At 41.3% G+C, this 213,052-nt stretch overlaps 2 protein-coding genes across 3 annotated transcripts; one reads left to right on the top strand and one right to left on the bottom strand.

Annotated features, from left to right (window-relative positions):
* The first annotated feature begins 17,617 nt into the window (after positions 1 to 17,617).
* Positions 17,618 to 36,796, top strand: LOC112992539 (MARVEL domain-containing protein 3-like). The gene is made up of 4 exons (XM_026115698.2): positions 17,618 to 17,732; positions 18,362 to 18,517; positions 22,081 to 22,250; positions 35,909 to 36,796. The coding sequence occupies exons 2-4, from the start codon at positions 18,402 to 18,404 to the stop codon at positions 36,613 to 36,615; spliced, it is 993 nt and encodes a 330-aa protein (XP_025971483.2). The 5' UTR covers positions 17,618 to 17,732; positions 18,362 to 18,401; the 3' UTR covers positions 36,616 to 36,796.
* A 13,157-nt stretch (positions 36,797 to 49,953) lies between these two features.
* PHLPP1 (PH domain and leucine rich repeat protein phosphatase 1) lies at positions 49,954 to 199,212 on the bottom strand. 2 transcript variants are annotated; one of them, XM_026115630.2, is made up of 17 exons: positions 197,531 to 199,212; positions 115,582 to 115,778; positions 113,218 to 113,343; positions 99,512 to 99,678; positions 88,160 to 88,306; positions 87,409 to 87,639; positions 84,575 to 84,777; positions 82,829 to 82,889; positions 80,821 to 80,916; positions 76,850 to 77,005; positions 67,681 to 67,881; positions 66,493 to 66,655; positions 61,317 to 61,447; positions 57,578 to 57,682; positions 56,445 to 56,639; positions 54,000 to 54,228; positions 49,954 to 52,010 (listed from the first exon to the last, which is right to left on the bottom strand). In XM_026115630.2, exons 1-17 carry the CDS (start codon positions 198,855 to 198,857, stop codon positions 50,895 to 50,897), a joined length of 4,851 nt encoding a protein of 1,616 aa, XP_025971415.2. In that variant the 5' UTR covers positions 198,858 to 199,212; the 3' UTR covers positions 49,954 to 50,894. The 2 variants fall into 2 exon arrangements, with proteins under 2 accessions (XP_025971415.2, XP_064362975.1); XM_064506905.1 differs by lacking the exon at positions 197,531 to 199,212 and adding an exon at positions 167,858 to 167,876.
* Positions 199,213 to 213,052: the final 13,840 nt, after the last annotated feature.

Below are 213,052 nucleotides of genomic sequence, written 5' to 3'. Positions count from 1 at the left end.
TGAAAGATGTGATATATGTTATGAAATAGTAGGTGGAGGCTTGCACTCATACCAGGTTCCTGTTAAACCTAAGGGGCTCTGAGCAGGAATGTAATTATAACATTCACCTTTGGGGGCCTAACCTTTACCAGCGAGTCTCCACAGGCTACCCATAAAGTCAGCACAGGGGTAGGTCTTTGAGGGGTGAGATTAAGAGTAGCTACAGCTGGTTCTTGGTCTGTCTGGACCATCCAGATAGAAGTTGGAAGAACTGTATCCTTGCTTCGACAGCTAGGAGACCAGTTAAAATCAGGTGCTCAGGGTTTCATAGTGTAACTAGCCCTCCCAGCACCCTGTCACACTTCCTACAACATTCAGGGTGGTGTGTTTGCAAGCCAGCACCTCAAGTGAGATCATTTAAAGAGCGTGGTTTAGTCTAAGTTTCTCTTTTATCATAGCTCGGGCTCCCAGGGAGCACAGATTTAGTAGGTCAGTCAACTCACATCTCACCCATTCCAGGTCAGTTTGCCGAGTACTGTAGGCTCCAAATGAGACACTGGGAAAAATCACATCTAAATGGAACTTACCACATGCAATACCTGGAAGAAGACCAGTAAGAACTTTCTATAAATACAATGCAACTTGTGTACTAACTCCATGCAGAAAAAGCACCTATGCTGCTGGCAGCAAAAGAAGGACAGCGCTTAGCTTCCATTCAAACATTTCAGTTCCGTTACGGTATTTCTTCTTTGTCTGGAGCCCCCAAAAGACCAGTCAACATCATGGCGATGGACACAACACAGAACTGTATTCTATACTGATTCTGCAAAGTGAAAACCTTCAGAAAAAGTCACAAGCAAAGAGCTAGCGTTCTCCAGTGTTGCTCAGAGGCCTCTATACATCAAGATACAACAACCCAGGTTTGATAAGCTGCTGCCGTGTGACATGCAGCAGGGAAGTGTAACATATGCTTCAGGACCTGAGAATAGCGAAGCATCTCATCATAGAGCTTAGCTTACTGCACCTCATGGAAACTGCATGCAAGTACTGAAGACATTCAATATAGCTCTCTAAAAACTCAAAAGGGTAAAAATGCTAGTCAGTAAAAACCATTAGCATCCAATTTCTTCAGGACTTCTCAGCATTCAGGTATACTCCTCGTCATATACTGAAAAGTGTTTCTGGCTAAGTTTGACCACCAGAAAATGCAATGTCTTGATTTGAGTCAGAAACTTTGAAATCACCCAACTCAAGCAAGGTCATAGTCATGCAGACAAAAACATGCAGCTGCAGCAGTACTGGTGCAAAGCTTTATATAAGCCACAGGTGACAGAAATGAAAGTTAGTCCATCTAATTATTCGGAGATTAAACTGAAAAGCTGTTACCACCCCAGTGGTAACAACTTTTCCTTTCTCTGTCTACCCAGTAAGCCACAGGCAGTTACCTGCCTACGTGGTCAGAGATGCTCCCCAATGCCTTACTCAGGCACTTTCTTGAGGTTTAAACCTCTCCCCACCTGCACAGTCCCACCATAAAAAGATTACTGATCCTCAATTTATCCAGTTAGTGATTTCAAAACTTTCCCCTTTCCCACCTGTGCCTGCCAGAATATTAATTGTTCTCACCTCTCCAGGAACACTAATGTCCCTTCAGTGGGTGAGGAGAAATATGCTGGTGACACTGTTAGCAGATTAGTTAGCAGATTGGTTAGCACAGACCAATGTTCACAACTCAGGCCATACTACTGTGATCATAAGCCCTGGATCTCTGCATTACTAGATCACCCAGCTGTACTGATTTCATCCATATCATGCAGAGACACCTCATTGCATTTCTGCCACAGCAGCGCATGGTATGGTGTTTACCTTGGTGACAGGAGGACAAATAACCCCTGACCAAGCATCATCTACTTAGAATGGCACAAACAGGCTTCAGCCCATTCACCCTAAAACCTTATGGCAGAAGGTTAACTTACCAGAAAAAAAAAAAGTCAGTTTGACCCAACAAGGATTACACTGGCACAGCTCTTTGTGTCATGCATTTATTTAAACACATCGTGCGATTACTTCATATTACTTCAAAAAGCACACTTTTGATCAGCTATCTTGAGCCCAGAGCTCAGAACTACCAGGCGGGCAAGAGGGACATTGTGACACCTGGATAGTCTGGAAGGAAAACCACGAAAGACTGGAGAGCAAACCAAAGTGCTGCAGGAGGCACTCCGACATTTTACAGGTCAGTTTGGAAATATGCTTTCTTTGAGATGGTATCACTCACTGAAGCTGAGGTGTATGATGCCTCCACGCCTGTTACTGTGTGAGCCCACATAGGCAAACCAAAATGATTTTAGTTTTTCCGACAGGTTCAGCGTCCCCCAAACAAAAGGCAACCTACTGGCAGAGTCCAGCAATGCCAAACCTTTCCGGTAACCTGGAGCGACGACTTTGGCAAGCCACCTTCTGTAGCGTGCAGAGGCCGGCATCCTGCAATATGTCCATTGGTCAGCGCAGAAGCAGGACCGCGTTAGCATGACTGTACATGGACGCTTTTTCCCCAGGGACCCCGGGTGCAGACAGACGGTGTAATTCCTTCGGTGCAGCCAGCCCATAGCCCACCTCCCAGCCGAAGCCATCTACCTGGTTGCATGGGTGCCATGGCCCAAAAGCCACTGCTGACTGCACCGCTCTGTCCTCTTACAATTTTGCTCAGAGTCAAAACTGGCAGAAAACCAAGGTGTTCCCCCATGAGACTGTAAATTAATGTTGCCGAAGGAAACTGGCTAGAGGTTCATGCAGTTTGGAGTTTGCTTTCCATCTGGCGTCTAACTCTGAATTCCCTCTCCACCCAGGAATAAACAGGTGAGGTGTCTGCTCCACTCAGCACTCTCTACACATTACTGATTTCCTCTCATCCAACCCTTAAAAAAAAAAAAAAGCTCATCTTGCTATGGTTTTGAAACCTTATAGGTTTTTTTGCCCTTACAAAAGCAGCTGTTATTGCTCTACAGGCTTTGCAAACATTCTTCGCATTATGTAACTCATTTGCTGTTAACAGAACACAGCTTTTCCCAACACATAGCTCTAAAGGAAACTGGTGTATTTTACACTTTAAAAATGTGATCATGAAAAAGAAACAGATGTATTCTAAACAAAGGTGCTCACTTTTACCTCCTCCTCATTCCTCATCCTCACAGACGAGGCACCTAGCAAGCCCTCCACTCTAGCTGTGGACCACCTAAATCATCCCCACGCTGAATCGCCCCCCGCGTTTTAATCAGAGACATAAAATCAATCTTTAACTGGGGAAAGATAGGCGGCACCATTTCCAGCTGTATCCGAGTCACAGCTTCCAGTTCTGGAATTAGTTTTCACTGCGGCTATTTTGCGTCTGCTTCTGCGTTTGCTGCCAAGATGGAGCAGGGGAAAGTAAGGCCAGCCCAGAGGTCATAAAAGATATTTGAGAAACACAGAAAGAAAGAAATCGTAGGGCTACCTCCGACTCGAGATGAGACAGCATCTGTGGTTCAGACAGGTCCAGTCTCCTGCCCACATCAAACACTCTTGAAGGCAGGATACTGACTTGATATTAACTGTTCCCACCACCACCTACTGTGAAACTCCCACTGATACCAATTGGCTGTGTTTTAGTGCTTGAGCTGTGAGTGGAGTCACCGATCACACTGCAGAGCAGTTTTAACTGTTACCCGGGTTTATTCAACTGCCTGAAAAAAATGGGGTGATTTCTTCAAATATCTTCACATTTCTTCAGTTCCAAATGACTGTAGTGGAGGGCTCAAAAACATCAGCGAACAGTCCCCAGTCCTGTTCATCCCTCATGCCAACAAAACCCATTACAATACTTGTAAGCCCCTTTGAAAGCAGCACCAAAAACCACGATACAGTTGCAAAGGTATTAGGAAAATGGGACACAACACGCAGCTGTGACATGTACCACCGGTGAGCACAAGATATGCAGACACAGATGTACCCCAGCCCAGGCGGCACCAGTTTCTTTGCTGATTCTGCACACTTGACAAGTGACATTTTACCTCAGATTTTCCCCCCAGTCTTTAGGGAGCTCATTTCTTTATGCATCTGGAGAACGCCATCAACAAGGGCAAGGTGGAAAAGGGTTTCTATTCACTTGTTCTAAAAAATTCTGTTTCTCTCTTATAGGAGAAAATTTAAAAACACAAAATCCCAAGCTCGTTTCTTTTTTTTTTCAATTTAGTAGCTACTTGGAAAGAATCTCTAGGCAGAAAATATGTTGCTTTTGGCAAGCAGAGGTATACACACCTACACAAAAAAATCCTGCCTTTCATTTTAAACTGTATGTCCACTGCCGAGTCATCCTTTTCTTTAATTACAGCTGACAATTGCACAGATGTCTCTAGTGCAGAGTTTGCTCATAAAGACACATTCATTGCAATGAGATACATGACAGACTTCACACTTAACAGTTGTCAACATAACTTCATTAATGTGTCTTGAGCATCCATTTGCCCACCCCCACCCACTTCAAAAAAACAAAATTAAAACACGCTTTTCTTCTGTCATCACATCCTCCGACAACTATCACCACTCACTCAAGTGTTGGGAAAATAACTCATCACTTTTTCCTTAATCTTCACCAACTGATGCTACTTTGAACAAAAGCAGTGTACAAACAAGCTGAAAACCACAAATGGAAGAAGTCATTTTCACTTCCCAAAGACCACACCTATTTGTCTACCTGACCCATCCAGTTAAAGGGTATAATTCACCAATGACGAGTAGCACAAACATATATTCATGTCTTGAATTCTGTCAAAACACTACAAAAATAGACAGCATGGAGCAGCTACCACTGTCATTTTAATGATGTGCCCATGATGACTGTAGCTGGCAAAACAAATGTTCTGGCACTGTATGAGCCCCTTTAATACATGAAGTATTTCCTATAAAAAGAAGCTTGCATCTTTGGAAGATACAGGATGGTAGAAGTCAGTTATAAAAATTACCTTTATTTGGTAAGAGAGACCTAAATGTTCTCACTTATAAATGTCAGGCAAGCTTACCTAATGCATGCTTGGGGCAGCAGCCCCAGATGAAAACAATGAGAGCTGCTGGAAACTAAGCAAGAAGAATGCCTTTATTTTATATTTGGCCAAACAGGAGCTAAGCACATAATAGTCTAGAAACAGAACCAACTATCCAGAACCAAAGAGAGGTTAACAGGTTTTGTTTTTCTAGTAAAGGCATTTATTAGTCAAAATTGCTTGTGAGTCATACTGACATTAAGTTTTATATTGAAACAGTCAATTATTAACCACCTGTTTGAGTCATCATTGAGAAGAACCACAATCAATCTGCATGCGTGAACTTTGCTGTAAAGGTCTATTGACAGCAATAACCAAGAACTCAGTTTCAAATGCTGCTCGCTTTTCATACTTTGGCAGGAACAGAAACAAAACATTCAACTACAGCACCTCTTTATGATCATGAGAATTGAGGGAGGACTACAGTAGCACAGGGAAGAGCAAGAGCAAGTAGGATGCAGGTGCGTGGGGAGGTCCCACCTTCCTCCTACCTCCCTACTCACGTAAGGGCTTCAGTTCTGCATGGTTTGCGTCTTAAAACCCTAGAGAGAGCTAAGGGTGCTGTGAACCTCACAGGAGTCAAGCCTTTACTGACCTTCGGAGCAGGGAGAGCACAACGAACTAAAGGGGATGTAGATGCTAGGGGATAGGGCGCCAACAGAAGGAGATTTTCCTCATTAGTGGAGTTTGGCTTAGGAGGGAGTCCCTTCGAATCCTTCCACTGATGTCTCACTGTGCTCCTTTTCTGCCTCCCCACTTCTGCACCGCAGATCTCTGCACACCCATAGTTATAACTTAAGACCATGGAGCTGAAGAATGTCCTCTTTATTGTCAGACAGGTCTCCCTGCCATTGAGCTATATAGAGAGCATTTACCATTAAAGGTAGGCGCCCTCACACAACAAGCAATGTTGTGATGCAACTTTTTCCCTGAGTTTCCCCACCTCCCCCAGCTTCCCTGCCCTTGTCTGGTGGGAAGATGGAACATAGTAGAGGAAGGAAATGATACAGCTGGAAGTTCCCTAGGAAATCTTGGAATAGATTCCTGGTGGAAGGGGAAAAAATCCATGAAAGTTATGAAATCGCTTTTAAAACTGATGTATCTGTATTGCAGAAAGTCTGGGGTAAATCTTTCCTCAAAAATGTGATGTGAATATATGCAGGCAATAAAGTGAGACAAATTCAAGTTCTGGAAAATGGAGATTTTCTAATATATTTTATTTTATATAATCTACTAAAAAATTACACACAAGATCAAGAAAAAAACAGTCATACCGAAAGAGGTGAAAATTTTGAAAGATACATTTATTTTGCCAAAAAATTGCAGTCCATCTAAATGCAAAAGCTTGATATAATGTTAACTACAGTGCTGATCGGTTCTATCTGTATAGTCAGGTTAATGCCTCTGTAGATTTAAAGAATAATGTAACAATTATTAGACTGCGCCTTAACTCCAACTTTAAAATGAAGCCAAAAAATCATTTCTGTATATGTCACAGAAAAAAGTAATTGCTTTAAACTTTATCTTCCTTGAAAGCAAGCTGTAAACTCTCAAATTTCGAAACAGCAGATGAACCTCATGTAATTTGTCTGCTTTCTAATTATTAAGATAATTCATAATAAAAACCTGGAGGGGGGAGAATTAGGTGCTAAAGAAAGAAGTTTGGGCATGCATCAACCACCAAAATGGACCAAGATCAGATGAAAAAGAGAGAACAGAACTGCTATTAAACTTCTGCTTGGTCTTCACTGAGGCTGTTGTTATAAACTTTGAGTACAGCTGCATTTAATGAGTTTGTGTAAAAGCAGACATCATACAAATGGGAGAAAGTAGGAACTTCATCCAATTAGATAAGAGAATTGGCCAGCAGCCTCCAATGAACTGAAAAGCTCTTCCAACTTTTGGGACAAGAGCTAATTATAACTCTGTTTCTGTGCCTGCGTGATGTTACTAAATTATTAAGAACTATTGCCCTGTCAAAAAACTCTGTCATATGCACTGACTTGATTATTAGAGATAGAGTATTTGCCAGAGACAGGACTGGAAAATGATTAGCCCTGACAACACAAGAAGTCACTCTGCTGTCAAACTTCAGGATGCAAATAGCTTCCCTTCTTAAGTTTGTCCCCAAAATATTTCTTTAGTTTATTCATTTGGGCAACAGGGTGTGATGGCAAGAGTTTCTTTTTGGTAGCGAGAATGCAATGAAGATATATCGACCTGGATAGTTTCATGAAGCACGTCTGTTTGAGAAAGGTAAGAACATATGATCAACATGTAGCTCAAAAAACATTCCCTGTTGAAATCAATTCACAAAGTGGGCTCTTTTTTCCTTTTCTTTTTTTCTTAGCGCACACAGTAAGATGAAGAATCAGAAGCGAGCCAGGCATGAATGGGTAGAAGAGTCTCGCTGCTGCCAGATAACAGTGAGTATTTTGCAATACCTAGAGTTAGGACTAAGCTGCAGAGGAAGCAAGGAAGCTGCATTTCTTCCCCTTCTCCCCCACCACCCCCGGGACGTCTGATGCAGATGCTGCACTCCCTGGCTAGTCACAGCGTAACTCCTAGCAGCCACGGCCCAAATAACCTTCTTGGCTTCATGGCCTGGTCGGTGCCCCAGACACCTCCTGGCAGCACTGCCCATCGAGTCAGGCACTTCACAAGCAACAAGTGGCATTTTACGTAAGGAGGAAAAAAAAAGTGACATAATACATGCTCATTCTGTGAAAGTACACACTCAGGGCAATGGAGGGGGGCAGTGAAATTAGAGAATGTATTTATCAGGTATTAGAAAACAGGTTCATCCCCTGGAGCCTGTTATTTCACTTCACTAGTGTCTTTTTGAGCAAGTGCTTACGACCACAGCCAACTAATATTATTTCTGGTAGCTAGGCTCCCAGGATCTGTGCTTGCTTACAACCTGTGCAGACAGGCATTATGTGAGTGTAAAGAGCAGGCTGGTTTCCTTTTCAGGAGAAAGTGAAGCCACCAGGACACCCCGAAAGCAGCCAAAAAAACCAAAACAAAAAGCCAGCAGACAGAGCACATGAAAAGGTTGAGGCTGCTACTAGGACAGCTGTAAACAATGATGAAAGACTTAAATATGTGATTAAAAAGGGCAGTTGTAAGAGTCCAGAAGGGCTGTGTTAGGAAGTATGGTTTGAATAGATTCAAACTAATATATTTAATTCAATTATTTTAGAAGCAAATAAACTAATTAACCTAGATTTATATCATCAGTAAGACAACAGAACACGTGACATCTCAATGGCCTTAAAGCAATCTTTTGAACTCTGAATGAAGGCTAGCAGTACAGTTCCTAAATTAATACAGCAAAAGAGAGGCTTAAGGCTTCTAAACAGAGATTCAGCATTTACAGACAGTAAATAAAAGCAGTGGTGCCTTATTAAATGAAAGGCAAATCACCAAGAAATAACTCTCGGGGATCAGCTGAACTGCTGCATTGTACTTGCATGGAAAATTACCGAGCAGCTTTGTCTGAACCGAGAAACACAAATCAGTTTTGCTGAGCGAATGCACGAGCCAAACTCTTCTATTGTGATGGTTTCAATAGAAGCTCAAATAACTTTGACAGAGTGTTGGGGGAAGGGTGTCTCTGACCCAGTTTCTACGTTACCGTGTAGTTTGGGTGACGGTGGGGTGAGTGTTTATAGCAGAACCTCTTCTCTTCAGTTTTCCTCTCCCGCTTGCCCAGCATTGCTTTGTTTAAATAACCCACAGCTGTTATTGTGGCCTCAGGAATAAGACTGATTGAGCTTAATGATTGCTGGCAACCTCTTATACGCGTTCAGCTGATGATGTCTTTGACATAGAGACCCTTTACACTGTGTGAGAGGAATACTGGCCTTTCTCATTTCAGATCCATTTTGAAGGTGGAGTTCACATTTCTTCCTGACTTCTCTGCCCCAAACCTCTAAACATGCTATGAAAAATTTGGAAGGTCAGACACTCTTCACCTGTGGAACCTACGTGACTTTTTTTCCAGGCTCTTGGCCAGGAACCTTCTTACTACTTCTCATGCCACTGATTCAGCAGAAGATGCAACCTGACCTTTTTCTAGAATGATATGTGGCTACAAAGGCAGAAAACTGGACTACTAACCAGTGGGATAAATGACCGAAAGACAGGCTCCACACCCACGGAGGTGGCAGGGGAACAGGGATGCCACACGTGCAAACACACAAGAGCAGAACGGAAAGTTGCCTCCAGGCACCTGGGCAAGGAACGTGACAGATGAACAGGAATGAAAGCACTGACAAAGAAAATCTGAGTAAGAGAGGCAAAATCCAAGGGATGCACGTGAAGCTAAAATGATTCCACAACGATGGCTGAAATATGCTTGTGAGTCTGAATATCCACAGTAATTTTTATCTCTTTAAGAAGCCCTTACTGCTAACCATGTTTCAATCCTGTTTGCAACAGACCTTGAACTATTAGGAACCCACGCTCATCTGCTTTTTTATGTCACAAGCCATCAACAACCTGGCAGGTTTCTGGCAGACTTTCAAGCATCTTCCAAAAGATGAAATCAGTTCTGCTCCTAGGGCTTCCCCCAGTTGTAACTTCCAAAACCAAATCTAATGCAGTGGCTTGAAAATGGCAGAATCAGAAATAAAGCTCACCAACACCCCGATAAAGAAAGCTGAGAGAAAGCAAAAAGTTAAACAGACAAAAGGGATGCAATAAAGAGGAAAAGAAAAGCAGGAACAGTTTTATGTCAGCCTGGAGAACTGCATGGAAGTGTTTACCACAGCAGGGGTAACCAACGCTAGTTGTAGCGGCACACAGATAATACACAGCATGTTCTTGCAAACATTTTGTGTGATCTGAAAACTCAGTTTTGTTAAGAAAACACTGATGATTAAAGGTGACCATTTCTAGTGACTACTTCTTGATGTGAACTCTGTCCCTTTCTGAGAACAGGTTAATGCACTAACTCTGCGACTGTGCTGTTCACTTGGGGGACCAAGGCATAACTCCCCAAGGCATAACTCCCCATGCTGTCACACGCTTCCTATTTGACACTGGGCAATTCACGTGGCCTCTGCGCTCCTCAAATCCAGCTATAAAGTGAGTATTGCAGCAACTCGTACCTTTACAAAAGCACTGTGGGCAAGAAACCACCCACTACCATGAGGCTTTTTTGTACTGTGGAGGAAGAAGGTATGGAGTATAAAATAACCAACATGAATCAGGCTTTAGAAAGATGCTATAGAGGATGACGGACATAACAGAATTATGATGTACAAAGTAGTGTTCTTTCCAGAACAACTGAAGCCTTAAGACACTCCTCCTCTTGCAAGCAGTACCACAAGATCTCTAATGGATTACAGAGAGGAGGACTTCTGTTTTATATCTCAGCCAGCAGACAAGAATCATTCTGCTGCTCAAAGGGCTCAAAGCATGCAGTGGGTCAAACAGACCAAAAGGATAAAACAGCCTACACTATAGAGTCAAGACCTATGGTATAAACACCATTATTCCCAAAGCACTGATTTTATCTCTGGTGGAAAAAACAGGGAACTCAGCCTTGCTTGGCTAATGGCACATGCAGTTCACTGCCTGATGCAGTATGCCTGTGACACTGCTTGAGCACCATTTGTAGGTCCCTTAGTGCAATTTAAAGCATGTTTGCAGAACACGGCCTCTGTGAAAACCCTTTCCTGGCAAGAGCTGGTCTAACTTACTGGTTGGTCTTTGAAATCCCTCATCTAGACTCAGGGTGGTTTATGTGTTTTTCCCTGGAGCTTCCCTCCCTTCGCACATCAGAGCCCAACTGGGTGCGGTGGGGCAGGTCCCAACCCATTGTGTACAGCTGCAAACAGCAGTTCGGCCGCAGAGATGCGGGCGCTCGGGCACTGAAGAGAGCCCCGTGCCGCCTATGCAGCAGGTTACTGCCAGTACCTGGTATCAGAGCTGGTGGGGAAAGGGAAAAAATCAGAGAAAAACAGAGGAGAGTGAAACGAATGATTAAGGAGTAAAGCATGGCAGATGAAACTAAAAATAGCCCCCTTGGCAGTTATAAAGGAAATTCGTTTGACAGGAGGCTGCTTCTTTTGTCGAAAGCGGTTTGTTATGCAACAGATGATACTGACACCGGCTCTTCTTATCTTAGTTGTCAGTTTAACTGACAAAAAGAAGTATAGTTTAACATTGCTGGAGCCACAGCGAGGCTTAACATTTGTTTGTTTTCATGCATGTGCGTGTTTTAAGAGACAGCCTGGGGATTAATACTGGCAAGAAACCGTGGTGCAAGCTCAGTGAAGCAATTTCACAGAAGTCTTGGGACTTCTCATTTGTTATTAAAGGGAACAGTAAAGCCCCTGCCCACTGCTGTTCCTGTTCCCCTGCCTCCCACTCCAGCGCTCCTGAGAAGGGGATCCGGGTGACCTTCCTGCTCAACAGAAAACTTAATGCCCACAAGTTCCTCAACACGCAAGTGGCACTGGACAACTTTGCCTGTAACCTGCTTTTCACTTCTCAAGGCAGAGTGCAAAAAACATACAGAGCTGGCACCTTCTGGACACAGAAAAAAAAAGCAAAATTAAAATGATCGAAGTTGGGTTTATTCCCTGGTGAGGTCAGTTTTCCCCCCAGTCCCTCCTGGTGATGAGCATTCGGTAGCATTTACTCGTCCAAGTCTGATGTGGAAGGTAAGGAGGAGGGAGGAATGGGCTTTAAGACGCCACCTTCACATCTCCCCTTTCCCAGAACAGGAGTCACTCTACAGTGGGGAAGGGAAGAGGAAGAAGAGCTGCTATCGGCAGCTTCCCGCAGGGACAATTTGCTGCAGGGTGTCCAGGCGAGCCCGCAGGTTGCTCAGGAACGCGCCTGCAAGCTCTGAGGAAGCCTGTTGATCACCGCTGCCATTACCCGCGGGTGAGGGGGTAGCAAAACACAGGTCTGTCCTGGTTAAACAAGGGAAGGCTACAGCTTCGGGAAACTCAGAGACAGGCACGCACACAGTGTGTGGGAGGCAGGGAAGGAGTGAGCACTTGGATGTGATGTGGAACCAAGGAAAAGCAACCCTTATTTGTCTTCTCTCCACTGGACTTTCCTGAAACAGTTATTTCTAGGCCAAGTATACTGCACTAAACAATGGATTATTTCAAAAAAGGACACTCTCAGTCTCTCCTCTATTCCTCGTCTTATGAGCAATGTTCAGCAGAACAAAGACTGAAACACGTAAGTCCTGTCTCTTAGGTGAGTAACTGAAATCATCCGCTTTGTCCCCACACCTAAGGATTTGGTAGGAAAATGAGCAGCAAAATATAAGGTAAATTGGTGGTTAGATCACTCACTGAGTAGAAAGGCCCAGCTGAAATCGGTTTTCCTGTCCTGAGGTAAAGGAAGAATGGGGATGATGGTATTTCCTTCAACACTTGCAGCTCTAATGCCTCATACTCTCTGCTTTTCTTATGCATGAAGAGTGTTTCTTCTCACAATGGGAAGTTATATGTTAAATATACTTTTTTGTTTTTATCATTTCTGTGGAGCTTCCTTCTTTCATTTTACGGGGAGGGAAGAGAGGGTGAAGTTGCTACAGTTAAAGAAATAGCGTTCATCCAATCCAAAAACAGTAAAACTGTGGGAGGCCAAATGTGCTGGGGGTTTCTTTGTTTTGTTTTTTTTTTCTTTTTTGAGAGAGAGACAGAGAGAACACTCAAGTTCAAGTGAATAAAAATGGATAGCAGCTCTTCGTTTTACACTTCAGGTGGAAAATGTGCACGGTGTGTGCATGAAATATTATGCACTTCTCTTGTAAGCTTGCTTAGAAAAGACTTGATCCATGTACCACTCGCTAAAAGAACCCGGTGACAAATGCTGCCCTACACAAGACACACTTGTCATTAACTGCTCAGGCCACAGGATGCCACTGTTGCATTTCTTTTTCGGGAGGTCAAAATAAACTGAGACAAACTCCTTGTGTGAACGGGACACCTAAATTTAATGCCTCTTTTCCCCTTTTAATGCCTACAATTGCCAATGTTGCAGCCCCAGACAGTCCAGATGTAAATAGCTCAGAGCTTCACGGTATAAAGTGTTTTGATCAGGAATGAAATGTTTGGATACCTTTTAAGGCTAGATTACTGAACCCAGCATCTCTGTATGTTCATAAATTTTCTGTGCACAAGAAATCTTTCCAACGACTGTCAAGAGTGTTGACTCCAACCTTGATAGTTTTGACCGCAAAACAAATGTCCGCTGTTGTTGGATTTTATCTATGTCCAGATGAGAAAAGAAAAACACTAGATGGGAGAGCAGATTAAATGAGAGAGAAGGCAGACTGCTCATAATTCCTACCTCTTGTAAAAGAGGCAAGAGCTCCTACCACGTTAATAAAACTTCATAAATGTTTTACTAATATAAACTTTCATATAAAAGCCTGCAATGTAATGTATTCATGCCAGGAGACAGCAAAGTGGCTTGAACTCACAGATACCTCCTTTTACTGAAGTTTCTTGCAATTTACAGGCTGACACCTGGAATCAGAGGTCCAGGACTATTGGGACTTTCACAAAGGTCCGGCAGTATGAATTTTACATCAGGTTGGATTGCAAAGATCTAAACAGTTTCAAGATATCTTTGAAAAGCAAATTTCAGTCTTGAAATACTTTTACATTTCAGTGATAAAATAGTATAGGAAACTTCACATATGGGATTGCAGTTATCAAGGCTCTGAGATCTACTCAAAAATGAATTCTTCTTCCAACTTCGGCACAACACAAAAATGGAGTTTTTGAGAGAGGACAGTTAAGAAATGAGGGAGAAATTGTAATGCTAAGAGTTTCTCAGATATCAAAAGTTGTTTTATTTTTGGTCATCATTTTTGAAAGGGAAAAATGGCTTCGGCCTCCTATGACTCAGTTTATGAATAGGGAAAAAGTAAATGCATGATAAGGTTTCAGATGCAGCTTAGGTAGCCAGTAACAGCAGAACTGAAGGAAAGTCAGCATGAAAGTGGCATCTGTGGTGATGAAGAACACTACAGCAGTTGGTATTACAGTGCCATACTTTAGAAATGTGTTTCAAAACTATACGAAGGGGCCCGCAGACAGCAGTGGCTTTGGATTCAAGGCTTCAGTGGAAACATCCTCACTGCTTTCATTCAGCCTGGTTTGAATGTGTCCCAGAAGCAGGCTATTGCACAGCCACAGTCTAGATCTGGTGCAATAAAATCCTGCTTTCCAGAAAACCACATCGGAACATCTTTGAATCAGAACTAGGCAACTGCTCAGGAGACATTGGGAAGGACTCAGCCTTGGAAAAGAAACAACCAAGCAAACAAGTGACATGCTACCTCGCACAACAATAAAAGAAGCCTAAGGACGGTTTCCGTTGCTTTTAAAAATGAATATTTGTAATAGCACATGCCAAGGATACATTATTAAAATAAAACCACTCACAACTCTGCATTTTTTTGCTGATGCAGTATTTGGCGTGTTGATGTTTGCTTTCCACTCTGACAGAAAAAAAAAAAGACCAACACATAACCAATTACTTAGTTCAAAACTGAGGACTGAGGATTTCAAAACCTCTTTTCTTAAGGGAAAAAAAAAGAAATAAAAGGAAGCCTTCAACCCAAATTCTTTTCCTGACATTTATAACAATAAACAACAGATTTCATGTAAAAGCAACACCAAGAGGGTAGAGGGGAAAAAAAAAGAAATGTTCCAAGACTAATTTTAGTGCTGCCGCTCTCAGGAAGCCAGTGTTCCCGCCAAACAGCACAGGCTCCGGCAGTGCCTGGCCTGCCTGGCTGCAGAAATCGCTCCCTGGAGATCTAGTTGCTGCACCTATATCTAGATTGGTTTTGGGGGGGGGGGGTTGGGGGGGAGGGTTGGGGGGTTACGCTGGAGCAAGCATCCAGGACTGCATTGATCCAAGACACAGATGAGACCTACTCAAGTAAATTACCAGAAAAAAAAAAAAAATGGTTAACACTTCATTTTCTGCAAATTACTCCCTCTGGGCTTCAGCAGCTAGCCAAAATTCGGTCGCAACAGTTATTTCTATTAAAAGGAGGAACTGATGACAGAATCAGGTGTATCTTTGATACAAAACTGTTTGTTTACTTACATCATACAATTCGTTTTCCTGCAACACTGTAAGCACAAAAAGTGAGACTCTTTTTCCCTTAATGGTTCTCACCCGAATTCAGCCGCTACCATAGCTAATCCCTCCAACGGTTCTTTCCATTTTTTCCCCTTAGAGACATATTCCTACTACTACTTCTGGCTGTCTCTCCCTCATCAGCATCATTTTCTAAGGGTTGTTTTGCTGGCTCTTATGTCATACGTAAGAAACTCCAGCAATGACGGCCTCAACACCCTGTGTTTGTTTTACAAGTTCCCAGGGAAAACCCGCTTGATCACAAAGTTAACTTTTTAACATAAATCTTACCACGCAATTCTGGATAGATCATGGCCCTGTTACTTCAGCTACCTGGTTCCATGGCCAGTTTAACCACTTTTTAAACACTCATTTTGCCTGCCAGCTTCACTGAATTTTGCCTAGTCTAGAAATGCTGTCGCTTCAGCACCAGCAAGCCTTCCATCACATCAAAATGGCAACACCCTGAGCTCTTCAGTTCACCAAGAGAAATGCTTTAACAAATTACTGCCGAGACACTCTCATATTTCAAATCCAACCCCAAATTCTGCTTGCAGCCAAGCCTGTGATTTTTCTCTGCTTTGGCTACTTTCTTTTTTTGCCACCAGAGAGGAGCTCATGTTTGTATGAAAGCTGCCTACTAAAGGAGAGTCAAAATTCCTCACGTCCCATAACCGGGAGCAGACATCTTCTTCTGGCCGCGACCGAAGAGAGTACTTCCCAAATTCTATCATCTAGACAGCAGAACAGCATTCAGAGGCACCCGAATCTTCTTCAGGGTAAAATCTGCCAAACGAGCCTAAACTACCCTTACTTAGAAACTCAGATGAAGAAGCAGTAAAACACTCCTGTGGTTTCACCACCTCTGCTATGAGGATGACAATTCCAAGAAGGGAACGAGTAGCAAGTAACTGGTAAGTAGCAACATCTCAAACTGCAACTCCATGTTAAGGCTGGAGTTAAATTAACTGCTCATCGCTGCCAAGAGAGGTACCCCTCCCCTCCCCTCATTTCTTCCCTCTGGGACACGTGCTTCTGCCAAGGGCCTTGCTCCAGCACACATTTAATTGCAGCCCAAAGCCAATTCAACTCACTAAAACAGCAGAAAGAAAATTATTTTTGGCTGGCAAGCAGGCTGAATTGGCACACTGTGCGATCATGCGAGCAGCAGAGCTGGTGCAAGGCAGAGAAGAAGAATTGGACGGCTGGAAACAGGACCAGTAACAGAGAGGCCTAGGCGAGGTGGGAATGGGAACCAGCAAAATAAGCTGTTAATACAGCTCAACTGGAGCGGGGAATTACGGTCTTGCTGTGCTCCAGCTATTTACAAAATGCACGTTGAATAGTCAGTTCCTGTAGATATCTCCTCATTTCAAGGACAGCAGTTCCTCAGATGTCCACATATTATTTAAAGGGGATTTTGGATTTAGACCGAGAATAGGATTACACTGTAACGGTTACATATCTTAAGCCCAAATCCAAGAGGCGCCAGTACCCAGGAGTATAAGCCCTGCTGTCTAAGCCCTGGAAGGAAGGATTTTCTGGCCCCAGCACTGCGAAGGGCCTGTCTCTGTAGGACAGCACCATGGGCCTAGGGAAGCTTCCCAAAACTCAGATTAGCACAGCACAGTGCCACATCCACACCACTGTCCTACTCTTGAGACCCAAATAGATTTCTTTATGAGACTGAGCAATGAACAAGTAGCTCATAGCACTACTGGCTCGCGTGTCTGCCTTGGGCTCTGTGCAAAATAGATGCATCTCCAAGAGCTTCTGAAAAGCATTTATTTTTAACCTGTGGCCAGTCAGCCTCCTGAGGGGACCGGCATCTCATTCCTTTGCTCAGGAAGCTGCCATGTTTCTGTGCTGCCGCACCGCGGGCTCACAGCAAGACGAGATCCCCGAACGTCCACAAACCTTTCATCAGAGCAAGGGCTCCGAGCAGGGCACCGAGAAACAGGACAGCGTTCATTCAAGTGGTCAGTTCTCTACAAGTCGGCCTTACGCCACAGGGAAAATTAAGTCGCTTGTCTCCCTTTCCAAACCATTAGCTGGATTAAACTTCTGGAAATAGCCTGTTCCTACCCACTTGCTTATGGGGACAAATTTCCTCCCTTTTTTTTTTTTTTTTTGTCTTCTATCCTCCAGCTCTTTTTTTCATACCCTAGGACTTCCAAATGTGAGCATTGCAAATAGAAGAGATTAACTTGAAAAAAAAAAAAAGATTGGGGGGGCATGATTTCTTTTTTTTTTAAAAAAAACCTTCTAGTTTTATATTCTTGCAGGGTCACATTTACCAGATCCTTCCTCAGCGGCCTCTTTTTATTAAACGAAACGGTGGCCAGGACTCGCCTCCCTGCAGAAGGAGCCTTCCCCCTTCCCCTTCCCCCAGCACCTGCGCCCGGGGCCGGGCGCACCTGGGCGCCGCCTCCGCTCCCGTCCCGTCCCGTCCGGGCGCTGCTGCCGGGGGCGGCCGGGCCACGGGGCTGCGCTCGCAGAGGCGGCGGCGGCGGCGGCGGCGGTTCGGTGCGGTGCGGTGCGGTGAGTGCCGGGGCGCCCGGCGGCTCCGCGACGCGTAACACCCAGCTGCGAGACGTAGCTTTCCCCTGTCCTGCAGGGCGCTCGGGTTTGGCCCGTACCTAACACTTTTCCAAATCACAGGCTGCCTGCTGTGATCCTTCTGTCCGCGTTGATGTGTGCCTTCCGCTTAGGAAGCCATAATAAAGGCCACATTCTGCGTTTTCAGGCTTTCCCTGGAGTTGGTGGCAATTATATCTGCCTGCTTATGCGAAGAACTGACGTTTGCTGTGTTTAATGTTATATTTAAGAGACAGCATTAGAGAAGTCTAGATTTCATACTCTATAAGGATAGCGTGTGTTGTCCTTGCAGCAAAGGTGGTGGTGGGGTAAGAGCAGACCTAGTAAATTAGTGAAATGCATTAAATATAGAAAGATTATGGTTACTTGGTGAATGAGAAAATGTAGAGAAAAACTTCCTTCTTTAATGAAGTTACTTTATGTGTAGTTTTAAGGCCTTTACTTCCGTCTCTTCTTAAAGAAGCCTTTACTGAACCTTGAATCAATGTGACAGGGATATGTTCTGCAAGTGTTGGTCAATGAATAACTTAAGTTAGAGCTATAAAATGAACTTTCTTTTTTCACTGGCTCAGGAAGCTATTTCAGCAAGAAAGAACACATGTAAGAGACAAGATGTCTCATGCTGGGGGACAATACAAAGATAATCAATGCATGTACCACGAGAATCGTGGATCTGCGAGATGTAAGGAGGACAGAAGAGCAAGGAAACCACACCCATGCAATGGAAGGTATGTCTTTACCACCCTGAAGAAACACAAATCACAGCAGGCCTATAATGTCTGTTATCACATTTGTTGTTTTTAAATAACATTCATATTACAGCAGCAGAGAAAGCATTTATTCAGCCTTGAAATCATGTAGCATGCTCAGGACACATTCAGAATCAGGAAGCTGTTTTGTACTTCCAAACTTTAAACAATTTTTAGCCTTTTTCTTTGTGCTGAGCTCCAGGGTAGCACTAGACTAAGAGGGGGCAGACAGCTAGGCAGCCTGACCTAGGGAGAGATATGAATTTCACAGGTTGCCTGGGTAAAGTTGGGTCGCAGGTACATGAAGGGTGGCTGTGTTGTGTTAGCACGTCACCTGGAGGGGTCGGTCGGCAGGTGAGGGCAAGCAAAGGCTTGCCAGGTCTGCACTGTGTGAGGGAGGATGTTTTGTGACCGAGGCTGGCACGGAGACTTGCTGAACTCTCGTCTTGGTCTAGCTCAGCTCCGAGCAAGTTCATACTAATCCAGAACAAACAGGGATTTAAGTCATCCCAGTCAATAAACTAGTCCTTGTTGAAGTGTCTAAGGCAGTTTGTGGCAGGCCAGACCCTGTCAGTACAACAAGCAAATCAACAAATAGAAGGGTTGGTGTGAAAAACAAACTCCTGGGATATTGTCCTCTCCCCGTCAGCCTAGCCAGCCTGCGGGGTGCCGGAACCAAGCTTAGGCTGCTTGCGTCTTCCTCTGGGTCACGTCAGTGACTGCCAGGCAGGAGACAGAGCGGTAGCTCGAAACACCAGCGGCAAGCTAGCCACGGCAGTGAGGCAGTCAGCACGCACAGTTAGCCTCTGGAGGCATGACTGCAATGTGAGGCAGCTTAAGAATATAGGCAAAGAAGGGGAGGAGATGAATATCGTTAAGGTCTGAGAACAGCTGAAATGCTGAGGTCCTCTCTGGTAATATGCATCTAAGCCAAAAAAAAAAAAAAAAAAAAAAAAATGCTGAGAATAGAAGTAATAGTGAAGAGCATTGCATGGACTGGAAGGAGTACTTATGACTAAGTATAGAAAGGTTGGATGATAGTAATGCTAGCGTATTGTGAAAACTAGCTAATGATTTTTTTCTCCCGTCTTTTAGTTCATGAAAAATTAGAGAAAAATGGGAACAAAGGTCAGCCTAAGAAGCATCCCCAAAGGCTGGATGGCTGTCCTTAGAAAAGGGGCAATAGGAGGGGAAATTACTTTGAATGTATCAGAAGAAAGAGCAGCAAATGCCAGAGATGTATTAAAGATACTCTTCCAGAGTAGAGAGAGATCGTTTTTATAGCATCACTTAAGCAATGTATGAAGGATAGCTATAAATGAAGTCACCATTTCTTAGCAAAGCAATTCTCTGATATATATTTTTTTTTCCTGCGCCATTAATTATAAAGGACAGAGGTCTGGGGACAGACACTGAAAATTGGTGGAAGGACGATAGAGGCCAACAGACCGTCCCTGTGTCCACCCTGGGGCTAGAGAAGGGGAAGCTGCAGCCACAGATTTAGGATAGCCATGGAGACAGCTCTCAGAGTTAAGGATCCGGGAGGCGCCAGCCCTCACTACAGCTGGTCAAAAAACTTTTCCATCAATTGTTTTGACGGAGTTTGGCTTACCCTAACAGCATTTCCCCTGCTTACCTCCCATGAAAAAACAGCTGCCTTTGTAAGGGAATTTCAGTATCTTGTTGAGAACTTACAGACATCTTTTTGGCCAAAAGACCTCTCGATACTGTAATTAAAGAGACAGGAAGAGTTTTGTGGGAGCTATAGTTTGGGTGCCCAGTGCTTTCATCCTTTATAAGCAAGACTCTAGCCAGAGTCTCTCTTTTTCACAATACATTTGTGCCTGAAACTCCTACCCTGCCGTGCCTTCTGTCATTGCTGGTGAGGGGGGAGAAGGAGTTGCGTTACTCTGAACTAGAAAGTCTTGGAGGAAAACAGGAGCAAAGGTGACCAGAAGAGGCAACTGTGAGGAAAAACACATCTGAAAGAAAGGGTTTTTTTCTTTTTTTTAATCATACTCAGTTACTGAACATCAGGCTGCTTTTTTTTTTTTTTTTTTTTTTCTGGCAAGTAGCAGGATACAATAGAGCGAAGCAGCTGCATCAAAAGTACCAAAGGAATTGCTTTCAAGTTCACTAGAAGTCTTATAAATCACACGGCTTATTTAATTTATGTGACACAGCTGTGCAGGATGCTTTGGTGGTTGCACAAGACCCAGGACAAAGGTCAGAAAAATCAGGAATGTTTCGGCCAAAACAGAGATGTTGGCAACTACACATGGAGATGTTAGGGTTGGTCTTATTATTGAACATCTTAATTAAAATGTAAAAACTACAAAGAACATGATTTAATGTGGATGAATAAGATAATACGTGTAGATTGAATCGGTGGGATTGGATGAAGATGAACCTTAGTGAAATGCAGTGATACTAGAAAACAAAACTACAGTTGAGGAAAACGCAGATCTGTGGTTAAATAATTCAAGATAAATTCAATAGAGAAAAGAGATTTAAAAGTAATAATGCTGAATGAGTCTTAAAATACCCTTTAACAAGAAAATCTTCCAGATGTATCTTGAAAAATGCAAGTTACAATTCTCCTGAAAATTAGGAAGAACATTTAGATTAGACCAAACACCTACAAACCAATTTATGCCCAGTGTTTCTCAGGTTAAAAAAAACAACTTGTACTTCTCCGACAGATTAACCTAAAATCTCAGCCTTTTCTATTCGTTTTTTTTTTTCCTGTATTCTTAAGACTATTTTTCCAAGAGTTCCTTCTTCCATTTGGGTCAACCTCAGACATCACGCTGGAGGGTATGGCTTGAGATGTGGAGCTGTATGTCCTTGCAGCAAAATGGACAATTCAGTTTTGGGATACGCAGATGAAGAGACTAATCAGAGACACAGAAATGGTTCTTTTGTTCAATTTTAGATTCCTCTTCAAATACTGTCAGACTTAAAGGGAGTTCAGAAAAAAAGAGAAAGATCTAAATAGGCAAATATTTTTCCTGCTTTTAAAATCTTTATCTGTTATTTTTTAATGGCTTTCATTCATTTGAAAGGCATCTTTACAAGACACAGTAACTGGAAATACAGACTTGACACAATGATTAGTGATAAAATAGTTGTGCTACTTTTAAGATTTATTTTGGGAAAATGTCTTTTTTATTCTCTAGGCTGCTGTAGACTAGCTAAAAATGTTTGTTTTTCATGAAAAAGCTGTTATTCCATGTTTATGGACAAGAGCTCCCCCCACACCCTTCCGCTTGCTACATTTTGCAAGTAACACAATTCAGCCAGCCTACTCAGTGAGTACACAACTTCCGAAAACAGCAATGAATGATCAAATGCAAATGTCCTCGTAAACATTGACTTATGCAAGTGTTTGGGATATTTGCTTTTGAAGCATACAAGCAAAAAAAGATATGAAGCAAGCTAGGTGGTTACAGTAACAGGAGTGTCTGACAGTTTTTCTTGTTCAAATATTCAGGAGAGAGCATGACCTAATTAACGTACATTACCCTTTTATGCCATTGCAGTTCAGCAGAAGACATCCGGAGTGGTCAGCATGCAAGGGCTTCCACCATTTCCTCCGACACTTACCATAAAACCTCGGGAGCAGCACAGGAGTACTTTGACCCACCACTGCAATGTTATCCTTCCAAGGAAACCTTGTGGATGAAGTGTTCAAAGGTATGCACAACAAGAGGTATGTGAGATCCTTACTGCTTGCCATCCGCTCCTCTCCTTACAAAGGCTGGTCTTGGCATTGGTTTGTGTGTTCAGAAGCCCAACAAAGGAAAGCTAGGGGAATATTTAAAAAACAAACAAAATCAGGAGAGTTAAAATTCACAAATGGCATAACTGCAGGTTAGCAACTAGTTTTAGGCATCCAAAGACCAGATTTACAGAGGTGCTTAGATGTCTGAAGATGCAGCCAGTAGGTTGATTTCCTAGAGCAGCCGAGTGGGTCAGGCGCCTAACCTCTCAGTTCTTGCAGCAAAACTTCACCTGTGTCACTGCCTGGTGGGATTCAGGAGTAAAATAGGTATTAGCATCTCTAGGCCATTAAATTTGGCTGTTAAAGCTTTGATGCTAATTCTTGTCTGACACATTCTCCTCAGACCTCTTATCAACTCTGGATTTAATCCAGTCATCACTGATATATCTTTATAAATTAACATTGTGGGAGGCAAAACCATTTTATGGACATGAATCCGATGGAACAACTCTTGAATAACAACTCCTGGTTTTTCCATGGTTAAAGTGACTACCGCATGCAGAGAAATGAACGTTAATGTGGGAGGCAATCTGCCCTGACACTTAGTAACTCATTTCCATAAACTGAAAATAAGTGTAGCTAAAACACCTCCCATTTAAAAGCTGTCCTCTTACAGGGCAGGCAGCATTGTCACCTTGTTTGTAGGAAGAGCCCGCTGCAGTCCAAGCTCAAACTTGCAGCCAGGTGCAAAGTCACTGGTCAGAGTCTCCAAACAGCCGTACAGTGTTCTCCAGCAGGGACAGAAATAAAGTAAATTGGAATATGTAACATAATCTTACTTCCTTCTATGAAGGAAAGATAAATGACACGCTCAGTTTGCTTTTAGTATTTCTCTATATGTGAATAGGTGCACAATTTTAAGAATGAGCTTGAGCTATTTTTCTCTTATAAATATGTTGTAACTGTGTATTTGCATGCAGTTTGTTTTTCAACTTGAGGAGATTTAACTACAACAGTTCAGAGAGCGTATTTACTGATCCAGAGCTGTGTATCAGCAGTTCCTCCTTCAAGAATATTGAATAATTCTAACTGGTTTCAGAGAAGCCTTAAAAAACTCCAAGTCTTATTTTAGCATAGCTTTAGAAAAATTAAGTGGCAAGTTATTTTTAGCTTTCAGTTTCACTAGCTGATTAGATTGATGGATAACTTAATGTGACTGGGTCCCCCGTCCCCCTCCCCCCATTTGCTTCCTGTTATTTCAGTGCATTAAATATCATAAAACCTCCTAGTTTCAGATGTATCAGTTGAAGATGGTGCTTTCACTGCCACTCATCCTCCCAATATTTTCCAAAAGTTTAATATCTGGGCTTGCAATAGAGGCAGGGGAGATCATGTAGAAAATAAACCCTTTTATTAGCTGTTTTATTTCAAAAACTGTATAGAAATTGAAAGTTGATAAGATTGTGAATCTATCCCCTCCCAACACGCACACATTTAATTTTTGTAAGTACCAAGTTTTAGCTGAATTTCCTAGAATTGTTTTGTAGGCTGCTGTATCCCCTGCAGTCAGATAGTAAATGTTATAAATGAAAAGCTGCACGAATTGTTTAATAGGAAGTCAGCTACATGTGAGCTTCAGTTTCTTACAGCACAAAAATTCCAGGAAGCATCTATTTAACCATCTCGCTCTTCTGCCAATGATCTATCGTTGCTCTGGTGAAATTTCACTTCTCAACCCCCTCTAATTCCAAAATAAGCTAGTATCAAGCATGGTAAATCAAGTGACCTTCTACAACCTTTTCCAAAGCAACAACTGAAATGTGAATCTTAGTCTATGTCTCTCCCTATTTATCTATTTATTTTCTTTTTGGCCCAGCAAGTATACTTATGCTCTTTGTGCACATTGGCCTGTTTGGTAAGCTAGCGAGCAATTCTAAACAATGCGAGCTCTCAAAGGATTTGCCTCACCTGCATGTATTCTCTTCATCCATCCTTTTCCCCAACAGTATCCCAAAAAGCTAAAGCTGAGTTTCAGAAATAGGCAGTTATTTTTGTAGGGATCCTTCTAACACCTGGGCTGCAAGTAGCAGCAGAAAAAAGGAAATTGTTCTCTTGTCTTTCGTTATTCTCTCTCTCTCCTTCATTCCCTCCTCCCCCCCCCCCCCCTTTTTTTTTTCCTACGACTGCTTTAAGGACATAAATGCAACACTAATGTAATGAAAGAAACAACTGACAACTGATACTGATCCCATTTCCCAGGAGGGGCGTTTGATACCATCTCAGAAACTTCAGACTGTTCTGTTCCTCTTTAATCCTTTCATCCTGAAAACATAAGAAAAAAATCTATTAAAACATTCTAAGAGCAATACCTGTTCTAAGCAATTTGGGTAGGGTTACATGGTTAGCAGTACTGGATCTTACAAGACACGTACTTAGGTGTTCTGTGTAACAATTTACCATAATGCCCAAGTACCAAATTCAGGAAGGCTGTAGGAATTAGGACCAGTAGAGAGTTAGCTGTCCTCTGGAGTACTCCCCCAACTGCAGACTGTTGGGGTTTTCTGAACTAATTAGGAAGAGTGAAGTCTTTCCGCTTCTCTAATCAGCCTGTTAGCTCAGCCGTCATATCCTTTTGAGATGGGCTGACTGGAACTGCACTCCAAATTCAAGATGTAAATTCCCAAAGGAACTAGACAGCCTCGCAGTGGTTCTAGGTCTGTAGTCCTATCCTCATGTTTCCTAGCTTTTGCTGTATTGCTTGACTGTCGGTGAACACTGAAGTGATGTTTTCAGAGAAGTATACCTGCTGTCTTTCCTGAGCGGAAATGAATTATTTAGAGCCCATCTGTGTTGTTCTGTCTTTGTGGGAGTGTTTGTGTACATGCATCAAGTGCAAAGGTGCTTGTTAAACACTGATTTCATTAATTTCCCATTCAATGTCTTGAGCTCTCAGGAGCCTATCAGTTTTAGAGTTGACAACCATGAACAATTTTGTGTGACTATTAAAACACGCTGTCATCTTATTTTTCATTCTCTTCCAAAACATTAATCTGTGCATCTACCTTACTGTTTTAGTTCAAATCAGGTGTGTGCTTTTGAACTGAGTCTCTTAGGAGTCCCCACTCACAGCTCTTTGGATCATGCCGCAGAGCAGTCTCAGGCTGCATGAACAGGGTTCCCTTCAGATCAAACTAAAGGAGAGGATGGGCTGTAACTGCTAGCAGATGCTCTGTCCTTTGGACCAAACTAGAGCTAGAATGAAGTACTTCTCACCTTCAAAATGCAAATAGTGTGAGCCCTGGGTTTTCAGCTCCAAATATTTCGCTCTACAGATCCACTCCCGCTGCACTGCTGATGTAGACATGGCTAGTGGCTGTCAGGCAGCACAGGATTAAGATTTGGCTCTTACTTCCAGCTGTTTGAAATCCAATCATTTCTTCTTAGCCTTTACTTTCTTTTAACCACTCGTAATCTGTAGGAGGATCTTCACTTTTATCTCTCAGGAGTTTGTGTCATTAAGAGCATTTGGCCACAGGCCTTGTCATGAGCTTTTTAGAAAATCGAATGCACCACCACTTGGATTGTCTTTCTCCTTATATTTGCTGATGCTGTCAGAGGACTTCCCTCCAAGAAACTTCGGAGTCTTCCCTGCTGTGCTGTCTTTATGTCTAGTTGCTACCTGTTCTTCCTCACCAGGAAGTCAGACTTGTGGACCTGCAGATCGCGAATCGGAAAGGCACCAGAAACACAGGATTTTGCTGCCTTCTGTTTCTGTAGCAAGGAAGGAGACTTAAACAACGGGTTTCTTGCTCTCTATGAATCCTATGCAATTATTTGGGAATTGGAAATAAACTATCCCTGACAGGGACAAACTTTTAATCAACTAAGGAACTAGTGCTTGCAATAACCATTTCCTACAGTTTATATACACAGTATGTGCCATTTAAAGCAGCACAGGTTGCAAGCTTGACAAAATTTTTAGCCTGGGGATACTTAAAGAACTGCAGTTCTTTCAGAAGAAAACTTTCAGCTTGCTGTTCACACTAAGTGCAGTTAAAGTTTCTGTAGCTCTCTCCTCAGAGTATGAAAACTAAACTAGTTATCACATATTTGCTTAGTCAAGTTCAGTGCTTTTGGCTACCAGAGGGAATGAGAAGTGTTCAAGGCTCACTGCCATGATGTTTCCTTCACCTTGGAGTGAGCAAAATCTGAGCCAAACCCAAGAGGAACTGCTGATCCGAAATCAGTTATAGACACTTGGCCAACTGACTTCAAAAAACTTTGGTTTTATTTTTATGTTGTGTATTGGTGTGAAAGAGATGGAGCAATGTGATTGCATGACACTGCTTCCTTTAATTTTGCTTAGACAGTCAAAGTAAACTATGTTTCTCCCATCTTTGGTCAGTATCTGATTCAAAAAACACTTGCATTTTTGCCTTGTATAGAATTGTACTGTGCTAGTCATAATTTCTCTACTACATAACTTATTTTTTAATTCTTCAACCCACTTGGCATTAAAGAGAGACAGCAACTAAAAAGGTCAGTAAGAAGTTTGAGGGGGAGCAAGTAGAATTGAATCCCTGTTCTTTGATGCCACGAATACAGTTTAAACAAGCACCATGAATAGTGTCAGATTTCTTAAGCATATTGTAGGCGCTTCCAAACAATCATGTCTTTAACCTACTTTCTAAAATCTACAGTTCTTATAAAGCCTTCAAACCAATTTCCTCTCAGAAAAAGACAGCATTACAGCCTGTAACAAGAAAAGTCTCTGATTTCAGACATAGCCAGGAGGAAATATCAAACTAAATTTATCTGGAGAAGAAAACAGAATTAGGGGAGCAACGGTGACTTTCTGCAGGATATACTCATGCTTTAACAAGCTAACATTAATTCAAATGTAAACATCCATAAGCTTTTGTTTTCACAGGCACAGTCCAATCTTTTCCTGTAGCCATGCATACTAGCAAATACTTATAGACTGGAAAAAATACTGAGGTGAAAAGTCACCCTGAACACAGGGATCAAGCTAGTAGACATGGGGTTTGAGTTGTGCCATAGTTCATAGCTGTTATACTGATACTGCGTTGCAGTATTATGTCCTCTACCATTCTTCACGGTCAGTCTGACATCGGGACGGGAGGGGAAAAGTATTTTTGCAGAGTGCTTGGGTCACTTCCAATGCTGTGGAGAAACTGGGGGGAAATAGTAGTCTGCAAGAGTCACTGGGCTGAAGGAGACGACCTTCCGTAGTTGCAGCTGTGTTCAAAGGCAGCGAAGGGTCATTAAATGTATGTAATGCAGGTAACTGGATGAAAAAAGGCATTTGAAAAATTGAGAAATACATTCAGTGGCAAATGTTAGATCTTTCCAGCAGCGTGGCCAGTAGGATACATTACATTTGTGTGGAGGCACCCAGTAGGATTAGAAGCTGCTGTATTTTTCTAGTCACCGTCTTCACGGTTTGCCTCTGCAGCCTGCCGTTTTTAGCTCTTTTATATTGTGCTCGAACCTGTCGTACACTGTTCATATGGTAGTTAAATTCAAATTAGTTCTGCTGTTAAAACAGAGTAATAAATTTCTGTAGAGTCTCATTCATAATTAGTTGTCTTTCCCCTCCTATCTGTTACAAAGCATATTTTAAATACAGTGTGACTAACAGACTAAATTTGCCATCAGGTTTTTTAATCCTGTAATTGGGAGGACATTATGCCAAGTAGTTGGAATTGGACAGAGCTACACAGATTAAGCTAATCCAGTTTATTCAAAAAGCTTAATTAAAATTGTACTGTAACAAGATCCACTGTGTAGCAGAGCTGCAGGTAGCCTTCCAGTTCTGAATTTACAAGGCATTTTGTTTGGAGGTAAGGCCTGTTAGCTGTCAAATACAAATAGCTATGAGCATTTAGCACTACAAAAAGGTGAAGGGGGGGGCTATGCTAGCTGGAGATGCTACATGTTACCTTTAGCAAAGTGGTGTCTGGCAGACGTATTGCCCCGTTAGCATATGGGACTTCACTCTGCCCACACCTCTGCATCAGTTGCTTACATCCACCTCTGAGGGCTGTGCTAACGTATGTGCTACTGCTTTTAGAGAGGGGAAAACTGCAGTGGAGATGACTTACTTAAGGTAGCAGGGAAAGATACTGGCCAAGTTCATGCTAGCTGTTAGGTCTGCATTAGACACTAGTCCATGGTACCGTTCCCTGCTGGGAAACCTTAGTCAGGTCTGCTGTCCACTAGTGGAGAGCAGGATTGCACAGTGATCACCAGCAAGACCATTCTCCTCTGTAAAAGGCCGCTAGTGAAGGTAATCACTACAGCAGACTGTCTGGGAGTTTTCCTCTTGTATATCCAATGTAGCTGTATTTCTTGAGAAGGCGATCCTAGCTCACTTGAAGAAGGAAAAAAAAAAAAAAAAAAGAACACCAGTCAGGAATGTTGTTCACCAGGTATGACAACCTACAATTTCTAAAGTGAATGAGAAGCCTCAGCCCTCAGGTTCCTCCAACCTGACCTAGCTTCAGCCAGACTGTGCTCATTGAAAGAGCAATAACCTCCCTGTCTTTGTACTTACTTAAAGGTGGTTCAGTTTCAGTTCAGATGGAAGGAGTGGCTGTGGAAAGTTGGCATGATACCTTAGCACAAGAGTGTTTCATTGTTCTCTGGACTAATTTATTTATTATTTTTAAAGAACTCTTGCAAGTTTGTTTCGGTACCAAGGTATTTAATTACTGCTTGAAAGAACTATGGGTACATCAGGAAGAAAAAAAGATCGTTTCCTGAGATGCAGAACATAAGGTCACCTACCGCCATTTCACATATATCTAAGGCCTTTTACAACCGTTGTACTGAAATTAGTATGACCAAGAACTACAAGTTAATGCAAGACCTTTTGCTTCCCACCTACTCCAAAATTCTGGAAGATGCCTCATGCCAGGCTAACAGGAGAGGATCAAGAACATGTTTAGAAGTGATGCCTCTAAGGAACTACTATAAAAAAGATAGTAGACCAGATCTGCTGTGCCAAGGCAGGTTGTATTAAAGGTGTCTTGTTGGCAAATAAATCTTTCAGTGTCATAAAGCAATGGGAAACTGTATGGGGATAGAGGCTGATGGACTGGTTCTACAAATTAGGTCAGCATTTTCTGTGAAAATTGGACAGCTCTGTTCAGAGGATAGAGGGTATTTATTAAACAGAAGGAGGAACTGCCAGAAGCGACAGAAAGGGTAAGAGATCCTTGTTCTCTGTAAGGCTGAAGTTATTGCCCTATGGTTCCCTGCCGGCACAAAGCAGCTGCTCTCAATGATCTGGCACTGAGACATGAACAGCAAGTACCAGAGGTAGCACCCCTTTGCCTCAAAACTTAGGAGTCAGCTGGCAAAAGGGCAAGAGGAGGAGGTTGTGGTGGCAACCATGTCTGGCATTGCCACCTGAGCATTCCCAAATGTACCTTTCCAAGACATAAATACAGCCTCCCAGGTTGCGGCCAGCAGGGCTTGTGTAATTCTGGAGCAGTGCGAGGTGGGGGCAAGGGAAGGACCAGTACAGGTGGGACAGCATAGTAAAGGCAATACAGGGAGGAACCAGGACAATACATCTGGATTTGAGCACTCTGATTGTGAACTTAAAGCTTCTCTGAGTCACTAGAAACAAGGCTGATCATCCTCTGAGGTTTCCTAATGGAGCGATTAGCTTTATTAATGAGTGACAACTTGTTAAACTGTAGTACTAATGCTTCTTTCTAGAGCACATAAATCATTTAATTTTCTTAGTTTTAAACTATTTTTTCCATTGATCTCCATTTAGACACATATTTAAAAAAAACAAAAAACAAGCAACTAAGCATGTGTTAGGCACTTATGCGCCATGTAAATTTAGTTAGCTCTGGGTATATAGTTCCCTTGGGTCCTTTGAGAAGCCAATATTCAGTGAATAACTGGTGGCATTGCCTAACTCTTGTGTTTAGGGATTTTTTTCCTTTGAACATTACTCCATTAGGGAGGTCTTAGCAGAACTTGGTGAAAGCCTAAATCCCACCACAAATCTACACAAACAGCGGGGGGGTGGGGGCTTGGCGGGAGGGGATGTTTGCTTAAGATGGAGTTGTCTATTGGCCTGATCCTGCATCACTGAAGTTGGCTGAATTCTTGTTACTGCTTTCAATAAGAGTAGGATCTTGCTTTGTGCCTATATACATAAGGGGAGTAAAACCATTAGCAAGATGTTTTGTTGTAGTGCTTTGCATCCAGATTTAATGTTTTTAGTCCGTTGTGACTGTTGTCTCCATTTCATTTCCCTTGTTTAGTTCTCCTCCATTGTTTTGGTTCCTCCCCACTTCTGCCACATTTTTGTCCCCTTCTAGCAGCAGAACAAGACCCCTCTTCCTCTGACATTTTTGTCTCCCCCCATCCTATTCCTCCTCCTCCCAACTCAGTCTAGCACAGCAGTGGCTGAAGCTGTGCTTTGAGCTGTATCTTTACTCTCTGTGGTGTGCAAACCTGCACTGGCAAGAGAAATTCTGCATATGGGGTCCTTTTCAGGACTGGCTCCTACTTTTGTAAGTCACTATATATAGTCAAAATACTTCTCTGCACCTTTGAAAGAAAAAAAAAGAAAGAAAATTATCCATGAAAAACAGAAAGCTACCCAAATTGGAAAAAAAAAAATCTTTCATTGAGAAAGGCTGGGAGAATTTTCATCAGTCTGTAGCCTTATTTCCTCTCTTCCCTTCCCCTGTAGCGATCCCTAACGGGGTATGGCATAGGTGTGAACGGGTATAGCCAGGCACCTCAGCGGCTCCCAGTTGGGCCTTGCCCTTCCCAAGAGTACCCAGTCTGCAGAGGAGGCAGAGGGAAGAAGCAAGCCAGAAAAAAACAGCATAGAACATCTTAAAAATACATAGGGGTGTCAACTCAAGAGGAGGAAATGAGTTTGGGAGTTCACATGCAGTCAAGAGAGGAAAAAAGTGGTTACTGTGCTGAGACACAGTGGAGGGGGACACTCTGAAGGCCCCATCAGTCAGATACAGTCACACCTACCTGTCTGCCAGACAGACTTTTTTGCCAGCTGCAGAAACACAGGAATAAGCATGAATTGACTGTTTCACTTTAAACTGACTATTTCACTTTATGAACATACCCGTACTGAGATCCTGATGTCTGAACATCAGGGTCATCCTGCTACAGTGCCTGGATGAAGACGCCTCATCAGAGCCTCCAACATACAGGACGTCAACACATGATTGAATTATTGGTTTCCCCACAGTCAGCCACAGTGTGGTTTTATGAGGCAGGGTGTGCAGATTTAACAGCTTGCCTTTCCTGGACAGAAGTGTTTCTGGTCCTTCACTGATCTTGGCTGTGTTATCTCCCCTGTTAAGCTCACACCAGCACTGTTGCTCATCAGATCCTTCTGTGACTCACTTTAACTTGCTAAAGTTGCAGAAAAAAACAGCACACAAAGAAAGAGTTGAATACTTTCCTGCTGTTTTAGTTAATAACAGCTCATGGAAGGGTCTAACGTTAGGCCAGAGCGATTACTGGGCAGGGGAAGAAAGTGCTGACTGTACAGCCAAGAGTAGGAGCCATCAGATTAAGTTCAGCTGCCGGTGGAGCTGTACTCTTACAGCCTGACAGTTGCTTTGCTGCATCTTTGAGCCCAGCATTTGACAGAAGATCAAACCATTGATGAATGGATTAATACCATGGCAATAGCAAAGCGTGCATGCTGTATCAGAAAGAAAAGAAAAATACTGAATAATAAATGGTATGAATTGGGAGGCTGCATTTGATAGAAGGTTTGATTCAGCAGGTTGTCATTTCACAGCAGAAAGGATTGGATTCAAATAAAGCTAACAAGTATGACACGTCTAAGTAATCAACCAGTCAAATTTGGATTTTATGGAATGAACGAAGCAATTCTGGCACCACCCACTACCTTCCAGATTGCATCAACTCTTTTCACCTTCAGTGCTGAAAAGCAGTGAGGGAAAGAAGCATGGGAAAGGAAAAGGGAATCCAGGGAGCCAGACTTGAGTCCTACTACTTGCTAAGTATGGAGAGGGTTTGTTCCCAAAGCCACCTGTGCACTGCATTAATGTTAATACAGATCAGTATCATTTTGGGTGGATCCCAAGATTTTGAACTTGAGAAAGGGGGAAAAAACACCCAAACTGGTGGAGTTCTGAGATTTTCAGACCTCTTGTCATTTTATATTCAAGTCTTGCAACATAGTCATTGTTGCATGGGATTAGGGAATAGTTGTAAACATGAATAAAAATCTTCTGCTTGGGAAGAAACTTTTGGCAGAGTAGGTTCTACAGCTGTAACTCTTAAGATGAAGCAGCTAACCAGCCTGTGAAAGTAGGAATGACAGTGTAGACTCAGAAGCACGGATTTGAACTCAGCCCTTTTTTTTTGCCTGCAGTGCACTTTATGCTGATCACTACTAGACTGGATTAGTTAGCAAGCCTTGACAGAGTTAAGATTCAAAATTTGTTAACTGTCCTTTTATTCTTCACTTCAGTCTGTCTATCCTAGTGTTTGCATTAGTACAGGAGATTGCACATCAGCTTTTAGCTAACACAGATCTAGATCAGGCAAGGCTTTCGGGGTACCCACCTCAAGATTTGAACATACTGACTTAATATTATACCGTGCTTAATATTTCCATCAAAATCCTAATGATTGATTGCACAAGACTTTAGAGATTGCAGTTAACTGTCTGTTACTTTCACAGACCCTGCTGGTTCTCATGGTAGACATGTAATTCACAGCTGCCCAGTTTGGTCTATACAGTGTTCATCATTTTAGGGTTTTCTCTAACACGAGTGTCTTGGTTATTGCACGTTCTTTGTAAGCCAACCTACATGTTGCAAATAACTGGTAGGGTAACTGCTAATGAGGCTCTCTCCATTGTTAGTCACTTCAATCAACTCTGTAGCAGGCTTGTGCAAAAACTGTACAGGTACATATAAAACCTGTTCGACCTGAATGCCCTGTCTCAAGGATTTCTTTAAAGCATGCCATAAAGCATCTACCACTGCAATTAAAAATACAGTAGAGCCACACCGATCATTTTTCCCATCCTATCAGCAAAGAGCCATATTCTGCCAGCCCTGCTCTCTTATTGTCAGCAGTCAGCTCTGCAAACAGATTTTGTGTGAATACATAGAAAGTTTTGGAACAGTGTCATTGAGGATTGGGATCAGTTATTTTCACACTGTTATGAACATATGGAAGTTATCAGCAGGTGCTAGCCACTCTGACAAACAGAAAGTTGCCTTTTCTGAAGCTTAACAAGGTGACAGAGAGCAAAAGTGGATACTCAGTGGGGCAGAGCATCTCACTAGGCAGCTGCAGACCAGGAGGCAGTTCTGAGGACAGAAGAAGGGAAAGCTGGCTGGACATGAATTCCCATCTTTCAAGTTCCTAAACAGGTTTAAAACCTTAAAGGATTTGCATTAAGTGGTCTTTCCTCCCTGTAAGTGGTCCCAGAACCACTTCCTGAGGGAGCATCTATGGAGTTAGTAGTAACCCTTAAAGAGAGAAGCAGCCTGCTGCCTCCAATGGTGGCCAGGGGCCCTGAGGTCCTAAGGTGAGTTCCTGGATTTGGAAGGCAGGTTGTACAGCTCACATGGTGTAGACACAGGATAACTGATCTGGCTCCAGTCAGTCTCCTGCCCTGCACTTTCAGAATGTTTTGAACAGCCCTAATTAAGTGGTGACACCGTGCGATGACTGTGCCCATTAAAAACTTTGAGTCTTCTGGCTGCAAGTTTTGATTTGGTACAAGGAGGCCTGAATCCTGTCTGGTAGGCCAAGATTTAAATTTCTCCTTACATTAAGCTTCACAAATATTTCATTTGATGGCAAAACCACTTGAATGTGTTTGGTAAGCAGCATAGTTGTTGAAGAGCTTTGCAGAAATAGCTGTGTTGGTATATAGTCAGGAAGAGGCATGTTGCCATGCAGAAATCAGGATCACCTCTGAAGAAAACATATATGGAGCTGCAAGCTTAGTTCCTCCGCTGTGGTAGCATTTTCTGCCCGCTCTACCTTGTTGTATTTTGGATATGGAGCGTGTGTGTGCACGTGTACACACATATATACACACCTAAATACACCTAGGGAACCTAGCAATGGTGAGCCTTGGCTATTCCCAGGTATTCCCACCGCTGTCATTGCTCCCCTCTGTGCATATAGGTTGGTTTGCAGGGCGAAGCTGTGAACTGGTGCGCTACCTACCAGCAGCTCCACTGGCATGAGGGAGGGACCAGACTGGTCCAGCTACCTCAGCCCTGTGGGGAGGGAACAAGAAGGGGTGGGACAAGAATATCTAAGAATCCTTCATGGTGGCTGTCACCGACTTTCCTCGGTCAGAAGCATCTGGCAGCACGGGGGAGGAATTAGTCCGCTTCCCCCGTGTGCTGCTTCAGCCCTTTCTTTTCAAGCCTGTACAGCCTTGGCAGCAGCTGAGCCCTTGGTCGGCAGGGGAGTGCCCTGCTGATAAATGGTAGCAGCAGAAAATGGAAATCTGTATGCAAGCCACAGATCTTACCCCAACTTAAAGACAAATAAATACAGGCTCGTCTGCCAGGCTTCTTGTGTCCTTGGCTGCAGTGGGATAAGGCTCACAATTCAGTTATTAATTTCAGGACTTGAGGAGCGGCACATGTGATACGCTGGGGGTTTTCATGTCCCAAATAGGCAACTCTAGCTATGCTGAACTTCAACATCAGTCATATTTACTAATCTTAGTCTGACCCCTAGTGAGCTGTCACAGAATAATCAGTTTTATCTATAATCCGTGCTGCTCCTGCCTGACAAGCAACTACTAGAAAAAATGTCATTTATCCAGATTTTTTTTTTCAAACCTTGCTTATCTTACCCATAGCATAACGTAAGAAAAGGAAGAGAAGAGTCAGCTCAGAAGCCATAAGGCTTTTTCTTCTCAAAGTGGGCATGGGTAAGAGAATGCATAAAGTCATATCAAATTCACTTAACTTCTTAACTTACCTCCACGTATTAGGTGTTTTTGCCCCCTTTTTTTTTTCCTGGAAGTAACTGCTTCTTGAGATTTATTTTCTCTGAAGGAGATGAAGTGAAAGTTGTAGCTGCTTAGATAACTAGTTTAAGTTAACAAGCACATTAAAAAATACATGAAAACAGATGTGCAAGTTAAAGCAGTAAACACATTTTTAAGGACCCAAATAATTTGCACAATTATTCAAGCCATTAGAAGCTTCTAGGTTTTGTCAGCTTTAACCTCAGCATTTTGTTCATACTGGATATTTCTTGCTCAGTATATTTATGCCAAGTAGTTACAGGCCAAAATACAATCACCGTACGCTTTCCTTGGCAATAACACAAGCACAGTAAAATTTTTATGGATTTTTTTCCCCTTATGGAGATCCATTTGTCAAGCACACTGACAAATTAAAAAAAGTAATTTGCCCAACCTTTGAAATGTACCCATGAGAGCTCATGCTGCTTTCTTAAAGGAAGGCTCTTCTGTAGCTATAGCCAAGAGCACTATCTCCGTAATAGTTTATGTTTTGCTCTTTATAGGTTTGGTGCACTTTTTTCCCCCTGCTTTGCACAGGATGTGATTTTGATGTCTATTCCCTTCTTTCCCCTCACAGGCATTTTGAAGTTTGTGGAAATCACAATTAATCTCCTGGTGCTGATTTGCATAGGTGCTGCCCAAGCCTCCCTTGCAGGCTTCACATCCATCGGTGGCTTGGGTGTTGGCTCCTTTAGCCTGAGCTCAGCCTACAGCCCCTTTGAGGGGACCGAGCTGCAGGAGGTGAGAGAGCTGGACATGCAGTTCACTCAGATGAGAGCCCCTTGCGTGTACGGCGGAGTAGCCTTCAGCTTAACGGCAAGCTCACTTACCCTCCTCTTCCTTGTTGTGGGGGCAAAACCCATCCAACGCCTCACCATGGGGCTGCTCACGGGCGAGTGTGCCTTCAACTTGCTGGCTGGCGTTGGGTACATCATGGCTGTTGGCCTCTACTTGCATTTTGTTATCCAGGTGAACTCGACGGAGGTTTGCAAGAAGCGGGAGAGGCTGTATGCGCGCCGCGGTTATACCTCCATGAACTGTGTGGTCCAGGGCGGCGATGCGGCTGTTGGCCTCTTTGGTGTCGCTGCTGCCTGTCTGTACTTTGCCAGCTTCGTGATCTGCGTCCACACCGTTCAAACCGTCCAGGCTTTCCAGAGCCACGCCACCGAGGCTCAGGGCAGCCCTGAGAGCAGCCTCAGAGACAGAAGTGTCAGGGACCACCTTGTGGTCCGCAGGAGCTCCGAGAGGTCCCATGGCGTCCAGGCTCTTGCCACATTAGTGTAAGGTCAGCTTTGGGACTGTGACAGAGAATAGCAGCTTCGGCAAGGGACAGACACTGGATTTTAAATGCTAAACAGGTAACCAGTCCAACCATGTATTGTGCAAGGAGGTGTCGAATCACCAAATGTAACGATACTGCTGTAACATGTAATAAAATAGACACTTTGAGAGGAAGTTTTAACAAGGCTTTGCATCAGTCTCTTGAGCCCCACTCTTACATTTAAAATGTCTTCATCCTGCATGGTGCAAATCCAAACAACAAGGGGCTGTTAACAGGTTGAAATCCCAGTGCTGCCAAACTTTGTCAAAAACCACTTCCTTTCCTCTCCCACAACACGAGGGATTGAGTACAGCTAACGCAGGCAGGCAGCTCTTCGGAAAGGTCCTTGAACAGATCCTGGGCCTGCTGAAGCATCCTAGTGACTGAAGCCAAACTACTCACAAAGCAAAGGACGCTCAAGGGCCTGTCTGAATCACAGCCTAAGCTACGCTCCCAACCTGCTTTGCTCAGGCTAGCAAAGCATTTTATCTTCTGAGTCCTAGGGCTGACACACGCTGATCACGTGCTCCCTGAGGAATTCGGTGAGCAGCACTAGCTGCAGTTTCCCAAGCAGCGTCCGCATCCTGCTCCCCTTCCCCAGTGCATTTTCCCCACGTCACTGAGCACAGATCAGCACCTGAGAGGCAAGCAGCTTAACGGAGGTACTGCTCCTTTCTGTAACCACTTAAATAAGGGCTGCCTTGCAAATGGTACAGCCAGTGCTGAGCAGAGCCTGTGTCAGGAGCGCACTGGCTGCCACTGAGTTTTTCGTGGGAATGCTGTAACAGTGACAAAAACACATGCATCCTTTCAATATCTAAACATGAAAAGCCTGAGTGAGCAGCAGTAATTGTATGCCCTCAGGGTTGAGAAAATAAATTTAAGAGAACATCTTTCAAGAGTCCTTTATTTGAGGCAGATGAAATTGATCACTGGACTTCATAGGTGAGAGGGTGAGAAAAAAAAGACTATTACTGAAGTACATCAAGATCTGTCAGCTTGTGGGGAGGGGAAAGGCAATTTTGATTCTGGTTGTGCTCTTTCTTTTTGGTCTGGCTGAGATTCATTACCCAGCTGTAGCTCTTTTGAACGGGAGTAAAGCTTTTTTTGTTGTTGTGCACACACCCCCCCTCTATATGTATATTCCTGTCCCTCAAAGGATGCTTGAGATAATATAAGCCAAATGAGAACATTGAGATTCTGATCAGATAGCTAGAAATGATTACATGAGCCTTACAGGAAGTATTTATCATTTATATAATACTTTAAACAATACTTAACCATCTCAGTGTTTTGAACAAGCTTTATTAGCATTATCCTTCCTATGTGGAGACCTGAGCGTAGAGTTTTCCCAAACTTGCCATGACTTACATTAGTGCTAGAGCCACAAAATTAAGACTTTGCTATTTCCAGCTCTTTGCCGAGAACCGGACCTTCACTGATATGCTGTAACAGACTGAGATTGGCCAGTTGCAGCCTTAGGACCTTCAGCTGTTCACAAAAACATTTGTGTTGGGCTACACCAGATTCAAGTGCCTGTGCCACCTCTATGTCTTGCACATTTTGAATGCAGGCTTACATACGTGATCACACATTAACTTAGAGAAAGAAAAAAAACCTTGAAGTGACACTTTTGGAAAGTTAGAAAAAACTATAGATAAGAGCATGTATTTTTTAATCCCAGTCCTTAAATGTGCGTGCATTGTGAATTTTAATCATAGGACTTTTTACCCTGTCCTATTCATTTCTGAATGCTTGCTGGTCATCACTAATGCAATAGCGATGGCACTCTGAGCATGGATACTGTATTTTGGGGTTTTCTTCTGTATGTGATAAAGGCCTGATTTATTGCAAGTTAGTTCAGAAAATGTGTAAAGAGTTTCCCTATGGACTTCTCTGTAGTGTTCCTCCCTTGGACAGTTGGGGTCTCCATAGTCAATCCATTTCAGATCCCCTTGCTGTTGGTTTTGGAGCAATTTTACTCATTTTCCAGAAAAAGTCAAAAAGCAGCCACTTCAAGATGATCAGTTAGAGACTCCTGGAACCCGTTTCCCTGCCCCAAGCACCCGGTCACCCTCTTTCAGCTCCTCCCCAGCTTCTCCCCTATACCCCCATGTTTCTCACCTCCGCAGACTCTCAAGTTTCAGCTCCCCCTCAGACCCCTGGTCCAATTACTGCATTTTCATCTTCAACTTCCGTCCCTCTCCCTGCCAGGACAATCCCATCCTTCCCTAGGCTGCTCGGCATCTCCTCAGACTCACCTCTCTCCATCGACTCTCAGTGCTGGTCTCCTCGCATATCGCTTCAGGGCCTGCTCACCGGCTCAACACTCAAACCGCCGCAGCAGCCAACCCCGCCTCGCTCCATTCAGAGGGCTCGAGGTGGGAAGTGACAGAGCTTCCCCGGCACCCTGGCTTGTTGCTTGACTAGTCTCAGGGTACCACAACCCCTGACCACCTTCTCCATCCATCCTAACCAGGGTTGTAGTCCACATTTTCACCACCAGTTTTGCTGTCTATCTGTCTTTTCTCCCAGTGTCCGCCCTTACCCACAAGCTTGGGACACTAGACTCTCTTCAAAAAATGAAGTTGCTACTGTGCTTTTGTTGCCTTTTTTTTTTTTAATCATCTGACAAAGTGATATTTTGCCCAGCCTCCTGCTCAGATATAACAAAACCTTAGCCAAACTCCCTCAGCCAGACTTACTGAAAATAGAAGCTCAAATGGTTTCAGTTTGTTAAACTCTTGCACAAATGAAAACCACCTTTTAAGAGTTATCTTTGGCCTATCAGCTCTGCTTAGGCTTGCATTTCCTACAGCTGTAAATACATAAATACCACCATGTGATTTCTTGCCTTCTCACCCCACAACTTTCTTTTTCAGTGCAAGGATGTTACAGGGTAAGAACCTCATTGCTTCAGTGACAGATTTTGTGCGATGAGGGGCCACGCTCCCCATCTTGTAGCCACTCTGGCAGTTTAGAGACAGCAACAGGCCTGGTGACATCAGTCACAGCAAGCAGAGGAAAGCCCTCCATCCCAGTCCCCTCCATTTTTCATGACTTTTGCAGGCACTAGTGGTACTGTTAGGCCTCCTGGTTGCCGAACTTCTTTGGGGAAGTCTCCTAAGTCTCCATTACAACTTCTGGACCAGGTTTGGCTCACTGTGTCCTGTCCCAACCCATAACCCAGGGCTTGCAGTTGACTTTTGAAAAGACTCACTCTAAACTGTTTCCTCCTGGAAGTGTCCTGCAGCGAAACGCCTCTCTCCTTGCTGTTGCGTGGCCTCCTGCGAGCAGCCCCTGGGAAGCCATGCGTGAGGGAGGCTCGTGGTGGCTGCTGAGTGCCTTGGGCAGGGAAGTGCTCACAGAGCAGGCGAAGGCCCTGGCAACCTTGCGTCTGTCCCTCTGCAAGAGGGAGGGCAGAGCTCCCGAAGCAGCGTGAGCAGAGGGAGCATGAAGCATGGCAAAGCCCTGCAGGAGCTCCGCGCTTGTCGCCTTCTTCAACGCTCTGCCCGTCACCTTGGTTTCCTTCCTGGCCCCACAGAGCAAAATCACGAGGAAAAAACCTCAAAGAGGAAATGAACCTCGGTGCTGTTTCCCTCACTCACCTTTGTGGAGGGAAGAGTGGAAAATGCTAGGAATACTCAGAAGACCAGGGCAGAAAAGAGAAGATGCTCCTTCCTCTCAGGGTGAAGGGAGAGGCACATGCAGTCAGGGGAACCCAAACCACACTACCCTCAGTCCATGGCGAAGCTGCTCTCGGGGGGCTGTAGCTGCCCTAGGCAACTTTGACAACGCAAGCTGGGCAGGTGTAATGCAGGAGAGGAGATTTTCTGTCTTACACAGATGACTGAGGCTGCAACAAGCTGCCAGCCCCAGCTGCTGCCGCAGGTGGCCGTGCCCTCCAGGCAGACTACTGTGCACACCTTCTGCTGCGCCTCGCTGCTACCTCTCAGTGGGGACTGCCAGTTAAAGCTAGGGACAAGAATCCACATTTGGACCAGCAAATAAATCAGGGCAAATGGCTCCTGTCAGCCCTCTCATTTCTTTAAGCCTTCCTTTGCTTCCCACCCCGTGCATGTGTAGAGGCAGCCTGCGTGCAGCCTTTTGTGTCAGCACTGAAGATGAATTCACCCGTTTCCCTTTGCTACTTTGAAGCAGCTTTACCTGCAAGTACTCAGGCCTTTAGCAACTGCAGGACCGCACGCAGTCATCACCCTCAGTCTCTCATTGATATGAGGGATGCCCAAGGTGTATCGCACCTGTCCTTAGGACCATCATCAGCTTATCACCTGCGCTGACGGGAACATTCATAGTAAAGGTCAAATCTATGCTCGTCCAAGAGATTCTGCTGTGGGCGGATAGCGTGGCCTCTCTCAACCTGGGCACACAAGCCGGGTTAGTTCCCTGCTCTGATACAGCAGGAGGCCTTCTGGCAAGCCAAGCCTCTGCAGAACCTTCAAAAAGAGGAATAAAATAGTCATGGACCCGTTCTTTAGGGATGCTAGGGAACTAATCCGTGTTGCAGGGTGACCTGAAGCCGTCTGTCAGGAGGAAAGCCCCACTGCAGACTGGTAACTGGCACACAGTTGTGGGGGCGAGTTCAGTAGCTCATTTATCTCGGAGTTACTTGCAAGTCTCTCCACCAGCCCCTGTTGGATTTAGACCATCAGTTTGCACCTGTCTCACTCCATGGAGGAGCAAATAGCTTTAGTCAGTATGGGACCAGCAATTCCAGCTGAGCTCACCAGACATTCATTATCCAGAAGACCCCCCTCCCCTATGGAACAGCTCTGGAGAGAGACCATCTCAGTTAAAGCACAGAAACATGAAGCCATTTTGCAACAAGATGTCTCTCCATGCCCTAATTTTGAGGGTAAAACAGAGAACATAAGATATTTAGGATGACTATATTAAAAACAAAACAAAGAAAACACTGATTCTACATCCCACCTTTGAGTGAACTGCTGTGAAATTTCCACCCGGGTGGACTGTGCACCTTCAAACACCTCTTTTCCTGAAAGTCTTTTATTCAAATATTTTATAAAACTACTTCAGTGTGGGGAAACATCTCTTCCAGAATAGAGAAAATTGGTATCCAAAGACTTAGGTTTGTTTTGTTTCAATGTAGGAGACAATCAAGTTGTGCAACAGCAGAAACTGAATTCAAAGCTTAGCGTTAAAAAAACCTGGGATCTCAGTTTACATGCAAAACTGCTTTTAAGGTGATGAGAATGCATATAGGGATTACAGTGCCAAAGAACAGTTTGAATGGAAGCTGTTCTTTTCTTAATCCACGTATTTTACTCACAGTACAGATTTCTCTTCATTAAGGTTAGTCTTCTGGTAATTTTACACCACAACTTACAGTCATTGTAAGTTAAGTAAAGCTATGAATACAAAACACATACTTTCTGCAACTCTGATCTCTCAATTGTATTTGCAGAACTTACATGTCCTTTTCTTTTTCAAGACTCAGGTAAGTTATTAAATGGGACTATAATGACGTTGTTTATGACAGCTATGACATTTACCATTACTCATCTCTTTTACAACATCCATCTCCAAGAAAAGGTGACATTCGATATATTAAAGCAGCTTAATGCCAGCACAGCATAAAAAGTCACAGATGCTCACCATCACTCATCATAAATAAAACATTAGACTCCTTGCAAGGTCTGCAGATTGTCAGTATGTTTGATGTAATTGGTTTTGGCGTGTGACAGTGCAAAACTGGCAAGTCACAGGATGCCCTTCATTACTACAAATGGTCTATTGATTTTGAGCGATGCCATTTGCACACAGAACTGCACCTGCTACTGGACTTTCCGAAGCTCCCTGGACATGTTGAAAAGCTAAAGTGAGGGAAATGCATGCATGCATACATTTGACAGGTAATTAGTTTTTCAAAAGGTTGTAGAAAGGCTTGTGAGACAGATACACGGGTAAGGACCATATGTTTTAAATAGGCTTTAGAAAACTCAGTTGTGGCTTTGGACACATTACTTTCAACATCCCAAGAGAAAACTGTATACAAGAAGTGGTTAGACATTTATAGATACATGAAAATCTTGAAATTTTGCTATCCCATCCAGACTTCCAAGAAGAATACAGATAATTGAAGTAGAGGATAGAAGAAGATGCAAGAGCTTAAACTTGCCCAGCTGTTTAGTGAAAATTGGCATTTCATCAGCTGTGAAGATCCTGCGTACATTGCACATACATTACTCATAGGCTTCCCACCATACCCAGATTTATAGATTTAAACATAGCTTTGTACTATCATCTGCACACCCACAACACTTTGCACCCATACCACAGCAGCCCTTACCCCTGAATGTGAAGGAGCCACGACAGCGACTTCTGAATAAACATTTTTAGGGCAGGATTTTCAGCACAGAATAATGGAAGTCAGGTGACACTAAGTGAGGAGCTGGTGACAGCTCTTTGGAGATTAGCCAGCTTTCCTAGTCACCATGGGGGCACATAAACAATTCAAAGGTTATTTTCCTTCCTTCGGATCTCAGAAGTAATTCACCAGCAAGATGGCCTTATGTTCTTGGGCAACTTTAATGAGATTCAACTATTTAGGCTGTCTTGGGACAGCTCTGAGAGTCAAGATTAGGCAATTTATTAGTTCAGATAAGTCAGGTCGTTTCAGATCAAGGTCTCATCGCTGATTCACTAGGACTACTGGAGAGCTTGCTAGGACCACCTTTTTTTCTGGGGACCATTTAGGATGCTCTCCTAGGTAGTAGCAATTCTAGCTTTGCTGGCTCCCTCAGCCTGTGTCCCAGTCTGGACACACAGCATACTCATTTCTAGGACTTGGGAGGCTTCAGTGTGCATGAGAGTCCTTGGCCTTAATCAAGAAGATACCTGCTAATTAAAGCCAGCGTGGCTGCCTTGTTGCCATTTGTTCAGCTGAACGAAAGCTACTCTGAACCATTGATATTCCTGAATGGTTTCATGGGACAGTGTGGACAAGGGTGCAAGAGGCACTAATTTCACCTACGCCATTAAAAAATTAAGATGCAGCAAATCTTTTCCTCTCCTGTGGCAACACAAGGGGGAGCTCTTGCAGTTTTCAGTTACCGGGGACCTAGTAACACATGTTTTCCCGCCCTGAATACAAAGGCTCAGTTTCTAACAGAAAAATGACGCCCAGAAGCCATTTGTTTTACAGTTTTATCTCCTTCACAGAGACCGTTTCTGGCCCAAAAAAGTGCGAGCCACAGGCCACCTGGAGACGGGATGATCACGAGCTGCTGATCCTGTTCTTACACTTTCCCATTTCTGAAGAAGGGGCACCAGGCAGAACGGACTTCTGTTCTGCCTTGGTTTTCCCTGTTCTTACCTAATTTGTTGTTTCAAGGGCCTGCAGAAGTCCTGTGAAAAGACTTGCTGATACCTGAGTTGACCCTGAAGAGCCTCGTGGTCAAATTTTGTCCAACAATAAATGAGAGGATAGGATCTCTTGACCTTACGTTAAATGACTACTACAGGCCACTTGTCAGCAGAGCTCACAAAGCTTGCTTTCAGAGCGCTGTTTTTTTCTTTTAGGAGGAGAGCTTTGGCCATTGGGGGTGCACACATCAATTCATTTTCATCTTTGAAAAGACACAGCAGTTTTTGCACTCTCCCGTCACACAGTTTTAAAGCCAACTGAGCAGAACACTCTGCTATGAATTCTATATATTCTATTTTTCAGGATCAAATTATAACCACTAAGTGCAAGTGCACCTTCCGCAAGATTTTCTACAAAGTGCTGGTGCCTCCTTTCTTTGTAGGGATTACAGTGAAAAAGCATGTTATTCACAAGTCACTGTCTCACATACTTCTGCTATACCAGCCTTCTTTCCTGGTTACTGTGTCCTAATTTTCTTTAAAGCATTCAACAGCATATTTTTACTTAGCAAAACAATTCTCGGTCTGTTCTGTGACTCAGTAACTGACAACTTCACTATTTAAAGCTGCGTATTTGTCTCAATGCAGTCGTGCTTAGTCTGGCAGAAGAGGCGAAGGGTCTGCTCTGCTTTATGGGGCGTCGTAGAGGGTCTCTAGGCTCCTGTCATGGGGCTGCGGGCTGGCTGACCGCAGGCCTGCACAGCCCTCCCCAGTCACCGCGGGCCCCGGTGAGCCCGTGAGTCACTGACGTACCCCAACCACGAGCCCCCACAGGCACTTCCACAGAACTGCTGCTAACAGTGGAGCTGCACCATAAAAAGATCCTTTTTCTCTTCTGCTTGTTTACTTGAGTTTTGATAAGGAACTGAGAAGAACAAGCTGAGATGAAAGGGTGAAACAGGTGCCAGGGGCTAGGGCAAGTGCAGCGACGCTGCAGCTGAGATGCTAATGGGGAAGGGGCAACAACAGCACGATAAACCTCCCCCACCAGCACACACGAGATCCCAACCTTTGTACCAACAACCTCATCCACTCGCCCTAGTCTGAGGTGCACGAAAGCATGTTCTTTCTCTCCTATGGCAGAAGACCTGATGCTCATCTACCCTCAGGTCTCACTGCTGGGGAATGTACCAGCCCTCACTTGGCACACAAAGGTCTCAGTTACATTCCAGTTATTACACGACAGCTTCCTCACCACTGCAGTGCTGCCAAGCTCCGGACCAGTTTTTGTAGAGTAAGCATCCTGCCCTTTGGTTTATAATATTAAGAAAACATGGAAAAAGATGAGATAGTATCTGCCCTGTTTAGATCCTGCCTCAGTCATAACCTCCTGTAGAGGACGGGATTAACTTGCTGCATGAGATAAAAGCAGAAGAGGTAGAAGAGATATTTGAGTAAACCACAGGCAAATTTCAACTTTTCAGCTCATCAGAGGAAGGTACGAAGGATTAACTGTTGAACTCAACAGAAATGGAAGTATAAATAACAGGCCGGAGAAAAGCAAAGACCAATTGTCTAAACCAGAGATTGATGGCAAACAAGGAATTTTTCTTTCACCATGTCCTAGATAAACACTATCCTAATTCTCACCTGTGGCTGCTTTTAACTTAAAAGATATTTAGGTGGTTCTCCTCCGCCCCCATTTTTTGATTGAAACTGCTGTGAATAGTTTTATTTGTTCTCAAACAGCAACAAATTTTAACTTTTATCTTTGCATAGAAGCAGCCGTCTATTATGTATGGCATTTGAACACATCATCAGCACAGGATCCAGGGTAACCTTCAGCAAAACCCAGGCAAGCAAGAGGAACACAGTGTTCATGCAGCGTTCCACAAAATCCTTGCTGCAAGCAAGTGCAAGCATGCAGGTAACAGATAATTAAAACCAGTAAGCAACAAATCAGTTAACCCAACAATAACGCAGTAAGTTGGCCTCGGAGCAAGTCAATTGAAGTAACAAAGCAGGACAGTAAAGCAGGTTAACAAAGGAAAGAGTAAATATACAGTCATTTAACAGATACCTAGAAGTCCTGGTTCCAGCTGAACCACAAAGATTTTCTGACTTTCAACTCTTGGCCGTACAGCTCCCCTAAAGCCATAGGGGAGAGATTATTGTAGACAGCAATTCAGAACAGCTCAGCTTAAGACTTTGCTCTCAGACACCCTTCTCTTAGAAAAGCTCACCTCTTCATTGACTGCAGGCAATGTTTAGGGAAACCAGTCTGACTAGGCTAAAGTTACCATTTTGCTTACTCTTTTAAAGCTTATTGCTCTGCTGGAATCAATTTGAGCACTTTCACCAGATGCATAAGCTGCTCACTAGGTTATTCTGACCAGTCCACTCACGTGAAACCAGACCTGCAAGGCTGGACCCACAAGATGTCATCCATGACTAGCGCATGCACGACTGCTGGAGAAGTGCAGGTTCATGAGAAGACCCGGTATATGTACTTCTAGTTAACTGTGATCTGGCAAGGCAAACACTGGTCAATTACAGAAACACATGGAAACCACTGTTCTCTCCTGTTATCTTGTTAGTGTCAAAACTCTAACTTTACTTTGTCTTGGCTAAACCACCACAGCCTTCCATTTGAAAGGGGATGGTCAGATGTGGTCATTCTTCCCTGTTATTTTCACCTGTTTAGGATTTATGCTCTGTAACTAGGCATCTGTATGATGATGTCTGAGAAGTCCACCATCCATGGGAATGAGGTTTTACCTGCACTGACATAAGAAAACAGAATTATTTAGCAAGAGAATATCAGAAGTAGTCATGGATGAAGTATTCCATACAGACTTCAAAGATGCTTTGGTGTGGTTGACTCAAGTGTTTCAGGAAACAGTCCTCCAAATACAGAAGAGAGGTTAACTACTTGAGTATCACTGAAGGACAGCCGAGTACCAGGGAAAATCTCAGAACTGGCTTCCAATGGTGTGCACAGAAACTTCATTAACACCTACCACATGTGCATCCAGAATGGGGAAGTCATGCTTTTTCTGCTCATAATACATAGTACAATTTGCAAGAAAATTGTTTGTATGAGTTGCAAGCTAGACGGTTAGAGATCAGATTGAGATCACCATGAAGGGAATGCTTAAAGGGAAACATAAGGGGTGTTGCAGTAACAGGACAACATTCTCCTAGCAATGAGGGAGAGAATCTACATAGATACATGCTGGCTATGCCAAATGCAATAAGCCACAGGAAGGCAGAAGCACCACAGCATTGGTTACCAATGAGAAGATTATGCCATGCTTTGAATGCACAAGCAGAATGCCAATGGGTTCTCATGCACAACAAAATGCATTATGTAGGAGCGCTGTGACAGAAAGCAAGATAAAAAAGCTTTTATCCCACAAAAAAGGGCTTCCATATACTACTTCTTAACACCGTTGTAACTTCCTATTTAAAGTTATCGTCCAGTAAATATTGTAGATATGTTCATTTTTCTGCCACCAATCACTTACCTTCTCCTGTTCATGCATTTCTGCCTGTCTCAGATACGGCTATCAGCAGGTTTCAAAGGACACAAAAGTTTGATTATAAAGCTAACATGCCTCTAGCTTTTCCTCCAGTTCCAAGCCTTCCTCCTCTTTAACCCCCAACCTTTGTCCCTGCTACAGCTGTCAGCTTCTGCAAACAAATCCATTTCTCTGTTTGAGTTGGACAGTTCCTGGTTGGTCAAAGTCACATGAAATATACCGCAAACTTAATCGTAAACTTGTGTACGGATAGTAACACACCAGAATGAAGTCAATGATATCAGCTTCAGTGCCCACAAGATAAGAACATACTAACCCTGTTTTACAAAAGATGACAGAGATGCCCAAAAAAGTCACGAGCTGCAAAAACTACCACCTGGTTTCCAATTTCCAGTTTAAAGCCAGAACAAAACACCCTTTGCCCTGGTTTAAAAAGAAATGTTGAACTTTCCAAGGATGTTTCCAGCCAGCCCGCCTACCCATCTATTTCAGTATGTTATGGAAAGTCAGGGGAGGGATGATGAGTCCTTATGAACCCTTCAATTCTTTGCATCATGACTTGTTAAGACAGGCTATTAATGCAAATCTGTCTTCTACAGACCAACCGGAAATCCAAAGTTAAGTTCTTCAGCCAAAATCCTGTCGCTTTAATGCTATAAAAGCCCTGTCTTCAGAGTTGCTAACTTTTAAAAGTTAGTTGCTAACTTTTAAAAGTTAGCAGAGTGCAGTTGCTAACTTTTAAAAAGGTGCTATGGTGAAAGTGGCAGGTTTTGGTGGGTTGTTGGTTTGGACCAGCAATTTATGCTTCAAGGCAAGGGCAGAAGGAGAAAAACTGAATTGTCCCCTGTAAGCTGCTAATGCTACAGCCTAGACAGTTCTTGAAATTTGTCCTCCAAACGGAGAGGAGAAATTCTGTATAAAGCCCATGCACATCTCCTGTTCACATAGGGAAGGGTGCAACAGGTAGTGTGAATTCAGAAGGCTACTGGGCCAGAACTGGGCTCCTATGGAATGGTTCCCTTTTATCCCTGGTCTGATCTTCATTTCTCTCTCATGAAAGCACTGCATATACAGTGCATCAGAGGCATGTTATCATGAACAGGGACCACAGACAGCAGCAGCATTACTGCTCTAGCAGCAGTGGATCCTACACAGGAGAAAATTTCCATTTTCAAGGTGCAGAGAATTTTCCAAGTTGCTCAGGAAACCCTAAACTTGTAGTCACCTGCCTAAGCCCTGGTAGTGTCTTTGCCAATTATCACCTTTAGACTCTAGCAACAGGACAGAAGGCAAAAAAATAACAAAATCAGTGTTACTTGCCAATAAACCATAAATCTATTTTGTTTCAATGCATTATTTAATGTGTTTTCTTTAAAAAAGTGGTATTTTGAAGCTAAGCTTACAGTAAAGTACAATCTTCCTACAGCTGTGCTGTAGGAAGCTCTTCCCTGCTGATCTCATTAAAGATTAACAGGCATGTTCATACTACAGTTCTACAGTAGATCAATAGCAGACAGTGCTGTAAACCAAACCATGTATTTTTTGCATTTGCTCCTCTTCTGCCAATTGTTATTATTACTTAAGGAAAAGCAACCCAGAAGCTTATTAGAGGCAATCCTACCAGATCTTGGATATTTCGTCTTGGAAAAGAACACAGCAGCCTGTTATCACAGTTCTGTCACAAAATGCAGACTGAATGCAAAGCAGGAGCAAGACACTGTTATGATCAGACACCAGTTTTACTTTTTAAAGAATAAAAAGTGAAGTAGTTCATTGAAGGTAATATTGAAAAATGGTGTGCCTCCTTTCCCATAAAAATCACAAAATATGCCATTTTGTTCCTGAAAGGAAAACCTGTTATAAAACTCAGGTTTATTCAAAAGCATTCGATCAAATCTGAGTTTATGTATGTAGCTTTAAGTTTGCTTTTCCACCTTCTCTTTACATTTTCCCTCTTCTCTCCATATTCAATGTTTTCTTTCTCCCTTTTCTTAGCCCATACTATCCCTTCATCATTTCTATCTTCAGTTACTCAATCCCAGTGGAACAGAGTCGGAGCACAGCTCCTCTTCAGTCTTCTAGCATGGTCAATACTGTGGTGAAGCGCAAATCAATAGTGCTGAATTAGTACAAGGAGAGACAATAAAAGAAATAAAATGTTAATTCCTTCATCAAAGAGGAGGAGTTGTTCAGTATCTTTTAAAGGACACTCTGTATTTTGAAAGAATATTGGGTGATTTACTTACTAAAAAGTCTAAAACTATTCACAAACATCTGCAATTATTGTAAAAATGTTTACAAATTTGAAAAAATTTTTATCACTTCCCAGTTTAACTGGGTAGCACTCTGATGAACCACAGCAAACTACTGTCGAAAAACTGCTGCACAGCTACTTGGACATAAAAGCAGACATTGTTTGTAAATTTCATATTTATTATAACAAAAATTATGACGTTCATTTGTGCATTCTGCTTTAATATAACTCTCGGTATGTAAATGTTCTACGGCAAATGAGCTCTATACAATCATGCTGGTTGTGGCAGCAATAAGGAACACAAAATGTGTCTGTAAAAGTAAGGAGAAGAAAGACACCAGAGGAAAAAGTGTTTTTTTTTCCTTTTAAATAGTCTATACCATCTAATTTCTAGCTAACTTGTACATAGTCACTCAGTCCATTATGTTCAATGACCATGGCCCAAACAGTCGCTTAAGAAAAAAGATCAGTTTTTCAGGTTGTGTCCTTAATGCTGAGGCTACAAAACAAGTAAGCATCACTATACAACACTGAGCTATTTACAGTAATTTCCCAATCAACTGTTCTCTCAGAGAAAATTAGTGAATCTCAGTGACTTAAGTCACCTGAAAGAGTAAAGCAACTCCTAGGAGTTAGTCTCCATATTCTACAAATGTCTATCATTTTCAAGACCAAAAAAAGCCTTTTCTCTCAAAGAAATACGGTATTACAATATTACTTAAATCATTTAGCACTGGCTACTGCCCTGCTTTTCAAACAAACGAGCCATTTTAAAAAATATTACATCATCATCTGTTTCTCAGCAATATATTAAACTTTTTCATTATTTGTATTTTTTTTTGTTTTGTTTTGTTTTAAACACTTGATATGTTAAGGGAAAGTTAGCTATTTTAAACCTTACTGGTAAAGCATCTCTAGAAGAAAGCCAATGAATATTAAACCTAACAAACTGAAAAGCTGCAGTCATCTGTAGTGGCAGGATAAGGAAAAGGAAATGTATAAAGGAAAAGGATAACCCCTGCTGTAAGGTGAGCCCACTGGGTCCCGCACGCAAGTCTCGTCGTTTGTTAGTCTATTTCCGAGCAGTAAGTAGAGTGGGTCATAGTGGTGTATCGTAATAGTCTGCCAGGTGGTCCATCTGATACTGCTTCTGTTGCTGCTGCTGCTGCTGCTCCTGGTGCTGTTTCATAATCTCCTTGACCTCTTCTTCAAGCTCTGGTGGGATGATGAACTGGTCATCTGGATCTGGCTGTGCTGGAGCAGCAAAGTAGCCCCCTGTTTTCCTGAGCGGCGCATCTGTCGCAACTTCAATTAAGTTATGGCTCGTCTCCTGTGGTGCCACAGAACCGTTGCCCCGTCGGCGCCCTATCGTGCCCGTAGCAGAATATTCAGCTTTCCTGGGAAGGCCGGGCTCATCTTCGTTGGCACTGATGACAATACCTTCATCACTGGCTTCCACAGGCACCTGGAGTAGTTGCTTTTCCTTTGCTCGGCTGCAGTGGATGTCCACCTCCACTTCCACACGGCTGCCATTTGTGAACACCCCTTCAATCGGCTCCTCATCATCACTGTCAAGGCCATTGTCGGAGAAGGCGCTGGAGAAGGTGGCGCTGGAGAGCTGCCTTTGAAAAGAATTGGACAGGCAGACTGGGTGCAGCATGCAGCGCTGCTCCCCAGGGTAGGCTGGGCTGTTCTCATTCATGGCTACCTGTGGAGGCTCATCAGAGGCTGTGGACCCCACCTCGCTGCTCATTTCAGAGGTGGAGATCTCACTGCTGATCTCTGAAGCCATGCCGCTGCTTGAAGATGGCATCCCAAGTGCATCCGTTGGCCTGTCCTTGATAACCACGTTGACGGACTGGGGGAAAATGCCTGGACTGGGGGGTGGGACTCCATTAAGCTCACAGCAACAGAAGCTGTCTTCCGTCACGTTGAGCTGAACCACGACAGCGCTGATACTGTCATTACAGCCGTAACTCTGGGCCAAAGTGCAAAGCTTCTTTGCAGCTGCCAATGCATCAGGCACATTTCTGATTGCTTCCACTGCCTCATCCATCGAAAGGCTGTCCCACAGCCCCTTGCTCCCCAGAATGAAGAACTCATCTTGCGGAGTTAAGGTAATGGACTGGACATGAGGACGTGGCACAACACTTGGGTGAAGGAAGGTGTATCCCAAGATTCTTGTTGAATCCGTCACACCATTCACTTTGCCATCCTGAAATGAGAAATGACACGAAATTGGAAACAAAGCACACACGGATGCACAGCATTTGCATGGCCTCATGTTTTATCAGTATCTGGTTTTGTAGTACCCGAAACACGGCCATTTACAGATGAGAAGATGGAGGAGCAAAGTGACTTGCAGGAAGGTGACAAAGCTGAGATTAGAACACAGCAATGGCTGGTTTCCAATCTTGTGCTAAGCCTCCTACACCCTACTGATTTGTCATCAGCATCACCTATGCACAGACCAAAGTGGAAGTCTGCAACAAAAAGCCATCTATTCTACCCCTGCAGCTGTGAGAGCAAACTGGACTATTTGGTTTTACCACCCACGAGATTTGGCTTCATATGGGACAAGATCACACACACATCCATTTGGTATAGCAGCAGGTCATTCAGTTGTGACTCTTCTCTTGCAGCTGTAACAATGTAGGTTTCATCTTAGGTCATCGCTTTGGAAACAAAAGTTCATTAAAAAGAAGGCTTTAAATGAAGCATGCAAGTCAAACGCAGCAGACTGCAAGTCTGCATTTCTCAGTCAGCTGAGCTGTAGTGAAATGTTTTACATGCCCCAATTACTTACTATGCTTCCACTTAGATATGACATTTCCAAGAGGAGGAGTAATATCTGAAGGGAAAACACTATTAAAAATGGGCATATTTGAGAAGTAAATCCCCTGCATATCCAAATCCCAGGATCCTGTCCTGCTTAGAATCTGAGCTGCCAGAATAAGCAGAGCAAGCATCTGAGACAGTGAGCCTGGTTATCTGCCAGCCTGGTGGGAATAGCTGCACCCCTGCTAATAGGGTATTCAAGAAGAACAACAAATGCAAGGATTTATACTCACTTGGTCTAGCTGATGACAGCAGTGGTCATTATGAAGCGAACAACCACAGAAAAGTGAACCAAGACTAAAAAAAGCTTCCCCTTTAAAACCACTCAAAAGAAAAAAATCTTGTTGGCTTGTTAACTTCCCCATTAGAAGCCTGACAGAAGTGATAAGCTATCAAAGTGCATGAAATCAGTGAGTCATCTTAAGATACAGCACAGAAATTTCCCTTTTCCTCTACGAAGCATCATAATGACAGAGCCTTGGTGATGCATGCTATATTACAGAGTGACTCCCTTCAAACCTGTCACGTTTGAGATTCCAGGCATCGCCTTTCCCTGACAAGATTAATAGGCACACGTTTTGTTCCACACACATGCACATGCACCCTGCTCACGTGTGTACAGCAGTCAAGTCTTCTGCCCCTTCCTCCCCCATTAAGAAGATACAATATTTATCTATTCCTATGCACGTGTTACACAAGGCAAAGCAAAACTGACAGTGGTGGCTTCAAGCTCATAAGGAGGGAGCAAGCAGCCTTCTTCCTCTCTCACGGCCTGCAGTCAGTCCCCCATGCTGATGCCTTGTGTTGACTAGCTGCCTGCTGGGTCCAGGGAAGAAAATACACCTTTCCATAGCTCCTTCAGTTCTTCCAGTCTGAGCACTGGATACCTTCTCCCTCTGGGCTCTCCTCAAGAGCCACATGTCAGAGCACAGCTCTGGCAGCACCTGATTTCAGACAATCACAGGCAAAGGCAGCCTGTCAGGAGGGAGAATAAGGAGTCTCCTAAGGGAAGGGCAACATTGCTCCAAGTGCTCTGCCCTCCCACCCTTTCGGATTGAAGGGGCTCTTCACGACTGCACCAACACAGCAATTCCTCTCCCAATTAGGAGGAGGGTCTTGGCTTCCCTGTTTCAACACAACATGCTCATGGTCGCATACTCTCTGTAGCTAACCACAATTCAGCATGGTAACGAGAGGGAAGAGTAACGTGACTACATGACGTGAACCACCTTGAAAGAAAAAGAGCTACTCTAGAATCCGAATTGCTAACGTGGACATCTAAGTTCACATACTGCTATGCAAATACCCTCAGAGGAAGCTGTGACTTGCAACAATCCTTTTTTCATCATCATCATAGTTCTCTAACCTCTGTAATAATGGCCTTATGCTGCTTAATCCTCTTCAGCTCTTCTTCACAACTCATCACATAACACCTGGACAACGGCAGAGGTTTCCCATTCCGACAGAGGATGGTTTGGCACTTCCCCACGTTTGCTGAGGTTAATGTGAAGCATCCACCAGGGTCCATGGGATCATGTTTTATATGGCAAAGGACAGCAGAGCCTCCAAGTTTTTGTCCAGCTGTTCCAAGTTTCCTGGAATTTAAACAAAACAATGATTGTTCATTCATTGGAAAACATGTGTTATGGGTACTAAGGAAAAACAACCACTGTTCGACAACCACGAGCACTCAGGGCATTGACTCTACTGGACCAGCGGGACAAAAAAGCAAGTCTCCACCGAAGATTGTGACACTATGGCTGTAACGCCCAACTCTCAGGCAGTGTGCTATTTACATGGAGATGTATGTACTCAGATCTGCTCAATTTCAGAACAGAAAAATCTTTGTACTCCTCTAAATCTTAAAGGATTTTGCTTTAGAGGTTGGATGGAGAGAAATTAAGAGGGTTAGAAAAGTACTGAAGGTTATTATATGATTTCAGGTAGAGCTTAAGAATAGGGCCATGTTATCTAGCCACAGCTTTGGCTTCTAAGCTACACATTTTATCACATAATTTTAGCTTTAGAAACTCTCTGTTTTTAAGCAAAAAGCTAAGTCAGAGGTTCACTGTTTTGTGGCATGTCTTATTATAGAGCATTATTCTGAAAAAAGTATCAAAAATGAGCAATAAGGCACAGTAGCTGTTACGTCCACTGTAAGAAGGCATGCTTCTCACTTACTACATCAGTTACTAACCTATTGTATGTGTTCTTAAAAATAAAGCCTGCTGTTCTAGCACGGTTCACAGTAAAGAAAAAACAAAAACAAAACAAAAAAAACCAAAAAACAAAAAAATCCCCCCACACACTATGGATAAAGTAAAGTTAAAGTTTTCAGAATCCTGTCATTAGAACACGCATTCATTTCAATACTATTAGCTGTACTTGTTTAAATTAAAATAGGACTATGAAAAAACATTTATCCTTCCCAGTACCTCATTTGCAAGGGCCTTCTCCTTCAGTAATTTCAAAGCTGAATTACAGAGCCTACTAAAATTATATTAAGGCCAGGTACTGCTGGCAACAACTTTTGATTCAGAATGCAGGGGAGATAGGTTTCAATTAAAAAAAAAAAAGAAAAAAAGAAAGAAAAAAGCACTCTAGAAATGTTGCAGAACATCTGTAATAATGAATGGCTAAACGCAACTAGAATGAATACTATTTCTGGATCTCCACAGGACTGCTTAGCTTGTTTTGACTTGAGACATTAAAAAAAAACCAAAAACCAAAACTTCTTCCAGGAATGCCACATTCCTGTCAAATTCCATTAGTAGTAAACAGACCCACTTAAGTACTTTCGATACTCTGTTTGTTTAGTTGTTTTTTTAAGATTTTAAGTATGCAACATTCTTTTCAGCTACCGGGCTAACCGAAGCAGTGTCACAAGCAACGATGGGAAGGAGGCATTTTTTCTTGTGTTTGGAAGGTTCAGTACCACCCTACTGCTCCTGCTTCCGGATATCAGAATTTTATTATTTTTCCTCTCCAAAAAGGCAGCAATTGAATGACAAGTGATGCTACTTTTAACTTGATCCATTTCCTGAGTTTCTAAGCTGCTTGTTTGCTGTCTCCTTTGTTTCCCTGACCTCCTTCTTCTCTTTTGTTCAGTTCCCTTCCTCCTCCTCCTTCGCTCAGTGTTTCCCTAGGCACAATTTCTTATTCTGTCAAGAACAGCACACACAAACACGCACTAGTTCCAAACCGCCAGACACAGATACTATTACAGTCACAGCTATCATATCTCTTTAGTTGGGCCTCGCTCAAGTGATATTCCTTCTCAGGTCAAATGAGACCTTAGATAACACAAAACAGACATTTTTAAGGAGTCAAAATACACGTTTTAAATAGTCATGTGGCCTTCCATAGCCTGAATCAATACAGAGAAACAGAAAGGATCAGCCCAGGCTTTGCAGGCAGTAGTAGCGAGGAAGTTTAAAAGATGATCTAGAGATTCACACCACTGCCTTGGCTACTGCCAATTCAGAGTAGTAAGACTTAAAGAAGATACCAAAGAGAGTAAAACTTCCACCCACTGCTTAGTCATGAACATTTTAGAATATTGAGGGTATTTTATTCTGCTTGAGTGGGTGGGGAAGTTTTGGATTTTTTTCCTCACACCTGAAAAGAACAAAGGGCATCAATATTCACCAAAAAAAGCAGCAAGAGAAAACACAGTAGTCAGGTAACCAAGGCTTTTTTCCCCCGTCTCCCATTTTTTGAAGCAAGAAAAGAGCAGGTGTCCAAGCTGAAAGTGAACAAACTCCGCAGTAAGCATACATAAGGTGAGAAAGGCTACAGATCCAAGACTCACCTCTGCATAACGATGAAAGTATTGATCATGTATTCCTCTTCATTCTTTGTTTTCTGTAGCTCTTCTGCCAAGATGTCACTCATTGTGCACTGCAGGAGATATGGTACTTCCACATTGCGATCACCATCAAAAACACCATAGAGTGCTTCCCTGTTGTCGCAGAAGTTATTGGCTGAAAGTGCTGCCACACACAGCCTAGGAAAACAAAGCAAGACCATATGAAGATCGTTATACCAACTTCACTTCTTGTCTGTCATTCTGGCCAGGAAAATGCAACCCGGTCTGATAGCTAGTTTTAACATGCTCTGCTCACAAGCATTTCACAACTGCTTTTTGAGCTGTGGAGAAGAATCAGGCTCATCGAACAGTACTGATAAGTGGAGAGAACTACGTTGAAAACTCAAGCCCTGAGGATTTTTCCTCCTTTTCAGCATGTGAAACAAATCCCTTGTTTAAAGGAAAAAGACAAGTTTAAGGGGAAAAGTATGCTCAAAACAGTATCAATTGAAACTGCACTTGCCCCTCCAAAAGCCATCTTTATGATTTAACACAGTGATGATTAAGTTAGCTGTTGTATTAGCTAACACTGAGCAAAGGTTTGCTGGCACTTGCTACGGAAACCTTGGTAGCAGAAGATTTCTAAAAAGGTATTTAAGGAACAAAGAAAGATTCATCACATAGCCAGCAACACAGACTGGCAGACTTGTGGTACATTATTTGCCAAGTGCTGCCTTAGTCACAGAAGTTCCACTTACTATGAATATTCAGAGTTTGGCCATTCTACCTCTTCCCTTAGCATCCCTGATTTGCTTGGTAAACATCCTTTAGTTCAAGATAAAGAAGCTTTCCAAAGAGAAAAATGCTTTCAAACATTCAGATCTTTTGCAAATACTGGAGTCTTGCATAGACAAAATGTGTCTGTTACACTTGTATCTTAGCAACTCCTCTAACAAAGCAGAAAGTTGAGAGACAGGCAGGGACCCAGTATACAAATGTAAGTCATGGCACAGCCTCTGCCTTTGTGAGGCCCAAAATCTCCCCAAACTTTCATTGAAAAAAAGGTTTCTTTGTATCAGCATAGAGGTGCTCTGCTGCTAGGATGCTTGTGTGACTAAAACAAACTCAGGTCTCACTTGTTCTTTACTCCTGACGCTTCTGTATAACCGTGACTCCACACTGCTGGAGCTCCTGAAGCATCACCAGCTGAGGGCTGGTCAATCTTGAAACAACGGATATTGCTGCAAGGAGAAAGGAAAGGGAAAGGTACAGTGAATAGTCCAATGAAATAAAATGCTGACATGATCTAGCTTAAAATGTAAAGAAAGCAGCTTTCTTCTTCCAATTCTATCACAGTATTACATTTAATAGAGTAAGATGAAGCAGGACATCCAGAGTGGTTTCTTTTGTGTGTCCGTATACAAAGAACAGAAAAGCAGCAAAAAACTGAGCCTCTATAGGGGTCAGCTGTACTGTTTTGTTTGTGTGGCTTTTCTTTTCCCTACCCCCACCCCCTAGCTGTTTTTTTCAAACTTGGCCCAGTAGGAATACAAGGCAAATCTGTCACTAGCTTGATGAAAGCTGGAACAGGGGAGTCATTTTCTAACTCATATTTCTCTCCCACCCATTTTAAGAACAAGTCTCCGGGTTCTTTTCCTTGTATTCAGATGAAATCTCTACACCCACATCAACATCTAAGGGAAAAAAAAAAGTCTTTAAAAACAGCAACACATAGAATAGCTTTCCACGAAAATACCCACAAATTAGAAACCAGCTCCATCCCAATCCCCCACTAACTTGTAACACCAGGCCTGCAGTCCGCATCGAGAGCACAGCCATTCTGCCTTCTGTGATATCACAGTCCAACTTCTAGTTAGGCCCTTGATCCTCTACACTCCAATTTACTACCAGCATAGCCTGAATTTCGACTATCTTGCCTAGCATAGTCAAGGCCTAAAAAGGGACCAACCCTGTCTGTTTATAGCCTTCTTTTCATACCATTGCTTTGCTGTGGAGAGATGACCTCCCCTGTGCCCCCCCCCATTGCTCTCTTCCAAAGGCCGGGAAAGCAAGCTCCCCACACACTGCACAAACTTCAAAGGCACCGGAGCCTTTCATGGACCAAATGAATCATAAAAGGACACAAGCAGAAAGGTCCAAGTGTGCACTGAAGATTCATTTTTCTCTATCCAAACTCCCACCTGAACTGAACACACAAAACGTCTTTTCAGCATCTCACAGCCTATACAGCCTCAGAAACCTCCTGCAGATAACCTGAAGGACTGTCACATCCAGTTCAATTTCCTTCTATACTAATATAGCAGCAGTCAGGGCATGCATCACCTACAGCACGTTAAAAGCAAACAAATTCCAAAAGTAACATTATACCCACTGGTGTTTTAAGCCCAGGGTTCTGCAATCGCCTGTCTCTCAAATAGGAGGCAAACGTCCTACCAAGAACATTAGAAAAGAATTATCAGACACTATCACACTAATCAAACCGGAAACTCGGATCTGTTCTAAAGTAGTGGAGATTTTAACTCTGGCTGCCTCTGCAAAGTACTACACACACGAGCACACACACTTCCACCCACCATGACCCAAAGCTTCTCACACAAGGCACTGGGCAGGAGAGAGGAACTTGGATCAAAAGCTTTTTTGTTGTTTGTTTGCTTTTTTGTTTTCAGCTGGGTTGACCAACCCCTGGCTCCTGGGCAGGTCAAGAATCCAGATTTGTTTCAAGGCTTCCCAGCAGCAATGAAAAAATCACCTCAATGCATTCGCCTTCAGCATCCTTGGTGGTACAATCACAACTGGACCACATTCCCCAGAAAAAAACAACATCCAGGAACACATACCATGCAGGGAGGATGTGCTCAGACTTCCATGTATCAGTGCTTATTTTCCCCCCTAAATTAAAATGACTGTTACAATTGAACCTGATACTCACTACTAAAAAAAAAAAAAAAAAAAAAAAAAAAAAAAAATCAGAGTAGCAGCACTTTTTTTTAAAAAAATTTATTTTAATTGCTACTAAAATCCTTACATCCTATACATCATTTGGCATCACCCTCATGAGCATGCAAGCATCCTCCAAGATCTCTATACATATTTAAAAAAGCATGAATGACAGGACTTTCCTCCTCCTCGCCAGAAGTGAGAACAGATATTAACCTACTACCTGCTTGAATCCTGGCAGGGCACAGATGGAGAGCTGTCTTTCACATGCAGAAAGAAGATATAAAAAGTGCCAAGTGTACAAGTATTTTTGTGCCTGCCACAAAAAACAAGCAAAAGGCATCTCCTGCCTGAAGTTAATTACAGGAGTATATTGTGGAAGTCAGCATAGTATATCAATACATACATCCCAAAGAGGCCTGAAACAACTGACCAGGGCTAATGAATACTTGCAAGGAAGAGAATAGGTCTGAGGTCTCAAGAATAATTTTTTTTGTAACATTTAAAAGAAAAAAAGGAAAAAAAATCTGTGAATTAAAGACAATTCATATGCCAGTGAAAATATACAGTGTGCAACTGGGACATACTACTCTTCTACTGCTTAGGACTTAAATTTGTACACTACTGCTATTGGGCATGAGGTCTGAACATTAAAATGGCAAGAGACTGGCTTGCCCACCTTGTCTGCCTGTCACACACCACAAAGAGCTGATCTTTCACTTTAAGTTTAGGCATAATTCAGTTAACTGTTTGACTTTTTTTTCCCTATGAACCAGAGCAACATAACACACCGCTGCTTCAGGAAGGTTTCCTGTATATAATGAACAACTCTTAACATAGAAGAACACCCCTCCTGCTTGTTTTTGCTGTCTGTTGTGGAAAACTGGCTCATTTTCATCTTTGAAAACTCATTACTTGAACTTGCATTTAAATTTGATAAAATCCTATGATACAAACTAAAAGCAAATTCATACTGTGAGTTTACCTCGCCTGCACAAGAAATGAGATTTAATACTGCAGTGTCTGATCTTAACCATTTATAAACAAACCACATGAAGGAAGTGCTCAGCCTTTTGAAGTAAAACAACAGTTCCCAAATTCATTCAATATTTAAGGATTAAATGGACCTAGAAGGAAACTTGGAGCTGGTTCAGTTCCCTTCAGGAGATGAGAAAAGCCCAAGGCAGCACCACTATCCACAGATTATCCGTTTTAATACAACAATTTCACAACACATTACAGAACGAATCCATATAAAAACCTCCAAAGTCAAGCCTTACAGGGGGAGCAATTCAATCGTTTTTGAGAGCATCCAGTAGGCACAAGGCACTTTCTAAATTTCACTTACAGATGATAGCTTAGTCACAGGGCAGGAAACAAAGAGGTAGACGGGAAAGAAATAGAGGGTCTCAAAGCAATTATGGAAATAAATTATGGAAAAAATTATTTATAGACAAAAGCAGAGAAGTACAAGAAGGGTAGCAAGAAGCAGCATGCAAAGAGGTAACGAGAAGCACAGTGTCAAAGACGGACCCAAGTGATTATACAAACAGATAAACATGAGCAAAAGATATAGTAATAAGCTACTGGTGTCTCAGTGGTGGAATAAAGCAAATGTTTTGGTTAAATCTAGTGTCAGTAGTAAAAGGGAGGTCAAACTGGCCCAACAGTGGTTATACCTGACCCCTTCAGGGGTTATGAAGGCATTACAGTTAAAAGCAATTGCACTGAAGTGCGTAAAGTGGTCCCCTTTTATAAAATATTAATTTGAATTACCTATACAATTTGTTAATCTCTGATCCTCTGACAGCAAAGAGTCATGCTACTTAAAGAGAAATTCATTTCCGTGTATTGTAGTTTTGTCACACACTAGTGGCAGGAGTTATTCTGTCCCCTCTCCACTCTAAGTTAACTTACTTCAGCAGCTCTAGGGTTTTGTGATCCCAGGCTAGTCTGGGATTTCCAGTCAGGTCCAGCTCTTGTAGTTTTGGAGGCAGGTTTTCAGGCAATGTGATTTCACTCAGTTCATTGCAGCTTAGATCCACACACTGCAAAAGGAAAGCAGCCAAATAAACAAAAGAATTCAGCTGTCATTAAGATCCTACAAATTTTGATCAAATGTAATAATGCATGTTTCATGAATAACAAAGGCCACACCAAAGACCTAAGACCATTCATTTACGTAAGTGGTTCTTAGAAAAGAACTTTCATATGGCGTTTAGCCATTTTCCCAGATTTCTGGGACACCTGCAAATGTCTGCTCCATTTCCATTTCTGGCCAGGTATAATCCTGTTACAAAACTTGTAAGGCTTGTCTGCTCTTCATAAAGACAAAGATGACCAGTGTATTTTCATTAACAGACCACTATTTTAGAAAAAATGTTGCTGATGAAAACAGTTGCCAGTCTTTTAATAGCTTAAGAAAGTAGAAACAAAATATAGTTGGGGCTAAGACACTGGCATAGTAGCCTCTCCTCTGAAGTCAGTTTAAACCAGCATGGCTACAAGCACGCTCTCAGGAATTCAGTTCACTGATGGATATTAAAATAAGCAGTATTACGTTAAGCATGAAGGGGAGGAAGAGGAAAGATATCAGAGCAGTTTCAAACATGGTTTTAGTTCATATAATCTTGAAAGAATCCATATTTAAATTCAAAGTCAATAAAATGAGTAAACAAAAGAACTAAAGCTGAAATATTTTGGGAAAAAATAAGATACAAAAATGAAGAGAAACTTGCTGGCTACCCACCAGTTAAGAGCAAGTTAGCTACAACAGTGCACTAGAATGATAAAATCCCAAAATAAATACAGTTGAAGCTGCATATCCAAACGAAGGTCAACACACAGGAAGAAAAATGGCACTTTAGAACAAAACCAACTATTCAAACCCTGTTACAGGGCCATCAGTGTAGTATACACCAAAAATGGACAAAAATAATTTTTAAAGAATGGAGCAGGTTGATATTTAGAAAGAGGACAAGAAAACTATGCACGTATCTTTCAGGAAGATAAGAACAACCTACTTCCAACCTGCAAAAAGCAGAAGACTGAAAACTTCAGAGAAATTGAAGACTGGACAGGAGGGGAGAAAAGCTCTCCTGGCTGCACATTTTTACTGTCATGTAATTTCCACTGATATAAGTAGGAGAGCCTTACATTTTTGTTGATGTATTCAAAGAAATTGAGTGTTTATTGTAAACGCCAGTCATGAGCTGGAAGAATATAAATGATAGCTTAGTAGAATTAAGAAAAAAAAAATCTTGACACTTTATTAAATATATTCAATGTATGCAATTAATTTTTTGACCCAAATCTTGAATCCCAAGGTTGCTTGATCTGGAGGCCTCATTATCTATGAAGAGCAAACTGCAGACGTTATCTAAGCCCGATAAGGAAATCAAAATTTAAATCCGTCATGCAAACAAAACAGTAGAAAGCTTAACAGAACAGCTATTCCAATGAGCTTTTTTTTTCCTTCTGTACAACTCCCTGCTGCTTCCACAGATCCAGTAATTTCTTCTCAGATTAAAGAGCTGCCAGCAGGCCTTGCTGTGTTCAACACCTCAATGCCACTATAAATTTGATAGAAGAGAATACTGAAATAAGGAATACAAAACGGGTAATCCCATTGTTCTCATTACATGCCCATATCCAAAAGGTAGCAACACTCTATAGCAGATCCCATGGTCCCTAGGCACTAGTGAGTATAGCTTATTCATCAGGTTATGACTTCTGAAATACTATTGTAGTGTTTGAGGAAGAGGTTAACGGGGAGTTTCTGCATAGCTATGTTAAATTTAGTTCTTATTCTATTCCCCAGGCAAGCAGGAAAGTGTATTTCCTAACTGATCCTAATTTCCTCATGCGTCATTTTAATGTAAGCTGTTTTAGCCCAGCCCATGCAGCATCAGAAGAATAATTACCGCAACTGCATACAGGATTCTGCACTGGGATGGGCCAAGTTGAGGACAGAGTTTAATACTCAGCATTTGCTTACACTACGCATACAGCTTTGTAACTGTTTTGCCATGGCTGCCAGGGACTTGAGTTATCTCCAGTTGTGGCTGAAGGTGGGCATAACAACACTGATCTGTGTAATTAGGAGACAAAGTATCACAGATTGATAGTTTCATCTTTAAGATGCTACTGCTATTAGATCTTCCTTCACTTCAGATCTCGAGGTAACACTCCTACAAAAGATAAAACTTGACCAGAAATTGTGACAAGAAACCTCCATATGATTTTTCACTGCAGCAGCCCAGCAAGATAATCGTGAAATAGAAGCAACTTAGTTACTCACACCTGCTAACAAAAACTGGAGGAAAGTAAACACAGGGCCCAGGCTAGGGAAAAAAAAACAAAAAAAAAGGGTTGCTGAGCTCTGCTCAAGCTTACAGGAATACCCAACCGTTCAATTGAAAAAGAACACCAAGGTGCTGGAGAGTTACTTAAAAGTCCTTTTTTACTTTGTAAGACAAGGAAATTGAGGTCGGGCAGAGATGCTGCAAAGAAAAATCTGCTGGGACGATTGCCCAGATGTGCCTGTCTCTAGCTACCTGAACATTCACAGAAGACAATCCAGTGTGCACAGACAACCCTAATTCGGACACCGCCGAAAATCTGACTGCTTGACTTCGTATCCTTAATGCACTTTTAACATATGAGAACGCACAGAAAAAGGCAGTTTTTAAGTATCTGAACTAAAAAAATGCGTATTATGTGGATTCTTAGAGGCAACCACCTGCAGGCAAGAACTTCAGCTCCACTGCTACTACCTCACAGGTTATGGAGATGAAAAGGCTAGACACTTAAGCAGTAGGATGAAGCACCTGCTAATCTAGTTACACACACACACACACCAATCGAGTTTCTCCAAGCTTGCCTTCTCTCCAGAACACATTCATTTTCTTCCTGTGACCAAGTCTTTTATGGTAATTTAAACCTTGCAAGGGACTATGCATAACTTCTGTAGCCTTGGCTGTAATGTGTAAAATCTGCTTAGAGACAATCGTATTGCTATAATGACCTCGTTCAGAAATGCTGGAGTTACTTTAAATGCAAAAACATCATCATTTATACTAGTTTTCCTTCTGAAATGATTTCAGAGAGCAAAGTAACCGCTGCTACTAACTGTTCCAGTACCACTGACTTCAAGAATCTAACACTTCAGCCTCTCAGGTTAATTAAATGTGAAAGCAAGATTGCCATTACCTCAGGCAACAGAGTTTTGCAAGAAATTTAAGAGTACTGGAAGGCCACCTCACTTAAAATTAACCATTAAGTATGACATAATCACAGACGTGACATGCTTTGCTACAACCAGACTTCTTTCACCCAATTACCAAATTCATACATAAACACCAAATTCTAAACTTACTTTGACACTTCTTGAAGGCTCTCAAACTCCTATGGCTGAGTTCCACTTAAACTAAGTAATGGATACAGCCATTCAATACAAGCTCAGACTCCAAACTGATAAACACTAACCCTGACCTAGAGAAATCACCAAGAGGCCAGAAGAATCCCTATGCCCAAGGCGACAGCCCTTTGAAACACGACACTTTCTCCTCTAGCAACTATTTTGACTTGTTTTACCTAAGTCTTGCAACCAGACTTGCACACTGATCAGGCATTTTTCTTCCACAAACGTGGAGTCCTAAAGAACTCTGTCCTCTTAGGTGGAGTCACGCACACTACCCCTGCAGCCGTAAAACAATGAATGACTTCCATGCCTCTTCCAGTAGAGAGAACTAAATAACTCTAAGGAAGCATCAAAAAGAGAAAGTGTCAGGTCTTTAAAAGCATTTTTCTGCTAAGCATTGTAGCAAAGAGCAGCACTTTAAATACTGATGCTTCTATGGAACATTCAGATGTCTCAAAAGGCAACAACAAGAGGAAAAAGTTGTTTGCTCCCTATCAGCATGTTTACATTATCCTCCTTTTTTGGTTAAAAAACACCCTCCTACTTTTAGAGATGTTTACTGTGCAGAGCCTCACTCCCCCACCCCAATTCTTCCTCTAAGAAAAAAGGCTTTACTTCTAATTGATTCTAAATGGCCCTTAGTTTCCTCTGGCCATTGTTCCAAAGAGGGAGGAGTATTCAAAAATCCACAAGTTTGTTTGAGATTTCCTGGCTAAAACCACAAAGCTCATCTTTACATGTACTCACTGTCCAACGAAATTATTGCTCCTGCTGTTTAGCATGACCCCCAGACACTGAAACACAAACACCAGTCTGAGAACTTAGCCTTTTGACTTTACTGAGTGTGTGAAGGACACTTCAGTTGTTCTGATTCCATGAACAAGTGATCAGTTCTCAAACTCAGAAAATGACAGATAGCTTTTTCTGTGTTACCGCAAGATATGCACACTATGAGTTAACTGTCTCCCACTTTCTAATCTGCTGAAATAGCATAAGACCTGAAACATTCTGCATTATAGCCCAGAGTAAAGGAGAAATTTAATTCACAAAAAGTAAGCAGTAGTATTCTTCAGCACAGTCAAGCAAAGAATGCCTTCCACAGGAAGCAGTGTAAGGAAAAAGCTCAGAATTACTTCTGGAAGAACGTACCAGAGATCAATTAAGCATTCTTGCAATTGTGCAAAATATGACTGCAATTAGGAAAATTAAAGTAGCTTGCCTATATAGCCAAATTCTCCACTCCTGGAATTTATCTCTTTCCCTGAGGCCTACCCTGTTCTGCAGCTTCAGCAGTTGTTAAAACTATGAGCACAAACTCTACGCAAAGTCCATTTCTACACAATCAACCAACTGCCAAGGCAGCAAGAGTTAATTATGCATAGCTCTTGCCAGTTGTTTAAGTCACGTTATAACAGACTTGGTCACAGGAAAACTATTAGCACTTACTTGGCAGAGAAGATACGATCTGGCAAAGGTGAGCATATAATCAGATTCTGAGGCTCTTCCCTTCCACTCTGAGGCAGCACAGGAGAGAGCATTTTCTATCTCCTGTCATTTCAGACAGGAAAGCAAGAAAGTTGCTTCCCTGTAGCAACAAGAGAGCCGAAGGGAGAATACAACTGATAAAGTATGCATTATACTTACTTCTTCCAAAGCACATTCCTTCCTTACCTTTATTTCAGAAAGTTGCATGACTTCTGGGAAGACTTCAATGCAGTTGGAGTGTGCAATCACAGTATGCATACGTCTACAGTTCATGATGGTTGTTGGAATGGCTTTCAGTTTGTTCCCACTAATATCAATTTCCTCCAACTCCTCCAGCTTGGCCATTTTGCTATAAAAATAAAAATTTGAGAACTTTTCTTTTAATATACATGCAAATTTTATTTTAAAACAATGATAAAAGCAGTGGTTTTCATTATTTTAAGAAAATAAAATTGTGGACTTTGGCCCTTTTTCACACTAGTGCCCATCACTTCTCCTCAAATCAGACACTAATACAGTTGTGGAACGAAAGTTGTGCTTCTTCTGTCAGTGTTGTTTTAATGTTACTTTTAAAATGATTTATTTTACTTACATTCCCCCTGTCCCCAGCTCCCTTTCACTCTTCTCCCCTCTTCCTTTCCTTCTTTTTTCAACCCTAATTTCTCACTTCCCCCCCCTTTTTCTCCTAGAGATAGATCTTCTGGTATCTCGCTCAAGCCCTCACTCTGTACTTCATTTAACTATCTCCCTCCCTCCCCCTTGTCATTGAAGCCCAGCTGCTTAAAACATCACACAAGGACAGATACATCTCTTTATTTACAGGCATCTCTTTTCCAAGGCTGTACCCCAACTTTGCAGCAACCTTACACTTGAGAGATTGTGGATTAAAATAGAGTGAACTTGAAGTAGAAAAGTTCATCTGAAATTGCTGTCAAGGGAGAAACTCCCTCCAGAGTGAGAGGACCTTTCCCCCCAGTGTAGTTTAGTCCACTTCCAAAGGACATTTACAGACTGTTCTGCTCACAAATCTCCCATAAAGAGAAATCCAACAGGTGTGAGCAAAGTGACTAAGTCAGGGAAAATAGAAAACTTCTTGCTTGACTCCAAAAGCAGTCTGGTCATGCTAAATTAGTCTGGCTAAAAAGAATTTCAAGTACAACAAAAACGCACCAACACACAGAACTCACTTGTCTGTGCAATGCAAGAGCATGTAGCAAATGCAAAAGGACATAACAGATGAATCCACCACTGCATATCACTACATTCAAAATAACCTGTGTCACCAAATTTCTGTGCAGTTATAAATTAATCTTGCTGCAAAAATATTTTATGTTGCCCAGCAGTGGGCCAGTGGCAGGAAAAAGAGCTACTTACCTTGCAGGGAAGCTCTGTAGATGATTGTAGGCCATGTGCAAGATTTTTAGGTGTGGATGGCCTGTTAACAAGGGCACACATTTATCTGTGAGATTGTTATTAGTCAAATACAACTCCTGTAAGATGCTATGGGTTTCTTCAGAAAGCGTGGCTGGAGGAAGCATTTCCAGTTTGTTGGCTGAGGCATTAAGAAACCTCAGGCTGCAAAGAAAAGTAGCATAAGGGAGTTCAGTGAAAAATCCTGAGGCTTTTGTCCAGAATATAAATAAAATATCTACATATGAATTAAGATATTCACAAAACAATTCTCAGAAGCCGCAAGTTCACAGCGATGGATAGAAAGACTAGCAGTCTAGCAGTATATAAACAAAACTTCTGATCCCATTTTTAAAATGAACAGACATCAGCAAACAGAGTACTTCAAAAACCCTCTACCCACTAATCAAAAACTCAGTACCTCTAACATTGCTACACATGCACCTCACAGGTCAGAGTAATAATAAAGCACATCATTTCCATTGGCATTCCACATAGAAATAAATTCTGAATCCATCAGCATTGATGCCCTGACTAAAAAAGCTATGTGGGGAGGGAGGGGGAGCATTTATTTATTTATTTATTTATTTTAGCTTTTTAAATACTGGCTAGGTCACAGGTGGCATTTTTAACCTGCAGATCCAAAAGTAGCTACAAAGTATGAGAAGGTAATTTTTGAATATTTGGATGATTACAGACACACCAATCACAAAAAGCTGAAATTCAAGCAGTAATTTGCCTTTTAGGTTTTAAACTGAGATAGAGCTAATCTTCAATTAAAACAGAAACAGTTATATATTTGCTTGCTGATCTATGCAGAAAGAAAGCCAGATTTCTATGCAGTTCCTCAGTGTCCTTTCCTGCTCCCCAAGTCGCAGATATCTTTGTTAATATTTTCTGCAGACCGATCACGAGCAGCAAGGACTGAAGCAGCATAGAAATTTAGCTATTCTTTCTCTCTCAAAGAATTTTTTCCAGGGTGGGAACAAGCCATGTCGAGATATGGGCATTGCCCACTTTTGCAAGTGGAATTCTACATACAGAGGATTCACATTCTCAACGTGGAGTTTGGTGATCACAGAAAGCACTGGATGAATATACACACTAGGCAATTCGAGGGCTAGAATTCACATAGGCAACTCCACAGAAATGGAAAAATAAGGTCATCATAATTGTGGCATGATCCTGCCTTTTTAAGAGAAACAGAATCTCTCCCCTCCTTCCTCCCCTTTCTGGAAAAGGCTGCCTAAGAGAACTCGTCATGCAGAAGTAAATCTGTGCATGCCAGTCTGCAGTGACCGCACAGCTGGGCTCAAATCAGGCTGCACTGCTCCTGCCAACTAATGGGAAATGGCAGCTGCAAGAGGCAAAAGCTATTTCCAAGAAACAAGACTCAGAAATGAGCTAGCTGAAGCCTACAACAACAGTGAACAGGACACAAGAGGTATGCATGCTCTTGTCATTGACTGCTCTTAAGAGAAAGGTATAAAATATTGATAGCTCTTTCCTCCTTTCACCTACACAGGAACTCACACTGACCTTTAAGATCTTCTAATGAATGAAATGGATTTGCAAGAGTTGCAGCTTGTTCAAAACTTGCTCAGCTGCAAATAACGGTCAGGCATGCCACAGAGAAGTCACATGGCATGCTGAAAGATTTAAAAAAATATTCCCATTAAAAGCAAAAATCTCTCAGCATTGCATAGAACTGAAACTAGGTTAGCTGGTTTACACAGGCAGAGGAGACTACTACAGAGGAACACATCTTAATCCTCAGGCTCATTCATTATTCAAAAGAGTGGTAAAACTCTGAAGGAGGAGGGGAGGAGAGGGTGGATTAGTACGGGAAAAAAGGGAACGAGCAATTGCAAGGGTTTTAAAACTATTTATTTATTCTAAAAAGATGCTGTTAAATTTCACCCTTTGGGTAAAAACAGAAATATATTAAAGCTCAAAGCTGTATTATTAAACTGAAGCATACCACATCAACAGTTCCCCTACTTAATTAAACACCAGCAAGCACACCTATTGCTAAAGTACAGACAACTATGGCTTTGGTAAGATCATTCTAATATGCACAATAGTCTTCTCTCTCCCCACAAGAAAGGGGCTTTGATTAATACTAAAGCCACAATATCTTTTGTATTACCTGGATCTTCAGCATAATCTGGAAAGGTTTAAAGAGTTCCCCCTTAAAAAGCTATCTTCTCATAATCCAGCACTACCACAGCCCAGTCAATAGAGGTATTTGACCTAGGTTCCAGAGTCTTCTACAGCCCCCAGTCTCTTGAGAGAAGGACACACTCACAGGGAGTTCTCAACCTGGAAATAAGCACCAGCTGCTCCAAGACAGTTCTGGGTGGATTTCAAAGGAAGACAGGAGGCACATCTCCTTGTACAGCCTTCTGAGAAGAGTGAACTTTCATAGAGCTATGTCAGGGATGAGGACGTGGCAGTAAAACATCTCCCAAGAAAGGGCATGTTCTACCTTGAAGAGGAATCCATATTTTACATATGGTCGTGCAGACTGCAGCAGAATAACCTGCAGGGTTTCGCGGGCACCTTCTTTTAATAACCAAATGGAAGAGAGAAGCTACAGAGGCATCCTACAGCTGTGAAGTTCTTCATGCATAGCACAGAGTAAGCTTGCTCAAGTACGGCTAGCCCAAAACACAGCTCAAAGCTTCAGTAAGAAAAAACATACTGCTCTGATAAAGCTGAAACTGATAAAATGTATTATACTGAAGCCACTTCAAAAGAAAAACGCATCCAACAAAATCTGTTGTTTTTAATACCTCAAACTGCTCCTTCACTGGTATTAGAAGTAGTTGAAATTCTGCCTATTCCTGCCAAAAGAAAGTTCTGATACATGCATTGTCCAAAGCGGAAAGAGAGAGGAGTCATCCCCTCAGGCGCCCTCCCGCTGCCCCCATTTTTGCCAAATCTTCCAGAGCAAGTGGTATAGCAATGCTGGAAGCAAACCCCCAGCATCCTGACCTGCAGTTCAGCGCCTTGACGTTATCAGCATTAAGGTGGCTAGCAAAATCTTGCTAAGAGTTTAAAATGGGAATCCTGCAGGTAGCAGGCTGTCTCGCCTTCCCTGTACACATTAAATACCTACCTGTGCACAGTAACAGCCATGTAGCACTCACATTCAGGTTCAGCATAATCTCCATCTGTAGCTGACATCATCTGCGCTAAACTAAAACTTTTTAAAAAAGAATAGGCTGCTTATTTACATATTCTTTTTGACCAGCTGCTACATTAAAATGGTAAGAAAAAGTTCTCAGCCAACAATTCTTTTAATATACTCTCTGGATTAAAAAAAAGAGACAATCTTCTTTGGACAGAGAACAGAATGAACTAGCAGTTTGCTACTGTATAAAGCTTTGTTAATTCTATGCTAGAATCTTTTATCTGAGAAAATCTGTACTTGACCATCAGGTTTTCCCTCAAGCTGATTTAGCACAGAAGTCCTCATGCAGGTTATTCTCTCTCTTGTGTTTCTTCATCGTTGCGCAATGCATCAGATGCTCCCTTAGAAGGCATATCTTACAGATGCCCTCCAGAGGAGTGGAAATTTACTTGGGCACAATTGCTCCCACCTCTTGAGTGCTTGGACTTAAAACTGATTCATGTTCCTTGAAGATATCCTACTCATACTGCTTATCTGGAAACAGAATGTAAAGTATTAAAGCTCGGTCCAAAATTAATTGTTTCCCTTTCCAATTCCACCCACACGCTATACCACAAGCTCATGAAAAAAGTACAGCGTCACTACAGAAACCTGAATTCAACAGCCCTTACACATACCCAAGTATAATATAGTGAGGGAAGCATGAATTAACAAGTACTGAAAGAGTGTTGGGGATTAAGAAAAACTAAGGCACTGGTAGGGAGATGCCAGAATTCTTCAGCTTTGACAAGGTGCAAACTCTCCTTTGGGGTAATAATATAAATGTTGAACTCTGGCTGGAATAAGACACCTTCAGTTTTATGGGGTATTAAAGTACAATCCATTGATAGATTTAACTTCTCCAAGGTTGGGGGGTGAAGAGGGGAACAGCTGTCCCAAAGAATACACCAGAATCAAGAAAATGGATCTACTTGAACCAAGTAAACCTAATATGCATACAGCATTCCCATGCACTCCCTATTTAAATCAGGAATCTGATGTGAATTTTAACTTCCAAAAACAGAGGAAGAAAATCTTCTACTGAAAGTAGTAAAAAGGTTCCAAAAATTTCTTTAATATTGATGTCTGCCTGTAGTATATACAAAGACTAAATATGGACAGGTCTTAGATCTCACTTATATAGCATCGCCACAACTCTCCACCATTTTCTGAGGTAGCTTGGTAAACTTGGCTTGCTGGCAAGAGATAGCCACCACTGGACAAATGCAAAGGAGTACTCTAAAATGCTTAGGAATGCGTAACATTAGAAAGAGCAACACAGAGACAAGAGTGAAGAAGCAGCAGAAAGTCAAAACCACTATGCTTAGCCTGAAAGTATGGATGGACTTGGAAAGACTATTGCAGCTGCAGAAATAAAATGCATAGAGAAATGAAGATCTCCAGTCTAGCCATTGCCCTAAGATCTCCATCAGCACAGAGCCATGAAAATACGAAATTTCCTCTACAGTCCCTTCTACAGAGACAGATCCTCAAGTTCTGATCATCTAATCCTAAAATAATTTATAACTATAACAGCAAGTGAGTGAGAAGAAGGATGTCTGAGGGGAAAATCAAGACAGTTTTGCCACCCCATGCGAAGCTGGTATTTCTGCTCCTTTAGATGAGGATGCAAACATTCAAGTGAATCTCCTTCCGGCTGATGGGCTGCCTCCTCAGCTCTTACTTTCTAACCCAGCTTCAGCTGTTTCATTAACTGGGATTTCCCCAATTTCTAATATATCTGCTTGCAAATCCTAACCTACTAGCAATGCAAAAAGCATGTATACAAATGAAGTTAAGTATTTCTGCAACTGAAGGGTGTGCATCAAGCATTCACATGGCTCTCTGCATTTATTTGAATTGCTTTCCTTTCTCCTGTTACATCCATAATATGATTGAACACTTACCCCCAAAACAAAACAGCCACAGTGGATGGAAATGGCAAATATCAAACAAGAGTAAGTTTAATTGGGTCACCTTCCAGAAGTCCACCAAAAAAATACAAAACAAATCAAAACAACAATAACAGCAGCAAATATCACACCAGGCAAGAATAGCTGAACAAAGCTAAAAACAAGGATCATGCAGACAAGGGCATGAAGGACAAGTTTTGAATAGCCAGCAGTGCTTCAGCCACCACAGTTGGCCACTGCCAGACACTACAAACCAACAGCAAGCCCTACATTTAATCCGCAAAGATCACAGTTACAGACCTTCACCCTACAACTGCTTTAAACAGTCCAATGGCTGTTTTAAGGGTCTGACTGTACCCAAGACATTCACACTAACTGGAAAGGAAACTTAGGTAAGAGGCAGACCCACAACCTTCATCCCTGTCTCTCCATTTTTAGATCCCACCTGACCACAGCCACTGCTTTTCTACTGTACTTTGTTGAAACTATTAAACTTTTGCCCATGTTATATTAAGAACATTTTGTTGAACTACTTCTATAGCGTGAGATTGTGGTTTGCTGCAAGTTAGTCAAGGAAGACAGTAAAAAGTCTGTATTAGAAATCGGACCGAGAGAGGGGGAGGTACCTGCCATCACAACAAGCGAAGTAGTGCATAGAAACTAAGGCTGCAGGAATGCAGGTGCACAAAGAAAGGTTAAGGATGCCACTTAGGAGTTTTTCCCATTGGCCATAGCACTTGCATGAATTCTCCATTTTCACAGCATCTGTTAGTGAGAAACGAACAGATTATCTGGCTGTCTCTGTGGTGCTCATTTTGCCAAGAAAATCCCCACCCTACAACAGAAATTCTAGCTAACATGATCAAGATGTGCATACTTTCAGTGGAACAAACAGAACCAAATTCAGTCCTGGTCATAGGAATGTTTTCTAGACAAGTCCTCAATTTCTCCTCAACTAACAGTTTAAAACAGAAAATTAATTAAAAATGAGACCAACACACAGTATTTCTAAATTATACTTTTCAGCAGAGAATTAAACCTGCCTGCTTATTCTTTTTTATCTGTTTGAAGAATTAAGGGAGAAAACTGATGTCCATGGATTCTACTGTGAAGAGAACAGAGGTTTTTCAGTATTTTTTCTTTTTTCCTGGTGAAAGTGCTATCCCCCCCTGGGTGCACCAATGCACCGATTTCCCTCTCTCTCTTTCTTAGGTGTTCTAGACATCAAAGCCCACCAGTGCCCGTGCTAAAGTTTGCTCAAGGCACTTCAGACACACTTAATCAAATATTCAGTATTGAGAAGGAGAAAGTGTTTATAATTCACAGCATGAAACTTTGTATCGAGACAAGATATCTGTCATCTGCACAGACCTGCGTACCTTTCCAAAAAAATAAACTAATCTCTTCAGGCTCCAAAGGGTTTATAGAGATAAAGGTTCTGTGAGGTAAAGAGGCTTGTCCAACATTACACACTGGGAAAGATCATGGCAGACCTCACGGGGAACCCAGCTCTCTCCACACGTCTGGCAGTACAGATTGTGCTTCCCAGGGAATGCTTTCCAAACAGTAGCACTTCACTTCTGTCTTTTCTGTTTCAAAAACAACAACACCCCAAACACCTTTCCCCCCAGGCCCAGACTCATTTCTGTTGATACTTAGCTGCTGACAGATGCAAACATTTGAAGAAAAAAGGAAAAAAAAAAAAAAAGAAGCAAAGATATTTCCTTTAGCACATTCCAAACTTAAGCTCTCAGGTTGTGGACTATTTGCACTAGTATTTTTCCTTCACATTTGTCACTTGCTCAGCAATGCTGGGCACACCAGCATGGGCCAGACATTTTACAGCCAAGCCATCTAAACCAATAAGTATAACTATACATAAGTATACAAAAAGAAAAACAAACAAACAAAAAACCCCAAAGTAACTGTTTCTGCTGTTCCCACCCACGAGGGAGGCTGCACTGATGGTGACGTGCCAGACGGGACAAGATCAATGCATCTCCTGAACATATGACTTTCTTAATACCTGCAGAAGAGGTGGAAAACATTCCCTGTGCTGCTTGAAAACAGCATAATGTTAAAGCAGCAGAGAGGGGGAAATCCCGAAGTCTGATGCGGCTACATAATACTGTTATTCTATATATTTCTAATTCAACCTCTTTTCAGCATATGTTTAGCAAACATCTGGAAAAGCTATTCCGAGTTTTGATTTTAGTTTGTACTTGCTTATTTTGGTGTCACGAAAAATGAAAACATCTATACTTTTGTAGCTCAGTTTAAAAAGGTCAGTTGGAGTATAAAAAAATTTATGCAGCTTGTATCTCACTGCCAAATTGCACTAATCCACATTCTAGACCTACAACCTATAAATCAAATTTAATACATAGTTCTCTTTTTGCTTTTAAAAATGTACATAGCTTTCTGAAACTTAAAAGTTTCTTTCCTTTCCAATTTAATATATGGGAATTTCAACTCGGGACCTGTAAATACTGTTATGTGTTTGTTTGTTTTTAATTGATGTAATCTTGCAACCTTCTGTAAAGAGCTTTTTATAAAGTTTACCTTTTTGAAGTTCAAACAATTTAACATACAATAGTTTGAAAAGTCATCCGCAAGACCATTACAGCTGCTGATGTGAAATACCTTTGCTAAATGAATAGCCTATTAACTTCACCATTTCTATGCAGAAATATGAATCACAATTACAACAAGAGCATTGCTAAGATTCCTTGTTTTAACTATACTTTCATGCAAAGTCTCACACAACAATAAATTAACATCAGAACAACTTTGTTGATCAATTGATTTATTCCAAAAGTGGTACCCTACACAGGGCTGAATATGAAAAGATCAGCAGTAATAAGTTTCAAGGGAAAAAAAAAATTAAGGTTTGTTTAAAACAAATAGAGACTGAAATGTCATGCTAGTTACCAAAACTAAAACCTTGCCATAGTAAAGTTCATCCTTTGCATTATAATTTTTAACCTAAAAGATAGTTTCCTTGAAACATTACTGCTCGGAAGTCAGTCAGGTCAAGAGTTTATTTGGAAACCATCTCAACCACCAAACTAATTCGACACCCCAAAATGCTGTGAACTCTACGGAATTTAAACAGAGGTTTGTAACAGAATAGAAGTGGAGAACACTACTCATTGAGTGATGAGCTATCACAGTGAGGTCACCACTCACTCCTCTTGCGCCTCCTCACCTCTCATGAAGCCTGGAGTTATGCACTCCTTTTGTCATAGTTAAGAAAGAAAATAAAATCCCACAGTGCACAATCTCACTGCCTGTTAAATTATGCATGGCCTGAACATCCAGCAATCCCACAACCATTTGCTGAAGCATGGAGGTACAAGGAACACTGGCGCTAAGCAAGACAAGACCATCCCCAAACTATGCTACCAGCCTCTGGGGTTTTATCACATGCCATTAAACTAGAGCCACCTTACAGGATATGTTTACACCCAGGAAGAAAGATTATGAAGACTCAAGAAACTGCAGTATAAGACAGAAATCGGATCAAGTGGTGACACCAGGTAAATTAGTGACAAACACTTGAAAGGCATAAAAATTTCACAAAGCAAGGACTCCTGCAACTGAGCTTTTCTGCCAGCCTTGTGCACAGATTTTGCTTTGTTTGAAAGGTATAAATAAGTTCCAGCCTGTGACTGAGAGGAAAGAAGCTTTCACACTCTATCAGACAAGGCTAAAATATATATTTAAAGAAACTGCCAGTAACCCATCTCAGCATATGTAGCAGAAAATAGTATGTGCTTCACTTTACAGCTAGATTTCACAAAGTAAGTCTACAGCAGGAGCTTGGTGGGGGAAAAAAGCAACCATATAAGGGAATAAAACCAGAATAAAAAGATTTTTTGTTTTGGAGAGTTTGGCAGACATCTGCTCATATCACTGAAGGCTTGGAAGTTTTCAAATTAGTGGAACCTCAGATTACCCCTAGTTGTTCCTTCCAGCTAAGGAAATAAAACACAAAGCCAGGTTGCTTACACACAAGCTAAGATCAAGATGGCTTCATATTTACCTGTCCGCTTTCAGAAGCAGGTTAGACGGCAGCTCAAGGAGCTGGTTGTGTTGAACATCCAGGACTTCCACTTGCATTCGTTCAAGCCGATCTGGTAGCCTTCCTAACATGTTATGTCCAGCCAGCAGCTTACGCAAGCTGCTGTTGTAAAACAACCTTAGAGAAATAAAAACACCAAAATAAAGAAAAATTTAAACTGAAAAAATATGCTTTGAGAATTTTTAGGTGAGATATCGCAGTTCATTACAAGAAAGTGATTCAGCCAACTGATTAGCAGACATGGTATTAATTATGCACAGATCTGAGAATATCTTCCCACTCTCCACCAACCTCTTAAAAAGGATGAATGCTCAGAGACTGGGAGGGAGATTTAAGGATGATTAAAGAGTGAAAGTAGTGAGAAAGGGTTATCTTATTGCACTGTATGAGATATGAGTATAGAAGCATGATGGTAAGGTGGATAATTGCTAACAATGGCTGTGGAAAACTGCACTCGTGGGATCCCTCTAGCTAATGGGAGGATTTAAAAAGCATAGACGAAATCACCAGCCACCCCACAGACTTCATAGTACTTTACTCATCATGTGCTGACTCATAATCCAATGCTTTTCCCCACCCCCCATTTCCTTTCTCGTTAATACCAGACTAACATAAATCCTCCCTTCCCGTTCTACAGCGAATGAAATTTATCTAATCCGCTTTATTTTCTTGAGCTTTTACAAATGATAGATGACCCAGAGTCCCAACTCCCTGCCCCATTTTCTGAGGAGGGGAGGCAATATAAGCAGAAAAGAAAACTGCTGTTCTGATCAAATAGTAAAGCTAAAATTCGCAGTATAAACAACTTCATAAGGAGTTCAAAATCCAGACCTCAAAAGGAAATGCAGCAAGTGTCAATTTTGAGCAGGAAACATTTTCAGCAAATTTAAAAAAAAGTTATTCTTCACCTGCCACCTGTTTTGCGTTCTCACTACCATACTGTTTAATGTTGACCTGTTTCAATCAAAGATCCTCAAATTACTCAGCATTACAGGAGAAACATTCTTCCCTCTGTTACAAAGATGACCCATATACACACAAACAGCCTTTCTTCCCCCCTCTTCCCTGCAATACATAAGGACAAGATGCAGTAACACTGTAGGTCATTGGACTATTGTGCCAAAATAATCAATAAAGTATGCTGAGTTTTTCCCTTGACAGATACAGTCATACTTTTATCTGTGTGCCTGTGTTAACAGTTATCTCAGCTGGATGGATTGTCTGCATTATGACCATGGATACAAGTCAATAGCTAGCCATATCAGTCACGAAGGCTCACCACTGTGCAAAAAGACTTAATATACAGTGATAAGCACATTTATTATGTTTTCATCATTTAACCATTTTAGTTTCATTTCACTTTTATTTTAAAATGCTCCAGAGTTATGGGCTTGCCCTTCTATTCTTTTCCTTTCTTAATCAAGACTGGCCAGTATCAAAACCACCAAACATAAGAGAAAGCTGAGTTGGGTGAGAGTACCTACCTAAAAAAGAGCACATTTGGGTTTCTTAGATTGGGAGGTGGGGGCACAGTGTTTTTAAATTAAAAAAAAAGTTCAAATCATGGTGAAAATATGAACAATTAACTTTTCAGTGGGAACATATTTTACAAATAGTTCAGAAGAGCTCAAGGTTTTTTTTTTTTGTTTTTTTTCCTCCCTTGGCCTGTTTCCCCAAGTTACAAAAGCACCAAAGAAACCAGGCTCCCTGGAGAGAGCTCAAACACCAGCATCCAACTAAGCAAGCTCCTGATGAGCCTGGGACACCCAGTTTCCAAGGTGGGTGGGGAGCCAGGGCTGCTCTTCCCTGTGAGCAGCTTACCCACTTGCTTGACTCCCATAGAAAGTTTTGATGGAATCGAAAAATTCCCAAGGGCAAGTTTGCTGCTCAGCATTAGCATCTTCTGAGAAAACATGGTTTGGTGAAAACATCCAAGCAGTTCCTTTAGTAAGCAACTGTCTAAGAGAACACAATGTTGAATACAAATAGATCTTTTGTATTTGTCAATAAATAGAGGAACAAAAACGCATACACGAACATCTCTTCATTGGTGGCAACAAGGTCATTTCAACAAATCCTTAAAGCGTTTTATTTTCTTTGGGAAATCTCTGGCAATGTCAGTTTTATATTTCAACTATACAGGACAAGCTCATTTTTATAAGTGCCCTTTTTGTCGCTTTTCAGTACTTTTAAAGCAGAGATGGCCCTATTACAGCCTAACAGGATACATAGCTCCCATTTTCTTTAATTGGGGCAAAAGACACAGTCCTGTAACTTAACTGATCCAACTCCTTGACTTTAAGGATTACCTTCCTGTTACAAGAGGCAAACTCAAACAACATCAATTGCAGTTTGCTTTGATTAGGTATGACCTTCATCCTTCTGGGAAACCCTTGGTCAGTCAAGGCTTGGACATTTGTGGTTAGGATTACATGCATCTTCCTAGGAGAGCGCTTCACAGGTTTTTAGAGTGCTATTTTATATAGAATCAAAAGCAAGCAGCAGTGCACGTGAACACACCTTCTGGGCACTGGTATTTGATACCTATAGCATTTGTATTTGAACTCAGACCCAAATTTCCTTAAAGATTAATGGATGTTCAAAGTCTGGGTTTTGAACTGGGCCCTAAACTGAACTGACTTATTAGGAGCTAAGTTATCTAGACACATTCTACAAAGAAGAATTTTGAAAGATAAGCCATTTCCTGGGGTTAATGATAAGATGGCAGGAGAAACAAGTGGGATGTTGACTGTACCTAATTTCAGCTAATCATTAATCTCCCAAAGATATCCGGTATGCCTTGATAGTCCTTGCTGTTATGAAGTGCAAATGAAAAGCAAATGAACTTTTGCTCCCCCACCCTCTGAGTAGGTAGGGTTTCACTTTGTGTGAAAAAAACAGACTGATTTAATAGACTGCACGTTAGCCTGTTAGTTTGCCTAGTGTATCTACTTGCATCCTTTTCTGCCTACATTTCTGAAATCTCTCTTCCCATTCCCAACACTAAAATTGCCAGTTTTCACCATATTCCTCTTTCATCTGAACCAGACAACAATTTTTTGGTTTCTGCTGTTCTTCCATGCTATGCAGCTATGCAAGGCAAACATTTAATATCATACACTAGCTGTCCAGAATTTTCTATGGCTCTGCATATCTCCATATGATTTCACCCTTTCTGCCTGGGTATGTTCTCCCTCTTTCACAACACCCTTTTTGAAGTCCACCGAAAAGCACGACAGTTCTCTTCCAGGGAAGTCAGGCACTCAGAAATCCTCAATACCATCACCTGACCAGTATATTCATCTGGACCAAGTCTCTCTAGCAAAAATTAATAAGAGCCATTCATAATTTAATTCTGACTCCTATTTAAAATCTTTCCTCCCCGTTCACTGGTTTTCCTATCATTTGTATTCAATTTTAAGTTTAAACTTCTGGAAAAAGAAACCATCTTTGTAGTGAAGGCAATTGCTCTACTTGCAAAAGCTTACTTGCTTTATGGGGCTTTGCCCTCTCTTTTCAACCCTTTTTCTTGCCCAATAATCAGACCGTGCTGTGATCTGGAGTCTCTAGGCACCACTGAATCAGAAATAAGTTATAACTGCTGGATCTCTGAAGTGTCATGCAAAGTTATGGCTGTAAATATTTAATATTCAGTATTAAAAATGAAGCACTTTCCTCTCTGAACAGCAGCACGAGCAGCTTCAGAATTTCCATTTGGAATTCAAAGGCACTGTTTTCTCTGCATGAAAGTAAGAGAAGAAAGGCTGCATGGAAGCTTGTGGCATGACGACACCCCACAAGGTAAAAATAAAAATCAAACAAAAGATAAAATGGGCTTGACTGTCACTGGAACAAACTAAACATTGAATCAGCAATTATTTCTGAATTGCTTATCCTGTTCCACACAGTGCAACTTCGTCTGCAGGACTTACCGGGCTGGCAGCTCACGTATCTGATTGTGACCAACATCCAACACTTCCATTTTTCTGCTGTCACATACCCACTCAGGCAGGTTTTCCAGGTGGTTTCTACGAATGGAGAACACAAGAGGTATGCTAAACCACAGTCCAGATTTAAAGGTTATTAAAAATACAGCCTTGAGAGAGGTACAGATACCTGCAGAAAACACACTTGCTACCTATTTGCTTCCTGTGAGAGTGTACCTCCTGTCTTCCCTAAGAGCACTACAAATGCAATAAGATTCTGACTGAAGAGGTAAGAAAGCTCAGTGTTTTCTCCCTAGACGTACAGCCACAAAGCAAGACGGGGAGAAGGCTAGTGCCAAACTACCAAGAAAGAAGTATCAAGAGTATCAGAGTATCAAGGATGAAGAAGTCGTTGCAAGAACGAGAAGGAAACTGTTCATTTCATCGTCCATTTGAGAGCTACTTCTCAAAAAATCATTCATGTCCTACACAGTTGCAATGTGCCTCTTCGATCCCCCAGAAACTCAACGCTAAAAGCCACTCTACTACTACTCAACAATCTCACTGAACAGAACAAAAACTTTCTTTAAAGCATCTTTAAAAAGCCAAAGGGTTTGTTCTTCTTACATTTGCCTCCACACAAGCTAATCTTTTTGAAAACTGAAGTTTTCAGAGGCAAGTTTTTCCAAACACTGAACTGAAAACATGCAGCTGGGCACAGCTGGGCACCTGTGCTTCCTGCCTTAAATGCAAACATTAGCAGTGCGACATAAATGGAGAGATAGTTGATTTATGTTTGTGCCATATAAGAATCCTAATCCTGAACTTTCAAATCTACATGTGCCTGTTTACGTGATTTGATGCTCAGCTGCACATCTGCGTATGTTAACTGAAGTAATGGATATGTGCATACATGTGCGCACACACACTGACACGTTCATGCACTTGTATCCTCTGTTTCATTCACACAATAGCCTTCAACCAAAATATCTGGTAGCAACAAACCCCTTCTTTTCCTGAAATAGCTTCCTTTTCAATCTCAAAAAGATTTCCCAAATTCCAAGCAAGCCAAAGATGTCCAAGAAGCTAGACTTCCTACCCATTTAATAACATGCCATCACAGAACCGAGGCAAAAAAAGGGCAATTACAAAGTCATGCAACCTTTGCTGACATGATCTCTACTAAATTAAGAACATAGCTTTACAAAAAGCACTCTTCAGCAAATCACACTCAGCCACACATGTATACTACACTTAGGTGCACAGTGACAGTAACTCACGATTGATGCAACTTAGAAATTGATGGCCACTGCCCCAGGTTAACCCACTAATTGTTACAGTCATCCTCAACAGCTTAGGTGTGCTTTAAGAAGGCTTTTTAATATATCAAATTATCACTTTAATGTGCAGATGAGCAATTCCTTAAATAAGGAAGACGTTAAGCAAGATATTCCTCATTGAGCCCTTAAATTGTTAAATAAAACCAAAATAACGCCTTTTCCATTTCTTTCCTAACCCTGCCTTCCTTTTTAAGTGGGATTTATGGATACATGCAAACAGCCCAGCAGCAAGCAGAGCACCATGGAATGAGGATGAGCTGCAGGTGCAGCAAAACTGATGAGTAAACGATCAAACCGTGACCCACGCCAGGCTTGTGATACAGACACATCCAGAAAGCAACTTGTGTACATGTCTCATATTGGTACTTATTTGAACAATCCTGTGTATTTGTATAAGCTTGGAAATCTTTAAATCAGTGACATTATTTTCCATTAACTATAAACATGCATTATGCTTTTCACAGTACAAATGAATAAAAAGGAAACAGGGCAGAGTTGGCCAGCAGAAGAAAGCCCATCTTCTGACTCTGAGAATCAACCTTCTCATATCTCAAGATCCAATTCTAGTCCCAACTTCCTCTCAGTAAAATACCAAGGAATGTTGTTTTTCATAATCTTGGTTGATATATGTTCTACAGACCCCAAGAAAGAAACAAAACAAAACATACTCTTACCTAGAAATATCCATATAAGCCAGGTAATTAGGAACTGGATACACATCAAGGTGAACAAGTTCTAGGGGGTAAAATAGATAGAAATTAATGTGATGTCTCAAAATACAGATTAGCCATTTAGGTACAGACCTTCAAGAGGTATTTTAAGCAGCTAACACGCAGATTTCAGCACAAGTCCGTAACCTAAAAAAAGCTTCTCAGGCTCTGGACCTTTGTGAACTGTGCTTTGTTTCTCTATTATGTCCGAGGATATATTTGCTGTATCCGGCTGTACTTGCTACGACAGACACTTCCTCACAGATCGGAAAGGAAAAACTGGAGGATTTGAGGAGTTTCACGGCAAATTCTTATCTTTGTCCCATTCAGTTATAATTTAACCTCTGCCACACTTATTTGTCTACTCCAGCCAGAACAGTCACGCATAAACCTACTCTGCTCTTCTCACTGGTCACTTTTAGTACAGACATGAAAGTGAGATTCCCCATGCTGGAATGGCAAGCTATGGAAAACTCCAGGCTCCTCCAGGTCATGGCAAGATACAGAATACTTTTCAACACAACAGTACATGAGCATTTGCATCCGTTTGGAAGTTCTTGGTTACAAGCAGCCTTACAGACTGCATAGCTCCTTAACTACAGCTAGTAATGTTATATTTTGATTTCTTATATTTCATATCCTAAGGTTTCTAGGTAATATTTAGTGTTAAGGCTGAAGGAAAATAAGAATTTAATTAAGCTTACAGGAAATCCACTGAGGTGAAAATGTAATGAACATTACAGTCTCTCTGGAGGATGAGACTAAAACAAAGTGGCCAAGAGCGCAAAGAGAAGTTAGTCGGGGAAAAAGCAAGATACTCTTCTTACGTGACCAAATAGGTAGTTGATTGCAAGACCCAGGATGGCCTGGGTTCTCAGCTCACATTGCAGAGCACATGCGCAGACTATGTTAACTTTTCTTAGCTGCAAAGATCTTGGCACGAATACTTAACGAAGGCATTGGCCTGGGTAACGTTAAGATGACAGCCTGTTATAGGCAGTGCAAACTGTTCTGTAAATTCACAGCTCTCTGAGCTTCTGTTTGGTTTATTCCATACCAACCTACTCCAAACAATAAAAATGGCAATGAAAACTGAGTATTTCAGTTATATAAGTAATAGCGGCTTCTAGAGACAGATCAAACAAATCCTATTAATGGAATACAGGAATTATTCAACTGGAAAAAGATGCACAATTTTTATTTTAAAACAAAAATGAAGTTACTGATCACAGATTTTGTAGCTTTGTGGCTAGAGTAGCTAGATGCTGTAGGTAAAATATATATTGTTTTAGTCTGTCTCACAAGAGGCCACTTGTTCAAGCTTCCTTAACTCCAGGGAGAAGCAGTAAATTCCTTCATTTGCCTTGGCAGAGCAACACATTTATGCAGCATAGAGAACCGATGCTTTCAAGACCTCTCCCTGCTGACACAGAGAGGAATTTCAGCCTAAATTTTAAGATTTCCATGGTTTTGAGACCTTCAAGTCAGCAGTGCAGCGTTATCTGAAAGTCACATCTGAGGCTCAGGACTACCGATAACATAACATGGCGTATGTGGAACCGTCTAACCAAGGGCCACATCGACAGCCTCCTCTCTGACTCCTCCTGATTACGTGCGTTTTACACCACAAATGTTCCACAGAGAACCAGGTATGAAAACCAGACAACCAGGAATCAGATGACAGCACAGCTGCCCTGAAAACACACTTACCATTTGAGGAAGCATAAAGCGCCTTGAGAAAATATCCACTGATTTTGAGGGTTACCAGCTGATTTCGTTCACAGTGCAACACTTCAATGTTGTTAAAAACTGTTGCATCCAGCTCGCCAAGTTTGTTGTCTCGGAGATCCAACTGGGTCACATGATGCAGAAAGTCTACTTCGTCAGCCACCAACCTCCTAATGGCATTCAATCTTGCAGACAAAAAAAGGACATAAAGTGTAGCTACACGGTAGGCTCCTGCTGCCAATGTAATACTCACTCTACAATCACTTGCACTGGATTAAACTAGCATGCCTCAAAGTTCTGATCAAGTTTGATGTTAAGTATTTTTCTCTTCATTATGGTGTTTTAAGTGGGATGGATCAAGTATTTTGTTTTACCATCATGACAAAGGAATTGTGACACCAAGCTACTTTCTAAACCACCCTGAAAACTACTGATAAAAAGCTCCACAAAAAGGAGGTATTATTATTGCATCTGTAAAAAATAAAAGATGATCTGGTTGTTCTTTGTGCCTGATAGCATGGAAAAGAAAAATAAAACCTCTACAGTTCTTGCTGGCCTTCAAAGAGCTATCATGAGCATCTGCTGGAAAAGCCTAGCAGACAAGTAATCTGCAAATATCAGAGTACTGAAAGGCCACATTTAGATTTATGAATTCCCATACTCCCTTCTCACTTCAGCATGTTCCACAGTGGGTAAATTCAGAGGCCAAAAAGAGTGTTGAAGGAAAACGAAACAAAAAAACCTCCAAGAAGCGTGGGTCTGGAAGATGAAGAGCACAGGCTTTACCACATCTTCACTGCAGTGCACTGAGGCTGCCAATCCTCAGCAACTTTCCCAGAAGTTACAGTTGAAATAAAGTTGATCTATAACACACAGCAACATTTGACATGCTAGAGCACTTCAAAGAGCTCAGTTTCAAATTCTTAACTCTGATCATAACAGTATATAATCAGAGCAGTAATTTCTGTGGATCCATTAAATCCCCTAGTGAGAACCAGGACATCCACCTACAGTTCCATTGTTGCTCTTGCCTTTAAGTAATCTCCCCTCTGTGTTACAGTTTTGCGTTTGCAAATTAACCACATTTTCCAATTAAAAGAAGATAGGGAATATGACCCCTCCACCACCACAGCCTACTTCTTCTATTTTTAATTTATAAGACAATGTTTATTCGTGGTTTCACTGAAGCATAGCACTTTGCTGTGCAGCAAGCACGGTTTGCAAACACAGTCAACGTAAAATATCCGAGGTGGCATTACAAGGAACCAATGTTCACTGCTCGGTGCAGAAAGGAGACTGCAGAGACAACGAGATGGCTCTAAACTGCACAGTGACAACTCATGGCAGACTTAGCCAAGCTCACGATATTTCACAGCATCTCTACTCTGATGCCAAAAGTGATGGCCTTGGGGCCCCTAATCGGTATCACTACATTACTAAAAGCTGAACTGCTGGACTAGCCAGTGTAGGTCTCAAGACTCTCTCTTCCTCTTTCTGAGCTTCAGACCTTGGACAACTGGGAAGCAGAATGTCTTTGACAAAAGGACTGACAACAGACTGGGTCTAGGATGTGAAGACTTCCGTTTCCCCTCTGGGATCAGGGGCTGCTTTTCTTTTCCTCTCCTTCCAAAATATAATTAAAACCAAACAAGTCAGTTCATGCAAGTCTCCCAGCATGCTCAAAATGAACCAAAGCATATGTGGTTGAATTCTAACCAGAAAAAGAAGGTAATGTAGGGATAAAAATCAGCATCCAAGATGCTTAATTTTTCTTCTTCTATGCTTTTCCTGCCCCTTGACATCAACCTCTGGCATCAGGTGGTCTGATAAGTCATACCACCTACTTCTATTGGCTTTCACACTTTCACGACAGATAGTCTTTGACTTAGCTAAGCAGACTGCACTGACTAAATATATGGCTTGAACAAAGCGCATGAGAAAGTGAATCAACATAAAAGCTAAAGCACAGGGGTTTTGTTGTTGTTGTTTTAACACAGATATACTCAGAGATATATATTTCAAACCTGCCAAATACTTCAGAATTCATCGATTTTATCTATTTTCTCAACTAGCTCATACTTATGCTGGCCCCTCCTGCACTGCAAAGGCTATACAGCATTATGGTATAGCCATAAATTTCAGCTCTAGTAGCCCAATTTAACTAGATAGTTCTGAAATTCATCGTTATCTGGACTCCAGCGTCCAGGCTACGAAACAGCCTTACTCAGTAGATTACAGGAGCTGGCTTCCCTGAAGACTGTAAGAGTAGAGAACCACCTTGCACCAAAAGAGCCATTCATAAGAAGGATCGATTTACACTCTGCTGAGGGCATCACAAATGTTACTATTCATGGTGGATTTAGCTTTATAACGTACAGACAACCGAGAAACATTATAGCATCTGTTTTTTCTCCTCTCACCTTTACTGCTCATTTCTTCACCTCACTCATCTGTAATATTTCAGACAGAAGCTATTTGGGTCTGGGATTATCATTTATATTATATTAGTACTGCATCAACTAGAACTGTAGGAGTCACGAGCATCCCAAGTACTTTTTCATTTTTTTTTTCCCCCACTGTAAATCTTAATTTCCCCCAAAACTCATTTTGCCAACTATTAATTCCCCTAAATGCTACCTCTGAATGCTAAGTCATTGTAATCACTGTGAGTTACATAATACAGTCAGAAACATGGTTCAGTGGACTAATACAACAGTCATACCTGGGGGCTACTATGATAGCCAAAGAGAAATTGTTTCAAAACCAGTAATTCAGATTCACTTATTTCCCCCCCCCTCCCTTTTTCAAACACCTACCTTAGATCCACATGTTTAATATGAGGCATCCTTCTTAACACCTGAAGGTTGAGGGCATCCAGGCAGTTTCCTGACATGCAGAGTTTATCCATAGCAGTCAGTTTCTCTAACACTCCCGGAATGTCAGTGAATTCATTGAAGGACAGACTCACATAGCTGAGCTGATTCATATGCTCCAATTCGTCAGGAAGGGACCGGAGAAAGTTACCATCCAGCAAAAATGTCTGCAAGCTATCAAAGGGAGAGGTGGGGTAGGGAGAGAGTAAAGCAAGTGAGAGACCTGTTCAGTTTTTATAAAGACACAAATCTACCGTAGTTACAGTGAAATAACATGCATAAAAGGGTGGAAAAAGGAAAAAGGTTACGAAACATTGTTTAAACATCATCTGCTAAAGAAAATATTGACTAAATGTTTTAAAAGCCTTGGCAACTACGAAATGCAGGACATAAAAGGTAGTTGCACCACATCTTCAAACATCTCCAGAACTGCAACGTGGGTGATGACAGCTGAGGCACAGTAGCAAGAGCAGGTTTAAAGACTCTCTTCAGCATGAAAGGTGATCCTTGTTTCAAATACTGGTGACTAGAAGAACTTCAAGACACAGAGCATTTTCCCACCACCCGCAGCTCACAACTGCTTCAACACAAATCTACAAGCCAGTTTGCTGTGACACAACCCAACGGAATTTAAATTAGGTTAAAAAAAGGTTATTATCAGGCTGTATACGTTAAGTTTTAAGAAAGTACTTGCTTGTGCATATCGCCTACAACTGCTGGAACATTTCTGAGGGCATTGCAGGACACGTTAAGTTCAGTCAGAGTTGGGATGCTGCAGACTGCCAGTGGGAACTCTCCTAAGTTATTGTTGGAAAGGTTAAGGCTCTTCAATTTGGTGAATCTGCAATGAGATAAGGAAAAAAAGGGGGGGGGGAGAAATTTTAAGGAAGTAGAACATAAACATACCAAGTTGCTGTGCAATAATTAATACAAGGTAGGGTTGGTTATTTAAATAAAAATGGCAGGCATTTTTAGTTTATGCACCCAATATTCACAAGAAGCGTGGAAACTATCAGACACAAGTTTGACAGTACTTGCAAGACTTCATTTATCTTAATCTGGCACAAGATAAACATGCCCTCCTGAACAAAATGCTAAATATATTTTCCTACGAGTGTAGCACAGAATAAGAGATCCTTGCCATCCTTATGAAATAGGTAATTTCTAATGAGGTCTTCTGTGGCATCTGATCCTGTACTAAAGCATTGCTGTATTTCTGAACACATTTCTTGCTAGGAAGACTACCAATATAGCTAGTGACACTGGTAACAACATGCAGGAATTTCTTGGCATATTTGAACACAAAATTCTCGTGGGTTAGCTCAGCTCCATTTGTGCAAGTAGATACTGCATTTCAACCAAAAAATCTCATTAGAAGATTAAGTTGGTTAAACAGAACTGGTAAATATGCCAAAGTAAAGCAAAATTTAGCAAGACTTCTGTAGCAACAGAGACAAATTCTTAAACTCTCAATTAGGCATTATTGATCAGGATGTCACAGCTCAAACAGATTTCAAAATTTTGTCCTTGACATGTCACAGAACTCCTAAACTACCCTCCATTTATCAAGTCAGCCAAACAGGTAACTTGCATATGCTTGCCTTATTAGAAATAATGAAAAAGACTGCTTGGACCCCCCCCCCCAAAAAAAAGAAAAAGAAAGAGAGAGAGAACGTGTGTGAGAGAGGGGACAATCCAATTAGCCAGCCCGCATGTTCAGCAGCATTATGATGGTTGCCTAACAACCACTGGGAGGTGTGCCTAAAGGCAAATAAATGGATGAATGAAAAGATCTGTGTCAGATTCCGATAGATGGAAGGAAGTTTCTTTTCTGGCATGGTTTATGCCAGGGCATTTTATTTGGACTTCATTTTCCCTTCATCAGGTCTCAAATCCTTTATTTGTGTGAGCAGGCTTTTATATAATGTGTTAATGTAACAAAAAACTGCTCCTATGAATATGAACGCTTACATTTTACGTGAAAGTAATCTCTGATAGCATATACCAACGCATCTACATCCTCAGCACTGGCTCAACATGTTCCTACCCCATTCAGAAAACAAGGACAGAGAAAGCATCAAGCATTAAATGGGTTATAAAGTTTGAATGCCAGAAGACTCTTAAAATAAAGCTCACAAGCTATTCCAATTAACTGACACGTGTCTTTACTATTGCCTAAGTCAAACTCATGTAACTGATCAAAACTCAACATGAAAATTTAAACAGTGCCTTCATACCACATTTTAATGGGAGTTGTGAGCAAAGTGTGGTTTTTATCCCAAGAGACAGGCTGTAAATACACTTAATATTTACAAAGATTTCCAGCAAGCATGGGAATGCTATGCTCTCTATGAGGCAAAGAAGGGACGGGAAGCTAAGGAAAAGTCATAGCCAAATTATCACAGATTTTGAACACCCTGTGCCATGCTGGAGGCAGAAGAAGTTTGGAACAGACTTGCATGGAGACTGAATGAAATCTTGCAATCAAATTACTGCTGCAGGGGGAAAAAATGCTACTGTGCAGAAATGATGACTAATGTATCTCTAGAGGAAGAACTGTAAAATAAAAAGGAGGCTAGGGTAAACTAGCTGATGTTAATGAGGGCTGCTAGCCAGAAAGAAATGCCTTCCTGTTCCTCTATTTTGAGAGAAAAGGTTTAAAAATCTTGAACCTACAACTAAAAATTTGTAACACTAGGTATAAACCACAATCCAGCATTTCTTTTGAAGGTAACTGAAGACTTAGGACAGAGATATTGGCTTGAAATTTGGGGGTCAAAGCCTACCAGATGATAGTCTCTAGGCAAGAACTAATTAAAATTTCTTTGTGAACATCTACCTTTTGCATATGCTCAGCTGGAAAAAAACAAAACAAACAAAACCCCGCAAACCCCAAGAGGATGTGCTCTAGAGAGAGAGGGAGAAGCCTTACAGGTAAGGTGCACAGAAGTGTATGCCCCCACAATGAACCACACTACCTATTTCAAGTTTTCAGCACTGAAAATCTGGGCATGGTATGGGTATGGTTCCTTATCACCTTCTTATTTCTCTTCTAATATCTTCTCACTCCTCAACTATCTCAACAAAAAGAGGAAAGAATGTATGTGTGGTACATCTTTTACTACCCTAATGTAGGCTTATTAAGGGTCTTCCATGAGTTGATTTGTATGCTAAACTCCCAGGTAATCTAATTACTAAGGGCAAAATGAACTGGTCAGCAGGTCTATATAATAGGTAAATGAGGATAAATAGTACTTCTCAGTGCTTGAGATACTCAGACAGAAGCTGAGAATGTACTTAGAAGTGCATGTCAAATAATCCACAGAGGAGAGCTTGTTGTTAAGTTACATTTAAAGAGAAGCTGAGAAACAAACACTTTAAGTTTAGTTAGAGTTAAGGGGCCAATTGAAGACAACTGGCAGGAAATAGATTTTTCTTCCTCTTTTGTGAGCATGCTCACTTGCGAGATGGTAAAGCCACGTTTCTCCTCATGGGATAGCATCAATTACAAAACATTATTAATCAAGACTAGAAGGCATTTGCTCAAAGATGAGATCTTAAGTCTACCTCTCATCTTTGGTCACTCACCTTACATTAACACTACCACAAACCGGTTTGCGTATTTCCACTACAGAGCACTGCCACGTTGCACATTTAAAATGCGAATTGTTTATGGTGCTTTTTATATCTAGATAAATTTACAGTCAATAGCACCAATAGCACTTGTAGCATCTATATAAATAAGGTATGAAAGAAGTATTTTATAGACTCTAGTTTTTTGTTGCTGCTGCGTTTGCAGCATTGGGCTTTAAATAGATTTTACAGAATAACATCTCTGCTGTTTTCTCACACCCAGATCTTTACTCTTAGCAGAAGTGGGGGCACACACAGATGCTGCCACCACAGCACTTCTGTGAAGCAGAAAAGGTACAATATTCACCTTTTTTTTGAGACATGACAGTGTAAGGACCTCATATCAAGTACATACATCTGTCTTCCTTCCTCTTCTCCCACCTTCCCTGGTTCTAGATTTTGCTACACCTTAAAAAAAAAATCAAGCTGAAGATCTCTCAATATGCTATGTTCAGTTAGCTTACTAAGCTCTCTATTATAATAACCAATACAAAAACACTCAGTTCTCTGCCCAAAACCAGTTCTACTTTAAACTAGAGCAAAATGTTGACATATCAACCCCATCTCTGAATATGCAGTACGACTGAACACTAATTGCCATAACTGAGCCAAATAAGGCCAACTGACTTAATCCTGAAGCTGCCACTTCAAGAGTGGTTTTAGTTTGACATACACAAAATGAGGAGAGAGGATAACAAGAGAAGTTTGTATCACGGCAAAGCCATAAACTCACATGCTAACATCAAGTTCAGCTCTCCTTGACATGCACAGCAAAGGAATTTGCATTACACAATACAGCAGTTGTGTTCCTATATGTCGGGGAGGAGCGGGAGGGAGGAGCACAGTGGCATGGGCCATACACTGATGCTGGAACACGGCCATAAAACCCTAGCCTGACAAAACCAGGCTTGTCTTACTCTTATCGAAAGCACTTAAAAAGTGATCCTCTACAACACCCAGAAATGAACATGTGGCTTAATAAGGAGCTCAGCCTAACAAATGCTACCGTTTTCCCAATACAGTCTCTGGTATTTGGGGTATCTCATGATTACGCAGCGGTTATCATTGATCATCATCACATTAAGCAGCAGCACAACCATCCCTCAGCTCCAGCACCACTTCCTAGCAGAACAGCATATGGCAATTAAGTGTTGGAAATACAGCCTGCCACCTTCATGAATGCCTGCTTTGGCCACTAACTTATCATGAAAAGAATTTACTTATAAACCTGACTCACTAATTTCCGTCTTTGAAATAAGTGCTCCAATTTACTGCCCTTTTGCAGTTGCGTCAGAGTCCCCCATCCACAGCGTTATCACCCCTGAGAGCAGCTAGCCCAGCACCAGAAGCAGTTCCATAGCATTTCTCTTCCCAGAAAGGTGTAGCGGTGAAAGCTTCCAATTAGTTAGACAACTAAAAGGAATCGATCCAGCCCTCCCTGACCTGGAAGGGGGGGGGGGGGGGAAGGAGGGGGGAGTTCTGCTCTCTTCCACTCTGTTTCTCCAGCCTAGACTCCTGCTCATCTAGAAACCAAGGAGCTTATGTCACACCACAAAAAAAAAACAGATGGAGTAAAGCCACCTCAAGAACAGATGGAGTAAAGCCACCTCAAGAGAGTCAATTATTTATTTTGAGGGCAAGGATCAATTCTAGTCAAGTCAAAAAAGAAATGTGAACAAATTTTCCACTCCTTATCAATTTCTCCATTAGCTGAATGAATAAATGAAAACAGTTGTACCGAATTTCTGTTTTCTTCCTCCTCCACCCTTTCTTAAACCTCCATGGAGAAAAAAGCAGACTGATAGTTGCAATTTTGGCATCTTTATTACCCTTTGTGCCAACACACCAGAAAGCCATCCTGATATTTCTCCCCTCTCTTCCCATTTAAAGCTACAAAAGGCACAAGAATTCTGGAAGACAGATTTAAGACCTCGTGCCAAAATTAATTGGTAGATTGTCTTCCAAAAAAAAAAGAAAAAAAAGAAAATAGACCACACTACATAAAAAGGAATAAACTTAAGCCTAGGCAGTTACTTTTCAAAATATACAAATAAACACAAATGCTAAGTCAAACAAGGATGATACCCAAACTTCAAGACAACACTACAGTCCTTATGACAAAGTCGATAAGACCACCATAAAGACAGAAAAAACAAAGTATGTTTTGTTAGTGGAAGCAACCTGAACCTAAATTATTTTACTCTGCAATTCTCAATTTCTGCACAAACCTAGCATACATTACTTCAGTAGGGGGAAAACACTGCTCTCGGAGGATGAACAAAATTTCTAAAAGAAAAATGAAAATTTATTCTCCTCCTCTGTATTGGAAACATATTTAAAATGCAGAAAGCATAAGCTAGGGGTAGGTTACCAACTCAAAAGTTATGATAGACTGTTCAGAAACATTTCTTTCTAAAGCTGAATGTGTGTGCTTTTTTGCAGAGTAGAAACAGTTACCAGGCCAGCCTTTAATGTACTGTCAATCTGTACCAAATTCTTCATGCAAGAGGCTCTCTGTTGATAATCTCCAAATCTTCCTGGCTAAGACAAAACAAGTTAGCTTTTTCTTCACACTGGGTGTCTATTTGTTAACAAGCAAAAGCAACAGCCACTGCATCACCAAGAACAGAAATGCTGTCCAATGAAGCTATTACATACTGTTACTAAATATACATGTAAAAACATGAAAAGAAAACACTCACTTTGGAAGCCATATCAAAAAGCTATAGAGAAATAAATCAGAGTAGGCTGATACATAAAAACTGGATTCCATAAATATATTCACTGCTGTTTAAAGTGGTATTTGCAAGAGTTACTGCTGTATTTAGTTTAATAGTTCCACTAAACTGAATCCAATTAAGCACAGCAACTTCTATATTTAGACTACATTATTTTTAAAAGTTGTTTTCTATGGCACACTTCTTAGTGCCATCTATTTTTTTTTTCCTAACACTATCAAGGAGTTCACTGTTTCAGATTGTCTGAACTGGAAAATTCAACATGTTTCAGACTTTAAAGTAATTTTGCAATATGCCCTATTTATTCATTTATACCATCTCCTGATTCTGAAAATTTTAAACAACACCCTAAGTTTTGTAGGGTATTCATATTAGAGGTACTTTCTTGATTTCTAAAAGCTAAACACATGCTATGCAGAAGACTGACTGATCACGCAGATCCTGAAAGATGCATCAAGAAAAACAGCAACACCTCCTTCAAATGTCTTTACAAGCTGAATAAAACAAAGCAGTAAATCTGCATAAGCAACATACCAAAAGTGTCGTCTTTAGTATAATAAATGGCAAAAAATATTCTGAGGCTACAGAGCTGAGGGAACCAACTGAGCACCGGAATACAGCAAACACTGGAGGGAGTTTTTTGTTACCAGCCTATCTCCGGTTGCTAATATCATGCCAACTGCTCTGTCTTGCTGTTCTGCTTAGATGTCTATGTTTCAGTCTTTGGCTTCATTCAAAAGAGGCCAAACAAGCATAAAAAGTCCCCGGCTCTTAAACCATCAGAGAGCGAGAGATCCCTTCCAACACCTCCCTGCTCCATGGAGCACGCAGTGGCACTCCATTCCTCATGGCAGCACGCTCCCCACTTTAGCGAATGCGTTTAAATAACTGCGCCCCTCTGAAAGCAAATTCTTTTCTAGGAGACCATCCTTTGAAAAAAGCCAAGCCAAGAAAGGGAGGAAACTCGGATCATCTTCGAATATGGGAATTACAAGAAACACGAAGGGCACAGGTTTCACTGAAACACGGGGCCAGGAGCAGCTGGGCTCAGTTGTCCTTCTCCAGGGCATCTACTGGCAATGCCATTTGGGGCCTGGCAAGGGGGAAGATGTATATTTGTCATGTCATTAATCCAGCTGACTTTATTCACTAGCCTCAGTTTCATATATATGCACCAATAGCAATAATTTCAAGCAGCATTTCATTACACCTTGAGACCAGTCAATCAGCAGATCGGAGACTTTAATCTCTGCTCCTGCTCAATCCCTAGGGACAAGCTAGGATCAGACTATGTCTGGCCCCGACTTCCAGCCAGCCTGTCTGCTCGGTTCACACTGGTCAGGTCATTAACATTCCTGCTCATCCCACCTAAGGAGGGCTTAGCTTGAGGATCCCCAAATTATGTGTTCTCAGATTCAAAACAAAACACACAAAACACACAAAACACACAAAACATTTGTCCTGCAGTTGAAAGTAGCAAACGATCTCATAAACACTCGCACCAACATCTCTCACAAAGTCCTCTTGCTTTTTCATACCCTACAGAATACATGATGATTTAGATGATTTCTAAAAGGGGCTCTGGGGAGAAAAAAGGTATCAACTGATCTTAAGATAAAAATCCATATCATCACTGTTAATAATTAACAACCACAGGCAGAAAAATAACTTGATCTTTAGATAAAAAAGATGGGTGATAAGACACAAGAAGTTTATGTTAACAATGAACAAAATGATGCTTGCCAATCTTATCAGCCCTGCACTTTGTGATATGCTTACATTAAATACCCATGTATTCACAATTTACTATTCATTGACTCTATTTTCAATAATTGTCCCGATCCAATATCGGGAGGGTTTCGTTACGATCCCAAGGACGAGATTAAGACGCTAAATCTGGTCAAATATCATACAACCTTTTAACTTTATTTTCCACGAAGTGGAGAGAAAAGGTGGGGGAAAAGCGAAGGGGAGGCGAAGGGAAGAGGGGAACAGAACAAGGGTAAGGGGAAAAGACAGAGAAAGTTGGAAAAGGAGAGAGGAAGCCAGCTACCACCACTCCGAGGCCGATGATGTTCCGCTGACTCCGTTCGAATCACAGCTCAAACTGGGTGCCTCCGGCGAGGGCCCAGAGAGAGCGACTAAACAAAGAAATCCCTCGGCAATTATAGCTTTTTCAAATTAAGTTTTCCCACCCCTCATGTAGTAGTTCAGACCAATAGTAATATTTGGGTCTGGGGTCTCCTGCTCCTTATTGGGTCTCATCACTGTCCCTAGGTAGGCCGTTTACTGTTGCCGTTTCTGCTGACAGGTGTGTCTCCATTCTTGGGTCCAGCCATTAGCTCTCAAGGTCCTGACAAAGAAGGTGATAACTCCAGCAATTAGCACTGTTTCAGCAGTGCACAGGAATGCAAATTGCTGGTAACTCCCTTATCATTCCCGCCTGCACCAGCTCTGGGGCCCTTTCTCACTGTACTAGGGAGTGCGGCCTAAGGCTTCAGCAAATTTAGCCACTCATGCCAAGCAGGTTTTATAGAAGTTGTGCTAAAAACGGACAATAATTTACAGTCCAGATCCCAAAGTCTCTGCCCGATTGTGGTCTCCTTCAGTGCAGGCTCGGTGTGTCCCGGGTGTCGCAGGTAGACCATCTTGGGGGTCGCAGCAGCCCAGTCCTGTTTCTGCCAGGGACAGATGGCTTGTTTGGGGTTGTGGCCTGCCTGCACCCCATGCACCAAGAAAGGTTTAAGGCAAAAAATTCATTCATCCGTCCGCCACAATAATTAACAAACAAACATCATTCTTGATGCAAAGAGGGTTTTTTTCTAACAGTACTGACTGAAACAGTTATATAGAAATATAAAATGTGCTTAGCCCAACAAGACAGAGCAACAGTGACCACGGTTCATTCACTGCTTTTTCAAGTGATAGCACTCTGCAAAACTATTAAACCTCAATATTTGTTTGCACTTCAGAACAACAGTTATGAAGTTTCATTGTAAATTAAGGACAAGAGGAAAAGAGGAGAAGAGTTTAGGAACACAATATATATGTAAACCTCACCTTTATGATTAAAAATCTACCAACCAACTTTAAAAGATGGGAGATAAAATTTGTGACAACTTTAGACTACAAGTGTCTTCAATCTCTCCGTCTGCAGTAGAATGTAACCAAAATAGCAAGGGCTTTAAGGCAAATTGCCACCATATGGGGATACTATCATGAAACATGCCATCAATTTCTAATACTCAACAACCAGATGACCTCTTTCAGGGAAAACAGAAATCCTTCAGGTCCAAGCAGTCAGTGGGTAACAGAAAAGCTGCTATTTTCTTCTGCCTTTGACATACCTTTTGTTTTGAAATCCAGCAGTCATGAGCATTTACTAAATGACCACCTAGAAGTGATTTATTAAAAGGAACAGCTAGCACCAAAAGCTGCTGCAGAAGACAAATTTTCCTGGACTACCTTGCTAACCAGATTTGATGAAAAATTGAACCAAGAAGGGTAGGTATATAAAATTCTCAATGCATTTTGTTCAAAACATCCAAGCACGATGTTATTTTGGAGTCTTAAGTACTTCTGGGCTTGCTTCACTGGTGCTGTGCCCCGAATGCAGCTGCATTTGCTATTGAGAATTTAGTATAAAATCCAACAGTACCAAATCAGAATGGCAGAGATGTTATGCCTGCTTTGCAGTGGTTCAACTGAACAAGAATGAAAAAAAAAAAACCCAAACAAAAAACACACCACAAGACTTCCTGTTTATCCAGGTACATTCTACCTCCTGTAAACCCCAAGATATCTGAAAACGGTTTTATTAAATTGGATTAAAAAATAAATAAATAAAATCAGCCAACTAACAACTTGTGTCCCCAGAAATGACCACCTTTCCCTTAATTTGTGCATGCTTTCACATTGGCATTCACCAATAATTTCAAAAAGACAGTGTTCCCCTTTTGCTAGATATTTGTGTATTTACCTGCTACTGCTAAGTGAGATCTATAGTAGCAGTCAAGCTGGCAGCACAAGTAAAACTCAGCTTTCTCACCCTAAAGATGAGAAGCTAGAACTGTGCTGCTTAGGACAGTAAAGCGCATGACTTGGGAGCATGCTGCAGAGAGGCAAGCTTGCTGCTTTTGCCGCTGCTGGGAGGAAAGAGCTGGGACGCTGCTCTTCCCACCCTGCAGTAGTGTCCATTACCTTGGACGGTCCTTTCCACTGGCAGGGCTGTGGGAACACCAGCAGCTGCCAGCCACTCAGGGCCCGGGGTGAGGCCACCCACGCTGGTCAGAGACAAGGCTGGAAGACACCGGCAGCAGCCTCAGAGGCCAGGCAAAGGGAAGGACAGAACTACAGGGCAGGTGGAGAGAAGACACTGCCCTGATCCATGGCACTGTGCCTTGTAACCTTCCTAATCATTCATTGTCCTGCTCCAGGCTCACAGACCTTCGGTGACTTTTTAGCAAGCTCAAAGCAATGTAAGCAGAGCAGACTATCATTCCCTGGCAGAGTAGCACCAGTTCTCAGAAGAACAAGAGACTTATCTGTTTGACACCACTTCAGGTATACGCCACTTCTCCAGAAAAAGAAGGGAAAGTTTCATTTGGTGAATTGAACTCTTTCGCTATCACACATTCAGGCCCAGACTAGCAAGGAAAATTTTAAGCACTTACTATTGCTGGCTCAGCATGGCTCTTTAGCAGTTCCTACCAGTGCATCACCAGGAGAACATTAAACAGACAATGAATGTGGCCCATCATACTATTTTAAAATGCTTTCTAACCCCACCCAGAATCAACTGTATGTACATGGACAAAATATAACAATCTCCTAAACATTTTCTGAGAGTTAAAAAAGGAAAAATAATTAAAATAAAAAAATTCATTATTTGCCCATGCTCATCACCAAACTTCTGCTAAAATTTCACTTACAAATAAAATCTAGAGGTACGCTGCAATTCGGTTATCACTGAAATTAAAATCACAGTTTCATATTCAGTATGGAAATATTTGTCTTTCTGAATACAAAAAGCCTGCTGATTCCATAGTTCTGGGACACACACGTTAAATCATTCAGATCACTGATACTGCCACTATCTATCCATTTGCTACATTCTTGGATGAGAAGAGACTGCAGTGAAAAAAACAACCACATAATAATCAAGATCAGAGAGAAACTGGAAGGTCACAGTTACTAGGAAAGAGGAGTGAGGGTGGGTTAGAGAAGGAAATAGATATCAGGCAGAATTCATTAATTGAAGGCTTTCTTTGTTTGAGGGTAAAGAAAAACTCCTAAGTGAAGTCCCACACAGTATTCCTCCTACCTAGAATTCATCCCTTTGATGGGCAGCTCACAAACAAATTCATATTCCCACGTGAGTAACACTGAAGAAACACGGTCTGGCTTCAGTGTTTAGGCGAAAAACAACGCATTTTGAAAACTGCACTTTGGATTGAAAATAGTCTTCTATTTAGAAGACAGACAAATACCAGTCTGTTTCTAGCACACGTTAACTCATTTCTGAAAAGTGTAACAGCCTGGTCATTCCTCCACAAGAGGACATATTAAGTTTTAAACTAGCATTACTTTTAGAAAGTTCCTGCAGATCAAAGGTCCCTAGAAACAAGGCTGTAGAGGAAGAACAGAAGACAAGAACTAAACCCATATGACTTTACCTTTGCAATTCACTAAGCACTCTACTTGTGGATGGGCTAGGGTTCAGCCTCAGAAAGTTCTGCTTCAAATTGAGATGAGTGAGGTCTTGGCTATAAAACAGGTTGGCAGGCAGATGCTCCAGGCTGCAGCATGAAAGATCCACTGAGCTTATACGCTGTGATGCAACCTAGAAATCAAGTAAACCAATATGTTAATAGTGGAAAAAAGAAAAACATTTATTTCACCCCTACTAGCACAAGATAAAACTTTTCTTAATCACAGCAGAAGTCAGCATCAGCATGTGAAGCTGATCCAACATGGTTTACACCACTGCTGCAAGTTATTACATGACCTCTTCTTTTGCTCTGTGCTAAAACTAGGTCCACTGATGGCCAGCAGGGAGAAAAAGGCACAGGTTTGTCAATCTAATTTGTGAAATGAATTCATTCTCATCAATTAAGTTATGCGATACTGTATGAGCAGAAAAAAAGATATGGCATTTGACTAAAACCTTTCTGTTGGTAAGCAACAGCAACAAGAAGGCAGAGCTGAAGTCCTCTGTGTTGCTGCATGACTGGTAAATAGACCAAGGCAAAAGCAAGTGGAGGTGAGTCATCACCCTAGCCCAGTTTCAAGGATCAAAAGACATTAAATGGCAAATGAAAAGTTATTCCATTTATATCTTGGGGGGTGGAGGGGGTAAGGGGGGCACTTGAGCAGAAGCAAAGCATTAAGCATTCAGTTCTTCTCACCATGAATTAGAAAGCTGGCCAAGAATAACCAGTAATGCGACAAAAACAAAACTCAGATTTGGGGGCTTAACTCTGTTCTGCAGAACGTAGGAGATGAGACAAATACAGTCTACAGTGGCTGAAGCAATTAGACTCTCTAGCATTACATATAGGCATTTCATTTCACAAAGGCATGTAGGCAACAAATTCAAGTAACAGCAGCTCTGTTCCTTGCCGAATCTCTAAGACAGTGCTGAGGGAGTAGGCATCTACATCCTGCTGCCCTTTATTATCATTACTTATTTTTTTTTTTTACAAAAACACTGTGAGGCAGAATGGTTCCTTACATTTTCTATCCAACACTATTAAAAAAAACCAATGCTTTCATGAGATCTTACTTAAAAAGGCACGGAGATACCTACAGTACAAAAGCATGATCATGGTGCAATGTAACGCAGCGAGGAGAGGAGGCAAGGAGGAAGGGTCGGACACCAGCTTTGCAGAAGGAGGAGAGGTGTTTCGGAGCCTAGCTCACGGGAGGAGAAGCAAAGAGCTGCGCCCCCCTCACAGGCTTGCGGGGCAGCACAAGCACTACGCGGACGGTTGCAGGATCTGGCAGCTGCTCCCTGCCACAGAAAGGATCACTCTATTTGGTCACTGGCATGGTTAGTGGCCTCCTGTGCTAAGATTCAGCAAACACAAACAGCACATCCACGGGAGAAAGGAGAAAAACCCACACCAGCGCACAGTGACGGTTTGTGAGAGCTTCTGTACTCCAGTGAAGGAGGTATCACCTAATCTTGCAGGCAGAAATATGGCCCTGTTCATAGGGTACCCTGAACATGGAGCCAGATCATTTTTTGCTGGCATAAGCCACGTAGCTTGACGCTGCATGGAAGACCAAGGACTTTTTTTCCCCCCTCTCCTCTCCCCTTTTCTCCCCTTCCAGTGCAAGCTACGCAGGCCTTAGGATAAGTGGTCTCTTTTGTAAACACGCAGCCATAAGCTTCAAGAGGAACAGGCGGTGCAGTGTTTTTCTCTAATGTGACCGTTAATAAACCTGCCCTCCCCCAGCCATTGAAAAGCTCCAATTTTGGTTACTCAATTAGTTCACTCCTTTTGTTACTGTTGCCACTGTTTTTCTTTCCCTTGTAGCACTAGACAAAAACCGTTCAGGGGCTATTCTGGGCAGCCCTTTCCCGAAAGCCAGGTAATCAGTCCATTCACAGTGCCAGGACCTGCCCGATATGATACATTTCCTATCACACAGGAAACATAATGGATGAAAGAGTTGACACTTGTTAAATTAAAAAAGAAGAACACGTAATTTCAGGTGTAATGCTTACATATATTGTTCAACTCCTTGCTTGGAATGCAATTCAAATAGTAATAAGCAACCCAGCAGTGCTTAACACTGCATGTCACCCCAAAATATTTAAAGTACTAGAATTGATAAATCTGAGTGTAAAACATGATCAAGCAGCTAACTAATTCAAATTTTATTCTGGTTTCAAAAAAAGGATGGAGATCCTTTCTCAAAATCATCAAGCCCTGTAAAAAAAAAAAAAAAAGTTAATGGTAATTTTCTTTTTACAGGTTGTGTGTCATGGTATTTTTTTAAAAAGAATCACTTTGTTACATGAAGAATTTCATTAAGATTTTTACGCAATTGACAGATATTTAATGATGCCTCTACCACAGAGAGAACTGTAAGAGGTTAAAACCATATATTTTAAAAAGGGTTAGTTCTGGAGCCAACTATAATTTTATTGAAATCTTTTTTTTTTTTTTTCCTGTCAGCAAAGCAGTACTCTAACAATTAGTTTCTGCATCCTTACAGGAAACATTCATATAACCAAATGCAATTACTCTCATGGGTGGAGATCAAGCCTTTTCTCTTTTCATTGCTCAGTACTGTTCTGTATCAAATTCCTAGAGAACAGAGGGACAAAGATGAAGAACAAAGAAGGGAGAAAAGAACAACATCTTAACAATACCTTCTTTGGTTCACCAGAAACTTTCATCAGTTGTTTTGAAGCTAAGTATTAGAACTCAAATGATATTGTTCACAAATTGAGCAGTGAAAGGATACGTCAATCTTGCATTTCAGTTGATCTTAACGCAGTAAGAACTGCATATCTGCTTATTTCTTCATTTGCTATTGTTTATTAGGAGCAAAGCATTTTTCTAAAACATGATACAGCTTTTGATAAAGCATTGGGTTTCCTGGACTCACTGTAGGGAACCACCACAGAGACAGGCTCATAATGGATGTGATTAGAAGACCTCTGACACTCAAAGAATAAAAAAAGTCCTGAGGAAAGGACGTATCTGGGGAAGTAGGACTGCCACTGGAAGTGAAAAATTAAGACATTCCACTGTAAGTAAATACCCCAACAAATTTTCTGGGCTGGGTTCAACAGACCTGTGTTTCAACAAGAATAGTGAAGAGTCAGTGTGGGCAGCAATGCTAGACAGACCTGAGGGAAACACTTCTTAGATATACATGAAACAAGCACCAAACTCATTGTACCCTTTCCCCCTCTTGGAAAACTTAACATTTCTGCTTTATTTTTATATGTGTGTGTGTACGTGTACATACACACATAAGAACTGCAACTGCAAGACCTCCAGTCTCTCTGGAATGTCCTCTAGTCATATTCTACACTGAACACATCCTTAATATCTGTTCTTGCACAAAATCCCTGCTGCATTTTCTATATTAATAAAATGGGGAAAATGGCTGGGGGAATGACACCCTTGGAAGATGGTGTGTGATACCATCTCAGATACTGTAGCTACACAGAGTATGTGTTGTTGTATAGCCAAAGCCTGGCTTTGCCAGAGTTGCAAGACTCACAACAGTTTCACAACAGTGTTGCTCTAACCCATTGCAAATACGTACTTTTGAAGTACTAGTTTTCATTTGGGGTTTTTAAAGCCGAAGGAACAAAGGAACAAGACAAAATGCTTGGCTATGCTCCATTTCCTGAATATGATTTTTAAAAATTATGTCATTTATCTTATTGCTAAGTTTCCCACTGCAATATTAGAGAAGTAGAACATGATAAGGCCAAATACAATTTTATGTGTCAAAACAGCAAAGTCCAATGGAAGACTTCTATCAGTTCATGTAGGAACCTCAGTTATGCAACCCAGGCCTACATTATTTCAATTTTTTTTGTGTGTTTGAGTACAGCATACTGAAGTGCAGTTTCTAAGTGGTATACAACTACAGCAAGTGTACTACAAAAGGTCCTGTATCTTCCCACTGCAAATATCAAAAAGCTGTCACTATGCTTTTAATTCTTCCCCAACAGCAATAAAATGCAGCTTTACTCTGCAAACACCACTGCAAGTAGTAGTGCCAGAGACTCTCCCTCCCTCCCTCAGGCAGTAAAAGTTCTGTTATTCCCCACCTAAGATCGGCACACTTAAAAAAGAATTAAGACTCTCCCAAATATGAAAACTCATTTTTAGACATTATTTGTCCCATGATAATCCTTGAAAGTATAAACAAGGATTCAGAAAGGCCAGTGGTGTTGTAAAAAAATTCTGGAGGAAAAACCTATATTTTTTTTTAATTTAAAGGAAATAGTATTTCGAGACCAGTTAAAACATGGTATGGGTTCACCGTAAGTCTTTAGCAGCTGGCAATAAAAATTCAGGAAAAATTTTATATCAATAGATATTCTTGCCTCTTCTTGCAACAGAGCACTTTGTTTTCTTCAACAGTATAATACCACCTCTGTCACAGAGCTATGCTGCAAGACTGCTGACTGCCTTTGTTTCAAAGCCTTGGCTATGCTACAAAAATGATCTGTTGCTGACAATGGATGTCAGCAATGGACACAGCTGAGCCCAGCTGTATGGACAAACACAGGCCTTGTTTACACAAGAACATCTTTCCGTATGACCTGTGGTGTGAATTTAAACCAATGTAATTATGTCTTCTTCCTGTTTACCCTCATCCCCTTCCCCCTATAGCTCTATTCAGATAAGAGATTACTATTTCAGACTTCAGCAGAAGACAATTAAAATAACAAAGCAGCCCACAATGTAAAGGCAGCCAAATTCTCAGTCTGTTTGAACTGAACTGATGATGTTAAATTACACCTGCTGCAGAAATGCTAATAAGAAAGTATTATAATTTTGCTCCTTCTTTAGAATTTGTTTTTAAACAGGGTGGTAATCATCACGCCCTTCAATGCAGGCACAAGGCTCAACTAAACAGTGATCCGGAACACTTGAAACATCTAAGCTAAGCACTTAGAGCAAACAAGCCCTCCTCAAAACTAACCTTGCTTCCTTTCTATACAAACACTAAAGCCCCATATAGCAGTGCAGCCCACTGGCTCCAATTTCACAGCAAGGCAACAGGTCTGAGCCCTAATCCCCTCCAAAACCTGACTCAGAAAACATTTAGGTGGGTAAACAAGCTAATGCCAAAAGCCTTAATGAAAGGGGGGGGGGGAAAGAGAAATAAAACAAATGTTTTATTTTTGTTGCTTTAAAGCAGTAGTGTATTTTCATTTTAAAATGAAAACTTCTAAAACGGGTGCAGTCCGAAGGGTGAAAAGCTAACAGTTTTTCTCCTCTCTCCTTTTTATTCTCTTTTAAACTTTCTATTAAATGCATATCAACTCAAGCTAAGGGTCTCGAAAAGAGAAAATAAAGCTTGGCAGAGACTCGAAAACATGTCAGGCAAATTCGCAAAACCAACAGGCAATCAAACAGGTAAGAGCAGTAATTGCCTACTGAGATAAAAGGCAATAGCACATGCTGGTGTGACACCCTTCTCGGGGTGCACACTTCTCATCCTGTTTTTCTCTGAATGCGAGACTTGACAGGTTACACAATTATGCAGCCAAAAAATTCCAATAAAAAAACCTCATAGCTATGTGATTAGGCGATACAAAAATTACTTAACTCGCCCTTGCTCTCCTCTCTTTAGCTCTGCCCAGAGATGTACGTAGCTTGTAGAAACAGCTCATTTTCACTTTTGGCTTTTATGCAGAGCTATAGCAATGTAACGGATAGGAGTAGTAACGAATGGGGCAGGGGTACAGAAATATGCAAAGATAAAGAAGCAGGAGTTACACACCCTTTGCCTCTTGTGGTCAAAGTCTAAAAGAAATTTCCATAGTTATGCAAGTCAGCTTCCCATTCTTAGCGTCAAAATCTTGAAAGTAAGAATTTGTCAAAAAGATGACATTGGTCATCTATCACCTGGAAATGTTTGGAACTATTCCGAAGAAGTTAGTCCAGAATAAGAGTATTCTTTGCTCCCTCACAAGGAGGGGTGCTCATCTTTTAGAGACCAGATAGCAATACCAGTATGACAACTGATATCATACAGGGAGTGGTCTCAATATCATTACCTTGGTGGTAGTCGCCTCAGGATGTTCACACTGATAAGATCCCTGCAAGGATAAGCCTTAAGATGCAACTCTGAGTTAAGGGGCAGCAATTAGCTGTAGCATTAAGCTACTTATAATCCTGGCATGTGAAACTCCATTTTGTGGGAGCAGGTAACATCCTTGAAAAAGCTTGACTGAAAATAATTAGTCTGTCATCCGCTCCAGTAAATGTTGCCAAACAGGTGACAGTCTCTCAAAAATTGAGAAATACCTCGTTTTCTCATATAACTTCTGGAACACTTAATATTTAAGAGAAGGAACAGCTGTACTGCCAGTAAGCACACTTTACAATGAGCAGCCCTCCAGCAAAGATTTTGTTTCAGTGTTTGCTACAGATTTCGGACTCTTGCCAATTAGACTATCAGTCCCTCAATAAGCTCTTCCTTGCCTGAGTCTCCCCAGTCCCATGAGGGGAGGCCTTTTTTTTTTTTTTTTTTTTTTTAAGAAAAAAGGGAAAAGAAAAAGTACTGCTAGGTCCCCAATTTCTGACCCAGGTTCTCCCACACAGCAGCACGCTCTGCATTACATAGATTAATCCTGCAACGAGAAACTCTTGCCATGCCGTTATTTCACGGCAACTCAGAAAGGCCTTCTGACCCATGTATTCTACAATACAAACAACGAATATAGCTCCACTGGCCTGGGGCCTAAAGCTGTGCTCCAGCACTGATTCCCTCTTCTCCCCAGAGACCCTCCTCTCTCTCCACTGACTACAGAAAGAGCCTAAGGAGACCAAACCTCCCTAGAATTAGTTTTTGCTAGTACTGCCTCTCCTTTTTTTCCTCTCTGCTAGACTTTGGTTGGAAAGGCTCTCAGTGTTACAGCTATTCAATGTCAAGACTGAATCAGTTATCAGCTTATATGTATTGAAGTACCATGCAATATATCAGTCCTTGCAACTACCTATAGTCTCACAGGATCTCCTTAACACAGACACCTAGTTCCCTTGAGCTGCGTTAAGAGCAAAGTTACATTTCCCTGCTCACTCCCACCCCTCTACCACCAGAGATAACTGAAACCACTTTGGGACCCTCCGGAAATGAATGCATTTTAAAAGGTAACATCTGCAACATCTCACTGAGCTTTTAGCTGTAAACCATGGTTATACTGTCCTGTATTTATGGGAGAATTGCGCAAATTCAGCTTCAGTATCAGAACCCGACTTCAAGGCTTCAAGTGACGTTACTTGAAAGCTATTCCAGATGTGCGGGCAATACCTAGTTTTCGTGTTCTCACTCTTGGCTGCAACACTTTAATAACCACTCTGTGGTTAGCTAAAGGCAGCAAGTCCAAATCGAGGACCACAGACTCACTAAATTTCAGTGAGGGGAAAAAAAAATAGTGAAGCCATAGCTTGGCTAGAACAGAAATTAAAAGAAAAGCTTTAAGTTGCTAATTACACACTTGGTAGTCAGCTGAATTATTTTAAACATAGACAACTAGCCAGCTCAATTAAAGTACAAAGCTTCCCTAATGAACTATTAGAAGACATAGTGTAAAGAAACACACAGAAGACAGAGGTTCATTTCCAAAATTTCAACTAATCTCTAATAACGAAGGCACAAGAGCAAGTTTTGCAGGGAGAGAGGAAGAGGAACGCTTTCAAGTGTTATACTCAAAAGAGAAACAAAGCTGGCCTCAACTTTGCTTTGCCCATTTTTCTGTTCTCAGACTTGAGTTGACAAGGAGCCACCCACACCAAGAATGCCCGATATCATTGCAGGGCAAAGGGGTACCAAACATTAAAGATTTTGCAAATGTGCAAAAAAGGAAGTCCAGTTATGTATGGCAACTAGAGTTATCATTTATTAGAGTACTTATAATCATTGCTAAAAGGAAGCTGTGGTTTATTTTTAGGGATCTACTTTTAGAGAAGCATTATCTCAATATTGTCTGTTTGGGGTATTAGAGGAAAAAATGGTTTCCTCCTACTAAATTTGAAGTTACCAAATTTCCCATAAGCAATGACCAGCTCAAAAAACAATAAAAATGAGAGAACCTTTCAGGGTTCTCTCCTTCACTAGGGAAGGAAAGATGAAGCAATGGTTACAAACAGCCTAATGATGTTTAGTTTCATGAAGTTGAGGAAACCTGGATATTTGTCATTCTCAAAGAAAACGAGGTCTTTGTAGAGCCTTGGATTTGATTGAAAGCTATTTTCAAAGGATGCCACCTATGCCGGCATTATACTAAACTTATTTCTAGCTCAAACTATCACATGGACTCATTTTCAAGCCTCCAAACACTACTGATGCAAGAACGAGACCAGCTAGTGCACAGTCACCCTTTCAGTGATTGGCATGTCCCTGACCTCCCACCCGGCCCCAAAACACACGTCAACACAGTGGCCCAGAGATCAAACATGCAGAGTAAGACTACAAGTTCTGAGAAAACATCAGAAGTTAGTCACTGCAACACACCTGGTCTGTTTCTCAGCAGAAATAAAGTCTTGTTAGAGGCATACATCACTTTCTTCTTCTTCACACTATTCAGACTCACACTGCACAGCATATTCTCCAAACATAATCCTGAAACTGCTGTATTAAAAAAGAACTGGAAGAATGATTGAGGCAGCTAGTCAGAACTAGGAAACTTTAAAAGTTCAGTATTGCTTCTTCTGATAGGTCTCTACACAAATTCAAGGAAGATGGAGCACACTGCTGCGGAGGCTCATGCACTACTTGATTGTACAGTATAAACTAAATTTGTTACTATTTTCCACAAGTTCAACAATGCAAGTAGTCATAAACAAAGTGATCTGCTCTAATGAGAAAGGAATAAAACCAGTGCAGCAGCATGGCCATCACCCTTAAAAATGATACTGTTGCTATCTGTAGCACTTTGTAAATATAATGTACACTTACATCACAGTTTGTTCTTTTTAATAGCGGACTATGATTATCCAGAACACCATACACATTTTCCTCTGCAGACCTCAAGGCAAAGGTGACTGAAACAGGGAAGGGAAGACAAAGGCATACAGAAGAAAACTCTGAAGTTTGGTAGTTTTTCCACCAACAGTCACTTCTAGAAATTCCTCATATTTTACATAGGAAAATTTTCTTTTTTGTGTGTAGGTGTAAACCCACCTGGGCATTCAAGCCCCACACAACAGTTTATTCCCCTCTAAACATGCTGTCGCTACAGTTAACAGTTGTGCAAATCACAGTTAACAGCTGTGCAATTCAGCCTGGGAAGTGTTCGATGAAGAACAGTGGCTTATTTATTTTCCTCTGTGTGTGTGTGTGTGTGTGTGTGTGTGTGTGTGTGTGTGTCTCTGTGTGTCTGTGTCTGTGTGTACACACACACAGATGTATGCCTGTACATCTGTATCTACCTACACATAGTATGGCCATGCACAGAGAGCATACACAAGGCAGTCGTGCATTATTTAGTCCTTGTGTCTCATCACCTTTTTCTCTACCTGCCCCATTGAACTGAGCACATTAAAGCAGGAAATTATTATTGCGACAAGCTGTCAACGCAGTTCTTGCTCTTCCAAACCAGAAAAGGGGGAAGTGCTGTGGGGTCAGATAACCCATCTCGAAGTGCCCAATGATGCACGTTACTTTCAAGAAGATAAAATTCTGGAATACATCCCTATTTAAGCTATGCAGTACTTAATTTCTGAGACAGGCATTGATGGCCCATTTTAAATGTATGCCTTGAAGCATGGAGGACTGATAAACCTTTTATTATGCTAGCTAAACTGTACATGTCATTAGTGATGTAGTGGCCAGCACTTACATAGCAATTTCACCTATTCCAAAATGTGAAACTCAGTCTGGTTGTTAGAAGTGTCAGACAGCTGGAGCACACCATCACATCCCAAACATAAGCCTCATGACAGCAAGATCCACCACTCAGTTACATCTTATACATAAGAACCCCTCTCTCTCCAGCTACATTAAGGGTGTAGCCTTTAGTTCTCTTAAATCATCCACCTTTCCACAATTTTGGAAGTAGCAAATGAGGAAAGCCCTCTTCACTGTCTCTTCACCCTCAACTGCCTGTTGTTCTTTGTCCTGCTGCAGCTTACACTCAAGTAGTCAGCGGTGGCAGTTCAGTATCCCTCTGCAAGTAGGTGTGCGAGCTCCAGCACCATCGTGCCAACTTCACACAGATAAAATACTGTGAAGCCATAAAGAGATCCCTTTCTCTCCCCCTCTGCTCCCCCTCCCCCTGATTGCATAAGCTTATTTTCAGCGTTTGGCGAGAGAACAAATGTATTAGATCACAAAGGACCAAACTTGTTGTTGTTGTTCTCCTTTTGAGCTTCCTTAATTAGGTCTCCAGTATTTCAGAATTAAAAGGAAAAAAAAGCATGGTGGTGTAGAAAACTATCAATTTTAACGAATAAATCACATTTCCAGCTTTTAAAAATATTCTGTTTGAGGCTAAATCAGCATATCTAAAACTGACCTATTTGAAATAAGTATGTCACCAACAAGTTCGATATCTAGGCCAGCATTTGTGCAATAATTCTAGTCGGTCCTGAAAATGACTGTTCACCTCAAGGCACACAGAGAAATACAAGAAAACCAAACCAAAATCCTATTCACCATCCCCCTCTAACAACTCTATTAGGGCAGTGCTTGGCAGCTGTCTTGTCTAAGATATATTTGACTGTGGGAATGAATCAGATTATACAAGATATGTTCACTTTTAATTAAACTGAGCCCAAGTCCTTGCAAACATGTATTAAAATCTTTTGCCTAGCATACTTTTATTTATTGTAGAAGTGATGCACTGGGATTCATCTCATTCTGGAATGCTACTGAAGAAGTTGTCATTACCAATATTCTGTGGGGAGAAAGAGTGCAGAGAAAGCATTCTTTGCAAAGTCTCCTTTCAAGATTAAGCTTGCTATTTAAAAGCTAAAATAACATCATCTTCTAGCTCTTTAGAAGTATACACACGACAGACGCAACAAATTTTTCATAGCTGAAAACTGAAGTGAGAAGTTTTACTGAAATATTTTACCAGCGATCTCCTCCTGCGCTAAAATTTATATTAAAACTTGCATTATACTTGTAAGTAGCAGAAAACTGTTTTCAGTAGCGTATGTCAAGAGCACGAAGGATGGCAGAAACAAAACGATCACTGAACATTACTGAGTTTGCATGAATATTAGTTTCAAAACAAATGCTATTACATAACAACAAGGTTTAGAAAAAGTTAGATATTATTCATAATAATTCAGAAAGCTGCAAGCATTATATAACCTACCACCATTAAAAAAGAATCTGTAAGGAACATGTGACCAAGCTCATAACAAGCAACTACAAGTTCAAAGTTGGAGAGCCACAACACCTTCCATCCTGAATTTGCTATTAGGATTTGCTATTAGGATATTAAATTTGCTACAAAACCTTATATAGTATTTTCTTGGTTAGCAAGAGTATTTCAACTACTTTGAACTGGAGTAGCTTCAAAGTTTGCAAAATCTGAGGCAAACTATTTTATAGAGAGTGTTATTTCTTTCCTGTATGAGAACTCTATCTGAACTACTCATCTGATGCTGAAACTTTCTATCATTTATTTGTTCAGGTATACCATGAACAATTCATCTTACATCTAAGCATTTGGACAAGAACACCATCCGCTGGAGGAAATTTGAGTTACTGCAGCGTTACTAGTTTCTCTGTTTCTCTACTCTAGAAAGTGTTACTGCACAGTACTTCCCACACAACTGCCTTGCATACAATCATGCCTGTGTCTGTCTTTCAGTCTAAGGATAGAAAACCCAAACATTAAAAAACCAACTTTAAGTGGCAATGTACTGTCCTCAAAACCCATGAATCCATAAAGCTCAACCTCAGTTTTTGTACTACAAGAACAGAGCATGGGGGGGGAATAGGGAAAATTAAGCCTCATTTCTTCTGTTAAGTGTATTTTACCAAAAACGAGCATAGCAAGTTTTCCTCAGTTCTGAGGGTCTGAAAACACATTTTAAACACATTTTAAACTATGTAGTTTCTTTCTCCTCTTACATAAGAAAAAAGGAACTACATGACTACATGGGGACATGTTCTCATGCTGGCTATCTTCCCAATGCTGTTAGTCATTTGAGTGAACCAGAGAGAGAGAGAGAGAGAGAGAGAAGCACAGCATGGCACAGAACAAGCTTATTCTGCCAGTAATTCAGAGGGACTTTCTGACCGTTTATCTTTACTTCTGAAGTTCATTGTTTAACACTGTTTTTCTCACTCACTAGATTTGTCTTTCATTCATCCAGCGTCAAAGCCTCTGGAGATGAAAGGACACTGCTCTCCCAGAAAGAGCCACAAAGCAACAAGAACTCAAGATGCGGCAGACCATACCTTACGGTTTCATAAAGCTTGCATTGGGGATTTACGCCTAGAGGCTTAGCACACCCAAGCAGGGATGTCAGAACAGAGTCTTTAAAAAGAATTTTAAAACTTCTTACTAGAGAAAATGCAAAAGACATTTAAAATGATGTGTACACTGGGAGGTGCAGCAGTTACTGCTCAAAGGAGGTTTGACATAATAACCAAAACTCTTGAAACAGCCCCCCTCCTCCCCCCCCCCAAAAAAAAAAAAATCACACCAACAGCCTGCACCACTGGCAATAGGCAGGCATATACGTTACTGCAATGTAAAAAAGATAGTCAGAAGCTGGTGTGCCATATATCTTTAAGTAATACTGCATAAAGCAAGCTGCTTTAACATAGCAAAGAGCATGAACACATAGCCCTTTCAAGCGTAGAACCAATGCACAGTTTAGGCACAACAGAGAACCAAACAGACAGTGCTGCCTGCACAGCAGAAGTTTTATGGTTAAAAAAAATAATAATAATAGAAGTGAGTAGTTCAAGACACAATTACGAGATGCTTTGGACATCATGAAAATTTATCATGAAAGGTAGCAAGGATTAAAAGGCAAGAAACAATTGCAAAAACAACCTTTAAACAACACAAAATGGAACTGAAATGTCAAATGAACATAATGGAGGACAAATTCTCATGGTAAAGCCTCCTTAAAACACAGTATAAAATTTAGTTTAGGAAAGCTTTACTAATTTATATAAATGATGGGTTAAAAAAATCAGTTATGAAACTAATGAGAGATTCAGCAACATTTCCAACAGAAAACAATTTATTTATTCTAAGAATTTAAGCTTTGGGCTCTGGGTAGGAGATTAATTAAAAAATTCTGATGCTATCTCAGGTTTTATTCATACTGAAACAAAGCTTTTTACACTTAAATGCTGACAGTTATATTTCCCTCCATTTCTGTCCTAATGATCTCACTCCATCCATCCAGCTGGCTCAAGATGAGAGAAGGGAGAAAAAGTCTAACACAGAACTTTGCTTATGCAACAATGGCAGGAATAAGTCAGTATGAACACAGAAAAATTCACTTCACCACTGCCTATTATCAAGAGCTCTCAATCCTTTTGTGCACCACTGCTAAGAGCAGCAGCAGTTCTTCACCACGCAAGCCCAGAGGAGGGACTAGAGCGCTCTGCAAAGGGCAGAGCTGGGGGAAACACACAGAGCGCCTCATCCCACTGCAAGACAGAACAGGTCCGGAGTTAGTGCTCCTCTCACCTTTGATGCTTGTCGTAGCCATCGCAAGTATTCAGTGAAGTTATCAAAACAAATGTAATAGGTCTGGCTTTGAGGTCCAGAGGAGCTAAATGCTAAACAGTGCTGGTGCTTTTTCACTTCTTCCACCTGCAGGAAAGGCACAAAACAGTTAGTGAATAAGAATTGAAAGGTCTCTGCAGAACCCCCCAGGTCAAACTTAAAAATGTGCCCAGAAGGCGCTCTTCAAAAAGAGTTGTACCAACCCTCTCAAGTACTCAAGCCGACTGTCAAATATTCACCAAATCTACATAAGGAATCAGAACAACTGAAAGCAGTTTAACAGAACTTTTAAGCCTGCTCATCTCTATCTTCCAGAATACTAGAAAGCCGTCTTAAAAAAATGACACAGACTTTATGGACAAAAAACAAAAAAACCCCTCTTAGCCACGTGATTAACCTCATGTCACATGAGCTGGAGATATGGAGATATGCAAACCTGAGATGCTGCAGGCAGAGAAAGATTTGGCAAGAATTACAGTTTGAGCTGATAGTTGTTGGTATGACTGAAATAAAATATGTATGTTGCTGCTATTTTCAATGTTTAGGGCCCTCTGGGTTTGTTTCCTTTCAACTTGGTCTTATGTTAAAAAATTTTTATTCCAGGTATTTGCAACCTTCTTTTTGCTCACTATCTTTAGTAAGGTATGCAAGACATGAAGAGACTTCCAGGTTTGATGAAGGAACCAAAGAAGGAAAACACCAAGACAGACAACACTTTAAGAGAGACTGAGCACCATAAAAGATTTCCTAGTGAGAGGCATCTAAAGCTGTCTTTAAACGACCTAAAGGAGCATAATTTATACTCCTGACTAGCAGTACACTATTAAAAACAGGCTTAACAAAATGCTTAACAAGATGCTTCTCTTACACCCCAATTAAATTCTTTGGCATTTCTCAACTTGCTAAAAAACACCCCAGAATACATCATTCTGCTACCGTACACGAGGAGTCCCACACAACTTATGGTCGCAGTGTTTCAGCGCTGCGTTCTGGAATGCCTTCACAAACCAGCAAGTGCAGAGTATTTATGGGGTTGAGGAAGAATATTTTTTTCAACAATAATTTAAAAAACACTTAATTCTGTGCCAAGTATCCTCCACCCAAGCTTTGTCAGAAGCCCTCAGTACATTTTTCCCAGTTCAGTTCTCCTTTTCTTTTTAAATTTGCTGTCAACTTTCAGTTTTGCAGTCTCTATATTTTACATTACAGGAGGCATTTTCATGCCAAAACAACAACTTAGAAATTCCACGTTAAGCATTTAAGAAAAGGCACATAACCCTTCTTTAAAAAACGTCTTTTTGGTCTTAAAGAGAAGGCCTATGAGGGCCTGAATTCTGCCCTCTCCAATATACAGCAGCCAGGAGTACCATTCACTGCCAGAGAGTGTGCACACAGCTGCTACGAGACAGGACAGTGTCTCTACTTCAGCACGTCCAGGAAAGAGTTGAACAATCATGTGAAGAATTGTAAAAAGCGATGGGAAAAAACTCCTAGAAGCAGGGACTGCTTTTCACACTGCTGACCTAGAATATTAACGAATCAACTCCAGTCTCTTTATGGAGACTTATGAAGCTTGTTTCTCTCTCAATGACTCTTAAGTATCAAACTTATCAATATGCGGAGTAAAATAACATTATTTCAGGTGTAAATTCAACCTCAAGCTGAGGGAGTAAAATGGCTTCTTTCCCCATTACCTTGGGTATCCAACCTGGTAATAGTGATCTGAACCCATATTTAAGCTGAAATTGTTAATGGTGTAAATCCTACTGTCGTCACTAAAGTTTCACAGATGTAATTAATCAGAAAAAATGCAGCTTCAGCTTTTTGGAAACAAAAATGCTTGCTACTGTTCACTTACATTAGACCACTACTCATATAATGCTGAATGCTCAAAAAATCCCAGATGCTCAAAATAAACCCATGCCCTTTTAGGTTTGTTTTCAGATCTTAAGAGTAACACAGTATGGATAAAAACTGGACAAAGAAGCATACTATAGGTCATACGCAATACAGATGTATGTATCATTTAGCTGTGTACGAATGCACATATAAAGTATTTATCACTGCACACAAGAAAAGGAGACTGTGGTCCATAGAAAACTGAATGCATTTCCATCACTGCTCTTTAACATTTCAATCCAAAGCGTGTGAATTGTTAAGTAGCAAGCTGACTACAAAAGTCAGTTTTTGCTCTGATGATCCCACCTGCAGAACAAGCTTCTGGGGGGGAAGAAATCATTGTAATTGAACATGATCTTCTCTGTGTAAAGAGACAGGGGTTAAGCAAACAGCAATAGCAAGCAAATACTAAAAACAAAATCTTACTTTTCCACCAATTAAAGGGAGGACATGCATCTTTCCAGTCTGGCTTTCTTTTACTGATGAGACAATTAGGCATGTTCCACAAAGGATAGCTTGGCGTCTTGTCCATCTGTTGACTGGCAAATGTATTTTCCCTTTTCGAACATTGTACATTCCTGAGAGCTGAATCCGTTCTGAGCTGCCAATGCTGTGGGGCTTTCCTGAAATGGAAACAAAAGCATCTACTTTATCACAGAGAATCTTTGCTACTCTCACTCAAGTCTTCTAGGTACAGACCACCACGTGACAAATGAAAATCAGCTTCAGAACCATGCAGGCAGATAATGGAGTATCGGCTTCAATACAGACTTCCTTCATAGGTAGAAGTATATGAACAAGTTGCTATCATGAAGAGTAGACCACAGTCTTGCAGTATCTGCAGTAGTCAGAAGTACCAATTACTGGTACCAACCTTCTTCTATGGGACCTGGCAAAGAAATGTTCATCCTCAACAGTAAGGTACCATGCATGGTAGCTTACTGTTGAGTTCATGCTCAGTCTACTGTAACTGCAAAAGAGGGTGAGGTACTACTGCATGTTCACTCATACTTTCACATTTCATTGTCTCTTTTCTCACTATCCTTAAGGTCATGGTTTGAATAGCTTAAATACAGTTTCTCATGCAGTGCAGTTCCTACTCTGCCCAGCCCCCCCTGTTCAGTCCAAACCCCACAGCAGAGGTGGTGCACTAAGCCAGAACGTAAACAGAGGCAATCTAGATGAATCCCCAAATGACTCTGTTTCAGTCTAACTAGAGCTTCAGAAAGAGTGAAGTACTTTTGTCTGTATTACAATTAATTCACTATTTATAATAATTCAGATTATTAGCTGGACTAACAATTAGACCAAATCTGTTGAAAGACTCTTCATCTCTAAATGGCTCAGAGTCTACTAATCTGATCTGCTAATAAGATCATGCTTTCTACAGAAACAACCATTAACAATGGCAACATGACGAAGACACACATCCATCTCTTGCCTCTGTTCTTACAGAACCAAGTTCTTTTAGGACATAAATGGGAAGAGGTACAATTAGTTCATTTTAATCCAAAGAATTTATCCACATCAAGTTACCATATCAAGCCCTAAATAATCAAGTCCAGATCTAACCCCCCCCCCCCCAAAAAAAAAATAAATAAACCTATAGTGTCTCCTGCAAACAGAGACAAGAGGTAATCACATTTAAGTTAAACTCGCTGAGATTTCTGGAAGAACATCAGTGGCAGTGAAACTTTGAAAGGGAGCTCCCCTGGATGAAGAACCAAAAGCTGTGTTACCAGCACATAGCTTCCTGATCATGACATGCAAGATAAACTACCCATGTTCCTGCACTGGTCTTCAAAAAAATCCTTCGGAAACAAAGAATTATTAACAAGTTAGGACTCCAGAAAAGCAGAGGGTTGAATCTCTCTTCCAACCCAGATATTTCAGAATAGTGCCAGCTAAACCGAGGCACTGACAACCACTGCACACTATTACTCCAGCTTGTTCCTACTGCTTATATGACAGCTCATTTGTCTCAATGAGTCTGTTCTTTCCTTCGAATTACCTCACTGAAGAGAGAAGACACTTACTACATGGCCTACCCACAGTACTTCTCTCACCCCCCACCCATCCTGCACCAATTCTTGCCCTTATCTTTAAAAGCAGCATTCTTGAATCTTCCTGCCAGTTTAATGAGCCAAGACCTGGCATAGTTACCTCAAACCTTGCTCTGCTCTAATAAACACTGGCATTTAGGCTACCAATGTCTGCCAGTTTGGATATGCAGGAACATTACTGGTGCTTGAAGCTAAAAGACAGAAACTCTAATGCCTACAGGGTATTGGCATTTACTAAAGTACAAAAACAGCTGCCCCAAGAAAGCAATAATTTCACTGCCAAGCAAATCCAAATCCAACAACAGAAACAGTGGATAAACGCTTTTCTTAAGCCCAACAGAATAGTGGAAGTGGAAAATATCCACTGTACACAAAATTATGGAAAGACTAGCAGGGAATACAAGTCAGTAAAACAGAGAGCAACTCAGCATTAATTAAATACAGAAGCTGAATCAAACTGTACATTCAAAATATGAAAAATGTGGTTGCAAAGTAACCAATATTTTACCTAGCTTGTGCAGAGCATTGCCGCAAAGCACTGATGAAAGCATTAACCACGCACAAAAGCAGTAACATCTCTGTAATAGACTAAAAAGGGCCTGATAAATGCCAAAAGTATGCTTGTAGGAAGAATGGTTGTTAAGAGCATGGACAGTTTCAGCTCAAAGGCAGTGTTTCAAGCAAGATTGTCTCCCAGAGTCTGTTTCTGGCTGCACGCTCTGACTTTATCATCTGTTTGGAAAAGCACAACTCCTTGCGGAGGGAACTCTTTGGGAGTGCAAAGCGCAATCTGAATCCCTTGGGAAGCCAAGTCCATTCAGCATCATGTATTTTAATACAGCTGAATGCAACTTTATCCCTGTAGGAACAAAGAACATAGGTCACACCTAACACGGGGAGAACTGCGTCTTGGACAACACCAGTCCTCAGTTCTTTGGGATTATGGTGGATAACAAAGAACATGAGCTCCTGCTACAGCCAAGAGGCCTGGCAAGAAACATGAGAACATTCAGTAGCAGCAGAGAAGTAACATTACCCTGTCTACTGCACTGGGAAAATGATTACTGGAATACCACACTAGCTGTCCACACTTCGAAAAGGGTGCTGAAAAATTAGAGAGCCTTCGCAAAAGCTATTGGGGAGGGGATGTCAGAAGCCTGGGAAATCTGCTTCCTGGGAAGAGACTAAACAGTTCACTCTCTTGGATTAACCCCTTAGTTAGAGACACCCGGCCCAGTAAGAGTACCCATAATTTTCAAAAAGGTAGTTCTGCAAACTTTTGATAAATTCAACTGAGGTTGTAACTTGCAAGTCACAGTAAATTATTATTGTTAATAAACCTTTACTGGAAAAGCTAGAACAGAGCTATCACTCGAAGTCTTCATGCTACGTCTGAACTGTACTCTCCCCCAAACTACAGATTTGATAAAACAATTGCCAGTGTAAAGTCTTCAGCTATTCTCCCAAAGTCTGTTGTAACAGCCCCTTCAAGTTCAAATGACTCTTCCTAGCAAGTTGCACTCCTTGCCACATGAAAGCTAGAACAGTCCTGATGAGAAAGTATAAAATGCTGAACCTCTTTCATTAAAAAAAACTTTTCTCTTCATATTCTTGTCCACACCACTACATAGTTTGAAAAGTTTACATTTAATATTGGATCACATGTTGCCTGAAACACAATCTGCTCACATATCATTCAGTTTTCTTCCTGTTGAAGGGTTGTAGCCATTGAAATTTAGTAGTATCACAACATTCTATTATTATGCAAGAGAAAAATCCACCAAATGGCAAAAGCTGCTGGCTTATTTCGAGTTTAAATAATGGTTATTCAAGGACATATCAACTAATAGTGGAACCGGATGCCTAAATCCCCAGAAGTGGTGCAGATAATTTCGAACAAAAGCTGTCTAACAGGAAGCAACCCTGTCTACTGAAAGATAAGCTTGAACAGACTGCAGCTTTAGAAAGCTCAGCTATTTGCTGCCAGAAGAGCATAAAGAATAGGAAAAGTTTAAACGACAGCAAGCTATGGAGATACTGCCACAACAAAAAGAGGGATGGGACTTGCAAACAGTGCAGAGCAATCCCAGTACTTCCTGCTCCTCACTTCACTGCGGAAAGCAGCAGGTGGCAGAGTGGCCCACTGCCCCAGAGCACAGCTACTGCAAGGAAGCACAGCAGTGACAGGAGGGAGCAGAAAAAGGAGCTAAGACTCGAATGAATGCACTAGTGTTTTTTGTGTTTTTTTTTTTTAAACAGCCTGAAAAACAATCAAATGAGAAGGCATCCACAATTGATCCAAATGACCTTTTCATTTTTCAGAGTTCAGAGGAGAGACAGACAATTAAAACTTCACCAGAACTCTTTAGACTAAGGATCAAGAGGCAACAAAGAGCACAAATTATTGGATAATCATAGTGTCACCAGCAAAATAAATCAATTGCTGAAGTAACCTACCAGTGCTGGTGAAAATACTGCTTTCAGTAAAGGGATCAGCACTTCTGAAGTTACCTTCCTCAATCCGTCTGACTTCTCATTTGCGCTTGAGGAGATAGTATGAGATTCACATTCAGACTTTTCTTCAGTTTTTACTACACCCAAAGGGAGTAGATGAGTTTTCATAAAGGCTTGTGATATTATTTTGAAGCTGACAGTTCTGCAGATAAAAAGGTAACTATGATCCTTTGCGAGTTGAAACACAAATTCAATTCCTGCCAAAAACCTGAAGACAATTACTGCTGCCTTGATCAGAGTGGAGGCAAGTATGTCAGAACATCTAGAAGAGCTGCATACCAGAAAACATTTTTCAAATGTTAAACCCAACCAGAGCAGTTTGGGTGCTTCAGCAAGAAACCATGAGAAGATTATTTTTCATTCCTGTCAGGACTCCAGAACTACAGCAACTCCTAAGCACAGCACATCCACAACAGGACTTTTGTTCTACACAAGGCATTAGAGGAGATGCCTCAAGGAATTATGAACAGACCATTCATTTGGCTATCTTGACATTCATGGTTGAGTTCCTCTTGGTTTTAGTTTGCCTTAAGACCTGGAGGGAAATCGGTGGTATTCAGAACAAGGACATAGAGAAAAGCAGTGTATCTGATTTAAAAGGCAGGACTGTTGTTTAGACCAAAAACTGTACTTAACAGGAAGCATAAGTGGGACACCAGTGATCCTTCCATAATGCCAAAAACCTAAGACCTCCCCACAAGCAGCTTGAAGAAGCTCTGGGTACACAATGTACTGATATCCTGCCTGGTGCAAAGACTTCAAACCTTATTAAATACCCACAGTCACTTGCTTTGGATTCCGGAATAAAGCTCTTTATCCTAGCAATGGAAGGCATATGGAATACATTACTATAAGAAGTTATAAGAGACCAGCTCATTATGGGACATAAAAGTAGGAAAAAAAGGAAAAAAAAAACTCTGAAGTTATAAAGCTGATTAAGTTGTGAGTACTTACTATTCCACCCTGTTTGAAAAGTACAACCAATAAAGTCTGCCTGTAAAGAGTTATTTAAGACATTACCAAAATAAGAATGGGGAAAAGTGCTGACATAAGAAACATGTTCACTTCTGTGCAGTGGGTTTTATTTTTATTACTAATATTGGTCTGACAGAATGAAAACTAAAAATTGTCTTAGGCCTGTATGACACAGCCCGGCTAACTTGAAAGATTGCCCTCTCAGAGCTATCTCAGGTACTGGCTAACAATAAAAGCATCTAGTTTTGCTGTTCAAAAATACAATTATAAATCCTGTCACAGGATGTATTCAGTAGGAATAATGTCTAAGTTTGAGGATTTTTAGAAGTGACAGAATGACTCAGTTTTTCATTGCCTAATTTAGGGACATCCTTTTCCAGCTACAGCTGGGCCAGCTAAAGAGGTCATCCTTCTCATCTGTTCCTTGTTGGGCCCTTGGCCTGAGGCCCACATTGCATCAACCCTCCTGCATCAGCTGCTCGTGGTAAGCTGTCCCTAAGCCCTTTCAGCCAAAACAGGCTGCTTTAGTTCTTGTGTCTCTTTTCAATTGAAAAAGCTTAGGGACAGCTCATGGTGAGTAGTTCAGCATGGAGAACAGAGGGACGGCAAGCAGTGGCCAGAGCTGTAACACGGCAGCTGTGCTGAAGGGGATATGTAATTAAGCCCTCCTGCCACTTTCAGGGAGCAGTTTCACAAGTAAGACATTTCACACGCTAGCATTGTGTGAGCATCAAGTCTCTTCACAGTATACATTGGGGACACACACACCCCCCCCCAACCTACCAGTCAATTTTGAAGACTTTGGTCGAAATCCACTAAGAAAAGTTGAAGTATTTCCTAGCTGACCTGGTGAAATCCACTGAGAGTGTGGAATTCTCTCAGCTCATACCTGCAGTATCTTCTCAAGCACACCTCTGAGTGGGAATCAAGAGCACTTCACACTGGCCTTGTCTACAACCCCTGCACCTCCCTCCCTTAGGCACTGGTAGGCGACAACTGCACGGACCAGTGAGGGCAGGCAAACAAGCCCACGCCAAGGCTTTGTCTAATTACAAGTGCAAACAAGGCTCAATTAGCTTAAAAACACCGAGAGCCCTTGAATGTCTTTGTCCACCTTCAGGAGACAGCACTGGAATGAATAGCTATTGCTGAACCCCTACCACCAGCTCATTCCGCCTGTTTCTACTCTTACCCAAGCTCTTTCACTGAACACAGAGAAAGCTATGGCCTGGCATATTCTGGAAGCTTCTCAGTCATTTAAGGCTGCTTCCTCCTGCATTCTTGTCAAAGCAAGGACAGCAGTGATGACTTCAGGCAAGGCCCCAACCCAATGAGATGTATAAAAATAACGCAGCAAGCTGGATAAAAAAAGCTGGAGCTGGGCAAAAGCAGCAGAAAAACACAAGTAACATAATTCTGAAGCTATTGTACTACTCTCATGTTTTTTACTTTAAATTCATGAGGAAAGCCTACACAGTTACATGCTTATTAAAAAAAAAGCTTCAGGTGGATTTTCCTTGCTGAAGGTACTACACTGTCATAATTTAAGAACAAAGGCACAGAATTAGCTCTTCTTACAGTTAACTAAGACCAAGGATTCATCTAATCTAGTAGTCCCTGACAGCAATCAACAGAGGATGCTTTTGCAAAGATAACCAAGTAATATTTTATGTGGTAAACCATCCTCTTCCAAAACCAGGAGTTGCATCTTTGCATTCAAATCTACTTAGACTCTTAAAAATTCCTACGAGACTTATGTGGCTGCTGATTGATTCCGTACTGCTCTGCTAAACAAGGACTCAAGTCACCATTATACTGGTTTTATGGGCATGTAACTATTAGAATAGACTTTACTCTCTATTCTCCTCATTTTGCTGCATTCTGTTTTAATTTGGGGGCTGGGGAAAGCTCTGAAGTGGTTATATTTCCTCTACAAATTAGCAGTTCAATTTCTAATACTTGAGGACTGTTACCTTTTCACCCGAGAAATACAAGTACACCATAAAAGCTGGATTTTATAGAATTCTGTTACCTCAGCTTTTTCTTTAAAGAGGTGTTCATTATGAGACAAAACAGGTAAATGGACAAGCTTTTAGTAATTGTGCAGTATATTCCAACTTTACAAGATCTTCCTTAAAGAGAAGCATTATCACTATATGATGTGATAGAATAAAACATTATCTATTAGTTTTTATAGCAATAATCCTGCCTTCCATTTATATTAAATCCTCACTGGAGAAAAGGTTTGTAGGCATTTCACAATGCAGAAAGTGTCCCTCTATTCTTTCTTCCACTGAGATAGAGTTCAGTTTTTGTTCACTGGATTATTCCTTGTATCCTGTTCTCCCAAGACTCACAACCTCCACAAATAAACCCTAATAATATGGTATCAACACTTAAAAAGATACTGTAGACAAAAAATAACAAAAAGACTTTTAAAAAAAGCATTTCTGTCAAGCATTACATATTTATCAGTGGAAAGTGGCTGCAATTGCTTTAGTGTCAAAAGCTAAAATCAACCTGTGTAAGCCAAAAGCTTCTGAAAAAGTTAAGTGACTCAGCAGAAACCATTTTTTAAAAAAAATTGGTGTTAACCTAGCACGATTCCTGTGCTGGGACAACTTAAGAAAGGCAACAGGCTCAAGTAGGAGGTACAACAGTGAACACGATGCTGCTTGCAATAAAAGCAAGCAAGCACAGCAAAAGCTCCTCTGGAAAGTTCCTCTATGTAGAGGCAGTGCACCCTAAGTTTTAGTGTCCAGTTGTTGTGACCATAACAAGCAAGTTCCAGATGTAGCAGCACAAACATATTTTCAAAGCCTTTAGCTATAGAGTATAGCATGCATATGGGGAAAAAAGGGGGGAGGGGGGAACCCATTCCCTTACCTCTTCATCTTATCATTCCCTACAGAGCATTCCTGTGGCTGAAACACAGGTCCGTCGTGTTCAAACTCCCTGCCCCAAGTGTTCCTATCTCCCTCGCTTGTCTGCAGGAAATTAAAGCAAGTTACACACACGCAGGTTGTTCATTTATTGCAGCAAGACAAAGAGACACTGAAGGCTCCCTTGATGTCTTGACTTTCACTTGCAAGACAAATATGCGGAGTGCGAGTTGAAATCTATTGTTATGTCCAAATACTTCAGTTTGAAGAAAGCTTGTAAAGGGGAGACAGCTTCCTATTCTTTAGCAGTAGACCTCAATACCCACTCCTTTGGAAAATTATTTTCTGTCACCTCTGCATGGAAAAACAGTTGAAATGCAATGAAGAGAAGGAACCATCAAGAGAAAATGTCTTCTTTCTCCTGTGCTTTAACAGGGTAATAGAAGGCTACAGTATTGGTCTAGAGCCTCCAGGAAGTACTGTCTAAAACAGCTTTCTCATCTTGAACTCTGGATTCATTTAAGAAAGCTACTGAAGAAGATTTTTGATTAATCTTCTACCAAATATTTTTGCCAAAAGTAAATTTAACACAGAGTAAGCCTAATATTGAGAACATTTGAGCCAAAACCTGATCCCATCTCTTACCAGTATAGTTCATAAAAACAATACTTCAGCAACAGATTTCACGTTATCCCTTATTAAGATGACTTCAGGAAGTTCAACTTCCTGAACAGTTTTACAGTTGTATGTACTAATAGTAGAGCTAGGAATTTAACAGATGGGGCCAAAAACCTAAACCTTACAAATACGCCAGTTGTATCACAACTTGCAAGAGAACCTGTACAATTTCAGTAGAATAGGACCCAATGACTGCTCAGCCTGATCCTTCCCCTTTCTCCCCTCTTCCCAATCCCCATAAAGCACAGCTGAAGAGAATCCTGGAAATGTGCATTCATTTTTGTGAAGTCACACAAAATTGAATTCTACTTATTACAATTCCAACACACAATAAAGCTACAAGCACAGTAAAATCCTTGGCATCCCAAAGGATACTTACCCTGTCTAATGCAATTGCTATACTGGCAAAAGCTCTGAGCTAACCAATTGTTTTAGGCAAAGCTGAAGCCTTGACAGAATTTAAGAGCAAAACTGCACTGATAACTCCACTGAAGTTAACAGCAGCTTTCAGGTTTTATCAGCGTTAGACGCTCAACATGAAGTATAGTACTGTAAGCTCAAAATAACTACTTGAACACACGCTCCTCTGAGAAGCAACAACGGCAGCCCCTGGCAGTAGTTCATCAGTGTGTCTTAATACCATGGCAGAAAGATGAAAACCCATAAATTTTGCCAGCAAAAAACAAGACAACCCCCTCTCTTCCCCATCCCTGCACCTATCTTGTCCTGAGCACAGTAAGATGTGGCTGGTCAAATGCAAAGACATGATCAATTTAGTTGAACAACTCAGCTTACAGAGCTACAGAAGAACAAATATTTTCATGTGCACTAGCTCAAGGATGGTTTCACATTAACTTCACACATAACACAAATGCCACCTCTTTCAAGGTATTCTAGGCTAAAATTTCAGCAACCACAAGATGATCAAACTATTTTCTGCATTAAATGTATTCAAATTGTTACCACAGCAATTTTCTCCTTGCTCTTTCATCAGAAGAAACCAGATCTGGTGTTCTATAACATTTCTAAAAGTATACGATAATCTGCATCTTTGTAAAGGCAAAGCATTTTAGAGTATGACATTTCCTACAACAGATTGCTGTACCAGTATTATCATACAGATCAAAATCTAAACATAAAAGTTTTATTATAAAACTCATCTGATAAGCAGTTTATGTCAAAACAATTCTGTACAGTATTGCAAGGCTATGACTAGCACATCTCAATTAGGTCTGGCTTAAAGATCCCAAAGCATTTTGAGATGGAACAACATGTAAAGATGTTAGACACTGTCTGGTCAAGCCTCTTCAAAATTTAGCACTGTAAAAAGAAAGCCAGAATGCTGGATTTAAAACTGTCAAGCACCTACAATCAAATGCTGCGTTATCTAATAAATATATAAACATATATAAATATATAAAAAGTGAAACAAATAGATAAAAATAGACTGACTACTTCAAGCCGCACAGAGACAGAAAAAATACAAAACCCAGCAGCAATGGCGTAAGCACATTAGTTGGACAGACTACCTGGCACAGCCTTAAACACTAAACATTTCAAATTCAGTTCCACTAATACAAGGTTTCCTTGCTAAGATAAGAAGGAATTCTGGCTGGGCAATGTCCCTATAAAACAAACAGTCTTACTCCATTAAGTAAGCCAGTCTGCTCAAAACTCGCTATGTAGGCTTGGCTCAGACATTTTACATCTATGCCTGGGCTGCTTTCTCCATATAATAGTAGTAAGTGTGTGCATGTTTGTGTAAGTAATATATAAACTTTTTTTAATATCAAATCTAAGAGCAAGCCTTTTTGGTTTACAGCTTTGACTTCAGCAAATGGAACGGAGCAGACCTTCCGCTGCAAGCGAGAACTGCAACAGGCCAGGACTCTGGTTGCACCCGTCTCCCCATCCCTCCTATGACTCCAGAGCTAGAGATTGTTCCTACTAACACCCCTAACAGCCCTTTGTCCCCAGTTTGCTCTTAGCAGCTTCAGATAAGCCTACAGAGAAGACTGGATGCTGAAAACAGAGAAAAAGCACCAACAAGTACCCTTAGAAAGTTTCACTACCTTGATTCCTGCCTGCTTATAACTGACGACATTGTTTTGTTGCTGGAGAACACATGCCCTTCGATTATTCCTAAACGGGATTACGTCATTCAATTTTTTTTTTTAATTTATATGACAAAAATTGGGTTATGCTGACATGCATCAAATTTGTCTATAAACACTTGAAAGTGTGCAGCAATAAAAGACAACTTATATCAAAACTCCATAGTTCAGACCAAATTCCAGAGGAAAAAAAAGACAAGGAAAAGAAGGCTGGCTTCACAAAGCACGAGAACGAGGAAATGGCAGGGAGTGGGAGATGTGTATCATGAAGACACATGAAAGGGAACATTTTCCCAATGCCTTTCTAGCCTTGGAAACAGAGGCAGAGCAGATTTATCATATGCCCACAGATATCAGGTTTAACACTGTTTCTTCTCTTTTCTACCACAGAGACTTTAAGTAACCAGATAGCATATGGCAATTGTCTGGGAGCGCATGTTATATGATTTTATTACAGAGGGGAGGGGAAAAAACACAAAGATCAGCTTTTTCCATTCCCTCTTTAAATTAAGTCAACTATCACACATCTGAGTCATCTCCAAATCTATCAGTTTTCTGCCCAAAGCACTCAAAGGGTCTGTGAAAGGACTATCACACCTGCTAGCTAATGAGCCTCACTAAGAACTGTTTCATGTTGTGCAGCCTTATTAAAAAATAAAAAATAAAAAAAATAAAAAGGGAGAATATTTCCACACTCACAGCAAGGGGTGAAAAAGCATGTGCAAAGGTCCAGTCTTACAAGTATGTAGTCTGATTTAGAGCTCCCAAAGTCAGTTTTAGGTCAGGAAGTTGTCTAAGATAAAACAAGTTTGTAAATTCAGCTTTGGCAGGAAAGTGAGTGTGCTAAAAACAACCCCAGGAACTTGAAAGTTCTTCAGAGCACCACTTAAACCCTGGTTCACAATAATTTTAGAAAGAACCCCGTTAGTAGAAAGCACTCATGGGGAGTACAACACTGCTGGGATAAATTTGAAGCTAGGACTACCTGCCAAAGCTCTCTCCTCTCAGAGAAATACCATCATGCAAGAGTCTGAAGTGCCTGTGTATGAGGCACCCATCCTGAAGGCTGGGCACCTTCTTTACTGGAATTTTAATCCAAGACCTCTCAATACCAAAAGACAAGAGCAGTCTAGCTGGACAGAGTTCCATATAACCCAGCACAAGAAAGTATTTAGGTATTTTGATCACGATCAGACCACAGTAATATTTCACATTTTTGCCATAGAAATTAATGCTTTCTGTATCATGGGGAAAGAAAATGGTGGCTGAAGAGACATTGTATTTCAACTGTCTGCTTAGAAGAAGCATTGCAACTCCAGCAGTTTCACCTCCAATACTATCACCAAAAAAGACAGCGTGAACACATGAGGACACATGCACAAGAGACAGCGTACGCAAGAGAGCAAGCGCGCATTGTTTTAATTCAGCACGTATTAATCTCTTAATTAAAACTGTAAAAAAAGTGTAAGCAGGGAAAAAACCTAGGATACACAAGATTTAGTTTATACAAGGTCTGTATTTTGATCCACCCAATCTAACTGTCCTGTCTTTTAAGTCTTCAGGTCCGTATAAAGTAACAGATCACATCACATTTGTTTTACTGGGAGTCATCTCGTAGGCTGCCCTCATGCAGTGGAATGCAAATGGTCTGGACTTTACAACTGCGCAAGCTCGTGGCAGAAAGCCTCCCCGGCACTGCCTCACCTGCCACTTTACTAAACTGAGCAGAGACAGAACAAGGGAATGGGCACCAGTGTCCTTCCCCTTCCCTCCCTTTCTCAGAGGTCTGCTCTATTAGGGAATATAGCAACACATCCACAATATAAAGCCATTCTTCAGAAATCGCCACTAGTGCTGATCCCTTTAAAACATACATGAAGCACTTTGTCAGAAAAACACAGGAAAAGCTCATGATAATATCCCATTCACAAACACATTCACAGCACTAAGTTTTAAAAGTGTTTTCGATAAATTTTGAAAATAATCCTTCCCAAAATACCATCTTTTTGATTACTCTGCTCATTCAGCCTCCTTGGAGATAGGAGAACTAAGACTCCCACAGATATATTTTTTTGACACAATCTATTTATGCTCCAAATATCTTCATCTCCACCCCAGCAAGAAAGGGAAGGAAGAGGTCAAGGATATTTTATACTTACAAGCTGTTTTTCAGTCCTCAGTGGATTGTCAGTGCTTTAGTTTTGTTTATAATACTGAAACAAAAATAAAGATCTATCCAGTGAACTTTATTAGGAGCAAAGAGAACACTAAAATTAATTACATTTGAACTATTTACTTTGTGCAAAGAAAGTATGTTGGGTACAAAATGCCAAACAGAGTGAACCTCCAAACTGGTAACATTATATTTTACTTCAGATCCGTGGTATTTGTATTAATGATTAAAAAAAAAAAAGTTTGTTATATGGTACTGTCAAGTGAACTGATTAATAGATGACCTAATTTACTGGCATTTTAAGTATCAAAAGATTTCCTATCGCTAGACAGATCATATTTGACTACAGAAAGAACAATGAAACACCATAAAATTATTCAATGCCAAGTTTTTACCACAATATTAAAGGATGAAAGATTCAAAGAGATTTGTTCTCTGTTGTACTTCATTGCTATTCTAGATATGCACACACCAAAAAAATGAAGGATACATGCTTGAAAACAGCTTCCCTTAAAGCTGAGGGATCTTACAGAAAGAGGAAAGAAGAGAAGAAAACAATTTTGAGAACATACATTGGCTTACAAGAAGAGAGAGTACACTTGGGAAAGACGCTCCAAGAAGAGGACCAGACAAAAATATTTTATCAGTAGCAATTGAAATTAAGCCTGTTCTTCCACTCTTACTAGAAGGCTGATAAAACTACTCATGAAATTCTGCTGGATTCAACTTGTCAGAGTTGGTTCATCAGTCTGCCCGCACAACAAACTCACAAACCTAAATCGGCATCAGCAAACATACCCCACACCATTAGGCAACAGGCCAGATTTTGCTGAGTCCCCCTCATCTCTCCAAGAAAACAGGGAACAGCTGCTCAGTCTGCTATCGCGGCCCAAATAACTGCATTCCTTCTCTGTTAGAACAGAGCTGGGAACCACTACTGCCACCTTCATGTAGGGGTGTGTGGGTATGCAGATGTGTACGCTTGTATGGGTATGGGGAGAAGGATTTAGGCCCTAAAAGCATGTCATCTCCAGTTCAAGCACTGAGCAGGGAGCTGTTGCTGCCACCACCAGTAGAACCATTCCTACGAGATCTTGAGGAACCAAGTGCCCAGTGACACAGCTAAAGGGAAATATTTTCGTAGAGACACACAATTGTTTTCAGCTTCAGCAGAAACCAAAGGATATTGGCTTCGCTGTCACATCTGGGCAACAAGAGCTAGACTTACGAACAGGAATTTGTCAGTGCAACACCTCCAAGGGTTCAGCAAAAGTATAGAGGGAGGGAGGGAGCACAGCCTCTCCAGGGCGGAAAAATGAAACATGTTTCCTGACTGCCCCAGTTTGTCTCGCCCAAAGTCCTACTCAAAAAATCTCTGTTTTCATTCTGGCCTCCTACTGGTTTTTGAAACGAAGTGAGCCAATGACCTGGAATGTAATTATGAGACAGGAACTGGGTAGTTTACCTCATCCAATTTGCATTTTGCATACTCAATCACAGTGTAAAAAGCTGTTTAGACATACTTTGTCTTGCTGCTCCACTGAACTATTTGTTATCAGAATTGTAAAGATAATGTGAGAATCCATGAAATTAGTTTAAAAACATTTTTGGCTCACATTTTAATCATCTTATCCCACAACAAGGTACAGTTGACTGTTCAGAAATGAGAGAGGCTATGAACAAGCATAGTAGCTGTACTCAATCATTTATATAACTTGGTATTTGAACAAAAATTATTCCCATAAGTTTCTCAGTCTCCTTTCACAATGAGAATAACATCTTTTTCCTACAATCACTTTTAGTCACATTTTTTTCAAAAACTTCTTTGCTATTCCTTTGACTTAGTTTTTGCTACTTACAGGGCAGAATTCACCATTGTCTTCATAAGCTGACTTCAGCATTGACTCATGCTTCTTTGCTTCGGAGAAAAAGGCACTAAAATTTGTAAGGCACCTCTCAGGAAAGAAAGCTAATATATTCTGCTACTTTGAAATACTTGCTAAAGAGACAAAACTGACCACTCTTCTCCAAAAATAACTTTTGCCTGAACTTTTGACTTGGACCTGGGGATCTCAGCTTCAAGGAGGTGATGAGTTAGAATCTGTCATCGAGGTTTTGTCTCACTGAATCATCATATGATCAGAGTCCAAGGACTTCAAGCTGTTTTAAAAACCCATGACCATCTTTGAAAAATAAACTCATCAGTCCACCCAGAACCTGATCATTAGACCAAACACAGATAACTTTTCTTGGATTAACTTCTTTGCTTCTTAATTGAGCAACTTCTTTTCCTCAAAGTCTAAGCTGAAAGAGATATTGGCAAAGATTCTTAACTTCTCACCTTAATTTCAGTCAAATCTACATAACCTAGTCATTTTAAAATAAGAGTGTAGACAATCTCTGAAACTATACAATAGGGATTTTTGGAATAGAAGTAGTCAGTAATAAACATAAAGGTACTCATTTCCAAGACATTTTAAACTAATACAAAAGGACATTCTGATTTTGTATATGGTATTAAGTTTTAACCACACAGGATTCAATGCATGTCAAGCAAATTGTTCCCTTAGTAAATGTTCCTTAGTAAAGTTCACTTGTGGAGAGCGTGGAAATGATCTGCATGCACTGTGCTAGGCCTCAGGACGTTGAATTGAAATGCGAACTGCTATCTCCAGCTTTTCTTGTCTCCTAAATTTTATGCTTTATTTACCATTGCAGAAACAAAGCACACAGACAAAATGGTTTTTTTAAGCATTCTATGCAAGCTGCAAGCAGAGCAACTGTGTTCATCCAACTCTCATTGACGGAAAATCTGTTTGGGAGCAAAGTAAATACAATTCAATACACAAAGTCAGAATCTCGTCAGAATCTATTTGCAAACTTAATAGTCCTAAGCAGGTACTGCCGCAATGACAACCTCAGTACAGTAGCTCAGGATTACTCTTACATTTCTTGGAAATAGTTGCAACAGATATTTTCCCTGTGACTAAATATAATCTTCCCCGAGATGCCTCAGATAGGGTCATAACTCTTCCGTTAAGTAAGTCTGATGAAAGGTAAAAATGGTACAGCAGCAGTTTGAGAGACAGATCTGGCCGAAAGATTGCAAGGATGAAAAAAATGCATTCAGGAAGTCTATCCTTTCAAAGCACATGACTCCCTACCAAGGCACCTTCAGCTCTAGCTGCACAAGTCTTAAAGAGTAAGATTTCTTTTGGATGAGGTCAAATCCACAGTATTTGGTCTACTCTTATAGCTTTCTCCTTAGACTACAGAACAGTAATGGCCTGTAGCAACAAGACGTTGCTAAATTTATTATTTAATAAAAATAAAACAGAAACAAAATATATTTAAGTCTATTTCTCCTGGACATAATACTGAAAGATAAAAGATGATATTAAATACAGGACTTATCCACCACAACATAGACAGCTTCTCGTTGCCTCTGACAAAAAATAAAGGCCAAACCAGGCAGGAAAAATCATGAATGCTACAGGCTCCTTTATGCTGCACACTTCCCAGGTAATGCAAGTCTACTTCTGGCATAGAGTCTTGCTATGAAATGTCAAAGACCTGCCCAGTTTCAACAGAACCAGCATAAAGCAACAATAATAGTCTTACTGACAAAAGGTAGCTTCAATTTATCAAAATTTATGTAAAGTAGGGGAGTTGATCATATCTATATAAGCTACTTGAAACATCTCCTTCACAGTTAGCATACTAGCACTGCAGAGTAGCACGTCAGAAGTGAAGTTTTAAAGCAGAAAAGCCAACAACACTACAGCAAATCTGTAGAGAAGAAAAAAAAACCACATATTCAGTCTAATCCTGTTATTAGAGATTCAGCCTTTTACGTTATGTAATATGCTAGGAGAGTAGTACCAGAAGTACACGCTCAGAAAGGTAAAAATAGCCTGTGAATCTACAAAATACAGAAATACCTAACCACTGGATTTGTCAACCTGGCACTAACCCAGATTTATATTGAGTCTCTGGAAACCCAACTATACTGAAACTTAGGATCTTTTTTAATTCCTTAGTTTAAAGGCAAATTATCGTGTATCTAAACTTTTCAAGTCCAAGATTTAAAACTCTCTGTAGGTGGGCAATAGTGGTATTATCTCTTCCCCAACACACTGCTTGTAACACTAGGGATCCCCAGTCCTATCCTCCCTTCTCTTCTCTATCCACTGATGATGCTCCAAATCATTATAACTCCAGGCTGGAAAATATTAAGTTTGAATGGTTCTCCCCCCGCCCTTTTTTTTTTTTTTTTTATTAGTGCATTGCCCCAAGGCTTCTCATCCCACTGTTCTGAAACAAAAATAGTATGCTTTTGAAGAGAACCTAGTTACTTGTTCTTTTAAAAAGGAGATTATTGTGCTAACACAAAGGTTGTTGTTTCTAACTAACCGAGTTACTCAAGCATCCTGCAATAACCCATTCAGAAGTTCATCGTTACTTGTCCAAATAGATTAGTCACGTTAGTGCTGAAGCAATGGCGTTATGTAAAAGGCTGCTCCTCTCTGATGTGCTTCATTAGCTCCAAATCATATTTACAAAATACAACATGCTACTTCAGCATGTCCACAGCAATCAGCGGTTAAAACAGTTTATTTTACCATCATCCATGATACAGGAACACATGGGTGGCCAAAGTACAGCCCACGGGCACTAGGCTCACACAGCTGCGTACTCACTCAAAACACAAAGGTGCAGCCCATGGAGACCAGGAGCCTTAGCTCTCACCACTCCATCTCAATTTTACTGGATCTATAAAGAAGGGTAGCCCAAACAGATAAGGGCAGCAACAAAGCGCTGCTTCATTTTCTGGAAACTGTGGGTCATTTATATCTGCTGATGAAACTGAGTGATTGTCTAGTGGACAAGATTTAGATATTTATTCAACCTGAGAGATTCAAGCTATTTAACAATGGGAGGACAGCAGGGAAAAAATAATGGTACAAGGATGTTATTAAGTGGAGAAGAAGCAGAATAAGTACTGACATATCTCATTGTATGTCTCAAGCACACACTATTAAGTGGGCCTTTGGTAACTAGGACAAGTGATCTGAATCATGAAAAAAGGCTTTCAAAATATACACTGTCTGCATTTTGTTCAGATTTAAAGCAAGCAAGCTGCTTTCATGAGCTGGTCAATATGTTGTCAGAGTTCTTCTGTTAAGAATCTATTTCAATTTAAGATGGAAAGTTTTTCACAGAAAACAAGTTAGCCCCTGGGCTTGTTTGCTGTGAGGAACCATGTCAGTTATGGATGTGCTACTGGATGGCAAGTTGCAGTATTCAGGCCAGACAGAATTAAAAATTGGAAATAGGACATATATGTTACTGAAAAAAAATGCATTATTACTTATAGCACAGTAGTATCAAATCTGGGATCCTAAACCTGAGTGTGTTATATATTGCACAAATAAAAAATTGGCAGATTGCATCTGTGTTGATGCACTATCTGATATTGTCAGGAGAGAATCATGCTCCTGCAACCAGTTAATACTATGCTTGGCTCTGGGCCAGACTGCATTAACAAATTTAACCAAGTCATTCCTGCCCCAATATTTTCAGGGTCACTAAGATTTCTGATTCACAACAATGTGAATCTAGCTCTCATGAGCCATGCAGCAGCTGTGGAACCTCATCACCTATTCCTCCTGCTCTACAAACCCTGTCTCCCTACACGCACTGGTCTACAGTGAGACTCCTGAAGACGACTGGGACTCCACACTTGGCCTAAGCCTCCTTACCAAGTCTTCTTAAACAGGATTCATTATTTTAAGAGGTTCTCATGCATGTATTCGTGCATATGGAAGTTCAAAGGAGGGATAGGCAGAAGCACTCAGCACTTGCCAGCTCAGATCATATTTGAGTAGGAATTATGCTTGCTCAGAAAGCTCAAGTCCACTGCACGAGTTGCAGAGGAATTACTGTAAGAAGTTCCTCTCGAGGCCACCATGTCTTTTGGTAGGTGCAAAGAAACACACACAAGAGCCCGCACTGTCTATAGAGACTTACTTTCCCCAAAGAATCCCTGCTGGCTTTAGGGGAATTAGTTCCACTCTTGTTCCAGTCCTCAAGAAGGTATTTCCTCCCACTGTTTGCACTTCAGTTTTTACTGAACAAAACACTGTTCAAAGGGAAAGGCTAGTGAATAGCTAACACTAAACAACATTTTGGAACAAAACAATGCTCTTCTAGTGGGTTCTACCCCACGGAGCATTAAGTGCTACTCCCACCATCTCTATAAATGTACAAGTCACTGGCCCTCAACAACCCTGGAAGTAATGTTCTACCTTCAAATTCTGTGTCTTGATTCAGCATCACTGGGCTTCTTCTAAAAAGGACCAAATGCATAAAAGGTAAGACACACAGTTTCAGCATACCCCTTCTGGCAGTCTTAAAACCAAAAACAGAACTCCGTAGTTAGGGCTTGCTCTTTCCATTTAGAGTTGGGAATTTGGGGAGAGAACAGATAACATTAGGTTTTGCTATACAGTGATTTAAGAGTAGGGGAGTAAATACTATCTCATTTCATAACTTGCATACCACAGAAAATAAGTTTTCCATGCTTCCTTTAAAGTATAAAGCTCCCGAGTTTAAGAGCACCCATCTACAAACTCTGACAATTCAGTAACTTCATCCAAGTTGCTATACAATGTGAACAGTGAATAGCTGCAATTATTAAAACGAAACAAAAATAAACACATTAAAAATATTCTCAAATTGAGGACAAAGTACCATAAAAATTTAGACTTCATGGGAAAGGTTATCCTGCCCTCACCTGCTAACTAACTTAAAGGAACACCACATACAATTCTTTCCTTGGCGCACAGAGAGCTATGGATATCTCAATTTCTTTACAGACGTACAGCAGACAGGCATCTTAAATACCAATTCTGTGACCAGCCTGGACTATTTCTGGATCACTCCTTTTGGTATGTTCCATTCTTGTAACCACACAAAACTATTTTCCACGTGACACAGGACACAGCCTAGCACCTAGAATACAAATGGCAGGTCATGTGATACCAAGACAAAAAAAAAAAGTCATATTATACTAATGAATTTATCACAGTGCAATACAGCCTTCATAACCAGGATTGCCCTTTGTTTTCTTTTTTCATTTTTTTAGCACTAGGTCAGTCATTTCACTGTAACATATCGTAAAACCATAGCAGCTTTATGATACACATTATGAGAATATTGCTTCAGATTTAGAAGTGTTTGTCAAGTTTCTCTATACACGGTTTAAATTAGCTTTCTTGCTTTGTATCCCCAGCTCCTCCCATACAACAAAGTTTTGCTGTTTGAGATCATGCTGCTACTGTCCTGCAGTGATCACCAGGAGGGCAAAAGCTCTTAAGCATGAAGGAGCCAGCAATCTTCTACCATGCACAATGGGAGATGCATGCCATGATGAGAGAAGTGGTACTCGGACAACGGGTGATAACACCTACACAATTTCAGTTATCAGAAAAGCATATAGGTGAAGCCGTCTTTGCAAAGTCTGTTCTATGTGGCATACTAATGTGCTGTTTTGCTCTTCAAGAATATGGGAGTAGAGATTAAACTGTTACAAGAAGGTGAGAAAATGAGCACCTGCTTCAAAATAAAGTTCTCCTTCAGATTGATTGCCTACATCTCTTGCAAAGCCTACACAAAAAGTCAAAATTACACAAACCTAGAAAGCCTAAAGTCAATTTACCCATGTACATTTTTTGACCAGGAATTGCAAGGGAACAACTCCATCTTACTTGCATAATTACTGTTCCACTTGCTCTAGAAATGACAGTGAAAGACTGAAGCATTAAATAGAGGAATTCCATGCTCAGATGAAAGATGCTTTTACTTCAGACAGCATGGATGAGATTCCACAGCACATTTTGTAGTTTTGAGGAGTAGAAAGCAAATCTGTCACTTAGTGACAGATAAGCCCTTCTTCTGAAGAGCCTTGACACTGACAAACTTCTGCAGCTAAGAACCAGCTCAGATAATGTTTCTCTTCCTAAAACAAGCTACCTCAAAGTATAGCATGAAGTACATTTGCAACAGAACTTCAAAGCAGCTGCCTAAACAAATTCACTTTTCCTTATCAAAAACAGCCTACATGTAATGCTCACACTTATCCCAAGTTTAGGGTTTATGCAAGAGCACAGCCTCAAAGCACATTATTTTATTAAGGACTAGATAAATAAAGAAATTTTAGTTACAATACAAAAATAAACTTAGTCAAGCACAAGTAAAAAGGAACCACCTGCAAGTTCGAAGTGCTCCAAACAACAATCTTTGACTATAGTTTCCTGGATATACGTTCTTCCATAACATCCATAAGCCATCATTTTGTCCCCAAGCATATGCAAATTCTTAAGCCATAGGAGTAGTAGTGAGCCACAGTCATAACTTAAAACAAGGCTCCTAAAAGCATTCTGGTGACTAGAAATGACCAATTTCACCATTTTAAGGGGCCAGGGGCAGGGGGAACCCCAAAACTATTTTCTGAGCCACCCTGAAAGTGGCTTCAGCAAATGCTGTCCACACAGAGATAACTGGTCCACACCCAAACAGAGGAAGCTAAATTCTCAGCTGAGCAGGAATAACAATGTTGTTCCCCCAAAACTCACTTGAGTTTACATAGATTGCAATTAGAGATTATAAGAATTTGAATACATACAGTCCTTATTTATGTCCCAATTGAATGCTACACATTGGGAAATATGCTGCTCTGAAGCAAATACAACTAAAATTTTGTTGAGTTTGGGTCACTGGTCTCTATTTACCTTTTCTTCAGAATCTTTCCTAACAACTCAGTCATTTCTCACCAATTTCAGCTTGATTTTACTGTTGGGTTTGATGTCAAAAAGAACATAGCTTCCACAGACCAAAAAGACTTCCACAGACTGAAAAGACTTAGAGACTGTTTTCAAATGACCTAAAATCCCATCCAAGTCCCATAGCCTGTTGTTTCCCTGTTTATAGCCAAAATCCAACAGTGAAACAGCATGATCAGGGGACAGGCTGAAGATGCTTAATCTTCTAGATTTCTCAGGCTCTTTATCATTAAAGCAAGAACAGGACGGCAGCATGCAAGGACACTCATGGTCATACTCACACCACCTAAGGGGTACAGAACAGTGGGACCAACTTACCAGTGAAGACAAAAATCCCACAACTGCATCTCGACTGCAATTTACTTCTTGTCTAAAATTAAAGGGCAGTTTAAAACACAAGTCTGTTCTCCTGCCAAAAATCTGTTGTATGAAAGATTTTTAGATGCCTTGTCTTCACTATTCTTCCACAATTCTTATTTTGGAATACAGACAAAAGCAACTCAAGGGGAGTGACATCAACTTACACCATATCATTGGCATCACTTAGAGGTAAACATCAGAAACACCAGTAGCAGTGAGACGCCCTTCATATACAAGGTAGGAAAGTTGGGTATATTTTGTGCACAAGTATCAGGGTCTCCATAGATTTAACAAGGGTTAGGCAAAAATACAGAGGAGGAAAAAAATCTTGATGGATTTTATTTCATCAATGGTTTCAGAAAAATGGAAGAAAAACTGCAATACTACATATTTTGTTTAAATAAAAAGCTTATTCTAGCTTGTTAATTGGCTACAGGATAAAAGAGTAAAGTATAAGGTGCAAATCAGACACTTATTCCTGCAACCAAAAATAAAAATCAGGTCAACAGCTAGCATTAAACAGTTGTTCTCCTTTGATACTTAGAAGTGCTAAGCATTTTTAAGATTCTCTTTTAAAACATACAAATGTACCGCTTTTTTCATTCTGCATAAGCCTCGAGTTTGCCCATTTAATTTCCAAGGGCTGGTCAACTTTCCTGAATCTCACTTTTTCCAATTAAAACTGCAATAAATCCTGCATACTTTGGACTATATTAACATTTCTCTACACACAACAGTTTCCAGCGTGAACCACAATGCTATCTCTTTTGAGCTGGAAGTCACTTTCACTAAGTAAAAGAACGAAAAAAAAGAATTAAAAACCTCTGTGGTAATGAATTAACAACTCAGCAGCCCAAGAAATATTCACAGCACAGTTGATCTAATTCAGCTTCCTGTGTAAGGGAGGAAGTTTGCTATAAAACTGTTCTAGAACCGATGTGTTCTTAACACTCCTGCAGAAATACAGGAGATTTCTGAAGCAGTCAACTAATACTGTAGGTAGTTTCATATTAATGCAATATAAAGGGGAGCTAGCCTCCATATCCTAACAGGAATAAGCATTTGATATACTCAGCATCAACCACTGCAGACAGAACAGAAAATATGCTAGTTACCAAATACAACACGCATTTCACATTCTAGAAAGCAAGCAAGTGTATGTTTATGCTATTGTACCCATTAGGCAGCTTGGACTGTTCTATCACAGCTACGGGGCTGTTTTCTCAACAATGATATTACAGTATCATATTAATCTTTGCACAATATTTCAGTGAGGCACGTAAGCTAGGTCTCAGTAGAGCATCATCACTGATGTTAGCATGACTTTTGGAAATTGCCACAGACACTTGTATTTATGTCCAGGTAAGCAATCACATAGGCTGTGAGGATAGGTGACTTATGCCTGGCTCTTGCTCTTTAAAAATGAGCACTTCAGATGGTTTCACATAGCACATAGGTTTCACAGCACAGAGCTGCTATCACCCAAACTCACTTCTGAAATGCTTTCCTGTGCCCACTGCTCCTGTCCCTAAGGATTACTAACAGAGAGGTTGCTCCCCTTTACTCATGCCTGACCTCCATGAAACGCCCAGCTATTGGCAGCATGTTGCTTACCAACAATTGCAAAGCTGAAGGAAATAGCTAACTTTAGCAATACTGAAACAGAACAAGCACTAACAAAAAAAAGCCCCTGCCAATTCATTCTCTACGTGACCACCTTGGACGCCACCTCTGCACTCTGACTGCAAGATACCAAGCCTCCCCTCTGGGGTCCCTCCTCAGCCCAGGGTTTCACCACACCACGTGTCCAGTTCAGCAGCAAGATCGTCTCCAGGTATTCTGATCCCTCCTACCTCCATTTCTGCAGCTCATTTCCACCCAGCATCCCTTTCCCTTTACCACCCACAGTTGTGACAGTGCATGCTTGTTGGACTGTACTGTTGGCCAAACCGTGAAACCATCCTGCTAAGAAAGAGCTTTTCTTCTGAGATTTTCTAAGCTTCTATTGCTTATTGAATCCTTCACAACTCAACACCTTGCCCAATTCCTTCCCACCTTGCAATATCCAAGCTTTGGAGGTGACTTCTTTGCATGTAAAAATTCAAGTGTATAACAGTAGGTCAGGTAGCAATTAAATGAACAGAATACATTTCATCTAAATCCCCAAACACACCATAATCACCACACAAATAGAATTTAATTCCATCCCTCCCACGGTACAAAATGGTACTGCCGCAATCAGTCTGTAAAAGTGATGGAAATGTGTGGTTTTAAGTCGCGACACTAGGAGACGACACAGCAGAAGCTTCCATTAATTGGGCATGTAGCAGGAAAACACTAGGCAAGAAATTCTGGAGCTATATGTGATGAGCCATATATTTATTTGCATGTCCATATCCAAATCGCTTACAGTTTTCTACAGTTGAAGCAGTATCTTTAAGATCTAGGAACAAATTCAAAAAAGGTAAAGAATAAAAACCGGTTGCATATAGCATACCCATGCCATGTGGGCTAAATCTGAATCTTTCCCATGCCACCACTCTGCTTAGGGCATGAACAAAGCGCACACTGGTCTCCAAACCAGAGCTAGGGAAACTCCCAAGCATTTCCACAAAAGATATTTTAGATTTAAATGACTTTTGTTTAGAATACAAGAAGATCAGAAAATCTATACAAGATAGTGCTTCAAAAAGGAAGAAGCAAACCACAGTTCTTCATTATATTATTATTTCTTGGAGAAAATTTGTCCAACAAGATGCTTGCCTGTGAAACAAAGCATCCCTGAATGTAGCAGCATTAAAGCCAGCACATTCCAGACCCCAACTCCAACACAGGTCTCTATTCCTTAGCAACAAAAGTCTCCATGTTGCTCTCCTCAAACAAATACCCATCCATCACAGCTTGCTAATTTAAATATTTGTCAAACCATTCTCCGAAGTAGAAAGGTTGCTGAGCTTAGAGGCTGCTCTGAGAGGCAACACAGAAAGTTACCTCACGCTAATGCACTAAAATGAGCTTGTGCCCTGCTTTTTGAATACTCGAAGGGCTCTTTGCCCACAGGTTTAGTGCCCTGACAAATGCTGTGCCAGAAAAGTGCGCTATTGTGACAATCTACCAGGAGAAAAAACAACAACAGTTAGAAAAGTCACTGAAAAGCAAGGTCATGAAAGTTAAATATAACCGTTTATCTACTCCACCAGATAGCTCACAGAAGCCTGACACCATTTGGCTCTTTCAGTTAAGTACCAGATATTTAAACTTCAGTTTATATTCTCAGATTAATAAGCACTCAGATGAACAGATAAGCTTTATACTGTCCATGTTAAAAAAAATGATGGAAGGTAAGAGAAAAAAAGTAGCACGTATACTCCTGTCTAGGCAAAATGTGTCCCGACGTGGTTATTTCTATGCTTCTGTAAACAGACACATTCCATTCCACATGTGAGGTCAGAGGTGGCATCTCCCTGCTCGCTTCTGCATTTGTTTGTTCTATATTTGCTCCGAGTTGGCTTTCCTGTAAAACATCTCACAAAGAGTTTAGAGCTTATTGGTCCCAGTACAGAAATGGAAGTGGGGAAAAAAGCAGCAGCCTGTAGTATACAGTCAGATTGCACTGTGTAGCAGTCCCAAAAATGATCGATGTCCTGCATTGTAGGTTTCTTTTTTTTAAAAAAAAAAAAGTCACCTAGAAGCAGAACTATGTGGTCTGCAATTCTGCTTAGCAAGCTATCTTTTCAGCCTGAAGCACAACAGAAGGACCAGTGGCAAGAAGTTTGCTACGAGTGCTTTTCTCAGAGTCCAGTTTTCACAATTTGGAGACACACTCAGCTAGAAAGGTGGTGGCGAGAGGAAAGCTGACATTCTTTGCTCTCTAATAAGGAAAAAAATAAAAGCTAACATAAAGCATCAAAAAAACAGTAAAAATATTAAGTTCCTCATTTTTGCTGTAATATCAAAACAGCTTTCTTATCCTGATCTAAGTGGATAGGCGATAGCCTCGATGACTTCCTCTACTGATATAGTCACCTTACTTTGTGCGCATCATTCTGCGTGAATCAGCTTACAGAAGCTTTTATAAAAAAATACAAATAAGTTTCTAAAGTTTTCAGTTTTGAATGTTGTGCATAAATAAATGAAAACATTATAATTTATTGTTTGCTGGGGTTTTTTGTTACATCTTAAAACACCTGAAACAAGTACTCCCTCTCTTCCACCAAGCACCCAAAATCCTGACATCTGTTCAAGTGTCCTTAAAATTCAAATGAAGACTTTCTCTTCCACCTAGATAACAATTTCTTTGTCAAAGTGCGGTGATTACGGGAAAAACTCACTGGATTCAGATATGATTTACAAATATTCCCCCAAACCAATGACAAGTTTATCATCTTAAAATTTTAAATATCAGTATCCATAGGAAAGCTAAGCTTTCATTAATACTGTCAAACCCAAAGCATGCAACTTGCTAACCCCCAACACTCACAAATTTCTTAAAAATATTGTTCCATAATTTGCAATTTATTGTTTGAGCCCTTAGGTTGCTTGCTCTCAAACTTCTTGGAGATGTAGAACTATGTCCTATGTCAAAGAGAGAGACAGAATAGCCACAGCCCCTTACTCCCATCCCATTCTTGGTTAAATTTGTTTACAAGTATTTAGCCAAGTGCAAACAGAACAACACAACAGTGACTGAGTTACAGCTGCATTCAAAGTTTGGGGCCAATCATACTCCTTTAACGCCTTCCTTCCAAGGTGCACACACTTACTGCAGAGAAAAAGGTTGAGGAAAAACAAAAATACCGAATCACGCCTGTTTTCTCTGCCAGAAAACCAAAAAAGAGAGGGTGTAAAAAAGGGAGGGGGGTAGCTTTTATGCATACTGAAGGCCTCCAGTGTTAGATACCAGACACCCTTTCTACCCTGTAGCAGTACAGCTTTATTAAAGCCACAGCATGCTCCTGCGCTGCAAAAGGGTGAACCTGAATCAGTACTTTCCCTGAAGGCAACATCCTTGAAAAAACTCACAGCGCCATGTATATTTTCACTACCCCCCACATCCTAAGGTACAAGCATGAGTAATAAAACAGAAGAGCAAGGCTACCAAAGTACAAAGATTCACTGCTTTGATAGTCAAGACCCTGCTTGCCTGCTTTCCCTGGCACTGAGCTGCTACCTACAGTATTCCCAGCATATTCTGGACAACTAGAAAAGGAACATTTGAAATGGTCTCCTTTCCTCCATCACTGATCAAGGAGAGAAGGTGCAACTAAGATACAGAATACCAGACACAGACACTCAGTTTTCCTGCAGGACAGCAAGGTTACATGTAGAAGCCTGCTCTACCCAATACACAGTAGAACAAGATATTTCTACCTCCTCCCAGAAACCATATGCATGGACTAGATACCTCTTTAGCATTCATAGCCAGAAATATTTAATTACCTCACTGTATCTACATGAAAATCATTCCACAAGCCAAGAAAATAGCTCAAAAAGCAGAGTGGGTTCCTCTTTAGAGACTAATTCATCACTTTTAGGCAAGGTTTTCACCTTGCCCCCTCACCCCCCCAGCACCAGTGAACCTGTCCTGGAACTTCACCCATTCCCACTACTTTTGAGATGAGAATAAATCTAGGACACAGAAAAATGCATGTGCCAAACCAAGAGGAAAGGTTGACAGGGCTTATAAAAAGCTCCCTATGTATTCTTTGTCTCATTTCCTATGTATCACATCGAAACACGGAATGGCTATCAGAATGTCCATGTCCTACACAATATTGGCACTTCTAGGTTCGCTGATGGTAACAGAGGAGCTAGACGGAGAAGCAGAAGGCAGGGAAAATTCAATTTTCAATCCTTCAGCAAGTCAGTTACTAGTTCTGTTAGTCAGTTGCTACTAGTTAGGTGCTGGCCCAACTCCATATTGATCAACCTCTGCCAATTAAAGCAAGCTCTGTAGAAACATCCTTGCCACAAAGCAGTCATTTGTGAAATAAGCAGGGGCTCTGGTATTTATTTTTCAAATATCAAAGAACGATGAAATGAAGGAAGGGTTGCAGGGAGACCCAAATGAATAATCAATTGCTCTTCATCACACCAGGAAGTGTATAAGGACAACTTGTTCTAAATAGCATAATCACTGCCTCTGCTTCTCATAAAGGATTAGTTTTTCTAATTACTGCAAATATTTGCATTGCCACAACACACAGTGAAGAGTAAACAAAGCTGGGAAACAGCTTTCACAGTCCAAAGGAGAGAAGGAACATACCTTGCAGCGCAGTCACTTCAGGCTGTAATAAAGCCACTGGCCTCACCAGTTAGTCCGACCCTCACTTGCCTTCCTCCTCCAACCCTCCTTCCAATACACTGACAGACTCTGGTTTGGTGCTTAATTACAGTGATGACATCTCCTCCACTCTTTCCAAATCAAGCCCCTCCGTAACTGACCGCATCATTACTCCCATCCATCTCTTCTGCTCCCCTGGAGCTTGCCTTCACTTTTTTCCATTAAATTACCCACACTTAATCAAGCCCAGAAAGTAAAGCAGCTGCATAACCACCACGTTTACTACTCTGCTTGTTTACACTTGCTTGAACTACCTTTTTGTCTTGTCTATACAAAGACCTCAAGGGCAGGAATTAATATTTTGTACAATGCTTAACATTGCAGGAACCCAATCCCAATTACTCACAAGCACTTCTGTAGCAGATGTTACTAAATGTCAACTTGCCTATGTATCAGTTTTTTCCTATTAACAGTTAGGCAGATACAACACTCCAAACCAGTTATTCAAAAAGCCAGTTCAGACTTCAAAGCTTTCTAAAAACCTCTTCTCTTCCCTACAAGCCCTAAATTAATACCTTTGCCTTAAAGGTTCTTCCTCTTCACTCCCATTTTACAGCTATTGCTTATTCTGAGGCTATTGAATTAGCAGGAATCTCATGCCTCTGAGAAATTAGAAAAAAAAATAGTGTGGGTTTTTCCCCCTTTGAACAAATTTCTCACATTTAATTGTTCTCTTGCTTCAAGTCAGTAATCCATAGTTACGCTACCCACAGTATGTACTTGCAGATCATTCTTTTCAGTGCTCAAAGTGTCAGCTAGGACTTTTTTTTTTTTTTTTTTTTTTTTTTTTTTTTTTGGTGGGGGAAGGAGGGAGAAACACACCAAACAAATACACAAAAGCAATGCTAAGTAACTATGTGCTACCTGCTGTTCAGCTATGGACATCACAGCTTCAAAACTATGCAGACATATCAACCTCTTCCAAACCTAGAGAAACTATCCTGACACTGGTGGAATCTGGTTTACCGAGCAAGTTTATGATTAAACTTTATCCGCTGAGATTAAGTAGTATAAAGGTAAAGAGGAATGACTAATAAGTTAAAACATCAGTGACAGGCTTAGGTGCAAATAGCGATGACTTGTTTACATTTACTACACAGAAACCGGAAAAATCTGAGTGAACAAAGCAAGTATTTCATGCTTCAAAAAGACCAGCTGCAGCACTGAGTAATGATGGCACATCAGCTAGAAGCAAGATTTTAATATAAGCATACAATAATGGAGAGCTAAGAACATTTTATTAGAACCCCCTTCACATGCACAAGAAAGACACAATGTCAGAAGTTAAAGCAGCTGTGAAAAGCAAAAACAGTTGAGGAAAAAAAGAAGGATGTTTTATACCACAAAAAAGTTAGAACCTACAAACTGGAAAAAAACAATATACTGTGTAGCAGAAGCAAAAGAACATCAATCCGTCTGTGGTCAACAGAATCAAATCTCTCAGGAATCTCTGCAATAATATTGCACTCTTGGAGGATTCCATCTTAGAGGATGGAAATGGGTTATCAACACAACTGCGCACATGTTAAATATTACTTGCTTGAGAAAAGCTGTACTACGTTTCATACTTCAAAAAAAAAAATCAACAGCTCTAAATCAGTCACATCCAAAAGATTTGTAAAGAGCTGTCTGAGCTTTCTAGACTATTGTCATTATTGATCTTGAGTAAATCTACAGGTGCCAGGAAAGTTCTGAGGGACTGAAAGCAAGCTGCTGTTGCCCCATGATTTTAACCAAATCAACCAGGTATTTAGGCCTTTTAGACTGAAATCAATAGTCTCTAAACATGCTCTCTTTGGAGATTGGAAAAAAAAAATCATATCAAATCAACATGTTTTTAACCAAAATGGATGCAAAGTCAGTGTTTCTAGGGGGATAAGTTTATAGGTGTAGATATTTCTGCTAAAACAACAGACTTGCAGCAGCCTTCTGACAGACAGTTTCTTCATATTGTGCAATGAGACAGTATAAAATAAATTGGTCAAAAGGCCATAAAATACACAGAAAATTAAAGGTGAGCAATTCTAGTGAGGTGCTGTAGGGGATGGCCTCAGTGACTAGAACAAGAGGAGAAATAAGTCAGAGGGAGAAGCAAGTAATAAAGAGGGCTGGTCATCAACAGAGTTGTTGAGATTAGTCAAATAAGCGAGACCAGAGCAAACCATATGCTGATTCATATGCATGACCACGTAAGATTAGGTGACAGACCAGCTGACTCCTTTGACAGGCATCAGAGCCCAGTGTACCTAGGACAGCTCTAACACCTCTGGCCCACATGTAGGTAATTACCTCCCCAGCAACTTCCCAGGGTAAGCTAACAAGCACCTCAGAAAGTACCACCTTCCCAGGCAGCAACAGCCAGTCCTAAGGAAGGCATTTCCAGTGACACATCAGTATAAACCCAGGAAGAGGTGTAAAGAAGTGATCTTGTAACGGCCTGAACATAGCCCAGCCAAAAAGAGAAACGCAGTGTCTATGTAAGAACTAATAGCTGGAGGCTATGTAGAGACCCTGGCTTCCAGAAAACAATTAACAGGTCTAGATGAAATTCAGATCTCTTTGGCTAAGGAATGAAGGCCAACCGTCAGCCAGTAAATAAGATACTTTAAAGCTAATCAGTACAGAAAAACCTGGACTTACTTCCAGGCAGCTGGGGGAAATCAATGAAGAATGTACATGCAATAGCTAACCTCAGAGACACATGGTGGTCTTGACAACAGGTCAGACTTAACAGGACCATCACATCCCAGTATAACAGTTCGGGACACATGAGTCTGGTCTGTCTTCTCACCTGAACCTGAAAAGCTCCAAGCAATGCTAAGTCGAAGGGGCTGACTATATCCTTGAGAATATAAATAGACAACAGCAAATAGGATTAGAAGCGCTGCATTACTGCTGCAACTGCTAGTGAAATACTACAGCCAGTTCTGGAATCCACAGCTCAAAGACTGAAATGAGTTCAGAGTCAAGAAAAAGACGCAAAAATGAGAAGACTGGAAGATGAACCTTTAAGTGAAATTCAATGACAGCTTGATCTATTTAGCCTACTAAAAGGTGAAAGGGGCAATTTAAACATAGTCTTCAAGTCTTCACTATCCTAGATAAAAGATTTAACATTTATATTCAAGTCTGGCAAAGTGTAACAAGATCCAAGGACGGAAGTTGGAACTAGTATAGACAGACTAGAAAACAAAGCAAAATATGTACCTTTGAGGAAATCAGTTAAAATCTCCAAGTACCCTATGGAACACAGAAGCACATCCCTCTCTGCTCCCCCCCCACCCACCCACCCAATTGCAATTTTGATTGGGTACTAAGAATTTTTCCAACAAAACAAGTCTTTCAAAACAAAAAAACCATTTAAAGGAGTATAACAGTTTAAACAAGAAGCTGGACTAGATGACAGTTAAGTTCTTTCTGCCATGCAGTTGATCATCTTTTTCTTGCAGTGTCACGGTAGAGAACCTTGCTTATCAGCAGGGAGCTGAAGAGATAAGAAATCTTGTTAATGCAAACATGGTGTTCACGTCCAGGCACTCTGCAGATCCTGAAAGGCTGGGCTCTCAAAAACTTCTTAACCTAAAAGTCATTACCAACCAAAGGAAAAGTGCATGTCGTTACAGTGATTTTTAACACTGATACTAAAAAGATTTATTGCATAGACACATACATTTTTCCAAGCACATAATGTGCATCAAAGCACCTCTTTAGCTCTACCAACTGTAAAAGTATAAGAATCCAGACATACTTTGCTAATAAACGTCTCCTTTCGGGACCCTACACCAACAGAAACTGCAATGATAACAGCGATCATCTACATAAAAGCAATGCAAAGGAAGGAATCTGGGAGGTCATTCTGAAATCTGGAAACAATATCATTGTATCTGCCCTACTTACATGGCTGATTCTGATTTTGCACTTCAAAATCTTTTCCCTACACTAAGATTTGAACTTAATGCTCTGTTTAATTAAAAAGCTGATCCCAACTTTTAGTAATTTCCCCTTTTGCAGTTTCTCAAAAAATACTGAGATGAAAATCACTACGGACAAGATAACACACACAGATACGTAGTCAGAATTTAGAAGACTTAATCTCTTTATCAACCTTCTTACCTAGCCAGCATACAATGTCCTTTGTTTCTTATTCCAGCATGTGGAAGACAGCAGTATCGCCTCTGCTCTCAAACCCCACTGGACTGCTGCAAGAAAGAATCTAGTCCTTTGCAGCTATCACCAAAGCAGTATTTTCGTTATTATTTAGATGAAGAACATCTGGGGTGTCCACACAGCCTCCTCTGAATTTTTGAGAATTTGAATTAGACAAGGAAAACTGGAATTAGCAAGCAGAGTAAACTAAAGCAGAACTGTCAGGTAATCCAGACAATCTGCAATTAGTGCTGAAGCAGTCACCAGCCAACACAGACCATTCCAGATTATAATTCATTTGAAATCGGTATACTGCCTCCCAATACTCTAATGGAACTTAATTCAATCTTCCTTCCTCAGTTCTATTATATCAAGTATGTTGTAAGTTAAGAGCTCGCAATAACGCCAGGAATCTAAAAGAAACCCCACATAGCTTAAGAGAAGTCTTGCACCTTTCCATTTGTGAAGCTAAGAGACAATACTCTGCGCCACAGAAGCTAAACTTCATTGAAGTACCCCCCCCCACCCCAGATATGCATGGTCTGTTCTTCAAAACTGCTGCGATTGTGAATAAAAGGTCAATAGGGTTTAGGAGGATGCTCTCGCTACATTCAGAATCCCAGACCATTATGTAACTTCAAAAAAGCCATTGCAGGCCAGCTCAGAACCCTTCTGATCTCTTTGAAGACAACACACCACACACACACACACACACACACACAGAGGCAAGGTATTATTTGAGGTATTTCACTGCTCTTATCCACCGTGCTCTCACCACATTGCTCATGCCTCCTCTATTCCAGCAGTTCTCAGCTAGGCCATCTGCTTCAGCTGTTTTTGTCTCCTTATTTCTCTCTGTGTAACACCTAGGAATTCTAGCTGTGGCACAGGAACCCACGATGCGAGGTACGATCTAAGCAAAGTTACACCCACAAAGACAAAACGTGCACACACAAAAGGCAAGTCTGTCCCAAACAGCTTGCTTTTCGAATGCTGCCTCCTCTTCACCAGCATGCCTCCAGAATTGTGTGACGAGCACGACAAACCTGGATCTTCACAAATCTCAGGACTACCAAATTAAGGGTCAGGCAAAATAAATCCAGCCTGCACTTACTGTTTTTATCCCCTTGACTTCAGTCACACTCCAAATGCATTCTAAGAAATTGAGACTGAAAGTGAAGCTCACACACTGCTTCTCACTTTCCTTTACATTACATGAAGGTGTGTCCATGTTTTCACCTGTTCTCGGAGAAAAAAGTTCTTTCCAAACGACTGCAACTTTCTGAATTTGCCGAAGAAGCCATCTTTGAGCAAGTAAATTGTCATTTCTAGGATATGGAATACTGATTCACATTAGGAACACACTATGAAATTAGTGTGGCCTACCATTTCCCATCAGCTGCTAGCTTTCTGAAAACAGATTTGAAAACATTAATTTCACATCTGGTCACAGCATTGTTATACAAATGGCCAAAGCAGCAGTCACTCAAAAAAAGCTTTACATCAACTCAGTCAATCCTAAGAGCAACTGCAAGAACAAAGTTTCCTACTACCTGGACATCAGGAGGACTCAATATATGAAGAAACAGGCTCTTCTCACTATGCCTTACACCTACCATATGGTTCCTTCTTTTCCACAAGCATTATATTTGTTATTTCCCGTTATTTAACGATTTTACTGTGTTGTGCACTCAATGAGACCACCGCAAATTTTGCTAAGTATCAACGGAAGTCACCAGACCTGCAAAAATTGCCACACACAGATTAAGAAAAAGAAAGAAAAAAGGCAGAACAGCCATGTACTATACCAAGTAGTTTTTAAAACACTCAGGCTATACAGTTAGGCCTTCAAACTCTTTAAAATTATCAGCTAAGACTTAACACAAGCACACGAGGGAGAGATTAGAAAAGAAAGGCTGTTCTGCAAGAGTCTTCCAACCTACAAAAGAGTGCTCTCACCTCTAAAACATGGCAAACTTGACCTGTGTGAAGAGCTAACCTCAGAAAAAGGGGAACTTGCTCTGGAAATGAGACAAAGTTATTTTTTCTTCTTCCAGTCAGCAAACTCTGCCTTATTTACTCCATGGATGCACCAAACAGTCCATTTCTCCAATACCACGTTAACTGTCTCACATGCTAGCAATTACCACCATGAGACAAGTATCTTCCTCATCATTCTGCAGATGGTTAAGATGAGAGACAGCCTTGCCTGAGGCCACAATGAGTCAGTAGCAAAAGTAGGATCTCATCTCTCATTCCTCAGCTCCCTCCTTCAGACAGTGAAGTTTTACTACTCCCACTGACTTAAGAATCAGTATTTCAACTTGCTAAAGTGCATCAAGTTAAAACAAAAATCTAGAAAGCAAGGAACAAACAAGCAGCTATCTGCAGAAACTGTGGTTTAAGCAACTTGGTAAGTGCCTTGAGGAAAAGTAAGGATAGGAAAGAACTCTGTGAAGTTAACTACAAAGCCACGCTCTTCCTGCGGTCCCAGCCTTTGCTGGCCCTGCATCTCGAACTGCTATCACGAATAAAGCACCAGTGCAACCTACAGTCCTCCTGACAATACAACCTGGTTTGTGCACAGAAAGTCTTCTATAGGGCCTGCACAAGGTGGACAAAAACGTTACCACAATACACACACAACAAAACACGAATAATGGCTGTGCAGGCTTTACTTTCAGTTTTCCACATTTCAAGTGCTGCCAGCAACAGTAATATTTTTAGTATAACTTATGTAATCATTTGAAGAAAGTTGGGCGTTTCAGGGCTCTATGAAAGCAGTGGTATCCTTCTGGTAACAATTTACATGCAAGGCTGTGTATCTAGTTCTTGCACCCCCTTAATTCATCTGCAATGGAGAAACAGAAGATTGTAAAAAAAAAAAACAAAACACAAAAAAAAAAAACAGCAGCAAAGCCTGGCTCTAGACAAACAACACATTCAAATGAAGTTTTCTTTTTAAAACGTCAAATATGCTGTTATTGAAAAAATGCTTTCAACTCCCCAAAGATTAAATTACAATTTGCTCTTTCCAACACACATTAAGATGGCAGTTACTTTGCATAGGTTGGGGTTGACAAGGCTTGCAGTATCAATGTAGCACTAGAGCTTTTATCAACTGATTTACAGCTTTGTTGTGGCTCATCAGACTTTATTGGCTTTTCTGACACAGCGCAGCAATGATGCCTCTGCTGACGGAAATAGCAGGAGTCTCTTTAGGAACAGACTTTGGCTGGTCCATTTTCAACCGCAGTCTCCACAAGATTTCCTCATCAGCAGTAGACTTTTGCTGGCAACAATCAAAAAAGTGCTTAAAGTGATATTATACACAGTATTTCAGGCAGAGCAGACTGGATTACTTCCCTCTTCTGAAGGGACAGAATTGAAAATAAGCAACAACTGCTTTTATTGTTTTTAGACTGAGAGGAGAAAGGCTATATCTATTTTCTTTGTCCAGCAAAATACTGAAACTTAGAAGCCTCTACAAAGAGGTTAAATGGGACAAAAGGCAAGCTAAATTAAAGCAGTATTAACAAATACTGCCCCAAAATAATAAGAGTTGCTTTCATAGGCTGTGTGGCTCCCTGCTCTGGGGATCACTTAGTTTTAGCACAGGTCACCAAAAAGAAAAAGAAAAAAAGAAAAAAAGAAAAAAAACGAAAAGATGGCAACTCTCAGCAATTTGTATGCTTATGCATATTCCCTTTCATCTTTCCTGTCTGTTTTCTTCCATACTCTTCATTGCAGCTTTCCTCCTTCTTAGAGTCCCAGCTGCTATGAAGAAACACCAGAAGTTGCCCTAGTCTTCCAGCTACAACTGTCAACCGTTGTTTTCCCCACATGCTCTCTCTACAACATCATGTGCACTGAAGAACACCAATCACTTTAAACAGAGGACAGAATTTGACTTGGGAGATTCCTGCTAGTTCTGTAACATAGAAGTTTGTTATTTGCAAGAGATCAAGTCAAATTATGCATGTTTATAAGCAAATAAGCTATACAGAAAGTCACCTGCATTGCTTCCATACCGATCTGCTTTTATACACAGTCTGTTCAAGTTTTCCTCCACTAAAAGCTGCAATATAGGAGACATTACTGAGAAGCTTGTTCCTTCCCCTTCAGTTTTGCCCACGATGGTGCATGTGCTCCTACTCACAGGTCAAGAGTAGGCACACATGTACACTCATAGCACATGTGTGCCTCCTCCCCATTTGCCAAAAAGCCAGCCCAGCTCTTCAGAGAGCCCGTGGGGTACAGGCTAAGCAGTGCAGCCCACTTCACCAAGAAGATTTTCTGTAGAAGTAGCGTAAGCTTTGCTGGTCCAGGATCCCTAGCAAGAACTACTCTAAGAGGGGTTGGGGCTGATAAGGGGAGACTCCCCAGATCAGTAAATACCACCGGTGGTTACTTCATACCATCACTTTAGAAGACTGGTGACTGTTCCAACTCTGCCTGCTGCATACCAGTGGCCAGTTTTGTATTTATGAGCATGTATTATGAAAACTTTAAGAGCAAGTCAGTGACATTCATACTGAAGCCTTTCACATAAGGCTGCAGAAGATTTTCTACTAACTGATTTCATGACTTACATGAAAAATATCTGCCACACAGTCAAGGAATCCAGATGGATTATCAGAGGACAGAAGCCTCTATTAAAAATTAGTATTAGAAGCGTCAACTAGAGACCCACTCTTTAATAATTCAAAGCAAGAAAAGGTGTCTCTCACCTCTTGTCACCTGCTTTGGGCAACCCCTTGGCAAGATGTAACAAATCAGTTCTACCAGTCCATGGCTGGGCTTAATACAAAATGAAGAGACAAATTTAAAAAAAAAAAGTAGTGGTGGTGGGGAACAGTTGCACAAGGCCTATAAACTCTCTGGCTCGAACTACAGGAAGCTGTCTTCAGCCACTTTTCCTGGAAAACTCCTTGTACAACTGAAAGAGGACTAGCAAACAATATACTGTTCCACATTCCCAGTGTTCCTCTCCTTTACTAAAAGGAGGCCAAAGTTTTAGAAATGAGGACTTCTGTAGTTCTTTGGACAAAAGCAGAACGTGGTTGAAACTGCAAGCAGGCTTTGGAGTAGCTGTATTTTCGTCACACTGCCGTTTTGTTTGTGAAATATACTTGCTATTCCTCTTTCACTTTCCAATTACACACATCTATTTAAGTCACAGCATTTTCAGGCCTAGAAGTTATCTGTTCAACTTTCCAAACCTGGTCAGATCACTGTAGGGATTTTTTTCCCCTCGATTCTCAACATAAGCAGCCTCCCCAATAAGAAACAGAACACAAGCCAAATGTAAGCCTAAGAATTTGCCCAGTATTAGCTTAGTTATCTTGGCAAGTTCTGTAAAATCTGGTCTTCATATTGTGTCACAACAAGCTGCAGCAATTATGATGGACATGGAATAAAAATTAACCTTAAATGCTAACAACAGGGAGCAAATCAGGAGGAGTTCACACAGATTCTCTCTGTTCCCTGCTAAAGATTTTGCTGAGACTTTTCCAAGTTTCTCTCACCCTCCTCATAAAATACAATCTCGAGGACTCTCTGCATAGCAGTCAACACGCCACTGTTGGCGAAACTTTGTATTGTACAGGAGAAAGCGCTATCCCAGCAGCTTGAAAAGTTCTTTAAGAACATGCAGACATGGCTTTGCAAATAAATTTAAAAACCTGTCATCAGTCTTTGCAAGCCTAAATAGGAAAGGTACCAATTACTAGAGTTCCCCATATTCTGTATACTGCTAACTTTGAAAGAACACACATTACCAAAAAATCCAAAGCACAAAAGTGACTCTCTTCTCACCGAAGGGCTGTAGAAAAGCTGAAAGGAGTGATTTTCCCAGTATACCTCTGTTTTCCAGGATTTCATGACTCAATTTCTCCAAGCAATCGTATTCCGTTTTCTAAATTATAGCAGCTACATGTGAAGAGAAACCACACAATTATTTAACAAAAACAGAACCCTATAATCTGCTCATTTTAAGTGTCAGGGAGAGCATAGTTATATTCTAAAGTGTAATCCACTCGCTCTGTGGTTAAGACACTAGTATTTTTACAGGTTTGTGTACGAAGAAAATTACTCACGAAAGCTCTGCTGAGCAGAGTACTACACTATAAACTACACAGAAAATCACACTGTCTTCCTCAGAGCCACCTGCCTTATATTGTGCTCGAATCAAGTGTTCTGCGCTTGAATGGTTAAATTTGCTTGAAAAATTTGAGATGGCAATACAATTCCTCTCCTTCCCTCCAAATCTTAAGACATTTCCACAGTCTATAGTCTCTAAAGGAAAATCTTTAGATATAATTGAAGGATCACTATTTGAAATTCCAGCAGCATTAAAAACTCAAAGAACAGTCTAACTGAAGTGGCCTAACTTAGGAAAAAAAATCTTGTTAAATATTAATTTATCTGAAGCCTGCAACTGACTGTTTTTCATCTGCAATTGCTATTTTTTTCCTAGTAAAGAAAACTAGACTTAAATTCCAGTCTTCTAATAATAAATACCGGGGGGGGATCTTTTTCACAATAAACACATATCAAGCTCATTCTCATTTTGTAAGACTGCATGTAAGTTTTTGGCCAGAAATCATGCAGGGACTCTTCCTCTTGTTTTAGAACGGGAGATCTGTTACTCTGCGGACCCCAACAGCTACAGCAAGAGCAAGATTTTATCATTTTGACATGCTGTTTGAAGCCTGTGAGAAGTCTAAGTCACTTCCTAACCCCAAAATATGCATGACAGTTAATGAGATTCCAATATGGGCAAAACACAGCACTAAACGACATTTCATCCAAGGAAATTGGTTACACCTCAAAACCCTTGCTGCACACTCAAGTAAAGATGAAAATACAGGGATAGGATATATACATTTGGGAAATGAAGTTCTGCAACCTGTCAAACAGTCTGGCAATGAAACACCCGCCACAAAAAAATAACATAGGTCTGAAAAGTCTCTAACCTAGAGGCAATGGCGAGATTGTTTCTCATCCCCTTGACTTGCAAGCAAGTCAACATGTATAACCCCCAATGCTGACTTTTTACTGGGGCGGGGGCAGGCGGTGGAAGAGAGAGAAAACAAAGAATATCCTGGTTTTCACTTCTTGCATCCTACACAAAAGCAGCACGTTTTTGGATCCTGTGTGCAATCAGAAAGCCCTTCAGCCCATCAGGGGGCTGGAATCTGAGTGTTTCGTACAGCTGCTATCTTCCTGGAATGCAGCTTCCAAACTAAGCTCCTTCCGAGCATGCGCACAGCAAGGTTTGCAGTAACCTGAAAAGCTGCACAAAAATTTGGAGGTTTTCACAGAAAGAGTAAAACACACATTGTCTGGCAAGTTTCTGTTTCTCCAGAATAAAGAAGCACTAAAGCTGTTAACTCTCCTCCCCCCACCACACACACAGCCCTCTCTCTTCCACAGGAGCAAAATTTATTTCCCTTCCCTTAAACTTGCCTGAAAGGGGCTTAAGTATTTTGCTTGAGGTTTTCTAAAAGTAATTTGCACAAAGCAGACATTCTGTATGGAAAACGTAAGTCCAGTTTGACAACTTACCATCAACTGCACCAGTCTGCCTTTTAATGGAAAGCTGTCTGACAAACAAATGCAGGAGCACCACCAGTTTTGACTATATTGTACAAGTCATAGAAACAGAGAAGTATTAGTTATTTCATTGCTTCAAAGACCCCGGTATTTTCTTTGCCTTCTTAGCTATCTGCTGCAGAGGATGTAAATCCAGACTTTCACAGCTGTGTTTATTAAAAAGACTTCTCCAAGTTCTCTTTTAATTTATAGGATGAAATCAATCAAAATCAATCAAAATAGAAAAAAGAACTTATGAATCATAGGCCCTAAAGAGAGGGTCAACCTTCAACTACGTAAAATAAGAGCAGAACTGTCTTTTGAGCTGAGGAAGAGGCAAAAAAAGCCTTCACTGTGCTCTTCTTTGGGCAGCAAGTAGAGCTCGGATACACCAGCACCTGCAAGGACATCTCTCACCTACCTTTAAACACTGACCATGAAGAGCTGAATAGCAGAACCTCTATAGGATATATTAGGGCAGAACTGCCCTAATATGACGCCCTCGATTCCTCCCAGAACAGGCTTCGCACAGCTCGACAGTGACAGCCCGGGGTGGGGGGCGAAGACCTTGTCCAGCACAATCCCCCCATGTTCTCCCTCATGGCTTTCACAGCGCTTGGGGACAGGCAGAATGCCCCACAGTGCGTATTCCTGGGAGCACCCTCACATGACAATGACAATGTTTCCCAGCACTCAGATGTCTCAAAGAAGTAATAAGAAACGAGCTACTGTCTCCGTCAACCCCTGTAATCTCTGTTTCGGGGGAAAGCAGAAGATAATATTCTGAAGAACCAGGGAACAGCTTGAGTGCACATGACCACCTATCCAACCAGCAGAGACCAGAAATTCTCTTAATCTGTCTTCGATAAGACTGTATCTATTTCTCAAGAAACAGAATTACCACCCCAATTGTCATTTACTACTTCTGAGGATAACTAATTGGCATTTAAGTGCTTCTGTGATTACAGCTCTCAACCAGGTCATTGTTTTCACCCTGTTACAAAGTATCCTAACAAGAGAAATTGTATTTATTTGCAAGAACATTTCAGGATTTAAAAACAAAAAACAAACACACACACCCTCTCCCCCGCACTCTTATCTCCAAGTCAGCCCCTAGCTTACCAATGCCCTGCAAACAACAATCCAAGATCGAAGACTCAGGCACTGGGGTTCAATGCTCCCAGCCACTAAGCATTATTTTAGAATCGGATCCACAGCTTGACTTGATCACCCCAGATTTGGGAGCAAAAACCAGATGACTGCAGGCAATCAGCTGCAAAGTCTAAAGCTCAAGTCCTCCCTCCCTCAAAGAGGCAAAGACTCAGAAGCTATGAAATTCTCAGGAAGCTGAGTTACTTGCTTTTAAAAGCTGCTTAGTAGACTACACATTATCTTTTGGAAGGGTGATGAAATATTCATTTCTGCTCTGTGTAAGACATCCGTCATGCCATCTGGATGCCCGTTAGTTCTTGCACGGAGTAACAGCTAAGGAAGAAAAGAGAACACTGGAAAGGAGAACTCCAAATTCCCAGCTATCAAACAACTGATGTGAATGCTAGCAAGAACCAATTCCCCACCATCCATACCACACTCCTTATCTTTCCTCAACTCAAATAGAATATAAATGAATGCCTAAGATTTAAGGTAACAAAGGAACGTCTTTACTGAACACCAGGACTGCTTCTGAGAAGACAACTCTGTCACGCTGTCTGACAGAGTTACTGAGGAAACAGTGATTAACAACATCCATTGAAGATAAGAAGCCCAAGCCTTGGTGCTCATTTCAACTGATGCAGAAGTCTTGCAAGATCACATTCTCATGCCTTCGGAGCTGCAAAAGACCAGCCTACACCTACTGTGTATAAGCAGTCACCTAGACTTTCTGCAGTTCTGGCTGAAACCAGAAATCAATAAGGAAGATGTTGAGAAACTGACTCATTTAGACAGGAGTATTTACTCACTCAGTCCCAGGCAACAGGAGAAGACAAGGAGTTTTTTGTTTTTAATTTTATTAGCATACTACATGCAACCCCCTCATCCTCCCCCAAACTTGCATGAGGGTCCCACTACATGAAGGCCTCTGCTACACAAACTCAGCAGAATAAACTGGAATCAACCTGTCTCATACTCCTCTTCTGCATAAGATGACACAACACAAGCGCTCTCAGCTCTGCAGTCTGGAAGATAGTTATCCTTGAGAGGCAATGAAAGGGATGCAAAAGAAAGAAGCAGAAAATGGCTTACTTTAAGAACTCAAGTGTCCTCTTTTGTCCTACTAATTACAGCACACAGCAGACATTCATTCTAAAGAGCAGAGCACAATAGTTGTTTGTTATGATCAGTGTTACAATCTAGCATTTATCTAAGCCTATCACAAGCAGAACAGACAGCACAGAAATGCTTGAGAAAGAACTGCAAGTACCATCCACAAGAAATTACAGGCAAAAAAGCTGCGGCCGCCGCCACCACACACACAAAAGAAATTACAGGCAAAAAAAGCTGCGGACGGAGACACACACACACACACACACACACACACACACACACACACACGTACGTACGTACGTACGTACGTACCAGGACTAGGCCCTGTCTGCAACTCACAATTTAACTATCTGGGAATCTATTCATTGACTGTATACTCATCCAAGCTTCATCTAAGAAGCACTAAGTGTAGCTGGTTAGAGAATAAGCTGCAGAAAAATATTTAAATCACCTAATCTACTCCAAATAAAAAAAAGTCTACAGGTTGGACAGAACAGAGGCACAAGCCTGGTGAAGAGAAAGAACACCCATCCGTTTCTAGCACTGGAAAAAAACACCATTATAAACTCCTAAGTCCACGACCAACAGAACCAAAGTAGTAAGAGCCTGCATTTACATAACTTTTTTTCTAAGGCATGTCACAAAATCCTCTGCATTAAAGTCTAATCTTAAAAATTTTACAAAGCAACAAGCATTATCCTCCCACATGCTTCGCAGTTGAGAAGTTCAGCTTCTTTTACTCTCAATGCATCTTTAAGTGGGGACAATTTAAATTCTTCTAAAATCAAAGATTTTCAGAAACACCCACAAACCCTGCACAACGTCCACTTTATTTTAAAAACATCCCCAGATTCACCTACTAAACTAGAGTTTAAGTTGTGAAAAGTTATTATCCAACAATGCCAAATACAATTTTAGAAAGCATCAGACAATCTTCTGAAAGGGCATATAGTATTTTAAAAGCTACCTTGTTTACATGAGGAGCAAGATTGAAAATTGCTATTTAAACTAGTATGAGCTGCCAGTCCCCTCATTACTTGCACGCCTAAATGTCTGTGAAAGGCAGCAGTCCAACAACACTGAGGAACTACAAGGGAAATATGAAAAAGCAGCATCTGTGCCATGCTACAAAGACTAACATCCTATCTTCAAAAGACAACATAAACGAGGGTTTCAGTAATATCTAGTTGATATATCGCTGGATAACCTCTTACCCAGTGTTATTAAGAAACCCAAGCATCACACTTCTAATAAGTGGATAGTTCATGTCTTTCCTGTATTACACGAACATACACAACATTCATTAAGTGTTTTTCTAGACAAATTCTGTTCTAAATTACAAGATTATTCAACTGCTCTACTTAATTTACTGTAGTAAGTGTATTTGAGTCTTTATTTATTTATTTACACACTGGCTAAAGGAACGTGGCCAGCTAAATACAAATACTTGTTTGGACTCCTACAGAACAGCAGCACATGTTTTCAGAAGGGCATGCAGGCACACTGGGTTGAACATGAACATGCTCAACCATAATAGTACAAATACACTAAACTAGCGCTGTTCAAATTTCTCATGCTAATTTTAAAGGTTCGACCCCTGAAGTCAGAAGTATATGCACAGAAGAGAACCAATTTTTCCATATACTCACAAATATACACAGAAGTTTAAGCAAGCCTACAAATCCTTAACAGTCAAAAAACACAATACCATTTGTCAAGGCTAATTTCTCCATCTCAAAAGTTACCTCTCAGGCATAGAAAAACTATATTACCCTTCCCAGGGCTTATACTTCTCAACAGACTACTATGAACAACTGCTCTGCTAATGGACAATTATTCCTTTTTATCTCCTTCACTAAAAATACATTTAATTTTTAAACAGGAGCCAGACTTCCTCAGTACCCTTCCCATAGAAGTCCCGAGGTATCATAACTCTCTCTTCTCTCACAACTTACTGCCCACAAAGAACAGTCATAGCTTCAGGAGACAACTGTCTGTATTTTGGTTCTCCCTATGAAGATTCAGAGCCAAACAACCTGCAGCTACAGCTCTTACCAGAATTTTTTGCAAAACAGGTATGATTTCCATGTTGTACTTTTATCTAGGGCAAGCCAGCATTTGCAGCAATATATACAGATGAAAGATCTTTAATCAAGTCCACTTTCTGTGTGTTTTATTGTAGGTTCAAACTAGCCGCCTTCTGTACTTAGCGATAATGCAGCTCCAAGAATTGTTATGAGACCTATGGCTCCATACTAAATCTGTGCAAGGCTCATCTTCCCAGTGAACCAAGGACAACACTGACAAAATTAGATGCCCAAGAGAAGAGTACTGCTATTCTGAGGTCGGTTCTCAGAGAACAACTAAGTCTTAAAAAAAAAAAAAAAGAAAAGAAAAAGAAAAAAAAAGAAAAAAAAAGTGTCTGAGAAGGGCACCACACAAGTGAAGTAACACTCAGACCTGGAGACTAGAAGGGCCATTTCTTCAGAAGTTCTAGGTGCCAGTGGCATAAATGGCAACAGGCAATCCCAGGTTTACTGGCAATCCCACTGACGTAAGACCAGAGCTGTTGGCTGGAACAGACCTCTGGATGTCGTTAGCCCAACCCTCCCACTGGAATGACAAACATCACACCTATCTGCAAGAAGGAAGATCTGGGGTCAGTCAGCACAACCTGAGTCACTACAGAGCCAATCTTCCCAGAAGCCATTTCTGGGTGCATGAAGGACAAGATGATGACTGGGAACAGCCAGCACACTACCAAGGTTAAACTGCACCTGACTTAACCTGCCTGCCCTCCACAATGAGGGTAAGTGGGTGCAGAGACAAAGAGAAAGCCATGGATCTGGCTTACTGTGACTTTAGCAAAGCCTTTCACGGGGTCTCCCATGGCATTCTCACAGCCAGCTGTACTGCTGGGGACTGCGTAAGTGGACAATAAGGTGTTGCACCATCAGAGTCAAAGGTTGTGATCAATGATACGAAGGTCAACGAGTGGTCAGATACTGGTGGCAAACCTCATGCAGTATTTAATGTCTTTGTTAATGGTCTATACAATGAATGATATGCACTCTCAAAAAGTCTGTGGACAACTCCAAGGTGAGGGGAAGAGTAGTCTAAGCACTCAAAGGCAGAGCTACTCAAACATCGCAACAGGCTGGGAAAAAAACCAAAAACAACAACAACAAAAAACCAGGCTGATAGGAACCTCATGAAGTTCTGAGGCAAATGCAAAGTCCTGCACCCAAGATAGAATAACCCTATGCATCAGTACAACTGGCAGGAAACAGCTTTGCAGAAGAGGACATGGGGGTCCAGGTAGACAACTTGCACATAAGTCAGTTGAGTGCCCTTGTGACAAAGGCTGCCAACTGCATACTGACCTGTATTAGCAAAAGTGCAGCCAGCAGGTCAAGGAAGGCGACCCTTCTCTATTCAGCAGTTGTGAGACTGCATCAGGAGTACCACATCCAGTTCTAGGACCCCCAGGACAAGACAGACATTGCCATACTGGAGTAAGGGAAAGAGAGCCACCACAATGATTAAGAGGCTGAGGCACCTGACCTAGACGGAGAGGCTGAGAGAAATGGTTTTGTTCAGCCTTCAGAAGAAAAGGCTGAAGGAAGACCCAATTATGAAGGTGGTCAGATACTGGAACAGGTACTCAGAGAGGTTGTGGCACCTCCATTCTTTGAAATATTCTAAACTTGACTGGACAAAGCCTTGAACTACCTGATCTAACTGCACCTCAGCTCTGAGCAGAAAGTGGGATTCAATGAGCCCTGGAGCTCCCTTCAAACTTAAGTTAGTTCAGTGACTAAAGCACAACTACTATCAACACTATGAGATCAGCTGAGTCTGTCTAGTTAAACCTTGGAAATCTCCATGGAGATTTACAGCTTCATTGCGTAACCTGTTCCAGTGTTACACCATCCACAGCTACTGAAAAACATTTTCCTAGTGTCAGTCTCCCAAGCTGCAGCTGCTGGTTGTCATACCTTATTTTGCCATGTGTCAATGATGAGAAGAGCTTGGCTCTCCTCAGGTAGTTGTAAGGCTGCTGTAAGTCTCATCTTTACAAAATTAAACAAGCCCAACTCCTTCACACTGTCTTTATAGGACATGAACTCTAGGCTTCCAGATATTCCAAGTAGCTCTTCATGAGACTCTTTCCAGTTTCTCCACATTCCTCTTTAACTGGGAGTCCAAAACTGGACACAGGATACCAGATACAGCCTCTTCAACACCACAGAGAGAGGGATATCCCTCACTCTGCTAAAGGTGTTCCTAACAGTGTCGCCCAGTATGAAGTTCCCATTATTCGCAGTAAGAGTACACTGCTCGCTCGCATTCAACTTGGCATCTGCCATAAACTCTAGGTCCTTTTCAGCTTTCAGGACACGATTCACATCCCTTCACTGCTCTTTCTCTACCTGGACCTAGAATCCCTCCTGCAGCCAAAAAGGACACACAAGACAGGAGACTAATTCAGAGATTAAATACTACTTCATCATCCCTAGGTGCAAAGCACACAGTAAAGAGAGAGGAAATCTACAAACACCACATTAGACCATGTGGCTTCCCCCCTCCCCCAAAAAACATCCTCTTTTTATTTATTTATTTACAAAAACAAAAGGTCTGCTGGGATCTGGGTTTGCTTCAGGTTATGCTCCTATCACTCTGCTACCTTCAGCAGAGTAAGTAGATGAAGAGCCACAACAGAAACAGAAGCATCCTGGAGAAAGATGGTAAATGCTCTGCTTGAAAGATTCACACTTCAATCTGAAACAAGCTTTGGTGTTGCACTCCTGAGTAAAGAATCTCAAAACCTGATTCCTATTAGGGAATACCATGAAAAAAAGAACATAAGCCAAACAAAAGCCCCCAAACACCTCACCCCTACACATCTGCATCTGACATGCTTTGAGAGGAGAGACGGTACTAAGTTTATTAATGGACTCTTGCAACAAAGCCATTTTGTTAAACATATGTTAAATGTATTCAGATTGAGGGGGGAAAAAAATACACAGAGCAAGGTTTGCAGTCAAGGCCCAAGAGTAGAAAGGCCTCAGTGTGAAGGTCATGCATTAATTAAAAAATAAAATAAAATAAAATACTTTGATCATCTGCATACCCAGCAGAGATAAGTATGCATCCTGGAAAGGTGCAGATTAAAACTCACAATTTTCTATGTTACATTTTGAACCAGCAGCAACGTTTTCTCAGTACTGCTAAACTGAGCGGATACCACTCAGTTCCCCCTCCTCCTTATTTGCTTTAATTCATGCAGAAGTACTCTAATATAAGATTTTAAGCATCAGAAGTAAAAGAAGTCATGGCATCATTCGCTGGATGAAGGCGAGGATCTCACATAACCACTCAGGCGCGTATCTCTGGAGACACTGTTTGTTCTTACCATAATTGAGTTATGTTCTGTGCAATGAGAAGGTGAATCAATTATGTTCACCACTAAACAGACAAGCTTAAGTATCCTCACAAGAGCTTAAAATTTGTGCAATGATGCTTTCAGAATTTTTTTTTTTTAAATAAAGAAGCAGACTTTGTTTCAATCTCTTGTGGTCCTGCAATTTCCTGAGCTCACAAACCAGTGAAGCGTATTCAAGTGTTAACTCATTAAGGTCAAGTACCCAGGGCTCCCCATTTTTAATTTTATAGTAAATTTCTGATACAATAGTTTAAGCTAAAGGCAGTATCAGATAAACCTGACACTTCAGCTTTTGCTGAGACATTACAGAAAGTCAAGCAATATAAACAATCATAAGGCTATGTTATAGGATGAATTACACATCTTCTCAGACATTATATTAGAGTCCCAGTCAAAGGGAAGACTTTATCATGTTTAAAGACAAGTATTGCCCATGTAAATCCAATGAAAATTTATAGTATTTTAGAGGTTAATCTTCTGTATGTGCAGTAATATTGTCTCATTACTTTGGAATATAGCTATAAATTGGACTAAACTACATCAGGACTTTAGGTGCCTTTTATCAGGTGTCGCTCATCTGGACCTCTTCAGATGGAATACACAGGTTGTCTCTTACCCTGACTTACTCAGAAATCTTAAGAAAAAACACACAAAAAACCCTAAATTAAAGACAGATTTCTGTACTTGGTCTCAGATCACAACTAAGTTTGATTTTTGTTTAATCATAACAGTCAGACAGCAGCAACCCCAGTGCATTTCCTGACACAGTCCCGCAGCTATAGAGTTAGATGTGTGTACTGTAAGACAATATATGCAGGTAGACTTTTTTTGACCAAATGTTTAGCTAGAAAAAGTGGACATTTTCAGGCACACAAGCTCGTCAAGCCATGCATTTTCAAGTGTTTCTGAAACAGACTAAGTTCACCTTTATTTGGATTAGACATCATTACTACTCAACTATCAAAATGTAAACCCAATATCATTAGCATTGCTGTGATTTATTATCCAATTTCAGAAGCTGATGAAAATGCTACTAGTTTATCTAAGATACTATTATCATAGCTCATGGAGTTGAGTGCCCTCGTCATGCTATTTAAGGCAAGGGAAATTCTAGAGAGGTCCTGATAAAGATTCAATAACCTCTTAAAAGAGATGGCAAGTTGTTTTAAAGAATGTTTAGATCATTTCTGAGCACAAACCAAAGGTGACTTCTTCAATGGAAACACATTCTTATACTGTAATCTCCCTAGTCCATACTGATTTACTCTCCATTTCTAACAAGGACACTATTCACAGAATTAAAAGTTATCAAAATGAATGCCAATTCCCTACTAATCCTGTCTATTACGAAGCATCCCAACAGGGTCACTGAAAGCAGTCAAACATCAGCTTCACAAGATGTGCTACTTTCTCTGAGAATGCAAAATGACTCATCTAGATTTTCCAGTTCAAGCTTCTGTTATTAAAAAACATCTCCTGCGTATATTTTTAAGTAGTAAAAATGGAGAACAAGAGCTCCACAGGAGATGCTGCAGGTATGGATGGAGTTGTTGATCTTCAATACATGAATGACTCAGAAGACACCTCTCAACTCCTTTAGTTCAATAAGGCAGCTGCAGAATAAGAGAGGACCTACAACAGTTGTGTGCTGGAGAATGAATCCTGCACTTCAAAGTGTTTTTCCAAAAGCAGCAGAATGAAACCAGAATGCCTCTGCAAGGTTTGCCAATGTTCCACAAAGGTAATTCAAATCTCTTTGGCATACTTGCTCTTCAACTCTGGAATAGTTAATTTCTTTGAAGGCAGAATACCATATTCTAAAAATACCAAGAAATGAATCCACTAACATGCAAAGTTTTGCTTAAAACAGCCTGAAGGAAGTGTTACACATTCAAACACATACAGACTAACTTGGAAAGGAAGATATATTTTCCATGAAGAACTGCTAATGAACTTTAACTTTTAATTCACAAGACAGTTCATTTCTAAATCATCAATAACAACAGTGGCAATCTGGAAAGAGATTTTTCTCTACAATATGCAGCTTTCATAATCTAGGTTAAGAGTTTTCTTTTGAGTATTAGATAGTACTTAAATGCATACAACAGGTTAGAAGCCTCACCACTGGTCAGTATTTAAGGCTTTTTAATATAGCTTATATCCAGATCTGCCTCATCCAGTATCCTGCCTTCCCTCAGCTCCATAGATAAAACTGGTTTTCCTTTCACTTTCCATGCTTGGAAAAGAGTCTCGAAAGTGTCAGTCCAAATCTGCCTTCAGTTCTTTCTGTATTATGGTTAGGCAGCTTCCATCTACGTACACAGCTCATTTGTAAGGGGTCAGTTGAAAAGTAAGTCTACCTCTCCATCCACAAACCCATTACCCTGCCCATTCCCCCCGCCACACACACACACATGCTTTGATCACAACATTTACTTCCTTCCAACTCCATGGTTTTTCATACAGCCTCTACACAATAAACTCCTCCCTTCAACAGGCCAAAGGCATCACTCATCTACCAATGTAAGTTCCCTCTCCCTTAAGATAATCTTTTGTAAGACTACCAGAAATTTAACAGCCCCTTTTGGTTGGGGAAATTTCTGAGCCCACACCTGAACTGACCTCAAGGATACACCTGACCTGTTTCACTACTAACAAAGGATAACATTTTAAGCACCAAACAAATCCAGCAGAAAGATGACAGTAGAACACATTTCAGTTTATCTTTGAACAATTAATTCAAGGTCTCCTCAGAGAAAGCTTTACTGTGAGATACCTGCTAGCTGAAAAACTGTAAGTACCCAGAGATCCTTAGAAGTCTTATTTTATCTTTCAATAAGAGTATCCAGGTAGAAACAAACAAACAAAAAACACTCAGAGCTGACAAGAATACTGAAACAGCCCTAGGCATCTTTTCCACAAAAAGACACTTTAAAGCAAGGGACGACCCTTACTGGAAGAACTCAAGTCCAGAAGTCTTCCCAGCTTTCCTAGCTGCACTACACGCAGTTCAAGTGCTCTGTTCATAACACTGCAGAAGTACAGAGTCTTGCTGCATAAAGCCTTTGGGACCAGCAAAGTGAAGAACAAACGAGCCTGCTTACTCCTAATGGAAGAAACGTACGGATATTTGATGCTAATAGTAATCAAACACCTAAGCGACCTCTGTTCCAAAACAGCTATAAAGGCACAGTTAGCTCACAAAGCAAAGCAGGCCTGACTCAAGGGAACAAGGAAGCTCCACCTTGATACAAAGATTTCTTTTGGTTTCCCGGAGTCTTGCCTTCCTGCAGCACATAGTTTTCTAGATTTACAAACATCTGTGAGGCTATATTCTACCAATCAGTGTCTGGAACACCCAAGTTAAAAAGAAAAAAGCTCCCAGAAGAACAAAGCACCTTCTCCTTGCCTTGTTTGAAAGAAAAAAGCATTCTGCATGGTGATAGGTAAATCCTGATACTTTTAAAGTGCTTAACTCGAGACAAAACACAGGACAGACAGAAGAGAGGAAAAAAAGTGAAAATGCAAGTCCAAAAAGCACTTCCAGCTTTGTTAAACCCGTTTGACACCACACACGCTATTTGAAGACTGTGGCCTGGTAATACTTTGTTCCCTGAGTTAAACCCATTCTCTTCTGTGTTGGCCTGAGACAGCCAAACCTTCACTTTTGTTCACAAGGGAAATGAATCTCTCCATCTGTAGACAACATATTTGTCTATGTCACCAAACCTATTACCCTCTACAGATAGCAAATACCTAGATAAACCAAATGGAAACAAACCATGGTATAACATAAAAGCCAAATGCCGCATAAAGTATTAACGCCTATAGAAATATTTGTGAAAAAAATGAACCCTTGTCCCCTTTTCAGAAAGAATAAGGCTCTAGGCACCCCCATTGTAAGTCTAATGTCCAGGGGAACCTAAGTTCCTCTTTCCTCTAACTTACTCTTTATAAGAGGCTGCCTCTGCAGCAACAGAAGAATCAAGTGTTCCTGTGTACCTCGAAAGGTCAGAGACATGAACTCTTTGAATGCAAGACAGCGTTAGTAAGACAACCAAACATATCAGATTAACATCTTAATTTTATACTTACATTTTTGACCCCCATAAGCAATACTGTTACACTGGCAGGGAGTTAAACATTTCCTTTCTATCACCAAATTTAAGGAAGTTACCCGACTCTCTCTAGCACGGTTCTGACGCACTTCAATTTAATGGCTAGACATTGTACAAGACATGGAAACCACGCTACGGATACAGATACAGTGGATAGCAGGGAGCTTTTTTCCCCACAACACTCACCTGTTAGAGCATTTTGTAAGCTGCCTTCCTCCTCCCCCAGCCATTGAAAATTAAAAGGCTGATCAAAGTCTTCAAAATAATTGAGAGCAGTAGGTTTTTAAAAAAAAGAAAACAGTTACACAATAGCCATCTAACCACACTGGAGGACAGAGGAGAGAGAAGCAGCAGCAAAACATGGGATTAGTTACCAATTACTTCCTGTAGGTATGGCAAAAAAAGCAAAACAAACAAAAAAACAAACAGAGCAGAAGTGAACCATTAAAAGAATATAGTAAACCTACTACAGTACATAGAAGCTAAACCAGAAATATTCTACAAGCACAGCCAATATTAAAGTGCTTTCAATGGTGTTTCTTCTAAAACGGGCATCAGAAACACCCACAAAACAACTCAGCTATAAAATTTGACTTCCCAGTGTTATGGAAATTAGGCTTGTCAGCCATCATAACAGGGCCCAACCCTAGGTTCCCGCAAGTAAAGTTCAGAGCCAAATCAAAACAAATTAAATAATTAAATTTTAATGACGCGCGTGCAGTAATTACAGCTCAAGCTGGGTGCCTCCAAAGAGGGACCCTAACATAAACAAATCCTGAGCAATTATAGTTTTTTCAACTTACATTTCCCACCCCTCATGCGGTAGTTAGACCAATAGTAATTTTTTGGTCTGGGGTCTCCTGCTCCTCATTGGGTCTCATCGTCATTCTGAGGTAAACTGTTTTTCTCCTTATTTTTGTTTTTTGCAGCCTCTGATGACGGTTGTACCTCTGTTTTTGTTGGGTCTTACTGTTGTGTCTCAAGGTCCTGAGGAGGAGGAGATTCTAAATCATAACAATTAACACTGCCCCAGCAGTGAGCTAAGGCTTTGTCCCTCAAGGTCCTAATGCCCTGCACTGGTCTTATTTCAAAGCCTTGACACCCTCCCTTTCGGAGTGTGAGACACATTCCTGCAGACATCCTCCCTTTCGGAGTGTGAGACGCAGGAATGCAGACTGCTTGTAACTTCCTTATCTTCCTAGCTTGAACCAGCTCTGAGGCCCTTTTCTTACTGGACTAAGTAAAAGTTCATTATTTTATCTAAGTGCGGCCTAAGGCTTCAGCAAATTTAGCTACTCATGCTAAGCAAGTTTTATATAAGTTGTGCTAAGCGGCTACCTCTAGACAGTTTCAGTTCGTTATTCTTTAACACCAGATTCAGTCACCTCATGGAAGTTTCGATACACACATTCCTATATTAAGCTGGCTGTTGGAAGTACTGATACAGAACAGTTAACATTAATGTTTACTTTTAGTTTAAAATTCCATCTTCAAATCCCTTATTTAAAAGGCCAAAGAACTGAATTCACTTAGAGAAGTAGCACAGAGAAAATACTGGATCAATTTTCCAAACCAGTCACATACGCTCTACTAAATTATTTATTTTTAACATATGAAGGGCATACAAATAAGTTGCTACATTTATACAATATAAGTAATAATCCATTCAAATTTTCACATATCACTGAAAGTACAGGCATGGAAACTCACAATACAATAAATCCAGCCTAAATCATGGTCATGCAAATAGCAAGTTTATTTACAAGACAAGATCCTCTCTAAGGAGGTTTGTTGCTTGCTGGAAGCCTGGATCTTGGATATTGCAAGGAAATTGCTAAGGCTTGTCCAGCCCTCAGAGTATTAGCTTCTGCTACGTATTTAGGTGGGCACCAATAATACTGCCAGAGGAGACCTTGCACGTATCAGGAGTGACTATATAGGTCTGGGGGGGAGGGAAGGGGTAAGGGCCAAGGGCATGGGGGCCCAGGTGGCGTCTCTTTGATCCTGCCAGTGCAGGAGAACAGCTTGGGGAAGGAGTGGAGAGATCTTGCAGGCCAACATCTGGCTGCACAGCTGGAGCTGATGACAGGCATTTGGCTTTTACATCCACAGGCTCCACTTTGAGGACAGATGAGGATGGAATGCTGCAACAGACAGACAAGTGTGGCAGTGAAGACAAGGAGGGGGCTACCCGCTATGTGAAGAAGAGGCTCAGATGTCCAGAGCTCTTTCATTGGACAGGTGGTGGTTTGTTTGAGAGCTTGCAAGTCAGAATCTGAGGAGAGGCTAGCAAGGATAACACTGCGGTGGGAGTGCATTACAGACCACCTGATCAGTGAGAAAGCGGACAAAACTTTGTTTAAACAAACTTGAAGTCTTTGGATCACAGATACTCATTTTCATGGAAGACCTGAACTTCCTTAACATCTACTGGAAGGGGAACACAGTAGAATGCAAACAGCCAAGGTGATTTCTGGAGGGAATTGGGAATAACTTCTTAATACAGCTACTGGATGGGCCAACCACTGGTGAGGCACAGCTCAATCTGCCATTCACTAACCAAAAGAGCTGCCTAGGCACATGGAAATCAGTGGTGGCCTTAGCTGTGGAGACCCTGAAACACTGGAGTTCAAGATCCTGAGGGGAGTGAGAAAGATTAGCAGAGTACAGACCATGGACTTCAGAAGAGCAGATTTTGGCTTATTCAAGAAACTGGTAGGTGGGATCCCATGGGAGGCCACTCTGATGAGCATGCAAGCTCAGGAAAGCTGGCAGGGTTTCAAGGATAGCACCCTCCAAGAGCAAGAGGGGTCCACTCCAATACTCAGGAAAACAAGTAGACTTATCAAAAAGTCTACTTTTGACAGAGCTCCAGTGCAATGTAGTATACACAAGGTAGCAACAGTGACAGGCTATAAAGAAGAAATTTAGAAACACTGCCCAGGCATGCAGGAGTAGTGCTAGGAAAGCCAAAGTTGAACTGGAATCAAGACTTGCAAGGGACATTAATGGCAGCAAAGGAGATATACTGTTACATAAATAGTAAAAGACTGAACTAGGAAAATGTGGGTCTGTGGCTGAACTGGGGAGGCGATTTAGTGGGAGGAGACGCAGATAAGGCTGAAGTACCCAATGCCTCCTTTGTGTCAGCTTTCAGTGAGAAGGTATCTCAGACCTCTGTGCTTGACAAAAGTCTTCAAGCAAAAGAACTACCAGAAGGGGATGAGGAGCAAGCCAGGATTATTTGAGAGAACCTGACTCATATAAGTCCATGAGACCCAACAGGCTGCACTTAACAAGGCTATTGAGAAAAGTAGCTGATATCCTTGCAAGACTACTATCATCTTTGAAAGGTCATGAAGAATGGGTGATACCTCCCACAACGGGAGAAAAACAAATGTCACATCCATCTTAAAAAGGCCAGGAGGTCAACCTGGGGAACTACAGACTGCTGAGCCTCATCTCAGTCCCAGGGAAAATCATGGAACTAGTCCTCTTTGGAAACCAAGGCTAGGTCATACCTGGTCAATCTGATTGCCTTCTATGATGAAATAACAGTATTTGTAGATGAGGGGAGAGCAGAGCATATCATTTACCTCTCCTTTAGCAAGGTTTTCAATGCTATCTCCCACAATACCTTGTATCTAAGTTAGGATGTTACAGTCTGAATGGGGGGACAACTGGTTGGATGTTCAGACTTGGAGAATAGCAGCTAGGAAGCTGTACGCTAGCTGGAGCCTGGTAACGTGGGGTACTGCAGGGGTCTATCCTGGGACCTGTCCTGTCTAACATCTTTACCAATGACCTCAAGGAAGCAGTGGAGTGCACTCTTGTCACAGAATCACAGAATAGTTGAAGCTGGAAGGAACCTTTGGAGATCATCTAGTCCAAACTCCATGCTCCAGCAGGGTCACAGAAGAGGTCACCCAGCACCCTGTCCATATGGCTTTTGAATCTCTCCAAGGAAAGAGACTCCACAACCTCTCTGGGCAACCTGTTCCAGTGTTGAGTCACTCTCTCAGCAAAAAAATAATAATAATCCTTCAATTCAGACAGAACTTCCTGTGTTTCAGTTTGTGCCAATTGCCTCTCGTTCTGTCACAGGGCACCACTCAAGAGAGTCTGGCTCCATCATCTTTACACCCTCCCTTCAGATATTTATGTACATCGATAAGATACCCCCCAAAATGTGACCCCATTGTCATGTTTGCAGATGACACCAGTTGGGGGGGGGGGGTGTGTGCAGGAGGCACCAGTTGATACACTTGGGGGCAGGGCTGCCATCCAAAGGGACCTGGACAAGTTAGAGGAAGGAGCTGACAGGAATCTTATGAACTTCAGCCAGGACAAATGCAAAGTCCTGCACCTGGGAAAGAATCCTGTGCAACAATACAGGCTAGGAACAGACTGGCTGAAGAACAGCTCTGCTGAAAAGCACCTGGGGGCCTTGGCAGGCACAAACTGAACGTGAGCCAATGGTGTGCCCTGGCAGCAGAGATAGCCAACATCATCACGGGCTGCATTAACATAACCAGTAGATGAAGGGAAGGGATTATTCCCCTGTAACGAGGACTGGGAAAATTGCATCTGGAATATTACAATCAGTTTTAGGCCCCCCAGTACAGGAAAGACAGCGATAAACTGGAGCAAGTTCAGCAGAGGGCCACTAAGATAGCCAGGGAGACACTTGCTCTGCGAAAGGCTGAGGGAACTGGGTTTGTTCAGCATGGAGAAGAGACAGCTTCTAGGGGGAACTTAGCAGCAGCCTTCCTTCCCATACCTACAAGGAGGCTGTCAGGAAGATGAAGCCAGGCCCTTCACTGCAGTGCATGCTGGCAGGATGACAGGCAATGGGCACAAGTTGAAACATGAGAGGTTCAGAATGAATATAAAGAAAAGCTCTTTCACCCTGAGGACAGTCAAGTAGCAGAACAGGTTGCCCAGAGAGGCAGTGCCATCTCCGTCCTTAGAGGTTTTCAAGACTTGAGTGAATAAAGCCCTAAGCAACCTGGTCTGACCTTGTGGACAACCCTGCTTTGAGTAGGAGGCTGAGCTAGAGACCTCCTGAGGTCCCTTCTAACATGTATGAATCTCTGTTTTCCTGATAACCACTGAAGTCTACTCTCCTTCTCAAAAAAACAGAAGGAAAAATAATCCTCCATCCCACTCCCTCCTCCCCCTATCCCCCCCAAAAGAGCATGTTTTCCCACTAGTGAATAGGAAGAAGTGTGTCCTCTGAGGGAAGTTCTTTCCTCAAGAAATAGTGCCTACCCAAATCCCTACCCAATAAGCAGGCTGCACTTAATGGGGTAAAATTTAGACCCAACAACAAACAGTAATATCAGCTTCAATTTTTCTCCTGTAGAAAAGGAAAACTTGAAATCAGAGTTCTTAAATGGGAAAGATCTTAAATATGAAAGATCTTAAATACTAGGAAGTAGTAAAGGGCTGAGAGAGCAGGTTAGCATCTCCTAGAAGCATAACAGGCCCAATCAGATGCATGCCTGCTTTTCTACTACACAGCCCATTTGTCTCAAAGGCAGGCTAACTCTGAAGATCTCCTTACAAAAAGTGGCTGAGAAACTTGAGACACACGTACTCCTACAGAATATTTGCTTATAGAGTCAAATCATATTTATTTTGCTTACATTTCATCACAATTCAGAAATGGCTGAAGCAATGTTGTGTTAGATGGGGTAAGAGCACTTGAGTTTTGGTTTGTGTTTGATCCAGCCATTTAGGTTTAGATCAAATCCTCCCCAACTTCCATTTTGCTGATCTCAGAAGTAACAAAAACCCAGCCCCTAGCTTTATTACTTCATTTCCCAATTACTTCAAATGTTACTTTTCCATCATCATTACCTGCTTTCAGAGAAGAGGACCTGGAACTAGCACTATATGCAGCAGTTCTGGAGGGTTCAGCACAACAGCTGATTACTTCTCCCTTATCATAAATAACTTGCTAACCTAGGAGAGTGTTTGCTTGCAGTCTTTACAGTTGTGCTCACAGAGTTGAGTGAGGCTAAATGTGCAATGTAACATTCCCACACACTTTTTTTTTTTTTTTTTTTTTTTTAAGGGTGTCATTTATGCCAAGCCTTTTTCCTTCCTGATGTCTAAAGAACCTTGGCACAAGAACAACCTGGTAACAACAACCTGGTAACAGTCCACCCCCAATTCATTTCAGCTGCAGCTTGGAGGCGGGTTTCAGGCAGGGCAATGAAGGTCTGGAAGAGTCTTTTAAACAAACAACAAAACCAGCTTGTTTCAAAATAGTGTCCGAATCTATACAACCCTCCCTGCTGTGCAAGTTACATGGCTGCCCTGAGTAGCCCCTCTTCCATCTCACCATGCTTCTGGTGAACTCAGAACACAGAATACATGCAACAGTGTTGGCGTAAGTACCCCAACATAGTTGCTTTAATACAGACAGAGAAGGAAGAAAAACTTTAAATCACTCAAAATGCATCTGTCTTAAATTTGAACAAGCATATCTGATTAGTATAATAACCTATTTTTAATTCATAATTTAAAATTCTTGAAAAGCCAATACTTTCCATTCTAGAAGTCAGCTCTGTGCAAGAATTTCATCTGCATGTCAAAAAAGCTGCTGCAAAAGGGGTTACAAAATTGTATTCTACAGCAACACCACTTTGTAACCAGTCAACCTACACCAGCATGCTGAATTTGAGATAGACCTCAGTAAGATAATACTGAGGTGAACAAGACTGTTTTAACCACTCCAGAACATCCCTATACCACAAATACCACCCAATCCAAACTACTGGTAAAGCCTTATCTTTTCTAGTTGGAGTTATCTTTTTCCAGTTGGAGTTATAAAGCCATAGAAGTCAAACCTATTGATTTATCTTGGTGAGCCACAGACAACAGCCTAGCAGTTGCATGCTACAGCATGTGCATTTACAGGGAAATTACAGCACATCCTAGCTGAAATACAGAACTCCAAAAGATTTAAGAGAGACATCTCTGCTTCCTGGAAAAGACTTTGCTGTCTACTGCTTCACTTCCTTTTTCAGCAAGGCAGGACGAAGTATCTTTCCCTCAAAGGGTCGTCCATCCATCCATCCATCCATCCCCCCCCCCCCCCAAAAAAAAAAAAAAAAAGAAAATGATGTAAAGCAAATAGACTAACTCCAAAGATAATGGCCACCTGCACAGTGGAGAAACCATCTGAAAAATCAGGTACCAGTAGGCAAGGAAAATGCCTACTTTTAATCAGCCTCTCAATATCATAACAATTTATCCTACTTTTGAGCATTCTCTGGTGAGCTCTGGATCCTAACAATGTCAGTAGATATGTCAACATGATATTACCACTACTGTGCAAAATACTCTAAAGCAATTCTCTAATCTGCACCAACAGTGCTACTTTGGAGAAGAGTAAAATGAATTGTTTTGTTTATTTCCAGAACCTAAGTCTTTAAAAAAAAAAAAAAAAAAAAAAAAAGTTAGGGCATCCAGGCTTAACCTTCAACTTGTGTGTACAGGAGTGTAGCCTTCTTTATTTTAAACCCCTCCACATCACTTGCCCATTTTTATTTTACATTTAAGAAGTCTGAAAATGTCTTCGCTATAAAACATTATTCAATACTCTACAGTAAGAAAGCCTTCTGCAGAGTTAAATCATATTTCGAAATGCTAATCACAGACCTAGCAAAACTTCTGTGCAAAGTGACAACACCCGGAGGGAGAAGGAAAGAGAAGATCAAATTTATCCTTGATGAGAGTTTCTTAGAAGTAGGAAGACAACTTCCTTTTGCCCAAGACATACTGATCCAGATCCCTTTGTTTTAGAAAGGAAATTTTATATGTACAGCCTCTATGAAAATTTTGATTCCTGTATAAAAAGCCTGGTTGACGGTAAGGGCCTTATATATCAAGAAGCAAGGACACTATGAACTTCATGTTCAAGTTTTGCCCCTTTATAACTACAGGAGTTACAGAATTGCATGCAATCCTTCTCTTTTTTCAGAATCTAGGCAATAAAATTAACAACAGCGAAGAAGCCTCAAGTTGAAAATCTTTGCTCTATTAGAGCTAAATCACATTATCATCATACTTAATACAAAATAACCCCATATCTTCAATGCATTACTAACTATAGCTTGTAATATGTGGTTTGGATTGTGTGCAGCAGGAGACGTAGGAGGACACTCACTGAAAAAAAGGTATCATGTAAATATTTAGGCATTCTTAAAAATAAATGTGTAAGTTAGAAGTGTGTTAGAACTCAACAACTGCTAGAGACAGAGGCAGCAAACTCCTCACTTATTTAAGATATTTCAAAAACAAGATGTCACATCACTTCAGTCACTGATTTTGCAGTCCCAGCACAATGCACATTGTACATAAACTTTTTTTTTTTTTTTTATTAAAAGACACATGTGGCACAATTAGACACCATTCAGCTATCCAAAAGATGTCCACACATACAGGTAACACAGAGGAGATGACAGGAAGCATACTTCCTCTCTGAACACCTAAAGTGCTTTTCAGACTTGGTGTCTAACAGCATGTATTAACCTCAGGCCTTCAAAATTTGAGCACTGTCCTCTAGTGAAGAGTCTGTGGAAGGAAGCCCTAGGTGTTGCAAGCCCCAGCAATCTGTGTCACACCCAAGCAAACACAGAACAGCAGCTACGCCAAGCTCAACAACAGGCAGCATTTCTGAGTGGCTCCAAAGCAAAGCTGACTTATTGCAACCGAAGATAAAGACTAAAGAAAAAAAAAAAAAAGATTATTTGATAGAAAACTCTAGTATCATCTATAACGGAGACTGGTCATTCTTGGCAAAAACACTCTTATCAGACCACAGGGCAGGGAGGAGACTGCACATCAGCTGAACACAGACATGCTAACAGAGCAGAGAGCTGTTTCATATACCACCACAGTGAAAACCAAACCAACATCTCTCTGTACACCCAGTTGTAACATCCAAAGTAAGATCCTTCTTTCAGAAGGCTTATCCCACTCCTGTGTATTTATGTAAAGAAATAAGGATCACAGGATTCTTCAAGTCGCAGATCACATACATTTTACTTAACTATGTCCAGCAGTCTAATAAGCACAAGATAGTGGCTGTTTTCCTTTAGTAGATATCCAGAAGAGTTGAGCAAAAAGCCCTGCCTAAAACCAGGCCTTTGGAAAGCTGCTGCTTCAAGAAGTTTTCTAGAAATAATTTAACAGAGCACTGTCTTCAGTACAGTAATCCCTTGAAAGGAAACAGATTTCATTTCCTGCCCAGCACTGAGCAGCCCTCAGGCACGGGAGAGTCAGATTTCCCTGAAGCTGTGCAAACAGCAACAGACTCCCTGGAGTCACCAAGAACTGCAGTTCAGCAGAGTACATATCTCTTCAAAAACAAAACAAAAAAAATCAAGAACTCTCCTCACTGTCTAAAAACCAAGCTGCATTCAAGAAAAAAGGACAATCCGTTCAATTAAGAACAGCTACTTCCAAGCCTTTTACTGACAATACAGCAGTCAAGATGGCAGAGCAGTGACCGATCCATCCCAACACAAGGAGTCCTACATTTGCTTTCAGGGTACTCTGCATTCTTCACTTGTCTGTCCCCAGTACTGCCACAATGATGCTACAGTTGCCTATAACATAAGTTTTTCTTCTGCAGTAAAAGGTACACACCACCCAGAAGAGCCATGGTAAAACTGCAACAATCACAAGTACTTAATTTTGGTAACTTAAATAATTGCTTCCAATCTTGAAAGCAGCACTCTGAGATCTAAATAAGGTTTAAAGTGTACAAAAATTAGAATAATGTACTTGATGCTTGGATTGTTATGAAAGCTAAGTAAAAATAAAATTTAAAGATGTTTAAACAAGTCTTATTTTCTTCTCATTTTATTAGAGTCCTAAAGTAATCTTTTTTTTTTCAGTCCCCCTCCCCTGTTTTTGACATTTAAAAAGGGAAAATTTTGAGATTGTAAGATTAAAGTTCCCAAATCTGAACTTTTTTGCAGGGGGAAAGGAAGAAAGACCAACCCTTCAATCAATAACTTGATTCCTGAGCAAACTGAAGACTCAGGAAAGAGCTCCAGTGATTTCTTACAACTAATCACATGCTGGATAAGAAGCTAACAGGAGGCTAAGAACTTCAATAAAACAAGAGATTTGGAGCCACTAAAATTTTAGATAGGTTAGCCTAGCAATTTGCTAACACAAACTCTTAATAAAGTTCCAAAATCAGGGCCACCTCAAACCTATGTATCAACACTTAAAATACAAGTCTAGAGCTGGACAGACAACCTGTTCAAATGGAAGACAACTGTGCAGCAGCATGGCATAGTGCCCAGTCAATTTGTCTGAAGGTTTCCTCAGAGGATAGGTTAATGCTTTTACTTGTAGAATTACAGCACACTACAGGCCCACCTGTGCATTACAGAAGCCAAAAGGCAGCTACTACTCCAGAGACTTCCTGTGATGGCAGTATCATGCCATGCTGAAGAAAAAGCACAGCAAAATTCCCACCTCACAAGCAGTCCTTCTTCCCACCTCCAGGACAGAAATCCTAGAGGAAGGAAAGAAAGCCCAAAGTTTACTGAACATGCTACATGCTTCTCCCAGGAGAAGTCTATAGACAACTCACGAGGCAGCCTGAGCAGTTCTGCAAGAGGAGGCAGCACTGAACATGAGGAAAGGAGCACTGGTGTAAACACAGCCAGCAAAGGGCAAGACAGCTAAAGACTAATGCGCTAATGCTATGTGTTTTCTTTTATGTTCAGTCAGAAAGTTAGCTTTCTGTTAGCATTCTTGCGGCATAAAAGAATCCTTGTACTAGAGGAGGAAAGGCACACTATATATACACTGGGTAAGAAGCTTCAGCAGAAAATGAACTTTGCACTCAAACACTCTTGGGACAAAGGATTTCAATGCTTATTTTACAGACACCAAAAATTTAGAGAGTGTATAGCCTAGAGAGACTATTCTTTCATCTCAGTCAGGCTTTACTAGTGCCATCTGGAATCTACCTTGCTTATGGCTGCAACTGCTCTCTCAAACCACCAGGTTACCTCACCTCATTCATATGCAGCCAAAGAACACCATCTTGTCACATCACGTTTTCTAATGTTCAAGAAGATAGCAGTAGCTTTTTTTGAGGGATGCTTTACTGATGACTGCCAAATCAGCGTACAACTGCAAGAGATGAAATAAAGACATGAAAGACAAGGGAGAAGCGCACACACAGTTGCCCCCTGCAATTACAGGATCATAACTGTGGAAGAAATGTATAGGCTAAAGCAATGTTATCCACACTGCTCAGCAGCACAGAGAAGCAAAGCCTGACAGCTACAAATTTTGCTAGAAAAAACTAACCCAACTAATTTCTATTCTCAAGATATTTAAGCAAAAGTTAAACATAATGAAACAAAAATAAAAGAAAACAACAGCAGGCAGTATGGTACATCTACTAAGATTGCCACCACAGTTTTTTCTGCAAACTTAAGTAGACCAAAAGAAACAGCATTGTTTTATCAGTAAGGAAGGTTATAAGCTTCATCCTGTAAAAAAAACAAAAAACCAACCAAACAAAAAAACCAACCAAACAAAAACAAACAATCCTCAGAGAAGTTAAGAGTCAGTGTATTTTATACTTATTAGTTACAAACTGCTGCAAACACTGAAGACAAGTTGCACATTAAAATCACTGGACAAACTGAAATTCCATCTTTAATACCATATTTTTCAACTTTCAAGGTTTGAAGCAGAAATATTAAAGCACTTCCAGGAAATGATGCTGTGCAACAACCACAAGAGTTTTTAACTTGCAAGGAAAACAGAAATGGAAGAAACTTGCCAAATGCTAGAACATAACGACAGAACCTCCATCTGACTATCCTCATTTGCACCAACTGCTACTGGTTTGCATGTTAGGCTTTTGCTGAGGACACTGCGTCTTTAACAACAGAAGTAAAACAATGTCAGATGCAATGATTATCACCATAACAAAAGCGTGTCTAAGAGTTAGCTAAGTTAAACAGGACCAGAGGGAAATTCCAAAGCCTAATTTTATCCTCTTAAGTATCTAGATACATAGACATGTTTGCAGAAATACTTTCCATTCATGTGATGGCTAGAGCATTAATTACTATCTTACAACATTCTGCTAAGCAGACACACACACACACACACACACACACACACACACACACACACACACACACACACACACACACACACACATTTAATCTTAGAAAGGCCTATGTTACAACAAAGCAGATCCTACACTAATGATGGGGGGAGGAGACAAGCAGGAAGTGGCTTTCATTAATAGCCAAGACTTTTTCCTTATGTATAAATCTCATCCATTCGGTAAGTCCTTGACACCTAGCTACCTGTGTGATGGGTGCCTGAACCTGGATTAGGAAGGCAGAGGGAACAGCAGAATCCTATAGGGACAGATATTTGTAAGCAGTAGTACCTGGCACCAAGCATTTTGTCACAAATGCTCAACTCACTCATATAAACTAAAAGCTAAACATAAAGACTTAGTATTACAGGAGAAAAGGGTAACTCTTAAGTATCCATCTACTCAAAATTGTTATAGCCCAGAGGAAAAGTAGTATCTTTTCAAGTGACTCAACACCCCATTTTGTAATAGCAGTCATTAACTCAACATGCCATGCAATAATAATAAAAAAAGGGAAGGGAATTACACTTCCCTTGCAGCCCATCTCTCCTTTTACTACATAGTACAGTTAGGCTTTTAAAGATAGCTACCCTTCCTTTAATACTCTGTTCTGGAAATAGAAACAAGCCAGTTTAAAAAAATCCCAATTTCTCTTCATTTTCTCCACTTCTCCACTGTCCACTCTGCTCTGATACCAACCCATAATTTACTCTTATTTTCAAGTGATGCCAACTCATTTATTGGGCTGCCTGGCAACAGCAGTTTTATTTAGCCTGTAAACTCTCCCTCAATTGACATACACCCTTTCTCCACTCAAGAAAGTATGGAATAGCTGATGCTATTTATCTTTGTTTTGTTAAAGATCTTCACAAGTTGTTACCCCTCCCCCCCGCAAAAAAACCACCACCAACAAAAAAGATCCTTGAAGCAAATATGTACCTCCATATACTTTTCAGCTTTGTTATGAAATTGGGCTCACAAAATAAGTTTAACTAACAGCCTTCTAAAGAGATTAAAAACCTTCTGTTTGCCTATCTATATATAAAGCAAAGCTGTTACAGCACTTTTATAGCTTACCAAATGGTAAACTGTTTTAAAAGGAAAAAGCTGCCATAGATATTCAGCACCGTTATTTTTAATGCAAAACAGAAATCAAGACTCGCAGTTTTAAATTAAAGAAAAAAATAAGGAATGTGAAGAGGCCATCCAGTGACAGTATTTTACACTCATTTCCTTATTTTTGCATGAACAATCCAGACATATGGCATTACTTTCACAGTTACATGTGTAGTAACGTGTGCCATAATCCACAAGTATATGTTCTTAACAGACCTTTCATTCTAGAAACTACAGCATATTAAATTTCCATTCATGATGGTTTTTATCTCATGATGAGGATTTTAAATTGATTTCCAGAGCTTGCAAGTTGGAGGATGGAAAGAGAAAGAGGGCAAAGAGAGGAAGCACTTACTGTGGACAAACTGAACTCTATTAAGGATCTGAGGGGAATGCCTTTCCCGGTAGGAATTACAAAGGAAAGGAACACAGCTCAGCAGATGCTCACTGGGGCTTTCAGAACAGGAAGCTGTAGGTCAACACCACAGTAGCAAATTAAGTCTCATAACAGGAGAATCATCAAGTCCTGTGGCATGCCCAGATACCAGTAAAGGAAGTATCTTATAAGTGATTACATTGCTTTAAAATAATTTAGGCTTAAAGTGTTATTTGTAAGAGTACACTGGCTTACAAGTTTCACACCCCAGTATGAAAAGGTGTACTTCAGGGCACTCGAAGAGCTGGAGAGGAGAACCTTGGGTGTCCCTCCTCCAGTTCAGTTCCCAGATGGAACACATTAAATGTAGCTTGCCTTGTCTACACGAGAAGGTTTTCAACTGTGGGCTTTCCTGCTCAAAGTTACAGAGCAGTGTATACCCACTCTTCTGCCAAGCACCTCCCCTCCTCTTTCAGTTTTGCAACAGAGAATTCAAATGCTGAAGTTTAGATGTGAACATCTAATTTGTAGGAGAGGCTGTACCATCCCAGTTCCTTTCAGCTGGTGAAAACGCAACTTGCAGATTAACTGCTGTATTCACCTAGCTGTGTATTTCCCAAGATGCGACAGTTTTGTCAGCAGAAAGTTCACATTCAGAAGCCACTTTTCCTTTATGTACGTCAGAAATGTCAATTGTGTCTATCACTGTGGTATCTAGTTATAAAGATTAGATACCACAGATTAGAGATGTGGGACAGTTCCTGGGAAGTGAAATGAATGCTTAAGTTTGCAAAGCATTTTGCACTTCCTGTCTACTAGCTTTGATTTATTCATTGCTTTCTCAGTTTTGTTTCATCTTTCTCCTCTCTGCCCTTCCCTTCTCCAAAGGGAAAGCCACTATCACCTACTTCCCTCTCACCAGGCAGTAAATACACTTCCTCAACCCCTCCTCAAGAAAGCATTAGTAGCAGCCTGTAAAAGAACATGAACATACTAGCTAGGGCATTAAAACTCCAGCAGAGAAACTAATTACCTAACTTGAGCAAGATAAGTATAAGCAGCCAGCTAGCACATGCCTGAGTAAAGTTTTCCTTAAAGTTATACTTCAGAATATGTTAGATTACATGTGCTAACAAAAAAAAGTACTGGTCTATCTCTGTTCAGACAAACCCTAACACAAAATGTTCACCTATCTTGGGGCTGTGGACTGTGAACTTCTCATGATTCTCTGCTCTTTCCTCAAGAGCTGCCAAGTGTATAAACTGTTCACATTATTTACTCACAGATTAACAGTTGGTAAATTGGTCCCAGGGAATCACTGAAGAATTTCCTTATAACCATTTCCCTTTGGGGGGTGGGAGGGTGCCTTCCACCCACCCCCATCCCCCACCCCCCCACCCCCGTCCCCATACACACCCCCAGTCCTGAATGAATGTGAGAACTTCCTGCACTCAGAACAGCATGAATAGACCTGGCAAGTAGTCAGGGAGATAGTACAGACCCATGAATGCTCTGAATTCAGCTTCTGTGCAGCCGCTAAATTAAAGGAATTCAGGAGCCTCACAAAGGCTTGGTTATTTAATTATATTATAAAATAAAAGGCTGAATCTATTAGACAGCATACGAAAGAAACCCTTTCCCAAGTGCCTGTGCAGAACAAGCAGCCCCAGTGACTTTGCCTGACCTTCTCCTTTTTTCTCCGGGTGATGTCACCACCACGCTTCTGCTGGTGTCTAGAAGAGCTGGCTGTGCTCTTAGAGCACTGCTTTACCTGAAGAGGCAAAAGTCTTTGCTAGCTAGTTTGCAGACAAGACATGCTTCTTCAGCGTGACCAGAAAAGAAAAAAAAGAAAAAACCCCAAACACACACCCACACCCCTCTGCCCCCACCTTTGCTCTTAATTCACTGGGAAACTCCAGACTCCTATTTGCCACTGTACTTTCAACCCCCAGCCAGATACTTACATATACTTGGAGCACTTTTACATATAACTAAGCATTGTAACTTTACAGCATTCAAAGGTCTTATTTTACTTCAAGTACCTTCAGTAAAAACTAAAGCACATATATTAACAAGAACTGCAGCCAAACAGTAAGATGTTAAAACCTCTACTTCTTTTTCAACCACGTGCCACCTTCATTCCTTGCTATTTGTAAAGGAAGGGAATGAACTCAGCAGTTTGCCTTAAAGGTTATGAGAAAACAAAACCAAGGCAGCTTCCTTTTACTAATGACACTGTTTTTCACCACATCTCCCAACAGCTCCACATATACACGCAAGAAAGTGGACAGGATGAGAGCAGTAGACAGTCGAAAGGATGACAGCAAGCTGCAGCACAGTCCTACTGATTCCGAGTTCAGCAAGCCTTGCTTACGCTTCAGAAATCCACCAAAGTTACAGGTGACATCTCTACTGACAGACCTCCTCATAACAGCACCTCTTCCTTATACCTTACCAGAACAAGGATGGCCCTCCACCAGTTCAAACCATGTTGCTTTAAGATTGACACTGAGATTAGTGGCCACTCTGATATGGCTAAATGAGATCTAGAACTAGCTACTACCACGCTTTCCACTAATACTAACAAGAAGTGAAGCAAACAAACATAGGCATTCAAAGCGAGACAGGCAGGCAACGCCATGCACCCAGCAGTTAGTCATTCTTTGTCTGCAGACTGTCCCACTGGGATATATACTTCCGCGCATGAGTAGACAAAAGGATAACAGTAACTTCAGAGCTGAGAGGACATTTATGTATAAATGATGACTGGTCAAGGTTTGCCTGACCTTTCATTAGGCAAATAAAGATACCAAGCTATTTCCCTGCTACTGAGGATGAAGATGTAACTATATTCAGACATGTCTGCTACAGAGAGGCTAACGGGTATTAACTTTACGCTAGGAGGTTTGCTTTGGTATGGACAGCTTCCACATCAGGTGGAGAAGTCAGACATTAGTTTCTGACCTTCTTTGAACACCTACATTTCTTGCTGTGAAGCAGTATAGCAACACCTGCAGAGAAAAGCTTAAAGGATTTTCCAGTCAGTATACAAGCTACATGTTTAGAAAAGTGAGTCAACATGAACATTGAAAGGCTCAGCAAAAAATGACACCCTGAACATTAAAAAAAAGCCTGTGCCAGGGAAGGAAAAAAAAAAAAAAAAAAAAAACACACATGGGGTGCCAAGACACCAGGGCCAAACACCTGTTGAGAAGAGTCTCAAACAACATCTTCTCCATTTAGGCTTGCCAACATGCACAGCATCTTAAGAAACTTGAAAGAACAGCTCCAAGTCTGAAAAGGCAGTTCACCAATTCTTTAAGTGTGGTGTGTTTAGGGACCTCACAGAACACAGACAACATATAGGCACAAGGACAGTGCACCCAACAAAAAAAGATACAGACATTCTTTTATTTACTAGTGACAAGTACACAGATACCATCCTCCCCTGGACAACAGTCTGCACACGAAGTTCACACAACCTGCTTACTGGGAATCCACCCTTTTTCCACGTTACAAGAGCAGACTAGACTTGTTCTATACTGTTTTCCTCAGCAACACCTTCCTTCGCAATTCAGAAGGAAAAATGGCTGTTAAATGTAGTTTCTAACTTGACTACTTGATCATGCTTAGTGGGTGACAGCAAGTAAGAGAGAACTGCCAAGTGCTGAAAGTCCTCCGTATTTGATACACACATTCCTAAAAAAGCATAAGCCTTACTGAACTGCTGCATTTAAGACCACTGTTGGAAAGTCAGTCTAATGCTAAAGATCAGTACATCCAGTTTAAGGTTCAAAGCCATCTAACAGCATGAATTCTTCTACTTTCAGCCATAATTCTTAATATATAAGATTAGCCTTCAGTTTCTTCCTTTAACAACCAATTTACAAAGTCTTCTTGCAGGCAAGCATTTTGAGTGCATTAAATAGGCTACAACAACCTTTGTCTCTTAATATCCTACATTTGAAAGAGATACTCTTGTCACATGCTTCTGTCCTTACCCAACAGTGTTTTTTTGTTTTTAATTTTAATTTTCACATGCCTGTTTCTGTAATACAAGGTGCAATACACTTTAACCCCTTTAAGGCTCTGCTATTCTTACCTTAGGATTTCACATCATAGCCTGATCCTACACTGTTCACAAACAGAGCAACTTCTATGTGCTGTCACCTTCTGGGCAGATTTTTGACTATTTATTGCAGCCTCGTGTTAGCCACGCTAGAATGAATGCTCTTATCTGCAAGTAATTTAGTGGTACTATTTCATACATTCCCCTACAGATATTAAACCCCACACACACACACACACACACACAGCCATACCAATAAGTGGCCACTGCAAAAGATCCAAAAAAGCTTCCAGAAGAGAACTAAAACAGAACTTGCTGTACAAAGTGGATGAGTTGGGAGCCACAACCAAGAACATCCAAAAGATTTCTGGGGGACAAAGTCTGGCTGCATATTCTAGGCAAAAAGAATCTACATTTGTTCTATACTTCATGATTTACTGGTACTTATGAACAGGACTGTCTTGACACTAAGTAAACACCTTTGCATTCACCCATTCCCACAGCAAAAGTAACACTGGTTATTTGCCAGGAACTCAAAATATGCCTTCTATTTGTATAAAATTAAAGCAGAGAGAGCTGCTGAAACTGCTTACACTGCAATGGAGCACTACACAAAGGATCACAACCCGCCCAGTGTTGCAAATTGAATATATATAACATACATCCCAGGCCCCAGTAGAGCATTTCCTCCAGAGTGACATTTATTTTGGCACAGACGGAAGGAGCATGACTTACTCCACTGCAGGCTACAAAGCCTCTCAATCTTTGTATCATAACTATCAATACTGATCAACGTATTTTTGTTCCAGGTTTTATTTGTAGAGGAAAAAGCTGGAAGTTGAAATATAAACTAGTATCTGTTATTTCATGGATTGAGAAAACAAACATCCTGAAAGTTTGGTTTTTTTTTAAACAGAGACATGCCCAAGCTGAAATCTCTGAAGCAAAACAAAACAATGTACTCTTTCTGTATGAACAGAACTTAAAGTCACCATTTGATTAAGAAGATTAGACAGACAAACCAAGTAGTTCTCAGTGCTATAGTCTAATTTTAAGCGGAATGAAGAAACTTAAACACAATTCCATTATTTTACAAGTTATGAAATGGAAAAGTTTCAGCATTTAGTAGTCTGAAATGTACTATACTAATCTTCAGTTAATTCACACTGAACATACAGACTACAGATTCTCTTTTGGTTGGTGCAAACAAGGGGCAAGGGTTTTATAAAAAAAAAGTCTTCCGCAGCCTCTTCAACATCTTCAAAGAGTTCAGATTCCCATTTCCGCCAGTCCTTTCTTTTATTAGCTAGGACACCTAAAGCAAAAAAGGTAAGTACTTGCTCTGAAAGGACACTGGCCCAGTTGTCCACTTTCAATCTAAAAATTTTAATCCACATAATCATGCTATGAGCCACCTCCATGCTTCCACCAAGACAGTACATCACAAAAACATTCAACTACAGGACTAAAAGAGGAGATGGAGAAGAGAAAAAAAAAAATAATTCACATTATTACATATTATGTAGCTTTCAACAGGCTCATGCCAGTATTTTTGAAATGTTAAACTGCCTTTCCCACACATATGTGATTGACTTTACTTTGAGCAACATCCCATATGCAAGTTGCAAACTACTTGGCCTTTAAGAGTGTTTATATCCACATGATAATTGGTATAACAAAAAAAACAAGAGTTTTTATATCATCCTGACTGTATTATATGTGCTAGCCTCCTTCCAGCAGTTTCACACTTCATTTGTAACAGTTCTTATAATTAATCTTCTTATTACAACAGGCATGCTTTACAGCATGAAAGCCAGCATGCATAGATGCATTAAGCAAGTACTGACATACAGTATTAGTTGGACTCAGATGTAATTAAGTTTCATAAATAAAATGACTGCTCATGGTTGTCCCCTAGAGGTCTGCCTGTCCCATGAAGTAATACACAGTAGAAGGAAAAAAATATGTTCCATCACTTATCATTTGAGTCAACACGTACCATAAAATAACTGGGATAAACAGTAACTTGTAAATCTTGCCAATCATCTTATGAACAAGTAGATTGTATATACAGTTAACTTCTCAGCTGTTTATAGGACACTTATCGTAAACCCAGCACTACCACTTACCGTTTTGTTTGCTTTAGAAAGGTTAGCGAGGACTAGACAGGAAGAAAGAGCAAGCATTTCACTGAATGATGAAATGTCACCATACATAGTGCTCATCTGGAAACTCACTACCCATCTTACAAACTTACTAGTTTCAAGGTAGCTTTAAAACTGATATGCTGCTTTTATATACATACACACACACACACACACACTCAGATATAAAACTGAGCTGCTTAGACAAAGACCATCTATGGCTTCTATAGAAGTAAAAATCCTTGCCAGTAATAATTTTCAGGTTTTCTATACCATTTGCTTTATAGCAAAGAATAGCTTGAACTAGGCATAGTTGTTGTTTAAACAGGCATGCAGCTTTTTTTTCCAAAAGAAAAGAGTCAGTATTATTCTCATCAACTGAAGGTGTCTGAATTACAAGTTTTGTTCTATTCTAATGCTGCCTCTAAAATTCTCTCCTCACCAGAGCACACATTCAGAAAAGGAGTGGCCTGCTACTTATCTTAATTATAGGTCTTGCTATCTCTTTCTCTTTGAACACAAAGATTCATAAATTGGACAAACAGGAAGAGAAACGGCATTCAGGTTACATAATTAGGTTTATGTAAATCACACCTACAGCCTAGGGTCCTGATCTTCAAAGACATTCCAGCTCCTCATTACCCCTTTGGAAGAAGGCCCATTGTTTTGTTTTTATTTAAATAAGTTGGCACGGCACTTGGAGTGCTTGCAGATGAGAGGAACCGGTTAATGCAGCTATTATGGGTTGGCTTTTCTTTTTTTTTTTGGAGAATTATTAATGCAATTGAGAGCCTAGTGAAGTCGGTTTGAAGATTCCCATTGCCATCAGACAAGACCATGAACAATTAATAGCCTATGACCTTCAAAGAACCAAGTTCACCTTTGGCTCACACAAATTAAACTTTAAAAATCCTCTCTACTCTATTTGGGTGTTTGAATCTACATCTCTTACACAATTTCACTTCATTTTCCTCCTACACTAAGAACTAAGTTAGATGAAGTTGGAGAGAAAAATCCCTTAAAACTTAGTATTTCAAATTAATATTCAGAATAGAACATATAAATAGTTATTCTTAACTGTCAGACCAAGGAACACACAGTTGGTTGGGCAATGAGTATTTTCAGCATCACTCCAAATAAGCCAAAGCCAGCTGGAAGAAATTTTACTTCCCCATCAACAGAAAAAGCTTCAGCGATAGTATGCTATGTTGTGAAATTAAATGACTCTTCCCTGTAAGAGATCTTTCTTCTCAATTTAACAGTCATCATTTAAATGCCACATTCTTCAAAAAACAATTTTCCTTCTCAAATAAGTGGGGGGGTGGGGGGGTGAGGGAGACACCAGGAGATTCTGCATCATTTCTGTTCTTCCACACACTTTAACTACAGCCATAGGAGCAGAAAGCCACAGCAATCCAACTAAGAGGGTCGGGTCTCCTTAGTTAGCTAAACAGGGAACCAAAATTGTGGTTCAAATTCCTTTTGCCGGTTACCATCAGCTTATGTAACTAAATGATTCTATGTGACAGTGGCAGAGGGTATGGAGAGCCACCCTAAGGATGGTATCTCGCCGAGAAGAGCCCAAATGTTAACTACTGTCATTGCTTTTTAAAAAAAACAAGCATACACCAAAGCAGATGTGCCAGCACATCTGTGCCAGCAGATTTGCCATGCACACAATAAAAAAAAAGGTTTTACTCTTAAAATCTGCCTACCTGAAATCCTGACCCAACTTTCAACTGCAGACAATACTGTTACTCATTTGAAACCCACATATGTTGATTTACAGCTTTAGGACAGCTGCTACATTCCAATAAGCAAGTGATGTCTATTCTTCACATGTAACTTTATCATAAAGCAGACATGAAGAAACGTAAGTCAGAGTTATTTAAAATATAGGATAAGTCAAACTTAAAATTCTCCAATACCTAAGCTGGCTTAAATGTTTGATATCAAACAGTGGAAAAATGTTCAATTAGAATTTGACACTAGTCACTTTTGGAAAACATCATCTATGTTAAGATAGCATATTGGACAAACGGCAGCATAAAAGGGGGGGGTGGAAAGTGTTCTATAGTGAAAAATGAGTAAGTTACTTTTTCCAAAATGGTAATGCTGCAACTAACAGGACTCTCCAGAGAAGATTTTCAAAAGACAAAAAGTATACAAAGAATAAATTTAGGCACTTTCATTGAATTTCAGTTCAGAGTGAAGCAGAAAGCCGAAAGTTTAGACTTTACAGAAATGCTTCATTGACATAAGATTTGTAGTACTTGATTACTTCAGACCTATACAGAACTCAGCCATTACCATGCAGCTGTAATTTTAGCTTAGGTTTCCTATCTCACAGATAAATATTGTAAGCAAAAGGTTATTCATCATTTTTAAATGTGGACATCATATTCCTGCGAAGTTTCTTAAGCATTTTGCAAAAAGCTAAATGCTTCAGATTTCCTGGCTTAGAGCCAAATCTAGAAAAAGTTGATACACTCATTCTTGAGTGTGTTTAAAATTTTTTAGTTGTTTACAGAGGCTGGTAGCATTTTTCCATACCAGAGATGTTTTGGAGAAATAAGCTGGAATTACGTAGCTGAGATAGTGAAGCTTACCAACATTAAAAAAAAAAAAAAAGTCACTTTTACTTAACAAAGTTAGTTCCCTCCCCACAGATGCTGCAACTGACTCCAAGCATCAAGGTCTATTCCACCGGAATACACAAAAGAGACCTCACCAAAAACCTTGAAGGTAAATGCAACATTGAATTGTTATTCAAAGAATAAAGTTGCATGTCTGAAACAGTCCTGTAACCTGACTTCACAGGGTGCAAATCCTCACTAAGTGCTCTAAAATATAGCAATAAAATAGAGCCAAGGGAAGCTGAAAACAAATATACTTGCAGATTTATCTAAAATGCCAATGTTCCATGTTCCACGAGCAGTGAAATAATGAAATACTGAAGACTAAGAAATGCGCCTTTGCTTTTACTGTCCAAGGCAAATACAAAGATAAAAGTCACTTTGGGGTTTTTCATTTTTTTTATTGTCTAAATTACTATAGGAATAGCTTAAACAGTTAATCCAAACTGACCATCCCTCAAATCCATAGGAAAATGCAAGTGTGAGCATCTGAAGTACAGCGTCCCTCCAAATTGAACAGTTGAGTCTAACAAGCAGCACTCTTTAGGATTGCCGACTCTAAACTTCTGTTTTTACAAAATTCTGTATGCATGCACTTATCAAACCAACCTCAGACACGGATGTTCTATACTTCATTCTCTTTCAGAGGGCCATTTGGATAATAAAGAAATCTCTCTATATAGTTTTATTACACTACTAAGTCATTTTCAGTAGGTAAGAAACATATTGGTTGCTAGCACTGTTTCAAATTAGAGTTGTTTCTTTTTTGTACTATTAAGTAGTGCCTTCATAAGAACTATGTAGTGCTTTAGATGGATCACAGTCTGTCAGTGTCCGAACAGAACAGATGGATGTTTTAACTGCACAAGGTCTTTTATCAGCAATTCCATCATCAAGAGGATGTTTATGCACAGAATTAAAAAACAAAAGAGAGAGAGAGAGCACAAAGCAATAGCTGCTGGTGGGTTATGGAAAGAGGGACAGTATCAAAATAAAGAAGGGAAGAAAAAAGGAGAAAGCTGCGTTTCACACTGCTGCAGTGAAGAAATTCAGCTCCTGGATGCACCAGTCTAGGTACTATATGTTTAGTATATACAAGAACTTTTATGCACATCACATTGAAGTCTCCTTCGTTTGTACTTTACACCTAATTAAATTGTGCATGCTAGCCAGGAGTACACCAGAATTTAAAAGTTGCAGAAACCATTGTACTTAACAGCTGTCACATACCAAAGCTTAGCTGCAAGTCACACCGGCATTCCAGCACTATCTGCACAGCTCCTCCTGCGCAGCAGAGGCCCAAGCGCACTACTGCCCCAGAGCCTCACCAAACTGCTTAACTTAGGGAGACATCATTCCAGCGAGAACTAGATAAGGAAACTAGTATGTACATGGACAGGTGGAGCAAGCCGACAACAGCTCAGCCATTTTAAACTTTCCTATAGAATAGGGCTAGGAATTTCACTACTTCAGTCACAGCAAAGGAGGTTAGCTGCTTGAATTTAAAAACACTAGATGATTTAAATGAACCAGTTTCCCAAAGTAGAAAGTTTTAGGTATTTCTTCCCTAAAGGAGATACAGGCACACAAATGATTACAAAGTAAATAAAACATATGTCAAAGTCGCATAAGGAAGGAAAAAATTAAGATCAAGGCAGCCCTAGGCAGACATGTTTTTTTCCTTTTAGTTTCAAGTTCACACATCAAGACCTCACTTTTCCAATCACATCTGTAGGAAAAGTATTCATTCGCATTAACATGGACTAATTTACAGGCTTGATGAGCACACAGCGAGGTGGACTGAAAACTGGCTGAATGGCAGAGCTCAGAGGGTTGTGATCAGTGGTGCAAAGTCTAGTTGGAGGCCAACAACTAGCAGTATACCCCTCCCCTCCAAGGGCTCAGGACTGGGTCCAATCCTGTTCAACTTATTCATCAGTGACCTGGATGAAGGGACAGTGGGCACCCTCAGCAAGTCTGCTGATGATACAGAACTGGGAGGAGTGGCTGATACACCAGGGGGCTGTGCTGCCATTCACAGGGACCTCAACAGGCCGGAGAGATGGGCGCAGAGGAACCTCACAAAGTTCAACAAAGGCAAGTGCAGGGTCCTGCACCTAGGGAGGAAGAACCTCCTGCACCAGGACAGGCTGGGGGCTGCCCTGCTGAAAAGCAGCTCTGCAGAGAAGGACCCGGGGGTCCTGGTGGACAACAAGTTGACCAGGAGCCAGCAACGTGCCCTTGTGGCCAAGAAGGCCAATGGTCTCCTGGGCTGCATTAGGCAGAGCATTGCCAGCAGGTGAAGGGAGATGATCCTTCCCCTCTACTCAGCCCTAGGGAGGCCACATCTGGGGTCCTGTGTCCAGTTCTGGGCTTCCCAATACGAGGCATGGAGCTGCTGCAGTGAGTCCAGCGAAGGGCCACTAGGATGATGAAGGGAGTGGAGCACCTCTCATATGAGGACAGGCTGACAGCGCTGGCACTGTTCAGCCTGGAGAAGAGAAGCCTGAGGGGGATCTTATCAAGGTGTTTAAATATCTGAAGAGGAGGTGTAAAGAGGATGGGGCCACTCTTCTTAGCGGTGTCCAGTGACAGGACGAGAGGCAACAGGCACGAACTGAAACACAGGAAGCTCCATCGAAGATAAAGAAAAACTTTTTACTGAGAGGGTGACTGAGCACTGGAACAGGTTGCCCACGGGGGTGGAGTCTCCTTCCTTGGACAGATTCAAAAGCTGTCTGGACACATTCCTGGGCAACCTTCTCTAAGTGATCCTGCTGGAGCAGGGAGGGGTTGCACTAGATGATCTCCAAAGGTCCCTTCCAACCTCAACCATTCTGTGATTCTGTGAATTTCTTTCATGTTAAATAAGATGCTGGACTTCAGAACTAAGTCAGTGCTCCAAAGTCAGAAGCTCTTTACAGCACAGCTATCATCTTACCCTAAGTCAAGAAACAGTTCCTTCTTTGGCATTTTCCCCCCTTTCAGGGGGCTTAGTCATCATGAATTGATATTGTATTAATTGATATGTATTAAATAGCTGCACCGAGTTATTCATTATTTTTGCTACTAAACAGCACAACAAACAGCTAGTGATTCAATACATATCACATCTTGTAAAGCTCAGTATTGCCAGGCCTACAGTGTTTTCACGTAAGATTAAGCATTTAAAAACCACATTCTTGCCCATAGCACTGTAAGCTTTAGTGTGACCCCAGTTACCAAGTGTATTTTTGTTTGTTTGTTTGTTTTTTAATTTTACTGCTTAGATCACTGCAATTGGTCCTGACACTAGATCTGCTCACCCTTATCTTCATATTGGAGAAATCAACATTTTGTGAAACTTTAAGACAAAGCTGTATTCATTTCTGCTCAGAGCTTCCTAAAAGGTCACACAAGCAAGAAGCACCTCTTCCCAAATAAAATCTGACAGCCAGTTGTGAAATTAACACTCCTAATTTCTTAGTATTTTATCTATAGGCAGCCATCTACTGAAAAGTGATACATTTGGTAACACCAGCAAGTGCAGAAGCCCTATGTTACATCAGAGAACAGAGGATTTAATGATGTCCAAGTGCCAGAATCACAAATAAAAATCACCTTTCAACAGTAAAACTGAAAAGCCTCAGACATCCATTGTACTGAACCAGGCTTCAAGACTGATTTCAAATTACTCATGCTCCTGGCTGTACAGATGCTCCAGAACATAGTACCAAATAAGATCCCATACTTATTTTTGACCTAAAGTCTCAAAATGAGTAAGCAGTTTTGCACTAATCTAGTCATTTAAAAACTGTATTAGTCTATTTTTCCTCTACATGCAAATTATAGAGAAGTCAAGGCCACTGCGAGAAGTCATGTTTCACAAAAATTATTTTTACAGAGCAACAAGGAGTACTATAACGTGTTCAAGAAGCATGCTGGATCACAGCCACTTTTATGGTTTTAGGAATAGTTTAGTGAGTCTGACCTAACCTGTCTCCCAGCTACACTATCACGACTGTAATTGCACTATGGATTCTTATACATTTCCATAGCCCAGTAAAGAAATATCTCAGTGGAAAGCTATTTAACCATATCCTTTTTAAGTAGATATTAAATATTTAAAACTTTGAGGACAATGTCTTTTCTTGAGATAGATTTCAAAAGAGAGAAAAGTTAACATGCATGACTAGTCACTAACGCCCAGTTCTGCCCAAATTGATGTTAAGATCAGATCCTTGAGTCTGTAAGGGAGTCTGTTTTAGCAATGGCATTATCTATGTAAGGCTCAGAGGCGAGAGAATGAAGAGATTCAACCACACTCTCACCTTTAGAGTTTAAAAAAGAAAAAAAATGCAGAGGAGGTGCCAAAATAAAGATACACTAAACACATTTTGGAGCAAACCAAGACAACATGTAGGAAGCACATTTACATTCTTAATGTCACCTTTTGTTTTCTGGGTCTTTTAAACTTGGAATTCTGCATTTGAAGAACGTATTTCATTTACAGAATGCTTGTGGACTGCTACATATTTTTAAAAAGCTGTTCTGTCAATAGAAACAAAATCTGATTCTCTGGACTTCAGTAGTTCTTTTGAAGCACATTTTTACAGATTCCACAACTACAGAAATTACCAATACAGTAAAATTACAGAAATTACCAAAATACAGTAATAAATACATTCAAGTCATTGCCTATGTCATGTTATCTTGTTTGGAATTTTTAACAGTATGTTTTAGTATAATAATCCTCCAGTTTTACTTCCCAACTTCCTTGATATCCTAAAACTGTCTCTCTCCAGAAATAAAGAAGCCCAAAAGTCACCTTAATGCTCTCTTCTCTCCCCACTCCACGGAGATTAGGCAAAAGAATTCTTTTTAGAATAGATGCAATAAATGCAGCCTAGGTTTATGCCATTTTACATGATTACAAGTCCAGGATCACCAAATCCTACTGAGACAGCTTGCAGGAAATTACAGGGATAGAAATACTAGTTGTTTTCTATGCATAGGGGCAAGTCAGTCTGCTTAGACCTACAAGGTCCATGGAAAATAGGAAAGCTTGGTTTTAAACCATTCCTTAGGGTATTCCTAGAGGACTGTTTATAAGAAAGCTACTTCTCTCCACCAAACACCTTAACTTTGGGGCCAAAAACTACTCTCCCTTCCAGTCCCATCACAGGAAACCCCTGTATTTTTTAAGTCTCTCTCCCTCCCTCCCTTTCGTCACTGGGGAGGGTGGGGAAATACAACATGGAAGCAGAGGTAAGTTTCCATGACAGTTACATAAAGTCAGTATGATTAGATGTTGATAGTACTTTCTTTTGCTGTTTTTGGCTTGTCCAAGACATCAGATGCTGCAACCATTTTGCTACAAGCACCTCATCACAGGTGTTTTAGATGTTGATCATAGATCTGCCAAAAAAGATAAGGATTTCAAAAAACCCTGCACTTTTGAAGTAGAGAGGCATGCTAAGTACATGAATTTGCATAACAAGTTTGCATTAGTTTAATTCTATGTATGCTTATAGAATAATATTTCAATTTAACAGTTTTGTGCAATGAAATCCAGATTACATGAGCTACATTAGCAAACAAATGGATCAACTTTGGAAGTTCGAACATTGAAATAAACAGAGTTGGAACACCAGCATTTAACAGATAGTATTAACTGTTTAATGCATTAAAAGCTATGTACAAATAGGCCTAACTGTAAAAGACTAATTGTCTTTTCTTCAGAATACATCTTGTTAGAAAATCAGGCATGTAGCTGTCCCATTTTAAAACATGTCTGTGCATTCCCATTTGACTGTGGGAATGGAAATCATGGAAGCAGGCTTTCTTTCAAATCATCTGCTGAATTCCACCCTTATTAACACAGCTAAGAAACATTCAGACCACCACCATCACCTGAAAAAGTGAATTTTAGCTCCTTTCCAATCCCAACGTATCCAACATATTTCTGTTAACTCCTTAAAGCTGAGTAGCACTCCTGCACTTCTTATGCTGGGGTCATTAACGCAACCAAGAAAACTGAAGGAAAAGCTAAACTGACTACTAACTACCACTCCCACATTCTCTCCTGAATAAAGAGGAGAGCTTATCTAGCGTACTGGTCTCCTTCTCACTACACCATTAAAATCTCTATTTCGCATTCACTGGTATTCACAAGAGATAAGAACCTCAGCATTCTTCTGAGTCCTAAAGCACTGAAGTTGCAGACTTCAGTTAAGAACCACACTGCTAAGCCAACCCAGCAAGGGGATGTCATTTATTCCTTCTTTGCTAGCACTACCTATCTTCTGCCTTATCTTTGGATCACATGCTTTCCTATGAAACAGGTAAAAGTAGTAAGTATTTGAACATACAGTTGGACATTAAACAACTTATTTTCTTCTTCTGAGAGACAGCCAAGACAGTTAAGACAACAGGCTGTTCCCCAAGACTACACCAGGTATTCTGTACGGAGCAATTCAACTAGCACAGAAAGTATTTTTAAACCACTATAAAACTGCAGTGTTGTGTAATTACAACGTGGGAGCTAACTTTTCCACCTATACTCCCCAAATTCTGCACCACAAGCTAACAGCAAGGTTGCCTTAAAAGGCTTTTGTATTTTTACGATCAAGATTCTGATTAACCTGTTCCAAAGGCTATACCTCCTATCGCCATACCTTCCTTCGCGAAGCCCCTAACCTCGCTGTGAAGCGCTGCTACCCCAACAGACAGTTCCAGCTCTAAAAATCGATCACAAGTGCTGGCAATAGAGAAAACTAAGTACGGGATTTTGTTTGCAGGAAGGCATCGTTCTCAGCTCAGGAGCTTGTACAGTTACGATTTATTTCAGAAGTTAAACCGTGAGGATCTCCCCTTACATCCCTTCTGAGTAACCCTGCCTGGCCCTCAGCGCTGTTATTAAGCGATTTAAAAAAACACACCATAGCAAACAGCCACATCAAGCCCCGAGCGAGCGATCAGCGTTATGTAAATATCCGAAGTAGGCTTTGACCTTCCACCCTAGAGAGCGGCACCAACGCGTATCTATCTCCCCTCCCCTAAAGGCGGCAGCGGATCAAAACCGATTTAACCTCGAGCGCCGAGCGTCGCCGATGGCGACGGAGGGGGAACCTTCGTAACCCCAGTGCTGCACCAAACACCGGCGCCCAGGTAAAGCCAAGGACCCGAGCACCGCTGCCGGCCTGCTGGAAACACGCCCGGCGGAAGCGCTGCCGGCCCCGCGGGGCGAGCGGGGAGCCCGGGGGCCCTCCGCACCCTCCGGCCGCGCCGCTCCACCGGCCCGCGCGGGGGGAGGGGCCGCGCCCCGCCCCAACGGTCGCCCCCCGTATCCCAACGGTCGCTCCCGGCATCACCTGCGTAGAAGCGGATGAGGCAGCCGGTCTCCGAGTCCATGCCCTCCTCCTGCACCCGCCACAGGTCCCGGAAGCCCAGCTGGGAGAGGTAGTCGTTCTGGATTTGCAGCGGCTTCTCGTGGGCCTCCAGCCGGCGGCTGGTCTCGCCGTGCAGCTGCACGTACAGGGCGGGCGGCCCCGGCGGCTCGGCCACCGCCCGCCCCGGGGGCAGCTCCCCTGGGCACGGGTGACTGCGGCCCGGCGGGCCGCGGCCCGGCCCCGCACCTGCCTCCTCTTCCCCGTCGGGGGGCACCGGTTCCACCTCCAGCTCCTCCGATGAGGACGAGCCGCCGCCACTGCTGTAGGGGTCCAGCCGGTCGGAGACGCTCTCCGCGCTGGGGCTGAAGCTCTCCGTGTCGGAGCCGGCCGGCCCCAGCTCGCCCAGCAGGGAGGGGCAGGACAGTGGCGGCCCGGCCAGGTACAGCTCGGCCGGCGGCGCCACGGGGCTGAAGCCGGAGGGCGCCGGGCTCGGCCGGGCGCCGGCCAAACTGCCCTCCTCGGCGCTGCCGCCCAGTGGCAGGCGGCCGGGCCGGGCCGCTTCCTCGCAGTCTCCGCCGGGCAGCCCGCTCCGCGTCCCCCGGCGGCTTCGCGGCTTCTCCGCCGGCTGCGGCCACTGCCGCTCCGCCGCGGGCTCGGGCGGCGCCCCGGCGGGCGCGGGCGGCCCGGCGGGGACCGCCGGCTCGGGCGCGGGCTGCAGCAGCGCGCCCGCCTTGCCCAGGACCCGCACGACGCTGCTGCCGCCCCTGTGGCCGAGCTGCTGCAGCCGGGCGGCCACCTCGGCCGCCGTGGTCTCCAGGGTGCAGAGCACCGGGCGCAAGTAGCAGTTCATGTGGCGCTCGTAGACGTGGACGCAGCCCCGCTGCAGGTCCCGCCGCACCCAGTCCCGCTCCGGGGACTGCAGGGGCTGCAGCTGCCGGGGCGGCTTCAGCAGCAGCGCTTTCCTGTCCAAGCTGCGGGTGCCCAGGGAGGCGGCGGGGGCAGCGGCGGCGGAGGAGGCGGCGGCGGCCGAGAGGTTCCTCTTCAGCCTGCCCCTCCGCAGGAGCAGGGAGTTGGCGCTGCCGGCCCCGCCGGTGGCCGCCAGCGCCGCGGGGGGAGCGAAGCCGCCAGCAACCCCTCGCCTCCTCCGCGGGCCGTCGGCTGCTTTACCGTCCAGCTGCCCGGCCCCGCCGCTGCCCGACGGCTCCACGCTGCTCTCCGCCGCCTGACTCCTCCTGCCCGGGGAGCTGCTCTCCGGCTCCCCTCGCCCGCTCCCCGCCGCTTCTCTCGCTCGCTGCTGCGCGGGCTCCATTGCCCGCGGGGCCGGGGATGCCGCCGCCGCCGCCCTGCTGGGAGCGCCGCGGCACGGCGCGGCGCGGGGGGAGCCGCACGCAGGGAGCGAGGCGCCGCGTTCCGGGGCGATTACGTAGCCGCGGGGAACATGCCGCCGGTGCCGCCGCGCCGCCTCAGCCCCGCTCCCCAGCTGTCGCAAGCGCCATTAGGGAGGGAGAGGGCAGGCGGACGAGCTGCCTCTCCTCTCCCCTCCCGCGCTCCGAGACTCATGAATATTAAGCAGCCCCCGCCTCGCCGTTCGCAAGGGCCGCCGAGCCAGGGAGGCTCGCGCGGGTGACGCCACCGCTCGCGCGGCGAGGCGGGGCCTCGCCGATAAACACATCGTGACCGCGCCCGGCGCAGGGGCGGCCGGGACGTGTAGTCCGAAGCCCCATGGCGGGCGCCCGCGGACTACACGTCCCGGCCGCCCCTGCGCCCCGCCGCTCCGCTTGCTGCCGCGCGGGGCGGTTGGGCCGTTGAGCGTGGCAGGAGTGGCGGGCTCCTCACCGTCGCCCGTGCAGCCTGCTCCAGGGCGGGCAGGCCACTCCCTGTGGTCGCGCTTGGCCCCGGGCATCGTCCCCAGCCGCCGGGCGCGGTTCCGCCGCTTTGCGTTGCTGAGGTCCGGCCGCCCCCCGAGCACGTCGAGCCGTCGTGTGGTCCCGGCCGCGCCCCGCGCCAAGCCGAGGTCCCCCTGTCTGCCCGCACGGCCGTCTGCGGCCGCACGGCAGCGTGGGGCCCGCTGCGCCGCACGCCCCGAGATGTCGTGTGTCAGGGTTGCCCGTCTGTCACCGCCAAGCTGCCCTTCCCCCTGCCCTCCTTTCCTGACAGCTGTGGGTAGGACGGGCCCCTTGGGGATGGGAGTGCGCCGGTGGGACGAGGGTGAGAGTCTGGAATACTCTGGAAGTGTCTTGACTTCCAGCCGGTGGCCCTGAGGAGGCGCGGTATGCTGTGACTCTCCATGGCACAGGGCTTAAGCAGTTTCAGAATTATTCCAGGACTTTGTCCCATGCACGATGATTATAGTCCTTAAGTCTTACCAGAAGGTTTTACAGAAAGAGCTGTTCACGGGAAACCGTATGGCCTGGAGCACTGATAATGAGACCTCTGCGCCATCACCCTTCTGCTGTGCCTCACTACGAACACCGGTGCTTAACTATAACCGGTGCTTAACAGTAATTGCTGCTAATAGCCATCTGGCGACATAGGCAACATGATTTTACAGGTTCACTGACCATGCCCATGCCATTCTTTTAAACCTGACATATCCTCCTTACTGGCTGTCTCAGCTGAGAACCCAAGCACTGAGCCTGAGCCATCTTCTCGTCTGAGATGGTCTCTTCTGAGTCAAGATGGAGACAAACATGTAAATGTGTGTGGGAAATATATATATATACACCTATATATTTTAGAGAAAGTGCAAGACCGGCTTTGTGAGTAGATACACAGAGTTTCTGTGCTATTAGCCTGTCATTCTGTTTCAGGGACTGAAATTACTGAAAATAATTTGTAAAAATTGCTTAATAGCAGCAGCAATTAAATAGCAACATTTCCTCCAAGAATGTGATTTTAAAGGAATTATAGGAAAGATGAATTACAATCGGCTAAATACAATTATCAGGCTGAAAGTATGAGTTTTTATGCAGTAAGGACAGATTTATTTATTCAGAAAATTCTCTTAAACTCACAGGGATGTTTTAGCTGAGTAATGTCAGTTGGATCAGGCTGTAACTGCTTGAGATCTTTCTTTTTTAATACATTTTGTAAAATTGCAATGAAATATCTTGGCAGATATTCATCAGAAATGCTATAGACTGCAATAAAGTGGGAGTTCTGGGCAATTGACCAGTTATGTCAATGTTAGTGGAGAGAAATCTTCGTCACTGAGAACCCTGAGATAAATTCTTAGTATTAGAGAAACAGTATTTTGGTTGTTTTTTTTTTTTTTTTTTTTTTAGTACATACATATAGTATATGAACCACAAATAAACCAGAACCATAATAAAACTAAAGTTTACCTCTTCTAATAAAACACTCCTCCACCCTTGCACAGTATTATCTTCACACCCTGTACAAGTGAGTTAAACGCATCACAGAAAACTGTTATTCCCCAAGGAACCTACAATAATATGTGTGTGTGTGTGTGTGTGTGTGTGTATTTGTTGTTAAATAGGTATCTACCTTTTAAAAGGTTTTGTAATATTGAGGCTCATGTTTTACCTTTATATGGAAACCATCCACTTTGTGGACAGCGCAATCTGTAAATTAAGTGTTATGTTCTGACCCTGCCATTCACTCAGCTATATCTGGAGCTCTAATCACCACCAAAAGGGTCTTTGGAGCTCTTCCTATGCCCGAATCGCATCCAGAACACCAACTGACAGAAGGTGATGGCAACACTTGGCCATTAAAGGATTAAACTGGTGTCCAAAAACTCCAATGACAGCAGCAGTACATACTATAAGAGCAGCACTGAGTGTATTACAGCCTGATTCTGACTGCTTCATACATTCTCTTTATTTCTACTGATTTCACACCACTCTAATGCCACTGGTTTCACTAAGGTTACCCCAGGTCTCCTGATCTAAATGTGTGAGAGAGAAGACTTACATGCAAACACACACAGACACACTCAGGAGACAGTAAGCTGTACATACATTTTTGTTAAAAGTAATGCTTTAAGTAAAAGACAGTTTCTAGAAAAGACAGTTTTCTTCGCTGTCCTGGAAGGAAGTTTGTTAATGTTTTGCCTTGGAGGGGATGGGGAGGGAGCAGGGAGATAGTGTTCACAGTTAAGATTGCACTGAAAAAAATCCAGAACACAGAGGTTCTCAAATATTATTTAGGAACATAGAATTGGAAAAGAGGTCTCATGGGGACATCAGGTTTTCTCCCTAACGACTGCAGATACTGCATCCTATAGCACTGCATATTTGTGAGGTCTCCCTAACACTGTAGACTAACTTGTTGTATGTCATTTTGAAATGAGCTGGGTTGATTTGCCTTCAAAATGGAAGACAAATGGAAGACACTGCCCTAATGGTTGGGAACTTTCCTCTAATTTTCAGTCTGAATTTACACATGGGTAGCCTGTACTCATTTATTGACATGCCATCATTGCCCTTTGACTCAAATAGTTTTTCTCACTTCTCTCCTGAGTGTTTACCCCGCCATGTACTTATAGGCAGCAGTTGTATCCCCGAGCAGTCTTCATACTCTGTCTTTGTCTGATAGACTAAACAAGCCAAGCTCTTGTCTCCTCTGGTAAGATAGTCTATATAGCGTAAGAACACACAGCTAAGGTCATTTAAATAGCCTTGGGTCAGACCCTCGGTGGGGTGAACTGATACAGCTCCTGCTCTGATTTACTCAAGCTTTCTCAGTCCACCCAGAGCAGCAGGAATCTGCCGCACAGGTTGGAGAACTGGCAGGTGACTGCTCTGACCTCACTCTTCTTGTTGCTAGGCCAACTTACCACTGTCAGGGGCCTTACTAATGAAGGGCTTTATGCAATTAAAAAACAAAGTAGCAGTACTGAAGTCCCGAGGGTGGAAAATTGTTGGAATTATCACTGCTCTGTGAAAACTGTTCAGGAGCAGAAGGCTGCAATGAAACTTCCAGCATCCTGTAAGACATGAGTTATGCCATCGGGAGAAAAGGGACCACACGGTAGCTCTTCAGAGTTTTGTGCATATGAAAGCAGGCATTTTTGCTGTGACCCTGCCTCTCTAAATGTCAGTGGTACAAAACCAGGTTATTTTTGCTTTATGCGGGGAAGCGTTTTTCATCAGCAGTGTCTCCCTGTATTATCTTATATATGTGTGTGTTTGAAAGCTATAATTTTATGTATATTCAAATTGAACTCTCAGGCATAGGACAAAACTATACTATTCCTTATTTCCCAGTAACAGATAGATACTTTTTAATTCTCCTGGAATGGTGAATTTTGATCTGGATTGACTGCTGCTATGAGACATGTGAATTGAGCTTATGAAATTGATTTTTGTCAGTCAAAACCAAAGGAAGTGGAAGGACACATTTCCCTTTTCCAAAGTTTGATTGAGTAATGCCCATTTGGAAAAAAAAAAATAAAATTAAACAGGATGATTTGCAATCTTCGGTGTTCTGACCAGAATCTGGCAATCTCGAAGAAGAGTTTCCTAATTATAGGAGTTGTAAACAAAAAATTAGGGAAAAAAAGAAATTAGCCACAGATTACCATAAATGCTTCCACACCAAAACTCTTTATACCAAATGAATAAATTATACACTGCCACAGATACACTGCCACTTCTCTGCTAGGAGAATGTCAAAAGGCCTTGAAACTACAAGATGACTTTGGTGGACTTTATTACATACACAGATATCAGAGACAGAGAGACCTCTGAGCTACAGAGCAGACCAAAGTTTAACCGAAGCCTTGCAGATGCTGGAGTTGGCGAGATGCTTACTGGCTACACCTCCACCAGCAGTTAATGCAGCTACAGTGGCAGACATCAGGCTGCTTCTGCTACGTCCTCTTATTGCAGAGCCGCACAGTAGCAACCATGGAGCTGATTGAGTGAGTAACTGTGGTGGCGCTTGGAGTACATTAACTCCTGTTTTACTACTTATAAAATCTACAGGAGGGCAGCCTCCCCTGTTTTTCACAAATTCCCATAAAGCCCTTGGAGACACATTGTACTATTATTAGATGTTTCTACAGGGTAAGGGACAGGTTATGGGCATCAGGTGATCTCTGTGTTTTTACTCTCATTGCAAGTGTAGAGGAGTGGACCAGGTCCACCTTCACTTCATTTTACTGCGAGTTCTGTTCTATGTTAACATTGTACCACTTGTGTGTTTGTGTCATCCTGGGTATTAGATACAATTAATATTTAGCTGACGGGCAATTCAATGACAACTTACTGCTTTTGCCTATGTTTTCTGAAATGCTTCCAGCTGTAACAGGATAGTACAAACTGCATACCACTTTTATGGAAAAACACCTTTTCAGTTTTACTGTGAACTATTTTTAAAGAGATTTTTCTTTTACTATATCAAATATGCAATGATTACCCAATCTGATTTTTTTTGAAAGATATCATTTCAAAATAGTGTGACCTCACTAAGGAGGAATTGCTTAATCCCCAATCCTTGACTTTAGAAAACTTGACTGACAAGTCAGTTCTGGATCAAAAGCTGATAAGCACTAAGAAATACTAATGTGGGAAAGATTGTACTTTCTCTGCTGTAAGTCATCATCAGTGGTGCTGTTAAATGTTGATCTGTGTTTTAAGGAGGTATGAGTCATTGTAGTGATTCCAAGTAATGTGAAGGTGGAGAAAGCTTTTAGGAAGGAGGAATTCAATGTCCTTCAGTCCTGCAAAATGTTAGGGAGTTTATTCAGCTCTGTTCTTTAGTAGCCTGTTTTTCTAGTAAGAGAAAATTTCCCTACAGACAAGGAAGCAAAAGACTTAGTTCAATGACAAAATATTGAAATAAGAGACAAAACATTTGCCACTGTAAAAATAATTCAAAGAGCAGGGGAAGGATGAGCGAAGAGACCATTTCAAATAAAACAATATAATAATATCCTTCTTTGTAAAGAGCAATTGAATGTCTTCATATGGAAACTGTTCTCAAACTAATACTTAGATTTATCAATAATGATGAATTTGAGTTTTCAAAATGTTAGGTATGCACCTGTGCCCTTCGTCCATCTCTGCAGCTGTCACAACTTAGGAGCAAATTGGATATGCTGACAACAAGAAACTAAAAGTTTATGTTGGCTGCTGCTCCAGCTGTGAGCTTAAGCACAAGAATATATATATTATGTTCATTGGTAGATTTGTACTTCAAGTGCAAGGCCTTTGGTGCAGTAAAGCATTTAAGATGGTGCTTACGCAAGGAAATTCTTAGTTTTAAACGTGTGTTTAAGATTGAGCAAAAGATTAAGAACCATTCCTGAACTGGGATGTTTCCATCAATTGATGCCTGAAGTAGAATCAGGCTATAAATTATATAACAGGTTGTGCTGTGTTTAAATGTTAAGGAACGATGGAGGTTCTGAAGTGTTGCCTAGAAGGTTATCTGTATTTACAGCCCCATGCATAGTTTTCAGCAAGGGTTAATCCATATTTTTGACTCCAAAACCACTTCCATACAAGTAATATCCACGCTACTAAATGTTCTTCAGCAGTACACCTAAAAGCGCTTCACAAAAATGGCTAAGTGTAATTATTTCCATATTATAGATAGGAGAAAAGAGGCAGCCGCTTCATGGTTTTACATGAAATCCCTGTCAAGGCAATGAGCAGAAACCAAAAGCTGGTTCCTAAAAGCAAAGCTTCAGGTAGTGAGGCTCTCTTCCCACTGAAGGACAATCCTGTCCCAGCTTAGTCCAACCTGACGGGCTGGATCTGGATGCAGACTCTTGCCGTTGCATTGTCTGGCTAACACACACCCTTTTGCACTAGCACCCGAGAAGGCATTCCTGCACTGCTTCTGGTTTTTGCCAGCACTGAGGGTTTGAGGGTAAGACTTGAACTTGAATCTCAGTTTCTTGTGGAGCTGAGCTGCATTATTTCCCCACGAGGTATGGTTTTCCTAAGCAGTTGTCAGCACTGCGATGAGTACAGTCCTTGATTACACAATTCTTTTCCTTTGTGACATACAGAGACAAACATTATGTTAGTGTTGCAATTAAATAGCTTAGAAGTGCAGCTTCATTAGCAAATTTTGGAATTTCATCTCCAGCACAAACTTCTTGCTTCTGTCACATGTGAAGGAGGCAATGTAAAGAACTAAGTAGCAGCTTCTCTGTTGCTGTTCAAGGTAGTGAGCAGCTGAATCTGCGTTAACCATAGGGCTGAAAGGCACACCCAGAGGAAACACCAGCTTTGTTACCAGGACTGATTACAGATTTGTGTTACATATTCTAGTGTCATGTTAAATGCTGCATTAAAGTGAAAGCAATATATGTTACAGATTTTGTTTTTCATTTGTGTTGATATTAATTGCAAACTCAGACCTTGTAATTGCCAGTAGACTCAGCAGCCACTATACATGAATCCTCTTACTGTCTTCTGTTCTTCCATCTTGAGCTACATATTTTGTTTATTTTTTAAAGGGAAAGAGTTCATTGCCTGTTAGGTATTAATGCACTAAAAGATTCTCTTCCAGAAGTGTATAAATCTTGTAATTATTTCTTTTTATCTTTTATGCTGGTATGGCTTCTTCAGCCCTTTTTGGTTTAGAGCCCTACAACTCCTTGAGGTACAATCATTACTATTGATAGAGATGGATTAATGTGGTTTTGGTAAGCTGTAACCAACACACTGACTTGGATGCAATGCTTTTACGTAGTATATAGCCCTAAATAGTGTGACTGGCACATTTGAAGTGACCCAGGAGTTGGCTCAGAAAGTTCATGCCCCTACGCACTTTTATTTGCCACTTCTGCACAGTTGTTGCCCACTCCACTGTGGCAGTATGACTTTGGAGCTGTGCTGCCAAGCTGGTAATGGAAATGCTCTGCATTACAATGAACTACGCCTTAAGAATTGCAGGTATTACTTTAATAGAGTAAGAATCTATCACATAAATACCCATTATTTATTTGTGAATGGAACAAGCACTGATGTTAGAATAGCATAGTTAATTATAAGCTTTCAAAATATGTATTACTAATGATTTGTACTAGTACAGCGTGCTATCAACGGCTGCATCTACCGTAATTTACTAGAAGTATAAACAAGGGCACACATTATGCATTTGAAGAAACCACTTTATTCCTTGAACGTGTAAGATGTATCATGTTAAAAGTAAACACACAAATCCTCCGAGGAGATTAATAAAATAAAGCCTTATAAAATTAAAATATTGGCAGGTTCAACCTAAAAGTTAATACTAAAATAGCTCACTGGTATATTTACAGCTCCCCAAGCACCTCTCAAGCAACCAGCTAAGGCTCTCAAGAAATAGGCAGGGAACACATTGATCTCTTTTTGATGAACAAGAGTAGAAAGAGTTAAATCTAGGATTTTTTTCTTAGCTACTACAGTGTCAAAATTCCTGTTGACTTCTACATGAGCAGCCTTGCACTTGCATGTAAAAATGCCCTCATGTGTCATGTCAGTGGCACCTGAGCATGCCTACTGAAAATCCCTCTGCTTAAAATCTCCACCCCTCCCTTGCTCACTTGCTTAGCAATTTCGGCTATGATTATACAGTCATAGGGCTCTGCCAAGCTCTTACATAAGATTAAGAATGCTTTTAGTATTTACTCTGTAACAATGTGAATGAGCCTGGTCTTCATGGATGAATCTAAAGAAAACTTCCAGGAAAATGAGGCCATTATGTACCCTATAGATTATATAGCTCCCCATGCCACAACCCAGGCCACTGTTAGACCATCTTCCATGCCTTCTGTTAGTCTGTTTAGAAGCTGGCCCAAGACTGGGCGGAAGGAGAGGAAAGGAAGGGGGAAGCAGCTAAGGTTTAATGTCCAGATTTCACTGAAGTGAAAATTTACCTCCTTACCTTTGCAGATGTTGGACAGGGCACAGCAAAGTACAATCACGTATATCCATTTAGCATCCAACCCATTTCAGAGGCAGCATCATTCTACTTTCAGCTTTCCAAAGGCATCCTCTGTTGTTCTGCAAATACTAAGAACAGAGCTGAATGCTCCACTTTGAACCCATATACTCTGGCCAGAACAAGGGTAAGCCAGGTTCTCCAAAGTAAAGTGAATTCTGCTAGAGCAGATTAAGGTCTCATTTTTTCCAGCCACATAAATGCCTGAATTCCTCGGAGCGTGGCCACTGTCACAGCACTCTCTCCAGGAGTTTCAGGACCTGTGACCTACCTGTTCCACTGATCAAGACATGTTTTGTAGTTAAAATATTCACCGGCATCTTTGGGAAGACAGGTGATAAGCACGTGTAAATCCATCAATGGCCCCAGTGCAGTTGGGAAATGCCATGCTTTGAAAGTCAGCTAGATTTTTAGGTACATTTCTGCTGCCAGCAGATGCTGATAAGCCGTTTTCGTAATAGCGTCATGAACTTCAGCCTCCACTACTTGACACATTTCTATGCGACACCAAACAGATTAGTCCTGGACTGATCGTAGGTTTGAAATTAAATACTGTGGGGAACTAAAGCTTTCAAGCATAAAGTTTCTAACAAAAGTGTCATCTGGAGCATGTGGTCATATTTTTTCTCACAGAGATAATCAGGTGTCGAGAAGAATCTAGCTTGGTACCCGTGGCAGTGGGCAATCAGGTTTAATCCCCCCCCGCCCCCTCCCATACACACAGTATTGACGTTTTCCCCATGTAACTGCTCTATAGTGTAGCAAATAAGACTTTGCCACAGAGATCTCCTCAGCATTTGCAGACTGGCTGCTGATAGAACTCATATCCATAGTGATAGCCGGGCTGCATGGATTTCTATGCAATAGATGAATATTCTGTGTTGTATCATTCTTTGCTGGCCTTTTACATTTTCTCCTTATGAGATACTATGGTATACAAGAAACTTTCACTGGATTCTTAGGCGATCATCGGAAAACCATTTACGACATCATTCCCCCACATGGTGGTATTGCTTGCAAAAAATATCATCTAATTCCCAGTGTACGATGCCTTGTCTTCAGCTGCCTTAGCCAGAGCTCTGTTGCCTTGATGCAGCATTCACCTTCAAGTATACCTCCTCTTGATCACTTTGAAAAGGAAGTGGTTGCATCTACTGACTCTTTTCCAAATCAGACTGAGCATGTAGCTCTCCAAAACCAACAGCCAGAGTCAAGAGTTCTTGAGGGAGCTGTTGCAGGAACATGGAGCAAGCCACAGCCAGAACGGCTGCCTCAGCCCTCCTCGTCTCCTCAGAGGCTGTTGACCAGCTTTTAAAGGAAATGATCGCATTAAGCCAGAGTGGCTATGGAGCAACAGAGGTCATGCAGGTACAAAGACGGCCTGATCCAAGTACGGAGAATGCATAGCTGTTGCTGGAGACTGAAGGAAGCCACATAACTGAGAAAGCCACCACACAAAACTTAAAATGAATGCATCCATTGCAGAGGGGAAGTAGTCCTAATTGTGGGAATGATAGGTAACCAGAGCTAAGGTGCTTTAAGATGGATGAATTTAATTGGCTTTCATATAACATCCTCATGCAGCAAGGCCTTGAACAGAATGGTAGAAAAAATTAGGTTGGAACGGATCGCTGGAGGTCATCTTTCTCTGAGGAGGGCTAATTTCAAAGTTAGATCAGACTGCTCAGTGCCTTGTCACACACAAAACAAGTGTGGCAAGGCTTTACAGGCTGCAATTAGCTGCCTGAGTCACACAACAAGAAATTTGTTGTCAATGCAGTCACTATTGAACAAGCGTAATGACAGATTGTGAAATATATAACCAACAGCTTTTTTGCAAGAGTTGGGATATAGAAATGATTTATAGATACAGATTCATGTTTGCCACATTCAGATAATACAAATGTCTATTCAAGAAGGTAAGATTTCCTACGCACAGCTTTTTAGGAATATAAAAGACACCATAATGGATTAAACCCACTGATCCTTCTAGATAGGGTCCTGCAGCAAAGCGGTGGCTAGTGTGTACTTCAAGGAAAGATGCAAGGAGCATGACGGCAGATAGTGTAGGATAGGCAGCCTTAGAAGCCTTTTTCTGAAACTTCAGTACTTGGATGTTAGCCTCTCCCCAGAAGCTCAAGAATGTAAATCCCTTAAAAGCTCTTGTTTATTTTTATGCCTGTGTTACCAGTCCTCTTTTGATGCCTTTTTGGTTTTGATGATACCAAGAAGGAATTGATTCTGCTGAGTAATTGCAGGTTGTGCAAAAATTTATTTCCTTTTTATCAGTTTTAAATGTATCCCTTTTCAACTTAATTGAATAGTCCCTTATGTTTATGCTGTGGAAGAGAAACCAGCAGCATGTACTTACGAGAGGATTTGCTGGACAGAGGCTCAGATAGACTTCCCACAGCTTCAAAACAGTGGAAATCACAACAGAAAAGAATAAGCAAATCAAGGGCTCTGTTTAATCAAACTCAACAGTAATTTGCAACAAAATGAAAATCATATCCTTGAACACTGTCTCAGAAAAACTAGTCTTTGCAACATACTAAAAATGTTTTCTATTTTCAGAAGAGCAAAGCCCACATCCCCTTCCAGGAATGATTCAGTACAACTTTTTACTATTAGGAAAAAACAAGCAAACACCCAAAACCAAAGACCTTTGTTCCAGCTGTAAAACAGATGCAAGAACACCCCTTACCAAAGGGACTAATTAAGTACATGATCCCTTTTGCCTTCCTGTAACCTCTGTTGGAAATGAGCCTAAACAATGGGTTTATTGGCGTTTTGTTGGGAAATTTCCTTGCTTGGCAGGGGAAGGGTACTTGTGATAGTAAGATTATTCCATTCCCAAATTCCCTGATGTGCTGGGTCGTGTCATATGTTTACACTCTACTTTAACAAGGAATAACAACATGCACAGAAGTGTTTATTTTTGGTGACACTACTTTTGAGCAGATGTTACAGGCCCAATTATCCCGGTATTTCAGCTGTAGCATTGCATTATTCTCTAAGCTCCATTTATTTGGCTGAGACTGTTTTGTTGGAAGACACTGCTTTCTATAAGCTGGTGCTTCTGCTCTTCAGTGTAGTAGAGCTTGACAGCTACCATCGGTAAGCAAATTTATCTTTTTGGATTATTTCTGCAGTATAGCTACAAATCACAATCAAACTACAGCTGAACAACACATATTTTATAATATGCAGAATAATATATCTGCCCATTCTAGAACATTCAGCCTTTTAACATAGGATCATTAGTCAGCTAGAGAAATTGTCATTTATCAAATTCTGTACATTTCAATATGCAAATAAAGCATAATTCTGTGGTACGGTAAAATTCTACATTCAGCATCCTTACAGTAAAGGTGAACATCTCCATATGTAATAGCATTGTGAAACACAAAGACATGTCCCTTAGCTCCTGAGTCACAACTTTGAAATGCAGCATGACGATTATTTCATTTCTGGGCCAACCGTGATGAGCTGTATGAGAGCGGCAAGTGATTTTGAGGAACAGGGATCACTCAGTTCATTTTTTCTTCCTGCCCTCACCAAGTCCTAAACATACCTTTTCACAGTTGAAAGCCTATACCATTTATTTACTGCATCACCTTGAACTGTTACATTTATGAAAAAAGACTATGCATTTTTAATTTAAAGATTTCTTTCTTTGCAATAATATAAGCATTTTAAACACTGCTCCAAGAGCATGTGTAAATTAGAATTTATGTGTGAAATTGGAAATAACTGAAAATAATGAGTTGAGCAAATAGAACTGGCAGAGGAATTGGCCAAAATGGTAGCACAAACAAGGTAAATCAGATACTTCAAAAAGAACTGAATTATTTTCTTTAAAAATCTATCTGAAAACTATCTCTGTCACATAACATGCATGCTATGTGTATAAAATAACTGACTTTCTACTTTATGAACATGTATACACTTTGCTTGGTAGAATCTCTAATTTTAATACATTACAATTTATTGCAAGATGGGGCAGCTTTGCACTATTTCTCAACAGAAATTCAATAGGATTATAATGAGGGAGGACTTGTTAAAATTTTATTATTTTAATAAAAGTATTCTCCAGAGAAGATATTAATAAATTGCCTATGCTGTGATTGTCTATTCAGATTATCCAACAATTACCTATTAATTATTAATCATTTAGTGATTCAGAAGCCACCCAGTAGCTTTCTAATGCAGGAATTCTACTGCTTTTGCAGTATAATGATATGATTTTTCCCAATTATAGTGTTGCAATGTTAAACCATAGAAAAGGCTAATGAGAGAGAGAATCCTAAGTTTATATGAATGTTTAAGATTATACCTTTACTAACTTGGAGCAGGTTATAAAAAAGTAACCTGAATAAGTTCAACGGTGCGATACAGAAAACTAGTTAACTTATAGATTACAACTAAAATTGAAAAGAGAGTTGAATATGTTTTAAATGGTCTTTATAAGCATTAATAAAAATACCTTAAAATAAACAAATAGGTAAGAACATCTTTCCCTCATCTGTTTCCTAAGAACACCTTCTCCAACTCAGTGTGGCAAGACTGGGAGCTGTAATTTGCATTATCTGTGTGCATTCTTGGCTGCACATGTTTGCTGTGCGGGAAAATAAGATTGATTTCTCATTCTTAAGCACATTTATAATGTCTGTGCAAATGAATGTAGGGTATATCCCATCAAGATCAATATTTATGCAGCCTACTTTAGAAAGAGCAAGGGAGTTGATTCAGAGCAGCAGGGCATCTTGTCATTTGTTTTTGCTACAGTTTCCTCTTTTCCCCCTTTTGAATGCAGTTCATTTGCATAAGCCTCTGTGCTCACGACTGATTAAAAGGAGATGTAACGAAGGGAGACCCCCCTCAACCATCGAAAGCAATGAGCTGCTGTACGGACACACAACTGAATGCAGCGCTCACTTTTATGAGTGTCCAGGAGACCTCATTTGGGAGCCACTAAAATCAAGGATGGCGTGTACAGCAAGCTGTCGATCAGGCCCAGCATGGCAGATCTGCATGATGAATGTATGGTTATGATGGGCTGTGCAAACGCAATTCTGATTTATTCCCTCCTCATTAAAGAGCCGTGTCCCTATCCATGAGCCTACAGCAGATCTGGTTGCCTCCTCGTTCTCCTTCCAACCCTACCAATCCACTTATCTTTTGCCCTTGGCTTCGCACACTTCATTCCACATGCAAAAGAGCAACAATTAATTATCCTAATTAAATACAATTATGGAATATTGAATGCTGTGGTTAATTTCGTACTGTAAAGGTTCACCTCTTTCGTACATACTTTCCCCATATTGCTCGTCACAGGTAATCTCTTTCATTCATTTTGTGCAGTAAACAGAGGGGGGAGAGAGAATGTTGCATATAATAAATGAAAAAGCAGTAACAAAGCATTAAAAAGAACCAACCTTCCACAAATATGCCAGCATCAGTGTTTAAAAGGATCTTCCTAAATAGCTGTTTCCTCAGTAGCTCAAATTTCATTTCCTTGATTCTCGGGATGCTGCAACTTCACTTATCCTCTGAAAAACAAAGGAATACTAGCCTAATGCAGCAGTCCCCAGCCCA

The sequence above is a fragment of the Dromaius novaehollandiae genome, chromosome 2, assembly GCF_036370855.1.
Source record: "Dromaius novaehollandiae isolate bDroNov1 chromosome 2, bDroNov1.hap1, whole genome shotgun sequence".
Lineage (NCBI taxonomy): Eukaryota > Metazoa > Chordata > Aves > Casuariiformes > Dromaiidae > Dromaius > Dromaius novaehollandiae.
The sequence above is the reverse complement of the archived record's forward strand: the minus strand, read 5'-3'. Positions and strand labels throughout refer to the sequence as shown.

Coding starts and splice junctions, on each gene's coding strand:
- LOC112992539 (XM_026115698.2), top strand. CDS start 18,402: ATGTCTCATGCTGGGGGACAATACAAAGATAATCAATGCATGTACCAC. Junction 18,518..22,080: donor CCACACCCATGCAATGGAAG/GTATGTCTTTAC, acceptor ATGCCATTGCAG/TTCAGCAGAAGACATCCGGA. Junction 22,251..35,908: donor AAAGGTATGCACAACAAGAG/GTATGTGAGATC, acceptor TTCCCCTCACAG/GCATTTTGAAGTTTGTGGAA.
- PHLPP1 (XM_026115630.2), bottom strand. CDS start 198,857: ATGGAGCCCGCGCAGCAGCGAGCGAGAGAAGCGGCGGGGAGCGGGCGA. Junction 82,890..84,574: donor GCTTTATGCTTCCTCAAATG/GTAAGTGTGTTT, acceptor TTTACCCCCTAG/AACTTGTTCACCTTGATGTG. Junction 61,448..66,492: donor TGCAACTTTCTGAAATAAAG/GTAAGGAAGGAA, acceptor TTCCTTTTGCAG/TGTGTGGATCTAAGCTGCAA.